General features: G+C 42.1%; 1 protein-coding gene across 1 annotated transcript; it reads right to left on the reverse strand.

Moving 5' to 3' along the window:
* Positions 1 to 55,781: 55,781 nt before the first annotated feature.
* On the reverse strand, positions 55,782 to 216,796 carry SI (sucrase-isomaltase). Its single transcript, XM_060242435.1, has 71 exons — positions 216,642 to 216,796; positions 214,518 to 214,641; positions 211,902 to 211,975; positions 203,005 to 203,125; positions 201,985 to 202,094; positions 199,101 to 199,252; positions 195,287 to 195,458; positions 190,533 to 190,632; positions 189,055 to 189,167; positions 187,842 to 187,967; positions 179,051 to 179,182; positions 178,487 to 178,606; positions 175,852 to 175,965; positions 172,996 to 173,080; positions 172,332 to 172,449; positions 169,317 to 169,488; positions 167,173 to 167,289; positions 166,929 to 167,083; positions 165,577 to 165,661; positions 164,476 to 164,532; positions 160,891 to 161,015; positions 156,675 to 156,763; positions 151,151 to 151,200; positions 146,389 to 146,550; positions 145,037 to 145,186; positions 142,455 to 142,661; positions 141,181 to 141,335; positions 135,405 to 135,573; positions 128,621 to 128,717; positions 127,992 to 128,104; positions 127,756 to 127,881; positions 125,927 to 126,055; positions 125,648 to 125,755; positions 124,300 to 124,365; positions 121,766 to 121,900; positions 119,907 to 119,991; positions 118,747 to 118,885; positions 113,719 to 113,852; positions 112,222 to 112,256; positions 112,015 to 112,131; positions 104,374 to 104,522; positions 102,612 to 102,696; positions 102,462 to 102,518; positions 101,135 to 101,259; positions 100,805 to 100,893; positions 98,517 to 98,566; positions 96,253 to 96,426; positions 94,577 to 94,738; positions 93,147 to 93,350; positions 90,661 to 90,812; positions 87,918 to 88,086; positions 84,737 to 84,833; positions 84,516 to 84,628; positions 84,088 to 84,213; positions 82,570 to 82,698; positions 81,673 to 81,783; positions 79,953 to 80,015; positions 79,447 to 79,563; positions 77,896 to 77,980; positions 75,991 to 76,129; positions 74,465 to 74,598; positions 71,069 to 71,103; positions 70,851 to 70,967; positions 69,002 to 69,150; positions 65,948 to 66,032; positions 65,792 to 65,848; positions 64,484 to 64,608; positions 63,271 to 63,359; positions 60,467 to 60,516; positions 59,005 to 59,175; positions 55,782 to 56,417 (listed from the first exon to the last, which is right to left on the reverse strand). Exons 2-71 carry the CDS (start codon positions 214,639 to 214,641, stop codon positions 56,340 to 56,342), a joined length of 8,124 nt encoding a protein of 2,707 aa, XP_060098418.1. The 5' UTR covers positions 216,642 to 216,796; the 3' UTR covers positions 55,782 to 56,339.
* Positions 216,797 to 288,358: the final 71,562 nt, after the last annotated feature.

The raw sequence follows: 288,358 nt of genomic DNA on the forward strand, positions 1-288,358 counted from the left end.
TTCAGTCTCATCAGATCTTGGAAGCTAAGCATGGTCAGTACTTGAATGAGAGACAGCCAAGGGAGGCTCTGCAGAGGAACACAATGGCAAACCACCTCTGCTTTTCATTTGCTTTGAAAGCCGCTTGCTGGGGTCACCATAAATCAGTTGCCACCTGACAGCATTTTACATCCACACACCCATAATCAGATATATAAGTATTGCTAAAGAACAACAATGGTCTGAAACATCAAGGAGAAGGAGAACAATCCTCTTGTCCTTCCTGAAAGCAGAACCATTTTTGTGTACAAAATAAGCTATAGTTTAGGCTCTCAAATTATGAGGTGGCTCTAAATACAAAATACCCCCCATCCAGCATGGAATTCCAACCTGAGATACAAAATACAGCCATACTATCAGGATACTATCAAGATTTCCTCTACATGCAACTGCTGGAGTGATCTTGGGTCAATCAAACTCTCTCAGAGCTATTCTCTCAAGACCAGTTCTCTCAGAGCTGTCTCAACCACACCTACCACATAGGATGTCTGTTGTGGAGAGGGAAAGGGAAAGGATATTGTAAGCTCTTCTGAGTAGTGAAGGGTGGGGTATAAATTCAATCTCCTCCTCCTCTTCTTCTTTTTCTTCTTCTTCTTCATGAATATTGAATACTACAATTTTCATAATAAATTTAAATATTCCAGAGTCCCACATACACACTTGTAATATGTGGACTCAGAAGAGAGAGCTGGGAGTTAGCAAGAAGAAGAAATGTGGATAAAAGAGTCATATTACCTATTCTATTCAAATTTTGTCAGGGGAGAGTTAAACAATCAAGGAGGCTTAACCTTCAGACCTACACAAACTGGGATGTTTGTACAAATAGGAACAAGAAAAAATCCAGGTTAAAAAAACCATGAAGCTGCCAATAATCCATCAAGGTCAATATTATCTGTTTTAGTAGGCAGCTGCTCCCCAGAATCTCAGGTGGAGATCTTTCACATCCCCTACTACCTGCCCCTTTTAACTTGGGATTCATATAACAGAAAACAATTTCATTAAGGCCAAAGTCGCTGGAATCTCGTTTGTTTGATAGAAAGGTGCCAAAGATAGGGAGGCATTGTGCCAAGAACACCTTGATTGAGCCAGAATACTTTGAATCTTTGTCTAAAAGCATTTCAGTGCTTGAATGGATCAATATCTCTCTTGAACTACACTGTGCCAGTTAATATCTCTCTGACCTTACCATGTTGCCCATCAATATTTCTTTGGACTTGTCATTGTGCCATAAACCTGTAAGATTAGCAAGCTGAATGGCTTTACACCTGCCTCTTCTCCTGCCATCTTACCTCCTTTATTCTATAAATGATCCAAAATATACCACTGAGTCCCATGTGAGTGGCAGACTTGAGCTAACCCAAAATGGGGTGCAGTAGAGAAAGAGGCCAACAAAATGAAGAGTTGATGGCAACATGTGTATAAGGAAGAGAACATTCTGTACGCTGCTTTTCACTCATAAAGGCTGTTTGTTTAAATTTTAAATCTGGCTTAGGATCAGCACCATCATCCATTTGTGTGGCGACCCACAAAACAATATTAAGCACACTCAAAGTACTGGATCAACTTCATAAGCATAGAAGGAACTGAGAATCCAGACAGAGTGAAAACAGTGATAGTGTTTATTACGAAGAACATTGCAAATATTTTGGTTGAAGAATTAGCAATGTCAAGAATTAAAAATGAAATGACAACAGCAAGTCAATCCAGATGGCCAAACTGTATTCAAGATATCGAGACAAAATCAATGCATTGAATTAGAGGGAAATGAATAAGAACATAAGAGAAGCCATGTTGGATCAGGCCAATGGCCCATCCAGTCCAACACTCGGTGTCACACAGTGGCCAAAAAAATTATATATATATATATATATATATATATATATATATATACACACACACTGTGGCTAATAGCCACTGATGGACCTCTGCTCCATATTTTTATCTAACTCCCTCTTGAAGCTGGCTATGCTTGTAGCCGCCACCACCTCCTGTGGCAGTGAATTCCACATGTTAATCACCTTTTGGGTGAAGAAGTACTTCCTTTTATCCGTTTTAACCCGACTGCTCAGCAATTTCATCGAATGCCGAAGAGTTCTTGTATTGTGAGAAAGGGAGAAAAGTACTTCTTTCTCTACTTTCTCCATTCCATGCATAATCTTGTAAACCTCTATCATGTCACCCCGCAGTCGACGTTTCTCCAAGCTAAAGAGCCCCAAGCGTTTTAACCTTTCTTCATAGGGAAAGTGTTCCAACCCTTTAATCATTCTAGTTGCCCTTTTCTGGACTTTTTCCAATGCTATAATATCCTTTTTGAAGTGCAGTGACCAGAATTGCTCACAGTATTCCAAATGAGACCACACCATCAATTTATACAGGGGCATTATGATACTGGCTGATTTGTTATCAATTCCCTTCCTAATAATTCCCAGCATGGCATTGGCCTTTTTTAATTGCAATCGCACACTGTCTTGACATTTTCAGTGAGTTATCTACCATGACCCCAAGATCTCTCTCTTGGTCAGTCTCTGCCCCATCAGCTTGTATTTGTAGTTCACACCCCATCAACTTGTATTTGTAGCTGGGATTTTTGGCCCCAATGTGCATTACTTTGCACTTGGCCACATTGAACCTCATCTGCCACGTTGACGCCCACTCACCCAGCCTCAATAGATCTCTTTGGAGTGCCTTACAATCTCTCTGGTTCTCACCACCCTGAACAATTTAGTGTCATCTGCAAACTTGACCACTTCACTGCTTACTCCCAACTTCAAATCATTTATGAACAAGTTAAAGAGCATGGGACCCAGTACTGAGCCCTGCGGCACCCCACTGCTTACCATCCTCCACAGTGAAGACTGCCCATTTTTACTCACTCTCTGCTTCTTATTAATTAGCCAGTTTTTGATCCACAAGAGGACCTGTCCTTTTACTCAAGGGGCGTTTTCGCACTCATCTTAATCAGCAGCGACCCCCTCTTCACCGCGCAGGATCTGCGCGGATTTCGCACTAATTGCTGCGGAGCACCCGGAAGAGCCGGAAAGTCCCGGCGCTTTTGCAGCGCAAATGGAAACCGCCAAAAACCAGTTTCCGTTTGCGCCGCAAAAGCGCCGGGACTTTCCGGCTCTTCCGGGTGCTCCGCGGCAATTAGTGCGAAATCTGTGCAGATCCTGTGCGGTGAAGAGGGGCGTCGCTGCTGATTAAGGTGAGTGCAAAAATGCCCCATGACTCTAAAGCTTACTAAGGAGCCTTTGATGAGGAACTTTATCAAAAGCTTTCTGGAAGTCAAGGTAAACAACATTTGTTGGGTCTCCTTGGTCCACATGTTTGTTCACCCCCTCAAAGAAATGTAGCAGCTTAATGAGGCAAGATCTTCCCTTACAGAACCCATGCTGAGTCTTCCTCAATAACTTGTGTTCATCAATGTGCCTACTCATTCTGTCCTTGATAATGGTTTCTACCAACTTTCCCGGTATTGAAGTGAGACTGACTGGCCTGTAATTTCCTGGATCTCTTCTGGAACCCTTTTTAAAGATGAGGGTGACATTTGCTACCTTCCAATCCTCAGGAACGGAGACAGCTTTCAATAAAAGATTACATATTTTTGTCAGAAGATCCACAAGTTCAGCTTTGAGTTCTTTCAGAACTCTTGGATGTATGCCATCTGGACCTGGAGACTTATTAGTTTTAATTTGTCTATCAGTTGTAGGACCTCCTCTCTTGTCACCTCAATCTGACTCATGTCTTTCAACATCCCTTCCAAAATAAGTGGTTCTGGAGCAGGCATCTTCCACAGTGAAGACGGAGGCAAAAAATGCATTTAGCTTCTCAGCCATTTCCCTAACCTCCTTCAGTAATCCTTTGACCCCTTGGTCATCCAAGGGCCCCACTGCCTCCCTGGCTGGTTTCCTGCTTCTAATATATTTGAAGAAATTTTTTATTGTTGGTCTTTATGTTTTTTGCAATATGCTCCTCGTAGTCCCTTTTTGCCTGCCTGATCACAGTCTTGCATTTGATTTGCCACAGCCTGTGTTCCCTTTTATTAATCTCACTTGGACTTGCTTTCCACGCTTAATGGAGTCCTTCTTACCTTTTACAGCTTCCATTACTTTGTTTGTTAACCATGCAGGCCTTTTCTTATACCTGTTTGTGCCTTTCCTAACTTGTGGTATATATTTTATCTGAGCTTCTAGGATTGTAGTTTTAAATAGCCTCCAAGCTTCCCCAAGGGTTTTGCCTGTATTTACCTTTCTTTTCAGTTTCCTCTTCACATGCCTCCTCATCTCTGAGAATTTACTCCTTTTAAAGTTAAACATGGTTGTGCTGGTCTTTTGGGGAACTCCCTATTTATACAAATGGTGAAATCAATAACGTTATGGTCACTGCTCCCAAGCGGTGCAATCACTTTTACTTCTCTCACCAAGTCTTGGGCATTACTTAGGACCAAATCCAGGATCGCCCTACCCCTGGTAGGTTCTGTTACCATCTGCTCCATAGCACAGTCATTGAGAGCATCTAGAAACTCAATCTCTTTCTCTTGATTTGATCACATATTGACCCAATAAGACTGTAATTACCTATCCCTGGAAGAGGGGGTCTGAGCAACATATCAGGGATCCATAAAACAAGAGATGAGATCTACATCTCATCATCCCAGATAGAGTTTCAGCAGCTCACAAGACATGGATAATCTTTGGGAGGTAAAACTGTACACTGGCCAGAGAATGCCAGGTTTGAGACTACTTTAGGATCCGATTCTGGCATCAAATATAACAGGTAATTGGATAAATTTTAAACATTATTTTCAGGCTTGGAAAGAAGGGGCAAGGTGGGATACTCAAGAAGACCTGGTGAGAGAAAGGAGAGGGATATGCAGATTGAAGTTTTGGGGAAAATTCTAGTAAAAAATAAAATAAATAAATAAATAAAAGGGGAAGGTAACCAGGCAAATGTATATACGGGAGGCAGTCTTGGTCTGATGGGACGCAAGTGGCTTTGAAAGGCACATTAGTTTCATTAAAATGTTAGGATGGCGGAAACCATTCAGTGGATAATATTTTTGTGTGGAAAATTCCTTTGAGGAGGGTAATATGCTGGTGCATGCTTGTAGCCCAAACACATGCTGATTAATCACTGAGAGTTCTTGATTAATGAGGTAATGGACAGATACTGCTAAATCAAGGTTTCCCCCTACAATATTCGTTCTATCTGTAGTGTGATTAAATTGGGAGACATCCTATTAAGTCTGCTGACTCTTGTCCTTTCTACAAGGATCAGAAACTGGCACAAGAGATAGAGCAGAGAAAATGGTTCCAACCTCAAGAAGGAAGTGGGGGGAATATGAGCCAAAATTGAGGCATGTTGGCAACAGCACTGTCATTTTATTGATTTATAGTTTCATTGCAGAAGGATTGTTTCCAATCCATGTAGATAATAGCTAATCTAGAAGTTTTACCTTACATGGCCATGCTATGATGGTAAAATTATCACTTTTTGATGCTTATAGTCACAGAGTTAGGGTTGATAGGAATCTGATCCAAATCCTGGCTCAATGTAGGAATTATTCATTCATAATTTATTTATAGAATTTGTATCCCAGCTTTCCAACCTTACAAAGACCACCAAGGCAGCTAACGAATTAAAACACACATGATAAAATTGTATTGTAAAACCATTAAAATTAACCCTGTTCCCCTAAAAAAATCATTAAAATACATATGAAACATTGTTAAAGGAGGACGGATCATTGAGGGAATGCCAAGCAAAACAAACAAACAACAACAAAACCCTTCACCCACTGGCAGAAAATGACCACGGAAGGGGACAGATGAATCTCCCTGTGGAGAGAGTTCCAGAGCTTTGGTGCCTGACCAAGAAGGCCTTTTTTTGGGTTGCCACATTCCTAATCTCAGAAGGTGGGAACACCTGAAGCAAAGCCTCCAAAAATGACCGTAATAGGAGTGAATTCATTAGGCGGTCCTTCAGTGTATTGGTCTCAAACCATATAGGGCTCTGACAGTCAACACCAGCACCATGATTTGTGCCAGGAAACAAACTGGGAGCCATTGTAGATGGCCAAAGACTATAGTAATATGGTCCATACAACCCACTCCCATCAATATCCTGGCTGCGGCATTGTGTACACACTGAAGTTTCCAAACACTCTTCAAGAGCAGCCCCACATACAGTGCAATGCAGTAATCTAATCTATATGTAACAAGGACATGCACTTCAGTGGCTAGATCTTTTCTGCCCAGGAAAGGCTGCAGCTGGGTAATCAGTTGAAGCTGGGAAAAGGCAGTCCTGGCCACAGCTGCCATCTGTTTTTTCAGCAGTAGACCTGTTCCTTCAAGGGGAGTGCAATCTCATCGAGAATGAGTAACACCTTAAACCCCAGACAAGACTTTCTGCCAACCACTAGCATTTCCATCTTATTGGGAATAAACTTGAGTTTGTTAGCCAGCATCCACTCGAAAACTGCCTGCAGGTACTGGTTTAGGGTTTCTACAGCATCTTCTGGGCCAGCTGGAAGCATAAGGCAGAGCAGAGTGTCATCTAGATTTTAGTGACAGCCCAGCCCAAATCTCTGCATGACCTTGTAGCAGTTTAATGTAGATGTCTAAAGAGCATAGAGGACAGGATGGAACCTTGTGAGCCCCAATAGGACAAAGGCCAAGGAACTGAACAGCAGTCCCTAGGACCACTGTCTAACCACTGCAGAATAGTGTCTTCCAATCCCAGTCCAGATAGGTGGACCAGAAAGATGCCATGATCAATGGTATCAAAAGCTGCTGAGGAGGAGCTTAAACAGCATTGCAAACAGATGTCTGTCCAGCCTCTGCTTAAAGTCTTCCAGGGAAGAAACGTACATGTGTTGAAAGTGTTGAAGGCTTCTAGAATCTTTGCTTGCTAGAGAGGAGCACAGCTTATTTATCGACTGAACTGCAGAATTCAGAGCTCCCAGTGAATGACATAGAGAAGCTCTCATGAAGGTAAGAAATTGTGAAGGTAAGAAATTGGTAGGAAAAAGTCCAGCAGGAACTCATTTGCATATTAGGCCACACCCCTGATGTCAGCATTGTTTTGCACAGGCCTTTTTGTAGAAAAAGTCAAGTGGAACCTATTTGCATATTAGGCTACACCCCCTGACACTAAGCCAGCCGGAACTGCGTTCCTGGACGTTCCCTCACACACACACAAAAAAGCCCTGGATCCAACAATGCCTGTTAGGGTCACCACAAGCTTTCTAAATGAAGAGCGGAATACAAATAAAAGCAACTGGATGCCGGATTTTCTCCTATTTTCTATTATTCACAGAAAGATGATAGATGCTGGCATATACTTTATGGCAGACTTTGCCAACTCAACCATCCAGCAGAGGTATTTTGGAAATGCTGAAATCTTCCAAAGCTCTAATTAACAATACAAAGGGACTTTAAAGAGGCTTTAAAGAGAATGAGACATCTGTGTACTGATTTATGGGATATCTGCCCCATGGCAGTATCTCTGCTTTTTGATAGGGTTTTGCTTTTACATGAAAATAAACTCTAGCACTACCATAACCCACGTAATATCCACCCCCCAAAAAACCCAAAAGGTATTATGGCAAGCAAAAGGAGACTCAGCTGTGAACAAGAATCTACTTTGATAGGGAGGGTAAAGGGCCTTAAAACTGGACAGTGTCATTGAACTTTGAGACTGAAGGACCATACCTTTGCTTTTCTCCCTGTCTTGGCCCTGATGCATCTGTCATTACACCAGCAAAGAAAATATGCATGTTGAATCCTACATATGTATACTTGCTATATAAGATCCAATATCGTGTGGTGTACACCTGTGTTTCAACTGATGGCAAAAGATCTTAGCTCCTGCACATTTCCTTAAAAGATGGACTTCTTCAGGGGTATAACAGCCAGAGGTATATAATTTTCAGAGGTATAACAGCCAGAGCTTTTTTTCATTTTCTTTCTTCTTTTTTTTTGTAGCAGGAACTCCTTTGCATATTAGGCTATACCCCTGCCCCCGATGTAGCCAATCTTCCAAGAGCTTACAAGGCTCTTCTTACAGGGCCTACTGTAAGCTCTTGGAGCATTGGCTACATCAGGGGGGTGTAGCCTAATATGCAAAGGAATCCCTGCTAGAAAAAAAGCTTTGATAACAGTAAAATGCAGGACTGAGCCAAAATCTACCCTATCTACCTCACAAGCTTGTTTGCCAAGTTGCTTCCAGGTAGTTGCTTCCTGCTGCTTCCAGGTAGGCCAACAGTAGAAAAAAACTAAAGCAAAAAATCATTGTTGCATCAATGGTGTGGCATCATTTCCAGGGCAAATCCAGAAGTGCCTCTCTAGGGGTCAGTGGAAATACTAAATCACAGAATTGCCATTGATTACTAGAGCGATATGGTGTCACTTCCCAGATTCATTTCAGAAATGAAGTCATGCTATTCAAATGACAGTGCCTGTCCATGTCCTTGCCACCCCCCCCTTCGTACCCTGCCTATAGAGGAGAATTATGAAAGCTGCCTCGTGTTTCCACTGGGGAAAGAAGTGGAGTATAAATGAATTAAACACACACACACACACACACACAAATAGTTTGGTGAGGCCCAAGTGACCTGTTTGGTACTGAAATAATGCACCCTACAATATTCCCCAGAATTCTCCTTGTAGCTGGGCTTCGTTGACAGAAAATAAGCGGGGGGGGGGGGAATGACATGGCTTTGGTTTCCTCAAAGCAGAAAGACCACCATGGCAAACTTTTTCTCACTTCATAATGTCTTACCATGGATGCTCATAACACACAATGTGGCCAGACAAAAATATATGAAATTGAAAACTGGCTCTGGTCTGAATGGGAGTGAAGCTTGATTGTTGCATAGATCCAACTGGGGGTACAGGACTGAAAACACATTCAGAACAACTTGGGTAGCACAGAAAATATAGCCTTACACTCGCTCAGGGTTTTGATTTCCTTTGGGATGAAATACTTCTAGGCAGTTTGGGATGCATGCCTTGCTATCGACCATAGCTCATTTTGTTTCTGCCTGTAACCAATACTAAATATTACACCAGTTTGTTAAGACCCTGGGGTGAAATTTGTTCTGTTTTTGTCAGAAGAACCCTACAAGTGTCAGTTTTCCATTTATTATATGGTTTCTCTGCCCTCTTTTTGCTCTCCCTCTCTCTTTCTCTTACTTTACTGTGCTCAGTGTTAACTCTTTGTTTGTGGAAGGCGTTCAAATGTAGGTATTCACCTCTCACGTATCTTATAAAAGCCATTGGATTGCAACTTAATTTTGCTTGTTGACATCCGAAAACATCAGCAAAAGCTCTGGAGAGTTCTACCAAATATCTAATTCCACAGCTATAGCCCAACTACAAAGAGAATGTCTGATTCATTTATGGAATTACTCTCACAAGATAAGGCAATAGGCTTTGAAAATACATTAGGCAAACTCATGTCTAACCAACTAATCAATGACTAGTAACTGTGATGGCTAAATGGAACCTCCGTGTTCAAAAGCAGGATAGCTCTGGATACTTGATGCTAGTGACATACCTCATGGGAAGCCTGTTGTATTGACATCCTGTCTTATCAACTTCTAACAGGCATCTGATTGGGCACTGTTTATAGCAGCATTTGTTGTTGCTCAGTTGCACAGTCGAGTCCGACTCTTTGCGACCCCATGGACAAAGTCACACCAGCCCTCCTGTCTTGCACCATCCTCCGAAGTCTGCTCAAATTCGTGTTTGTTACATCAGTAACGCTATCCAGCCATCTCATCTTTTGCCATCCCTTTCTTCTTTTGCCATCTGTCTTTCCCAGCTTCAGGATCTTCTCCAGTGAGTGCTCCCTTCTCATTTGGTGGCCAAAGTATATGAGCTTCAGCATCTGACTTTCCAGGGAACAGTCTGGGTTGATTTCCCTTAGGACTGATTGATTTGATCTTCTTGCAGTCCAAGGGACTCTCAAGATTCTTCTCCAGCACCACAGCTCAAAAGCATCTATTCGTCTGCGTTCAGCCTTTCTTATAGCGGCATGCAGGATTATATAGACCTTCTCTCTACCAAACCTGAAACCATCACACTGTCTACTAGGGTTGCCAGCTTCACTGTTCCCTCTAAGCTGGGCACACAGGAAACCCCACTTTGCAGAAATCTGGAAACACAGGGTCTTCCACTGCCCATTACCATTTTAAGATTACACCAGTTATGTTCTGCTCAAGATGTGAATTGCTTGATTCAGGTTAAAAAAAGGTAGAAGGAATCAATGTTCCCTCTAAGCTGTAGAGTCTTGTGAGCAAAAATTCTACTTTGTCAGCTACTGGCATTAAAGTTGAGAGCTACTGCATAAATTAGATTGCTCTGGGGCCATTTTTCCTGAGCTAAGACAAAAATGTGTGAGCTGGAGGCTATAATCTGTGAGCTAGCTCACACTAACTCACCTTAGAGAGAACCCTGGAGGGAACATTGCATCAGACTAGAAACTCCTGGAGATTTGGGGATGGAGACTGCGGAGGACAGGGACCTCAGTGAAGAACAATGCCTTAGAGTCCATCTTCCAAAACATCAATTTTTTCCAGGTGAACTGATCTTTGTAGTCTGCAGATGAAGTGTAATTGCAGGAGATTTCTAGGACCTACCTGGAGGCTGGCATCCCTACATCCAGATTACCCCCCCTTTTTTAAAAAAAAAAGTATATGTACCTTTTCTGAGTGCATCCTAGGATTGTCTAAACAGCTGGGCAGTCTCCTTTTTTCACATCAGGAGGATTTCTTCTTAACCAGCAATAGTGAGCAAGCAGTTTCACAGCAAATAGGTCACCCAATCTTAAAAGGAGAAAAGCACATCCCGTAAAAGTGCTGTTCTCTGTGCTTAGCTATGTGTTATCAACAACCGCTTTAGTGACCCAGACAGAGCAGAGGGTAAGAGTTTGAAAAGGATTATAAATCAAACTGACCATAAAGTCTCAAAGTCTTTAACTGTGTGAGGCAAAAGGGCTTTCTGCTTTTTAAAAAAAAAATTTAAAGGTATATGTTTTCAGTAGGAATTCTACTATGGATAAACTGGAAATGAGTGGTATACTGAGAGCTTGCAAATGTCATGCATTTCTGTCTTCATAAAGTGCTTATTTTGCATCAAATTGTTTGGCTCAGTTATTTTTTCCCTTTGTACGTCAGGTGTGTGTGTGTGTGTAATAACCTGGCCATGTGAACTGACCACTGTCAGAACAAATCCTGGGCATATTGGGCTGTGTAATTTTTTCACAGAGTATGTCATACACATGAGATACTTAAGAAGAGCCCTGCTAAATCAGACCACCAGTCCATCTAGTCCACCATTGTGTCTCACATAGTGGCCAACCAGCTCCTCTGAATGGCCAACAACAGGGCACAGAAGCTGAGGCTTTTCCCTGATGTTGCTTCCAGACTCTAGGATTCAGAGAAGAAGAAAAGAAGAGATTGAATTTATACACTGCCTTTCACTCGGAGTCTCAGAGTTGCTTACAATCTGCTTTCCTTTCCCCTGCCCATAACAGACACCCTGTGAGGTAGTTGGGGCTGAGAGAACTCTGACAGAAACTGCTCTTGAGAGAACAGCTGTTAAGAACTGTGACTTACCCAAGATCACTCTGTAGGTGCATGTGGAGAAGTGGGAAATCAAACCCATTTCTCCCAGATTAAAGTCCATGCACTTAAACACTACACTAAATTGGGTCTGTGCCTCTGAGTGATGAGGTTCCCCTCAGTCATCATGGCTAGTAGTCATTGATAGACTTATCCTCTATCCTGCCAGGCCGGGTGAGGACTGCGCGAGGGGGACCCCCCGATGCCTGCCAGCTGCTCCCGCCCCCTGTCGCCACCCCAAGAACCTCCCACACCTTCCCAAGCCCCCGCGGCGGCCCCACCGCTCACCTGGGCTGACGGAGCACTGACAGCCACTCGAGCAACGCCCCACAGCCAACGTGCTCGTCTCCGGGTCCGAGGAGCCTGGCCGGAGCGAGACGTTGGGGAGCAGAAGGGAGAAGCCAAGCCCAGCACCAGGCAAAGAGGAGGAGAGCCGCCTGACCCATGGCGGTGAGAAACGCCACACCCCAGCACGCTGCAGAGGTCTAGGACGCCCGAGGCACACCCAGGCAACCCAGCCCCGGCACACCTCTTCCGGGTGTCTGGGGCTTTGAAGGGGGGAGGAGCCAGGGAGGGGCGAAACACAGGAAAGGGGAAGACTGGGACAGGAGGATAAAAGGGAGGGGGCAGGAGGTCAGGGAGGAAGCTGGCCGGTGCTTATTAAGGCTGCCTCACGCGAGAGAGTAACAGGAGTCGCTGCACAGCCAGGAGGGGAACGGGGGCCTGTGGTGAAGTAACCTGGCTCCCACCCCTATTTCTGAGACCTCCAGGGAATGCCCACAGAGTGCCCAAAGGGGGTCGCCCAGGATAGAGGGGTGACGGCAGCACCGGGAGACTGAGAGGGACGCCATGGGTGCGACATCCTCCATTATCCTATCTAATCCCTTTTTAAAGATGTTGGTTCCTATGGCCATCTCTACACCCTCTTGCAGCAAATTCCACATTTTAATCACTTAATATAACATAGCATTTCCTTTTGTCCATCCTGAATTTACTGCTCATAAGTTTCATTGGATGCCTTTGAGTGCTAATATTTTGGAAGAGGAAGAAAAAAAAATCCTTTTGTCAACTCTCTCCACTCCATGCATAATTTTATAAACCTCTATTATGCCCCCTGCCAACTTACTCCTCTTTTTTTCTAAACTGAAAAGTCCCAGACTCTTCCATCTTTCCTCATAGGGAAGGTGTTCCAAACCCCTAATAATTTGGTTACTGTGATGAACACCTTCTACTTCCCTCCCTCAGAGGCTAGATTGTTCTCAGTTTCTCTGTCCCTTCACTGACTGAGCAGCCCTGGTAACATAATTTCTTCTCCCCTGAAGAAAACTTTAGCTGTCCCACTCTGTGTCAGTGATATGTATTGCACTGTTTGTTCAGCCTAGGAATCTGAGGGAAGGGATAGGATCACCCTTAAACCCTTGAAAATGACACTTGAGACACTTTTTAAAATTTAAACATAACAAAAGGTTTTATTTAATATTGAGGAGAAGGATTGGACAAAATTGGGGGTTGAAAATATTGTTGTAAAATTAGTACAATCACAGACTTTTGTTCTTATGTACCACACTAATGAGAGGCTCTTTAATTATTCAGTTACTAGATCTTTATATTGAAAGGCTTTTGTCCCAGTGTTTTCCTTAATACATTTTCCTTATATACCGGTAATTACTGACTCTTTTGGTTCCCAGAAGGCTGGTACCCTCTTCCCAGTAGCTAAACCTCTGTTGGAACACCAGTATTCCTCTTGAGTTGTCAATAGACTTTTAGGTCTCTAAAGGCAGTTTCTAATCACACCAGACCAGGAATCTCACTCTTTGACTGGGTAGGGATTCTTCTTTTCTCTCTAGACGATCTATCCCCTTTCCTTTGGCCTAAATGGGAGTCTTCTTATAATACCCAAACCTCTTTGCCAAACTTTTCCTACAGGTCTCTGTTTACAAATGGAAGCTAATGCTGAATTTAGACTGTATTCAGTCCTAAGAATCCTAATAATAAGAGAGTTTGTCTTTGTCATTGCTACAGCAGTGAACACTGGGTAAACACTTTCCTTGAGCTATCCAGATCTTTTCCCATCTCAGTCTCAGCAAATTCAGATGCCATTAGCTTATACTTGAAGTTGGGATTTTTTTGTCCTAATGTGCAGCACCTTACACTTTCCAGCACTGAACCTCCTTTGGCACATTGTCACTCACTCATCCAATTTGTCTTCTTGGAACTCTTCAGTCAGCCCTGGTTTTCATCATTCAGAATAATTTGGTGTCATCTGCAAACTTGTCCACAACAGCTCTAGTTCCAGATCATTGATAAATAAATATTACCAGCTCCAGTACTGATCCTTATGGAAACCCACTCCTTCCTTTCTTCAGTTGTGAGAACTGTCCATTGATTCCGACTATTTGCTTCCTGTCATTTTAATCCATAACAGAACCTGTCCTCTTATCCCATGATTGCTAAGGTTATTCAGGAGTCTTTGGTAAGGTACCTTGTTGAAAGCTTTTTGAAAGCCCAGGTCTATAATATCTATCAGGTCACTGTTGTCTACAGTCTTGTTCATTTTTTCTAAGAACTCCAAAAGGTTGGTGAAGAAGGACTTCCCTTTTTAGGACCATGCTGATTTGTCCTCAGCAGGCTTTGTCCGTCTAAGTGCCTGACAATCCTATATTAGATTTCAGTTTCTAGTAATTTGCATGGGACAGACATTTGTCTGACTGCCCGTTAAATTCTTGGTTTCCCTGTGGATCTCTTTTTAAAAATTGTGGCCACATTTGTTACACTCCAGTCTTTGGGTACAGTGGCTAAATATAGTGATAGGTTAAGTATACAGGTTAGTAAATGAACTATCTCACATTTGAGTTCCTTCAGAATTCTTGGGTATATGCCATCAGAACCTGGAGACTTACCATTTTTTAAATTTCCCCAGTAGGTCTAGCACTTCATCTCTGGTTACCTTACTTTGGCTCAGAGAGCCAGTATGTTGTAGTGGTTAAGTGTGCAGACTCTTATCTGGGAGAACCGGGTTTGATTCCCCAATCCTCCATTGCACCTGCTGGGATGGCCTTCAGTCAGCCATAGCTATTGCAGGAGTTGTCCTTGAAAGGGCAGCTGCTGTGAGAGCCCTCTCAGCCCCACCCACCTCACAGGGTGTCTGTTGTGAGGTGAGAAGATATAGGAGATTGTAAGCCTCTCTGAGTCTCTTGATTCTTCTTTTTCTTCTTCTTTGACTCCCTTCCTGATAATTGGAACTATGGCATGGGTATGTGACCAACACTTTCCACAGTGAACACAGAAGCAAAAGAATATTTCTCTTCTTCTCAAAAAATCTGTTAGCTCTTGGTATTCTCTCCTCTTTTGTCTCACAGGCCAGGGAACCTCTCTCAGAATTTTCACCATATTTCCAGCTATCTCTTACTTGTTCTAAAATGTCATTTTTGGTCCTCTTCCTTGTGAATCTCAAATGAACTTCACTAGGTAGTTTGTTTCATCTTGTATAGCTCGATGTTACCCCTCTAACTTGGTCAAATTTTTCTTCCATCCTCTCAGGAGTCACCTTTAAAATTTCAGCCAAGGCTTTACTTAGAATTTTCTGTAGATCTTCATTTTTCTCTTCTGGTATGTTTTGAATCCTCAGCATATATGCAGCTCTATCTACTTCCAATTACAAGAGTCTAGAATCTTGTATACTCTGTTCTTTTTCCAGATGTTCCACCTTTTGAATATTCTCTGTCACCTGACCATCTAGTACTTTTAGAGCCTTGTTAGTCTCAGCTGTCTGTCTGCTGTTCTCCCAAAGCTCTTTTTTTAATCTCTGCCATCTGTTTACCAATATTATCTACTTTGCTTGTTAACTGTACTATAGCAGACATTAAAGCAGTTTGCATTTCTTTCATATCTCCTTGCATAGTTGTAAATTTGCCTGGTCCAGATGGAGCACTAGGTGAAAGAAATGTTTGTTTTCCTTCTTTGTTGTCTTTTTTTTTAACAGTTTCCTTGGGACTACTCATTCTTGTTAAAATAAGCACACTCACAACCACAAATCCAATGACACCTCTTCCATGTTTGTTTTGGAACTCTATGTTTCTGTTTATACCAGATAAGTTAATCTCCTCCAAAGAATGTCATTATTATAAAACAGTTCAAAAATGGAAACAACTTTCTGGCTTCTATCAACAATTTGTGTTAGCCAAAACAATACTAAAAATAATAATAAACACCACTTTTCAGTTCACCACACTAGATAGCCAATAGGGAAAACAGTTCAGTTCAGTTCACTACAACAGCAGCCATTCCCTGTTATGTATCTTGCAGCAATGCTGATTCCGTTGTAATCCAAATCACCACCACATCTTCCAACTACTTTTCAAGTACAGAAGCTACAAAGTGTAACTCTGTAATCCAGGGCTGGCTACCCTATTTGTAATCCAAGAGTGAAACCCAAAATCAAACAATAAATCAGTAATCCAGACAAAAAGGGGAAAAAACCCCCAGCAAACCCAAAAAATAAGAGCAAAAAATAAAGGTGCATAAAAAAAGAAATCCCAGACCAAAAATCTTTAAAACCATATCAAAAAATAATCCAACCACAGATGTACAAAAGGCAAAAAAGAAAAAAGTAAAATACAAATTTAAACGGTTATATTCATATCATCCACAAAAATAGATAGAAATCCACTTTAAAAATTTGCAGAATGTTCTTCCTACAGCCAGAAATCCTGCTGAGTCTTATAAATCAATACCAGGTGCCCACCTTCCTTTAATAGTTACTTAAAGTACTTATAAATCCAGTCAGAACACTTCAGTTTAAGCTTCAAAGTATTTTTTAAACCAACCAACTTTCACATCCATGTGCACTTGTCAGCAGACATCTTCCCCAAAAACCAAAGCATTTTCGTTCCCCAAAGGGGATTTAAGACAAGTCAACTAAATTCAGCCATCCAATCTTTTATTACACTACAAGTTGATGAGTTATCTTACTGCAGCTATTTTCAGTGTATCAGGTTAGGCAGACTTTTACAAGCCTTGAAAAAGAAAGAGGGAGAGTTCCCCCCCCCCCCCTTCTCAGTCTTTTGCCTTACTTGAAATCTGCTCCTGATTCTCCTTTTTCCTGCTTCTCATAAATGCTACCAATCCAGAAAAAGAGTATGCAGAAAAAAACACTTACAGTAATGAGAAGATCAATGTCATTTGTCTTGAAGGTATAAAACTTGAGAGTCCAGAATGTAGAGTGATGGGAAAGGGAAGAAGAAGCCGGTGGCTGACCCTCTTGCCATTTAAAATGGCGATCAGAACGATGAGGCTTGAGAAAAGCGGGATCGGGGAGCAGCCACCTCCGTTGGTATCCCCAATCTACCGCTGAGTCCTTCTGCCTTCTGGGACCCTTCCTGGGTCCCAGAGGCGAGTCGTCCTTCAGGGGCGACCCTTCAAAAGTGCCAATTTGAAAGTGGCTCAGGACACATCGGTCCGAGCTGCTTTCAACTGCGCACCGCTGAATACCTTATATGTGGCTAATGCCAGAGGGCCTTCTTTTTACATACCAGGAGAACAGATACAACATTAACTCCATTTTAAAAGCTCAGAATTTTTTGGAAAGAATGAAGAAAAAAAGAAGGCAAAGAAAAGAAGGAGGAGGAGGAATGCTCTGGTGAAGAAAATCCAAATGAACCACGGAGATACCATACAAGACAACACCACAAAAAAGATAGGAAAGATAATGATAACCAAAATCCATAATGGCTTCAATAGTCTCAATTAATGTGAATGGACTTAATTCTCCTGCTAAAAAGAGGAAGACATTTAGATATCTGGCAAAATTGGAAATGGACATAATTTGCTTACAAGAAACTCACATTCTAATGAAAGACCAACACCTTTTGAAAAATAAAAAAAAAATGGGTAATTTATTCATAGCAACAGACATATATAAGAAGAAATGAGGAATGGCAACATATATTAAAGATAAATTTAATCCACAACTGCAGTTTGCCTCTGAAGATGGAAGAATTTTTTTGGTTGAAATTACAGTGGACAATAAAAATTTTTTACTTGCAAATATTTATGCTCCAAATGATCACCAAGAGAATTTTTTTTTCAAGATTTGTTCCTTAAATTATCAAATTTGGAGTATGCAGAATACTGTTTAATAGGAGACTTTAATGCAGTCTCTGATAGACAACTGGATAAAAAAATTCATAAACAGATGAGACGTCTTCAGTTACCAGCAAGCTTTTGGAAATTAGCAGAAGAAATGGATCTGGTAGATGTATAGAGAACAAGATATCTCAATTCCAAAGACTTTACTTACTATTCCTCCAGTCACCAAACCTGGTCAAGAGCTGATATGTGTTGGCTTTCGGCAAGTTTGATTAAAGATCTAGTTGACATAGAAATTCAAACAAGAGTTATCTCAGATCATAGCCCTGTAATGATAAAGCTAAAAGGTCTACGAAAGAGAAAATCATGGAAGTTAAATACTTCAATTTTGAAAGATAAAGACTTTCTTAAAGAATCTAAGGCTGAAATGGAATCTTTTTTTCAAACAGAATATAACACAAGAAGTAAAGATGCAAGTAGTTTGGGACACTGCTAAAGCTTACTATAGGGGCCTTGCAATTAGATATAGTATCAAGAAAAAAAAAAGGAAGAACTGAAAATTTCAACAAAATTAATGTCACAAGCTGGAGAAGCTGAAAAGAATCTTAAAAAACAACAAATAAAATATGAATTTCCAAAAAAGGTGAAAGAAATGCAACATAAATTGAATTTAATTCTTATGGAAGAAATGGAGATTAAATTGAGGTATGCTAGACAAAAAATTTTTGAACATGCCAACAAACCTGGAAGGTGGTTGGTTTATAGGATGAGAAAAGAGAAGACCAAAAGAATAATTACGGCATTGAAAGATGAGAGCAATAAAGAGAAAAATCAAAAGCAATAAACATGTCAAATTGTGGAGCAGTTTTATAAAAAAAATTATATGAAGATAACCAAGTTCAGAAAACAGATTTAGAAGAATATATCAATCAAAATAACCTCAACAAATTTACAGAGGAACAGCAAAAAATTCTAAATGAGCCAATAACAATAAGGGAACTTGGAGAGGCAATGGCATCTTAAAAGAATGGCAAAACTCCTGGGCCAGATGGATTACCTGCAGAATTCTATAAAGTTTATGAAGAATCTTTGCTCTTACCATTTAAGCGTCTTATTGAAAAGATTCAAGATGAAGGTCAAATACCAGTTTCATGGCAAGAAGCTACAATATCTTTGATTCCAAAAGAAAATAATGATTTGAAAGATATTAAAAACTGTCCAATTTCCCTTTTAAATGTGGATTATAATTTTTTTGCTGCAATATTGGCACAACGTTTGAAGAAAGTTTTACAATCTATAATACACCATGAACAAGCAGGATTTCTTCCTAAAGAAATTAAGAAATTAAAAAAGATTTGGAAAAATGGCATGATTTGAACTTATCTTTAATGGGAAGAATAGCCCTAATAAAGATGAATATTCTACCAAGATTACTATTCCTGTTTCAAACTATTCCAATATTTCTAAATCGTGGATTTTTTCAAGAACTGAACAAGATGGTTGCTAAATATGTTTGGCAAGACAAAAAACCTAGAATTAAACTGAAGACATTGCAGGATTCTAAATTAAGAGCAGGCATGGGCCTGCCAGACTGGCAATTATACTATAAAGCATCTGTATGTTTATGGGTAAGAGACTGGATACTTTTGAATGACAAGAGACAACTGCTACTAGAAGGACATTATTTGACTAAGGGGTAGCATGCATATTTGTGGTATCAAAGACTTGAAGGCCACTCCTATTTTAAGAATAATTGGTTTGGAATTCCTTGTATCATATGTGGCCATGGTTAAAAACTAGAATCTACCAAAAACTTGCAAGATGGGTTTTTCCAGTAGAAGCATTTACCCATCCAAATCTCCTAAAATTAAATCAGAATTATAGGTATGATGACTTGTTGGGAAAAGACAATAAATTGAAAATCAAAGAAGAACTGGAAAATATGGATATCAAAATGAATTGGTGGTTGAGAATGCAAGTTGAATCTAGATATGCCAAAGACAAGGTGACAGGTTTTAATACAGAACAATGTTTATTTGACAAAAAAAAAATTGGGCCCACAAGAAAAGTTAATCTCCAAATTATATGCATATCTACTTCAAATGAAGACACAAGATGAAGTTGTAAAGGTTTGTATGGTCCAATGGGCAAAAATTTTTGGTTACAATATTGCATTAGAAGAATAGGAGAGATTGTGGAAGCTTAACATTAAATTAACTAGGTCAGTAACCATCAAAGAAAATTTATATAAGATGTTTTATAGATGGTACCTGACCCCACATATATTGTGTAAGATTTATACCAATATGTCCAACAAGTGTTGGAAATGTACTAAACAGATTGGTTCCTTTTACCATATGTGGTGGACATGTGAGATGGTGAAAGTCTATTGGGAAATGGTTCATGAAATGCTACAGAAAATCATGAAGACACAGATCCATTTCAAACCAGAACTATTTTTATTGAACATATTTCCTGAGAACTATTCCAAAGAAATGAGACACTTGTTGGTGCACTTTAACACAGCAGCTAGGATTCTTTTGGTGCAGAGATGGAAATCCCCATGAAAATGGACTTGGTGGGAAAAATTCTGGAAACAGCAGAGCTGGACTTTTTATTGCAGCTGTTGGCTTGGAAATCTAAAGAAGAAGCAAGAAAATATTGGATGAGATTTTATGCCTGGCTAGACAACGAAGCCTCTTAAGATTCTCTGATGTGAACTCATTTTTTCCTTCTTTTTTTTCCTGTATTTTATATTTTAAAATTTACCTTTACTGGAATTGTCAAAATTACTAGATAATTTTAACAAAAGGTGTACACTATAAAATTTGAAAATGGATTATGTACAGCTGAGACAAAATAATAGGGGACAATTTATGTACAGAAAATATTGTAGAATTAAGCTTGTATTTTTGAAAGTATTTTTATGAAAAATAATACCAGAATGTATTGTGCTTTTTATTTCCCTATTCCCTAGCCCTATCTTTCTCTGAAACTAATAAAACTTTTTGAAAATCTAGAAGCAAAAGGATAATTGAGCTTCTCTGCCGTCTCCCCATTTTCCTTTAGCAATCCCTTGATTCCTTTGTTTATTGTTTGCCTTGATGCTTTTAACAGCCCATTCCTCAGAATCTCTTTTTTGCATGCCTAATTATTAACTTACATTGCTTTTCATATTTAGGGCTCACAGCACTAAGACAAAATAAGTAGAACACAAATTCCATGATTTATACCATATTCAAATCTGTGTGTCACAGTGATTATGTGTACATATCATAAATCTGTAATATTCATATTTCTACAGAATATACAATCATAATATTATCATGTACATTTAATAAGTATAATTTTCAATATCACCATATAGCTTGTGACCAACTGTTATAATAGACCGTAAGTGAGCCCCATGTATAGTTATTTCACACAACAAAAACAGTCCCAAAGTTTAGTGTCCAAGTTCCGTGCTCAGTACTCCAAAGAGATTTCTGAATCTGTTTGTTGGACCTACGACTGTAAAACTCTTCTCCTATGAGATTCCAGAAATACAATTCACTTGTTTCGTGTATCACTTCCTAAATGTAGAATCACTCATAGTTCATTAAACAGGACAGTCATCCATCACAGACATCTCTTACAGCATGGAGGACCCATAATTCAAAATGCTCCTGCAGGACTCAGAAACCGCTAGCCTGCAATAATATTTATTATTAGTAAAGTGTTGTGGTTGCCAACTAGAGGTTTCTGAGGTGCACCATGGCTGCTGACTTCTCTTCAGCACTATCTATCAACCTATCTAGACAGCACGTGATGGCCACAACCTTTGCACCAAGCAGGCAAGTCACCATGCAGTCAAAATGCCTGTCACAGACCCTAGTCTCTATATTCCTAATGATCAAATCACTCGCTACCAGAAGTCCATATCCTCCCAGCCCCCAGGGGTATCCTTGATATGAGAGGATATTGGTCAATTGCCCGAGGAAGGTGTTCCTTCTAAGGGATCACATCCCTCTTCCTCAGACTGATGCCCTCTGATCTTGAGACTCACACTCTCCACAACAGCAGAAGAGCTTTCAGCACAGAAGTGTATCTGTTCTGGTAAGTTCCTGAGGGCCTCTTCCTCAAACCCCTCTCTCTGCCTCAGCCTTTCTCTACGCCTCACCCTACCCTCAAGGAAAGGAACTTTTTTCCAGAGAGCCACAAGCTGCATGCAACGAGCACACACCCATGATTTCTACCCAGTGGATAGATTATCATACACATGGCATTCTCTGCAAAACACTAGATACCCTCTGCTCCCCTGCTAGCTTTCTACCTTCATAATTGGTTAGTGGTTTTAAGGTATCTAGAGTGATGCAGGACCTTCAGACCTGATCCCTATGCTAAGGGCCACTCACACCAAAGGCTCATACCTCTGCCTAGGAGGTGCCTTATAACTCAGAGACCCACAGCCCCCTCCCAGCAGCAACAACAGAGGGTGGGACTTGCAGCCAGACTCAGAGAAACAGACCTTGCTCAAGGAACAACAGACCAGACAAAAGGCCCAACAGACCCAGACAAAAACACCACTCTCCAGCAGGCTATAAGCACCCAAACTGTCCTTTCATAGAGCAGAAGCTGCTTCAAATGTTCAGTTGCTCCTCCTAAACAAGGAGGACTAGAAACTTTCCTTTGTGTTTTAAAATGTATTTAAAAATTCTTCAAGGTATACATTTATTTATTTATTTGGTCAATTTATATTCTGCTCTTTCCCATGCAGGCTCAGGGTGGATCACAGTCATAGGGCGTTTTTGCACAGAGCTTACCCCGGAGCGATGTCCCTTTTCACCGCGCAGCGTCTGCGTGGATTTCGCACCAACTGCTCCGCAGAACCAGGAAGAGGAGCGAAGAGCTGCGGCTTTTGCGTCGCTAACGTAAACTGGTTTTTTGTGGTTTACATTTGCGACGCAAAAGGCTCAGCACTTCGCGGCTCTTCCTGGTTCTCCAGAGCAGTTGGTGCGAAATCCTCACAGTGAAGAGGGACGTCGCTCCGGGGGTAAGCTCTGTGCGAAAACGCCCATAGTAAAACAGTTAAAGTACAACAATAACTTAATAATATACGAATAAAACATAATTAAAAATATACAGGCAGACAGGCACATATTTCAGGTGAAAACATAATATTTTGGCTTGTAGTTGTTTAGCCCATTGTGGGGGAGGGCAATAGATGGTATAGACAGTAGAATGAGAGGACATCCGCTTGCCTCAACTGAGGGCCTGATGAAATGGTCCAGGTCCTACGAAATGGAAGCAAATCCAGTAGGGCCCGGATCTCCACAGGAAGCTGATTCCACTGAAAAAGCCCTGGCCCTGGTCAAGGCAAGCTGGACGTCCCTTGGTCTGGGGATGGCCAGAAGGTGTTGGTTGGCCAATCACAGCAGTCTTTAGAGCTCGTATGAGGAGAAGCGGTCCCACAGGTAAAACAGGAATGTTGCAGAATAAATTGTCTCAATCTGTGCTAGTAAAGAATGGAAGGTGACCAAGTCATGGAAGTTGATCATCTTCAGTTGTCAAAGGACATACACACACTTTTTAAAGTGAATCTGTTTATGGCAAGCCAGACTTGACTCACTTTCACCTCAGGTACACAGCAGCTGTGAGGAACAGCATTTTGAAAATTGTCCAGAGCCTGACTTAATTTATTAATTGGACAGAAAGGAAGGCAGGATCCCCTCCTTTTCCCATACCCCAGTTCCAAGCCAAATCGTGCTCTTGCTGATTTTTACAATAGCATTGTACAATAGCATTCCCTGCAACTGCAACTGTTTTGTGGCTGTATGGAAAGCAATCCAACTTAGTAAAAACATGTTGCTCAGTCACTGGGAATGTGAGTTCAGCTTCCTTACAAAACCTACCTACATACATATAACTGTGTTGGTTTATGAAAAAGAAGGAGAAGAAGGGTTTTATACCACTTTTTTCTCAACTTAAGGAGTCTAAAAGTGGTTTACAATTGCCTTCACTTCCTCTTCCCACAACAGGCAGCAGGTGGGGCTGAGAGAATTCTGAGAGAACTGTGACTGGCCCAAGGTCACCCAGCAGGCTTCATGTGGAAGAGGGGGGAATCAAACCTGGTTCTCCTGATTAGAGTTGTAACCACTGCACTACACTGGAGTGATCTGTGCTGAAGAGCTAAGAGATGCTTATCTTTCTCTTTGTGCTCAGTATCAGTTCCCAGATGTCTTTAATGTTTCTGTAACCATTGTACAGAAACAATCTCATTTTCACAGTATCTTAAAAAAAAATTCTAATCACCTTCAGTGTGAATTCAGTTAACAACAAAAAGTTGCTAAAATGGTAATTATGTGTTTGTTCCTCCCCCCCAGGAAACCCTGTCGAGATATAATTATATTTTGTAATTATCTGATTTCCCTGTGTAGCAGCTTTCTGTACCCACAGGATCACTTCTGCTGTTGCCATTCCATCTCAGATCACATAATTGTGAGTATATTGTTTCAGTGATGCAAATCCCATTCAAAATTATTCACACTTCTCAGTTGTAATAGTATTGTTCCCTCCTATCCTTGGAAATATCTTGTTCACTGTGATTTCATTTGGTTTTTACAATAGCAACAACGGGGTAATGTAATTATGTCAGCACAGAGGGAAGATGGCAGGGTATAGCCTATTCTCATCAGATCTCAGAAGCTAAGGTAGGTCAGTATTCGGATGGGAGACCACCAAGGAAGACTCTGCAGAAGAAGGCCATACCAAAGCACCCTTGCTGGGGTTGCCATAACTCAATTGCAACTGGATTCCACTTATGTACGTGAGTATATCAGCTGGATATCCTCATAGTTAAAGATATCTGAGTGTTTCATTGGAGTCCATTCTGTTACAGAAAACTGTTGTTCTCCTTTAGGCTTAAGAACATAAGAAGAGCCCTGGTGGATCAGACTAGTGATCCATCTAGTCCAGCATTATGTCTCATGCAGTGGGCAATCAGTTCCTCTTGACATTCAAGAATAGAGCATAGTTTTCAAAGATTTCAGGTTTTCACGGCTGGTAACATCATTAGGGTTTGTAGAATCTTTCGGGCTCAAGTGCCGTGTTCTACTGGAGAACATAGAGCATAGTGTCTGAGGTCTTTCCCTGATGTTTCCTCCTGGCATTGAGGTTCAGATGTTTACTGCCTCTGAATGTGGAGGTTCCCTTTGGTTATGATGGCTAGTAGCTACTGATAGACCTCTCCTCCTTGCATGTGTCTAATCCCCTTTTAAAACTGCCTGTGCCTGTAGCCATCACTATATCCTCTGGCAGCAAATTCCAAATTTTGAACACTTGCTTGTAAAGAAGTATTTCCTTTTGTCTGTCCCAGGGATCATTTCATAGCAAGAGCCCCTTTGCATATTAGGCCACATATCCCTGATGTAGCCAATCCTCCAAGAGCTTACAGGGCTCTTTTTTTGTAAGCTCTTGGAAGACTAGCTACATCAGGGGTGTGTGGCCTAATATGCAAAGGAGCTCCTGCTACAAAACATCTGTCCTGAATCTACTGCCCAACAGCTTCATTGATTTCTGCAAGAGCTTGCAAATACCAGGGTCAAAGCTGGGACTGTATGTGTGCTGTGTATATGCTTAGCTACTGAGACCTGCTCCCTTCCTCATGCATCAGTGAAATATCTGTCAGCACCACCACCGACGGGTTGATGGTGTCAAATTAAATTGCTGGTAAATCTGGGCAAAAACTCCACATAAATAAATTTTAAAGATTCTGTAAGAATCCTGAGGGAAGCAAACATAACATATTACTGAATTTCACCTAAAAGTACACAAGACCTACAGTTACCCTTAGGAAGGAAAAGTTTTTGAACTAGAAGTGCTTTCCCTACATCTGCAGAAGTACTACAGATAAGATAATACTGTTTAGGGATAATACAGCTAGTGATGGGCACAAACCAGGAAAATGTGTTTCAGTTTGTGGTTCATGACATGTCTTGTTTGCGAACCACAGACCGTCGTGAATTTTTAGCCATCTTACAAACTGGTTTGGTTTGTGAGCTTCATGGGGATGGTCCCTTGCTGTGCTAGAGACACCAGACTCACAGGGGATCTTCAGTGGATTCTCTTCTTCCTGCCCTTTAGATTTGACAAGGATTGAATTTACAGGGTCTGAATTATATCCTCCCCCCCCCATAAGGTACCATAGGAAAGTGCTTTCTGTGGGAAAGACCACCTGGTTTCCTCAGAAAACACTTTCCTGGGGGCACCTTCTTTAAGGAGCCATAACTTGGACCCCATAAGTCCAATACTCCTCAAACTTAGAGAGCAAGTAGAGGAGAGTCACCCTGAGGTTCCATGTGAGTTTGGTGTTTCTAACTTGTACAAAATCTGTTCTGTACATCCTTGATCCTCCTGAATCTGCACCTGTCTCTTAACTTGCACAGAATCCATTCTATACAGTTCTCAACCTTCTGAACCTGCACCTGACAAAATGACCAAGGTAGAGACCTCCCCCGGATGCTCCTCTACATGCCCTCCAACTTGTTGATTTGAAGTTCTGTAAACATTTTGATTGAGCAGAGACAGTTTGTCTGGAAATGTCTCCACTTACGAACCAGCACAAACCTCCATAAATGGCTTGGAAATGCATAGAAAGTTTCTGCTGGCTGACCTGCCACAAACTTCACTTTGAAAAGCATGAACCGGCCAAAATTCATCACAGACTTTTATTTGTGAGCCTGTACATGCCCATCCCTAATATTGTTGAGTTGATTCCCTGACTGTGTGAATTACTTTACACTACTACATATGACTGCTCATACAAAATGACTATTTTTACTTCAGAACTATGTTTTAGTCAGAGGAGATTTTTAAATATGCAGTGTTGAAAGAAAGTGAGAGCAAGGCATGGATCATAGTGGAAAGGAATGGGTCAGGCCCCGTGGACCATGTGGGTGGCTATGGTATCTGTTCAGCTCTTCGTATACTAACACAACTATGAATACTTAGCTTGAAAACTTCAGTGACCTTGACCCCCTAGCCTGCTGTTTGCTGGGCTGTACAACAATCCTGCTTGGGTAGAATGTGAGGAATCTAAGTCTCTGTTCTAGAACTGGTTGGAAAGGGTGCGGTTGTAGTATAAGAATCCCTCATGATCAGAGCTTGTAAATTCACATCAAAATTGTTTTGCATGCAAAACATCTCATATTCTGTTCCTAGAATTTACAATTAAAAAGGACCAGGCAGTAGGTGATGTGAAAGACCTTGAAGAATTTTTGTTAGCCTCAGCAAAAAATACTGACCAATGATCATTTTCAGTGTAAGGCAGTGTCATGTATTCATGTGGTTAGTATTAATACAGATGTAAAACTAATAATGAGTATTGGTTAAAGCAACCCAGGAGGAAAGGGCTGTAGCTATGTGGCAGATAATCCGCTTTGCTCGCAGAAGGTCCCACATTCAAACCCGTTTAAAAAGATCAAGTAGTGGGTGATGTGAAAGATCTCATTCTGGCCTTGGACAGGCAGCCAGAATAGACAATATGTGTTTCAATAAGCCAATGGTCTCTAAATTAATATAGGGCAGCTTCACAAGTTCACGAAAAGTGGTGCAAAGGGTGAGTGACAGAGAAGGAGGGATGGTGCTGATCTCTTAACCATGATGACAGATTGCATCTGTAATGGGCTTCCAGTAGTGGAGATTGTACCTGTTAAATAATTTTAAATGTCTTAAAGGTTATGTTCCTATGTGGGTTTGTCGTGTTTTAGAAATGTTGTCTTGCTGCCTGATTCCACCCTCACTGTGGATTTGTTCTTTTGACCTCTGTCCCTTTAGCAACATTATCTCAGTCAAGGACCGATTTCCCACTCACCTTATGCTGCTCTCATGTTCCTCTTCTCTGCATGGCTTCCTTCCAATTTCACATTATCTGCCCCAGAGCTGCAAGTAACGTTGGCGTTTTTGCACAGCAAACAGAAACCTCTAAAAACCAGATTCTGTTTGCCACAGGAAAATACCAACGTTACTTGCAGCCCCAGGGCAGATAGTATGAAATCAGAAGGAAGCCCCGCTGAGAAGAGGAACGTGAGAGCGACGTAAGGTAAGTGGAAAATCGGTCAAGGGTTGATATCATGTTATCACTCTGGGAAGAGCTTCATGGCTTATTTGTCTCTTTGGAATGTAGAACATACTCTAAACAGAGGTCATAGAAAGAATTGCTTGGGAACAGAAGTGATAAGCTCTCTTTTAAATTCTAGACCCTGAGCTTTTGCCTACCTTATCCTGTAAAGGAAGGATTCTGTATCTTTTTAGGATGCTTACATGATCTGTTCTTGTAGGTATCAGGATGATCATCCTTAATAAAGACTGTATGTTTTGTTAGCCAAAAGCCTTGGGTAATTTCTCTCTCCCCTAGACAGATCTCAGAAAAGGGAAGAGGGGTGCCTATCCTAGGCTCTCTCATAACAGTACCTTCAAATATCAGGTGGATTCTCTTGCAGAACATAGGTTCAAAAATCCATTCTTTCTCCCTGGGCAAAACTGTCAAATCCATTTAATCTTCTGTAATCATTTATAGAGAATGCAGCTATGGTGAGATGTCATCTTTTCTGATAACAGCCTATATTTCCTGAGATTTATAATATCCATGAAATACATACTGCAGCACAGCATTTAGTCTTAAATCTTTTTACAGTATCATAGTCCCCCCCCCTCTCCCCCCATTGATTAAGAGAAGAATAGATGTCAAGTAATAATCCAGTTCAATGAAATGGCATGGCGAGTCCATATCATTGAAGATTCCCTCCCTATACCGCCCAAAGCACATAGCATTTTTATTTTTAAAACTTTGAAATCCTTAATCTTTGCACCATTCTTCTTTGCCATAGAGGTAGAAACATTTCCCAATTAATAAATAGAATAGAAAGCCATTTAAGAGTGAACCTTTGAAAGCTGCTTCTCATCGTGGTAAATTAATTAGTTGTTTCCACCGGCGGTGTGATAAATTCATGCACCAGAATGGGCAGGACCATTACTGCAGAGACTGTGGCTCAGTAGTAGCACAGAATGTTCTGCATGCAAATGTTCTGCATGTGGGCAGGGACGGTGGCTCAGTGGTAGAGCATCTGTTTGGTAAGCAGAAGGTCCCAGGTTCAATCCCTGGCATCTCCAACTAAAAAGGGTCCAGGCAAATAGGCATGAAAAACCTCAGCTTGACACCCTGGAGAGTCGCTGCCAGTCTGAGTAGAAAATTCTGACTTTTATGGACTGAGGGTCTGATTCAGTATCAGGCAATTTCATATGATTCATATAAAAGAGCTCTTGGTTCAGCACCTGTTATCTCCAGTAAAAACAACCTTGTGTAACAGATGTTAGTAAAACCTTTAACTTTATTGAGGCCATGGAAATTGCTGTTGGGCAAACACGGATAATACTAGTTGGGCAAATGGTCTGACTTAACAGAAGGTTATAATTTGATGCATCAGGTCTGAGTCTCATTCATTATCTGAGTTATGTGATTGCCTAGTTTCATAACAATATGGAAGTATATTGTGGGTTTTTCTCATTTTAGAGTAAGTCCTTTTGACTTGAAACCAGTTGTCAGGAAACCATCTGAAGATTCCATGAAATAGTTCCTGTTGACTGAACTAGTATAGCAGGCATTATGAAATTACTATAGAATTTTGTGAGTGCACCATTTCAGTTGGAAAATAACCATTTATGATGTATTCCCCTTGCCTGGAAAGGATCTGCATTCCCTCTGCCCCCAATTATACAAACCAACTTAAATAGAAGTATCATTTAAAGTGATCTCTAGTGTTAAGTTACTTATGTGTAAATGGCATAAAAAAGACAAAATGGCATATATATCCATCCACAGTAACTAAATACTGAATCAGAAATTTTAAAAAACCTCATTGAAATAATTTATTTATTTTATTGGATTTATATCCTGCCCTCCCCGCCGAAGCAATCATAACGAATCATAACAAATTTAGCTCTAAACATTCTTTTCTGATGGGAGACTCTGCAAGGCTGCCTGATATAGCAGGCAGTATTAATAACTCTCTGGACTTCCAGATTTGCCAAGATAACCAGGAAACCCTTAGAGCCCCCCAATCCCTGCTTTGGGGAGAACAGAGTTTGATTTCCTTAACTCCAGTGAGAGGGTCCAAAGCTCCCATTCCGCACATAGAAGAACTTTGTGTTCATGGAAGAACTTTCCATTGTTGAAATAATTCCTGTCTTGAACTGAAGATTCCTCTCTGCAATTCATTCTTATCCATTCCAGTATGGATCAGGGGATGGGGCTGCAACTGTGAAAACCACTGAGGAGGTGGATCAAATTACCAAAAACCTCCTCTTCTCCACTGATACAAACAGCAAAATACTGTGAGTTCTATTCACACCTAGAGCATCCTGAGCTACCCACTGAACTGGACTGTCTTCTAGTAAGTATGGGAAGGATCGAAACAAATTCAACTATCTCACTTCAGTGTTGGAAACCCTTAGTGTCCTTAGTATTGTCTATGTCCTACGTTAGTCCTGTGAACGAGTTCTAATTTGCTCCTCTGTTTGAACTTGTTTCTGCAACACTCCTCTTCATAGTGGATGTGCTGTTCTCACTTTTAAGTCCCAGTTCTGTCACAGAAAACATCTTGACTCAAGTAGGTGTACAGGTTTTTTATTGATATCATTAGTGCTAACTTTGTGAAAATACAGTTGTTGTGAATGTGAGTACTCTATAATAGCTAGATCTTAAAATGAGAAATTAAGTGTTGGGTTTTTTGATAGTAGAAATTTCAGGTTCAGGACACTCATTATGCTGATTTCCTCCCCTCCCCCTCCCCCTTTCAATCCTGTTATAATGGATTTCGTTGCAAGTGAGTCTGTGAATAGAGACCAAACTTTCCAGTTTCACATTCCCCAAAAAGTTGTAGTTAAGGTCGATGTGAGGAAAAATAGGAACTGCAAACCTGATGTAAACTGTAAAGGACATTATTAACTCATAAGAGTTACTGTTATCATATATGATTATATGAAAACAGCCTTGTGGTACATATTTTCCAGCATCCTGTTTTTCACAGCAGCCAGCCAGTTGCCCTGAAGGGCAAAACTCAGTGTACAAAGACCAATGCCTTCCTCTGATGTTGCCTCCTAGCAGGGTTATTCAGAGGCATGCTGCTTGTGAGCATGGAGCTTCTCTTTGGCCACTATTGCTGGTAACCATCAATGGACCTGCCCACCATGAATTGGTCTAATGTCTTTTTAGAGCTATCTATGCTCATGGCCATCAGAACATCAACTGTCAGTGAATTCCAGAAAATAATTACAGTAATTTACGGTAGTGTTTCCTTTTGTCTGCCATAATCTACTGCCCATCAGCTTCACTGGCTGTTCCAAGTATCATAAGAGAGGGAGAAAAAGTTATCTCCGTTACTTTCTCCATCCCATGTATGATTTTGTAAATCTCTATTTTGCTCTATCCAATCATCTTCCTTTCTAAACTGCAAAGCCCCAAATTCATTAGCCTTTCCTCATAGGAAAGATGCCCCAACCCCTTAATCACTTTGATATTTCTTCTCTGCACTTTTCTCATCTCTGCAAGAACTTTTAAAAATATGGAAACTCTCTATAAATAATCCACTGTTGCAAGCTGAGTGATGGATTAGTTGAACCTAAAGTTCAATGTCTCCAGGTAGGACCTAGAGATATCCCAGAATTACAACTGATCTCCAAGCATAAAAACAAAAGAAGAATCCTGTGAGAACACACCAGTGGCCCATCTAGTCTCAAACAGTGGCCAATTAGGCAATAGAGATCAGTTGCCCTGAAGAAAATGACTACATGATTGCTTTGGAGGATGGATTCTATGGCATTGAACCCTGCTGAGATCCCTCCTCCCCAAATCCCTCTCTCCCCAGGTTCTACCCCAAAAATCTCCAGGTATTTCCAAACCCAGAGTTTAGGGCTGCCAAGCTCCCACTGGGGATGGGTTGTCTCCTGGTTTGGGGGGCCCCAACCCACCAGCACAGACTGGGCTGCCAGAGGGTCCCTGCCCCCAAAGAGCTCCATCATCACACAACAATGAGAACACTGGGAAGTGACACCATCACGCTGGTCATGTCATACAAGGGATGCTCTAGCATTTGGGTAAAAACCCTATGGTACCTACCAGAGCTAGCAACCTTTATTAGACCTTCCACTTGATCCACCAGTGCTTCAAGTTCTTAGCATTTACCCTAGAGAGGACACTAACATTCTAGAGATCCAGTGAGAATTCTTAATAGAAGGAGATGCATGTCAACCAACATTGATTCTGTTTCAGATGAGTCTCTTCAGTACAGTATTTGCTCATGGTTGCTTATCTGCCCCTCCCCTCCATGCAAGCTCTCTACAAAACACATTTTCTATATTCCACATCTGAACCACCCACTGGCACAGCCATTATTTTCAAATGCTTCCAATGTGAGCCTGACTTGGCCTCCCATGGTGTGAGTTCAGAGGGAGGCCTGCCACGCTTTTGAAAAGAAATGGCCTCGAGTTAGACTTGGTAACCTTGTTCTGTAGGGGAACAGCCAACGCATTGTCCTGCCTTGATGGGGTTTCACGCTGTTCAGTAACTGCTGGCTAATTTTCACGAGCTTTATTTCCCATCTTTTAACTTGAATTATCTTTTAAAACTTGAACGGCAAGGCAGTAATTGCACAATCAATAGCCTGGTGAGGGAACACTGTCTCTTTTTTTTTAACCTCTCTCAGATGGAATATATGTTACTAAAGGGGCAGCCAGTGCTGAAGTGTTGGCTTTGCATATTTTCTTTAGGAATGAGATACACTATGTCACCAACAAGATGCTTGAGTGTATATCATTGTGATTGCATGGGGTACCTTCAGAAATTAATGGGCTGAATTTTCACCAGTCACAGGTGTGTGTTTTTTTTTCCTGCCAGAGCAGTGCTTTCTCCCCCTGTGGCTGTACTGGATATTTTCATGTATTTTATGCTCTCAGCCATTAAGGTTGCCAGCTCTAGTTTGGGAAATTCTTGGAAATTTTGAGGGTGGAGCCTGCAGGGGGAAGGCTTTGAGGAGGGGAGGGACCTCCTTAAGGTACAACAACATAGAGTCCTAGGATTGTCAATCTTCAATTGGAAGCAGCGGGTCCACCAGATTTGGGCCCTCTCAGAAAGCTGGGGGGGGGGAGATATCTGCTGGGCACTTCATTATACCCTGTGGAGACTGGTTAATTATACCCTGTGGAGAACTCTGCATATCTGGGGCTCTGTGGGGCTGTTTTTTGAGGTAGATGCACCATATTTTCAGCATCACATCTAGTGCCTCTCCTCAAAAGGCTCCTCAAGTTTAAAAAAGATTGGACCAGGAGGTCCAATTCTATGAACCCCAATTCTATGAGGAAGGTGTCACCATCCTCCATTGTTTCCAACTGAGGGAAGACATTTAAAAGGAGCATGGTCCCTTTAAATGTGATGGCCAGAACTCCTTCAGGAGTTCAGTTGTGTTTGTTACAACCTTGCTTCTGGCTCTACCCAAAAGTCTCCTGGATCCACCCCCAAAGTCCCCAGATATTTCTGGCAACACTATAAGAGTCCACTCTCCAAAGTAGTCATTTTTCTCCAGAGGAAGTGATCTCTATTGCCTGAATGGCAACTATGTAATATCCTGGCTTAGATGGACCACTGGTCTGATCCCCAGTGCTCTTTGTATGTTCTTCAGGGGAAGTGATCTCTGTAGTCTGATGAGCTGTAATTCCAAGGGATCACCAGATCCTACCTGGAGGCTGGCAACCCTGTGAAAGCACCATCAAACTTTTGCATTGTTTTATGTTGTTTGGTGCCCTTTAGTTCGTATTTATTTACACAGAGACAGTGTGGAGTAGGGCCTTCAGGTGGGGTCTGGAGATCTCCCACATTTACAAGTGATCTCCAGCTGGCAGAAATCAGCTCCCCTGGAGAAAATGGCTACTTTGACAGGTGGGCTTCATGGCATTGTACCCTGCTGAAGTCACTCCCCTCCCCAAACCCCGTCCTTTCCCAGATCCACCCCCAAAGTCTTCTGATATTTTCCAACACAGACCTGGCAACCCTAGTGTGGAGCAGTGATTAACAGCATTGGACTACCATCTGGAAGACCGAGGTTTGAATCTCCACTTTTGCTATGGAAGCTCACTGAGTGACCTTGGGCCAGTCACCCTCTCTCATCCTAACATACCTCAAAGGGTTGTTGTGAGGATCAAAATGGAGGAGAGGAAAATGACATAAGAAATCCATTAAATAAATAAATACAAATATATAAACCTTGCTTTCCTCCCCACAGTTTTGCAAATAAAATGGAGTCATAGATTCCATGATTCTGTGACTCCAGTATATTTGCCACACTGGAACATCTGTCACTTTTCTCCTCCCAGTGCCTGCCCTGCTGTGTCAAAACATTCCCTTGCAGCATGCTCCCCTGCTTTCCTGCTACTCTCCAACCTTGTCTCCTGCCGAGCAAACCTACCTCAAGGTCCTCCTGCTGCTGCCTGCCTGCCCAGATGTCTTCTCTTCCTAATGTCACCAAATGCCCCTGCCTTGTCAGGTGATCTCTTACTTGTGCTACTGTTCTTCAGTCTCAGTGGCTGCTGTACTGTCTGTGCAACTGTTAAAGCCTGCTGCCCCTGACTTGTAATGTTAATTATGGGTGCCTTTTGGTGACTCTGAAGGGAGAAGCTTTATTTTGTCAGTCTGAATTTTGGCAGTGTGGGTGTTTTAGGGGAGTACTACAATCCTTCTGAATTTCATCCAGTTTGGATATAAAAACATGAAGGTCCAGACCTGAGAAAGCGAGATCTTCCACTGAAACCAGTGGAAAATAATTTAAAAATAGAATTATGAAAATGAAACAACAATAATGAAAGAAATAAAAGCCATATGAAACAGCCCAATAATGAAACAGTCCCTTTTGGAATTAATAGCATAAATGAAAGAAACAAAGCAAACTCTCATGCACAAGTCTATTATAGACTTTATCTTAGTGGAAGTGACTTCTTCCCATGCAAGGGCAACTCCAGAATGCAGCCATTATTCCTTTTGGTGGTATTAAAAAGCGCAAATAGCAACGATCCCCATTTCAAAACAGCCATGTACGGGGCAACGTTTTGCTTGGTAAGTACATCACTATTAATTTGTGTAAGCATGCATGACAGATGGAAGAAAGACTGTTTTTTTTTCCTTCTTTTTAAGGTATGTCATATGGTTCAGTGGCATTCTAAATGCAAATAGAGATCCAAATGAAGGTGCTCACCAGTCCATAAATGAAACAGATGTTTCTGGGTTTCACTCCTCTATTATTTATTTTTTTCAGAACAGCTTAAAGAATATAAACCACCGCTTAGGAGGTTCATGGAGATTTACAGAGAGAAAGAGAGAGGGATGGAGAGAGAGAGAATAGTTAACAGTTCACTGCTTATTTCCATCTTCTCACAAACGAAAACAAACAACGTGACATGTGCAAGCCTAGTTTTCTTGCAAGCTTTGGGTATTATGGAGTAGTTCTGCAGATGGAAATGAAGCTGGTGTGAATTTGATGTACATGTAAATTATTCACACTGACAAGTCAGCAGAAAGCCATAGCTGCTGCTTTGTGTTTGCGTGTAAGAACTGAAGACATTACAAACCATTTTTGAAACATTTCTGTCTCTTCTTCTTGGGAGGAAGAATTATGATGAACAGCTCCAGAAAACTCCAGTGTAGCACACTATTTTTGTTTGTTTTGTTAGCCTTTAATAAAAGGCATTCCTTGGTTCCCTCCCCCCTCCATGACAGACCTCTGTCTCTCAATCTGCCTCCATGATTCCTTTGAAGGTGAAAAGGGGAAATGCTTACTGATAATGCTGCCCTCATTTTTTCCTTGGTCAAACAACAAGCAGGATGCAGAATTTGGAACATCCTTCCTATGAACATTAGGAGCCTGTTAGTGTAGAAAGAACTCAGGGAAGGCATTTATAAAAGAATCCACGCTCTAGACAGAATAGACTTCTGTACTTCTATACACGAAACAGATGACCCAATAAAATCAAATTGCAGTAGATTCCGGACAAGCAAAAGACAGTGCTTCACATAGCACAGAATTAATTGATGGAATTCACTGCCACATGATGTTTCAAAAGCTTTTAGAAAGGACAGGAAAAAGTCATGATGATAGGTCCAACAGTGGTTATAGCCATGTGTCAAGCAATGTGAATCTTTCTTTCTATAATCTGATGCTAATGAAATATTGCAATTGAATGTATCTGTAAAGCTTCATGAATGTTACTAACCAAAGCCAAGATGGGCACATCAAAGCAGGGAATATTTAGGGGGTAGTTTGCACCTCTCGCTTTTACTAACAAATGCAGGGATTTGCTCTTTGAATATAAAGCGCCTCCAGGGATGGTTCCCAGGCCTGACCCCAAAAAAGGAAACCACAAGAGAGATAAGAGATTGCCGTGTGAATCTTCACACGTGAATGTAGCATTGTTTAGAGATGTAGCTTTGTTTAGAAAATGCTTTGATATGACACCTTTAAGTATGCCTTTCACTGTTACTATGTATCAGTTCCAATCCTCAGCTCAACCCTGGACTATCTAATAAATCATAGTTTGTTTCAAATCAAAGACTGATTACTTTGAGATCCACTCGCTTGACACCATGAAGGTGAAATGAAACCTCCATGTTGAAAGGTGGAATATGAATACCAGCCCCCCACCAGCAATTGTGGAAGAGGGCTGTTAAGTATTGACTCTATGCAAATATAACATAAAATCTCAACAGCTGTATTGGAAACCAAAAGATTATGCTACAAGAGCTAGAGACCAGTAACCAATTAGCCAGTAGGCTGCTAAATGCAGCCACCAAACTAGAAACAGCAAGTATATACTAGAGATCCATGACATTAATCTCTTCATAGCCCTTTCTTTTTGCCACTCCTCATTTTCATCTGTTTTCTCTGCATTTTCTCAACGCACCTGGAAGACCTTTTCTGCCTCTGGCTGCTTGCCGCTACTTAGAGCATTAACAGGACAAAGTGTGTGTGGGGGGGGGGGGGGAGCACCATTTTGGCAATGCTGCAGCACCACCTGATCACATAACTGGAAGCAATGTCATGCATTGTGGAGAAATCCCTCCCAGTTTCTGTTGTTTTACAGTAGAGTTTGGGAGTATTGCTAGAGCACCACCATGACACATGATATCACTTCCAGTAATGTGGCTGGAAGTGATGCCACATGGTGTGTAACTGCACCCCCACTGCAAGCTTTTGGGGGTTGCCAGACCTTGGCATGCAACCCTATATCTCACTCATTGAAACCCACTCTTTCAGTCCTTTCTCTCCCCATTGCCCATTTTCTATTCCCCCAATCACCATTCTCTCTCCCTCTCCTTGTCACTGCCCCCTCAGTCATATTGGAATTGTCTTGGCCTAAACGACTGGTTTAGTTGCTGGGTAACCCCTAGTGCCAGCTGTGATCTCATGAGATTTCATGAAGTTTTCAATGAAGAGGCAAGGTGGTAGTGAACTTAGCTCTTTTATTTGCACAGGATAATATAGGGCTGCACTCAAAAGACTGAAGACTGGGCCAACAGGGCCAACTATATATACATTCCAGATTCCAGATTCCCATGCTAGCATCCTATTGGACCATTCAAACCAGCAGGAGACCCATGGTTGGAGCAGGGCAGCAGGGATTTGGATCCTACTGCCCATTGTTCCTGAGTCCCCAAGCTCAGTCCTACAGGCTCCAATGAGCCAGGCAAGAACTCCATATAATAGACACATTACCGATCACATATATAACAGATCCATTCCATGGTATTTGAGTGTAATGTTTTGTATATGCACTTAATATGATTTTGGAAAGTATGGGGGGAGGGGGGGACGAGGTAGCAATATGATGATAGATTGTTGAAAGGGTAGAATGGACTCTACTATTTCAGATGGCAAGTAAGGGATTACACTTTTTCAGAGATCCCCAAATTTTATTAACCCCTAAGTGGGAAGCTAGCGGAGCATGGGCAAAAGCTAGCATAGAGCCTAAAAGGAATATTTTGTTTGCAGAGAGCTCTTAGATCAGGGAGCATTAAGAATGCGACCACCCCACCCGTGAAGTCTCTAGTGATACATACCATTCTGCTGTGTCAGAATGTTACCACCTGCTGTGTGAATCCACCAAATCTTGGCAGACTGAGCTGGAGAAATGGGTTTGATTACCCACTCTTCTACGTGAAGCCTGCTGGGTGACCTTGGGTCAGTTCTCTCAGAACTCTCTCTCTCTCATACACACACACACACCTCACAAGGTGCCTGTTGTGGTGGGAGGAGGGAAAGGTGATTGTAAGCTGCTTTGAGACTCCTTAAGGTAGAGAAAATCTGGGTATAAAAAACTTCTCTTCTTTTTCTTTTCATATCAAGTGGGTTTGGCAATTAAATTCTCACAGATTTCTCCTTTCTGTTTTTATTTCAAAGTGGTTTCTTAAAGAACAAACAAAAGCAAGTAATATAGGAAAATCATAAACTTTTTGGTGAGAAAGACAGTAATCTACACATGCATAGATATGTTTCTTTGTGTATTGAAGATCACCGAGTTCTTAAGAACTTGTTCCCACTCAAATAGGTGATACTCTGAAGCCCAAGATAAATAAAAAAGCAAGTGTATTCATTAGTACAGAGGCTACATTTTTGACAAGATGCTATCTACAGTGTAACATAATAACCTCTTTGTGTTGTTTTCCCAAGTTGTCATTAGCCAAGAAGAGTGTCACATTTCTTCCTCAGCATCTTTATTTCCATGACCAGATCTTTTGTCTTGCATCTCTTGTCAAAATGTCAGCCGCGGAGGGCGCAAATCTTTTCCCACATGTCGGGGAAATATTCTGAAAATATGTTGTTAACTTCAGTGTCTTTTGTTGCTTTAAAGTAGGAGCTTTGAAGTGATGCTGTTGCGCTCTAGAGTTGACTGTGGGGTAGATGATATCCTTTCCTGTTATCGCTGAACTCTCTCTTAAAAAGGCAGGAGAAGAAACAATACGGCTTCAGCATAATAAACATCTATGTCATTCTGTTCCTGTTCAGTTTTCTGATGTGTTTCTTAGACTTTTTGATAATTTAACTCAGACCAAACCAGGCCTCAGAGAATATTCTCTGTTGGGCTTGGTCATAACTTATATGGCAATGAAAAGTTGATTTTTTTTTCCTGTCGGAGATGAACCCCTAGGTCTCACGCAAGGCAGCGCTTTTTGCACTCGCAGCTAGAAAAGTTAGATCCAAGGCGGCTCCTAGTAATGCTCCACATTGAGTTCTATAGTTCAGCATAGTTATTATGATTTTATATATATCGATATACTCATGAAATTTTAGAAGTGCACAGTTCTAACCTGAAAAACAGGTTGCCTACCTGTAACTGATGATCTTCGAGTGGTCATCTGTGCAGTCACACTGATGGGATTAAGGCGCCTGCGCCGATCACGATCGGTAACTTCAAAAGCTGCGGATTTCCGCGCCCCAGGCCCGGTGCGCATGCGCACAGCCCCCACTGCGCATGCTCACCGAGCCCGGAGCGGACATCCCGCCAGTTCCTTCTGACCGCTGCATGATCCACTGATGGACCGGCAGCAGAGGGGAAGGAGGGCGGGTAGTGTGACTGCACAGATGACCACTCGAAGATCATCAGTTACAGGTAGGCAACCTGTTTATCTTCTTCGTGGTCTCTGTGCATCACACTGATGGGAGACTAGCAAGCCAATGTCCTACCTGGAGGAGGGTGCTCCGGTTCATCAGTAAGACAGCGACTGCAGCACTGCCTGGCCCACCGAAGTGCCCTGATGCCATCTCAGGTCCAACGCATAGTGTCTAACGAAGGTATGCGGCGAGGACCACGTGGCTGCTGCACAAATGTCACTCAGGGGCACTCCCTTCATGAAGGCTGCTGAAGTGGCCATCGCCCTCGTGGAGTGTGCTCTAATGGGGCCAGGCAAGGGCCTCTTATTTATCAAGTAACAGAGTTTTATGGTCTCTGAGATCCATTTCGAGATCCTCTGAGCTGAGACCTTGCTCCCTTGAGACACTGGGGCGTAGGACAGAAAAAGTCTGGAGTCCCTCCGGAAGGGCCCCGTTCTGTGTAGGTAAAAGGATAATGCCCTTTTGACATCTAGTGCATGGAGTTTGCGCTCCCCATCTGTCGTAGGGTTCGAGAAATACACCGGCAGGTATATTTCCTTATTTAAGTGGAAAGAGGATACCACCTTGGGGAGGAATCTGATATCTGGTCTTAACCAGACACCGTCTGCACTAAAGCGTAAGTATGGGTTGTCACATCGGAGAGCGGCCAGTTCACCTACTCTCCTGGCCGACGTAATGGCTAAGAGGAAAGCCGTCTTCCACGTTAGCAACTGCAGAGGACATGTCGCCATGGGTTCAAATGGTTTCCCCGATAAGGCGTGTAGGACTCCAGGGAGGTCCCATGCGGGGGCTGGAACCCTTACTACAGGGTACAGTCTGGCAAGGCCACGAAGGAATTTCTTAGAGTCTGGGTGTGAGAACACCGAGTGGCCTTCAATGTTCACATGATTAGCTGATATGGCAGCCAAGTACACTCTAGCTGATGATACTGCTAGTCCCTTGTCGATTAGGGCGAGGATGAAGTCCAACACCGTGGAAAGGCCCGCTGTGGCGGGGTCTGCTCCCTCTGATGAAGCAAACTCCACAAACTTAGACCACTTGTAGTCATAGGACTTCCGAGTGGATAGTTTTCTGCAGTTCAGAATAACTTCTTGTGCCCTGGCTGATAATGGGGCAGTTATAGCCGCCACGCCGTCAATTTCAGGTGCGGTGCATCGTGATGAGTCACCCTTCCCTGATGCGATACTAGTAGGTCTGCGGCTGGTGGGAACTGATGGTAGACCCCTTCGGATATGCTTAGGATTGGGGCAAACCAATGTTGTCTCGGCCACCAAGGGGTGACTAGGATTCCCCGTGGCCTTTCGCTGTGAATCTTGTGGATCACCTTGGTTATGAGCGGGATGGGAGGGAACAGGTAAACGTGCTGTCCCTTCCATGGAAATATCAGGCCGTCTCCCAGCGATCTCGGGTCGGCTCCCCCCCTGCAGCAGAATTTCCTGCACTTTGAATTTCTGCGAGTCGCAAACACGTCTATTTCCGGTGTTCCCCACTTCTGAAAAACTGGTTGAAGGAATTGCCAGTTCATTTCCCATTCGTGGAGTACGGCACCTCCTCTGCTTAGAGAGTCCGCACAAGAGTTGAGAGTGCCCGGGAGATGTGCTGCAGTTAGGGTTGTCCGCGTTTCTCTGCATATCTCCCAAATGCGTAAAGCTAGCAGGCAAAGCTTCCGGGACACTGTGCCCCCTTGCCTGTTTATGTATGCTAGGGCTGTCGTATTGTCTGTAAGAATTGCCACCGATCTGTTGGTGAGCAGTTTCCGGAATGAGATGATGGCGTGATGGATTGCCAACAGCTCTAAAAAGTTTATGTGAAATTCTAGGTGGCATGGAGGCCACCTGTCCCCAACGCACATGCCGTCCAGATGTGCTCCCCAGCCCCATAGGGATGCATCTGTGGTTATCGTCAGGGAAGGGGCCCTCTTGTGAAATGGGGCACCCTCCGTTAGATGTTGTCTCTGGTGCCACCACGTTAGAGAGAAAAGAACTGGTTCTGGAATACGCATCCTGCGTGACGGGGGGTCCCTCAGGCAGTTGAATGCATTGATGAACCATAATTGGAGCATCCGCATGTGGAACCTGGCAAACGTGATGACTGCTGTGGTTGCGGCCATCAGCCCTAAAAGGCGCTGTATCTGTCTCGCTCTCACCGTTGGGTTGTGGAAGAATTCTGACACAAGCGAGACTATGTCGTTTGCTCTGCTTGGTGGGAGAAACGCCTTGCATTTCCTTGTATCCAGGATCGCTCCTATGAATTGTATCCTTTGGCATGGTTGGAGATGTGACTTTTTGTTGTTGACCTGTAACCCCAGTTCTTGTAGAAGGGTTAAGGTTATCTGGATGTGGTGTAGTAGACGGTCCTTGGAGTTTGCCACCAGGAGCCAATCGTCTATATAGGGAAATATCACTATCCCTTGCAGTCTCAGATGTGCTGCCACTACTGCCATGGTCTTCGTAAAGACCCTTGGGGCCGTTGAAAGTCCGAATGGCAACGCCCGGTATTGGAAATGGGATTTCCCGATGGTAAACCTGAGGAACTTCCGATGGTCTGGGTGGATACTTATATGGAAGTATGCGTCCTGCAGGTCTAACGTGGCCATCCAGTCTCCCTGGTTGAGCAGAGGTAGAATGTTTTGCAGTGAGGTCATCCTGAACCTGTGATGAGTGATGAAAATATTGAGAGCTCTCAGGTCCATGATAGGCCGGAGGCCACCATCCCGCTTGGGGATTATAAAATATCGGGAGTAGAATCCCTGTCTTTCCTGACACTGTGGGACTGCCTCTATTGCATTCTTGTGTAGAAGAGCTTGTACTTCTTCTTTTAGTATTGGAGAGTGTGTGGTGTAGACGACCGTAGGGACAGTGGGTTGTTGTTGAAACTCTATTTGGTAGCCCAGTAGAATAACAGATAGGACCCATTTGTCGGTAGTAATCTTGGTCCAAGCTGGGAAGAAAGGGTAGAGTCTTGTCTGGTTCCCAGGGGATGGGGATAGGGAAAAACACAGGGGGAGGCAGTCAAAGGCTCTGTTTGGGCTGCCTATTTCCCTTTTGGCGAGGGGTCTGCGTAGAAGTTGGTGAGTATTTCGTCTTTGCACCATACTGAGGCTTGGAGAAAGAGCCCGAACTTTTTGGTCTCCACTGCTGGTCCCCTTGCTGCTTTGAGAACGGTTTCTTGTTCCAAGTCTTTGACCAAGGTCGTTTGGTCTGTGTTTTCGATGAGGTGGATACCCCTAGGTTTCTTGATGTTTTAATGCTTTTATCTAATTCTTGTAAAGCGGTGTCGGTGTTTGCACTGAACAGACCGCTACCATCGAATGGCAAATCCTCTATATATGATTGAGTATCCGGTTGGAGGGCCGTTGACCTTAGCCACGAATGCCTTCTGAGTGTCACGGCTGAGGAGATGGTCTTTGCCCCTATATCGCCGACGTGTTTTGCGGAACTGATTTGTTGTTTCGCCAGTAGGATTCCCTCTTTTTGCAGTTTCCTGACTGCTGTCTTTGCTTGTTCTGGGAGAGTAGGTAAAATGGAGGAGAGTTGGTCCCATAACGCATATTGGTAGCGCCCCATGCATGCTGTGTAGTTCGCCATTTTCACGCCTAGTGAACCCGCTGTATAAAACCGCCTACCCAGGTTGTCCAGCTTCTTGCCCTCCCTGTCAGGGGGGGTCGAATGGGTCTTCCTAGCTTTGGAAGAGGAGGCGACCACCACCGAGTTCGGCTTAGGGTGGTTAAATAGAAATTCAGCAGTCGATTCCTGAATTCTATACATGTGGTCAAGCCTGCGTGACGATATTGGTGTCGACGCAGGTTTGTCCCATGCGGATTTGGCCGTGTGTAGCATGACAGACGTTAGAGGGAGTGCCACTGCCGTGGAGGTGTCGAGTTGCACTACATCGAACACATTGTCAGTGACTACCGGTTGAGGCTGAACAGTAGTCAGGGCCAGTGTCTGGGCCATGCGTTTGATAAGATCCCCATAAGATTTAAGATCTTCAGATGGGGATATAGGTTGTTCTTCCCCGACCTTCTCCGGAGGTGATGGTTCCTCCGGGGAGGAAGGGGTGCCTTGTTCTTCTGAGGCAGACTCCTCCCCTGACTTCGAATCGTCTGGCGATTCTGAGTGCTCTGACCTAGGATGGGGTTCTGGGGTCTTATCCGGTTCTGGTGTCACCTTTTCCTGTCCTCGGGGTCGAGGAGAGCTTTGCTTTGGGGGCTTTTCGATGCTCGGGGGTTTTGCCAGTGACGCCGATGATGCATGCCTCGGTGTATGATAGGAGGTTCTGGATCTCACTGACGCCTCAGATTGCTGGTCCCAGTCTATTTGTCTGGGGGGCAACCAAGGAAAAACTGAAGGCATCTGGTAAGAGCCGTATAAGTATTGCCACTGTCTCTGGTCCCATGGTATCGGGGGTGGTGGCTTCCGGAGTGGTGAAATGTCTCTGGGCTTCGATCTCGGTGAACGATCGACCGGCGATCTGGCCTTGGTCGACTCACGTGATCGGTGCCGACGTCTAGGGCTCCTGGAGCGGCTATGTGATCGGTCCCGACGTCTGCTTCGGGAGCGATGGCGGGGGGGAACTGGAGAGGAGAATCCAAATTTCGTTCCCTCCTCTTAAAACGAAAATAATAAACTAAAATAAGAAAGAAATAAGAAAAAACCTCTGGAAATCCACAGTCTACGTATAGATATAGGAGAAAATACCGACCGTAGCGAAAAGATCGACTGATCCGAGCGGCGGTCAGAAGAGAACTGGCGGGATGTCCGCTCCGGGCTCGGTGAGCATGCGCAGTGGGGGCTGTGCGCATGCGCACCGGGCCTGGGGCGCGGAAATCCGCAGCTTTTGAAGTTACCGATCGTGATCGGCGCAGGCGCCTTAATCCCATCAGTGTGATGCACAGAGACCACGAAGAAGATGATTTGGTTTTAAGTGCGATATTTCTGAATGCAAATTTTTATACTGTGATTTTATATTGTAATGGCCAATGGCCACATACAATGAAACTATTATCTATCTGTCTATCTGTTGGGCTTGGAGAACTTAAATTGTACCAGAGAGTCCGATACATTTGCTCTTCTGCATTCATGGTGAAATATCGGATGTTATTTCTGTTGATATGGTAAAAGCTTGAATACGGTATTGAAATGGACAAATACAAATCAGAGTAAAATGAAATCAGTTCAGCCATAAAGGGGGGTGGGGTGAGACTGCCAGCCTGGGGACTAAACAGTATGCATTCAAAATAGCTTCCTGTCCCTATTATTGTGTAGCACATTTTCTTTTATTTCTGCAGAGGGAATCTTGCAAATTGTATCAGAAACATCTAGCCTACTGTAAGTCAGAACAGAGAGATGGTGGCTCAGTGGTAGAGCATCTGCTTGGTAAGCAGAAGGTCCTAGGTTCTAATCCCTGGCATCTCCAAAAAAGGGTCCAGGCAAATAGGTGTGAAAAACCTCAGCTTGAGACCCTGGAGAGCTGCTGCCAGTCTGAGTAGACAATACTGTCTTTGATGGACCAAGGGTCTGATTCAGTATAAGGCAGCTTCATATGTTCATATGTAATTTTGTAAGCCATTCTCAAGACTGAACAGCAGCAATTAGTAACATATAGTAGATAAATTTGTTTTCAAAGCATGATACACCTTTTGGGTAAATGATTCTTTAGAAACAGCTCTGTTTGTTCTACTTTTACATCTTCCTATGCAGTTTTTGTAAAAAAACAAAAAACAAACCTTACACATCTCCATATTCTTGCTCCTGATGTTCTAGAAAGCAGAATGTGCATATGAGCATGGAGAAAAAACGCTGTTTCCACTTTTTCATTTCTCTGTACATTCTACTACAAGTTGGGTAGAGTACCCGTATTCTGACATGTGCCAAATTTACCATGTGTTTTTGCCCTTTCAGGTGTAGGATATGTAATGCTACAGTGAGAAGGAAGCATCTGAAAAAATCCACATGCATTTGGAGAAGGCCACATGCAAACTTTTCAGTGCTGTTGAACATCATTAAGTATGTGGCTGCTGATACAAGGGCAACAGTTCTTTGGGGCCAACAATTAATGGGTCCTCATAGCTGAATTTGAAAGAATCCTGACTGCAGTTTTGTGGGAATCAGATGAGATGGATTTTGCTTACAAAATTACAAGAAATGCAATTGTCTTGGTTCTGATGCAGAGTGATAGCCACCTGAAAGAGTGTTCAGTGTACCACTGTCCAGATGTTCAGCTTTGTCAGCTTTGAGTGTGATATTTTTTTCCTGTTTCACATGCATTATTTTTTATTTGTGAACCAACATGGTATGGTGGTCAGCATGATTAAAATGTGGAATGATGGTCACAGGAATGAACAACTTTAAACAAGGATTAGATAGATTCATGGAAGACAAGTCTATTAATAGCTACATGCCATGGTGATTGAAGGGAACCTTTACATTCAGAGGAATTAAGCCTCTAAATCCCAGAGCCAGAAGGCAACATCAGGGGAAGGCCTCGGCCTCTATGCCCTATTGTTGGCTGTCCAGAGGAACTGGTTGGCCACCGTGTTAGACAGGATGCTGCACTAGATGGACCATTGAATGATGTCTGGTGAAACCAGGGTTCAAATTCCTTTTCTATTATAAAGCTGACTAGGCAGCCTTGGTGGTCACTCTCTCTCCGACCAAGCTACCTCATAATAGCCCTTTATACATAGGATTACCATTCCCCAAGTGAAAGCGGCAGATCCCCTGGTTTTGCAGGCTCTGGTTCACCAGTGGCCAGCTAGTCGGCAGGAGGAAATCCACCCCCCCCAAAAAAAAAACAGTGACATCATGCACAATGCACTGACATATCCCAGAGGTGATGGCACATCAGTGACATCGGGGTGTGCGTGACACTCTGGTTTTTGGGCAGAACTCTATGGTTTGAGGGCAATTTTACCATAGAGTTTTGTCCCAAAACCGGAGCATCACCTCCAACATCACTTGTGGGTGGCATATGTACATCATGCAACTTCCCTGCCCTCTCCCAGAATGCCCCCTTATCCCCATCTCCCTCCATATGCACCTGCTGGTGTGATGCTGAATCAGCAACAAGATCTCAGAGCTGTTCCTCTCAAGAGCAATTTCTGTCAAAGCTCTCTCAGCTTCGCCTACTTCACAGGGTGTCTATTGTGGGAGGGGAAGGGAAAGGAAATTGTAAGCTGCTCAATGCTAAATGAAGGGTGGGGTAGAAATCCGATCTCTTCTTCTGCCAGTGTAACTATTGGACCTGGCAACCCTATTTAAACGATTCTTCCCATGTTGACTGAAAACACGGGGGAGGGGGGGAGAGACAGCTGCAATGAGCATGTTGACCCTACCCTTTGCCTCTGCATAATTTTTGGGCTATCTGCATGGTGTCTATCTGTAGAGGAAATGTCTGAGCATATACTCCCTTCCTGAGATTGGGAACAATGCTTTCTGAATGTTGCCTATCCGAAGGAGGAGGCATACAAATGGAAACTTCCTCTGTGTGTAGGGTGCTCTTGAGCCAGTGATTACATGGGCAGGTGAGTGTGCGTTCGCTAGCTCTCCCTTTCCATGAATTCAGTCAGTGCACCCAGGAGTTGTGTATGTTTTGTGAAGATAAAATGGGAACAGGGGACCTTGTACATTACCCTAAGTTCCCTGAAGGAATGGGAGGATGATATTAATCAGTTATCAAGTTTTAAATAGCCTTGTATCTTCTCTTGAGAGCCACCCTGTAAGCACTGCACCTAAATATATTAGTAGATTATATTTTTTTCTCCCTAATCAAATACAGTACTGGAGTACAATGATAGTGATATATTGGTTTACCCACTTCAAAACTTCCTGTGATTCGTGAGTGACATATTTCTTCCAAAGAAAATAAATGGAAGAAAAAAAACAGGTCTAATGTGCTGTGGTCAAAGGATACATGGGAGAACATACAACAGCCTGTTATTTTACCTTACTTCTTGTCGGGTAAAGAATTACTGCCTCTCAAAAGTATTTCTACAAAGCAAGAATGAAAGAGGGTTGAAAAGAAAATGCATCATACTGAAAAGGGGAAGTATATCCAGTCCCTCCAGAGATTACTCCAGATAATTTTGATGAATGGTCCTCTCATCAAATTGCTTTCAAACTGTTTAGAAGTGATTTCTTTCTGAAATGTGATTGTGCCGCTAGAGGTAAAATGAGCACATTGTTGATTGGCTTCATAGTCGTTCAGTTTGGGAATGCTACCAAGGCACAGAAATGGGAACAGCAAAAGTTACGGTTTGCTAGCATGCACACACACAAGCACCAGTTACTTTCATTTGCAGATATGGCCAATTTGCTCCAGTGAGACTGAGTCTGTATTTTAAGTGGCCAGCCAGCTGCAATGGAAAACAGGTTCGTTCATATACCCTTGATTACTGTGTAGGTGTTGTTTGGTGTAGTGGTTAAGTTTGTGGACTCTTATGTGGACTCTTATCTGGGAGAAACAGGTTTGATTCCCCATGCCTCCACTTGCAGCTGCTGGAATGGCCTTGAGTCAGCCATAGCTCTTGCAAAGCCATCCTTGAAAAGGCAGTTTCTGTGAGAGCTCTTTCAGCCCCACCTACCTCACAGGGTGTTTGTTGTAGGGAAGGAAGGTAAAGTAGATTGTAAGCTGTTCTGAGACTCTGAGATTCAGAGTGAAGGGCGGACTATAATCCAATATCTTTTTCTTCTTCTTCTTCTAGAAGGAGTTGGAAACTGTGTAGAAAATGGCAGTCAATAATAATAATAATAATAATAAATTTTATTTATATCCCGCCCTCCCCACCTCGGCAGGCTCAGGGCGGCTAACAACAGTCAAAATGGCCACTATCTTCTCTACAAAGAAAGACTAAGGCAATGGCAATGGGTGGGGAAAAGGCAAGACGGAGGCAGAGAGAAATTTATAAAGTTATGGATGGCATAGAGCAGGGCTTCCCAACTTGGTGCCCTTGGATGCCATGGTGCCTGCTGCTTCTTCCTCTGGCAACTACTGAACTTTTTAGAAAGAGGGAGAGGCTGTTGTAAAGCAGTTGTTGTTATTGGCTGCTCTTGTCAAATGAAATGGTTTTCCACAGCTGACATAGCAGCCCAGCCACAGCCACTTGAGGATCAGGATTACACACAGGCCTGGTTTACTGATCCATGAGCTTCTTTTGCAAAGTACAGAGTGAGCTTTATTCTAGTCTTAAGAGTCCAGGTGTGTGGACTGTTCCATGATAGAAAATTAAGTGTTCAGGAGTAAAAAATAAATTAAAAAATTGCATATTCGTTCTCCAGACTTGTGGCCTTCACATGGATTATGCTTCTAACCAAAATACAGACAATACTAACCTTTACTATGGTCAGACCCTGAATATGTGTCCAGCAGTGTTCCCTTTAAGCTGAGTTAGTGTGAGCTAGCTCACCATTTTATAGCCTTCAGCTCACACATTTTTGTCTTAGCTCAGGAAAAATGCCCCCAGAGCAAACTAATTTATGCAGTAGCTCACAAAGTAGAATTTTTGCTTACAAGACTCCACATCTTAGAGGGGGTATTGGTGTTCAACATGATTGCCCTAAATTATGTTGCAAAGGGAGGTATTGCTTTTGGTTCCACTTCTTGCAGCAGCCATTTCGACCAGGGTCCAGTTTCTATGGCAGCCATTGTACGGTGGTGTTCAAAATTCCAAAGATGCCTGCATGCTCAAAAAGATCAGGGACTCTGGGTGTAGTAGAGCTCAGAGATGCCCAGTGAAGTTGATGGATAGTAGCAGGGATGAAATTCTAGCAGGAGCTCCTTTGCATATTAGGCCAAACCCCCCCGATGTAACCAATCCTCCAAGAGCTTACAAGGCTTTTTTTTGTAAGATTATGGAGGATTGGCTACATCCGGGGGGTTTGGCCTAATATGCAAAGGAGCTCCTGCTAGAATTCCACCCGTGGATAGTAGATTCAAAACACACAAAATGAAGTCCTCACTCAAAAGAGTTGGACAGGGACACAGTCTGTTGTGAGGAGATCTAACCAAAATCACTTTAAACAGAGAACAGCTTGGTAGACTTCTGAAAAACCTAGCCAGAAAAGGAACTTCATGAACCTCTTCCAGCAGTCCCCTTTCAAAGAATGGTGTTTCCAGTCAGATGACCTTGAAGCAGAAGTTTGGATCTGCTGTGAGAAAGTAGGCAGAAGGAAGGGTTGAGCAGACCTGTGCTGGGGAATTGGGTGTGCATAAGAAAAGCAGACAGGAAAGACAGATGGCCCACCATATCCTAAGAACCCCCTGCCAAAGAGCAAACCATCAAAGGCTCTGAGATTTGCTTCAGAACAGTTTGAAAGACAGATCTCCCCTGCCTGAGAATTTCTGCAGTCCTCTTGTGAAAGTCAGTGTGTTCCGTGAGAACCATCTGCAAGGCTGTAATAAGAGTTCATCCATGCAGGCAACGTCCACTGTGTTACAATTACCGGCTGAGTTGTCTGTGGCAAGCTACAGCTGCAGACCAGCACTTGCCAGGTTTTGTTGTCATGTGATTCAAACAAAAAACCACCATACGGGAGGATGCTGTCATTTTGCTTATCAACATGCTCATCCTGCCGTGTTTGAAAGCAAAAGGGAGGAGGGAGGGAGGGAGGGAAAAAACCCCATCAAAATCCTCTCTGATTTTGGAGTGGGGGCTGAATGTCTGCCACATAAGGTAGTGCTTTTGGGGAGGGGGTGGCATACAGTGATTTAGGAGCGAGGCTTCCAAACCAATTGTGCTGAAGTCAATGCTAAAATTAATTGTTAGGACTCAGGCAAAGCAAAGGATCAAGCCTGAGATATATATTTTTTCCATTGCCCAGTTCTCAACACTAGAATATGAGAGTAGTAAGTAGGGAAGTGGCTGTCTTTACATGGGAAAAATACTCAGCCCATGTACTGGGTTTTATGCATCCAGCATCAGGGTGTTCATCTAGTGCTCTGCAGCCCACAATGATGTTTCTCAGGCACTTATTGGTTTATTGTTCATATATACTATTGTATCATTTATAGGATGCCAGCCTCCTGATGGGACCTGGGGATCCCCCAGAATTACAGATTATCTCCAGACTAAAGAGATAATTCCCCCCAGAGAAAATGGATGCTTTGGAGTGTGGAATCTGGCATAGTACCCTACTGAGGTACATAGTATCCTGCCTTCCCCAGGCTCCATCCCCAAACCTCTAGGAGTTTCCCAACCTGGATATGGCAACCTTACCCTCCCACCCCTGTTGGTGGCCAAGGGGGACCTGGCAACCCTAAACTGGGTCTTCCACAAGAATTGAATGCCTCCAAAGACCTTAGGAAAGTGAGCTGGAAAGCATGGTATGGGGGAACTTGTGTTGTTTTGTTTTTTTCCTCTGGGTTCTTTAACTCATATTGGCTTCTGAAGGCAAACAGATTTTTAAAAGATTTCACACACTCAAGCATGAAACATGAAAACAACAACAAAAATATTGAAGCAAAATAGGTTTTGGAAAATCCAGATTAAAACTGCAGTTTTACTGTTAAGGTGTGTGAACCCTTTAAAAAAATCTATTTGTCTCCAAAAGTCAAAGTAGACTAAAGAGCCCAACAACATTATGATGTTTTAGTTTAGCATCAGTCAGCTGAAGACATTCTGCTGTGCCAAAAACAGGCTTACAGAACTTTTGTGAGTATGACAGTTAGACTGATAGAGTGGTAAATTTGCACCAACGTGAAGTGATCGATAGGATTTTGTCTTAATGTAGCCAACCAGTATTGGGACTCTATAGACATAGATGGTGAAGCTCATCAGAATAATGTTGTATTAATCTTGTCAGTTTTCCATAAACACTCGGTACACTAGTGTCCATCATCCACCTGAGATCATGTGTCACTGTGCACGATCTGCATCCACTTCCCCATCAAAATTAGGAAGCTGGGAACAATGGGGGAATGGAATCTTTGGAAGCAAATTTGCAGGGAAGGCCCACAGACAGATGGTAGGGGATGTGACTAGGGAAGGGGGTCAGTGACAATGGGCCCCACCTTGGGATGCCAGCCTCCAGGTTAGCCCTGGAATCTACCAGAATTACAGCTCATTTCCAGACCACTTAATACAATTCCCTTGGAGAAAATGGATACTTTGAAAGCTGGACTTTATGGCACTGCATCCCACTGAGATCCCTGCCCTCCCCAGGCTGCATCCTCAATTTTCCAGGACTTTCCCGGCCTGAATCTGGCAACCCTACCCTCCATCCTCTGGTGGTGGCCGGGGGGCGGGGCAGGGTTTGGCAACACTAGCTTCACAAGAAGAATTGGAACCTAGCAGCTACCACACTTCAGGGTATGCTGACGCTGGCCCTGGTCCCTGAAGTAGGTTTATTGGTTCTCATTTTATCATAGAGCTGGTAAATTCAAGAGCAACGACAAGGCCCACTTATTTTGGATTTTTAAAATGTTAGCTGGTTTATTCAAGTTCGATCAAAACATCGTGAAATCGACAAAGGCACAAATTAGGATTGTGGCCTGTCTCTTTAACTTGTGCTTTCTCTTATGCCCAGCAATCCATCTTTGCCCATGCTTTAATCTCTTAGTGCAGCAGTCATCTTTATCTCAGCTATTACGAACAGTCCTGGAGAGATCTCTTGATTAATCTCTTTCAATACAGTCATCTGGCTCACCTTCTCACTTGCCGTATTTTGTAAGCAACATTGTCTTTTGGAAGGAAAAAAAAAACCACCTCAAATTCTGAAGTCTGCCAGTGCAATTGTTTGGGTATTAATAATAAGGTCTTTGAGAAATGCCTTTAATGATAACATAATATCTCTGTAATAGCCCATTGCTCTTTGATATTTACATCTCTAGTGAAATCTTGCGGAGGTATCTCCCTTACAGCCTTTCCTGTCTGAATTAATCACTCTCTGTTGAGAATCCTGGTGGAATATGAATTTTTTCTACTGCTCATGACCTGCATAATATCGGAGAAATATACTATATGTAGTGATGTACTTGCTGGAATGCTGGGGTGGGGGAAGCATAGGCAAAGCAGTAGTTTACCTTTTGGCTTCAGACCAGTTCTGTATTAGCCTTTGTCCTAGTCTCATTCTTGACTCTTGAGTTTGGGGCAGGGAGCACGTAAGGAACATGCAGCCCCTCTCCAGAGATGCCAGTGCAGGATTTGGGTAAAAGATCTGACCTGAGGAGCCCCACACAAAAGGGAGGCAAATGCTAAGTGTGGGATCGGTCTCAGCAGCAATAATCTCTCTCTTCCTGAACAGAAACACCCTTAGCATCTGGGCCACCCAGATTGTTTTTGGAGCCTGTTACAGGTATGATGTTGGAAGGCCTGCTGCTACCCCCTCAAAGTGGAGGGCAGAGTCTGGGGAGGGAAGAAAAAGAAGAGATTGGATTTATACCTCACTCTTCACTCAGAGAGAGTGGTTTACAATCTTCTTCCATATGAACCCCAGAGAGCACTGAGGTCAGCCGGGAAAAACCTGCTGACTGTCCCCGGACCGAGAGAGGTGAAGCTGCAAAGCACCCGTAACCGGGCCTTCTCCTCTGTAGCCCCGAGCCTTTGGAACCAACTTCCAGAGGAAATGTGGGCCCTGCGGGACCTAGAACAGTTCCGCAGGGCCTGCAAGACCTTCCTCTTCAGACTGGCTTTCCCTGATCGAAATGGAAATTGCGAAGGAAACCGCCATCAGAAAAAGTAAACATAGCACTAGCACTTTTAAAAATTAACTTAATTTTAATGTTTAATCAGATTTTAAGTAAATGCTGATAATGTTTAATGTAGTTTTATTCACTTGTATAAGTTAACTCCGAACCATGTTGTTAGCCGCCCTGAGCCTGCTCCGGCGGGGAGGGCGGGATACAAATAAAATCTGTTGTTGTTGTTGTTCTTCTCCCCACAGCAGACACTCTGTGAGGTAGGTGGGGCTGAGAGCTCTTCCAAGAACTGCTCTTGAGAGAACTGTGGCTGACCCAAGGTCATCCAGCTGGCTTCATGTGGAGGAGTAGGGAATCAAACCCAGTTCTCCAGATTAGAGTCCAGTGCTCTTAACCAGTACACCAAATTGGGAGGGGACTCAGCATTCATGTGATGCCACGTCCACCCTCTGAAATGGCCATTTACTGCAGGGGATCTGATCTCTGTCATCTGATAGGCCCCCCTAGAGGTTGATAACCACAGTCTATACTAAAATAAGGGATTATATGCATGAATTCTCACATAATTTTTTTCTGGGGGGGGGGGGGTCCCTTGCTCATTCCCATGTCAAAGGTGCTAGGCAAAGAAAGTTTACCTATAAGACAGGTTACTAAAACAAAATGACATTAGCTGTTTTCTAGAAAGAAATCAGGAGCCTGAGACTGGGAAGTGCAGCTATGACAACCTTGGACTGTTCTGTCACTTAGAAAGAGGATTTTCCCTGTTTTTTTCATTCCTTTCTTGCTGAGTAGCACCTTTATCTACTTTCTTTTTATCTGAAAATATATGGCTGCCCCACCCTGCCACTTTATTGTATTTTGATGGTGGCTCAGCCCAGCAACTTGAGGGAAGAGACAAGATCACCTTCTTAAATGTCTGAAAATGGCACACAAGAGGCTTTTTAAAGTTCAAAAATAAACAAAATATTCTATTCAACATAAAGAGGGAAAGGTTAGGTAAAATGTCTGAGGTGAATCAAATATAACTATAACTATAACTATAATCACAAACTAAAGTTCAAAACTTTCCAGCAAGTGAGAGTTCTTAAGCTTTTCACAAAGTCTTAGAATCTTAGAAGTGGGAGGCTTTTGTTTCAGTGTTTCCTAAACACTTAACTTTCTTGAGCTTAACTGACTTCAGGTTTCAGAAGGCAGGGATATGCTACCAAAGAACCAATTCCTTCTCTAATAACACCAGAGGTCATTCCACTCTAAGCTATCTCCCTTTCCAACTGGGCAGGGAATCACTACTCTATTTATTTATTTATTTATTGACTTTACATTTATATCCTGCCCTCTCTGCAAGCAGACTCAGGGCGGTTAACAATCAAGTAAGATCTAAAAACAGTATAGTGCTAAAATTACTAAAATTATTAAAATACAATCACAGTCATAATGGTGCTACTCAAGAATAAACAAGCAGATTTCAAAACATTCTTCAGCAGGCAATTCAATTTCAAATCAGTTCTTTCAGGATTTCATTATAACTGTCAGTGGTCCTTGAAGATGTTACACAATATTTAATAGATGGTATTTCTCAGTCACTAGAAGATCTATTCTTTTTTCTGGCCTGAATTGAGATCTTCACTGATCCTCTCCCTCTTCTTTTCCAACCTTCCCAGTCCTCAGTCAGTGTTAAACTGTTCTCAGTCACTGCCAATACTCTCAACGCTGTGGAGTCTTGAGAGCACAAATTCTACTTAGTGAGCTGCTGGCATTAAAATTGTGAGCAAGTGCTTTGGTTGTTGCATAAATTAGTTTGCTCCAGGGCCATCCTTCCTGAGCTAAGACAAAAATGTGTGAACCGGAGGCAAAAAAACTGTGAGCTAGGTCACACTAACTCAGTTTAGAGGGAACACTGGTCAGCGCTAAACTCTCCTCAGACAGAACTAAAGTAAGTTCTGTTCAGCAGCCAATTCCCAAGTCTTTCTGCTCAACTGATACTCACAGATGAAATCCCTTTGAGCAGACAGTCACTCAAGGCTTTCTGGCTCTGTGAGGCATTAATCCTTCATAGTTCTTCACATGTTTACACAGCATTTATGAACTTTTACAGCACAATCTGTAATCTTAGCACCATTTTATATATTTTAACTATTTTAAATAATTTATTTGTGACTGATATATTTAAAACTGTTTATCTTGTTTTATGTGAATCATGGGATCCCCATGTCTGTTAGCCGCCCTGAGCCCGCCTGGCGGGGAGGGCGGGATATAAAAATAAAATATTATTATTATTATTATTATTATTAATCTTTCACAGCTGCCTTGAAGGAGCTAGCAAAGACCCTTAAGTGTAAGGATGTGTCACTGGGCAACCGATATTAAGATAATTATTACTATAATATTCCACAATTACCATGGATAGGTGCTAAGGTTGGACAATGAAGAAAACTGGCAAGAATAAAGTTGAATCATTTGAAATGTGGTGTTGGAGGAGAGTTTTACAGATACAATGGACTACTGAAAGCACAAATCAAGCCAATACTTCCCTCTAGAAGTTAAATGAGTAATCTGAGGCTAAAGTGATGCCCATGCACATTTTCACTGTGGATCAGGATACGTATTTCTACCTGTTATATAATCCGGATTAGTATGTCATACACCACCATGTGCTGTCTCCAGTATGAAACATACACACCTGAGCATACACTAATACACAGAAGTAAATGTTTATTGTGGATAGATTTTTATTGTTACTTCAGCATATATTTTAAAAAATTAAAGCTCTGTTGTATTTTCTGACACATTTTGTACATACAGATTTATAAACATCATGATAAAGAACAATTATATAGCCCATCGCACCAGGCACTTCATTCTTTTACAAACATTTTAGTTGCTCAGGGGAAAAAAACCCATCAGTCTGATTCTTGTCATGATGATAGCCTTTTTAGAAATAATCTTTAAAAATAAAAATAAAAAAATTATCTGCTATTTTACAAAAAAAAAAAAAATCTCTTTCCCTGCTTTTGGTAAACTAAACAACCCAGCTTGTGTCTTGATATAATGGCTAAACAAATATTCCAGAATTGTCAGATATAGCAACATAAGTAGGGCTTGTGTTTTTTAAGAAGTTAAAATGGACTGTATGACAATATTGGCAGCTGTTGTAACTTCAGTATCTTCATTAGTCTATTGCTAGCCTGTCTGAACAAAATACAATTGATAAATGAATATACTCATTGAAGATGGAGAGGCTGTCAACAAAGCTTGTTTTCCATGGGCAGTTAAGTGCTTATCGTCCATTTGAGTTGCTGTATTTTATGAAGGAGGTAGGTTCGGGCAGTGAAATCAGCTTTCAGAATCTGAAATAAAAGGCATTGGAAAAGATATATAAAGAAGGGGGGAGGTTATTAATTTCTATTTGATGAACATCTGAGAACTGTGAAGGCCTCTCTTATGAATTGATTATACTGGGACAGTATTACCAAACAGGATTTTTGCATTTACAGGAGTTAATCCTAGAGAAGAATGGATGAGTGAAGAACGTATTGGAAGGGGTCACCATTTCTACAGCTACTTATGTGAAACAGAGAAATACTAGGTCCCACATAATTCCAGAAAGCACACGCTCTGTCTGGAAGTTTTGGCTGCTCTTCTTCAGATATCTCACCAAAGCAAGGAATCTCCAAATTCATCTAAAAATTTCACCTCAGGCAAAATGTTGGTGGCCATTCTAGCTCAGCGAGATCCGTATGAGATCCTTTTTGTAGAAAAAAAACTTAGCAGGAATTCATTTGCATATGAGGCCACACCCTCTGACATCATTGTTTCTTATGGGGCTTTTTGCAGAAAAAGCCCAGCAGGAACTCATTTGCATATTAGGCCACACCTCCTGACACCAAGCCAGCCAGAACTGCGTTCCTGCTCAAAAAAAGCCCTAACTCAGCTAAAACGGGCTCGCTTTTAATTGTAAGTTATAGCTAAATTGAGGATGTGGAATGGCATAGTATAGCCTGATCTCATCAGATCTTGGAAGCTAAGTAGGGTCAGCACCTGGATTGGAGACCACCAGGGAAGACTTTTTGGAGGAAGTCCACTTCTTAATCACTTGCCTTGAAAACCCTAGGGGGTCACTAAAAGTGGGCTGCGACTTGATAGTACTTCACACACACATAGCTGAATTGATAGGGAAATCCATAGTTGGTCTTGAAAGCTGTGTGTCTTTTGTCTTTCTGAAGATGATTCGCATGCATACGTTAGCATATGATTACATTATAAAGACTTGACAGCAGAGCATAGCACTGCAGAAGGGAAGAGGGTACAAAGCAAGTGAACCCACCCTGTTTGATTTGGGGAAAATTCTATTGTGTTTTAGGAAGGTAAAGTTATGTAAGGGAGTCGGCAGAATTGGGACAAGGATATCAAGGAAACTGGTAGTCATCGTAAAGTTTAAAGGTAGGAAGATGATCAAAGGTTAAAACACAAGAAAAGAAATGGTTCTATTCAAGTTGAAAATAGGACATTGTAACCCAAATAAATGTTTAGATTTAATTAAAACTCTTGGAAAGAAACTTTTGTGTGCCAGGAAACGTTTCCAAAGTCAGATTCCCCCTCCCTTTTCTTCTTGCAAATGTGAGATGTGGAAAGAGAAAGATACACTATCTCTATAATAAAAGATCTCTCCATTTCATTGGGGCAAAAAAGTTTAATGTTATAAAAGGAACAGGGCAAGGGGAGATAAGATACCTTTCTAATGACTGAATGGAGATGTGGCATGAAAATATTTTCACTTTCTGAACCTCCATTCTATGGAGGAAGACAGTAGAAGTCCGAAAAGCATTTACTCTACACTGACAACAACCAAAGGTCAGAAGAAGAAGGCAAAAAAGCTGGCCATGAACATGAAAAAATGGAGGAGCTGGGAGAGATTAACTCAATGCCATTTATTAGAGAAAGGAAACAAAAGCTGCAGCCTAGTAGGAAGAGATCCCCAACAACTGTGTTTCCAGTAAAAGTCTACTGCACCAATGAGCAATTAGTTCATACAAGGAGCTGCACTACATAGAAACAAAGAAATATACAGAATTAAAACAGCAAGAGTACCCATGCAGTATTTCCATTAATTTCTCTGCAGGGGGTCTGATAATAAGGATTATCCTAAACTGAAGTTAATATTTGGCATGATAAATTGGATTTATGAAGCCATTCCTAGTGGCACAGCCAGATGTACTAGGCCATTTTAAGTAGCTCCTTGGGGAGTGGTTGAAAGTGGCAGTTTTCCAGCACCATCCTAAGAACACTTTCCTGGGAATAAACTCCACTGAGCAGTCTTCAGTAGCATTCTGAGTACATCTGCTTAGCAGTAGCAGAAATGTTGAGGGATACAACATGATACAGAGTTTGAAGGTGGGAGGGATGACAGGCACACACACAGTCACAGATATGCACACATGAACGCAAGACACTGCCTTATACTGAATCAAGCCATTGCTCCATCAAAGTCAGTATTATCTTCTCACCCTAGTGGCAGGTCTCCAGGATCTCAGGCTTTCACATCACCTGGTCCTTTTTAAACTGGAGATGCTGGGGATTGAACCTGAGATCTTCTGTATGCCAAGCAGCTGCTTTACCACCGAGCCACCGCCTCTCCTCAGGCATAATCATACTTTGCATACATTATGAACATTACATAGCCCTCCACTGTGCAAAGAATCACACATTCTCTAACCGTGAGCCAGATGCTTTGCAGTGAAAGCACAATGATGCAGTTTGAGTTTACTATTAGTACCACTGCTCACAGGGCAAGATTTGAAATTCTGCACTCAATGACTTGCACATTATGTATGGTGCACATTATGTATAGTGACTGGGTATGGCACCAGATAAAAGGAAAGAATACTATATTACTTTGAAACTAGACATGTAAACGACATGGAAAAAGTTACATACCTGGGTTTCTGGACTGTACTCAGGGGTGATATTTTCTGTCCTCCCTTCATAAGTAATAGAAACACTTGTGACTGATGTGGCTGCGAGCCCCCAGATATGAAGGTGGCCAAACTGCAGAAGGACTGAGTCATTTAAGTAATTGTTGTGATCCACATATATATTCAGTGCATTCTGGAGGGAAGGACCAAAAGAATAATGGGGTTCAATAGGAACTGAGATTGGCTAACTTGCTGCCCAAAATAATTGAACATCCTTTGCCAGTTTATTAACAGTTGGAAGTGGTATGTACAGCAGGGATGATTTCAGATGTTCCAATCCCGCCTTTTTGGCCCCAGAGCTGGCATTTTGATTTTACGTTTTTCCCCTTGTGCAAATCAGCCCTGTGAGTCTTTATTGTTGTACCATTTTCTTTCTGTTACTTGCACTGGATCTTTTTTACATTGTATGGATCCATTTTTCCCCAACCTATTTGTGCATAAAGAAATCAGCACCATACATTGTAACATTCGTTATACTTATAAATGGCACAGATGGTGCATGCATCTACAGTACAAGCGAATCTGCAAAATCAACAGCAAAGTGTAGAACCAAACCTGGTTGCAAAAAAACCAAATAAATATATGCGCCAATATAATGTAATATAATATAATCATGCCCAACATGGAATGGTCAAGGGGTCCATCACAAGAGAAAGAGGGGCTGGTATCTCCATGATCCATTCATTTCAAGAACTGAGATTACCCCAAGCTATGGGCATTCATAAAAATGCCTGAATAGGACATATACATAGAAGGATATATAAAAACAGGCTCTGAATTGCATGGGGAGGGCCATACGGGCATGCATATGTGTTTGTGTGGTTTTATGTATATATTCAATGAAAGCCCTGTGGCACAGAGTGGTGAAGCAGCAGTACTGCAGTACTGAGGTCTGAACTCTCTGCTCATGACCTGAGTTCGATTCTGGCGGAAGCTGGATTCAGGTAGCCGGCCCAAGGCTGGATTCAGGTAGCCGGCCTTCCATCCTTCTGAGGCCGGTAAAATGAGTACCCAGCTTGCTGGGAGGGGGGGGGGAGTGTAAAAGTCTGGAGAAGTCAATGGCAAACCACCCCTTAAAAAGTCTGCCGTGAAAATGTGAAATCAATGTCACCCCAGAGTTGGAAATGACTGGTGCTTGCACAGGGGACCTTTCCTTTTCCTTCCAATGAAAGCACATAAGCTCAAGGTTGGGGAGGAGGCAGAGCTTGCTGCTGTGATCCTGCTCCACTTCCCAATGTTCATCCAGTGCACATGCCTCAGATATCTGAAAAGGGCTTGCATTTTGAGACGATTATGCAAAGAAGAGCATGCATATCAGCTTCCAAAGCATTCACCAAAGAGATATCCATAGCTATAAAGTAATGGTAATCTTATTTTACATTTATTTAAAGGGAAAAGAGAAAATGGCAATGGTAAATACATACTAGAGTTACTTGAAATGTTGCATAGTAGTACTTGCCCTCTTCATAGGTATCTGGAAAAATAAAGAAGAAATAGATAATGCATTTTTTTTAATAGAACATGATTTAAGTCAAAAATACAAGAAGAGTGATCCTGTAGCAACATGGCATGGAAATGGAGAAGGGAAGGCCAAGGAGGAGAAACCGTACCTCCCTTTTCCATCCTGTATCCCTAAATGCCTAGATTCTTGGATCCAGCTCTTGGGACAGCCACAGCTTTGGCTGTCCTTCTCTAGTACAGAGGCTGTAGCAGCTATTTCTAGGTTCTACATTGGCTGGGAGGTGGGGATTGGGTTGAAGAGTGTGGAAGAGAGAATTTGCTCCTATCTTTTGGCCCTGAAGCCATCATAGGGGTTTCTCATTGGCTTATAGAATGAGCATAGGGTTGCCAACTCTGGGTTGGAAAATTCCTGGAGATTTGGAGGTGGAGTCTAAGAAGGGCAGGGTTTGGGGAAGGAATGGAGTCTAAGAAGGGCAGGGTTTTGGGGCTCAGCAGGAATATATAATGCGGCTCAGGATCAGAGTTTACCCTCTGAAGCTGCCATTTTCTCCAGAAGAACTGATTTCTGTAGTCTGGAGATCAACTGTATTTTTAGAAGTTGGCAATCCTTGATGAACATGGGAAGATGACATCCATGATGCTTAAATCCTGTGATGTCAATGGGGCGGAAAGAAGCAGGAGATAGCATATTCCTACCCACTTCCAGTCATCCTTGTCCCTTAAGGGGGAGGGGACAGGGTTTTATCATATATGAAAGGATCCTATAGGGACTTCTTCCTTCCTTTGCTCATCCTTCTTTCCTTGTTTATATCTCCCTCAAGGGTCATTCCACTCCATTTTTTCAATTTCTCTTTCTCATCCTTTTGCTCAATGACCTCCTTCTTTCACTGGTTCTTCTCACTTCCCAAATCACACCTGCTGTTTACTGCTTTCCCATCACCTCCTTTCACAATTTTGGAAATTCAGGGTCCACATGTTACACGGGAAACAACATGTTCCTTATAGCCTGGTGCTGGCACTGCTTGATGGCACTCCACATTATGGGTGGAAGAGCCACATGTGGCTCCTGAGCCACAGTTTGGCCACCCCTGATATAAAGGTACATAATTCTTTTCTATTGTCCCAGAAGGTCAGACCAGAACCAACAGACTGAAATTAAATTGAAAGAGATTTTATCTAAACATTAGGAAGAACTTTCTGACAGAGCGATTCCTCAGTGGAACAGTCAGTGGAACAGTCGGGAGGTAGTTGGCTCTCCTTAATTGAAGGTTTTTAAACAGAGGCTAGATGACCTTCTAGCAGCAATGCTGATTCTGTGAATTAGGCAGATCTTGAGAAGGAGGAGAGGAAGGGTTGCATCAGTGCTTAGTTCTTGTGGTTCTTTCTTACCCAGGAAGATGCTGATAGCCACTTTGGGGTCAGTCAGCAGTTTTTTCCAGGCCAGTTTTTTCAGGAATCCTGGAGGTTTCTGCCATTTTCTGGGCATGAAGCAGAGGTCATTGGGGATGTGTGTGCAGGGGTGGGGGGGAAGGCATTTGTAAAGTTCCTGCACTGTGCATGGGATTAGACTAGATGACCTGGAGGTCCCTTCCAACTCTGTGATTCTATGTGAGTACCATTAAAAATCCACAGCAGGCATAATGATCCAGCACCATGCTCTTGATCCCTTAGCTACAGAAAGGTGATAAGGAACATTACATCTGCACTGAGCCATAGAAGAATGAGGTTCATTCAGCTTTGCTTCTTGGTCCTTTTATCCTTTCCTAGTGGACATTGCAGCAGTGTGAACTTCCCTTACAAAGTTGGCTTGACTGAGTATCACTACAGGGGCTAGCAAAGTAGGTTGACAAATGGGCAAAGATTGGATGAGGTGAATAGAGTACTGGGTTTGGACTGGGGATGCCTGGGTCCAAAAACCCTGTTCTGCCGTGATGACTTTGGGACAGTGTCTCTTTTGACTCCATCGTAAGTAGTATTGTGTCCTTTGATACGCATTCACTTCAACTGACTTAGAAGGGTGTAACTCTGCTAGGATGGAAACCAATACTCCCTCTAAGCTGCAGAGTCCTGTGAACATAAGAACATAAGAGAAGCCATGTTGGATCAGGCCAACGGCCCATCCAGTCCAACACTCTGTGTCACACAGTGGCAAAAAAATTTATATATACACACACACTGTGGCTAATAGCCACTGATGGACCTGTGCTCCATATTTTTATCTAAACCCCTCTTGAAGGTGGCTATACTTGTGGCCGCCACCACCTCCTGTGGCAGTGAATTCCACATGTTAATCACCCTTTGGGTGAAGAAGTACTTCCTTTTATCTGTTTTAACCTGTCTGCTCAGCAATTTCATCGAATGCCCACGAGTTCTTGTATTGTGAGAAAGGGAGAAAAGTACTTCTTTCTCTACTTTCTCCATCCCATGCATTATCTTGTAAACCTTGTGAGTAAAAATTTGATTCTGTGAGCTATTGGTATTAAAGTTGTGAGCTACTGGCATGAAAGTTGTGAGCTACTGCATAAATTAGTGTGCTCTGGAGGGGTCATCCTTCCTTAGCTAAGACAAAAATCTGTGAGCTGGAGACTAAAAATCTGTGAGCTAGCTCACGCTAACTCAGCTTAGAGAGAACACTGATGGAAACTCTTATCTTGTGAGGATACAATGGAATAATATCATTACAAGACCTTGTAAGGGAGGATTGCCTGTACATATGTTAAGTAACAGGGAAAGATTTGGGTCTCATTTTGTCTAGCAAGACACTTACCAATACCAACTCCATCATCCCAGAAGAGTTGACCTTGAGCACTCCCCCTGTCATCCAAAGCAACAATAAGCCCTAGGGGATTCAGTCGGCTGGAAGAAAAGTAAAACTTTTGTAAGAAGTACTGACTTCCTTGTTGTTTTCCATTACCAAACAGGGGGAAAGAACATCAACATGTCAAAGATTTTCTTTGCAAGGCACCTGAAATATGATTTTAATCTTGGGGCTGAACCCTACAGGCATAAATATCTGTTCAACATAGAAGGCTGCAAGAATGATTCACACATGGACTGTAAGGAGCATGGCCAGGTCTACAATCCTACTACTTGGATTTATGGAAGAGAAACAGATATGATGATTCAAGACACAAAGTGCTTAGGAAACTGAAATGAAAGGGCCTTGCTCAAAGCATCATTTTAAACAGTATCTCCTTATGTGGAGCTTGTCACAGTGTATCGACCCAAAATTATGGTTGGATCCCATTCCAATAGACATTCAGCTAATGATGAAGCTTTCCAGCAACAAAATTGGGAACCAAGTTCTATGGACATTTTTGTGCACTATGACTACCTCCCATTGGAATTATTTTTTGGGGGAAAGACCCAGTGTTAGTGCAATAAGACTAACACTCCTCTTCTTGTACAACACTGGCAGGCTATGAACACCCAGTATGGCATCTGTGCCACTAAACTGAATAATGCCTCTATTCCATTATGAAGTTCTTTGTGCCCACAGGCACAATGTGTTCATTGTGAAGTTCATTGTGCCCCCAAGTTTGTTTGTCGGTGGATAAGGTTAGTGTTCATTCTATCCTATCTCACTGATCAATACTTAAGAACCAGTGATGAGTAATGAGTGATGATTGGTAATGAGTGCTGATTGGATGAAGGGATCTTGGCCAGAAAAGTATAAATCCAGGCACAGCCTAGTTAAAGAGAGACAGCTGAAGAAACTGAGATTAAAAACATTCATATTTCATAGGGTGGTCTTCAAAAAATTTAGAAAACCCCTATTTTTTTTTTCAGTGAAAATGTTCACTTATGCAATATGGTACAGAAAATGTTCGCCTCTGCATGTGTGTAATGGGTCTTCATTTCATTTCTCAAATATATGTCTGGCCATGATAGAATGTGATGACTCTTCTTGGTGTATACCATTCATGTGCATTACAAAGCACACCAAGCTTTAGATGAGGCAATTAGGTTATTTTACATACCTATCTGCAGTGGTAGTATTTGGCTCTTGCCAAGGGATGATATAACCACCCCGAATATGGAGATTGATATAATCCAAAGGTGCTGGAAAAATCTTGAACTGTTTTCGGACTCCAATGTACTCTCCCTGGAAAAAAAATATATTAGCAAAACTTTAAAAGGGTAGCCTTGCTTTGTGTGTGAACACTCTAGCTCTTCTCATACTGATGCAGTAGTAGAAGAAAGCCCAGAATTCAGCCTCTTACACTAATTTTACAGGCTGAGAATGCCTGCTCTTGACTTAATTTGGGACCCCTAAAATATGTGTATGATAGTCATGTGTCAACAAATTCTACAAGCAAAGTCTTGAATTCGCAAGATTCCAGAATGTGGATAGATGGCTGTTTGTAGCATTATTGGTGAGAACAATTATACGTACTGCTCATTCATGCAAACAGACCAAGCCCAATAAATTGAAGCAATTTAAAACCCTATTGATTTCAATAGAAGAGTTAAGTACATACTTTACTGCCTTCCTTTGAAAGCAACAAGACTTGCACAGCAACCCTATACAGAAATACTCTGGTCTGAGCCAACCGAAATAACTGGATTCAGGCTGGAATAACTCAGCACAGGAGTGCATTGTTGGGTATACTCTACCGCCTAAGTCTGTTGTCAAACCTTGGCTGCTAATTCCCAAAGATCATTTCCAAACAAAAAAAATGAAGGGTCTCTCCTCCATCACTCCTCATCAATTTCATTGCCCCAGTAGGGGTCTGTAATAGATCTATGGGTCTGGAATTATGTTTATTTACCTAATCCATTTATGCTCCGCCTTTCACCTCAGTTGGAACCCAAAGCGATTTATGTCATTCTTCTCTCCTCCCTTTTATTCCCTCTGAGATAGGTTAGGCTGAGAGTGTGTGACTGGCCCAAGCCACACAGTAAGCTTCCATGGCACAAGTGGGGATTCTAATTTGGGTCTTCCAGGTACTAGTTCAACACTTTTACCCACAACACCACACTTTGATGTTGGAAATTTATGCTCTCTATGCCCCATTTGACCTCCAAAAGTATAATAGCTGCATTTTTCCTCCCATGGGTATATGAAACCTATGAACTTATCCACAGAAGTCAGCCTATGTCTGAAAACATTAGAATGACACATATCTGAGCAAGATATATACTGTGCAATCCTAAACAGAGTCGCTCCAGTCTAAACCCACTGGAGTATCTCTGTGAATTATAGTCTAAATCTTGGATCTAACTTGCAAGCAGCAATTTTGATTTGAATTTCTCTTCTGGTTGACAGGTATTTTTAAATGGCTTACCGTATAGTAATCATACCATCGTGCGCCGGGAATGTAAGCATTCACTGACCTAGCTCCCTAGAATGTACAGAAATTAAGAGCATAATGAAAATATTCTGGATATGTTAATTCATTAATATGTTTCCCCTTAAATGCTATAATGATAAGAATTCTTACTTCATCCAATACAGGGCTTATCAATATTGCTGGGCCCCACATAAATTGTTTGTAGATATCCCAGGTTTCTCTTTCATACACAAACCTTGAAAAACATTGTGAGACAAGGATTATTTCATCATTCAAACTCAGTTTCAATATATGATAAACCCAAGTCCTGCTCTAAAATTTCATTGCCTTTAGTTGCTATTTACAGGATCAGAAATATGAACAATGATTCCATGTATGGGACCGAGCTTTAGGTGGGAAGCCCACAAGCATGCTTAAGTAACATCCTTAAGGGTTAACACATAGCTAGGTCTGACTGGGAAGAAGAAAAGACAGAAGAGTTGATGTCACAGTGCATGTGCTGAGACCAAGACAGCTAACATTCCAGCCTTATCTATCTATAACAGATACATGACTTATGGGTATGCCTTATTGCATTTCTACTGCATTTTTAAGTATCAATAGAAGTAGGGGATTCTTAAGAGTCCAAAATCAGATTTGATTGGTATACTTTGGGGGGTTTGCTGGGCTGTTAAGGACTATTGCTACAACAATAAAATACTTTGACAGATTTGATTGGTCAAGACAGATGCACGTGTACTGAATTTTTATGCTACACAACAACTTGTAGCCAGTGAACTGATGCCAACCTGGGAAAATATATCAGTAGTGTGTAGCTGTCTCTCACAATGAAATTATACTGGATGTTGCAGCCAATTAGTATGTGTATATGCCAACATGTGCCAACCTGTCATCAAGGCTATAGAAATTACTGCCCACCTTGAAAGCGGGGGAGCAGCTTGGTAGGGAGGCTTTGGCTTAGTTTTGCTTTCCGTTTATTACAATAAACATTTTCTTCCTCCTCCATCAGACTTTGCTGAGTGTTTCCACTCAACAGGGCACTTGGACCACAGATTTATGGAACACATGAGACACCTGGTGGAATATTTATGGGCCCCAGCACCCTAGTGCGTGAAATTCTGCAAGCCACATATTATTTAACACATTCATTTTTACAAATCCCAAGAGATGTAAAGAAAAATGTTATCTGATTTGCTAAAATACATCTCAGACAGATTAATATTCCATGTAGATAGATCCAAGAGGGCAGCTGTGTTGGTCTGAAGCAGTTGAACAAAGCAGGAGTCAAGTTCACCTTTAAGACCAACAAAGTTTTATTCAGAACGTAAGCTTTCGTGTGCTCTCTAAGCACACTTCATCTGATGAAGTGTGCTTAGAGAGCACACGAAAGCTTACGTTCTAAATAAAACTTTGTTGGTCTTAAAAGTGAAACTTGACTCCTGCTTTGTTCAACAGATTAATATTCCAGTCCTCAACCAGGCCTTCTGGTGCCATTTCAGTATAAGTACTGAGTTCAGATCCTCTTTTCCCTGAATATCTGAACCTGAACCAGTTACCATTTATCTATGCAATTTACCTCACAGGATATACACACATGAAGCTATCTTACGCCAAGGCATACCATTGTTTTTTTTCAAGGTTGTTGTCTACTCTGACACATGATAGTTCTCCTGGAACTCAGTTAGTGGGCTCTTACACCAGATCTTTTTCTTTCTTTAAAAACAACAACATTGAATCTGGTAATCTCCCAAATTCAAAGGAAAAGTTTTTCTACTGAGTCAAGATCATAGTGACCCAGATGAGAAACAAACTAACACATTTTGAATGCGGCGGTCAGGAGAGAAAAAAAAAAATGGCCAGCCTTCACTTCCGATTTGAATTTTGATTAAGTTCTTTATTTTACTTTCCCTCCCTGTCAGAGTTCCAAAGAAAGATAATGAACACTTATTCATGAAACAGTTTGTCTCATAACCAAACCCATGTCTAACCCCATAACATTATTCCCATTGGCATCTCCTTCTCTTCTATAGTTTTTCTAGGTGTAAAAGCTCAAGTATTTGGATGTTTGAAGCTGCTGTACACTGCAGTGTAAATGGCTTAGTTGTAGGAAAATACAGGAGATTTTTGCTCAGGATTAAAGGGAGAAAAAAAATGAGCCATTTTTTTTCTTTGTAAAGATAATCATTTGCATCCATCTGCAAGGTGAATGCTAAATCACTGCTCACTTTTCTCACAGACAGGAAGCACCCCTGCTGTGGTGCCAGCTGTTCACATCCAGCAGTTTATTGCCTTTTATTAATTATCCAAGTGAAGTTCTTTTTGTGTTTGCCATAGTCATCTTGGTGCAAATTGGACTGAGATTTCTATAATATATTGGTTGGGGGGGGGAGCTTAGAGAAGGGGGTTTCCAACCAGTAGATCAGACCTCTGTAGCCTAGAGGTGGATTTTTCTAGAAGAAATTAGGCCCCCACAGACAACATGAGGTCACCACTATCAATCTGCCCTAAGCCAAAATAGTAATATGTGCCACAAACACAAACTCAGATTTATAATTATGTGCAGGGCTGGTTTCTCTGTAGTCTAATTGCTCAGGTGTGTGGATTTTATTTATTTGCTTCATTTGTATCCTGCCTTTTTTTCCCTAGTGCAGTCTCAACTTGGCTTACATTATTCTCCTGCTTCTTTTAGCCTCAAAGGGCAGAAAAGGCAGGATATATTTTTTTGTAAATAAAATAATAATAAATATGCCTTCATTGCACCCCTTTCCCACATTCTGAATAAATCTAGATAACACTTCAGATATTCTGAAAGGAAAGTAGGATCTGATGATCACCTGATGAGTGGGACATGTCATTTGTTCTTAAAGTGCTAGCACCTGCCATGTTCTTTTGTGTTGTCTCAGCTCCTGCTTAGTGGCATCCCTTTTGAATTCTAGCCTGAGAGCTGCTGGATCGAAGATCACCTGGGGACTCCATAGGGTTTTGTTGGGTCAGTACCTGCAGCATGCTTTTGAGCTTACTCTGCATATTTAGAGGGAAGAGGCTGGTGATTATGGGCAGGAAAAGATCTATTATACAGATTCCTTTTGCTTTGCCAGATTTCGGATGGCCTGAGATATCACACTATTTTGTGTCTGATCAACAGGAAAGCATCTCATGGTATTGCAACATGCATCCCAGAAAATATCCCCCCGCAACACTTACTCATGCAGCAAAGGACGTGAAACGGTGCTACCCATCACATGGGCAAGATGCATTAACGTGTAGAGATAGGGTAGCAGTCTGTATCGTATGCTGAGCACATCCCTAGAGATGTTTACAAATTCTTCATCAAAAGATACAGGATCTTGTCTCTGCAAATGAAAGGAGACTTGATTTCTATTAGAGAACAAATCCCTCCTCCTTCCTAAGAAAATGTACATCGGCATCCAACAGAGGAAAACATTGCATCATGTAATCTAAGAGAATTCAGAATAAACTAATAGATGTTGATTCAGTAGAAAGTGGCAAACACAATGATTATGTTTTGTAGATTTCGTATAAAGCTGACTGCAGTCTAAAAAGAAAGCCTAAATAAATCTTGGAAACTGCTCTAGCTGAAGTCTCTAGAAACCTTCAAGTCAATATGATCAGTCTTTGGAGAAGAAGTCAAGGTAAATGACTAAATTGGACATCCTTTGGCAATAAATTAATACTGACATTATTTCTAATGCAGGCAAGGAAGAATCAGCTACATTTGTGTACACTCTGTGTGATGTGCACAAAGAAGATCTGCATTAATGGATGGCCATTGTGTTGTGATCTGAAAGTTCAGGACAGAAACCAGGGCAGGGGTATGGACTAATAACTTTTGCAGGAGGCAGACTAAAAGGCAATAATGTTATGTTACTTTCCAAAGAAAGCTAAAATCTAAAAGACACAGGAGCTGCACCAAAGAAGGCCCTCACCATAGTTAAGAAGAGCTGGAATTGGGCAGGTGTCTCACCATTGGGCATTCACCAACCATTTATGGACTTAGGTCTTTTTTGTCACTCAGCCACAGCTGACTTACAGTGACCTGCAGGGTTTTCAAAGCAACTGTCAGGGACAATGCTCTGTCCCTTGATCACTGTCCCTGACAATGCTCTATCCCTTGATTGGTGTCTTTAAACTGACATTAATACTACTGATGTTATTATCCTGGTATTATTATCCTTGCTTATTAATAAGTATACATGTGACTTGCAGTAATGGTTTAAGACTTCACAGTAGATGTGATTTGCTTAATGGTTTAAGACTCCATGTAGTACTAATGCACAACACCCATAACAAATACATGTAACACTAACCTTATGGTATAGATTTGTTTTCAGTTAATAATTGCTTTCGAGTGCTAAAGATTATTATGCTTTTTTCTGAATGCTCTGAGGGATGTGGGAGGCTTCAGATTTGCAGGTGGAAGAGGCCGCAGGGATTCAGTCCTAATCTAGTATCCCGGGGTAATGCTGGTAGGCACTAATGGAAGAGAAGACTTGACCTTGGCTGCACCAGCTTGAGAAGGAACTGTAAATTATTTCAAGAAACTTTCAAAAGACTTTTGGTGGGCACGGGAAAGTAATAGCCATTGTCCCCTCCCTTCTCTATAATAGTAGGTAACTTTCAATTGCGCCCCAGTCTGGCAAGACCTGGACTGGTGACAACTTGCCATGTATGGTTTGCTTAAGTATCATCATTAAACTTCTTTTGGCCCTACTCAAGAAGTCTCATGATTGAATCTGGGCAAAACTTACAGCAACAGATGTTCAGAGGTGGCTTGTCATTGCCTGTTTCTGCATAGCAACCAAGGTATTCCTTGGTGATCTCCCATTCAAATACTGAACAGGCCAACCCTGCTTAGATTCTGAGATCTAATGAGACTGGGTTATTCAGGTCAGGGTGCAAATTGGATTAGGAGACCAGAAAAGAAATGAGCATCTACTAAAAGTTTCCCAAGGCTTTTTATGAAGGCTGCTATAAAATATGGAGAGATCTAGTACAATATTATGCAATGTATTGCCCCAAATTGCTGACACACCTTAGTTCCCATCACATTGTGGTTTCTAGAGAAGGTGTAAAATGCTCCGAGCTGCATCCATCGAGCACACAGTTCATAAGTTGTGTCATTGAAGAAGCCACAGATGTCTGCACCACACTAAAAACACACACCATGAAAGGAGTTAGACTATCACAAGTCATATTAGATTGCTAGGAAATGTTTTAAAGAAATTGAGTGAATCCAATAACACAACTTACATAGGAGATTCCAAAAATACTGTACTCCATGATACCTATCAAAACAAAAAAACCCAGCATTTTTAGAATCATTCAATTTTACAATTGTTTACACTTAGATAAGCATACAACAATTCATACAGGTAACAAAAATCCGTGTTTTGCATACTTTGGTGTCAAACTAGATTTGACCATGAGAGATCTATAGGGCAGGGGGAAGAACTTGGGGCTATGCTACCAGAAAAAGAGGACTTAAACATGAACCCACTCAACCTTCCTGATATAAATCTCACACACACAAACACACACACAGACACACATGCAGTTACCATACAGGGAAGCTTGACATTCCATATAATACTAATTCTAAATGCAAACTGATTAATTTCCATTGCATCATTTAAAAAGTACATCTCCAGTGAAAATCATTCATTAAAAATCAGCAGCTTTATTTATTTATCTTATCCAGGAAGGGGGCCAGCTGCCTTGCCCATCTCAGATGAAAAAACGCGGATTTGGCAATAGCCACTATCTGGACCTCCATTAACAATGAAGGCTCCAGTAGAACCCCCAAGCTCTTGACTCTGCGTGCTGCATTCAGTGACACACTGTCAAAAACTGGGAGGGGGATTTCTCTTCCTGGAGTGCCACGACCCAAGCTAAGGACCTCCGTCTTCGTTGGATTCAGCTTCAACCTACTCAGCTTGAGCCAACCTGCCACGGCTTGCAATGCTAGGTCCAGATTTTGTGGGATGCAGTCAGGCTGACCATCCAGTCAGTCAGTCAGTCAGTCAGGCTGACCATCCATTAGCAGATAGAGCTGGGTGTCATCTGCATATTGATGACACCCAAGCCCATACCTCTGGGCAATCTGGGCAAGGGGGCGCATGTAGATGTTAAATAACATCGGAGAGAGAACTGCCCCTTGCAGCACCCCACAATCTAGTGAGTCTACCTTAGGGACTGTCTCTCCCCATATGAGCCCCAGAGAGTACTGAGGTCAGTGGGGGAAAAACTGATTGACAATCCCTGGGCCGAAAGAGGCCAAATTGAAGACCACACAAGAATGGGCCTTTTCGCTGGTAGCTCCACACTGGTGGAATCAACTTCCGGATGAAGTGCGGGCCCTGCGGCGTCTTGATCAATTCTGCAGGGCCTGCAAGACCACTCTTTTTAAGATGGCCTTTGTCTAAATATGGAGTTAAGTTAGATCCGCTGTTGCTGTTTCCGCCACTATATTCACTGAAGGCTTGAGATGTAGCACCATAAATGTTAATTTTAATAGTAATGTTGGTTTTAAATGATGGTGTTCTTTAATGTATTATTTATTGAATTGTATGATTATTTATTGTATATAAAATTTACATGTTGTGAGCCACCCTGAGCCTGCTTCGACGGGGAGGGCGGGATATAAATAAAATGTGTTGGTGTTGCTGGTGCTGCTGGTGGTGTTGGTGTTGGACTTTTATTGCACCCTCCCTGTGAGCAGGCTTTAAGAATTGCCTTCTAGATTGAGGAATAAAAGACTGGAGATGGTACATATTTCAATCAGAAATGGGGAGGTAATACCAATGATCACTGTACCATACACATGTTCACCTGATAGGCAGTCAAACTCTCTTTAATCCTACGTGGGACAATTAGAGATTCCAACCTCAATTAGAGATTCCAACCAGTTCAGCACTAGACCTTTAATCCTGGTTCAGCCCTGCCCCCAAACTAACATTCTACAGTTGAATCATGAAATTATATAAACAAACTATGTGTTTATTATTATATGATTCTAGTGTAGAAAATCACTTTGATGACAGGGCTCAACCAACGTTAAAAGTATAGTGCAGAATTGGCCTAAAGTGAGACCTGGGAAAGGGGCTCTGGTTCACTGGTAGAACATCTGCTTGGCATGCAGAAGGTCCCAGGTTCAATCCCTGGAATCTCCAGTTAAAAGGATCACGCAGGATGTGATGAGAAAGACTTCTGTCTGAGACCCTGAAAGCCACTGCCAGTCTGATTAGACAATACTGACTTTAATGGATCAAGGGTCTGAGTCAGTACAAGGCAGTTTCATGTGTTCGTGTGATCCCCTAGAATTACAGCTCTAATCCAGACTACAGAGATCAGTTCCCCTGGGAAAAAATTGATGCTTTGAGTGGTTGGCTCTATGCATTTCACCCCACTGAGGTCCCCATCCTCCTCAGGCTCCATCTTCAAATCTCCAGGAGTTCTGCCACCTACAACTGACAGCCCTACCCTCCCCCCCTTCCTCTGCTGGTGGCCAGGGGACCTGGCAACCCAAAGGACAATACAGATGGCCACATTTAGACCCCAGAGTTTAGTCTTCAATGTGCTTGAAATGTCATTAACATTTTAAATAAAGCCACATGTGACAGGCACACATTGCATTACATTTAAAGTATACTTTCTATGTATTCAAAAGATCAGTGAATGTTCTAAAGCGGATGGATGGATGGATGGATGGATGGATGGATGACAGACAGACAGATGCTAGCAATTATTGCTTATTGTCCCCTTTTGTAGACACTCAACTCATGCTTTCTATAGTGATCCCCTGTCCCAGTTTGGAAGGCTTTTTAAGTGGGAGAGGGAGGCAAATATGGTCCACTCTGCTAAAGAAATTACCCTTCTGCTTTGGGAGAAATTCTGCAGGATCCATGCCTACATTTTTGAGTGATACAATGAAATAATATTTGGACATTGGGAGCACAAATAAATATGTACCAAGTAATTTGAATCTGGAGTTTTTATCAATGTCCTCCAGATATTTAGTAAAATAATCCAGCATCAAAATTTGTTCTGGGACAGATTGTGCACCTACTTCAGTGCCTGATGAAAGCCTCCACTGCTTATCTCTTTCTCTTAAATTTTTGGAGGCTTTTACATATGTTCATGTCACCACGTATGGCCTAATAATAGCTTGTTCATCACCCTACCAATATACCAGTATATTAAGGGGGGAAAGAGGATGCTAGGAATGCCTTGCACTGGACACTAGTGTGTGCTGGAGGGAGGAAGGGGCTCAAGCATCCTATTAAGATAGAATACATTTGGTCTTAGGCAATGTTCCTTCTAAGCTGCAGAGTCTTGTGAGCAAAAATTCTACTTTGAGAGCATTAAAGTTGTGAGCTACTGGCATGAAAGTTGTGAGCTACTGCATAAATTATTGTCCTCTGGGGTCATCCTTTCTGAGCTAAGACAAAAATGTGTGAGCTGGAGGCTACAAATCTGTGAGCTAGCTCACACTAACTCAGCTTAGAGGCAACATTGGTCTTAGGATGGGTAGGAGGGCTGCCAGGAATCTCCTTTAGCTGGGATTTTGCCCTATCACTAAAGGAAAAGTGTTATCAATCTGACATTCTATGAGAAAATAATATTAACAATAGTAGAGAGTCTTCCTACCAATAATGGATTTCTCAAGCTGGTCCCATCGTGCAAAGTTATCACCAAGCCAATGTCCTGCCCATTTTCCACTGGATGGATATGTTGAACGGGTAATAATGATTCCACGCTCTTTTGTGGCATTGCGCAAAGCACTGATAACAGATACAGAAACAAGCATATATAATCATTGTAATTACATTGTAATTATATATATATATAATTACAATGTCATGTCAATTCATTTTGATTTTTTGTTGCTGCTTATTGAAAAAAGGAGGGCCCTCTAACAATCATACATGGCCATACTGGTCTGAGTGGCATGCAAAATGTTGAAAATAGCACATATTATGATGGCATAAACCTCTTCATTACCTTGAAAACAACAGACACTACAAGCCAATTGAGGCAGCAAAAGTTAAGCAGGATCAGCTGTGTTTACTACTTGGATAGGAGATTACCAAGGAAGTCCAGAGTTGCTGTGCTTTGGTAGGATGTGGTAAAACACCTCTTTCCTTGAAAACCCTATGGTTGTGACTTGATGGCAAAAAAAGTAGGACTGTGTCTTCAGAAGGTGCAAAGATCTATACAAGTGTGATGAACTAGGCTTGAATTGACTATTTGATGTCATTAGCCTCCATTTTTAAAGGGGATGCTGACAACCAATCTCTCTCTCTCGGCTTGGCTTCGCGAACGAAGATTTAAGAAGGGTGCAATAATCCACGTCTGCTGCAGGCTCGCTGGTGGCTGACAAGACCAATGCGGGACAGGCAGGTCCGGCCACAGTGGCTGCAGGGAAAAGTCTGATTTAGGGTTGGTGCTGTAGCAGTGCGATTCTTCCTCAATCTCCTTTTGTCCTCAAGACCAGCTATGCGTGCGTTCTCAAAGGAAGAGACAGCCTGGTGGATGGTGTGCCTCCATGCTTTGCGATCTGAGGCTAGGTCAGACCACTGGTGATGGTTGATGCGACAGGTGCCAAGGGTGTATTGACAACCAATACAAGGTGAGGAATTTGCTACAAAACCAGAACAACATCACTCTGCAGGGCCCAGAAGTGCCTTCTTTTAGCAAAAAATTTAGTCTGCTTCAACCCTTCATCTGTAAAGGGTGGGTTGTAACTATATATCCAGTTAGGTAGCTATTTTGTGCAACTCCACCAAGGTTCCAAGTTTGGCCAGCATCTTCTTTGGCTTTGTTTATCCAGGTCTGTTTGCTAACTGACCTGAGATGTGCTAAGCCTCATCCCCTTTCTCTGATGTGGTTGATGCTGCTCAGAGAAGGGTATACCCCTCCACAAACCTACCCCTCTGCTCCAGCAATAATTATTTTCAGATGCCCCAGGGTGCTTGCCAATTATCTGCCTATATTGTAGCAACCCCATTCCTGCCATCCCTGGTTATGACTTAACCAGTCAAAGGCCAGGCTTAGCAACTCATGTCAGGTATCAGCACAAAGAAGGTTTTTTTTTTAAAAAAGTACCAATTCAAGGATACCCCAAAATTCCAATTTAAAGAATACAAGATGATCAAGACATGTAAACAACTTACTAGTAAGTGGGTTCTGCTTGTGACCATCCGTACAGATTATGCACATTATAGTGGCTCACAGGTGTGCCATCTGGAAGCTGCTGTTCAACACCCATACATGTTGTCACCATATCTAGCCCTCTCCCTCGTAATGCCAGATCTAAGATGATGATAATGTAAAAACATGTTATTAGTTAGACCAGGCTTTTTTTGAACAGGAATGCACAGGAACGGAGTTCTGGCTGGCTTGATGTTAGGGGGTGTGGCCTAATATGCATATGCGTTCCTGCTGGGCTTTTTTGTAGAAATTATGGTGACATCAAGGTGTGTGACCTAATATGCAAATAAGTTCCTGCTAGGCTTTTTCTACAACCCCCCCCCCCACTGAGTTAGACATTCATTGCAAATAATAAATCGGGGGGGGGGGGTAGCTTAAATTGTTTTTAAGGCTGCTCAGTTACCAGATTGTATTTATTTTATTTATTTATTTACTTTAAATTTATATGCCGCCCACTCCATGCAGTCTCTGGGTGGCTCACAGTCATAATACAACAATAATACCACCTTATAATTATAAAATCAGAATATCATTTTCAAAAGGTACAAAGCAGACCAGCTTCCTTCAACTAGGGTCCAATGTGTGTTTGAAAAACAATTTAGGGTATACTTTAAAACAGGGATAATGTGGTGTCTTTGGGTACCCTGCCATCTGCTGACAACTTCCCTGGCACTTGTGTTTGTTTGTTTTTCTTTTTTTTTAGAAAAAATGGGGCCAGTGGGACTTTTGCTCAGAATCAGGTCTTCTGATTGGCTGTGCATATTTGTAAAAAAAGAATATGTACCATAGCTCAAGGTAATAAGCATTCCCCCTATTCCTTCATCCAAATCATTTATAAAGATATTAAACAAAACAGGTCCCAGGACAGATCCTTGAGGCACTCCATTTGTCACTCCTTTCCAAGATGAGGAACCATTCACAAACACTCTTTGGGTGTGATCTGTCAATCAGTTACAGATGTACCTTACAGTAAAAGAATCCTAACTACATTTTACCAACTTGTCAACAAGAATAGTGTGTGGAACCTTATTTCAGCTTTACTGAAATCAAGATAAACTATGTCTACAGCATTCCACTGATCTAGCAGTAAAACAACCTCAAATTTGGCTATTTTGAGTCAGCTTAGGGATACCTGGAGTGACCCCATCCACTTCCAAAATTCTAGGATTTCCTGAAATTTCAGGGGTGTTTGGAGGAAGCACACAAGAGCAGAAGTAAAGAGAGGAAGACAGCTGTGGGAAATGGCTGTAACTGGCATCTCTGTCCCAAAGGTCCAGTAAATCTGGCTTCCACTGATGGCCCTTTAGCTTTTAAAACTGAAATGACAGGACCAGCCCTGGACTTTCTACACCAGTATTGTCAGATTTACTTGTTCATATGCCTGCACAGGTCTGGGGTGTTATAGTGCAATCCTATGCAGAGTTACTCCAGTCTACATCCAGAAAAGGCTCCTGACCTTCTTTACCATGCCATTTTCCTGAGCCAAAACAGCTCTGGTGTGCGTGCGTTTTCCCATTTGGTTGTCATGCATACATTAAATGCTTGCACATGCAGTTCACTGCCATGGCAAAAGATAAAAGCCCCTCCCTGAGGCCATCCACTCCTCCCCCCTACATTGTAGTCTCTGTTCCAAGCAGACCTCTGTGGCACTTCTAAATGGAGTTGCCACTGGGAACTTGCAACTACAGTATAGTTGCAAGTCCCTGTACCAAACTTGTATAAAATATAATATGTAGTTTGGCCCTTCATGGGTTTAGACTAGGGTGACTTCACATAAGATTGTACTGTTAGAAAAAAGTAACTTTAGATAGATTGTGCTATTTGTGGGGGATTTGTTCTTGCTTTTGTTGTTGCTTAAATTTTCTTACCTGGCATATAAGGAGGATGGTTTAAAGTGTAATTTTTGCAGCCACCAATAGCTCCATCGATGAAATTGGCGGGTTCATTCATGTCCTAGGGTAATTTTTTGAAGATCACAAACGAGAAGAAAAACTCATTGTAACTGCTATGGATTGTGAATTTCAGGTGATGCTTATGTGATGCAATTAGATTCATGTGATGCAATTAGATTTAATAAAAGATATTGCAGTTTACCTCCCACCCCCAAAATATGAATTCACTTCTTATTTATATTTAAATGCATATACCACTTTTATGGCATAAGAGGCCCCATAATGGCTTACATTTAGCAACTGAAACATGGTAACATAGGGTGACCATAATGTCTGAAGGCCAGCCAGGGACACCTTGGGGGGGGGAGGTAGGGGTGTGTGCGCGCGCTGCCGGAAACAGGAAGTGACGTCACTTCCGGTAACGCCACTTCCGGTGACGTCACTTCCGGTGACGCCATGCCACCACTGGAAACAGGAAGTGACACCACTTCCTGTGACATCATTTCCCCGCGTCACCTGCCGGAAATGGGAAGTGACATCACTTCCTGTGACATCACTTCCCCCAAATGACATCATTTCCCCCAAATGCCACTGCCGGAAACAGGAAGTGACTTCACAGCACTTCCTGTGACGTCCCCAAAAATCCCCCAAATATCACCGCCAGAAACAATTTTGTTCTCAAATCCTGTATATACTTCATCATATGGGATAAGGCACTTTCTCAACTGTGCTGCATAATGCAGCCTATTTATTTTGTCCTGTTTGCTCTGTTGGCTCTATCTGCGCCACCTTCATCACTTTCGGGGTGTGGATCCCCCAGTGGGGTGGTCTCCCGACTCCCTCCGCCGGCTGTTTCTGATAGCCCTGCGCCCCCTCTTTCATTTGATATGTGTCCCGTGCGGGTGCCACCCTCCTGCCGGGAGATGCCGCAAAATGAGCCCCCTTGAGGCTTATGGCGGCAGGGCTCGGGGGAAGCGAGCTAGACTGCTGTTCTTTTGAGGGGTTATAGAGTGTTTCGAGCCCGTCCCTGTGGCATCGGTCCCATCGTTGTGGGACCCAGGGGGCCGGCGCAGTGGCACGCCGAAGCAGCCTGTCACTAATAACACAGGTCGAGATGCAGGACAGGAACCCAGAAGTGACCGACAGGCTGCTTCAGCGTGCCGCTGCGCCGGCCCCTGTGTATACACACAGTATACATATACAACGACAAATAAAGGAGCTTAAGAATCAAATCAGTTATAAACATCATGTTCCAGTACCAGTTATACATTTTTGAGATCAGTTTCTGTTCAGTACCTAGGATTATGGTGTCAAATTCATTCAACTTTTTAACAAAACCCATTTCCTTATCACTTTTGTATCTTGATTTAATTTGTAATGTTGTCCACCAATCTAGCTGTACATTTTCATCCAGCTTTAAATTACCTCTTTCTCCAGTAGAACACGGCACTTGAGCCCGAAAGATTCTACAAACCCTAAACAGTTCATTAATCAGAGAAGGAAAAAGATACAGTGGCTGGTACTTACAGTCCACAGGCCATCAAACTGCAGGGTGTTGTTATAATATTTCTCTATTTCTCTTTGCCACCATTCTCTTGTGGAATTGCGGAAGAAATCTGGGAAAGCCACATAAGCCCGGTAATGCTGATAAATGACACACAAAGCAAAAAAAACAAGTTAAAGGGACATAAATGAGATTGCCATACATCAGGGGTGGCCAACGGTAGCTCTCCAGATGTTTTTGCCTACAACTCCCATCAGCCCCTGCCATTGGCCATGTAGGCAAAAAACATCTGGAGAGCTACTGTTGGCCACCCCTGCCATACATAGTACTTATCTGGATGGACAAACTATAGAAACAAGATGCTTGCCTGAAAAGGCTACATGAAAGCAATCTCACCATAATTGATAGAATGATGAAACTTAAAATGTAGCTTTTATTTTAAAAAGCCAAAAACAGTTAACCCAGAATCAATCTTTCCCCCTCACCCAAGAAATGAAAAATAATCAGAGAAAGAAGGATGCAAACATACCTCAATTTGGTATTCAAAATTTGCATTTTTATCAATCTCTATATTTGGTAAATCTGGCCACACCTAGTAGAGAAGTTAGACATAGACAATAAGTTACTGTAGGATTCTTGAAGCTAGATAGCATCTTAAGGTGTCTGGATTGTTTCTGTATTCTCTATTATTTCTGTATTCAGTTGGACCTATCTCTGCCATTCTGACAGAATGGGCCTCAACAGGAGAAACACACAGAACAAAAGCATCAAATGAACACAAATTTAAATCTCCTGGTCATAATCTAGGTGATATACAGGCATTCCAAAGTGCTTGTATATGGCTTAGTAAGGCTTTCAGAGGGTAGAAGCAGGAGTTTGCAAGTCCCTAACCTGAGGCAGCTGCAGCCAGACTAGAAGCCTGAACACAGTCCAAAACAAAACTTGGGGAGGGAGAGAGGGAGAAAGAGGGAGAGACAGAGCCCCTGCCTGCCGTTGTGAACTCTGAGAGCCACAAGCCAAAATGGAGGGCAGAGGAAGTAGCAAATGTGGCTCTTACCTGCTTGTGGCATGTCTGGCTCACCTTCCTCCCTCGCCCGCTGGCTGCCCCGTTGTCATCTCCCTGCTGCTGCCCCAACTCCTCCAGAGCAAGTTGTTCACTCGAGGTTTGTTTGGTGTGTATGTGCGTGTGCCTCTCTTTTTTTTTTTTAAACAGGGACATGGCTGCAGCAACCTGACATTGGCCAGAGCTATGGCAAGTGCAAGAGCAGCCCCAGCTGGTATCAGTCAGTTGGGAGCCTCTGAGCTTAGTGCACTGGCCTGGAATGTGGCCAGGAATCCCTTCTGACTGATGGCCTGGCTGAGAGGCAAACTCGCCCAGCGCCATGCTCCCACCTCCAGCCCCCCTGCTGTTGCTGCCGCCACCACATAAGCCAAGACAGGGAGAGAGAAGCAGTGGTGACAGGCATCGTGGGGGCCCTGCTCACTTGATCCCAGGCCACTTGACCCTCCTTACTTAACCCAAGGATGCATGGCTGCTGTTTGACCCTGCCAGCTACCCGAAGAAGATTTCCTGCATACTACAACTCCCCTCAGCCAATCCCTAAAACAGTGCTGGCTGTGGCAGGCCCCTGGAAGGCACTGGGCCATACTGCCAAAGGGGGGGGGGCAGAGGGAGCCAGGGGGTGGTGAGGGGAGAATTCTTCACCTTTGGACAGTCATCACCCGAGGCAATTGCCTAATTTGCCTAGTGGGTGATCCAGCCCTGTCTGTTTGCACATTGCCAATCTGGTGGTGTGGTAGTTAGACTGTTGAAGTAGGATCTGGGAGTCACACTTTCAAATCCCCAATCTTTCATGAAGCTGTCTGGGTAACATTAGCTCAGCCAATGTCTCTTAGCTTCATCTATTTAATAGGGTTGTTATGAGAATCATACTGGGAAAGAAAAACTACATATGCCACCCTAAGTGCCATATAACGAAATAAATAAATAAATGTTGAATCTGTCGCCATTAAAAAAGCAAAAGTTGCTATGCTGGCTGAAGATCCATGCGTCTGATTTGGCCAACACTTGTCTAAACAGCTGGTTAAACAAGCACATCTTCAGGGTTGTTTTGTGTTTCTGTACATGCATGAATACAGCACAATGGATCACCTGGTGAATCTCCTATTCAGATCTACCTGCTCAAGAGTCCCATGAAGCTGGGTGTAGTAAATAAGATGAATACAGTTTAACATCTGCTTGGTTATACCTTTGCCCACGGTATTTCCTTGGAATCAGGCCATGTGATGAAGACATCCTCAGCCAGCCCATCTGTGAATGCTGGATATGGCTCAGTTTCATTTCCTGATATGGCTGGATCCTGGAAACAAAATGGCATGTTTCATCCATCCATCCATCCATTTCCCCCCTTGCCTATGGCTTGTAAAAGTAAACTCCACAGGAAACTTTTAAAAGATCTACAAAAAATTAACTATACAATACTTCAAAACAATTCAATATAAATAAATTATACTATCAGTGAAATAATATTTTTCATAAAACAAGTCATATTATATAGAATCACCAAATTGCCACCATCTCTATGGGCATAATACAGAGGCTATGATTCTGTGTCTTAATAGTACCAGGAATCTACCCTGGTAGATGTCTTGTGAGAGTTTTAGAAGGAATGTAGTGAGGGGGAGACCTTGGAGATAAGTGTTCTACTCTTTAACGGAGCGAAGACCAGAGCAGAGCACATAATCCTCAATCACAAACATGTAGGATTAAACAGCAGTAGGTATTTCTTCATACAGTACATAATGACAAACTTGTTCTCCGTAAAATATAGTATTGGTCTTTGTCTAGATTGCTTTACAATGCTGTTGAATAATTTCAGCTATTAGCTGTGATAGCTAAATGGAACTATCAGGTTCAAAGGCAATGTGTCTTCAAGCAGCAGTTGCTGGAGGGGGTGTGTGTGTCAAACAGAGGATGTCCCATATCTGGACTTTCTGTCTGGCCAATGTTCAAAAAGGGATGTTGGGCTAGAGGTCACTATGTCAAATCCAACAGGGCTGTTATGTTATTAATTTGTCCTGGAAAGATAATATATACTATCCACCAATGCATAAAAAAGCAACACAAGAATAACAAAACTACAAACCAGGATGATGATAAATCTTCTTTTATCATTATGTATTGTATCAACTAATTCAGGAAGACCTTGAAAGTGTTGGCTGAGTGTGAAGTCAAGTTGCCGTTCCATGTAGTCAATGTCTGTATACTGTACATCCTGTGTTAAAATCAAAGCAATAAAGATACACAACATTAACTTTTTTGCTCAGCAGTGAAAATTATCACTAGATTACACCTTCAATAAATGCTAATGCAATTTTGCAGAATTGGGCAGCCATCTTTACGTTTGCTGTAAATTTGATCAAGTTTGGAACTCCCCATGGCACAGGATGGAACAATGAAAATTTGAATTACAGTTCTAGCATGCAACAATGAAATTTATAAGGTTAAACATTAGGCAATTAAGTTTATGGTGCATGACACATTGAAAAATACTACACTCTACTGTCCTTCAATTTATTGCTTCGTTACTAGTGTGTGCTGTTATCAAAATTACACTTATGAACAAAGGACTAAAGGAGATTAAAAGATTTGATTTTCTGTTTAGAGTATTCAAAGACAATACTATAATTACACCATATATACACCCAATATCCTGGTTATCCATGCTTTCCCTAATATCTACCCCTATATGAAGTTCTGTATTAGAATAATCCTGCATAAAGGATGTTATGCAGAAACTTTAAAGATGAGATAAAAGATACATTCCATATGAGGCTCCTTCCAAAAAGAGATGGGTTACTCAATGCCAAGGATAGTTTTTCCTTGACTGCAGCAATGTGTTTCTCATATGTTGGACCCAAAATATCTCAAGAAGTCCCAAGGCAGCCATGTACAACAACTCCAGTCTGTCTCTCTGCATATCTCTCAGTATTTATATTTCTCCCACTGCTGCATCTCCAGTGCCCTAACTGCACTACATTGCTATTGTTTCGTCCATAGTCCAAGCAATAATGAAATGTCCCTCAGAAGCAGCTCAAAACAACAAGGTGCCAGCAAAGTCTCCTAAGTCCAGTGAAAAACAAGCTTCAGAAAACAAAAACAAAAACTGTTATACAATGTCTCTAAAAGTGGGGGGGGGGGGCAGGGGGGGAAGCCTTCTTTCTAAACTGTTGGTTAAAAAAATTCTTCAGGATTGGCTATACTGTCTTTAGGCAAGTTCTGTCTCTCAACTGCCATTGACTGGCCAAGCATATCGTCATCATCAATCATCATCAACAACTACAATAATAATAATATCACCCAGTACCTGCTACTGCAGGGCTCTGGACAATGTTCAGCATAGATAAAACAATAGCAAGATAAAAAAAAATAGTTAAAAACAATTAATAGAACATTTTAACAATCCGATAGTGACTAATACAAATCCCAATTCCAACTGCCAACCACATTCACAGGGAGGGGGGAAGAGGGAAAGATAGGTGTAAATAGTAGAGGAGGGTGCCAACCAGATGGAAACCATTGCTGTCCTCATTCAAAAGCATGGGCTTAATGCAGCTTTGTTTGGATTTCAAATAGCAACACATCATAACTGCAAAATACCTACATAGGGTATCTCCGAGTCCTTCATATCCAAATAGATTTCAGTGACTTCAGAAACATTTTGGTATCCATAGCGGCACAGCTGGAATCCCAAAGCCCAATAGGGTGGCATTACTGGCCGTCCAATCAGCTACAGATAATACAAGAAAATGTGTTTTCAAAATTCAATCAAAAGACAATGTATGGAAGTAATATAAACAGTAATTTCACCTTGTTCAAGCTGAAGTTGCATGGGCCTGTCACATCTAACAATTAATGACTCCAGAGGGGTGATGTGAACTTTCATTTGTATCAAAAGATGCATTTAGCCAGTTCCCTTGTGTCAGCACAAAGATCAAAGATGTCTACACTGTATTAATATGTAGAGGGCTCTTTTACAGATGCTGTTTGCTGGAAAGGGGCACATAACTTTTGATACTACATCTGTCTTACTTTGGTATACTGCTGAACCACTTGTTCTGGAGTTGGCCCCAAAACCATGTAAAAGTCCAGAATTCCCCCAATTGTACGGTATGTTAAAGCAGGCGTTGGCTGGAAAGTGATATCTGGAAAATGCAAAAAAAGGGAAGAAATAATAATTGATTAAAAGCTCTGAATGAATCAGCACACAATAAATGAAGTGTAGTATTTTTAATTATTAAAAAAAAAATTACCCATAGCATTACTGTTTAGCAAAAGTACACCATGAGCATTTCCTTCATTTTCAAGGCCCATGTAGAAGGGGTGGAAACCATATGAATTCAGTTTGTACTGCAAAAATACAAAGGAAACAAAAACATCACTCTCCTGCATCTATATATTATTTTTCAGAAACTCTTTATCTACTTTTAGTAATAGTCAGTTAACCAAGCAATTCCTTTGCTACTGATCATTACATTTATTATTAAATATACTAATTTATTATAAAGCAGTTGTACCCCCTCCTGTCCCCAAAAGGTTACAAAGACATCAAATATACAAACACAAGTATGTATATACATATGGGTTGAATCCCACAGAAGATTTTTCCAAGTGAAACAGAGAGTGATTTTTGCTGAGTCCTTCCTCTGGAAATAGATCTCCAATTTCCCTCTGATGCTCTGAGTGGCAATGGGAAACAGAAGATGGGGTCAGGGGATCCCCTAGCACACTAGGGGGCTGGCAACCCTAGCTCCAATGCTTCTATCGATAAGAGGACTATAAAGGTAATAGACTGAGCTATACCATAATAGAATGGCACAGGAAGGAACTTTATAAAGAGGAAGGGACTCCTCTTTGTGTTTTAGGGCATATTATCTAATTGCTACATGCATTAGTTGAACAAAGTTTGAGTCTAGTGGCATCTTTAAGACCAACAAAGTTTTATACAAGGTATATGCTTTCATTTGCATGCACACTTCAGAAACTTCCTCAACCGTTACATATAGGTGGGGGGTTAGTTGCCTGGAAGGGCTAGTTAGAGAAAAAAGGAATAAGTAACTGAGTGATTATAGTTGATACTGGAGTAAAGCAGTTGGTAAGATCTGTGAATAGCAGTAAATTGGCATACAAATACAAGAGTTAAACAGCTGTGAGAACTAAGTTTGAGTCCAACACTGGACTCACGCTTAGTTCTCACAGCTGTTTGTTCACAGATTTTACCAACCACTTGTATCTTGACTCTAACTAACCCTTCCTGATAACTAGCCTCACCTCTCTGTCTATATGTAATGGTTAAAGAAGTCTTTTCACTGTATCTAAAGAAGTCTGCATGCACACAAAAGCTTATGCCTTGGATAAAACTCTATTGGTCTTAAAAGTGCCACTGGACTAGAAATTTGTTCTGCTGCTTCAGACCATCACAGCTACCCGCTCGAATCTACATTAAACAGTTATCAATACATTGTTTTCTAATAATGCGGAAAAAAATAATGGACAATGGTGGGAATTACAATGCAAGTACAAGAATCACACCACATAAAATTAACTTAGCTAGGTTATTACAGCTAAGAAAATTACAAAAATTATAATATGCCTGCAACCAGCCTTACAGAATTTTTAACTATATAAGCAAACCACAACGCAAGTTTGCCCTGCAGACATAATAATATACTGACAGGAATGGTTCTAGAAGTTTCTGCTCCAGCTTCAGTTTACAACTTGAAGACTGTCAGTTCACTCCCCCAGTTTCAGCATGTCAGTCCTACAGCCTGGCTGGAATTTATGAACCTTGCTTCAGTTTTCAACTAGCTAACTATCTGGGTTACAATTTCAAGTTCAGCGTTCCAGCATTAAAGTCATTTGGAGTTGTTTCTATTTTAGAAGAAGATGAAGAAGAAGAAGATGATGATGAAGATGATGATGATATTGGATTTATATTCTGCCCTTCACTCTGAATCTCAGAGTCCTAGAGTGGTCACAATCTCCTTTACCTTCCTCCCCCACAACAAACACCCTGTGAGGAAGTGGGGCTGAGAGAGCTCTCACAGAAGCTCTCACAAGGACAACTCTTGCAAGAGCTATGGCTAACCCAAGGCCATTCCAGCAACTGCAAGTGAAGGAGTGGGAAATCAAGCCCAATTTTCCCAGATAAGACTCAGTGCACTTAACCACTACACCAAACTGGCACTACACCAAACTGACTGTTGTCTGTGGATTAGTGTGATAAGAATTTTTTGATGATTAGTAATGGAATGTAAAAAAGGTAAAAGTAGTATCCTATGCAAGCACCAGTTGTTTCCGACTCTGGGGTGATGCTGCTTTCACAATGTTTTCACGGCAGACTTTTTACGGGGTGGTTTGCCATTGCCTTCCCCAGTCATCTACACTTCCCCCCCAGCAAGCTGGATTCTCATTTTACCGACCTTGGAAGAATGGAAGGCTGAATCAACCTGGAGCTGGCTACCTGAACCAGCTTCTGCTGGGATCAAACTCAGGTTGTGAGCAGAGGACTGACTGCAGTACTGCAGCTTTACCACTCTGCGCCACTCTGCGCCACTCTTAATGGAATGCAGAACACTGTAATTTGGATTTGTAGTGACTAAGACTGTAGTAAATGCTTGTATTGTTACAAACTCTGAGACTGGTTGCAGGCATATTTTAATTTTCATAATTTCCTTAACTGTAATAATAATTTAACTAAGTTAATTTTTACAGTGTGATTCTTGTACTTGCACTGTTTTCTACTAATATCATACTTTTAAAATATTATACCTGGTTTACACTGTGTAATCCTCATTGAGTCTATAGACTATAAATAATAATAATAACAACAACAACAACAACAACAACAATAATAATAACAATAACAATAATAATATCAAATAACAGCAGAGCATAGGAGGCAGATGGTTGCTAACCATTCAGCCCCACACTTTTTCAAGTCAGCATTATTGAGTTGCTTTAAACACTGGGAGGGAAAAGACAGGCTGCAACATCTTGTCTAGTTAAGCCCTGAGTTCTGAATAGCTAAGCCCCCCCCCCCCCCCGCATCAGATGACAGATGACTTATGGTGACCTTAGAGTACTTTCAAAACAGAAGGCTTTCAGAGGTGGTCTGCCATGGTCTGCCTCCATGTTACAACCCTAGTATTCCTTGGTGATCTCCCATCCAAATATTAACCAGGGCCAACCCTACTTAGCCTCTGAGATTTGATGAGATTGGGCTAGGTTGGGTTACCGAGGTCATGGCAGCTACATAATACCAGACATAATTTTTATTTAGCAAACTGAGACATTTTACATCTCAGCACTCAGTGATTTATTTCTTTAAAAAAAACAGATTTTGGAAAGGAACTTAATCTGAACTCAGCCCCTCTTCCATAAGTGAGATAAATTATTAAAAACAGCAATATAAAGATCAATAACTTTGCTTACACCAGGAGGCTGATCATGAGTGAACATTCCCCAGGTTTGCCAGTTCATATCCCTCCGGTATTGAGTGTGTTCAGTCTCTCCAAATCCATACACATACTGTGATGGAAGGCGAGTAGAAATCTGAATGAACATGTCGCTGAAGGTGAAGCCGGGCACATGAGAATCCCAGCTGCAAAAAAAGCATGGTTACTCCATATTGTATGGTGTAGGTCATGAGAAAACTGAAAACAGTCTGCCTATGATGAGCAGTACAGAATCAAAAATTATCCTGGAATAACCAATGTTGTCAAAATCAGAAAGTACCATATTTTGCCATGTTTTCCATAATAAGGTCCACTAGCTGGTACTCTATTAGAATGATAAAATGTAATGTCACACATGTAGCAATTTTAAAATGCAAGAAAGGGGGCAGGGGGAGAGTAGCAGTTAAAGGAGTCATCAGAGAAACTGTATTCCATAGCTGAAGACAAGACATTTCTGCACATACTCTGAAGTTCAAGTTTGGTGAGCAAATGATAAATTTGAGAAGGTATACTGTTGTATTTGAGGCCTACTGCCTGCTTATGATCCTTGCATAACCCTTGTATGTCACTTAAATCTTCCAGGGGGAGAGGGAGGCTGGCTAACTAGGCTTTAAGAAGAACTTAACACTTTTTTAAGAGAGGGGGTAGTCATCCTAGTCTTGAAACAGGCTGTAGTTCGTCCACTTCTAAAAATGCATACCCTTAGTTTAGTTTAGTTTGTTTATGATTTATATCCCGCCCTTCCCACCAAGTGGCTCAGGGCGGCTTACAGCATATAAAATCTAACATAAAAATATAAAAGTTTAAACATAAAAGTTTAAACATCTTACACAATTTACACAGTTAAGAACATTAAAAAACATACAGCGGTCTAATAAAACTACACTCAGTTTCGGATGCCGGTTAGTTATAAGCCAGCCGGAAGAGGGCTGTCTTGCAGGCCCTGCGGAACTGGGCAAGGTCCCTTGACCCAGGAAATCTCAATAATTATTGACCAGTCTCAAATGTTCCATTCTTGAGCAAGGGAATTAATTGGTGATAACTCCAAGCCTTCCTGGATGAGGCAAATTGTTTGGATCCCTTCCTATTTGGTTTCAGGCCTGCCTATTTGGAATGGTGCCGAGTCCAGTCCTATCTGGAAGATAGATTTCAGAAGACACTGCTGGGGGACTGCATTTGACTTGTAGGGTCCCACAAGGTTCCATCTTGTTCACGATGCTCTTTAACAATCTACATGAAACCACCAGGTGAGGTCATCCAAGGATTTGGGCTGGCCTTTCACTAATATGTGGATGATACTCAGCTCTGTCTTGTGCTTCTAGCTAATCCCAAGGAGGCTATGGACACCCTGAACCAGTGCCTGTTTCTTAGGTTAGGCAGGGTTCTGATAGTGATCGTTCCTACTCTGTTAAACTTGACCTATAATGCTGGTTGTCATATTTCACTTTAAAACACACACATAAAAACCCCAAAGTAGGACGAAAGAGCTTCCCCGCCTTCCAAGTGCTTGTACATTTTCTAAGGCTCAGCACAGGATGATGGTCTAAGGCCAGATCTACCAATATAGTGGAAAGGAGTGGGTAAAATTTAACTTGATTCTGTTTTCTCTTATATAATGTTTAAATTATTCTGAAAATATAGTTAAAATATAATTTAAAATAATTTAGTCTGAGATTTTTACAAGATTTTGGAAGTAATCTAAAAAACTAGTTTACATGATAGTAAAATGTAGACTCACAACTTTTTCACTCATGTAGCAGAATTTCTGCTCACAACACTATGGAGCTTAAAGGGAACATTGACTCTGACTCAGGATTTCCAGATGGCGTTCCACTCCCTTTTAAGGAATAACTCCATACTCTGGGGGTGCTCTTCAACCCAGGCCTACAGCTGGATAAGGAGATGGCAGCTGTGGTCAAGAATGCATTTACCAGCTTAAACTGGTAAGCTAGCTAAGCCTTTCCTGGATAGAAAACATCTGGCCAGTGTGGTGCATGCCCTGGTTATATATAGATTAGATTGTAGGGACCATATCGCTCCTAGTTTGTTTTTGGGCACAGTTCAAGGTGTTGGTCTTGACCTTCAAAGCCCTATATGATTTGGGACTAACACAGCTGAAGGACCACCTAATCACTTGTGAATCTACTAAACCATTAAAGGGAAGAAAAGAAGATATAAAGTATTTCTGGTATCATGATAGAAAATAATATCTAAGATGGGACTCGCACATATAGAACTGTCGATGTCGGTCATGGCATTTCCCAGGAATGAATCATTCACTAGAGATCACAGAACTGCCTTAACACAAATAAGGCAGATACCAAGGTGGCTAATCTAAGCCAGTTCATTAGTCTCCATGATTTATGGCATGATAGCAGTTAACAAGTGCTATACAGGTACTGCTATTGAGAAACCAATACAATCCAAACCAAATAAATATAATGCAATAAATATACAAAATATCCCCATATATAGAAGAAACATTTATTGTCAGCCATAGTATTGGTTTACAAGTTGCAAGTCAGTTTTTCTTCTATATAATTCTTCCTCTCTTTTTTTTCTTTTTCAGTTGGTTGCAACTTTATTCCTCTCCCCTCCCCCCATGCCTAATAGGATTACGGGCAGGAATACTAGAATGTATATCATAGTTCCATATCCTCCCCCTACCTGATAATGCATGCTAAAGTAAATCTGCTAATAAAAACAATGAAATCACTTACATAATTGTTCCTGTGCTTCTCCGGATGATCTGTATGCCAAATGGTTCATTCACAATTTTTACATCATAGAGCCGCCCACTTGTAACAGTTGGGGTGCTTGGGGTGGACAGTGGTACTGGAACTTCATATCTTTGGTTGATGGGATCTTTGATCTATGAACAAAATGGAATTTTAAAATGTCAGAAACGGTAAATAATACCAACATTATCCTTTGGGTCATTACAACAGGCTTTGTGCATATATGCATCAACACAGAAGACCAGTTCAACTATTGTGAGCCCAAAGTAGAAACCCTTCCACATAACTGTGTTTCATTTGGTGGGTATAGCTTTTTAAAGTTTTTACCACATATGCCATACAATCTTCATGGGTTGTCCACATATCAGTGTTGTGTTTCCCCGGTACAGTAAATGTTACACAACAATGTTGGAATTTAGTCAGGGTGTTGTCTTAAAAGGTACATCAAGGGATCTCATAGAAAAAAAAATATGGTTATGCTCATTCAGATGTACATGTACGTGATGGTTCCATTTTTACCTTTTTAACTAATTTGTTCAGATATTCTTATGCCAATAAAGGCTGACTTGACTTGGCTTGACTAGTAATGATGTCTTTAATTTTAGCTCACTGTGCATAAAAGTTAAATGGTATTAAGGTTTTTAGTGACCTCCATTTGTTTTTCAGATGGAGAATTAGGCTGTGATTGATCATGTACACTAAATAATGCACTTTCAATCCACTTTCAATACACTTCCAACTGAATTTTACTGTGCGAATTGGAAAAATCTAGTTGGAAAGTGCATCAAAAGTGGATTGAAAGTGCATTATTTAGTGTGTGATCACAGCCTGAAGGAAACAATCCTTCTATAAAACAGCTAACTCTGGAGAAAGGGGATAAATTATGTTTCTTAGAACAGGACCAGATTTATGAAATATGCTCAGTACAGTTTTCACTAAGGACTATAACTCCATTAACCAGTTATTACAAATATTGCCTCTATCAAGCATTGACCGTATAGCATCCAAATAGACTTCTGCCGCTTGTTTCTTTTTCTTTCTCAGAACAATCTGTGTTTGATGGGAAATTTCTGTTTCTTTCCCAGAAGGGCTGTGCAGTACCATGGAGTCATGTAGCAGTCGCAAAGGGCTAGTGGAACAGTTGGTCAACTTCATCTGCACTCAAGGGAATATTGCTTGTGACAGAGATAACTCTGTGTATATTTGTTTTGGTCTACTGTGGGACCTCAGCAATGCGTGGCTATGTGAATTTGGCCATCTACAAGTTGATAATTTATTCCCTTGTAATATTTATCAATTTTGCTTTGGAATTTTATCTCCAGATGTCTTTTATCCACTGGGAATGGACTGTGGGCTGGAATTGTCTTTAGCTATGACCAGGGCTTTTTGTGTAGAAAAAGCTCAGCAGGGACTCATCTACATATTAGGCCATACACCCTGACATCACCATTGTTTTGCAGAGGGCTTTTTGTAGAAAAAGCCCAGTAGGGACTCATTTGCATATCAGGCCACACCCCCTGACAACAAGCCAGCCGGAACTGTGTTCCTGCTCAAAAAAGCCCTGGCTATGATGCCTACACCATCATATCACAGCTAAAAAAGTGATTTCCTTCACAACTTTAAAAGCATAATGTTTCTTTCTTCAAATATACAATATATTCTTATAACTGGATCTGTAGTGGATTTAGATCTTTCAGTCTCTAGAGAAACCTTTCCCATGATGACCTGTGTGCCAAAGAAGTCTTGCATATTTACATCAGAATTTTAACACATTGCACAGGATTTAAGATTATGTTCTGGAGTACACACTCAGTTGCTGGTTAGGCGTTGTGACCCTCAGCCCACATGAAACGACAACACCTCCTACACAGCCTATATTTACTGGCAGCTGCACATTGCAGGGGAAGAGGAATAATGGTGTTAGCTGTTTATTTCTTCCAGAAAAACTAGTCTGCCATTACACATCACTGAGACACACAGATTACAAATTGCTGAGCAAAACTGCAGTGGTTTCTGACATGTGTTTTGGGCAGCATTAGGTTACCTTTGAATGCACACAGTGTATACACACACACATCTTCTCTTACCCAAAATATTGCTTGTCAAGTATCTGAAGAAGTGTCCATGCACATGGAAGTTTATACCTTGAATAAAACTTTCTTAGTATTAAATTATTTATCATATAATAGAGTTACACATAGGAAACATATAATATAAAATACGTAACCAAGTAGATATAACAGTTATGCAGACAGATTGAACAATTTCCCTAAACACTAATATCTAAATTTTCAATCACTGAACTAAAGCTGGGGAGTGTACAAAGAGCTCCATCACATCTCTCTGGAAAGCATGATACGCATATTCCCATGACAGATGTTAAATAGTTTGGCGGGCTGCACCACAATTGTGTTCAGATCTTAAAGGTGCCACTGGACTCAAACTTTGTTCTATAAAAATTCAGTTACCTTGAACTGCAACATGTTGTCAGTATGGAATATCACATCTAATCTCAGAAGGTCAATAGATGGTGAATTATCGTATGGGTTAGGGATGCTGGTGTTTCTATGGAGGTTAACTGAGATATTGTTAGGATGTTCCTCAAGGATCCCAACAGAATAACCATAGTTCATGGGATAATAGCAGAATGGAACACCAGGAACAGAGGAAATCTGAAATAAAATGCAAACTTTAAGTAGTCAGTATTCTATGAGACACTCCTATGGTGGTTTGTTCCAATTTTTGGGAGGAGGGGTTATCTTTGTCCATAATCCATCTCAGCATGGATTGCAACAGGGCTGAACAGATTCCCCTTCAGCCCCTGGGCAATAAGTATGAATGCATAAATGAGGTACAAAGGTTGCTGCAGCATTAGGAAAACTGTGCACATCTACTATATCTCCATCCAGGCTTTCTTCTTGGTCCAGTAATAAGGAGATGTGGATGTAATTATGAAAAGTGTGCATAATCTTCTAATGCCTGGACATACAATGCCCATAACTTTCCCAGTTCTCCTATCAGCCTGGTGCACTACTTGCATATTTATACATAACAACTGAGTTGTGGAGGGAGAAATAGGACTCCAGTGACTAATCAGCAATGCATCCATAGACAGATGCTGGACCTATACTAGGATGGATCATGAGTTTACATTTTAATTGCTATTCTGATATCAGAATATACCATGATGTAAGAGGTTGCTTCAGTCTTGCTTGAAAATAATTTAGGATGGTGCCTTGCTTTTCCAAAATATTTTCCCCATAAAATAATCACACAGATCTCTGCACAGATGGTAATAATAATAATAATTTTTGCCATTAAATTACGGTTATATCCTGGGGTCCACTGATGAAGGGGGACTGTAACAAGATTCATACCTGGGATTCTCATGTGGACTTTTGGATTTTGAAATGTTTGATGAACCATACTAGTATCATAACAATTGTATGTTGAGGATTCTATATGTGCTGCACTTGTGTGTATGTGTGAATAATTTGCATTTTCATGTGGAATATACGTAATTTTTACATTGAATAACATATGGTATAATAATTTCCACAATTTGTACTGTACAGTTATTACTATTATTTGTGGCGCTATTACCGCAAAATTTTCTTATATTGCTCTGTTTTCCCCAGCTATAATCCTCGTTGGATATTTCATAATACTCTTGCTGTCTGTGAATACACAGTAGCAGCGGGTACTATACAAAAGAAACAAATACCACTTTATGGGGATTTGTGTCCTAGCATATGAGGCTTTGCAAACTCCCTGAGGGTTCCAACCCATGAATTAAAGTCAACAGCTCTATAGGAGAGGAATGACAGTCATGGTCAATTAACGTACTTAGTGCAGTAAGAAATGGTTCTCTTCATCCTGTTCCAAGCATCCTACATACCTCCCAGATACAACCACGCTCTTCACAACTGCCTTGAGATGGTTCTGGATATGGATGGCAGTTGAATCTTTCATTTTCTGGAAGTCTCTCTTCAGGAGGCTGCCCCCATGATAATGCATATGCTTGCCCTAGGGCAAGCTGAAGGTCCTTAATGTGCAAGATCTTCAGAAATAATAATTAAAAAGCAACAACAGAATAAATGCCATTTCAAATTATTTGTGTAATCTGAATTAGAACTACATCTTTATTTACCTATAAAACTGTAGTATATAGTGGGGGGGGGGGGGGATGGACCTTTCTGCATTCTTCCACTAGGAGCAAGTATGAAGCAATGCCCTCACAATACAGAAGCTAATCGGGACTGGAGAGTTCCTTGTCCATTCCATGTTAGACAAATTATGTAGTTAAAATGACCAGTATTTGGGAGGAAAGGAGATCATCAGACTGAGAGGCAGAGAAGGGAAAGCTTGCCTCTGTGCTGGAGAAGGCAAGTTATCTGATATGTGGTAATAAAGCCCTGGTGCATTGGCAAAATTAAGGAGAACTAGGGTTGCCAAGTCCAATTCAAGAAATATCTGGGGACTTTGGAGGTGGAGTCAGGAGACTTTGGGGTGGAGCCTGGAACAAGGGTGTGACAAGCATAATTGAACTCCAAGGGAGTTCTGGCCATCACATTTAAAGGGATAGCACATCTTTTTAAATGTCTTCCTTCCATAGGAAATAATGAAGATAGGGGCACCTTCTTTTGGGGCTCATAGACTTGGACCCCCTGGTCCAATCGTTTTGAAACGAGGGGGGTACTTTAGGGAGAGGCACTAGATACTATACTGAAAATTTAGTGCCTCTATCTCAAAAAAACAGCTCCGCCAGAGCCCCCGAAACCTAGAGATCAATTCCCCATTATACCCTATGAGAATCGATCTCCACATAGGAAATAATGAAGTGCTGAGCAGACGTTTCCCTCCCTCCCTCCTTTCCCTGTTTCTGGCGACACTGAAGCGAGGGATTGGCCCCTCTACTCACGAGTTGCTGACAACTTCTTCCAAGTAACACAGACACACCATCCCAAGAGGAAGCCTTTCAATCAGAGACTGAAGCTTCTGGAGGGGGAAAGGCACATGGTCCTCTAGGGGCAGGGCTTCCCCCTGCCGGCCAGCTGACTGGGGGTGGGAAGGAGCCTGGGAAAGGGGAAGAACCCCTGCTGGGACCTGGGGATTGGCAAGCCTAGGGAGAACTCTCATCAAACTAGAAGACCAGCCCTATGGTTGACTCTGATTTTTTACATACCACCATAACCAATTAAGAATATTCAAGGAAGCTTAATGTATGCTGTACTTTTCAATTTGGGCTGGCTGAAACAATTGCCTCCCTTCCTGAATGCTCCTGCTTTTATGGGATGGCACTTAATGGTCTCTTTTTCTAACATGTGGTCACAAAGAGGAGATGATTTTCTTTACATCTGATTCCCACCCCCCACGAACAAATAAAAATAAATTAGAGCATACTGAACCGTTTCGGGGAGTGAGGGTAGATTTATGAACACATGGAGAGACAATTTATCAAGGTATTTCTGATTTTATTTTAAAAATAAGATGCTAATAAAACTGAAATTGTACCCAATCCACAGACTAAAGGGAAAACACCTATCTAATTCGATTTCAAAATTATACTCTTACCTTAGTTGTAAAGTTATATGTTGATATATGATCAGATTGGATCTCTTGATCATACTGAAACACTATAACCCTGGGAGAGAAGGAAGATTCTACACCGAGGATTTTAATTTCAGTAAATTTTAAGTTGTTGGGGTCATTATATCCAAAGTGTGCCACGCTGATGTCTAATGCATGCTGAAAAACAGAATTTTTTTTTTATGTTTCATTTATGACTTCAAAATTGCCCTCTTATACACACACACAATTGCTCACCTTACATACACACACACAGTTGTAATTCTGGGAGAATTACAGTAACTGGCAACCCTGTGGCCTAATATAGTGGTTTTTGAAATCTCCTATTAGATCCTAACTGAACATTAACATTTTCTTGTGAATTTAAGAAAAAAAACCTATTTTTTTTAAAAAAATCACCTGAACCTGTTGACTGTCACCTTCTCTCTCTCTCCTCTCAACCTAAATGCCATTTTTTATTAACTTATTCCAGCTACAGAACTAGAATCTTGATTCGTGCAGTTATATAAAAGTTATTTTAACACTTTTGTCACAAGAGAATTCCACAGTCTTGGAGCTATCAAGATTGTGTAGATGTACAATTGTAATTGTTGAGAGGGGGATCATCAGCATTTGTTGCATCTGTAACAATCATATACTGCATGTATAACCAGACCCCTTCTCCTTATAAAATACTATATACTTAGTGAACGATAATACAGCTGACATCGGTATCAAAGGCTTCTATTCCTAGCTGATCCATATTTGAATGCATTACAGATGTGTGGAATTTCAACATTCCATTTTATCAAATTAAGAGATTGGGATTTTAGTTTTCTCCTTACTGGGGATCAATCAATAAGATCAGCAAGAAACAAGCATTTACAAAGAGCTTTATATGGCAATACCCTTGCAGGAATAGTAGTAAATGATAGCAAAATATTTTTTTTCTTCTTCTTCACAATTAATGTCTAATGACTTGACAGGGACACCAAATTAAATATAAAGCAGTAGTGTCAGGAAAGCTATTACGAAGGGTCGCTATTTTAGCATTCTCAAAAAACAAAAAAAGGATAGAACCATCAAGTTTATTATTTTACCCTGTGAATAGAACTGCTTTTCACTCTAATACCATGCATAATAGCAGTGTAATCATATTCCACAGCTAGAACAAATATGAAAATGAATGACACTTTGACAATGTCGATAACTATTATATGCATTTTGATTCACTGGCTTCCTTATTCCCTATATACATCTCTTTTACTATAGAGGGCATTTAACACAGGTAAAAGAAAGCTCTAATTTGAACTGGGTTAATTTGACTCTATTCTTTTTCTCTATTATTCCTACTTCCAATACTTTAAAAGACTGACATTCCTTAGAGAATTAAAATTGTTTTGTCCAGTTAATTAGAACCTAGTCCAACACCAACCTTTTTTACCCTGTGGGCACCTTTGGAATTCTGACACAGAGTGGCAGGCACAACCACAAAATGTTGAGGTTCGAGCTCATACATAATTCTAATAATGCATAACTTTTCAACATTTTGGGCCAAAGTTAGGTTTAACACTGACTTTTAAAATGAACATATTGTTTTTTCTTGCTTACACACAGTTAAAATATGCTAGATAATGCTTATCTAGCAATATTCTGTGTTCTGACTATTCTTTAAGATTCCATACACACATTTCCAGATCAGATACTTGGGACAACATTAATTGGTGATGTCAAATACTGAACAAGGACATTCTGTAGGAAAATGTGTACAGGCTTGACCGCTGTAATGAACTTCATTTGGGTTTGTCCTTGATGACTACTTGGAAATTCATATAGAATGCAGTATACTATTTGCTATCAGAGACTAGCCATGGGCAGCATATTGAGATGGAGAATATCTGAGAGAAAGGCAGGCTTAGAAATAAATAAATAAAATGTTCTAAAAATGAGCCATGGGTCCTATAGAATCTTAGTCATGAACTTTTTGCTCTTTGCCTGAGACTACAGAGAGAGAAAGAGATATAATTTATACCATACAGTGGCTATAGGTGCAAAATGAGAGAAACTCAAGCATTCAAAGCCAAGTCCCTTGGACAGTAGTTGAACATAATACAATGCATCCAATATAATTGTTGAAGCCAATTCAGATTGATTCTCTCTCTCTCTCTCTCAATGGCTACAGTAGTCAAGCAATGCCAAAATAAATGATGTTTATAGTTGGACATTATCTGGTTCCTAAAACTAGCATACAGCTTTAGAAGTATACATACCTGACTTGCATTAAATGTATGTAAGAGGTAAATGCCATTCTCATATGCATCTATAATAAAAAGTAAAACAAAATACGTTTCTGGTTGTTTATTATAAGCATAATAATTTAATATGTTTTCTTAACATGTGATAGGCTACAGAAGAGGGTGACCAAGATGCTTAGGGAGCTGGAGCACTTGCCCTATGAGGAAAGGCTGAAGAGCCTGAAGGAGAACTGACGAATTTAGAAAAGAGACAACTAGAATCATAGAGTTGGATCATCTTGTCCAACCCCATGCACAATGCAGGAAATTCACAAAGACCTTCCCCACCACATCCCCAGTAACTCTTGCTCCATGCCCAGAAGATAATAAAAAAAAAAAAACACCTCCAGGATCCCTGGCCAAAATGGCATGGAAAAAAGTGCTTCATCACCCCAAAGTGGCAATCAGCATTTCCCTGGGTGTATATGAAAGTGCCATGAGAACTAACCACTAATCAACCCTTCCTGCCCTCCCTCTCATGATCTGTCTAAGTTCACAGAATCAGTATCACTGTCAGATGGCCATCTAGCCTCTGTTTAAAAACTTCCAAAGGAGAGCCCACTACCTCTTGAGAAAGCCTGTTCCACTGAGGAACTGCTCTAATTGTCAGGAAGTTCTTCCTAAAGTTTAACTGAAAACTCTTTTGATTTCATTTCAATCCATTGGTTCTTGTTTGATCTTCTGGAGCAACAGAAAACAACTCTGCACCACCCTCTATATGACAGCCCTTCAAATACTTGAAGCTGGTTGTCATATGTCTCAGTCATCTCCTCTCCAGGCTAAACATATCTAGCTCCTTCAACAAAGGGAAAATATGACAGAGGTTTATAAAATTATGCAGGGGATAGAAAGAGTTGACAAAGGCATTTTTTTCTCTCTCTCCCAAAGCATTTGCTATCAGAACTTAAGGATATTAGTTGAGTAAGAAGCTTCCAAGGCAAGCAAGCCGTGGTTTGCCATTGCCTTTCTCTACAGGGTCTTTTTTGGAGGTTTCCCTTCCAAGTTTCTGACCCTAATTAACTTCCAAGTTCTGACAGGATAAGGATATACCATACCATTCCACAACCTGAGTACCATTCACATATTGCCTTTCCAAGGCCTAGAAGGATGGATGGATGGATGGATGGATGGATGGATGGATGGATGGATGGATGGATGGATGAATGGAAGATGGAAGATGAAAAGATGGATAGGGAGGGAGGGAGGGGGGCCCGAGTACTTGGCAGAGGGATTGTGAAGCTGCCCTGTTTCTTTCCACTCCATGTAGCACAATTAGGAATCTTCCTCCACTTTCAGTGACTGTTTTCCTGGGCTGCAGTCAGATGAGCAGTTTAGGCTGATATAGTTGCTGGTCCCTAGCAGATTAAATGGCCGCATTCACACAGCCACATCGGGCAGCCATTCCCCAGTTGTACTCACCCCATTGTAAGACAAATTGGATATGGAATAAATAGCCACCAGAGGAAGTCTGGAGTTTACCAACCCCCACACATTCATTCTGGGTTTCCGGATGTCCGAACTCCCCTCTTGTGAAGTCAAGTTGTTTGGGAAGTCTGAACTTTCTCTTCTTTTCCTGCCTCCATTTCCCCCTTTGTTGGATCAGGTAGTGATGTGTGCATAACCCTATAATTGCCCCTGTTGCTATCAATCACTGTGGCCAAGTAGTCATTCTGGATTGGTAGTCCTTGGGGAAGTTGTTGTTGAGCAACAAATTCCCCTTCCAAAAAAACCAAACCCTCTCCTGTTCTGCATCAGTCTTTCTGTCTGAGAGCACTGACACAAGGGTAAATGTACTGAAGTCACTGGGACTACTCTTGTTCATCTGCACTCCCTCTTCATGTATTCCAAGGAAGAGAGGTGAAGGGAAGGAGACAGAGAGGGGCCCGAGTACTTGGCAGAGGCATTGTGGAGCTGTCAAAAAAGAGCCAGAGCTTATGCTCATGGGGTGAAAGACAAAAAAGAAAAAGAAGAAAAAAGGATGCTGCAACAATCTGAACAAGTGTGGGACAAGTGTGTGGTGGGCAAGTGTGTGGTGAAGCCAGTTTAGGGTGGGATGTCTGATCAAAACTTCCCACAGTTATTTAAACCACTGCAAACAGAGGCATGGTCAGATTGTACCAAGCCTTCAGTATGACCACAGCCCAGGAGGAAGAACCTTTTAAATTGGAAGAAGGATCCATGGGTTGGAGTGGTAAGATACATGCCATTCACTTAGTAACCCGTATACAGCCACTGCAAAATAGGTCAGTACACTTCATACATACCAATTTTTGTTCCATCATCCCAGTAAAGAAGCCCTTGAGCGGCTCCATTATCATCCAAAGCGACTGTAAGACCCATTGGATTTTTCCGGCTAAAAACAGCATTTAAAAAACAGTAGTAATGTAGCTGTCACAGTTCTTACAAGTTAAACTAAAAAATACTTTGGATATTAGTTCTGCCTTTCTCTAATATCTGGAAGATCTGATACATTTTGCCTTATTTTTATTCCATTTTTTGTTGTGTTTCTCAGCACTGTGCCTATTGCTTGGTTTAATCTATTTCCATGGGGGGGGGGGGACTAGGTAAAAAACCCACATCACATCTGATTATACCTGGCTTTGGTATTTAGAGCTGGCAGTTGCCATGGGATAATGTATCCTCCCCTGAGGTGAAGGTTGATATGATCCATAGGTGCTTGTAAGCGTTTGAACAGCTTCCTTTGTCCTATATCTGTATCCTGCAAAAATAAAGTATGATCCATGTGTTATCTCTAAAATCATAAAAACATGCATTCTACATATTAAGTACAAGTACATATGGTTATTAAATAATCACCCCTGCTAAAGGCCTATGAATACCACTGAGTTATAGAAAGCTTCATTTTTTCTTTCAGTTGTTTAAAAAAAGGTAAAGGTAGTCCCCTGTGCAAGCACCAGTCATTTCCGATTCTGGGGTGATGTTGCTTTCACAACGTTTTCACAGCAGACTTTTTACGGGGTGGTTTGCTATTGCCTTCCCCAGTCATCTATACTTTCCCTCCAGCAAGCTGGGTACTCATTTTACCGACCTCGGAAGGATGGAAGGCTGAGTCAACCTGAGCAGGCTACCTGAAACCAGCTTCTGCTGGGATCGAACTCAGGTCATGAGCAGAGGGATCTGACTGCAGTACTGCAGCTTTACCACTCTGCGCCACGGGGCTTGCTTAACCTCAGCCTTTTACTGACTGCAGTTAAATTACTCGTGAGCCCCAACCCACAGAAAGTCAGTCATCATTAAACGATCTGCAATGAATGGGTCTTAAATTATTTGAGCTCTATTTAAGTGCTACTAACTTTCCCTGGATCCTTTCAAATGTGTTTTCTAAAGCTATGGCAATTACAGGGGTGAGCAGATTTGTATGTATGTAGACATTAGCTAAGAGATGTATGTATCTGTCTGTTTTGTGATGAAGTCCCTCGTACCACAGGGAAAACCACATACTGGGTTACAACTGTTTGCTTCTGTCTGATGGGTAATTAGGAAGCTTCTAAATAAGATCACTAAAGCTCATGCTTTTCTAGTTTCCTTACAATACTACATGGGCTGTAACAGGGCTGCTTTTTTTTTTTTTTTAAGCAGGAACTCCTTTGGATATTACACCCCTGATGTAGCTAATACTCCTGGAGCTTACAGTAGGCCATGTACTAAGAGCCCTGTAAACTCTTGATTGTCTACATCGGGAGCGTGTGGCCTAATATGTAAAGGAGTTCTTGCTACAAAAAAGCCCTAGGCTCTAGGAATTGTAGACAACCACATCACGAAACAACTTGTGCTGTGTCCATTAAGACCTTGCTTCATATATATATATATATGCCATTATATTCTTTCCCCCCTTCATATTTGGCAGATAATTTTACCAGATAACATCACAGAATGCATGCATACAGAGATTGCACTTACTGTGTAATAATCATACCAGCGAGCATCAGGAAAATATGCATCCAGCTCCGTCTGATTCTGCAATTTGAATACATGCAATATACATTACAGAAAAATGTAATCCTAAGCTTTCTGAAAAGTCCAAATAGATTAATATATTGATATTTTTACCTCTTGTAGCACAGGACTAATGAGCAAAGCAGGCCCCCAGAGAAACTGTTTATCTATAGTCCATGTTGTGGAATCATTTGTAAACCTGGCAGCAAAACAATGCATTACTATTTTGTAATAATATCATCCCATGGACATTCTCTGAGAATATGACACCTCATTTAACAATACATAAAATGAGAATATGCGAAAATTAAGCTTTTTAAAAAAATCAATAAAATACAATGAAATGAATTTTATCATTAACATGCACACATATGTAAAACAGTAGATATGCCTGCTTGTGGAAAGGTTGCCAGCTCTGTATTGGAAAATACCTGGAGATTTGGGGGATGGAGTCTGGAGAGGGTGGTGTTTGAAAAGGAGAGTGACCTTAACATAGTACAATGCCATGTTCACCCTCCAAAGCAGCCATTTTCTCCAGAGGAACTGATCTCCATAATCTGGAGATCAGATGTAAAAGCAAGAGAACTCCAGGCCCCAACAGGAGGTTGTCACCCCTAACTTGAGGTTTGTTTTGCAACATAATGCCTCATGACCAATACATTTAGAACCTATTCTTTTCCCAGTACCGTCAAAAGAAATTATGTGAGTCAATTGCTTGTGTGAGTGCACACATTGTGTACAGATTATTTCAGTTATCACTGGTTAATACAGATAGATCAAAGCACTCAGCCGTGTTGTCTGAAGTAGTAGAACAAAATAGGAGTCAAGTTGCACCTTTAAGACCAACTTAGTTTTATTCAGAACGTAAACTTTCATATACTCTCTAAGCACACTTCATCAGACAAGGAATTCGGTACAGTGAGCAAAGCCACATGCAGCTGGTTGTCAGTGGCTGAGTGCAAGCTTGTACAAATTTAAGAACCAATCACAGTATAGTAAAATTATCTAGTAGGGAGTGGTTTAGAATGCAAAATGGTAAAAAATAGTGATTCAATGACTGAATAGTAAAATTAACAACTTGAGCAAACCTTTGATCTGAGTAGTATGAGCATGCAAAAGCAATAAAACAGTAATATGTCAAAATGTGAGAGTGTCTGTTAATATCGTATTAAGCCTGGGTCAAAAGGAACAGTTACAAAAGAGTTGTCATCCATAAACGTGGTGTGTCATCACTGCAGCACAGCTGTTATCACTAGTACTGAGTAAATGGAGGTGAGGAGGGGCATAAAGAGTGGCGAAGCATAGTATGCAAGGTTGCAGTAATGGTGCGGAGCACCTGCTTTGGATTGTATTAGGGAGAAATGGTTTTGCATCTTCCAGCTAACAAGCTCAAATGATTCATTCAACTCCCCCCACATCAAGTTGCAGCTGACTTATAGATACACTATTGGATTTTCAAGGCAAGAGACTAACTAAGTGGTTTACCATTGCCTGCCTCAACATAGCAACCCCGGCCTTCCTTAGTGGTCTCCCATCCAAATATTGTGATTATTATTATGATATTGGATTTATATCCCACCCTTCACTCTGAATCTCAGAGCATCTCACAATCTCCTTTATCTTCCTCTTCCACAACAAACACCCTGTGAGGTGGGTGGGGCTGAGAGAGCTCTCACAGAAGCTACCCTTTCAAGGACAGCTCTGCAAGAGCAATGGACTGACCCAAGGCCATTCCAGCAACTGCAAGTGGGCCAGGCCTCATTAGCTTCTGAGATCTGACAAGATCGAGCTAGATAGATGATAGAAAGACAGATAGATTCAAAGTTTACCTCCTCAATTTCTATTTCAAATGAATGGCAGTACGTTTAAGACTTACTCATTCAGTAAAGGGCGGGAAACGGTACTACCATGAGCATGGGCTTCATACATCAAGGTGTAGAGATAGGGCAGCAAAGTATATCTGATGTTGAGCACATTCCTGGACATGTCTTCAAATGCTCTATCAAAAGCTACAGGATCTTGTTTCTATAAAGAAAGAAAGAAAAAGAAGAGACAAATTGAAATAATCTACAAAAATTCTCCAGGCTACTAACACATATTATTGTTAGAATTCCTTACCGATTCATATAGATATGCTGGGGCATTTTTTCTGTGTGGAAATGAAGATAGTTTTTCTCTAGTAAGGTGACTTCTTTTAGTTCAAATTTTTATTAGTTTGATATGAGGATACTGAAATTACATGGGCAGTGGTTTGTGTCACTAAAGAGATTCTCAACACGTATCGACATGGGACTGGCTCACTCAGTGCTTGGATGAGGGATAGAACTTGATTACAGTGACTTGATCTGAGGTTGAATATATGAACTGATTTGTATTGGGAAGCAATGCCCATGTGGGGATAATCTGTGGTGTTAGATATTTTGTGGCTCATTCACACATGTAAATCAATGACTGCTGCTGCAGCCATGAATCATTGACCATGCATGTGTGAACCAGCTCACAGACTTTACTGCAATAGCAGCAAATTGTCTTTCAAATGATTTAAATACCTTTATCTACTCATTTGTCTTGAATTTATATCTCCACAGGCAATATTTGGAATGTGAGAGCTTTCTAAGTGCATGTGAAAGACTTTGGTTTTAAAAAAAAAAAACATCTTTAGGAAGTAAGGCAAAATAGAAAATAAGGAGTGTGTTATACTTTCTCAATGGGAGCTTTCTTCTTTCAGATGGTTTGACAAATCTCAAACCCAAGACCAGTAACAGATTTTGAGGTTCCCAATACAGCGGCTTGGGGTTCCCTCTGCTCACCATCAACCCTCCCTACTTATGTGATCCTTCCCAGTTACTGATCCATGTGTCTGTAGATCCTTCCCTTATCCTCTTGTGAGTCTTCTCAGCATTTGCATCCAGAAATGCCTGCAGTTTTTACTGATGATGCTGGGCAATGAACATGGCTTGGAACATAAAATATTGTTTCCAAGCAAGAGGCCTGGGGAAGGGCAGTTGGGGAGCAGCAGGTGAGGTACATGAGCAGGTGGGTCAATGACAGTGGGACTAGTTGTGGTTTTAGGCCCTGGTGGCTGCTTCACCTCAGGGTATGCTTACATCAGCCCCATACAAAACAGAGATGCAGCCCCCTTCTGTTTATCTCATAGGAAAAATAGCAGATCCATGGAGCCATTTTAGGCTAGGAAACACATGGGTTTTTCCAGGACTTTTTTTGTAGAAAAAGCCCAGCAGGAACGGAGGAGGAGGAGGAGGAAGAAGATGACGACAACGATGATATTGAATTTATATCCCACCCTCCACTCTGAATCTCAGAGTGTCAGAGCAGCTTACAATCTCCTTTACCTTCCTCCCGTACAACAGATACCCTGTGAGGTAGGTGGGGCTGAGAGAGCTCTCCCAGAAGCTGCCTTTTTAAGGACATCTCTGCAAGAGCCATGGCTGACCGAAGGTCATTCCAGCAGCTGCAGGTGAAGGAGTGGGCAACCAAACCCAGTTCTCCTGGATAAGAATCTGTGCACTTAACCAGAACACCCAGCTGGTGCATATTAGGTCACACACCCATGAAGTCACTACTGTTTCATACAGGGCTGTTTTTCATACAAAAATACCAGCAGGGACTCATTTGCATATTAGGCCACACCCCCTGACACCAAGCCATCTGGAACTGTGTTCCTGCTCAAAAAAAAGCCCTGGGTTTTTAAAAGACAAAAATGCCTTCATCTTCTCTGGTTTGACCCATAGAATGAAGAGAGGGAAGGCAGTGGGAGAGATGTGGAGGGTGGACTGTGCCACATATTGTTGCATTAGCTTTCTTTCCCTGCAGGGCAGCACTCAAGACTTTAAAAGGAGAAAAGGCACACTAATATGTGATGTCAGGCAGCCCTTTCAATCTTTATTAAACCGTCTGAACAATACTGTGGCAAATTGGGTAAGACTGGAAGCAACGTGATAACCCTGAATCTGCATTTTTAAAGGCTTTAAAAGGCCTATTGAAAGGTGTGCTGCTGCAAGATAAAGCACTGAGTGTGTATGTGTGTTTTAAAAGGAAACTGTAATCCTTTAGAACTATGCCATATAAATACATCTCATTTTACTGCTCCTTAAGCATCAGTAAGAATATAAGTGCTATTTTCTATTTATTTCCCCATTTGCTGGATTAACCCATTTTCTACAATACATTTCGAGTCTTGGGCTCTTTTGTTCCTTAGGGAATTGCTTTTTCTTTAACTGTTCAAGGAACACTGTAGCTATAAATGCTGATCCCAAAATTTTGCATGCTTTGAGGAACTGTATTTTGTAATTGTGAGAACGTACAAGTTAATGTGCCAAATGTAATTCTCTATATCTACACATAAAGGTTCGTGCTCAAGACTAGATAGTTTATCTTGCTCTGTACCAGAAATACTGCAAAGACTTTGACAATGTTAAAGGATTACAAAGCAGTGGAAAGCTTCCTCGACTCCTCCAAATTTCAACAATGACATCAATAAGCTTGGAATTTCTACCACAAACAAGATTGTGTGTGTGTGTGTGTAAGAGAGAGAGGTGTGTGTGTGCAGGGCGGGATCTTGGCTCAGTGGTAGAGTATCTGCTTGGTTTGTAAAAAGTTCCATGTTCAAGTCACAGCATCTCCAGGTAAAGGATCTGGCAGTAGGTGACGTGAAAGACCTCAACTTGAGAACCTGATTATCCACTGCCAGGCTGATTCAGTAGAAAGTAGCTTCATGTGATCAATAGATTTTTTTTCTGAAAAAAAGTTTCCAACTTGATATTTCGATATAGGAGGTAACAGGAGTAATGGAAAGGCAGGAGCGATGTGACTAACTATATGTGAGCAAATGCCATTACATAAACCTGGATGTCACTGGAGAGAGACAAGACAGAGTTTTAAAAGACTGGTGGTTAAACAAAGGCTGAATAGAAGAGATACATCCTAAGGAGGCATTTGAAAGAAAAAGAGGAGTTTGGACCTCAGGATGACCAAATGTTGAAATTTTGAATTGCCAGTGTTCTCTCTCTTTTTTGTAGATTTCTTTGTACTATATATGCATGTACATCTTTTGCAAACAAATTACACAGCCTCATATGTATCATTTACATACAATATACATGTATACAATGTACATTTATAGCAGGGGTTCCCCAACCCCTGGTCTGTGGACCGGTACTAGCCCGCAGACTGTTGGCAACTGGGCCGCATGAGAGCTGATCTTCCTCCCCGCCCCCTCTGTTTGCAAAGGAAAGTTGGAGCAGAGGAGCGCTACAACACTTGTGTAGCGTGTGGTGCTTGCATAGCGTGCTCCTTGCAAGTGCCGCCACTGGCCCCGCTCAGTTTTCTCAGGTTGCAGGAAGCCTGAGTGGGGTCAGGGGAGTGCTATGGCGTTTGCACAGCATGCTCCTTGCAAGAAGCACACTACGCAAGCACTGGCCCCAGCTCCTGGCCCCAGCTCAGGTTTCCTGCGTTGCAGAAAGCTTGAGAGTTACGATCTGTTTCCCTTCCTCCCCCCCCCCCCCCATCTCCATTTGCAAAGGTAAGTTGGAACCCGGTAGCTCTTAAGATCTGTTTCCCTTCCTCTCTCATCCCCCCCGCCCGGTCTCTATTTGCAAAGGAAAGTTGGACCCCCCACACACACACTCTTTCTGTTTGTGTGAGAGTTCACCCAGCACATTTTGTTTTATAGCCTGAGAATATTGAATTTAAGCCTCCCAAATTGTAGGCTCATACTGACCAATATACCTGGCTGTCTCTCTATTATTGTACTGCCTCTTAGGAGCCGTAGCTTTTTTTCTGGGGAAGGCTATAGTTTTGTAGACAAACACTCCAGTTTAATTTTGTAGACTCCCCCACTCCAGGCAGCACTGGAGCATCAGCAACAGGATATTGCAAGACTGTTAATGCTTTAAGTATGTTTGTATTTAAAGTAAAAAAAGTTTTAAAAATGGTGTGTGTGGGGGGGGGAGTATTTGTGATTTTCCTAAAAATAAAGTGCATAATTGTATCATCCTGAAACCATCGCTGCCCCCCCCACCCCAGTCCGTGGAAAAATCATCTTCCACCAAACTGGTCCTTGGTGCCAAAAAGATTGGGGACCACTGTAGTTGTAGAATTAGGTTCTGGGGGAACCAGGTCTGAATCCATCTTCTGCTTAGGAACTAATTGGTTTAGCCCTGGAGTTGCCAACTGCAGGTCAGGAAATTTATCTTGCAAGTTCTGTTCCAAAATTAGCCCCATACAATATACAAAGAAAGTGGTTATCTAAGCTTTCTGGGTGACCTTGGGCCACTTCCTCAGTTTAACTATGGGCGTTTTCGCACAGGGCTTACCCTGGAGTGACGTCCCTCTTCACTGCGCAGCTTCTGCGCAGATTTCGCACCAACTGCTCCGCAGAACCTGGAAGAGCCGCAAAGTCCTGCGGCTTTTGCGTCGCAAATGTAAACTGGTTTTGGGTGGTTTACATTTGCGACTCAAAAGGTCGGGAACTTCCTGGTTCCTCGGAGCAGCCTCAGAGCAGTTGGTGGGAAATCCGCGCAGAAGCTGCGCGGTGAAGAGGGACGTCGCTCCGAGGTAAGCTCAGTGGGAAAACGCCCTATCTCAAAGGTTACAGTCACTAAAATGGGGAGAACACAGTTATAACTTGTTATAAATTGTTTGGGTTCCCATTGGGGAGAAAACCAATGAACAATTCCAAATAACCTGTGGTTGCACCAAGCAAGCATTCTGTGAGTGAGTTCCAGGTATAGGAGTCAGTAACAGAAAATGCCAGAATCTGTTCAAGGTTATAATTGCAATCCTAAGAATACTTCCCAGGGAGGAAACCTGATTGAATAACATTGGATTTATTTCCAAATAGACCTTCTGAATATTGTTCCCTAAGACACCTTAAAGTGTGGTAGAACTGGAACAGCAACATTTCATACTTCTGAAGAGATATATCAGAAAACTAAGGCAAGAGCAATAAGAAATTTTAAGATACAGAAAAATAATTGTACCCTCTACACCTCCCTTCTGATTGTATAGTGTGACCTCCATGTTGAAAGCCATCCTCTGTTGTGGATCACATGTCTTTGATGCTAGGTGCTTTCCACTCATGCAAGTCCAGTGTCTTGTAGGGTTGTCAGGTTCCTTCACTGGTCCAGGACTTATGGGGGTGGGCATGGACATCACATGACATCCCCAACATGATGACATCATAAAATTATGGGTTTTGCATGGGGATGCTCTGTTGTTGTTTTTTCAAACTCTATGGTTAACCAGGCTTAAACCATAGAGTTTGCCCCAAAACCAGAGTGTCCCTGATGTGATGTCCCCAGTGCAATGACTTCACTTCTGAGTGTTGTCATCATGTTGGGGATGTCACACAGTGATGTCCCTGTTTAGGGGAGGGGTTCCCCCTACTAGCCAGCTGGTCCATGGTGGGGAGAAGCCCTCTCTGGGACAGGGGGCAGGCAACCCTAGTGTCTTGCAAGGAAAGAAAATGCTTAGTGCCAGAAAAATGTGCTCCATGACAGAACTACCTCTGCAAGGAGAACAATGCTGTGCGCCCGAGAGTAAAGTATAAGATCTGAGCCAAGGAGTTTGGGATGGATACAAAAGGAACATGAAACTAATGTACTAATTCAAGAAGATAAAAAGGTTGAAATGGAAAGTCAATGGAAAGTCCAACAGAATATTCCAACAGTCAAGGAAGGTGATGACAAGGCATATGTAAGAAGTAAACTTTAAGTAAAAATAGACCCGAACCCAAACTAAAATCTGGCCCGGACTTTACATTGTTCGAGGTTCTGAAAGTTCGGTTAGAAAGTCACAAGTTCAGACCAGGAAGTCTCCAGACCTTCTGCCCAGTTCGGAACCTCTTGTGCACTCTTGGCAAAGAAACACCACCCATGGAGTTTTGTGCTGAAAAGTGGGTATGGGTGGGATATTCCCAGCCATCGAGGGACCAATAGTGACAGTGGGAAGCTGACAGGCAAGTCTGATTTCCAATGACAGGCATCGATCTGACTTCCTCAGGAGGTGGGCGGGGATGTACAGTGTATAATCACTGGAGGCGCATTCCTGTCCTCTGTTTGCGTCTGGTTTTTGTGAGTCTTGTTTTCTTTGTGCATGAAAGAATATCTTTTGGTGGACTGGGGGGGAATTACTGGAGGGGGGGTGGAGAAACCTGTTGAATCTCCTGGCCTCTATACAAACTGCCAGAATAAAAGCATCACCTCTCTCTTTTTTCTCCTTTCCTTGCATTCAAAGTTACATTTCTAACCCCTCTCCCCAAAGCATTTTCTTTGCTTTGAGGAGTGGGAAACATGGATAGATTTTTTTTCTTTTAAAACATGTCTTTGATTCGATTTGGGGGTGGACTGTTCACTTTTGTGGGTTCAGAAAACTGCCCTTTCTCTGCATGCTGGCTGTGGGGTCCCCTTTCTGCTCCTCCAAAAAGCACTTCGTTTCTTCCCGCATTGCTTGAGTCTCTGCCTGGGAGGGTATCCTCTCTCCTCTCCCACTTCAGAACCCAAACTACCTACAGATTTCTGGGGGGCTTGGCTAACTGCCCTCTTTCCTGTGGGGTCTCCTTTCAGCTCCTCCAAAAAGCAGCCAATTTCTTCCTACATTGCCTGAGTCTCTGCCTGGGGGTTTCCTCTCTCCTCTCCCACTCAGGCACCCAAACCATCTACAGATTTCTGGGGGGCTTGGCTAACTGCCCTCTTCCCTGGCTGTGGGGTACCCTTTCTGCTCCTCCAAAAAAGTACCTTTTCTCCTCTGCCACATATTCCCACACATTCCCTTAGCTAGTCTACCAGTGCCCCCTCCCACAGCTGTGCGGCGAGTCCCAGTTGCCAGGCTTGGTTGTTCCTGTGACCTTCCCAGATAGGATGGAAGGCTTGGCCCCAATCAGTCATCATGTTATCAGGGCTGAGTGGCTGGTCCCAGGAAGAAACACCCGCTTGCAGTCATATGGGTGGTCCCTGGGGAGGAACTCTGGGAGTCTGATGCCTGTAGCTTAACCAGGTCCACACTGTAGTGTCTCAAAATGGTGCTGGACAACTCCCCCAAAAGCTGTTTCCTGGAGGTACCTTGCTTGGTAGTCTGCTACTTGGATCCCTCAAATCTGACATGCATGTAACATGCAGCCATGTGGAGGGTCATCCCAGGGAGGAATTGTGTGTGTTGAAGGGCAGCAGAGGTGAAATCCCGTTAAAAAGCATTGTACTGAATTATCTTTTTTAGGGGTCTGTAACTCAGCCCCCCGAAGTCCAATGTGGATCAAACTTGGTGGGTACATTGAGGAGAGTGATCTGGAGACAACCTGCCATTTTGGAGCCTCGAAGCCCTGTGAGTTTTTTTTTTTTTTTAAAGGACCAGTTTGCGAACTGGTTCACAAACCAGGCTGTGGTTCAGTTCATGAACTGGTCTGGGAACAGGTCCAGTTCTGTTCATAAACAGAACCAGCATTTTCTGGTCTGTGCCCATCCCTAGTAAAAAGCAATTCAATAATCTACGGAGAGCCTACCTGACTTCCTAAACCATTGTGATTCCTGGCATACGGATAAAAGGCTCCCAGTTGCGTCCAGCGGCTACACATTTGATAGGTTGTATGTTCATTGAAGCCACAAATATCTGCTCCGACCTGAACATATTACAAATAACAATGTTTTATTGTTATGTTTTCCAAGTATCAAATAACAGTTTAAATGTTGGAGAGATAACTGATACTCACATAGGATATTCCAAAAAGGCTGAACTCCAGTAGACCTATAAGAAAAGGTGCAAATTTTTAATGAAATGTGCTTCCTGTATAACCCCTTGTAGACTAGTTGTGGTTTTGGTTTTTTTTGCCTTCCTCCATTTCTTTCCGATAAGGAGAGAAACAGCAAGGGGTCAAGCACATGTGTTGTAGACATACTATCTTAGTCAGTCTTCTAATTATCTCCATTCCAAGGGTTCTAGGTAGTAAATGCTGTTTAAAACAAAAACAAAAAAAAACCCTTCTTCCCTGCTTATTACTCTAGTGGGGTCAGAGTAGACAAGACAGCATTGATTTATATTGACTAACCATCTAAAAGGCAGCTATTTGTGTATTTAATTTAATTAAAACATTTCTATCCCACTTATTTCTGGATTCAAAGTAGTTCCAAGTAACCAACATGAAAAGAATTCCCTGAGATTTTTACAGAAAATCTCTGCAATATGAGAATAGTATTTTTTGTCATTACGTTGTTTCATTCCCAAAAATATTTGGAGAAGACCAATTCTAAGCAAAAGGACAAAATTCTTTACATGCTGAAGGACCTAGATTAAATTCCAAGTATCTGCTTCTTAAAGATCTTTGGCAAGCTGTCCCTAAAAGTTTGGGAAGTTTTGGAATACATGGTAGAATATGGTGAAATCAAGCCAGGCATCCCAGATACCCAAACAAAATATTTTTGGGTGCCCTAACAAGTACATATGCAACTATTAAAGGGAAAATAAAATGTGAAAAATGACCTTATGGCATTTCACACACTATTTGCATACTCTGATCAATGCAAATCAATAAAAGTTGATGAATTGGTGGAGGGGGGGAGACTGTGGGATGCAACATAAGAATGCCCACAAGAAATGAATTAAATGTTTTTTTTAATTACCTGGATAAATTAGTGCTTATATTAATAGGTTTATTAGATTACTTGAAGAAAATGCAAACTTTCAGGAATGCAGATGGATGACAGCAAAAGTGTAACTAATATATCATGGGAAGTAGCCAGATAGGGTCTACTATCAGAAAGAATCAGGGATATTTGTGATCAGTGTGAGTGTTCTGTATTCTATTGGAGCAAGTTCTTTAAAAATAAAATGTACATTAGGAAAACAGATAGCTAAGAGCTTGGATGCTACGCATGTTGTTTATTTTAATTTTAAAAACAGCAATGAAAGTCCCTTCATACTTTACTAAACCTAGCCCAGTTTTAAGTAGCCTTAATTAGTACTTTACTACACTTTAAAAAAATCTCATATCTAATTGTTTGCATTGTTCACTATGTAGATAGGTAACTTTTCAGTGACTATCAGCTTTTATTACAAGGGAAACTGCAAAATGAGTTCACTAATCTCTTGAGTAATGACTTTGGAATCTCAGAATTAAAGAAAGCTTGTTCCTTAAACAAATACTATCAACAAGAAGTCAGTTTATTTACTTAAAATACTCCAAATAAGTATAATTTCAGCTTGGACTTACCAATTATAGAAGTGGCAAGATTGGACCATCTTGAGTAATTATCCCCTAACCAATGCCCTGCCCATTTGCCACTAGATGGATATGTTGAACGAGAGATGACAATTCCCCTTTCTCCTGTAACGCTGTGAAGAGCACTAAAATTGGAAATAAACTAGGTGTAAACAAAACTGTGGAGAAAAAAAAATTAAATATATCGGAACATGAAAGACTTCTTAAGGCATAAAGATTCTCAGATGTAACAAAAGGTTTGAAACTCAGGGTTGAAATTTGAGATTAGCTAGACAGAATATGAATTTGCACTGCTAATGATGCTCAAATGTATTTTGTGCCATTCACTGAAAATACTTGTCTTGCTCAGAATGTAGAACAAGCATTTGGAACAACCAGACAGTTTTGTATTTATTTAGCCCAGGCCTTGACAAATTTTCTTTGGTTTTAGAAATCAGACTCATTTTTCAGCCTTCATGGTTTTATATTTTAATGACCAAATTTTCAAATTATTGCTATGGCAACATCTAATTAATAACTCTTCACAGGTTCTTATACTGTTATTATTAAAGCACTGACAAAAGTATTGTATGAATATATACAGGGTAACCCCTTTGTACTATAAAGTATAAACATACAGTGAATAAAACTTTGTTGGTTTTAAAGGTGCCACTGGATTCATACTTTGGTCTGCTTCTTCAGACTATCTCAGGTACACATTTGAATATATACTATAGAAAACTAACTTCTAATCCTAAATTTTTCTTAATTTCATTATTGCTCTGAAAAGAGTAATATAATTAAAAACGGGAGCCAGGATACAAAGCAGCTGGTTAAGTAAGTAAGTAAAGTAAGTAAAATTTTATTTGTATCCCGCCCTCCCCCGCCGAAGCAGGCTCAGGGAGGCTAACAATATAATGACCAATGGCACATTAATAAATGAAACAGTAATAAACAATACAGTGACCAATGGTGCATTAAAACAATTACAGCAAAAAACATTAAAATTAGACATTAATTTAACCTTAAAAACCAGTAGAACATTAATTAAAACAAACCGTAACATTATCATTGACGCTATTCTAGTTAGTGCTGATGGCGGATATTTCTTCATTATAGAATTGTAATTCAGCTGTTCATAAAAGCTAATTTAAAAAGGGTGGTCTTGCAGGCCCTGCGGAACTGATCAAGGCTCCGCAGGGCCCGCACCTCCTCTGGGAGTTGGTTCCAAAGATATGGGGCCGCAGCTGAAAAGGCCCGTGTTAAGAAATAAACTGATCTACTACCACTAAATGGTGTAAAGTTAACATATAAAGTAATTGAAATAACATCATGCACAAGTAGGATTTCTACCCTCTATGTGGGCCCTGGAGATCTCCCTCAATTACAGCTATCTCTAGACAACAGAGATCAGTTCTGGAGAAAAGGGCTGTTTTGGATGGTATCTATAGAATTTAGTCCCCAAACTGTGACTTATCTAGGCTCCACCTCCAAAATCTCGAGGAACTTCCAAATCTGGAGCTGTTAACCCTAATTCTGTATGATATTATTTCCACTTGGTTAAAAAATCATGGCTTTTCCACTCTCTTTATTTATGGTAATACCTAATGACCAGAGGCTTTAAGATAACTTCAGTCCATAGAAAAAATGGGCTGTTGTTTAGATAAGACATTATCTAAAATATAATTCAATGAGGAATCCACATAATAAAGTTACCTTAAGACTGGAGAAGAAAATTGTTTAAAAAGAAGTTGTGTCCACCTCCTTACATAATATTCATTCTGTTGCCCTTTTTCAATATTTACATTTCTGTAAATTGCTAAGATTATTAATTTAAGAATGAGTATACGAGACATTTAAAAGACTGATTCTGCATATTCTACATGGAATCTTTGCCAAACTATGCAAACTTTTAAATTAAAGTAGTCCATCACAGACCAAGCTAGGAGCAAAGGGTTATTTTCCTCTTTAATTTCTTAGACTAGTGTCTTACCCATAGCCTACCCAAATATTGAAAACTGTTTTGCATCATCTATGAATGGATGAGATCTTAGTACTACAATTTTCAAAGATTTTTATTTATTTATTGTGAGTACACAGACTCAAAAGTCTTTTTAGAAGTATCACATCAGAGGAATCCTTTTTGTTCACTCAAGATGCTGTGCCTGAACTGCTATTGAAAAAAGGAAGTATTGGATCACAAGTAATAAAACAACATTAAATGTGGTATTAAAAACTACAACTTGCCGCTGTGTTTCAGAAAACAGGTCAGCAAGTCAGCTTACACAACATTTTTAAATGAATATGGTTGTTAATTTATGTGTACAAATAATTGCCCCAAGTAGATGAGGAAGTGTTTTACAGTGCAGTCCTAAACATTCTTCTAAACCCATTAACTTCTATGGATTTACAAGTGTGTAACTCCGTTCCAGACTGCATTATACATGTGGGAGTTCAGCGTACTTTGAATCAAGGTACTGATGCTTAAAAAGTTATATAAGGGTTTAATATCCCCATGGTACTCAACTTCTCCAGATGCACTGTAAAAGCACAACAGTCCCTGCTTTACCACCACCATTAATGGCCAGTGGGATTTACTCCCTGGTAAAATTGTTTAGGATTGCAGCCTTGGATAGACAGTAGCAGTAAATGGTTCACAATACAAAGGAGATTTATTCATCTGGAAATAGGGCTCCCATTTTCATGCCAAGAGTAGGGGATCCCTCATGCCCAGCTCCTGTTTCCTGCTCCTGTTGATGCAGCTGGTGAAAGAAAGAAAAATTTCACCAGTGGGGATCCCATGACATCATTTCTTGGGGAAATCCTGAAAGTGATGTCAGAGCACTCTAGGCATCACTAGAAACTCTATGGTTTTACCATCCAATGATTCCTGGACAGGCAAGACATTACTTCCCGAGAAAATCCAGATGTCACCCTATCAGTGACCAATCTCACACTAGACCTACGCCCATCTCATGTGCCCCCTTCACTGGGCTCCCACTGGATGCAGACATAGAAATCCTCTCTGAACTCTATTTAAAAGTCTTTCCAGAGCTGCCAAAATGTTTAGTTTTTTTTAACCATTCCATAAACAGAAGCCAATATCACAATACTAATCTGAGTCAGTGGAAAGGAGCCAGAGTTGAATGGAAAAGCAGGTGAAATCCTAAGCATGTTAATTTAAAAATGAAAAAGACCTCAGGAGTTACATTCTAAGGGTGCTTTCACACAAGATATTTGGCCTGACCTAGCCAAGCCTCCCATTCAGATTAAATGTGCACAAGCACATGAGCACATCTGCCTTCTGAGCCATACCTGTTTTCACCCCATCTCCAAACGCCTCCTATCCGGATTAAAAAGCCAACTGGACCTTCCCAGTAGTTTCCCCCTGAATTGCATTTAGGTCACATACTCACTGTCTGTCTGAATGCCCGGGTGCAACTCAGTTCCCTTGTTCAGTTCCGCAGGGCCTGCAAGACAACCCTCTTCCGGCTAGCTTACACCTAGCTAAGATGAGAACTCAATGTAGCTTGCCAGACTTCTGTTTTATATATATTTGGATTGTTTATTAGTTTTTAAGGTTTTATCTGTTTTAAATGTTTAACTATTTACATATTTAAATATTGTTTAATTTTTATGTTCAACTAATTGTTGGAAGCCGCCCTGAGCCACTTGTGGGAAGGGCGGGATATAAATCCTAAACAAACTAACAAACAAACAAATAAATAAATAAGTGGAAGAGCAGTGTGATCATGCCAAGCCATTTCTGATTGAGCCAACACATTGGGGGACTTTAAAAAAACAAAAAAACACCCCTCTTTCTGCAGCGGCCCCATGGTTAAGGTGCACTAGCAGTGTGAATGGCCAACCATGGACCACTGTTGTGATCCAGCTGCTTGGTCCATGTCTGATAGCCCAGAAATGGACCAAACTCAAGCAGCTTTTTTAGAGCCAAGATAAAATTGCATCAATTCCCAATGTGATAGCACAGCACCCTGAGATCCTCAGTTGCTTAGAAATATAGGTACTCACATTGTATTCATGTTTTCTTCTACTTTCTCACTGCATGGGGATTTGTTTGTTTGTTTCAGTTTTTAGAGTGGGACACAACTTCGAATCAATCATGGAGACTATGCACAGTGAGGTGATCTGAAGGTTTTTTAATATCAAAGATACTAATAGCTCATCAAATGGCTATTTTAACTATTTAGTTATACAGATATCGCTTATGTTCTATCACCAATATAACAGAACACAGAGTGAAAATCCAAGTTCAACTCCCTGCTCAGCTGTGAAGCTAATTAGATGACCCTGGCTGTCATTATATCTCATACTACACAATCTCACAGAGTGGCTGTAAGATTAAAACACTGGGTTTGATCCAGCCAGCTTTCTAAGTCAGAATCACCCAATTTCCACTCTTAGTATTGCTCCCATTTCATATGGCCTTAGTCTGTATGGTACCATGATTCCCAGCTTAATCTTTTTTTTTGTGATCATAGGGAAACTCTCCTTTCTTTTCCACCAGCAGAAAAGCTAGTTGGATCCAGCCCATTGTGTTGGGCTCAGTGGAGGAAAGTGGAATACAAAAAAACCACCAATAAATATCAATATGTTGCCCTTCATTGGTGTATATGCCACCAACTTCATTGGTGTATATATCAGCAATACAAGGCTGGCATGTCATAATTTATGTTTTAAAGTCAGGGCAAGAGTCATGCTGTCCTATGCACTTATTTGCTGCTTCAGCAAGACTTAAGCTAGGGTCGAAAGTTGTCCAAGTTTGCCCTGAAGTTATTTATGAACTTATCAATGACTGTCTTTTGTGTGTGTGTTTCCAAATCAGCACAGTAACAAACTAATTTAAATGGGTTGAGCATTTAAGTGTAACTGAAGACAGAAGACCAGAATAAAATATAAATTGATGCTTGTGTTTGTTTTATGAGTTAATTTTAGAAAATAAACATCTGAATTATTAAGCAGATGAATAAACCATCAAGGAAACTGAATCCATAACAACAAATAACCAACATGACTTACTCGTATGTGGGCTTTGTTTCTGACCAACCATAGAGATTGTGGACATCATAGTGTCGAACAGGTTTTCCATTGGGCAGGATCTGTTCACTTCCCATGCACACGGTTTTGAAGTTCAGTCCTTGATCTTTATTTGCCAGTTCTAATAAAGACAAATTTTGGGTTCCTGTTTTTGAGTGGAACCCAACAAAATATCCAAGGCAAGATTCCTAACCTGAATAACTTGTATCATTATGTCAAGTGATTCTCTCTCTCTCTCTCTCTCTCTGTCCTCCGAAGGTACATTAGGAGATGGCACTGTGCTTCAAGATGCAATGGACATAGCGATACGTAACACTTAATTGCATTTCGCTTTGCACTTCAGGATATTTGCATGCAATATCGATTTACAAAAATAATCTTTTTAGGGGTGAGATTAGTGTTAGTGAGATTTAAGACAGTAACACTAGGGGTAGTTTTATTGTCTCTGATGCTTCATCATGAGAAGGACATTCATAATTTTTGTTTGAAAATCAGAACTGAGGATACAAAGTAGGTGAGTTCTGGTTCCTTCTTTCAGGTAGGTCAGCCTGATTTCCATGTACGTGGTACTGCATTCTATAGTGTAAACAAGCTAACTGAAAAAAGATCTTGGAGCATGAATATGGCTTAGCATTTTCTTGAATTTGAAAAAAATAGCTATTTCCAGAAAGTATTGTCTTTTTTTTCTTCAGCCAACAGCAGTAACAACAAATATGGATTACAGGCTTAGAAGCTATGGTATCTCTGATGGAAACTGAGAAATATTAAGATAGGCTCATGGTGGACAGGTCCATCAGTGGCTCCTAGCCATGGTGATAAACCTCTGAATACCAGCAATAGGAGGCGATATCAAGAAAAGGCCTTGACCTATGTGCCTTTTTTGTTGACCCACCAGGCAGTTGGTTGGGCATTGTGTGAAAGGGGATAGTGGAACAGATGGGCGGGCCACTGGTTTGATCCAATAGGGTGGTTCTTATTAAAAGGTAGTGCAAACAGACAACTGATATCATTGATTGGGGAAAAGACTGCACATCTCAACAAGGTTAAAAAAATAACTGTATGCACTTGAAAATCCTCCCCTAACTTATGATATATTGAATAATATTTCAGGTGTCCTAAAATAATGTATAATAAACACTCACCTGGCATATACGGGGGGTCATTTAGATCAGATGTACCACAGCCATTAATTGCTCCATTAACAAAGTTGGCCGGCTCATTCATGTCCTTAAATTATAAAGAAAATGCATAAACAATTTAATATTTACTTAATTTTCTGCAGACCTATTTCATTAATACAGTGTAAGGCTGGCTCTCTTGTTGGTCATTTTGTCTGAAAAGTTCATGCAGACCTTACAGGCTATTCCCTGTCCCAATTCCAGGTCATCTAAAACAAAGTAAGAGTGCTAGGAGGAAATGAGAGCACAGGCCAAAATATAAGTTATGGGACCACAACTCAATCAATGGCAACTTATGATTCCCTCTCTCGACATTTGTAGTTTTAGAAATGCATGACATTTTAATTTAATTTTAATTTGATTTTTTTTTATTTATATCCTCCCCTTTCCCGCAAGTGGGTGCAGAGTGGCTTACAACAGAAATTTAGACATCAGATTTTAAAACATCATTTTAAAAATGTCTGTATAAAAACAAAGGCAATATAGCATCACAACACAGACAGCGAGCCAACAGCATATAGGCTGATACTCAGGGCTTTTTTTGTAGAAAAAGTCCAGCAGGAACTCATTTACATGTTAGGCCACACATCCTGATTTCACCATTATTTTGTATAGATCTTTTTTGTAGAAAAAGCCCAACAGGAACTTATTTGAATATTAGACCACATCCTCTGACACCATGCCAGCTGGAGCTGCATTCCTGTGAGTTCCTGCTCAAATAAAGACCTGCTGATATCTATCAGTCACCATGATGGTAAGTGGATGGGGTGGCCAGTTAATACCAAAGGGCCACCCACTGGATCAATCAAAAGCCTGGTGGAAGAGCTCCATTTTACAGGCCCTGCGAAACCTCGATAAGTCCTACAGGGCCTGGATCTCCAGCGGGAGCTCATTCCACCAGGTAGGGGCCCACACTGAAAAGGCCCTAACCCTCATTTAAGCCAGCTGGATGTCCTTAGGACCAGGGACCAAAAGATGCTGTGCAGCAGATCTCACAACCCGTTCTAATTTGAGATTACCTCATTATGCTGTTGTCCACTAATTTGACCATGCTGGTGCTATTTATTGTTATTTTTATTTTAGCTTTAGCTTTTATGCTGAATTAAGTATGATTTCTGCATTTAAAAGAGTTGGGTTTTGCTGATTGTTTTCTGTTTTTTAATTTTATTTTGAAGATTCTATTAATTGTTTAATGTGATACTTTGTGGGCTTAATGGTTTAAGCTGCCTTGAGCCACAATGTGAAGGCAGAGTATAAATATTTTAATTAATAAATAGTGAACTCCTGCATGAACATGCATTCAATGAAAGTTCAAATAATTTAGATTGTTATGTTTACACCCTCTAATAAGAGGAATATACCAGATTGTAAATCTAAAAGAAGGTGTTTGGAATGCAATTTATAGTTGCTGTTTCTTATATCAATGGTTAATAAAATGGCTTAGATTGGAGGTGGACAAGCTGTGGCTCAGGAGCCACATCCAACTTTCATGCATGTGTGGTTCTCAAAGTCCCTCCCCCCGCCCCCCCCCCCCATCAGCTGGCTTGGAGAAGGCACTGGTATCTTTAAATCACTTCTCCAAGCCAAGCCAGCCAGTGGCTTGAAAAATGCATTTAAAATTAAAGTTGACTTCTTTCCACCTCTCCCTTTCCCATCTTTTTGCTTTCTTTCCACCTTTCCTCCCTCCCTGTCTTCTGGCTCTCAAACATCTGATGTCCATGTCTTGTGGCTCTCAAAAATCTATCATTTATTTTATGTGGCTCTTACAATGATCAAGTTTGGCCACCCCAGGTTAGATATTATTAAAATGTGGGGAGACTTACAATCCACAGGCCATCAAATTTAATGCTTGTATTTGGTTGTTGAGGGTTGGTATGGAACTCCTGAATTTCTGTTTTCCACCACTGAACTGTAGAATTGCGGAAGAAATCTGGGAAAGCAACATGAGCGGCGTATAACTGTAGGAACAGAAAATATGACAATTCATATAAATATACTGAAACTAGCGCATGTACAACAAATCTAGTTTCAGAAAGTATGATGGTAAAACATAATCAGCCCTTGGAAATCCACAGAATCAAGTGGATCAGAGATGGTGGAGATAAGCTATCTCTGTAGTAGAGATAAGCTATCCAGCCTTGAATAATCAGTTTCCTTTAGAACAAGAATCTACTTGTTCCACATATATGCTTTAAATCTGTAGAGTAAGACTGCATACTCAGGCTACCTTAAAAACAGTTACAGCTTTACAGGGTAACTAATCTATGTTATGCGATCCTGAACACACATAAATCATGGTGATCTTCCCTTTATTTAATTTGTGCATTAAGACAAACAAGTTATTCATTCCCCCCAAAGCCATTTTTTTTCCAGAACTAAACCTTTATGATGACATTACAAAATAGGGTTGCCAGCCCGGGCAGGAGTTCCCCCACTTTTTTTGGCTCCTCCTACAAACTCCACCTACAAATGCCTTCAAACACAGCATTTTTCAAGGCTGAAGTGACATCATCACTATAGAATTTTGCCCCAAAACTAGAGCACCGCCATGCAACATTGGTGGCATGATAACATAACTTCTGGGTAATGTCATTGTGCAGTGCAGAAGCTTCCAGGAACATGTGAAGATCCCCCCACCAGGAAGTAGCTATAACCTGGAACAAAAAGTACAGTGGAGGACAAACATCTGACCTCTGTCAAGTACCTGAATCCCTGAGCTTAGTCCTACAGTTTCCTTCTTTTTCCAACTAAAACAATTCACCTGTCTGAAAACAAGCCTCATTATTGAAGGCCTAGGACCAAGGACTCTAGGGACATATTGTCTCATACTGCTCAGCTAAGACTGGGGTCATCCTCCAGCGCAAGTAGATCACTTCTTCTGAAAGAAGAGCCTCTCCTCCTGAGGAAAATTCTGAATTTAGCTGTGTGAATTCTGAATTTACTGAGTAAATTTTGAATTTAGCTGAGTGAATCAGTAGGATACAATTCATCTTTTTCCCAAAGTACCTGACGTCCATATTAAGAGTGACCTTGCTGGGTTGCAATCCTAAAATTCTGGAAGTAAGCCCTAGTAACTAAAATGGGACTTACTTCTGAGTAGACCTTCTTAGATTTGCTGCCCCTGGTAAACTACTTTGTTAAGAATGTTAGACAAGATGTGCCTTGCAGGAACAGTTCAATATCCTTTGCATGGCAAGTGCTGGGTGGTCCACTAATGGGCCAGAAGCTACATTTTGCCTAGTACTGGTTTAGGAAATTTACTCAATACTATTTGGATAAAGGACTAAAGAACTACTTAGGCTTGTGTAAATTGAAATTTTGGGATTTTTTTCCACCTTTGAATACTTACATCTACCTGTCCCTGGTTAAATCAAAAATTCGGGCACATAGAATTAATTTAATAATGCCAAAATTTTGGAGTCCATTACTCATGGGGACTGGGGGTGGTTGAGTAATCAAATGTGCCAGGGATTAAAGTTCATTGCTCTGCCCTGGCTCATACCCAAAGGAATCCATAGTGAGCAAACCTCACCCCATTAGGGAAGGCATGGTAATGGTCCCCATGTATGATAGGACTTTCCCTTCCAAGCCATGGAGCCATCCTACATAGCAGACAGACAACCAAGCCAGCTGCTCTAGTGACTCTAGCACAGCTGGCTCTTGACAGTTTGCGGTAGGCTGAAGGGGAAGAAAGCACTTGTCAGCTCCAGCTATCTGAAGTTCAGCAATGGCAAGAGGCATCAGGCTGGCCATCTGGAGAAGTAGTACAGAGGCTCATACACACCCAAAGGTGGAGGAGTATGGTGGCTGAAGGAGAGGAGTCTGATTTCTGGGCAATGATGGCTGACTGAGCATTCTAGATAATCAGTTTGCCATATAACAAAGCTTTGATTTTGTGGTCCTTTTCATTTCAGCTTCTGAATTTCAACTAGCCTGCCTTGACTTGGATTAATAGCAGGTTTGTCATTGCATCCAATAGGCATTGAAAACAGCACCACCTCCTTTGGGGGTGGGAGGAAAGCTTGTGCTTTCTTCAAAAGATCCACCATCTCCTGTATAATACTTTTGCCTTATGAGAGTCCTGTATAAGATCTATACCAATCACCCAAAAGGATCAGGCTGCACTCTGACACCATCAGTTGTCTCCTGGCATGATCCATGTGTCTTAAAGACTGTTTGCATCTTACTTTTCCAGTTAATTTGCTACTTCCCTCTGCCTGAAAGTACAGCAAAGCAAAGCAACATGCATGCCTATCCAAAGTGTCAACATGCCTCCTGTGCATATGATTGTGTGTATAATATTCACTTTTCTCCCATCATCTTGTTTTCACATTGTCAGAACTTCTATAGATCTTACCTCCACTTGGTGCTCAAAGGATAATGATGTATTCACTGAAGTAACATTAGGAAAATATGGCCACACCTAAAAGAGGAAAAGTTATTGCAAATAATAATTTGCTTGCTTGATCAGTTAATGAAATTTCTACTGCACATGAACATTGCCTTTCAAAGATGGCAGAAGAAGAGGAGTTGGTTTTTATATTCCAATTTTCTCTGTCCTAAGGAGTCTCACAGTGGCTAACAATTGCCTTCCCCTTCCTCTCCCCACAATTACCCCTTTGTGAGGTAATTGGAGCTAAGAGAGTCCTGAGAGGCCCAAGATCCCCCAGCAGGCTTTATGTGGAGGTGGAGTGGGAAATCAAACCTGGTTCTCCAGATTAGAGCCTGACGCTCTTAACCAGTACACCATACTGGCTCTATAGCATGGCCAAGCCACCTTTCTAAAATACTAGGTGTACAATGTACCAAAAGCAAAAAAAAAAAGGTTGGAATCCAGTGTTTTTTTACGTATAGCACATACAATCATAGCTAATGATCCAAAAAAGAGAGTTTCACACATGGACTGGAACTTATTTCCTTCATCCCACACGTGCGGACTCTTATCTGGGAGAACCAGGTTTTTCCCCACTCCTTCACTTGTACCTGCTATCATGGCCTTGGGTCAGCCATTGCTCTGGTAGAGGCTGTTCTTGAAAGGGCAGCTGCTGTGAGAGCCCTCTCCAGCCCCACCCACCTCACAGGGTGTCTGTTGTGGGGGAGGAAGGTAAAGGAGATTGTGAGTTGCTCTGAGACTCTTTGGAGTGGTGGGCGGGATATAAATCCAATATCTTCTACTAGTCCACTACACCCACAAAATGATGCCCCTGAGATTGAGGGTACTCACCTCAAAATTAATAATAATAATAATAATAATAATAATAAAAATAAAAAAGATATTGGATTTATATCCTATCCTACACTCTGAATCTCAAGAGTCTCAGAGCAGCTTACAATCTCCTTTACCTTCCCCCCACACAACAGACACCCTGTGAGGTAGGTGGGGCTGCGAGAGCTCTCCCAGTAACTGCCCTTTCAAGGACAGCTCTGAGATAGCTATGGCTGACCTAAGGCCATTCCAGCAGGTGCAAGTGGAGCAGTGGATAATCAAACCCGGTTCTCCCAGATAAAAGTCTGCACACTTAACCACTACAATAACTGGCTCTCTAGGTCCCCTGTGGGAGTCTGAAGTGGGAGGGAAAAAACAGCAAAAATAAAAAAAAAACTGCTCCCTACCCCTATTCAGTAGAAGCAGTAGGATCCACCCCCGCCCCCAGCATATTAAGTGATTTACAAATAATAGGTGATGCTGTACTTAAAGGTATTACCTTTCCCCATACAATGTCACCATTGTTAGGCCACCTAATGAAGACATTGTCTGTGAGTCCTCTTTCGTATGCCAGGTAATTTTTTTCATTTCCTGAGATAGCTGGATCCTGAAATGGAGAACACTTTTTACACTTGTATTTGAAAATAATGTGTCTTCTATGTTACCATGCTAGATATCTAAACAGTCGCCCACATACACATACAGATACACACTGAGACAGAGAGACAGGAAAGCATTAAAAGCAAAGATGCAGGGAGAAGGGGGGAAATGTACTCACCAAAATGATGACAAATCTCATTCCATCTTTTTTCATTCGGTCAATCAATGTTGGAAGGCCTGCAAATTTGGGACTGAGCGTGAAGTCTAACCGCCGCTCCATGTAATCAATGTCTGCATATTGTATATCCTATGGAAAAGAGTCATCTTGGATGGGTCTATATCTTACACAAATGTCAATGTATCCATCTTTTAAATATTTTTCATTACATAGCTTAACAGTCAAAGCATTGGATAGAAAAAAAATCACTTAGATTTTCTTTTATCCCACAGATTTATTTGTTTTTGTTGTTGGGTCCCCCCTCCCCAAGATCATACAACTTAAAAAAAAAAACCCAAACCTTATCAGTTTCAAATGCATTGTGTCTATTAGTATGATGACCCAATTTTGGAGGGGGGTGGGTGGGACATAAGACTGTATTCTTGGTCTCTTGGAACTTTTTTTACACCTCACTGGATTCTGCCATATCTAAATAAAGATATCAAATACACTTTTAAAATTCTACACTGTTGCATGTAGTAACTATTTTTCATTAGCCCTTTATTTATATGGCGAATAGAACAGTCCTATACTGAGCTACACTTTTCTCAGTTTATTGAAGTGAATGGTTTGGAAGGGTTAACTCTCATTAAGAAGGCAATGTAAGTTTTCAAAGATGTCTACATAACCATGTAAAAATATCCCAGCAAGATGCCTCTAGAGCAGAACTCTTTTTGAGCCTGTAGGCACCTTTAAAATTTTGAGAGGGGTGGTGAGTACCAACTCAAAATGGCTGGTGTAGGAGGAAGCAAAAACTGTGCCTACCTCTTTGCTTTGAAAAAAAAAATCACAGAAGGGGAATAAAAAGGAGTAAATGAAAGCCAGGTGGGGGAAAGAGAATAAAAAGAAGGAAAGCTTATAGAAGGAATGGAACCAGAAGCCCACATGCTTATCTGTCCTCTTGTTCCTCCATTGGCTTCAGCTGCCAATGCTGACATGGAAAACTCATTTGAATGAAGGCAGCCAATAATAAGCCTTGCCTTGCAGTGGTCCCAGTTTCTACAGAGCTTAGCAGGCACCAGAGGAAGTAGTGGCAGGGGTACCCTGCTGGGGAACCATGCTCAGACTTGAGAGTTTACAAGCAGGCCATAAAAGCCAAGAACCCTCTCATGTTATTTGTATCCAGCACATATACAAAGTTTTCTGTCTTTGAGTGTGGACCATCTGTTTAGCTGATACGGTTAATAAACAGATCCCTTGAAAGTGTTGATTTCTGATTTCTCTGGCATGGTGCTTTTATGTGAGGGACATGGGACAGAAAAGCACCATACCAGAGAAAATGGAAATCAGCACTTTCAAGGGATCTGTTTCCCTTGAATATATGTCCTATTGTTCAGCTAAATCTTCATTTTAGTCCTTCTTACATCAAAACTGTATACCAAGGTAAACCACTTTAATCCAGGTTTAACTGGAGACAATAAGGCAACTGCTATTTTTGTTGTTCAGTCGCACAGACGAGTTCGACTCTTTGCGACCCCATGGACAAAGTCACGCCAGGCCCTCCTGTCTTCCACCATCCTCCGAAGTGCTATAACACAGCACAAAAGCTCTACATTGTTAACAGAAATAATACCATCAGAACTCAACTTTTGAGGTACTATGCCATTGTCTTTAATTAATCTACAGGTAGTATATGTCTTTTCCTCACTTGAGTAATATTTTTCTTAACATTTTTTACCAGCTCCACAGTACTATGATACGATCTTCATTTTGATGCTTTTGTATTGTGTATTCTATTGACTAGATTTTTTAAAAATATCAAGACTCAGACATGGCTGCATGTAACTTACATATGGGATGTTAGCTTCCTTCATTTTGTTATACAGATCAGAGATTTCTGCATCATTCTCATATCCGTAACGGCACAGCTGGAATCCCAGTCCCCAATATGGAGGCATGACAGGACGTCCAATGAGCTAGCAATTATAAAAATTTAAATTTTAAAAAGGTATTATTCTTACATTATTCATACAGAAAAAGAGGCAAAATGACGGTGGTTTGGGAAAAGGTTTTATTTCTGTCTTACTGCAGTGTATTCCTGAACGACTTGTTCTGGAGTTGGGCCCAAAACCATATAGAAGTCCAAAATTCCTCCAAGCGTACGGTAAGTCAAAGCAGGAGTTGGCTGGAATTTGACCTCTACAAAAGGGGAAATCAGGAATGCATTATCACACAAGTTAATAATGGCCAACATCCGCACCCCATCCCATCCATTCAGCAGTTTCTCTGCCTCCCAGAGAAAATCCATCGTAAATTTCAAAGGATTTGGCAAAAAGCTCTTCCCACTGGAAAATGAGAAGTTCCCCTGGAGACTGCAGAAAATGAGTAATTTCTCATTTCCTAATGATGGGAATATCTACCAGTTTGCGCAAGTGCTGCAAATTGCATTTGATTTTGTGCTTCCTGAACAAAGGCTCATGGGACAGCAGTGTCTTATCCAAAACCTGAGAGAATGTGATTATGCGGCAGTTTTTGGGATGACCTCAAATCTGCCAATAGAAAAGCATCCACCACCTGGTGTCACTTTCTTCTCATAGTCTGTCAGTTGATTGGGCTGGGGAAATTAAGTTATAGTTCATGGGTATAATTCTATAGTGATACAGACCACTGTTGTAGGGAAATGAAAATCATTCAGAAAAATAAGATGTGGCATACCCATTCCATTGCTATTCAACAGGAGAACTCCATGTGCATTTCCATCTTTTTCAAGGCCCATGTAAAAGGGGTGCACACCATAAATATTCTTTTGGTACTGAAAGCATGAAGGAAAAACACAATATGGGACACTCCTTACTTTAAACATGTATATTAGAGAACATTGTGTGACTGCTTAATTACAGGTGCCATTCTCTTCTCCACTGGGCTCCTCTAACTTTCCTTTTGCTCATGTCCAGAGGAATGGAAAACACAACCCCTGCATGAGCTAATTCTCCCTCCCCTCCCACTTCTTTCCACATCACATTTTTTCTATCCATTAGTGATGAGCATGAACAAACAAACAAAAACATCTGTTTGATTCAGGATTAGCTGTGGGCCCCAGACCAACCCAAGTCCAAAATGCCTTGAACTAAACTGGTCAGTTTGGATCTCTTATGACTTGCCACTATCAGGAGAAAGGGACTGCCAGCCACTCAACCCATCCGTTTCACTTCTCCCACTTCGAAGCAGAAGGGAGCTAAACCAACAGGATTAATGGCTTGCAGCCATTTAAACCTAATGGCTGACAAATGGATCAGCCCCATTGTTAGATTTAAATGACTGGCAGACATTTCACCAATCATTTTTGCATCCCCCCTGATTCCAAGCAGAGGGAAGCAAAACCATCCTAACAGCAGGGTGGGTGCTCCCATCAGCTGTTAGGCTGAAATGGCTCACAGCCATTTAAACCTAACAGGTCAGCTGTGGACTGGTGCTGCTCAGCTGTTAGCCAAGTCAAACAGGACAAAAGTTTGGTAAACGTTTGGGGAAGGCACCTTCCCCAAACATCAGTTCAAGAGCTCTGAACCAGGCCAAGTTTGAATCAGTTCATGTCCATCCCTACCCTCCATCCACTCTCCCAACCTCTCACTTTGCCTTTTCTCCTGCCCCATCATCTGATTTCTCTTTTTTTCCTCCTCACACTATTTCTGAGCCCTTTTGTTATCAGGTATCACTTGGAGTTGATCTAACAACCCAAAGGTTTGTTTTTTCCCCCTCCCCTGCAATGCCATCTGAGCTTGTGCACATGGCTGTATTACTGTTTGGGACTTTTTTTTTAGTGATACATTTTTTTTTCAGTTTCTGTCTGAAAATTTGAAGATTTCTGGATTATTACAGAAAATGAGGATCAAATCCATGAGAGTGCATGGAAAAGATAAAACAGTCTTGACAAGAAGAATAGCGAGCTTACTGAAAGCAGTCAAAGTGTAAGCCAGGGGTGGCCAAACTTGCTTAACATAACAGCCACATAGAATTGATGTCATATCTTTGAGAGCTGCAAGACATGAACATCAGATGTTTGAGAGCCGCAAGGCAGGCAGGCAAGAAGGCAGGCAGGAAGGAAAATAGGTGGGGAGGGAGGAGGGAAGGAGATAGAAAGAAAGCAACTTGAAATGCATTCTCCAAGCTGCCAACTGGCTTCTATTGGAGAAGTGATTTAAAGAGACAAATGCCTTCTCCAAGCCAGCCAACAGGGTGATGGGAGCTTCAAAAGCCACGCAATATGTTTGAAAGAGCCACATGTGGCTCCTGAACTGTAGTTTGGCCACCCCTGATGTAAGCCTTCAAGATACAAAGAAACAACTGAAAGCCACTCATTAGACAAAGTATTTCAAAGTAATTATTGCTCGGAAGTGCAGATATAAAACCCAAACACATGCAGCACAATCTCACAAAATACCAATTTAACCACACTTGACTCCACAAAGCACATATAGATCCAGAAGGCACATATAGTATAGCCAAAAGAAAACTTGGGAGTGTTTGGCAAGTGTATATTAATATAACAATAATCCTAGGAATGTCTGTGTTTGATTAGATAACTGAAAAATGTATGGAAGGAAAACATCTTACAGGGCAATCCAAAAGAGTGATGCCCTTCTAAGTCCATTAACAGAACTCTGCTTAATGTAACTCTGATTAGATTGGTAATCTTTAATTGTGCGGGAACGCCCTGCATTTTTCTGAAGTATGATTTTTTTTTTACAAGCATTTAAACTTTAGGATAAATATACCCCGCCCTGAGACACTTAGGTGAGAAGGGCGGGGTATAAATCTTAATATAAATAAATAAATAAATAAATAAATATCTAACTAAGGGTATTTTAAACTGGTTAAATGGGAACCAATGAAATAAAATTTGTATAATGCTTCCAATTAACAATGTAATATGTAGATAGATAACAATATATAAAAATTACCTAAAGCTTTCACAGATATTGAGACTACAACTGTACACCCTTTATAAAGATGCCCAACTCAAATATACAAGAAGCAAAAAAAGCCTCACTGTGTACATTGTTAGGGCTTAAACCAGGCATCTTATTATCTGAGACTGGGATCTCAATGAGTAAGCTACCATAAACTGTGTGTGCTTTGACTTCTGAGTGCCCTTCAAATGTGAAAGGGAATAGCAGTGCACAGTATCATCCCTAATGACTGAAGGAGACCTCTGGACTGGAACCTTGAGCATTTTGCCTGAAGCGTTTTGCCTGGTCAGAGGAAAAATATTTTTATCTCTTGCTCTTCAGGTTTCAATTTTCCATTACAAGCCACTGAAACCAGAGGCTATGACCTGGAGGATATACCCTCCAGGTCAAGATTCATCTATGGCTACCCAGAGTCTTGATCTGGCCATGACATAACAGATTGCTATTACTAATGCTAGTTGAAATTCACTAAAGTTATACCAGAACTATATATGGAAAATTATTCAGATTTATTTTAAAAAAGAAAAAATTGGTAATATGGAAAAATGTCTTTGTCCAAGAATCCATGGATAGAATCGTGAGCCAGCAGCCTGCAGCATAGCTGCTAGGCTGCGTCGGCTCTAGGGTTGTCAGGAGTGTGGTTTGGGACCCACTCCTTTAGGATCGGGGCGGCTTCTACGGTGGCCGCCATGGGGTATCCTTCCACCTCTATTCAGAGGTTGGGCGGTGGCATTCATCAGCCTATAAGACTTATGTGCGACCTTTTTTCAGGCCGTGAGTGGCTTGTGGGTGGTTGTTTATTGTTCTGGTTGTGTTTAACTGTTTCTTTCTCTTTAGATGCTGCTGTTCCCGGCCAGAGGAGCCGGAGGCGAGTTCTCATCTGCGGCCATAGCCATGTGTTTTGGGCTGCTCTTCAAGCATGGAGAACTGCGGCTGGCTCTCAGCTGGGACTCAGTCAGCATGCTGTTATCGAATGGCAGGGGCATCGGGGCCTTAAGTGGCCGGGCCTGCTGCCTTTATTGTTTAATGATAGAACGGGTCCTCCTCCTCAGATCTTGCTTGTTCATCTGGGTGGTAATGATCTGGGGTTACTGAAGGGCAAGGCCTTAGTTTGGCAAGCCCAAGATGATTTCCAGCACATTCGGGAGCGATGGCTGGGGACCATCATTGTGTGGTCAGCCATGCTGCACCGCCTGGTGTGGCGTTATGCTTTGGACCCTGCAGCTATAGAGAGGGCCAGGTATAAGGCAAACAAGGAGATTAAAAAGGCGCTGGAAAGGGGGTTGGGCCACTTTTTGCCCCATCTGGACATTTCGGTGAAATGTCCTGACCTCTACAGGGGGGATGGGGTCCATCTCTCGGAAAAGGGTAATATGCTTTTCCTGAGAGATTTGCAGCAAGGGTTGCGGGTGGCTTTGGGCCTCCCGGTGGGCGCTAAGCCCTAAGTAGAGACTTGGCCTTAGTGGTAGCAGGTTTTTGGGGTTTAGGACACTATGCGGCTAGGGGAGGACTGCGAAGCATCCCCCTTTTGGGGAATTTGGGGTCTGGCATGAACAACCTTGGGGTTTGGAGACCCGGGTTTGGAGATTGCAGACTGTCCAGGAGGCTTGGCTAGAGGGTGCCTTTCCGTCGAGACGTGCGTCTGGGTTTGGGCCCTCTGGTGCGGGCCTCCCTGCTGGGCCTGCCTGGAGGGAGCTGAGTTGCTCAGCTCCAGCTAGGGGGCTGGGTCTCTCGCCCATTAATGGCAGGGGAGTGGTCGCGGTGACCCCTAGCCCTGGCCAGGCCACTGGTGGGGTTCCCTTGCTGTTTATGCTGTTAATTAATAAAGTGGCCCAAATTTTATTCCAATGCATTGTGTCTGACTCTTCATTCCGACCTTGGGGGGCAATCGTGAGCCAGCAGCCTGCAGCGTAGCTGCTAGGCTGCGTCGGCTCTGTTTGCCTCTCTGGGAGGGAGGAGTCAGAGCTTGCCCGTTTGGGCGCGCAATGTGGGGGGTGGGGCTAGCCGCTTTAATGGCTAGCTCCTGCTTCTGCCCAGCAGTCCTTCGTCGATCGGCCCTCCCGCCCGCCCTGTCTGTTATGTAGGCTTCGCTGGTTGCCTCATTTGAGGAGCCAGGTAGGAATTTTTTACGCCTCGGCTGATTGGCTGTTGCTGGGGTGTGTTTTTCGCCTACTCTGCATAGTAGTGCAGTGGATTGTGGAATTGGCTTAGGGAAGGTGCCTTTAAATAGGTGGTCACTTTAGTTGGCAGGTTTTTGGGGTTTAGGACACTATGCGGCTAGGGGAGGACTGCGAAGCATCCCCCTTTTGGGGAATTTGGGGTCTGGCATGAACAACCTTGGGGTTTGGAGACCCGGGTTTGGAGATTACAGACTGTTCAGGAGGCTTGGCTAGAGGGTGCCTTTCTGCCAAGACGTGCGTCTGGGTTTGGGCCCTCTGGTGTGGGCCTCCCTGCTGGGCCTGCCTGGAGGGAGCTGAGTTGCTCAGCTCCGGCTGGGGGGCTGGGTCTCTAGCCCGTTAATGGCAGGGGAGCGGTCGCGGTGACCCCTAGCCCTGGCCAGGCCGCTGGTGGGGTTCCCTTGCTGTTTATGCTGTTAATTAATAAAGTGGCCCAAATTTTATTCCAATGCATTGTGTCTGACTCTTCATTCCGACCTTGGGGGGCAAACATCTGTCCCATGTCTGTCATTTTTTTTAATTAGCTGCCTTAGTTCTATAAGGAGCTCAAGGTGGCGTACATGGGGAGGGACAATGGCTCAGTGGTACAGCATCTGCTTGGTAAGCAGAAGGTCCCAGGTTCAATCCCCAGCATCTCCAAAAAAGGGTCCAGGCAAAATGGTGTGAAAAACCTCAGCTTAAGACCCTGGAGAGCCACTGCCAGTCTGAGAAGACAATACTGACTTTGATGGACCAAGGGTCTGAGTCAGTATAAAGCAGCTTCATATGTTCTTATGTACAATATTAATAAATTTTGGGGAAATTGGGGGTGCAGGAATATTTTCAGGCACTCCCACTTCCATTGTGTTCATTTGGGGCAGGAGAGAAGCTGGTTTCCCAATTGCATCAAGAAGTCTTCTTCTAAAAAAACCCTCTTATTTAATTAACTGCAACCCCAAATGTGAATTTTTTTAAACACACACAAATCTGACATGCTACATACAACGCTAGTCCAAAATTCAATACTTAAACATTGTGCATAGTAATTGTATAAAGGATATCTTTGGTGGCTCTGATTCAAGACCCATAATGAGGATGGTTGGCTCAGAACAACTTGGAACAAGAATAAATTCACATAGAAGCTAATGTAACTGTCAATCAACTCCGTGACAAGCATCTGATTTCTGACATACACAACAGAACTCAGCCCTTTCTGTTTATCTTTCAGGCTCAAGAGAGTCAAGGAAACTCAAGGAGAGAGTCAGTGTGACTAAGAGAGTCCAGGAAGCTAAATTCTGATACTCTATTTATAATTTGATAGCATATAAACATTCCAAAAGCCAAAAATCATGTAAGGCAAAATACATGTTCAATGTTATCTGTACCAGGAAGGTCACATCACCTGCAGCATCCAAAAGCCTCCTGAGAAACAGAGGCCGTTTTCCCACTTACCTTACCCCGGAGCGACGTCCCTCTTCACCGCGCTGCGTCTGCGCGGATTTCGCACAAACTGCTGCGCAGTACCAGGAAGAGCCGCGTAGTCCCGGGGCTTTTGCATCGCAAATGTAAACTGCAGTTTACATTTGCGATGCAAAAGCCCCGGGACTACGCGGCTCTTCCTAGTGCTGCGCAGCAGTTTGTGCGAAATCCGCGCAGACGCAGCGCGGTGAAGAGGGACGTCGCTCCGGGGTAAGGTAAGTGGGAAAACGGCCAGAAAGTTTCAGTTATAGAGGCTAATTTACTAAAGAAATTGAAAGAGCATAACCTTAGCAGAGGATTGAGACTCAATCGAGCCCTAATTCTGCAACAGTAAAATACATAAAATAGATCGCGTTGGTTTTTTTTAAATGTAAAAACAAATCTTTAAAATCACAATTTAGGATTGCTTTAATCAAATCAGGAGTATTTGAATTCATGTTTGTATATTATTCATTCCAACAGGATGCCTCTTGGAAACTGCTGACATGCATCCTGTGCGTTTATGTTTCGCTTTGTTTTTTACATTGTAAAATAGAGTTTTTGGCCCTGACGATCCAGGCCCAGGCTATCCCAATCTCATATAATTTCAGGAGCTAAGCAAGGTGGGACCTGGCTAGTATTTGGATGGGAGACCTCCAAGGAATACCAGGGGTATGACACAGAGCTACGTAGGCAATGGCCAGACACCTCTGGATGTCTCTTGACTTGAAAACCCTTCAGGGTCACCATAAGGCAGCTATGACTTGACAGCAACAGCAACAAACTACAAAAGATAGAGTTCTTATTGTTTATAGACAACTAACCATCTAAGGCCAAATCCCTTCTCTAATGACCTCATACAGTTGGGAATTATTACTAAATTATTATTTAAAAAAAAAAAAATCCATCAATACTTACTTCAGGAGGCTGATCCCTCGCAAACATTCCCCAGGTTTTCCAGTTCATATCTTGATGAAAGTAGGCATGCTCTGTTTCACCAAACCCATACACATATTCTGAAGGCAGGCGTGTTGCAATCTGGATGAACATATCACTGAAGATGAAGGCAGGTAATTGGGAATCCCAACTGCAATAGGAGGATTGTTGTAAGAAACAAACAAAAAAAGTGTAAGGAGGACAGAAGGACAGAAGATGTTGATGCTGAGAAGTTAAGTTTTCAGGCTGTTTGGCGGAGCAGGGGAATGAAGAGCAACGTATTATTATTGGTGGTGACAGTAATGTAATGGTGCTCAATGCACAATATAGACCACAACATTTGAACATGGATCACTTCAGTCTTCAAAAAAGGCACACGGTGGCTTAATCCAATAAAGTTTCATCAATACAAGTAGGGTTGCGAAGTCCAGTTCAAGAAATATCTGGGGACTTTGGGGGCAGAGCCAGGAAACTTTGGGGGTTTTGGCCATCACATTTAAAGGGATAGCACACCTTTTTAAATGCCTTTCTTCCATAGGAAATAATGAAGGATAGGGGCACCATATTTTGGGGCTCATAGAATTGGACCCCCTGGTCCAATTGTTTTGAAACTTGGGGGGTATATTGGGTAGAGGCACTAGATGCTATACTAAAAATGTGGTGCCTCTACCTCAAAACATAACCCCCCCCCCCGAGCCCCTAATACCCACAGATCAATTCCCCATTATTCCCTATGGGAATCATTCTCCATAGGGAATAATAGAGTGCCCAGAATACATTTCCCCCCCCCAAGCTTTCTAAAGCGGGGGGAGGGCCTCCAAACCAGGGAATCCCCTGCCCCCTCCCTCTCTCTCACACACAAATACTTACTGGGTCTTGTTCCTGCAGAACTTTACTTCCTCTCAAAATGAAAGCAAAGCAAAGGGAGGGGCCCTTCTCCAACTAAACTGTTACTGACCCTTTCCCATGAAGCCCTTCCTGTTTAGCCTTAAAGGCACAGATTTTAAAAAGGGATCTGTTTGCAGGTTTTTAAACCTGCAGGAGCTCTAAAGCTATATGATAACTGTTGGGGCGGGGCTTCTCCCGCCGGCTAGCTGGCTGGGGGAGGGGGGAAGTCTGTAAAAACGGGACCTGGGGATTGGGAAGTCTAAATACATGTGATAAATTCTTTCAAGCCAGATATAAATTACAACCAGTTCACAAATGCCTTCTTTTAAGTCCCATGTAGTGACCCCAAAAACATTGCTCCATTGGGCATAACTGTGATTAAGCTAGCAGAAGGGCATTTCCATTGGCAGAGGAGAAGAGTAAATTTGACCAATTCCTCCTCTCATTGCAGATCCCCACTTCACCCCATGCTATTTATGTATTTAATTTTTATTTTAAAAATACTTATAAGCCACCATTCTCTGAGGCATTCCATGATCCGAGCTGGGTGTGTTTATGAGATTCCCTTGACCTTGAGTAGAATTTGGACGGCTAGTTCCTGTTTTGTATAGCTAAGTTATTACATAACTGGTAATGGGAGCTGATGAGATTTGCTATGTCTACATGACAACTTGTGCTAGGTCACAGTTCCTCAGAAAAGCTACAGATCATGATTTCATTATGTAGCTGGAGGCCCCGGTTCCAAAATATTTGTTTTCTGGTTTTATTGAGGAGGAGATCCACTATTTGTTGGGTAATGTGGGATGGTGCGGTGATTTATTATACCAATCCGTGACAGACAGTCCTTAGAAAAACCTTTTCTTGGACCTTCCCTAGAGAACTGCATCCCTAACTAAAGGATAATTAAGGCCATGAGATCTAGGAACTTAGTAGACATACTCTCCCTAGAATAAAAATAATGAAAACTTTAAAATGTATTATCTACTCACACTGCTGAGTATCCCTCCTATCTTACATACCTTTATAAGAAGCACTGAAAGCTGATCAAAGTTTTGAGAAAGCTTATAACAAAGACTAAAACCAATGTGTTAACTGGATAAGAATCCCATCAAGTGTTCTAGCAATTTTCAAAACAGTGAGGAAAAAGGTGAGGAAAAATTATGCAAATATCCTCTTTTCCCTCACTGGTGAATTCTCAAGAGGGAAAAAAAAATCAGTAATCATTCAGGATCTGTGAGGCTATTTAAAGCAATGACATTGTTGAAAGGGTTCCGATTATCTATACCAGGGCTCTTTTTGTAGCAAGAGCTCATTTGCATATTAGGTCACACACCCCTGATGTAGCCAATCCTCCAAGAGCTTACAGAGTTCTTAGTACAGGGCGTACTGTAAGCTCCAGGACAATTGGCTACATCAGGGGTATGTGGCCTAATATGCAAAGGAGTTCCTTCTACAAAATAACCCCCTGATCTATACTATATCTGTGGTGCTTTTCTCTGCTCAGTGGCATGTTTATCTCCATGCTCTCTGATCAGTTGAGATGGCAGGAACATAAAGAAAAAGCTACACTTGTTGCCTGTTGATCCTAAGAGAAGCAGAGCCCATTCACAAAAAAACATGTAGCAGAACAGGATCATTTCTAGAGGTTTTAAACTGTAAGAATGATATTTCCCTAAATCCATATATAAACTATTGTGTGATTATTACAAGCTTTTCTAGCTGTACCTAGTCCCCTGCTTCCATACTCCACTAAGAGAGCAATCCTAAACAGATTTACTCTGAAATCTACTACGGTCTATTCGACAGGGCTCACTCCCAGGAAAGGATTGCACTGTATACCTGCACTCCTTAGAATTGCGCTGTATACCTGTAGATTTCCTCTTCCATCTCCATCCTCAGTCTTAAATTCTGAAAGCTAACATATTGTGTCAAAGGGCTAAACTTTTCTGCCACAGATATTTCAACACGACCTGAAAAGATATATGGAAGAGTCTTTCTCCGACCTACTGTCCCCTGAGCCATGTAAAACAATGTGACAAATGTGGTCTATGACTAAATTGCTGCCTTCGAATCTAAATGGAGCAGCCAACTTCATTGCTATGCTTTATCATCCCCACATCAGTGTTTTCAGATTAAGTACCTACTCACTAAGGTGTGCGCTGGGGAGTGGCTGTCAACAATGAGATGTGGACTTTCTGCCCACAACCTCAGGCCTACTTCTGAGTGATTAAGAGGGTCAGTACTGAGATATTACCAGAGCTGGTAAAAGGAGATCGAACCTTGTCACCCCATCATTTTTTATTTAGTCACCTCTGAAGCATCACTGTGTTTTTGAGCCTTGGGTATCTCACAAGACCAAATCAATGTCACCTTCTAGTCCCTTGATTATTCATCCAAGGCCTCAATTTGAACAAGTGTAATCACAACTTCATGATTATGCCTATGACAAATATAAAATGGGAATTGGGAAAGTGCCACTTCACATCTCCTTATAGTTATAAAGGGGGTGAGATCTCATTCCTAATGTGGGTGTGTTCCCTTGCAGGCCATGTCTAATGTGTCTTTTGAGAGAAATTCCTTAGGTCCAAAGAACCACATTGATGCTCACAAAAAGGAGCTTTGGGAGTTATGTTTCTTAAGCATCTGTTGCCAACATTGCATCAAGAATTGATGGGACTTTCCAAAACAGTTTGTGATTTGGCAAGGGAGTCATTTATTCAAAAGAGGAGAAAAATCCAATTTCACTAGGCGTACAATTAAACAAAAAATCCCATCAATGCACAGATTTTTGCCAGACTATGCCATAAACTTCAGTTCTGTGTGTAGTTAGGTGGCTGAGTAAGTAACCTAACTTTGTGCAAAACTGTTATTTGGTGTAGTTTCAAAATCTCACAGCATCTTAGGAGGAATCATGGAGTTCTCAAGCTTTTTTATAAGGAAAAAATGCAGATAGGAGAGCATTTGCGGATGTCTTGCAATTTTTTTTTGTTCAAATGCCTCCTCTCCCTAACCATTTCTAATCCCCCCCCCCCCCCGACTCCATACCTATATATCTTCATTTGGTTGACTTTCACCCCTACACTCTTCCTGAAGTTTCCCATATCAGTGGGCTGTAAAATGCAGTAGTGGGAAAGTTCTATTCTGCAAGCAGAACTGTCTCTTGAAAAAGAAGATGATCTGTAGATGCTAACATCTGAAGCATATCCATTTAGCTGCATATAGCATGAAGACATATATTGCAGTTACATTTGTGACTCATGGAAAAAAGCTGAGAAGCTATCACTTCTATGTAGCCAACCAAGAAGTCCTTCATCTAACATCACAAAAAGCTGACCCTGTGAGCATTATATGAAATTTCTTTTTAACACGGCTCTGAGGCAATTGTCAGTCAAGTGAAAGAAACAGCCACCACGTGAAGAAACAGGTTAGTATGCATTTTATAATAAATTCACATTTCAGTGAGACTGAACACAATGGAACTTGAGTGCCAGTTCACAGGCGATCACTAATGCATTGCACACCGCAGCCAATGGGAGAGCTGAATTGGGCCAATTCCATAGGGCTTTTATATATATATAAACAATGACAGAAGCTGTTCGTCATGCACCAAGACACATAAGAGCTATCCTACAATTATTTTGTTTAGAAGATATTGGATTTATATCCTGCCCTCCACTCCGAAGAGTCTCAGAAGAGTTTAGAAGGCAGAATACCGAGGAGGGGGGAGGGATTCTCTGGCTTTGGAATTGCTTTTGATTAATTTTTTTTCTAATTTGTGTGTGTCTGTACCTGAAAGTCATGAAGACTTTTGGCAACTGATCCATATTGGGGGCCTGGAGGATATTCAGAGATGTGGCTGAATAAAGCCTGCTCCTGTCCTCCTGACTACTGGTATTTTAAGGTGATCTCTCATCCAAGTACTTGCCAGAGTTGACCCTGCTTAACTTCCAAGATCTGATGAGATTGAGTTTGCCTTTGGAAATGCTGAGTACAATTGGATAAATACAATTTGAAACACTATTAATACACTGAACTGTAACAGCTGCGAAGTTGCAACTTTCTTTTATAGTTTTATTGGCTCTAGCATTCAAAACTCCCAGTTAGTCATAGCTGTTATTCAGTCCTTGCAGCATAAATGATGGAAACAACTGAAACAATTTATAAGTAAAGTAAACTCAAGGCTTTTTTTTTTTTGCAGCAGGAACTCATTTACATATTAGGCTATACCCACATGATGTAGCAAATCCTCTTGGAGCTTACAGAGCTCTTAGTACAGGGCCGACTGTAAGCTCCAGGAAGATTGACTACATCAGGGGTATGGCCTAATATGCAAAGGAGTTATGGCTACAAAAAAAAGCCCTGTGTGTAGGATGCATGTTACAGCTTTTTTTTTTTGAAGACTCACTCTGTGAAAAAGAAAGAACCTATATTAAAACAGTAGGAATTTCTTGACAGCTAGTCTTACATGCTTGTGAGAATGTATGCAAAGTGTCAAAAAAAGATCATGACCGATATCCCTCTAACCTTACGCCACTCTCCCGCTCCTCTTCCATGCGGGGGTTCCATTGGATTTCACACTATCTGCCCTGGGGCTGCAACTAGCTTCACCTTTTTCGAGTGGCAAACAGAAACTGGTTTTTAGAGGTTTCTGTTTGCCGTGTGAAAAAGGCAAAGCTAGTTTCAGTCCCGGAACAGATAGTGTGAAATCCAACAAAACCTCCACAGAGAAGAGGAGCGTGATAGTGGCATAAGGCTAGTGGGAAATCAGTCAGAGTCTGAGAAACTATCCCGCTAACTTTAGAGTAACACTGTAAGCAATAAGGTTTATTTTTTCTTTACATATTATCTATAATATGAAATGTTCACCTACAGGACTGTCCCTGTGCTTCGGCGACGAACCTGGATTCCAAATGGGTTGTTCTGAATTGATACATCATAGAGATGATTCATAGGATCACTTGCAGGAATAGTGGGGAGATTCAGAGGCACTGGAACCTCATACCTTTCATTACTGTAGTCATAAATCTGCAACAGGAAATAGGTATTTATTTATTTTATTGGATTTTTAGCCATCCCTCCTCTGCACAGCAGGGCTCACGGTGGGTAACGATAGCATTAAAAACAGTAAAAAAAAAAACCCAATAATTATAAATAATAATTACAAATTAACTATTAAAACAATTTTCATCATACTATTAATATCAAACAGATGGCACCTGAAGCACATGTTGATATCTCTGATCCAAGGGACGACTATCCCCCAGGTGTGACTGCAGATGATAGGCTGCTGTTAAAGATGGAATTGGGGGCCTATTGGGGAGGCCAGTCTAACTGTTAGTGTTGTTGCTTCAGTCCTAGGCCTCGCAGAACATTTCAGTTTTGCAGGCTCCTGCAGGACTTGCATCAGATCCCTCAGGGCCTGGATCTCACTTGGAAGGGCATTCCATCAGACTCTGGCTCGAGCTGTGCCTAGATATTTGGAGGGGGGGGCAGGGACCACCAGGAGATTAGTTTCTATTGAGCACAAAGCTCTTTATGAGACATACCAGGAAAGACAATTCTGTGTGATTCCATAATGTGTACCACCAGCTTACATTATGTAGTAATTGACTTCATATGTCTTACGGAAAATCGATCTTAAAATATCAGAATCTTATTATACCTTTAGAAGGCAGTTGAGAAAGCGCAAGGCTGTTTCAGCATTAGCTATAAGCACTGGATCACCATCCTAAATAATATGCTGGATCTGCTTTCTGCTCTGGTAGAGCTGCTGTAATTTATGGGTGATACAACATGCCCCACCAAGCTGAACAAAGGGCAAGAACTGATATGCCATCTGATTGTAGGGATCAACTGGAAGTCAGGGTCATCTGATCTGAAAATTTTCCCATGTCCCAGGCTAGCTGAGATGTAATAATTTGGGGTGTGGTGTATCAAAAGCCTAGCTGATGCCCCTTCTCTTCCTCCCACCCCAAATTGTCAAATCCCTATTCCTCAAAGCTTTTGTCTGTGTTGGTCTCAAAATCCCCCTTATAACCCTTCCCCCCCCCACCATGGTCATTGGGACCTCTTGGTTCCTTTTCATAAGCTGAAAAGCTGGTTGTATGCAACCCAATTAGTTTATAGTAATTTTGGCGAATTTACCTTAAATTGAAGCATGTTGTTTTCATGATATTTCACCTCCAAGCGAAGTGTGTTAATGGGTGTTATCGTTGCTTTAGAGAGTCTGGTGGATTTGACATGTCTCCCAAGGGTTGCCACTAAACCAGCACCTGAGTATAGAACTTGGTCGACTGTATAACCATACTCAGGAGGGTAGTAACAGTGTGGAATTCCTAGATTAGGACTTGGCTGGAAATGAAAACATGTTTTGTGACAATGTAGCATAGTGAAAACAATTTTCAAAGCAGATAAGATTCACAAATCACTTTAAGAAATTTAACATCCAATATTTATCAGTGATGGGTTACCCCACCCACATATACACCACAAATGACAATTATTTCATTTACACTGAGCTTCAGCCTTCCATCCTTCCGAGGTAAAATGAGAACCCAGCTTGCTGGGGGGAAAGTGTAGATGACTGGGGAAGGCAATGGCAAACCACCCTATAAAAAGTCTGCCATGAAAACGTCATGATGTGAGTTCAACCCAGAGTCAGAAACAACTGGTGCTTGCACAGGGGACTACCTTTACCTTTTTTTTCTCAGAAATCTCTCAGAGGTTTTGATGGGAGTCCCTAAAAAAGTTTTTTTTTGAGGGGGGGGGGAACCAAAAACAAGGGAATTCACCCAGAATTCTTTCTCCTCAAGGAAACATATATTTGTATGAGAAAACAGCAGCCAGGAAGGCAGGCTAGCAGACAAGAGGCTGCATTTACTCATTCTTTAAGGCAGGGGTGGGGAACCTCTGTCCCAAGGGCCGAGGTCACTTGGTGTGGCCTTCGGAGATTGCTGGACAGAACCGAGCCATGTGGCAGCCCCCAGATTGCTGGCCAGCAAGGATCATGGGGTCCAGCTGCGCTACGCAGCAGCCTCCCCAGGGCCCGGCAGGGATCACAGGGCCCAGATGTACTGTGCAGCAGCCTCCCTGGGGCCTGGCTGTCCAGACAGAATTGCTGCAGGGCCTGAAAAAGTTACTGTCACAGTTCAGTTTACGCTTGATTATCCCAGATGGTGTGGCCTAATATGCTAATGAGTGTGTGACCTAATATGCTAATATTAGGGGATGTGGTCTAATATGTTACTGAGTTCCTGGATCTATGCATTTGCCTAGGGTGGTGGGCCGTGTGTGTGTGTGCCAGATTAGGCTCACCCCACATGACTTCAAATAGAAAAACAATTATTTGCATTAATTTTGCTGACCTGAATCATTCTCCCTTGGCGGAGCATTGTTTTTTAAGTTGATAATTTTGTTATGGCCCGTGAATGATGTTATAAATATCTATATAGCCCTTGGCAGAAAAAAGGTTCCCCACCCCTGCTCTAAGGTATGGGGATTGCTGTACACAGGGCTTTTTTTCTGGAAAAAGAGGTTACAGAACTCTAAAGAGGGAAATGAAAGAGAAACACATGGGTGCCCCTCATGAACTTTTAAACATTTCATGAGAATTTTGTTTCCATGAAGAGGTTCTAAAACTCTGTTCTTCTGTGTTCTCCCAGAAACATGCTCAGGGGCATCCTTCAGTACTAGGGAGTCCAAATTATTTTGCTAACAAATTCAGTACAAACTTTAGGTACCATGCATTCAAGTGACAGAGGGGTTTTATCTTTTTAATGTTTTATGTTGCCAATTTGGGGAGGTGTGTCCAAGGAAAGCTCCTGCTTTTAATTAAGGATTTTTAAAGTTTTATAAAGTTTTATCTCTCTTAAATGCCAGTTAGACACAATAACTTGCTGCATAACCTCGGATGGCTAGTCATTAAGAAACTAATCTTCAAGCTGCCAAGATAAACTCAAGTGACAAAGACCTGGCACTTGGGCAAAGGCTTGGCACTCACTCTTCATGTAACAGATCAAGGTGAGTTCACTATGCGAGTTCACTATGGCTTAGAGCCAGTTTGGTGTAGTGGTTAAGTGTGCAGATTATTATCTGGGAAAACTGGTTTGATTCCCCACTCCTCCACTTGCACCTGTTGGAATGGCCTTGGGTCCTTGAAAGGGCAGAAGCTGTAAGAGCTCTCTCAGCCCCACATACCTCACAGGGTGTCTGTTGTGTGTGTGTGGGGGGGGGGAAGGTAAAGGAGATTGTGACCACTCTGAAATTCAGAGTAAAGGGTGGGATATAAATCCAATATTATCATCATCATCATCATCTACATCTTGTGATACAGGCTATGATATTTACCTAGCCAATGATTGCCAGATCCTAGTCCAGCACTCCAGTCACCACACCCAGGGCTTTTTTTGTAGTAGGAACTCCTTTGCCTGTTAAGCTGCACCCCCCTTACAGTTGGCCTTGAAATAAGAGCCCTGTAAACTCTTGGAGGATTGGCTACATCAGGGCGATGTAGCCTAATATGTGAATGAGTTCCTGCTACAAAAAAGCCCTGACCGTGCCACACAAGTTCCAATAGTTTCAAGGCTGTCTCAAACATTTAAAAAATTGCATGGTCATTCTAGTATAATTTAAAGTGAGGCCTATAGCTATAAGTCAATCAATTAGAACAGCTAAGAATAGAAAGGAAAATCTACAAAAATGATCTATGTGATGCATTTTTTGCTTACCTGCCAGATGCAGCCAAGAGCTTCACAACTGCTTAGTGTAGGATTTGGGTAAGGATGACAATCAAATCTGTCAATTTCTCTAGCACTCTGGTTCCATTTGATGGTATGTTGATCCCCTACTCTAAGTTGAAGACCCGTTATGTGGGCAACCTTTGAAAATCAAAATAAAAGCTCCTTTTATCCAATAATTCTGGAACACTTATTCATCCCGCCTGTCAGAAGTTAATTTGAGATTCAAAATATCGTAAGATTCATTCATCATAAATCACACCCTCTTGTAAAAACAGCCATGTTAGATTAGAGGTCTTGATCCTTCAATCATTTTTTTTTTTAATTCCATGTATCTTAAAGTTGTTCAAATATGCCTATATCCTTCGTAGTTGGAGGGTGGGTGGGTGTTTTTGTATTTAGACATTCACATTTCAGTATAAAATGAGAAGATGTGTTATGATCAATTATTTGGGCACTTATGCACACGTATTAGACACCTGATCTTTAGCATCTTAGCCTATGATCTCAGTTCATAGATAACTTCTTTTTTTGTTTGCTGTTTCAGCATTTATTGGAATATAGAATAAATGGTTTGTAGATTTTCAACGGGCTCATAATCACCTATATCATTGGGCTGCCAGGGCATTTTCAAACTTCTCTGGAATTTAGAATCAGAACATTATAATATTGCCGCTCTGAATGGTCTGTGCTTACCTTTGCACTAAACCAGCTATTTTCTAGTTTCTAATTTAACTGTTTCTTGGTTATCTGTAGACCAATGCATATGAAGTCCCAGTTATTGAAGGTAATTACCAAGTGCAAGATGGCCTGGCTCATCTAAGTGTTTGGGATAGTGTAATTAATGATTATTTGACTGGTAGCCAGCATTAACTTACACAATAGTTAAATTGTTGCTTGACAGTTTTGCTTCATGCAGGGCTGAATTAGATGTTAGGTATGCTAAATGAAGGACATTCCCATCATATCCTGCCCTTGTAGAACTCACCCAAGACCTGATAGCATAATATTCTGTATCTCTACCTCCCTGGACCACTTCCAGCAGCAGCAGCCAATGTTATGAAGTATGGTGAGGAAACACATAATGTAATGACACTGGTAAATTCTTCTGGAAGTTATGGAAGAACAAGGAAATGCTAGCATTTTCAGCTGCATCATCAATTGCTTTTGTTTTAACATCTAGTTTTGGCATCAAGATCCATGTACTGGTGTAATTATATCATGCAATTATGTGTATACAATTGCATTTAGATTTCTTTAAAAAACTCTTTAATTCTATGTTACTTGGGAAGCATACTAGAAAACCTTCAGCTCCTGGCATTTATTAAAACAGTCATATTTACCTTATCTCCTGCATTGTAACTGACATTGTCAGGATTCACAAGACTTGAGTTCATCATCACTCCTGTAGGCTCAAGAGGTAAACCAAGAATTCTGATTTCTTCAAACATTAGATTATTTGGATCTTGGTAGGTATTGTGTATTGGATTCATCAATAATGTTCCCTAAAAGACAAGGCATATAGATGATATAGAAATGTTAGGATTAAGCAATGAAAACGTTCTCCATTTGGGCACTTTTACACTTGTTGAATAACTGGATTTTACTGTATGAAATGGCAAAACCTTCTTACAAATGATCACTGAAGTGCATTGAAAGGGGACTGAAAGTGTATTATTCAGCCTCTGTGAAAGCACTATGTTTTTTTTTTTCTAAATTAGATGATACACTAATATTGTTATTTGCTAAATTGTAACTATAATATGGTTAATGAAGGGCCTCATTACAAACTCCTCCTATCTTAGGGGCAAATATACAATACAGTGACTTTGGATCAGATGGCCAGTGGGAGTTTTGTACCACCCAGTTACATGCAAACCTCGTTGCAAGGAAAAAAGGGCAGAAAAGTTCCATTGAACATCTGGCTGAAGTCCTTATGTTAGCACCCAATGTGTCATCATCCAACAGCACAAATACTTCATAATGAACCTCCAATCTGTAGGTGGGTCTTTTGTAAACAGCAGTTTCAGTTAGGTCAGGATTTCAGCACAGGAGAACTACAATTAACCCTCTGTCTGTGTGTCCTTTTCTCAACTTGAAATGCCCTAACAGAGTGGATATATACTTCCTTGTGGGAAATGTGCCAACTGTCTTTAGTGAAAGTTTCTGCAGTAGGGCAAATTATTAGCTGATGGGCAGGAGAATCTAAGGCTGGGAAAGTAACATAGGAGAAACAGTTCATCTTCCATGTTCCCCACATAGTTAATATTTACATAACAAAACAAGCAAAAATATATGATCACAGATCTTCCAGTATCTTGTCTAGTTTGACCACTATCCTTTGGGAGAAAGCCAAACAGCAACTGTCATCATGTGATAGCCAAATGTTCTGAATGAATAGTGACCTAACATAACCAATGTTAAGCAGATTTATTCATAGGCAATGAGAACTACTACTACTACTACTATTAGGATGTCCTCCTCAAAGTATGCTTATATTTGAGGATTTATTTAAGTATCTAAATCTTATCTCCTAGATTTCTGTTTATTAAATTAACCCAACTGCAATAAAATCGGAGGTGCCTTCATTCTTACACCCATAAAAATTTCTGTGAGTCTTTTCATTCTGCCCATTTTCTTTGCTGACATTTCTGATTTTATTTCTATTACAGCACTTTTAATAATATTTTAATAACATTTTAAAATGTCATACATTTACTTGGGAAAAGATCTGGCATGGGTTTTATTCACACAAGGAGAAATGTGAAATCAAAACAGGAACTGTTATGTTGCAATGGTCTGGATATGAAATTTGCTTCCATCCCTAAATCCCAGATCCTAAATTCAATGTTTAACAAACCTATGATGTCCTCTATATGACCAACAGTCTCAAGGGATAAATAAATGTAAAATTCAACCTGCAGCTAATGAGCTTAAGTTAATGTACCACACTACTGATAACCCTAGGTCAGTTCTAGTGCTAGGGTTGCCAAGTCCAATTCAAGAAATATCTGGGGACTTTGGGGGTGGAGCCAGGAGACTTTGGGGCGGAGCCAGGAACAAGAGTGTGACAAGCATAATTGAACTCCAAGAGAGTTCTGGCCATCACATTTAAAGGGACAGCACACCTTTTTAAATGTCTTCCTTCCATAGGAAATAATGAAGGATAAGGGCACCTTCTTTTGGGGCTCATAGAATTGGACCCCCTGGTCCAATCGTTTTGAAATTTGGGGGATACTTTGGGGAGAGGCACTAGATACTATATTGAAAATTTGGTGCCTCTACCTCAAAAAACAGCTCCCCCAGAGCCCCCGAAACCTCCAGATCAATTCCCCATTATACCCTATGAGAAGACGTTTCCCTCTCCACCCCCTCCACCCCCCCGTTTCTGGCAAATCTGATGCAGGGGACTCTGTACTCACGAGTTGCTGCCAGCTTCTCACAGCAACACAGGCACATCAGCTGGGCACTTTATGGCATGGAATAGGAAGCCGGCAGAACTCACCTCCGGAGGTGCAAAGGCACATGGTCCTTTGGGGGCGTGGCTGGGCTCCCCTCCCTTCACCGGCCAGCTGACTGGGGACGGGAAGCAGCCTGAGAAATCGGAAGAGCTCTGGCTGCTGCGATCGGGGCTGGGTGGGAAGGGCTGCCGTTTTCCCCCTCCCCTCCCCCCCGCTTTCCCTTTTATGGCCAGCGGGGGGAGGAGGCTCCAAATCGGGAGTCTCCAGGCCTAGCGGGGGATTTGGGAACCCTATCTAGTGCAAATGGCCACTAAGGAGACTTCCACATGGATCCTGTGCCCCAAGTGGGGTTGTCAGCCCTCAAGTTCCAGTGGCAGTTCTCCTAGTTTGGGTGGTTTTGATCTGGGGGAAAACCCACACCCAAACAGAGATGTCACTTCCAGGTGCCATCATTGCACTAGGGATATTGCATGACAATGCTCTGGTTTTGGGACAAGCTCTATGGTTTTGAAGGCAAAAAAAGCCATAGAGTTTTGTCTAAAAATCAGAGCATCACATGCAACACTGCCAACATAATGACATCACTTCCAGGGAACCTGGCAACCCTAGCCCCAAGGACAATGTTTTTGAAAAGTGTTTTTATTTGCTTATTTTTGTCTGCTTGACCATAGCATTATTTGTAACCCTTCTAGGCATCCCCCAGGTTTTCTCTGATCTTTTCCAATCCTGCTTTGCTCCAAAGTTTTAAGAAAAAGTGAAGTAAACTCTGGATGGCTGCTGTAGTGGCAGGTGCATTTGGATTTTCTGGCCCACATGGCAGACATTTTCCCTAACCCTGTCCCTGTGGCAGCCATTTCCTCCTCCTGCCACCAGAGGACTTATTATTATTATTATTTTTTAAATCAGCATTTCAATATTGCTATATCAATATACAGCTGTAAAAACAGACAATAAACTCTCAGCTTTCTTTATTTTTAATTAAGTCGCTAGTTCCTTCCCTTGCAGAGATAGAAGGGAAAAGGCATATATTTGAAAGGGCTAAAGACTTTACTTATTTAATTAATTTATTTATTACATTAAATTTCCATCCCGCCCTCTCCGCAAGTGGACTCAGGGCGACTTAAAAACAAATGGAAGCTTGGGAATTCAGAGAATATACCACATCTATTTTTACGCTGATATATTGGTATAACAATATCCTTATGCTGAGTTGGTTTTGTTTTTAATTGCAGAAGTCCTGGTGGCCCAGGGAAGGGGTGGCTAGATCTGGAAGACTGGGGCAAGAAAACTGTCTTATAGTTGCTGCGCTTCATCTGCAGCTGCACCAGCAAAGTGGAAACCACAAATCCTGTCCTTATGTGAAAAACACCTAAATCTTCTCTCAAGATTTACCCTTGATGCTTTGAATGCATTCCTTATCATGTAAGTATAATGCAAAGTATTCACCGTCTAGCAATTATCATGAATTCATTAGAAAAAAATACAATGTAAATAGTGGAACATTTTTTAAAAGAAGGTGCTAAATGCGTGATAAGATGCTAAATAAAGATGACATGAGTATTCACAAACATTCAGTAACTGCTAACATTGCTAATTTCTTCCCTTTGATTTTGAATGTGAGATTTTAAATTCATATTTTGAGTGATTTAACAATGTGTCAACTTTTCACTGTTTTGGCTGGTATCTAAAATGATATTTCTTCAGCTGTCAAATAGGATGCTATACTAACCACCAGTGTTTGACACTTATCTGTCACATAGTAAATCGTCCTACACAATGAAGAATTATTGTCAAATATGAAATACAATTGATTGGATTCAGAACTTCCACAAATAAAGCAAATTCAAACAAGTGCTTTCTTCAGATCTCATAAAAGTGAATACTAAGATTTGAAGGTATGATGGACAGGAAGCTGTTTTGTCCCTACCAGGTTTTTGTCTACCTGGAAACCAGTACTGCTGATCTCTTCCTTGAAACCACCCTATAAATTAATAAATCTTCTGTGTTATGTACAATTCCTGCCACAGTGATCTCTGTATTCTGTTTGCTCAAACCCAAAGCCTATATGCTTGCCACCTTAACAACAACAGGTAACTGAGGGGAAGGTTTAAAATTTTAAACAAGCCTAGTGTGGGTCCCTCCAGTTGACAGAAAGGCCTGTCACAGTGGGATTCACCAGAACAACATGCCTTGTGGGACTGGACATTACAGCAAGAAATTGCACCCTTCACCTTTGTTCGAGTAACACACAAGCTAGATGCTCAGTTTGTGGGGGGAAATGATTTTGGTCAGTTCCCTCTTCATGTTGCAGCCTCCCATGTGCATGGCAGGCAGTACTCTAGGGTCTCAAGGGGTAGGAAAACAAATAAGTCTGCAGACTCGAATCCAACCCTATAGCACATCAACCATCAAACAATTATATGCCAATTGCCCAGTTTCTAACTAGCACAGAACTAGCACAATTCCTTTATCATAAGACATGAAATGCAGTTATAAAACTTTTGGAAAATATTTCTGTATTCAGTAAATATCTAGGGAATATTTAACATCAAAATCCACCTCCCCCCCCCCCCAAAAAAAATCTTAACCAGAACTTTGGGAATGGCATTCATTTAAGTGGTAGCATTATTTAAAATGTACTTACATCGCTGACAGTAAATTGATAAAGGAGATAGTTTCCTGATGACATTGCATCTAAATATTGGGAATGAATTGTACAGTTGATTTAAGAATGTCACATGGCAAAAAAATATTAAATCATATTAATAGTAATACCAGCTAAATTACTCTGTGGAAACAAATACTGGTGAAATATTGTTTAAATACAATCTCATCCCAATGCTGCTGCTTTCATTGTTCCAGAGTGCAAAATAAATAATATTGTTTTGTTAAAAAAAAAAAAAACATATAGGGGAATCTCTCTGCAAATGAGGAGGGAATCTAAAAGGCTAGATTAAAAAAAAAAAACACCCAGAAAACAAAGACAGAAGTGATCTATGTCCTTGCATGTGCTCTTAAGATCAAGGCTGGCTGTCATTACAAAAGATGGCAGGGTGAAAAGGAGTATCAGAAGGGTTGCAGAAAGAAGAAGATATTGCATTTATATCCCACCCTCCACTCCAAGTCTCAGAGCAGCTCAGAGAAAAGAAAATCTTTTAAAAAGTAAGAAACATTTACTAGCAAGTCTGAAGTTGTAAAACTATTTTGATTGCAGGAAGAACCCACTTCATGTTGTTCGTGATAAGACGCTAATAGAAAGTCTTGTTTGAGAAAATGATAACATTTTCTATTGTTTGGTTTGTTGAAAATTAGTACAATAAAACTGGGTTACTTTAAGCCTTGGAAAGAATCAAAGCCGGTTCCCATTGTGGCATGATCAGCAATAGCTCAAGGCACTTGATATTTATTGCAACAATTATCAGCCAAATCATAGTTCTTTTTTCTTTTTCTTTTTTAAAAAAGGCAACCCGAGCTTTTATGAGATTTAAATAACTGGAGATGACCTGAAAGGTTATGCATGACACCACACTGTTTTTTTGTTTTGTTTTGTTTTTGCAAGAGAAAAGAAATGAATTGTATTTCAGAGGTAAGATGTGTACTAATACTACACAAAACTTTTTTTACGCTACACAACAGCTTGCAAAAATACAGTCGCCAAAGCATCATTTGTCTTACTAAGAACAAGCTTATCTACCACAAAGGATTTTCATAGTCATGCGAAATAACTTGGCCTCTTTGCAGGAAGTAGAATGATAGTGCTTGGTAATGCCAATCTATCTTCCCTTATGCCTCTGACAATGTGGGCACAGAGAGGCAGAGCTTAATTGAGTTTGGCATCACCACCATCAATGACCAAGGGACAAATCAATGATTATCACCAGGGCTCATTTTGCAGCAGAAGTTCCTTTGCATATTAGACCACACACCCCTGATGTAGCCAATCCTCCAAGAGCTTACAGAGCTCTTAGTGCTGGGCCTACTGTAAGCTCCAAAAGGATTGGCTACATCAGGGTGGAATGCCCTAATATGCAAAGGAGCTCCTGCTACAAAATGAGCCCTGATCATCATCATCATTGATCAGAGGAAGACAGTGGATTGGAATCACAGAGGGGACAGAGTCAGTCTTGTGATCAGTGAAACTTTCCATTAAGAGGGGAAATACAGTCCCCTCTGTAATGGACTGCACTTTTTAAAAAGCTTAAAAATGCTGTACAACCAGCTGAAGGACTGTTAAGGGTTAATTCATCACAAAAACAGAGTGACAGAGTACTTCAGGCAATCTGGTTGGTTAGCATCAGCTGAGCAGAGAAAGGCTTTAGAGCTGAATACCAAGGAGGAAAATTCATTCAGAATTCAGCCCTAACTGAAATCAGTTTAATGCAGACAGGAGAACTCAGGAAAGTTGGCAAGGATGAATGGGTAGTTAGATGGAGACTTCCATTCAGGCCAAGGAAAGGAAATAAATATTCTAGAGTGAAAAGGAATTTTCCTATCCAATCAAACAAGGCGATAGCTCTGAAGAGTGGAGAGATCCCTAGTCTGGTGTGGTTAGAAACTGCCTTTAGAGACTGTAAGAATCAATTTAAAAGTCAAGAGTGGTGTTTCATGAGAAGGGGTTTGGGTACTGGAAAGTGTGTACCAGCCTTCTGAAAACAAAAAAAGAGTTAGTTAATACTCAAAGAAAGTGTTCTGAAGTGTTTGGGGAAAACACCAGAACAAAATGCTGCTAACGATGAAAGTGCACTTCCATCAGTCAACTGCACTTCGCAGTAGAGGGCAGTAGAGAAGAGAATAAATGATGGAATAAGAACCTCCTATATCATGACCCATCATCTTTATTCACCCTTTGACAATATAAAACTAGTATGAAAATGTGTGGGGCCTTGAATTTGGGTCAAAATATTCTAATGAATCTCTAATAAATCTTGTCCTAATGTTCTCCATTTTGGAACTGAACCAGATGAAGTGGGTTCCGGAGGACAAATGTTTATGTCACCATAAATGCCCTGGTCTTTAAAGAGGCTTGTCAGTTCTCAGGTCCCAGTAGGGGATCCCCTGGTTTTGCAAACTCCTTCCCACCCCCAGTCAGCTGGCCGGTGGGGGAAGCCCCACCCCAACAGCCACCATGTGCCTTTACACTTTGGAAGGCTTAAGAAGACACTTGGAAAGGCTTACTTTTTAGATGGTGTGTCTGTACCTTTAAATCTAACAGCCAGGCTGAATGGGAGTGGGGTGAACAGACAGAACAACATGGCTGCTCCCAGTAGCTGTGAAAGCAGCCTAGACCCTCCATTTGTTTTACAGTCTTTTCAGAGGTTATTTGCATAGTAAAGGGTAAACTAGAACCTTTGGTTTCCCTGTGGTAGTCTGAAGAACTTGGAACTTCAGCAGCTTGTAAGTAAATTGCCCCAGTGAAACCACACAAGTGTGGAACTGCAAACTGTTTATTTTGGCCTCTCTCTCCCTCCCTCCCCCCTCCCTCCCCCCCTGTGTGTACAGGGGACCTGCAGCTGCTAGGGGATTAGGAAATGAAGGCTGTATTCAAGGGAACTGCACTGCTTACTTTTACTTATTCGTTTTAGGGAATGTGAAAGTCTCCTGGCTCCACCCCCAATGTCCCCAGATATTTTCTGATTTAGACTTGGCAACCCTATCTTTAAAGTACCACAAGAGCATTTGTTATTTTGGCTGCAGGAGATTGACATGGCTACCTAAATAGAATTTGTTAGAAGGGGCTGGGATATATAAATTAAGTTTTAAAAGATGAGTCATCTGCATAGCCACTATTCCTTAAAAGAGTCCTATCCCCTCTCCCCACTTCCCTTTGCACTTTTCCAGTAATGATAGTCAGATTAATTCCCAGCTCTTCAGTGATCTCATATGAACATGAGGTCAGACCATCCTGAAGACAAGTTCATTTTAGAATGAATTAGCTTTAAGGTAAAATTTCCTTTTTACAATAATCTAACACTTTTATATAAACATCCCCTAAAAGAGCTCACAAAAGAACTACTAATGGTGGGAATTTCTCCTTCCCCATTTTTTAAAAAATTTATAGTTTATCACAGAGGGAAACAATTTGAAGCAAATACTAAAGTGAACAGAAATGAAGGGAAAAAAGATTAATTTTTTCCCCCCACTATTGTATTTTTATATAGACCTACCATATATGTAAAATAATCTAGCACCAAACATTTAGAAAAAGTCTGTAGGGGTATATGATTTAGGTTTCAGAAGATAAAAGCCTTTAAATAACTGACTAAGCTAAAAAAGTTGTGCTCTTTCTTTATACTTTATTTGTTTTATTTTTGGAGAGAAAACTATACATTTATCTTGGATACTAATTTTAAGGTGTAGATACCAATATAGTCTACTTAAACCATTGACATATCCCAACAATTCAGTGCTAAGAGGAGCTACAACTGGGGATATAGATTTTTCATTTGTTTCTATTTTAAAACTTCATTTGTTTCAATTACATTCATAATTTCCACTGTTATACATATTTTTGCTCTTATTTTCAAGTTTTGTTCCTCTCTTATTCCTATCCCATTTACTCCGTTACGGTTGAGGAGAGGGACTGGTGTTTTTGTTGTTTCCGTGATGCCTTGCCACACTGAAAGATGAGCAGGCAGGCAGCGAGCCAGATGGTGGGTGGATTTTTCTTCTTATTGCCTCCCTTTTCGCTTGGGCCTTGTTTTGACAGCATCTGTCTTGGTGGACTCTGGGAAACATAGTTTTCCTGATGTTAGAGGCCCTCAGGATTACATTTCCAGGGGTGCACAAGCACAAGATAAATGGGGGAGACCCTAAGGACTACATTTTCACATTTCCAAGGGTGCACCAGCACAACGAGATGAAATTAAGGAGAGAGAGAAATTCTTTCCACCCATCTGTCCATGTGTTGGCTAGCAATCTGGCTCCTTGGTCACCCAACCTCCTAGCCGCTGCTGCGATAATCTTGACTAGATCACTTAAAATGAAGGAAGTACATTTTGGAAGAGGAGGCAAAGGAGGAGGACAGAGGGAAAAAAAGAAGAAATTCTCATCCTCTTCTGACCTCCAGCTAGGGAAGCAAATTGTATTCATTTGCTTGTTGTTGTTTTTTCCCATTCATTTTCATTATCCAGATAAATGATACCAGTGTGGTTTTCTCGGTAAAGTTTCATCAATTTACAAAACAATTCAAATCTTTTGTTATGATCAGATGGGTAGCTGTGTTTTCTGAAGCAGCTGAACAAAGTTTGAGTCCAGGGGAACTTTTAGGACCAACAAAGAATAAAATGTTGTTGGTCTTAAAGGCGCCGCCAGACTCAAACTTTTGTTTTGTTGTGATCAGATTGGGAAACTGAGATAACTGCAGTCCACAAGAAAAATAATGTGAGAATGCATATGAAGCAGTTAATATGCCGGTCAGTTGTTGGAAAAGGCAATGTCTGATGTACAAAGAAGAACAGAAGAAGACCCTGCAGGGGACAGCAAGAAGACAATTAGATAGGAAGAAGATGAAGAAGAAGATATTGGATTTATATTCCACCCTATGCTCTGAACCTCAGAGTGGTCACAATCTCCTCTACCTCACCCCCCTACAACAGGCACCCTGTGAGGTAGGTGGTGCTGAGAGAGCTCTTACAGCAGCTGCCCTTTCAAGGACAACTCCTGTGATAGCTATGGCTGAGTCAAGGCCATTCCAGCAGCTGCAACTGGAGGAGTGGGGAATCAAGCCTAGTTCTCCCAGATAAGAGTCCGCACGCTTAACCACTACACCAAACTAGCTCGTGAGGTCAGCACCTTCTCTCCTGTTACGTGTCATTCCTTATATGTCTCCCTATTGCACTACCCTCAGTCTTACCCTCTCTCTCAGCTAGAGATGTAGTTAGGAACCTATCTCTGTCTTTTCTCTTTCCTATCAAGTATGTTAATTCCTAAGTAAACCTTTATTACTCTTCAAATGGATTATGCATCGTTGCTGTGTTAATTACTCTACCAACACCAATAATGGCCACTGAATAATACATGTAAAAGAAAATTTCAAAATCTAGCCTGGCCTTAGATTGGGACATTAATTCTTACTTATTATTTGCATAATCTTCTAGATTTGAACTATGTGAAACAATTGGTTAAAGTTAACACCCGAACGGCTTCTAGCATTATGTCCTACTCCTTACCTCTGCTTTCACCGTCATCCCAGTATAGTTCTCCTTTTGCTTGCTGGTTGTCATCTAAAGCAATTATAAGACTCATTGGCTTTTGACGGCTGTTTAAAAAAATGACAGCTTTTAATTAGTATATGTGGACTGATGTTTCACATTTACAAGCACAGCCAGTGAGGTCAACCAATGACTGTAGTTTCAATCCAAGTTTCAGTCACTGGTTTTCATTCATATAATATCAACAATGCATATTTACCATCGTGAGACCATAGGAAAAAGAGCATCCAGTTTTGCAGACACTAATAAGAATCCATGGCAAACATTGACCCTAAGAATAAAACTGCTTTCCATGCAAAAATACAAATATATCATACCTCAGTGTTTCCCCCTGCATCTTACTAAAGTGTCTGGCACTCATTGTCAAGTATTTACAATAAGAGAACTTACTCCTACCATTACTATGGCAAGGCAAGGTTGTGTTTATTGCATAGGGCCAAAGGCCATTATTAGACAGGTGTCCATATTCATTGTTGCAGTAAAACAAAATATAAAAAAGTCTTGTGGCAAGTTAAAAGCTATCACATTTTAATTTGACTATCCAAGCTTGTGATACAGGAAAAAAAAACCCTGAAAATGTAATGGTCTGTTAATTTAGAACATCTTCATACATCACTTATATGATGTATGATAGAAGTTGATACTATCATCTTCTTTCTTCTAGATGGGGCTGTGTAGATATGATACTTGCTTAATTGCTTTACAGAAGTATTACATTAAGTTATTTATTTATTTTTGTTTGTTTATTATTATTTTAGATTTCTATCCCACCCTTTCAAAAACAAGCTCTTGGCAGGTAGTATTCACAAAGATACTCTAGGTAGGTTTTAGTATTGTACATCAACAAAACGGATGACACCCAGCTCTATCTGTTGATGGACTCCGCCTCAGGTCATCTGACCTTGGCCTAAGAAGCTGTGGCGGGATGGTTGAGGCAAAATCGATTGAAGCTTAATTCAGTTAAGATGAAGGTCCTGTACTTGAGCCATGGGGGTTAGAGTTGGGCTCCCAACCCTGGATGGTGCACCTCTTGTGCCAGCCCAGAAGATGAAGAGCCTGGGAGTGATACTAGATGCCTCACTTTCCATGGAGGCCCAGATCACTGCAGTTGCTTTATCTGCCTTTTATTATCTTCAGCAGATTAGACAACTAGCACCCTAACTGTCCTCCCAGAATCTAGCTACAGTGATCCATGTGACAGTCACTTCCAGGCTGGACTGACATACTTCCCCCCATATGCACCCCAGAGATCTCTGCATTCCACTTCTGATCGTCCCTGGCCCGAAGGATGTTCAACCTGCCTTGATCTAGGCCAGGGCCTTTTTGGCCTTGGCCCCAGCCTGGTGGAATCAGTCCCCTGTGGAGATCCAGGCCCTACCTGATTTGATGCCATTTCATAAGGCCTGCAAGATGGAGCTATTCCACCGGGCCTTCAGTTGAGGAAGCGGACATCCTTATTTCCATCTGCTTGGTCTCCTTTGCCTGTCATGATGCTATATTATTTTATCTTAATCTATTATTCCATCTCTGGGCCCATTGCTGTACTGATATATGGAATGCTCCCAATGGAAACCACTGCCTGTGACATATAGGCTATTTGTTTCATTTTATTTTATGGTTTTAGCTTGTAGTTTTTAATTGTTTTAACTTTTGTTGATATCTGAGCCCGCTTGCAGGAAAGGGCAGAATACAAATTAACAAAAAAATTAACAAAAAAATAAGTATTTGTATTAGTGCTTTGGATTTTGCTTAACATAGTAGAGAATACTGTGATCACTTGACTTTGCATTTTTTTTTTTTTTTGTATGGAATCACAGAATCATAGAGTTGGAAGGGATCTCCAGGGTCATCTAGTCCAACCCTCATACAATGCAGGAAACTCTCAAATACCTTCCCCACACACACCCAGTGACACCTGCTCCATGCACAGAAGCAGCATTGTTTATATCAGCATTATTGCTACTATATTGACACTACATTTCTCAGTTTCTAGATTTTTCTATATCATAATTTATAAATAAAAAAATAATAAACTATCAGATTTAGTGAAGTGTGCTTTCTTGAGCAGGAAACCAACTGTCAGGTACAACCTGCCGCAGCCCTTCTGAATTTGACATGGCCTCTAGCCCCAAACACTTATGGTATAATAAATCTGTTAGTCTTTAAGGTACTACAAAGATTTGTTTCTTTTATTGTTATGGTATGATGTTATATGGTTTGCTATTTTCTGAATTTTGTATTTTATACCCCCTCAGCACAGAAAAAGTCCCTAACATATAAAAGTATGATCACACTCTTTAAAAAAGAGGTTGCAAAGACTTGCTGTATGCTGCCTCCAGAGGGCAAGACTAGATCTAACAGGCTTAAGAGTGAGTTTCAGCTGACATTTCTTTATTTAAAATATTTGTAAGCCACCTCTTCAGATAATTCAGAGTCCCTAAGGCAGAAAACCATAAAAACAGTGTTTTAAATACAGATTAAATACATAGCATATTTAAAATAAATAAAATATATAAGCAGTCTGACCAATGAGAGTTAGGTAGGAAATATGAATGATAGAGTGAGGCAGGTGGATCTCCCGGGGAGGGAATTCCAGAGTTTTGCCATCACAACCAACAAGGCTGTTTCTTTGGTTATACCTGGGTAACCTCAGGTGGTCGGAGCACTTGAAGAGGTTCTCCAAAGATTACTGGAGAGGTCAGGTAGGAGTAGACAGTTCTTAAACTATGCTAGCCCCAAGCCATATAAGCCTTTAATGATCAATAACACAACAGAAGCAAATTGGTAGTTAATGTAGGTGAAAAAAAAGATTGGAGTGATACATTCCCTATGCCCTACTCCAGTCAAAATTTTAGCCATAGCATTTAGGATTGCCAAGTCCAATCCCAGAAATATCTGGGGACTTTGGGGGTGGAGCCAGGAGACACTGGGGTCGAACTAGGGGGGGGGGAACGGCCATCTCAGAGCGAGCGACGCCGCTGCATGGCTGCAGCCTCTTCTCTGCTCGCCGTGGCTGCTCCTCCGAGATGGGCTCAGGCTGAGCCCATCTCTGAGGAGCAGCTGTGGTGGGGCGGGGGGGGGGGGGCAGCAGCGGCACGGCGGCCTCGCCCGCTCCGCCTCTGGGGTGGAATCAGAGGGGGGGTGGAGGCGGGCCAGGGGCATGGCGAGCTGTGAGTCCAGGTCCTAGAAGGACCCGGATTCACGGCTCGCCATGCTCCTGGCCTGCCTCGCGCTCCCCTGCGCTGCTGCCGCCTCTTGGCTGCTCCTCCGAGATCCTGGAGTGGGCTCAGTCTGGGCCCATCTCGGAGGAGCAGCTGCGGTGGGCGGGGAGGGGGTGGCGCGGTGCAGTGGCCTCGCCCACTCCAGGATCGGGCGGCTCGCCATGCTCCCTGGCACCATTTCCCCCCTCCCTCCGCTTCTGTTTTTTTTGGGGAGCGGGGGAAGAGGGTGGAAATCCTGGGGTCCCCCGCCAGGGCAGGAGGGCTGGGAAGCCTAATAGCATTCCTTTTTCTTTTCTTTTTTTGGTGAGTATTTGTGTGAGTGTGTGAGTATGTGCATGCCTAGAAGTCATGGCTGATTTCTGGCAACCCATAATGGGGCCTGGACATCTCAGAGACGTAGATTGCTTGGATGCCTCTGTCCTGGTACTAGTCTAGTCTAATCTAATCTATATGTTACCAGGGCAGGCACCATAGTGACAAGATCTTATCTGCCCAGGAAGAGCTGCAGCTGGATCACCAGCCAAAGCTGGAGAAAAGCAACCCTGAACATATTAGAAGAGAGGTAAGAACAGGCGAGAATAGTTTGACTATGGAACCAACTACTAGGGGTGGGGAGCTTCAATGAAGATCTTCAAACAGAACCTGGGCAGCCCTCGTTTGAGAATATTCTAGTTTTTGATTTCCAGTGCTGGACAGGAGTTTGGGCAAGACTACCTGAAGGCCCCTTCCATCTTTTTGACTCCATATAGAAATTAACAGACATTCAGAATGCTTAAAATCACCTTATATCCAGAAAGGAGAAAATTGGACCATTTTTCTTATTTCTTCAACAGTTTTTAGGGTAAAAAAAAAATAGCTCTTAGACATACTTTGTAATCCTTACCCTACCCACAAAGAAATAAAAGACTAAAAAGACATTGCTAAATACTTGAACCGAGGCTCCAAGCCAGTACCTGTAAACTGTTGTGTTGGCTGGTTGCTGAGTAGGGAAGATGTAGCCTCCTCTGAGATGAAGACCAATTTTGTCCCCTGGAAGATACATCTCACAATGTTGTTTTCTCCATGGTGATTTTATGCCCTAATAAAAGAGTGAGGAGGCTAGGAGTAAGTATGTACCATGCATACAGAGCCTGCAGATTCCAGGTCCATTTGACTTCTTTATGGTGTCAGGTGCATGTTCCTGACCTATTTAGACATTGGTACTATGGCCCAAAAAAATATGTCATCATAATTTTGACGTGCTTGACATACACATTTGACTAAATCTCCGTTATAAGGATTGACACACACACATGCTTGAAAAGGTGCTATCCTAAGAAAGATCAAATCTATAATATTTTATATTATGAGAGGGAACCCATAAGGATTTGCAGGAGTCATCTGATTTCCCCTCACACACTTTCCTCTTCCCTTTCTTGAAAGCCCCCATAGTTCTCCCCTTCTCCTCCTTCCTTCTCTCCTTAGGGCTGCCAGTTCAAGGTTGGGAAATTCCTGATGGTCTGGGAGTAGAGCTTTGGGAGGCATGGTTTGGGTAGGGAAGTGACCTCATCAGGGAATAATGCCTGTCAGGCATCGCCTCAACAAGTCCTCCTTCAAAAGGCAAAATAGACCTGGAAAGGGTCCTGCCTCCTCTCTTTGCATTTTTACTCACAGAAACCCATGCTGGAATATTGTGGTTACCTAGCAACAGTCATTGAAGGAATCTGTTTTTTTAAAGTTACAGACACAGCATTTATCATTTCTGGGTGTTTTGAACTCCGTTGTGTGTGTGTTGTTGTTGTTGTTATAGATTTTACATTTTTCTTCAAATCTGAGACTTTTTTCAGGTTTGTAGAAAGAACTGTCTTGCCTGTTCACAGCTCCAGTTTCATATTTAAATATCCAAGGACTTGGCTGTCTTGCCTATATAGAATATAAGACTATTTACTTATTTCATTTAGACCCTGCCTTTCTCCTCAATGAGGACCCAAAGCATATTATATCATTCTCCTCTCCTCCATTTTACCCTCACAACAATCATGTGAGGTGGGATAAGTGTAGAATGTGTGACTTGCCTAGGCTTGCCAATCCCCAGGTCCCAGCGGGAGTTCTTCCACTTTCCCAGGCTCCTTCCCGTCCCCAGTCAGCTGGCCGGTGGGGGGAAGCCCTGCTCCCAGAGGACCATATGCTTTTGCACCTCCGGAGGCTTCAGTCTCTGACTGAAAAGCTTCCTCTTGGGATGGTGTGTCTGTGTTGCTATGAAGAAGTTGGCAGAAACTCGTGAGTAGAGAGGCCAATCCCTCGTTTCAGACTCGCCAGAAATGGGGTGGGGGGAAGGAAACATCTGCTGAGCACTTCATTATTCCCTATGTGGAGATCGATTCTCATAGGTATAATGGGGAATTGATCTGGAGGTTTTGGGGGCTCTGGGGGAGCTGTATTTTTAGGTAGAGGCACCAAATTTTCAGTATAGTTATCTAGTGCCTCTCCCCAAGTTTCAAAACGACTGGACCAGGGGGTCCAATTCTATGAGCCCCAAAAGAAGGTGCCTCTATCCTTCATTATTTCCTATAGAAGGAAGACATTTAAAAAGATGTGCTATCCCTTTAAATGGGATGGGCAGAACTCTCTTGGAGTTCAATTATGCTTGTCACACCCTTGTTCCTGGCTCCGCCCCATGTCTCCTGGCTCCACCCCCAAAGTCTCCTGGCTCCACCCCCAAAGTCCCCAGATATTTCTTGAATTGGATTTGGCAACCCTAGACTGGCCTAGGTCCCCCATTCACATAACATAAAGATGCAGTGGGAAGACCATTTTATTCCAATATGCTAAAACCCCCATGTGTTCCTTATCAAGTTTCTTCATTGGGATCTGTGAAATATAAAAGCAGCAATGCTGCCATTAAATCATGTTGCTTTTCTATTTCACAGATCCGCCCCCCCCCAAGGAAGCTCAATACAATACATATAAAGAAAATGGTTCCTTGAAAACTTTGGTCCTTGTAAAAATCATTGGTTCAGTCTGCAGGAGGTCTAGAAAAGATGTTTCCAGAACATTAGAGGCCTAGGGAGCAAACTGACCTTGCTAAAGAAAGATAAGATGCAACTAGGTGAAGGAGGTGCCTTGTGCCAGTTAACACATATCAAGCAATTGAGACTATGATTTGCACCTGTGGGAACAAGGCAAGGCCCATCTGCAGTAAAGTTTCCTTTCTTCCCTTTAGTCAAATCATATCATAGATCATGTGCTTAGCAACAGAGAGTTACATTACCTCTCAGGATGTTGACTGGCTCAACAGGCCTGGAGCCAATTTGAAACTCTTACCATAAAGCCAGTTAGCTTTTGCCAGTAGTGCTTTTGGATTTGATGGCGACTGCTCCGCCATGCAGTTACTATGCTCCTGGCAGCCATCTTGATTGCTTGCTTGCATAGGCCAAAGAGCTTTCTGGCCCTGAACATCTCTGGAGAAAAAGAGCTGCTTTGCTGCTGAACCTTCAGCCTGAGATGGATTAACATCTGATAACTTGGGACTTTGTCTTACTGTATCAACAAGTGCTTAAATGCTTAGAGTTTTTGTTTTCACTCACAGTCTTCTTTTTTGACTATTTTTGCACCTTAATAAAAATAATTATATTTTTGCTTTGTTGTGGTTTTTGCCTTCGCTGACCTCAAAGCTAATTCCAGAAGCCTTTATCCAGTAACCACCTTTTAGGTAGCTGTTCTGCATTTGGAAACAGTCTGCAGGCCCACCCTGCAGGGCTGACTTTGTTAATTCCCTGAAAGGCTGGGAGATTTATCCGTTTGCTCTTGAGCTGTTGGGATAGACTAAAAAGGACTAGTGGCGGCTACTGAGACTAGGGCGAGAGCAGTCTCACTCTGGTGTTTCTGTAACTTTGTTTGCAGTTGCCCTCCCCTAACAAAAACCTTTACCCTGAGGTTAGAGTCAGAACTTTTGTCAAGAGGTTATTAATGTATTGGAATAAAACTATTTTCTATTGCATCATTTTTGTTGTTGTTGTTCATCTCTTAGCTCCATTTAATGTGGCTCTTTGTTCTCCTCTTGTTGATTTCTTATTCTCCTCTTGTTGATTTCACTTCCATGTCAGTGTGGGAATTCAAACCTGGTTCTCCCAGATTCCAGTCTTTTGCTCTACCAACTATACCACACTACTGGCTCTCTCTCTCAAAAAAAATTCTTCCTACAGAATTATATAAGAAGATAAGTTCCTTATTTTCTGTAAAGATGTATTAAATAATTGTTCCTTCCTACATAAGTATATAAAAGCCATTGTTGTTGTTGTTACGCCACCCTTTCCTGTAAGCAGGGCTCAGTGCTGCTTACAATAAAAAGGAGCACAATAAATAACTAGAATTTAAAATCCTACAGTAAAATACATTATATGTACATCAAAATTCAATCCATTCCAAGATGGCAGGAAAATTTCAGAGGTATGAGAGTGCCAGACTACATGCTGTACCATTGGTGTCCTAAGTGCCTGGTGTAACATCTCTTGTAAAGAAGAATTGAATAACTAATAGAATAATAGTTTTATACTTACAGTCTCATATTCATACCAAACAGCATCAGGCATGTATGCAGTCACTGTTACCTTGCCCTGGAATTTAAGAAACAAACATTTATTGATTCAATGAAAAGAAAGACATATGTGAAATAGGGCTGTACATTCAGTTCAGAATTTACTGAATGTTTACTGAATACCTGCCTTTTGCCGGTATTTGGCTATTCATCTACCTGAATAGGCTAGGAAAGCCTATCAGGATAGCAAAATATCTTTTTGCTGAATACCATCGAATAATATTCAGCAAGCATTTGATAAACTCCAAATAGTGCTTTTCCTAATGGGAAAAGGGAAAGGCAGTTAGGTAATTGCTACAATTTGCTACTAACTTGCCTTTCTCACCTCCCCTGGGCTTTTCTCACCTCTGGCTGGGGTGAGAGGGGAGGGGGAGGGGAGAGGAGGCCCCCTGCTCTTGCAAATTGCAAATTGCATGACTTTGCAAGAATGGTGTTCTGCTTCAATGGCCAGCTCACCCACCTTGCATGGAAGGGGAATCTGAGAATCTGCAATTTACCAATAGAATTGCATGTTTCCCCCCTCAGTCCAATCACAGAACAGTTATTTTTCTTCCTCAAACCCTCTGCTCCCCAGAGTCACTTTTCCCTCTGTAATTGTGACTGCTTTTTTCCCACCATTGGGGGAAATCCCCTTTATGGCATGCCCCTAGACTGGGAACTCCTGGCCCAGTCTTTTGGGGACTTGGAGAGTGGAGACTCAGTGGGGGAGAGGCCTTTTCAGCTGCCATGCAGGTTTGGGGGCTCTCCCTCAAACCCTCTGCTCCCAAACTGCCATTCATTATGCCTTATTTTTCCATTTACTTAAATGGCCTAAAGGATATAATTGGGCCATATATTCAGCAAAAGTTGAATAACTAAATAAGATTATTGCAATGTGCTATATGAGCAACTTGCAGTGTTCAGAAACTTCAGCTGATGAGAATGCATAGGGACTATATCTTCCCAGTTGCTGTTTCAGGGAATGCACCACAGTGGCCAGATAATTTCCGTCCAGGTTAGGCTGCATCTGGCTACCCAGACAAAGTTTTGATTCATTGAGGTAATTAAGCTCAAGTATACATACCTCATCCAGCACTGGAGTAATTAGAAGTCCAGAGCCCCACAAAAATTGTCTGTCAATGCTCCAGGTGGCGCTGTCTGAGTAGAACCTAAATCAAAAAGAGAAGGGGTTTTTTCCCCCCTTTGGTTATGTATGTTTGTGGAATTTGGGTTTAAAATTGCAGCATTAAAACTTGGAAATTAATAGTGAAGCAGGATATTACTTAATCCTTACTCATATTTCCATTCTTGCTTTTTAAAAAAAATTGTAACTTCTATTTTAATTGTACAGAAACAAAAGTAGTTAGACTCACCCAAATAAAGAGAACTCATACATTTGTATTGGCCAATATATAGATATAAAATATGTGTTATTTATTACTTCAGCAGTATCCTACTGTTTCCCTTCACAAAGCTCAGATGGATATGGATAGATATTAACCTATTGCTGCTGAATTGGGCTCAGATTTTACCCCCCCCCTCCCCAATCCTCTGGGCTGACATATAAATGCAACCTTTTTTATCCCAGCCCTTAGATAATTCCATTACTTCCAGTGTGTGCACATAGTCTGAAAAGTCTTTACCGCTGATTTCCATGGAGTTAGCCTATATGTGTAGCTGCCTGTACACATAATTGATAACTTAAGCTAAAACTGAATTCAATCCGGAGCCTTTATACACACGCCAGAGTATATATGGAACTTTAACCTTTGGGACTATGTACAACTGAAAATGTTTAAATGTGTTTGAAATCAACCCTGAAATGTCGAAGCTGATTTTGAAACTTATAGGAAAAATCCTTGCTAACTTTTTTTTTTAATGGGATCATAAATCTTAAAGAATTTTCTGTCCTTCAAATACAGGCTACTAAGGAATGTAACACTATAGTCTGATACAAATGATCCCTCTGTACACTGACTTGTCAGGCAAAGATGGAGAATGGCTACAAGCATGCTTGCCCACTCCCTGCCTCTGCACAATTGCCTGGTCATCTGGAAAGTGTGACCATGCAGAGGAATTCACCAGTCATTTCCTCAGCATAATTGCACTGAGCAGATGATCTGGGAATCAAGTGGAGGCAGGGTGCGGTGCTAATGTATTTGTGCATATCAGTGAATTGGTATGCAGGGAGGTCATCCACCACACACCTATGATAAATCTATTTCTGATTTCTCAGAAGACTGAGTTTCAAATGTAGGAACAGTCTCTCACACACACAAACACATACACACACAGAGAGAGGAAATGCATTATAGATTATTATGAATCTTAAAGATAAAATTCAGATAAGCATCAAGGGTTGTTGTTGTTGTTTTTTGTGGGGGTTTTTTTGTCCTGTCACAATAATTTTTCTTTAAAAGAAACCAGAGAACTTACTCATGCAGGACTGCTCTTGCAACAGTGGTTCCCTTTGTATGTGCATTGTAAAAGAGCGTATAGAGATATGGTAACAAAGTGTAGCGTATACTGAGATAGTGCTTGGTCGAGTTCACAAGAAGGGAATTTTTTCCAAAATATGCCGGATCTTTATGCTGGAAGTGAAGGCAGCAATTGTTATTAATTGGAAGAGGAAAATTTCTAGACATTCTAAACCTTATTTGATTTGAAAGAGAAGACCTACATCATTAGCATCGGCATTGTGATTCCTAGAAAATGGGTAAAAGGCTCCAAGTTGCAACCACCGCCTGCAGAGTTCTTCTGAGACATTATCAATGAAACCACAAATGTCTGCTCCCATCTGAGGAGGGAAAAATATATATAAGAAAGAATGTCAAATGTGATAATATGGTAAATAGTCTTTGTCTGTCTGTTCTTTCTGTCTATCTTGCAAACTTTTTTTTTCCAATTTAAATTTTTAATTTAATTTTTTTTGTTAAACAACAAACAAACATCTATCTTTTCACACATTAGAATAGTGAAAAAAATTATAGCCATTTCCTCTTTACAAACATAAAAGAAATATAAACAACATGCAAACAACTAACTTAAGAAAGATCAGTGTCTTGCAGGATACATATCGCAGTTATCCTACAGCAAGTGGAAAAAAGCTTTTACTAAACAAAGAATTATCCCTTCCTTAGCTCCAAGGCTAAGTCTTACATGAAATTTCATTGTAGAGTTAATAGATCATAATATTCAAATATTTAGAAGGTATTTTCCCAACAATAGTCTCATTATTATTTATATACTCAAGAAAGAGGAACCACTTTTCAAGGAACCAATCCCCAGCTTTAGCATTTTCTTGCAACAATATATTAGTAGCTAACTTATCCTGAATTATTATATCCCAGACTTTGTTGAACCAACAATTTAACTTAGGCACATTCAGTTTTTTCCAGCAACTGGCAATAACTATTTTTCCTGCTAACAACAGGGATAGTAGCTCTTTCTTCAAAACAGACCAATCAGCATTTGTCCACAAGTTTAATAAAACCGAGTCAGGTGTAGATGGAATTGTAATCCCAGTTATTTCTGTTATTTTTTCCAGCACTTCTTTCCAGAAAACATTGATCTCTGGGCAGCAATGAATGAACGTGCCCAATTGGCCACAACCCAGTTCTGGAAAGAAACTAAAAAAAAAAACCTCAATTCCTTACATTTGCTTTAATTTAATAAGCTAAAGTAGGTTCAGGAAAATATAGTGAAGAGGACTAAATAGTCCCTGCCACAAACAGAACAGGAAAAGCTCACTTTCTGAGTTGTCTGATCACAGGATCTGTTCTTACATTAAATGGTGCTGGTGGTGTAGTAAAAACACTCTGAATTGCCTTTTGCTCATCATTTTGCAATTTCGTCTACTTAAGATCAAACTACATAAAATGCTGGAATTCCTTATGTGTTTCTGGACTTAAGAAACAACTTTGAGGAGCTCAATATTGATCAGTGGAGAAGTGGGGGTGGGGGGAAGTAATCTTGCACCTGTGTCATTGTATTTGTCATAAATTATCAACTGAGCTGCTTTTAAACCTAGTAGGAGAAAAGATAGGTACAATTCCCCACTCTTCCACTTGCACCTGCTAGCATGGCCTTGGGTCCGCCATAGCTCTGGCAGAGGTTGTCCTTGAAAGGGCAGCTGCTGTGAGAGCCCTCTCCAGCCCCACCCACCTCACAGGGTGTCTGTTGTGGGGGAGGAAGGTAAAGGAGATTGTGAGCCGCTCTGAGACTCTTTGGAGTGGAGGGCGGGATATAAATCCAATATCTTCTTCTTCTTCTTCTTCAATACAAGTTTGTGTGCGTGCGTGCATGTGTATAAAAAACACCATGGAAGTAATTTTTGAGAAAATGTGATAAATACAGACCTTGAGATAGCCATTCATTGATTGTTCTAAAGCAGATGTACACTGTATTTGAGTGTCTCAGTAAAATATAGTCTGCCAGTTATGTCTGGCTGCCCATCGCTAGGGCTTAAAACAAAAACCCCACTCCTTTGCTTTCTGCCTAGACAGCAAACATGGATAAGTTATTAGGCACCAGACAAACCACGATATACTGCTTCTGAGCTGAATCTGGATTGGTGTGTCCCAGATTGCTCAACCATGGTCTATAAAATGTGGTATATTCCCAATCTTGACATAAGGAAATACATTCAGAAGAAAGGATCATCAGGTAATAATAACAAAAAAATCATTATATGTGACCATTACTACAATAGACAATGAAGTGAGAATTGGTTTGGAATCTACCATAAAACCATAAGGATGTAACTATATTTCCTTTATGACCACAATCTAATAATTTGTATTATTACAATTTAAGGGAACTTACAAAAGGAAATCCAAAGAGACTAAATTCCAAAATTCCTTGTATGGACCATTTCATATTGTCCCAGGTGGCAAAATTATCTCCTGTCCAATGTCCTGTGAATCTTCCAGATCCTGCAAAAGTGGATCGGGAGAGTAGGAAGCTTCTTTTGTTGCCAAAAGTAACTCTGAGAGCCCTGAAAAACAAAACAAATTTGTGGAATTAGAGCAAAAATTGTCAGGGCTGACTCAGCATTGCTGAGTTAAGTATTTTTAAGGAGTGCATCTGGTACAAAGATGTCAGCTTTTAAATATTTTTATCAGTGATCTAGATGAAGGTGCGAAGGGGCTACCCGTTAAATTTGCAGATTATGTTATATTGAGTGGAGTAACAAAAACCCTACAAGATATAATTAAAATATAGGGGAGGGACGGTGGCTCAGTGGTAGAGCATCTGCTTGGGAAGCAGAATATCCCAGGTTCAATCCCTGGCATCTCCAAAAAAGGGTCCAGGCAAATAGGTGTGAAAAACCTCAGCTTGAGACCCTGGAGAGCCGCTGCCAGTCTGAGAAGACAATACTGACTTTGATGGACCAAGGGTCTGATTCAGTATAAGGCAGCTTCATATGTTCAAAATACAACCAGAATTAATATACATCTAAAAAAATGGATAGACATGGACAAGATGTGATTGAATAGAGATACTGTAAGGTTTTGCATCTGGACAGTAAAACCGTTATGCACATATTCTAGACAGGGGTTACTGTTCTGGGTAGTAGCATGTGTGAATGGGATCTTGGGGTTTTGGTGGACTGCAAATGCATATGAGTTTCTAGTGTGATGTGACGCCAAAAAAGGAAAATGTGATCTTAGGGTGTATCAACAGATGCATACTGTCTAAGGCATGAGACATGATAGTACCACTGTATCCTGTGCACTGGTCAGACTCCATTTGGAGTACTGAGTCCAGTTCTGGCGGCTGTTCTGATTGAGTGCAGCTAACATCAGTAGTTTTAAACAGGGGTGGAATTCTAGCAGGAGCTCCTTTGCATATTAGGCCACACACCCCTGATGTAGCCAATCCTCCAAGAGCTTACAAAAAAGAACCTTGTATGCTCTTGGAGGATTGGCTACATCAGGGGGTGTGGCCTAATATGCAAAGGAGCTCCTGCTAGAATTTCACTACTAGTTGTAAATATATTCACTTTGCTGGAACCCTTTGAAGCATAAAGCAGCCTGTGGGACAAAGACTGAATTCTCAAAGAAAACCAGTAGCAAAATAACATGTTCCTAAGTCTGTCTTACTAAAAGTCTTCCATACAGTTGGTGCTTAGATCGCTTGTGCTGAACTGCAGGTATGTCAATCAGAGAGGCTTTTACTCATGCATAGCCCACAGCTATTTTATGTCATTTAACTTTTGCTGGTTTTTTATGGTTTTATTATATTCTATAGTGTTACTGTTGGTTTTAAAGTATAGTGTATTCTTATATTAATGCCAATAAAGGTCTATGGATGGATGAGCTGTGCCAGAAGCTAACTTCAATAGAATGAAAAATAGTGTTTTTAAGGTGTTCCTCCCTGATGGCCTGACCTGGACAGCTAGTTTTATCTCACTAGATCCTGGAAGCTAAGCAGAGTTGACCCTGGTTAGTACTTGGATAGGAGATCTCCAAGAAATACCAGAGGCAGAGGGAGGCAATGGCAAACCACCTCTGAATGACTCTGGCCTTGAAAAACCCACTGGGTTGCTGAAAGTCAGCTGTGACTTGATAGAACTATTCACCACCATCCCCCAGATGAGGAGGAGACAAGAAATTCCATTAGACTTTGCTGAGTTAATTTCAAGCCAATGCAAGGGGTTTTTGTTGTTTCTTTGTTTTGTTTTTAAGGGGGGATTAAAATCTCTGTGAGGAGCTGTGATTTCTGTTCGTCCCAAATAACAGGATGGAAGAGTGGTTCTGTACATGTCAGAAAACAGCTCTGATAACAATTTTCAAGGCTGAAATCAGGCTATTGAAAGAGGGAAGAATGAGTTAAATCACTTCCCAGTACCTAAAAAACTGGCCCGGTACGTAAAAAACTAAAGCATTATGCAATCCTACCAGTCAGCTGCCACAGGTACCATCATTTATTCCATGCCAGATAGTATGATCAAAAGCCAAATTTTAAAATCACGAGTTAGGCTGGGAGGGGTGGTAGGAAGCACTTGTCATGGTATCCTTGTGTTCTAGCAATATTTTCTTAAGTAAACACTGAAGTGTAAAGCATTCAGGGACAAACCAAATGTCCTGTCATGTAAAAATACTTCCACAGGATTACTTGGCTCCAGTGACAGCATAATGTCAACACAACATTTGTGTATATTGTATAATTTTTCAGTGACACATTACTCCACCCAAGGCAATAAATGTTCTTTTTAATTATTTCATAGCTAGTGTAATATGCCACAGTTAGGACATCTAGGTTCAAATTCCAACTTGGAGATGAAGCTTATTGTTAGACTTTGGATCAATCACTCTCTTGACCTAATTTATCTCCTAAGTTGTTGGGAGGAGGGAAAAAATGAAGGAGAGACCTATGAATCTCTGAACATTTAAGACTGGCATTTTTGTTTGACATGGATCACTCAGGGTAGCCTGATCTCAGATTTCACAAGTTAAAGAGGGTTGGCCCTGGTATCTTGATACTTTGAACTACCAAGCAAGTCCAAGATTGCTACACAGAGGCAGGCAATGGCAAACTCCGTCTGTTCGTCTCTTGTCATACCTCACCTGCAACTTGATAGCACATTCCACCACTGTTTCTGTTTGACTTGAGCTGACAGCCTGTATATTTAAACATGGATTTGCAATGTTTTATTTTAAAATGATAGTCACTTAAAGTGACGCTCCACTAGAATTCTACACCTAAACAGCCAAAAAAGTATTCATTTTCAGCATTTCAAACTGAACTTTAACTAGGAATTCCACAAAACCCAATGTAGTCCATGTGCATGCTGATGAACTTTAAAGAAGGAAATGATAATGAAGGATTTCTTACACATCAGTAGCATTTGCCATGGAATATCCATAGAGACTGTGGACATCATAGTGCTTCCCCCAGTGTTGCACAGCATCCATGCAAATTGTCTTTGAATACATGACTCCATCAAGAATCTCTGTGGGAGAAGAAAGAGGAAATTGCTTTGAAATAGATTGAATACTTCAAGATATTAAGGTGATATTTAATACTTCTAAAACTCCCATCAGTTAGTAGTTGTTGGTTTCATACTCAGGGAATTCTCAGGAGAAATAAAGAGAGTGCATTTGGGATCTGCCATACTGGATTTATTTATTGTTCACTTTGACTTTCACTGGAATTCAAAGAATCCAATTAGCTTTGCCCCCTCCTTCAATCCCACAACAATCAATCAACAACTGCATAACTGTCTATCCATTTACTTGTTATTTTATGTTGTTATTTTAGGACAGTGAATGTTAGCATGCCGAGATACAATCAGATTCTTTCCATTCTGCATGCACCATTCATTAAACCAATACGTTTCAAAGCACTGAAAGTTTTCTCCTAAACCACTTATTTTTCATGTGCATATAAATCTGTTTTGAATTGCCTTCTTAGAATATCTGCTTCACAAATATGGGAAAGCCAACCCTGCAAATAGTTAATCCATGGAGAAATTGGAATTTTCACTTTAACAACTTACTTGGTGTAAAAGGTGGGTAATTTAAGCTGTTTGGTGCACAGCCAGTCTTCGAACCTTTAACAAAATTGGATACTTCATTCATATCCTAGGAGAAAAGATGGACAGAAATGCATGACTATGCAGCCTTCATTAAACTGGTGCTTTTATTAATCTGAATTTTCTTTTAAACCCAAATGAAATGTTATCAAATTCACTCAAATAATTCTTCCCATTTAGCATATGGACATCATTGCAAACAATAAAGGGCACATCACTACAAATGTAAGAGCCAAACTCATTTGAATTGGGGCCATGAGAAAAAAGAAGCAAAGATTTAGATGGTCAAACCCCCCCCCCCCCTTTTGCTAACTGAAACTGGGCTGCGTATTATTTGAATTAGGAAGGAGGGGAAGCCCAAGTTTTTAAAGGATATGTCTTTTTCCTCCTTTCAAAGATTAATAGGAAAGGAAAGGTCCCCTATGCAAGCACCAGTCGTTTCCGACTCTGGGGTGACGTTGCTTTCACAACGTTTTCACGGCAGACTTTTTTACGGGGTGGTTTGCCATTGCCTTCCCCAGGCATCTACACTTTCCCCCCAGCAAGCTGGATACTCATTTTACCGACCTCAGAAGGATGGAAGGCTGAGTCAACCTCAAGCCAGCTACCTGAAAACCCAGCTTCCACTAGGGATTGAACTCAGGTCGTGAGCAGAGCTTAGGACTGCAGTACTGCAGCTTTAACACTCTGCGCCACGGGGCTCTTCATAAAGATAACATCACATCAAAACTAGTCTTCTGTCATATCCCTGTGCAGCCCTGGCCTGAATAAGAGCTGTATATAACTCCAATCAGCCTTTTAAAGACAGATCCAAGTGGGCAGCCGTGTTGGTCTGAAGCAGTTGAACAAAGCAGGAGTCAAGTTTCACCTTTAAGACCAACCAAGTTTTATTGAGAATGTAGGCTTTCGTATGCTCTCTAAGCACACTTCATCAGACGAGGGGTTACAAGATCCCCTCGTCTGATAAAGTGTGCTTAGAGAGCATACGAAAGCCTACATTCTCAATAAAACTTGGTTGGTCTTAAAGGTGCAACTTGACTCCTTTTACAGACAGACAGAGATACATGATCTTATTTCTTTTTCTGTTTGTTTGTTTTGGCATCTTAAGTAGGTTAATCTTGGAATCTGTACTGGTTCCTAAATGAATGAAAAAAGTAAAAAAAAGGTGCAATTGTCATTTCATTATGACAACAAATGGGAATAATAATGAACAAACAGATTGCATAAATTCATCCACTTCAGCTCCCTCCTCTTGTATGTTCTGCTGTTATTGCATTTGATCTTCTGAGGTGGTTCCAGGCTGACAATAGTGAAAGCCAGATGGTGGATGTGTGGAGGATCTCTCTCAACCCAATATACCTCTCTTATGTCTGAGGCATAGTATGCAAGATACCACATCTTTGGCCAAGCTCAATGTTACACTTTACATGAGTTACCAAAAGGCAGCTATATTGCAAGTGTGACTCCCATGGCAATTCCTGTGTCAAAGAACAACAGGGTACTAGAGAGAAGAAGAGGCTCCCTGAGTTTAAGAAAGACTATAATTGAAAAAAAAACATCAGGGTGAAAAAATCCTTTTGGCCTCTACTTCTGAGTAGACTCTGCTCCTAAATAATCTAAGATGAACAATATAAATGTGCACAAAAGGCACTTTAATAATCCAGAGCTTAAACAGACTGCAATATGAAACATATTGTCTGTGTGCACTCTTGTGTTTCATATTGCAGTCTGTTTAAGGTAGAAGCTTTGGATTATTAAAGTGCCTTTTGTGCACATTTATATTGTTCATCTTAGATTATCTGAAAGAACAGCAGGGGTATGGTTCATATTGGGACTTCAGTACAGGGAGAGAAGGGCTGCTGCCTCCCCCTAACAAAGTCATTTTCAGGAGCCAAAACAGCCCAGAGGCATCAGTGGGGCATTATTTACACCACTGGAAGGCCCAGAAACAGTGCAGAAAGATAGAAGCACTTTTAGACAGCAGCCACCAACAGGGACACACAGCTCCAATATGGCTATAAGTCCACATGGAAAACTCATGCAAAGTGTAATGTGTCGTTTGGATCCTCCTATAGTATATTGCGGGGAGCACAGCCCCAGCATGTGCTTGTCATTAGAAGTCAGGAAATCCAAACTGCTTGCTCAGTCACAGGATGCTTAAGCCCTTTCACCTATAAATTGCGAGTTTCATCATTCCTTAGCAAGACAAAGCGCATTGAAGTGGCCAGAATGGGGAGAGATAAATAGCCAGCAGAGAGGCTTGTAGATGCAGAACTGCCCTCCTTTGTTGACAATGGAAATCCCATTTTCCTGCCATCATTTCCTGATTTAGCTCAGGAGGCAGAGAAACCTCAAATTACATAGTCATCAACAGGAAATTATGATGTGTACAAGAGTTATGTTCTAAGTTAAAGAGTGTTTAATGAGACATCACTATTACAATCTTCTCACTGCAACAACAAACTTTTTGTTGCTTGGAAAAGGAAGGAATTGGAAAGCAGGACTGTCCAGCAATAGAAGGAGAACACATGCAAGCATCATTTTGTGTTGGGTCCAGTATTAAAGGGATTTAGACCTGACTCAAAAACGGGGTAATTTCTTTAACTGGGTCATTGGGTTAGAACCCCTCCCCTTCAAAATTCACTAATATTAACACACAGTCAATCATACTAAATCAGTGCAGCTCAGCTTTTACTATTTCCATTTACAAAGGCAAAGACACAAACTAAAGACATGCACTGAATGCCACATGCAACATGCACAGAAATGACATTAAAATATATTTTGCTGTGTGGACTTCAAAAGATCTATACTACATACCACCCACAGGCCATCAAACTGAATGGTCTCGTGAAACAGACGACATTCCTCAGCCCACCATTCAACAGCATTAGGATTTGTGAAATCTGGGAAGACAGACTCTCCTGGCCACACCTGCAGTAAAAGAAAGAAATTAGTGAAGCTTCAACTGTGTAGGAAAAGGAAAGGGAAGTTTCCTGAAGAACAATGAGCTTCCATGGGCAGAATAGTCACTTATGTCAGCAGATGCTCCTTGCACCAGAGAAAAGTGCTAATATTACTTAAACAGATCCATGGGATCCAGCCCATGATCAAAGATCTGTTTTAATCTATTTCTCCATTGTGGCATGAACTGTCCCCTGACCTGTACGCTCCAGGCTATTCCCTTCTTGTCAGATCTTGGAAGCTGAGCATGGTCAGACGTGATTAGTACTTGGATGACAAACAATTAAGGAAGTCCAGAGTTGCTACAAAGGGGCAGGCAATAGCTGCCTGCTACAAGTCAGTTGGGACTTGACAGTATTTTTCCACTAGTGTGATTTGGAGTCATCATCTCAGTGAACAGTCTTAACAGTAACATAAATGAAGTTCTTTGTGTTCCTAACAGAGGAGCAAATGACAATAGAGTATAACCCCTCATTCATATCCTACATCCCTAAATTCAGCATTTACTTACTTAGCGTGTTTTTGTTTCACGCTATAGACCCAGGTTAGAAACTCATAATCAAGTCCTTTTTTTACAAAACAAAAAGTTTAAGTCCATGTTTATATAGAGGCTTTAAAAGACCTTAAGAGCTGGATGAGAAAAACAGAAAACATGTGGAATTTAAAAAGAGTGACATATGTTGCAACTGTCTAACAATTTTTTTTAAAAAAAGAAATTATGAAAATCAGAGTACATATAAGTTATCATTTAATTAAAAAGTTCAGAAATAGTCCCACTAAGCAGTATTCAGGGTCTACAAAGAAACTGATTATAAACTTGGATGTTTCACTTGAGCAATAATTTCCAAATTCACCTCCAGATATTAATTTAGGTTACATTTGTGGCAGCAATAATCATGATGTGTGAGAGTGAAAGCACCTTTTTTTTTTTTGCTGCAGCAATTCTTAAAGAATCACCAGAATTAATTTTGAAGAGTTAATTATTTCATCGAAACAGATATGGTTGGATCCAACCAATTTTTTTTCAGAGGAAGAAAGAAGGAAGAGGGCATCTCCTTTGACCACCAAAAAGACTTTGCAATCATTTGACTTGTCCAGACAAATGCCTTGTGGCATGGAGACTCTGATAAGGAAGAGAACTAGGTAAGATCAAATGAAAGGCTGGCCAGGTCCAATGTAGAAAGAGTTTATGGGCATTTTCGCACTCACCTCAATCAGCAGCGACCCCCTCTTCACCGCGCAGGATCTGCGCGGATTTCGCACTAATTGCTGCGGAGCACCCGGAAGAGCCGGAAAGTCCCGGCGCTTTTGCGGCGCAAACGGAAACCACAAAAAACCAGTGAGTGCGAAAACGCCCTCTATTTCACACAGCCTTGCCACCCAGCCTCATAACCCAAAGAGGCTAACATAAACTACAGTGGATTTTAGCAAACTAGTGATTACTTCCCTTCTCATTTTTTCTAACATGCAATGCTGGCTGCTTTTGTGATTTTTTAGGGAAGAGAAGGACCCCATTTGGGCATTTTGCCCAGCGGGCAATAGATTAAAACTGGAGAAAAGGCAGCAGATGTTTGCTGTGCAGTTCAGAGGTAGTCTGCCCTCTGCTCATAAGGATGAGAGCCGCTGCTACACAAACAATACTGATAAATGTACAGTGTTCATGAGTTATCGTGGTGGGTGATGTGCATGAGCAAATTAAATGTCAGTACTTAGAGATTTAGAAAGCAGCATCTCAGCTGGCTTGTATCACTTCTGCTAAAATGAAACATGGTTAATACTTGTGACAATGACAGAATTTGAGTTGGTTAACCTAACAGGAGATAAGTGACACATCAGGATTTCAAACAGAAAAACATAAACATTTAAACCTTTTTTTGCTCTGTGTAGGTCTAAATGTGTGTGTTGCACCATTAAACATGTATTAGATGAAACCACATTCTGGAGATGGGGGAGACAATTTGGCTGAAAAGAAATTTGGAATCATGCCTCGGAGAGAACTTATGGTGGAGTATTTACACAACTGGACTAAGACTGAGGATGTATAGATTCAAATCTCTATCAACTATGATTAGTGAGCTTGAACAAAGTTTGAGTCTAGTGGCCAGGGACCAGCCTGACCTAACTTGCAGGGCTGTTCTGCATAAAAATTAGAAGGGAAAAAACAAGCAGACCACTCTTATTTCCTCAAACAAAGGGTGAAATAAAATATAATAATAAAAAAAATAGTCAGCTCCATAGACCCTCCCAAACCTTAAATGACCATGGGACCAGATGGGGGACTTTCTTCTTGGATACCAGTTTATAGTGATTAGCTCTGACACAGAAGCCAATTATACAGGCTCCTTTTGCTCTCCTCCTACAAGCTGCAGGTTGGCTGATAATAATATGTACCTGGCCTAGCCAATCATAGTCTTGTATAATTTGTTTCTAGTCATTTCAATGGGGCTTTCAAGGTGATTGTGCCCAAAGTTTGTAAAAAAACACCACTTACCTCTCCAATAAGAGGCTTCACTCCCTGTGGATCCTTTATCCACACATCCTTTGCCTGTCCACGTTGGTAGGTCTCATATGTGACATTATTACGGAGAGGCCCAGTAGCTATGCCAGGATCCTAATCAAAAAGAAAAAGAAAACCTAATTTCCCCAAAAAACTTTCTTGAATTGTGCAAGAGACTGGCAAATAGGCACTGAGCCTGTTCTACGGGAAAGGCGGGCTAAAAATCAAATACAAATATAAAACAAACAAACAACACACAGTCAAACAACAGTGCATGGGGTTAAAAATCACATACAAGCAGAGCTTTTTCTACAAAGGAAACTACTACAGAAGGAACTTATTTGTATATTAGGCCACACCCCCTGATATAACCATTGTTTCACACAGGACTTTTAAATAGAAAAAGCCCAGCAGGAACTCATTTGCATATTAGGCCATGCCCTTTGATGCCAAGCCAGTCAGAACTGCGTTCCTGTACGTTCCTGCTCGAAAAAAGCCCTGCATGCAATCAATCATTTCAACAATATTTCTATAAAATGTTACAATAATTGAAATTACCAATATTATGACATATTTCTGTCCATGGCTGTGAAGATCATCAACAAATTCTGGGAGGCCTGCAAAATCTATTTTGTCATAAGTGAAATCTTTGGCATCTTCCATGTAGTCAATATCAGTGTACTGAACATCCTAAAAGAAAACAAAAAGTGAGCCTAATAAAGTGAATAAATGTTAAAAAACTGAAATGTTTAAAGTATTTTGACTTCCTAACTCCAGTTACAAAAGTTATCGACTTGTGTTATGGCAATGATAACTTTCCAAAAATTCTGGAACTGGTGGAGTGTGAGAAATTTTTCATTTTGCTTAGCAGGAAAAGTACACACAGCCAATCAAGAGTTGTTCTCCAGAAATGGGGGAGAGACAGGGCCCTCGGGATTCATAATCCCACTGCTAGTGTGATAAACCATGAAGGTCACATTACATGGATAGAAAATAGGGGAGCATGTTGACATCACAGAGGTGAGTCACTCTGTATAGGGGTTGGTTCCTTCCACATAGAACAGATTCAACAGGGAGGGGTGTAGTGCCAGGGGTAAGTTTTAACATAACAAGTTTCACAGGATCCCTTCCCTTCTGCTGTAAACCACAGGGTGGAGCTACCAGCTGCATGGTATCAGTCCCTGAAGGCCAATTAGAGGCTGGTGGGTTAGAAAAGGAGAGTTTTTCTCTTAGTCTGTGCCTTCTGATGACTTGCTGAGGCAAGGAGTGGCAGTGACCTGAGGGTCAGTCAGAATACTTTGGAACCCTGGTGGATGTGGCCAGACTATCCCAGGAGGGAGTGCCTGGGGGACTCTGGAACATTTTAGCTTCCTACAATCAACCTAAAGGTTGAGCTCCTAGTTAGCTTTAAGTTTTGTTATTTTTATTACATTGTGTTGGGGGATTTCCTGCACTGTTAAAATAAACTTTTGTTTAACCTTTTGTTAGTGTCAGTGGCTTGCCATGTATCAGTTCCTATCTACCCTACTCAAAAGAAGGTAACAGCCATAACCAGCTTTTGGTTAGCTGGAGACAATTGAGCCCTTAGGGGGAGAATTAGTGAGGATTGGGCCCTGTAAAACAAATTATTTATTTATTTATTTATTTATTTATTCTATAACTTATATCCCGCCCTTCCCACAAAGTGGCTCAGGGCGGCTCACAACAAACAATAAAACAGAATTCAAAATTATTACATTTAAAAGTTAAAACATTTAAAACCTAAAAACCTTAAAATTTTAACATTAAATCTATACCATATGAGTCACAGAAGTCTAATAAGCTACATTTATTTCCCAGTCAGGCATAGACTAACTGGAAGAGGGTTGTCTTACAGGCCCTGTGGAACTGAGCAAGGTCCCGCAGGGCCCTCACCTCTTCCGGCAGCTGGTTCCACCATGTAGGGGCCATTGTGGAAAAGGCCCTGTCTCTGGTTGTCTTGAGACGGACTTCCTTAGGCCCGGGGATGGTGAGAAGATTTTGAGTCCCAGACCTCAGTACTCTCTGGGGAACGTGTGGGGAGAGACGGTCCTTCAGGTAGGCAGGTCCCAGGCCATATAGGGCTTTAAAGGTAATGACCAGCACCTTGTACCAGACTCGGTATGTTATTGGGAGCCAGTGCAGAGCCCGGAGACCCGGCCGAATGTGCCCCCACCTTGGGAGGCCCAATAACAGCTGGGCCGCGGCATTCTGCACCAGCTGCAATTTCCGGGTCTGGCACAGGGGCAGCCCCATGTAGAGGGCATTGCAGTAATCCAACCTCGAGGTGACCGTAGCGTGGATCACTGTTGCTAGGTCGTCACGGTCCAGGAAGGGGGCCAACTGCCTTGCCCGTCTAAGATGAAAGAACGCGGACTTGGCAGTGGTTGCTATCTGGGCCTCCATCTTTAGGGACAGCTCCAGTAGCACCCCCAGGCTCTTGACCCTGTCCGCCGCCATCAGTGGCGCACCGTCAAAAGCTGGCAGAGGGATTCCCCCCCCCCGGTCCTCGACGACCCAGACAAAGGACCTCTGTCTTCGCAGGATTCAGTCTCAGTCCAATCAGTGTGAGCCACTCAGCCACGGCCTGTAATGCCCGATCCAGATTTTCTGGGGCGCAGACCGGTCGGCCGTCCATAAGTAGATAGAGCTGGGTGTCATCAGCATACTGGTGACACCCCAGCCCATACCCTCGGGCAATCTGGGCAAGAGGTCGCATATAGATGTTAAATAACATCGGGGAGAGAACTGCTCCCTGGGGCACTCCACAGTTAAGTGTGCGCCTCTGGGATAGCTCCCCCCCAATCGCGACCCTTTGTCCCCGACCTTCAAGGAAAGAGGAAAGCCACTGCAAGGCCAGCCCCTGAATCCCCGCGTCGGCGAGGCGGCAAGTCAGTAACCGATAGTCGACCATATCGAACGCCGCCGATAGGTCCAACAACATCAGCACTGCCGAGCCACCCCGATCCAGATGCCGTTGAAGGTCATCTACCAGGGCAACCAACACCGTCTCCATCCCATGGCCGGGGCGAAAGCCGGACTGAAGTGGGTCAAGGATGGAAGCGTCCTCCAGGAAAGTCTGTAGCTGCCTCGCCACTGCCCTCTCAATAAGTTTGCCGAGAAAGGGCAAATTTGAGACCGGCCTATAGTGTGCCAATTGGGCCGGGTCTAAAGATGTTTTTTTTAGGAGGGGATGGACCACAGCCTCTTTAAGCGGCGCTGGGAAAAGCCCTTCCGTCAGGGATCTGTTTATGATATCCCGTACAGGATATCTGAGATCCCTCTGGCAAGATTTAATAAGCCAGGAAGGGCATGGGTCCAATTTACAAGTTGTTGGGCGGGCAGATAAGAGGATCCTGTCAACTTCATCCAGGCTGAGAGGGCTGAAACCGTCCAGAATATGATCCGAAGACATGCTCGGGGCCTCGGTTGCATTAACTGTCTCAAAATTGATGGGGAGGTCGAGGCGGAGTGATGCGATTTTATCCACAAAATAGTTCGCAAAAGCCTCACAGCCTATCTCCAATTCAACAGAATTTGGTCTGCCCTGGGGCAGCGTAGTAAGATCTCGAATTATATCAAACAATTGTGCCGGGTGCGAAGTTGCGGACGCAATCTTAGCCGCAAAGTATGTCTTCTTTGCGGATTTGATTGACATCTCATAGGTCTTCAAACTCTCTCTATAAGATGTTCGAGTCACTTCGTCTCGAGTACGCCGCCATTGCCTCTCTAGTCGTCTGAGATCCTGCTTCAAATGCCGCAGTTCCTGGTTAAACCAGGGAGACGGCTTAAGACGGGGGCGCAGAGGACGCCTAGGTGCGATCTCCTCGATGGCCCTGGAGAGTCCTTCATTCCAGGACTCCACCAGATCATCCAGGGAGTCGCCAGTGGGCCAGGTATCCCGCAGGGCCATCAGGAACCGTTCCGGGTCCATCAAGCTCCGTGGGCGAGCCAAAATACGCTCTCCGCCTAAGCAGGTTTGGGGTGACATATCCATACGAGCCTTAAGGGCAAAGTGATCCGACCATGGCACTGCTTCCATTGCAATATCGTTCACTTGTACTCCCGCCGCGAAGACCAGGTCTAACATGTGTCCTGCCTGATGAGTGGGCATTGTAACAACCTGGGAGAATCCTAGTGTTGCCATGGATGACACTAGATCCATCGCCTGGCTGGAGGCCGCGTCGTCAGCATGAACATTGAAGTCACCCAAGACCAATAGCCTTGGGCACTCCAACGCCCAGCCCGCCACGGCCTCCACCAGGGATGGTAAGGCGACGGCTGGTGCGTTAGGCGGTCGGTACACCAGCCAAATCGCCAACCCCTCCCCAACGTCCCACATCAGGCCGGCACATTCAATGCCCGGGATCTCCAGGGCCGGGAGAGCCCTAAAGGAGTAAGCCTCTCGTATGAGTAGCGCCACTCCTCCCCCCCGCCCGCTAGTTTAGTGGCAGGAACCTGGGGGGGGGGAAGTTTGGCCTCCCTCCTATTTTTAGTCATATGTAGCCTGGTAGTAAGTCCCTGGGCTGGTCTCCTTACGGGAGCTGGGACGTGACTAGAAGGACCCTGGAGCACCACAAGGAGACTTTTTCACACCTCTCTATGACTGCTATATGGTGGCAGTGTCACCATGATCTCTGGAGTTGTTACTCTGTTAACACTAGAGATAGAAGGCACATACTCCATCCATTTTAAAGAGCCTACATAGGTCTTAGTAATCCTAGCATAAGCCACTTTGAGCTTGATGAAGGAAACTAGATGGGATACATTTTCAATAAACGAACTAATCAGGGTTTGCAACTCCAAGCCGTCTTTAAAAATTAGTGTAGTTAGTATGAACCTAACATGTCTGGGGACACAAAACCACACCAAGAGGGGGAGGGTAGTGAAATCTGCACTACAGAGAAGAAAAAGAAGCACATGAGCACAATTTCTTAACCTATTTACACATTAGAGTGGATACATGCACATCCTGCATGTACATGCATACATCTGTTTGTAAGAAAGAGTCAATGTGCAGTCACTCTACAAATGAAACCAGGGAACTTGGAAAAATGTGCAGTTGGTTTTAATTTACATGTTCAGCTCTACATGTGGTGAAAGTAACATTTCTCAAATCAAAATCAATTGCACACAGTACATGGATTGTATGTGCATTCACTGTAACTTTTAGATCAAGATGGATAGCCCTGTTACTCTGTCTGCAGCAGTAAAAAAGAGTATAGGACTTACTCTTTTCTACTGTAACGTTTAGCAATGCAATTCTTAACAGACTTATCCCCTTCTAAGCCCATTGACTTTAATGGACCTTAATGAAGAATATAACTGTTTAGGAATTGCACTGTAAACCTGGCAAAGTTGTCAAGAGTACTAAAGCTACTTCCACATAAAGAGGTTTGCTCATATTTCATAGTTTATAGTTTCATGCCATTTTCCCTATTTATGCTGGAAAATTCAGAAATGGAAAAGCTTTCCAACATGCCTGAATACAAAACATTTACTATATGTTATATAATTCATTTCCCCCTTTCTATTACCATGGTAACATGCTGTGTTACTGTATTTTCTGTAATTTCTACCTTAATATATAAAGAAGGAAAGTAGGGAAATAGATTGATGGAAAATGAACTTCAAGAAGCAACAATCATCACAGGCATCCCCCTACTTTAACATTACATATAAAATTGGTTTCCCTCAAATTCAACACCTTTAATCAAAGCAAGAAAATACCTTTTCACTTTCTGATGAAACTCACTTTTTTTTTTTTTTGCATTGACAGGCCATTTTTTGCAACAACTAAATTCTCCCAGGTGTGAGGAAATTTAGCACCTGTTCTCATTTTGAGTTCTTCAGCCTCTAGAGAAGACTTCCTTCCCACTTGGCTCCCACAGTGCGTAATTCATTCTAAAATGATATCCTAAAATTTGACAATCTTTTTTCTTTCCTTGGGGGTTGTTTGTTTGACCTGGAAGACCCTATCAAAATACTAATCGAACACTGTTAATTTGCTGGAAGAAAAATCCCCTGGTAATGAAATCCCCTAGCTGAAGACATTTTTTTTCTTATTATGAATCCAGACGTTGTTCTCTCAGAAGTCTCATCTCTGGCAGACATTAACATGGAATTCTGAGAGTTGTATCCAAACTAGATTCTTCAATAGTAAAATGGAAACTTCCTACTCCCCCCTTCCCACTGCAGCCCACTGATATCCATGAAAGGTCACTCCTGGGAAATGAAGGACCCTGAGGAATTGCCTGTGGGGAAAGAAGGAATTGGTGGAAATTGCCAGTTTACCCTGGATCCAGCCCCCTGGTATTCTATCCATATGCACTTGCTAACTGTACAATTATCTATGATCACTGTGATTTCCACCCATCAGAAATGCTGTGGAACTGAAAGAAGCTACTTCCTTCCCAAGCAAAATCCTATGAGAGGGCCAATTCTTTCTACCTGATCATTATACTTCTTCCTGCCGCATGATGGTGAGGAGGAAGGCAGATTATTATTATTATTATTTGTCATTCATAAGTGTACCAAGGTAAGGAAACATGGAATCTAATCACAAGGAAGCAGTGCTTGAGGCACAAGAGAACCAGTATGGTGACTAGAGCATCAGAGTAAGATCTGGGAGACCAGGATTCAAATACCCACTTTGCCACAGAAGCTCAATGGGGATCCTTGGGCCAGTCACATTCTCTCAGACTAACCTGCTGTGACAGGACATTTCTATCAACTGAGGGGATCCACACAGCCTCCTATGACCTTTGGGGATCAAGGTTTGTTTTAAACCATAAACTTTTCCCTCAATTACCAGGTGTTCTAAAGGCAACAAGTGTATAGGCTTTGGGTTTGCTGCTGTGAGATTAAGGCCCTGTTCACACAGTGTGTTGAGTCCATGTTAAACTGACCCGGTTCTGTTCTGAATATCTTTGTTCCGGATATTATTGATCAGACTGCCACACTGCAATTCCAATCACTCTGTGGTGAAACCGTCTTCTGCTGTCCACATGACAGCACCATGCAGTTCTTTTTTTCTCCACTTTTATGCACATTATGTGCACATGCACATAGATTAAAACATTATGTGGTTATGTGGTTATGCGTATATTGCTAAGTAAAAAAAAATGGCGACCGTAAACTGGATGTCTGAGGCTTCTTTCGCTCCGGGACAGCCTTCAGACATCCGGAAGTTGGTTGAGAACTATCCAGACAGGGAAACTACGAGGTGAAACCGGAGAATTCAAAAAACACCGCAAAGGAGCAGGTAACAAAATACTCCAGTTCTGAGAAGGATTTTTTTTGGGGGGGGGGGGGATATTACAAGTTAATACCAGGAGGCAGATGTTGCTGTCTGATCAGCCACTTTTAATCCAGTATGAAACAGCAGCGACAACTGATTATACTGTGCGTCTGAACAGTCCCTAAGTTTTGTGGTGTACAAGTAGAATACTGGGATCACTGAGGCAAGGCTTGTATATTTATTTGCTGTTTGGTTTCAAGGAACAGATTGGCAGCATAGGTCTCCAGGTAGACAAACTTGCCTGAGGCACATAAATTTAAACTAGGTATGGCTTCAGATAGTAGACTGAATCTTTTCTAACGCTTTCAAGCACGAACAAGCTTTTACTGACTAGCCACTAGGTTCGACCCTCACACAAAGGATTCCACCCACACCAGCCTTACCTTTCCTAAGAGTTAGACTACATGGTACAAGGTTTGTTAATGTCTAGGAATGGGCCGAGCAATTGGGTACCCTACTCTCTCCCAGAGGTAAACCACTCTGCCATGCTACCAGACAGAGCTATCCTTCACTCTGTCTGCCCTTTTCCTAAGACAGACCTCAGCTCTCATAGCTCTCTCCCTGAGGCAGAACTAAATTCTCCCTTGCTCTGTTTCCCTATAAAATTCCATCTCCCCTCCTGAAATCTGACTGGATGCTAGAACAGCATTCCCGCATGCTCAGTAGAGTGGCTATTTCTTCCACTTGAGAGGAAGACAGCCTCCTATCCACCACACCACATGGTTATTATTCTAAGGATAAAGTAGAAGAGAAGAGAAAGATGTTTTAAGCCACTTTAAGCCTTCATTGTGTGGAGAAATGCAAAGTATAAATATATATTTTAAAAGGTATGTATGGATGAGGCTTTAATCTGGGATAAAAGTGGGGAGACTTAAAAGTCCCTGACCTCCAATAACCATTGCCACTCTTTTTCATTATATTCAATCTCTGGTTATTTTGCTGGACATGAGAAGAAGACTGTAGATTTATACCCCACCCTTCTCTCTGAATCAGAGTCTCAGAGCAATTTACAATCTCCTTTATCTTCTTCCCCCACAATAAGCACCCTGTGAGGTAGGTGGGGCTGAGAGAGCTCTCACAGAAGCTACCCTTTCAAGGACAACTCTTGCAAGAGCTATGGCTGACCCAAGGCCATTCCAGCAGCTGCAAGTGGAGGAGTGGGGAATCAAATCCAGTTCTTCTGGGATTATTGTTTCTGACTGCCAGTCAGAAACACTTAATTAAACCTTTTCTCTATTACCAGGCATTTTCACAAATGCTAAAAATCACACCCAAATGTGGGTGCTTCTCCATGCTTCATGCCTTTATTGTTCTATGATTTCTTTCTCCCCTGCATTCTACTCTTCCAGATTTCTACTGTAACTACAATAATTTGTAAAATAAGTTCTGAATCTGCAGTACACAGTTCAGCTTCTAATTCTGTAAATTCATTTTCATTTCCCCCCTCCACAAATATTAGTGATGCACATGTATGCACTGATAAAACAGTACGAAAAAGGGGGAGGAGGGAGATGCAATCACAACTGGACCAAGATCCCGTCTTTATTCTGTTTTACTGATATTGCATGTACTACTGTTCATCTGTCAAACACCACATAAAAAGAATCTTGATACAAACGCAGACAATTGCATTTCTCTCTCTCTCTGGGCAATGTTTTATCAGCATTCGCATGTACCCCAGGAGCACAAAAACTAAAGAAGCTGAACATTTCAGAAAGCTGCCCATTAAAAAAAAAGATTTGGCTTCTGTTTCCAAAGCATTTTAGAGGCCACTAGCCCCTTCCTGTATTACAAGTCCCTTATACTGGGTTCAGGTAACTGGCTCAAAGTTGACTCAGCCTTCCATCCTTCCAAGGTGGGTAAAATGAGTACCCAGCTTGCTGAGGTAAAGTGTAGGTGACTGGAGAAGGCAATGGCAAACCACCCCGTAAAAAAGTCTGCTGTGAAAATGTCGTGATGCAACGTCATCCCAGAGTTGGAAACAACTGGTGCTTGCACAGGGGACTACCTTTACCTTTTTAAAATACTTACGTAAGGTATTCCAGCTTCCCGATTCCTTTGTACTGCTGCTTTCAAATCATTAATATCGGAATAGTTCCAGCGACAAAGCTGGAATCCTAGATTCCAATAGGAAGGCATTAGTGGAAATCCTATCAGCTGCAAGTGTAGAACATGAAAATTAGAGTTTGTTATTTAAATAAAAACATACTGTTACATTAATCAGTTTTTATAAAGAAAAAAGGAGGGTAGAGATGATATAACTATTCTTATTTTTACTAGATTTTTGCCTTCCAAATTTTTTTGCTGTCTATAGATCATTCTTATATTCATTTCCCATCCTGTGACTCACATTCCAACCCTGACTCACTCTCTTAGCAAATTTAAAAACACAGAGAAAATCAGAAGTTCTGGGGAGAAAACCAAGCTTATGAAAATGGAAAGTTTATAAATGGGGTTACCACTGAAGGATCACAGCTACTGGCTGGTTCTATAAAGATGTGGGGGCTTGAGGGTTAAATTTGCCTTTAAACTTCACTGGGCAATTTGTATTTTCAGAATCTCAGTTTTCCTTCTTTATCAAATAAGAACAATAGTGACCTATCTACGTAACACAAGAGTGTTAATAGCAAGCAACTCTTGACACTACAGAAGTTGAATGCAAACTGATGACACCCAAAACTGCAATTTATAAGATGGGCCAGACACTCCAGCTAGGGTCTAAGGAAAGGTATGCTAGAATGTAGAAATGACTTTAAAAAAAAAGAAAGAATCAAGGATGGGATTATGCATATGGCAACTCGAGGTGTTCTCCTTTGGTTTCATATATAGCTATATGCTTGAAGACAGGTATTTTGTCTTGAATTGAAAAGAAAGTCAAAGAAAAAACAAAGGAGAAAACAAGGAGTGTGTACAACTGGAGGAGTACAAGTAAAGTTAATGAGTAAAGCATTTACAATATCTCAGAGTCATTGCTTCATTGCTTCCTTTTATCTTCAGGAAAGAGTCAAAGGCTCTTCATTGCACATGGGAGCATTCTTTGGAAAATAACCTTGGCTCACAGAATGAGATGTGCAAAACCATAATGATTAACATGTCCCATGACCCAGGGTAACATAGAAATTACAAGTGATATTCACAATAGCATGAGCCACTCTTAATGGACGTTGCAAAGTCAATATCTTCCCCAAAATATATCCAAAGTTACATCACTGACTTAGAAATGTTGCACATGATGGAAACCTACTGATATATATTCTTGGACAACTTGCTCAGGGGTGTCTCCCAAAAAAACATAGAAATCTAGAATCCCACCAATTGTTCTGTATGTTATGGCTGGGGCAGGTTGAAATACAACATCTATCAAGACAGAAAAAAATATCTTGGTTAGCCGTAAGTATAAGATACCCAAAAGAGAATATTTTGTATAGACAGAGAAGATCAATTCACATTATGATTGAGGAAGATGGTCTACCATAGTAGTTGTATGGAGCTTGGCTTTGCAAAAGGGAATGAAAGAATGGCAAGTCAAAAATCAGTGGCTATTTGCACAGCAGCCTGGGAAATGAACACTTATTGAATCATTTCAGAAGACAAGATCTCCTGTACACTTATGACAGGGTGACCATAAGCTGGCATGCAGCGAATAGAATAGACATTTATATCCAAATGGGTGAACTTGAGAAAAGATCACAATTTTTTAATGTAAAACTTTGGTAAATCGTCTTCCAACTCTTTCTCATCAACGGATACATTAACAGTGTGATCCTAAGGACACTTTTCTGGAAATAAGCCCCACTGAATAGACTAGTAGAATTCAGAGTAGACCTGCTTAGGATTGCTCTCTAATAGTGTAAACTTCAGCAGAGTTACACACTTCTGAACCCACTGATTTCCTCTGAAGGGTCCAACTCTGTTTAGAATTATCTATTACCTATTTAAAAAAATTATTTACTGCTTTTCTGCCAAGTAAACAAATTGGTTTAGAGAACACACTCCCAAACTTGAAGTGAGTGATTCTACTCCCCCTAGGGTTAGGATAGCCCACTTTGGGTTAGGAAATTCCAGGACTAGGGTGTTCTAATTTGGGGAATTTCTGAGGATTTGGGGTGGAGGCATGGTTTGGGGAGGGGAGGGACCTCAATGGGGTATAACGCCATACAATCCACTTTCCAAAGCAATCATTTTCTCTGGGGAACTCTCTCTCTATATCCAGGGCTTTTTTTTTTTTTTTGTAGCAGGAACTCCTTTGCATATTAGGCCACACAACCCTGATGTAGCCAATCTTCCAAGAGCTTACAGGACTCTTGGTACAGGGCCTACTGTAAGCTCCAAGAGGATTGGCTGCATCAGGGGGGCATGGCCTAATATGCAAAGGAGTTCCTGCTACAAAAAAAAAGCCATCTCTGTAACCCAGAGACACTTGGTAATTCTGGGACACCTGGAGACTGGCAATCCTAGGTGCAAACTGAAGAGGATGGGATTTGAGGAATCCAATATTTGCAACCACAACAGTCATGGAAGTTAGGAGGAAAAAATCCTGTCTTACAGCAAGGAAGAGCTACAATTTGCTAGCTAGGAAAATATCTCACAACACCTAGAAGTTGGGGGAGCAACAACTGATCATCATCTGGATGTCTGGGCAACTGTTTCTTAAATGATTTTAGAAGGGGCACAAGAAAATCACCTTGATGCCTGACTATACCTCATAAGACATTTTCTTACCCATGGCATTGGTATTCATTAAGAAAACACCAAAAGACTTTCCACTCTCATCTTCCAGGCACAAAAAGAAAGGGTGAGCTCCATATAGGTTAATCATGTCCTTTGAAGGAAAGAAGATAAAATTAAAATGTGCAAATGCATGCCTGAAACCTGCAAAACCTCTTCATTGGTAACAAAGTACTAATCTACAATCAATGAATGTTAAGGAAATGCTCCCATTTTCTTCTGTTTTCTCTTTCTTCTCTACTCAGAAAACGAAGAAAAACAAAGGACTTTGATGAAGAAAACATCTGTCTAAGCTACAATAGTATTAATATTAATTTAATGGTTAGACCAAGTAAATTTCGGGTAGGGAGGGGCTACTTTGTTATCAGCTTGGGACATTTCCTTACTATTTATTCAGTGTAATAATTGTTTTGCCTAAGCAGCAAAGCAGACATATAATTTTTACCTTTGAAAACAAATGATGCATAAGGATTTTTTTTTTAAATCACAGTTTAATATTAATTTAACTGTAAGGTATAACAGATGATTCCATGGTCCCTTTGGTTGCCATTCAGTGAAGTTGCAAGCTTTCTCGCTTCCCCTATACCCTTCATAACAATGAAGTAGCACTGTTGTTCAGCGGTAGATCATCTACTGTGCATACCAAGAATCTCAATTTCAATCCCCAGCCTCTCCAGAAAAAAAAAAAAAAAAGAAATAATCTATGTGTAGGTGATTTGAAACTCTGCTTGAGAACCTGAAGAGTTCCTACCAGTGAGAGTGGTCAGTACTGAACTCACTAGACCAAAATTCTGATTCACTGTATGACAGTTTATAATCTGACACAGGGAAATTTTGACAAATTAAAGTTGAGACAAAAGACTCACCAGTCTTAACTTCTCCAAGAAGCTCAGAATAGTTTGTCCTCCCTGGACTGGACAGGGCTCTTATAATAGGAGGCCTCCCTGTTAGCACTTCACAGGCCAGTGAGAGAGAAAAGGGGTGAAATAGCAAGGTGTGCCGGTGTCACGCTGGCGCACAATGTGACTTCTAGTACAAAACCAGAAGTGATGTCATTGCATTGAGGTGATTCATTATGGTCTCACTTCTGCTTTTGTGCCAGAAGCTGACATAGAACACCAGCATGATGCTGGATCCTCTCTATAAGTAAGTTGGGTGAGAGAAAGAGATGCTATAGCAATGACATCCAGCAAATTTCCTGAATGAGAAGAGATACAAATCCAATTCTCCATGAAACAGCCCTACACTACTCTGGTTTCTATGAATGATAGGAAGGCTTGGGAGCAGGGTCAGAACAAAGTTGGCAGTTGTATATTCAGTCCTGATTCTCACGTTCTTCTCTGAAGTAGTAAAATCACACAGCTCCTGTATTGTTTCTTTTTATTTTCCTATGCTAAAAAAATTATTTTTAATATCTCCCACCCCACACCCTAGCCTGGGGTGCCCATGACCTTAATAGTTAAAGCTTCAGGCTTTAACTATGAGCTGAACCTCAAATTTTGGCCACACAAAAAGAAGAAAAAAGCCAGTGTTTTAAAAAGCCCATTTTACAACAACAAAAAATGTTCACAGTTCCTTATCTGTTCAACTGTGTCTCTAGTTTATGAAAGTGTTTACATGCCTTAGCGAACAATTGCTTTTGTTCAAGGAAAAAAACCCCGCATAAATACAGCAAGAAGATTTGATTATCAACATCCCCAACAGAACAGAAAAGGGTCATGCATGAAAACAGAAGGTCAGCACCAATGACAAACACAAAATGAATTTTTGTGTTATTTTTAAATCAGCAGCTCATGTTCAGCATATCTGATTTAACTTCACTGACTCTCTATAGGCTCTCTCAGTCTAATGCTTCCTGATGTGGTAAATCTTTGTCTTGGCTGTACCACTTCAGATGGCACACAGTCCTCACAAACTGGAAATAAATTTATTTCAAAGGGAAAACTTAATGTTAGGGGAAAGTTTCTACAGTTTTGTCTTTCTTTGAGCATGGAGGATTATTTTTTTGTGGGTAGAGAAAACAAAAGAGGATTTAAATAAAATAGGCAGCTCTGGCTTGAAAAATTCCTGGAAATTTGGGGGTGGATCCTGAGAAAGGTATTTTGGGAGGGAGCTCAGTAGAGTTGTGATGCTATAGAATCTGCCCTTCAAAGCTGCTGTTTCTTCCAGGCAGAGCTGACAACCTTCTGGCGGGGAGTAACTGCGTGCCTTTGCCATGGAGTGCATTGTGAGGCTGCCCTAGCTTCGCCCCTACTCTGATGCAGCCGGCAGTGATGGGCAGCCCCGTGGCACGCTCTGCAGCACAGGCACGTGGCTCCCTCACAGCCACTTTCACTGGTATTTCCCTCACAATGGAGGCAAGGGCAGAAGGGAGAGCCATTCCAGCGCCCTCCCAGGGCTCGCACCGGTGCCCTTGCCAGTGCCGCGCCACAGGCAGCCACCTGATGATATCACTTCTGGTGTGTGCTGAAAGTGTTGTTGCTGTGCTGTTGGCAAAACTAGCTAAGCTTCCTTTTGCTGCCAAGTAAGCCCCCAACCCCAGGCCAACAGATCAGTGGCAGGGGCCTTCAGGTGGAGGTTCCTCCATCCTCAGTGGGGAGTCTAGCTTCCCTAGTTCAGTAGCAAGCAGTAACTTGAGATAGATCTAGCCTGAGCAGGGAGGACTACAAATTATCAAAAGTACACTGGCCCTTGCCTAATCCTTGAGATTGGATGGAGCTATTTTTCAAAGAACATACTCTATAGTGTCGCATTCTCACTGAGCTCCCTTCCTAGGCACAAGCCCTACATCTCCTGGAATAGGGCAGGGGCAATTTTATAAAACCCATTGTTTACATATTCTGCAGATATTTTAACATTTTTAAACAGCTTCTCCCTCAATCTGAAGGGTTCATGCCTTATTTTTGATATAACATGTTTCTTCTTGAAGCAATCAGACACATTGTCTGTGTGATACCGTCACAATGTCACGCAGTCCATCAGTTTGGGCTCTGTGATGGCATCCAGATGGATGAGGGCAGGAAGGAAGCATCATTCTCAGTTGGCTTCTGATTACGCCGTGTCACCAAAACAATGTGATTTCAGAAAGCTAAACTGTAATGGTGACAATGCTTCCTGCTTCACTCTGAAGGGAAGAATAGTTCTGCCTTGTTTGTAGACCCCCAGAAGAACTGAAAGACCAGGTAATTTTATGAACAGCTAAGTTTTTCAGAACACATGCCTTCCATTCTGGCACATTACTGGTTAACAGGGACATGGGCCAGTTTGGTGTAGCGGTTAAGTGTGCAGACTGTTATCTGGAAGAAGCCAGTTTGATTCCCCACTCCTCCACTTGCAGCTGCTGGGATAGCTTTGGTTCAGCCATAGCTCTCACAGGAGTTGTCCTTGAAAGGGCAGCTGCTGTAAGAGTTCTCTCTGCCCCATCTGCTTCACAGGGTGACTGTTATGTGGGGTGGGGGAGAGGTAAAAGAGATTGTAAGCCACTTTGAGATTCAGAGTGAAGGGCGGGATAGAAATCCAATATCATCTTCTTCTTTAAGAATAAATTGAACTGAAAGGCAAGAATCTTGCTATTCAGCTTTTCAAACAGCTACAGCAGGCATGCAGAAAATGAAGAACAACTGAGTTATAAATTATGTGGCAAGTCCAGCTTTGAAAGAGGCAGTTTCACCATAGAATTTCTGGTGAGTCCTACAGAGGCATAAAGTCACTTCTATGTTTTCCCCAAAGGGATGCCATGCTGTCGCTGATGGCTGCACCACCATGTCCCTTCCCCATCTGGTCTCCCGCTGGTTGCCAGGGTGGGGCTGAAAACCCTACTCCAAGTGCAGTTGAAGGAGCAAGGTCTGACTCACAACAAAGTATGCTGGAATAAATCTGCTTAGTCTTAAATGTGCCACTTCCTTGCTTTTTATTTAAATGAAATTAGACATGTACATAGAGCTTAGGTCCATCAGTATTCAAATGCAGTATGAGTGCTTGGAGATGCCACCACTATGTGGGGCATAGATATCTCCCTGAATTACAACAGATCTCCTGGCTACAAAGATCAATTCCCATGGATAAAATGGCTGATTCAGAGGGTAGACTCTATGGCTCTATACTCTGCTGAGGTCCCTCCCTTTCCCAACACCTGTCGTCCCCAGGAATCTCCAGGGATTTCCCAACCTGGAGTTGGTAACCCTATTGGTGTGAGAAAACAGTGAAGGAGCACCTCAACCTCTTTGACCTATTTGGACTCACAGGGCATGTGGGCACCATATAAAACAGATCCTAAATTAGATAGACCCTTAATCTCATCAAAAAGAGCCCCATGGTGCAGAGTGTTAAAGCTGCAGTACTGCAGTCCTAAGGCCTGCTCACAACCTGAGTTCGATCCCCAGTGGAAGCTGGGTTTTCAGGTAGCCGGCTCGAGATTGACTCAGCCTTCCATTCATCCAAGGTCAGTAAAATGAGTACCCAGCTTGCTGGGGGGGGGGGAAGTGTAAATGACTGGGGAAGGCAATGGCAAACCACCCCGTAAAAAGTCTGTTGTGAAAACGTTGTAAAAGCAACGTCACCCCAGAGTCGGAAACAACTGGTGCTTGCACAGGGGACCTTTTCTTTCCTTAGTCTGATCTAGCAGAGCTGATGTTATAATTGTCAGTGCTTAATTCCTTGATCTAATGTGTATAATTATGTGTATATTTTTTCTATCACTGCATAGAAATATATTCTTAATAAAATACAACAAAGTATTCATCACTTACCCCAGTAGGCAAAGCATCCCGGGTAAAGATAGACCACGTTTTCCAGTTGAAGTCATGCCGGTACTGTCTATGGACGTGTTCTCCTATCCCATAAACATTCTCACTGGGCACTCGAGTTGAGATCTGCAAGTATTGGTCAGCATAAACCAGTGGCCCCACAGTACTGTCAAACCTGTTGAAAGAGTAGCAAGATAGCATACTGAAGCCGCTTAAAGAAGTCTTTTCAATAGGACAGATATGTACAGTATTTTTAAAAAATATATATTTTTTATTTATAACTTTGTTTTGGTGGGTTCATCATACATTCAGGGTCATCTTTCTTATTTATAAAAGAATGGTATATTCTATGTTCCTAGACATCATTGATGTATGTACTACAAATATGAACTCATAATAAACACAGAATTAATATCATCAACAAATAACAGAGTCCAGCTGTGGGAGCCCCCTCCTACACCTTTCCTGGAACCCCTATTCTGTGTGCCCTCCTAAAAGTTGATTACATCATTTCCTGGAGTGCCTATCAAAGGCATATCACAGATTTCTTCCACCCTTTCTCTGAAGAACACAGTATGATGATTCTCCTGTCCTCCATTTTATGCTTAAAACAATCTTGGGATAATGGTTTGGTTGAGACAAAAAGTGACTGGCCTGAGGCTGTCTAGAGAGTTTCCTGCAAAAGAGGAAATTTGAACCTGGGCCTCCCCATTCTAACCACGCAAATACTACACCACACTGATTCTCCAAGTAGATTATAAGCCTGAGTGAATTGTATGTTGGTTTCCTGTAGCTTTTATTCTGTGTTTTACGTTGTAAACCACCTTGAAATGCCATGGCAAGGAAAGCCCTCATATTTCATTGTAATATATTGAAATACACTAAAAAAAAATAAAAAGAGGATACTGTGGAAGCTGAAAATTCTAAACAAAGTTTCTCACTGGAAGGAGTCTCTGAAGCACTGTACCACTGCTATTTATTCCACATCCTGATAATAAGATTGTTGTATATTTGCAACCGTAGCAGTTCTTCTCATGAATTCTTAATTAGACCATGTAGTCTGTTTTCTGCTTTTGTTAGCTGCACAAAGCAGGTGTCTGCACGCAGAAGTACCTCTGAAATACCAAGGCTGTTTCAGCATCATTACTTAAAAACCTGCAGCTCTCTGGGCTAGAGCTGTTTTCTCTGTAAATGGCCAAACCTAAGTCAGCTCTGAAGAGGTGAGTAATTAATCATCTTTTGTTTGTCACTTTAATTGTGACCTGAGAAGGAAACAGAGTGTATTTCTGCACCTTTTCCTCCACTTCTACGTGAGAGGTTTATCAAGAACAGAATCGTTATCCAATTTTCTCCTAGGGCCATTCTGGACTAGTGTCTTATTGGACAAGGAATGCACAATTATTACCCAGCTGTTATAGCAGTTCCAAACACCTCTCCTCCAGCTGTAACATCAGTTGTGAGGAAACAGTTTTCCCCAGTTTTCATTTAGCAATATCATAACAACTAGGAAAATACAGTTCCCTTACCCCCAGACAGCAGAGTTTGCCATATTGTGTAGTTCTCTGAATTAAAAAGGTTCCTATTGGTCTGTGCCAATCCCATCAATGGCCACACAACATCATTTTTTGCCTATATAAAGGGACGTGTTCCATGGTTATCTCCTAGGAAGAAACCTTAACTTGGTACAAATCACCAACCCGTGTGTTACATAATCAATATCCTTCATTGTGCAAACCAGTAAACTGGGATTCACCATATTTACCTGAATAATATATCCCCCTATTCACCTGATTTTCTTTCCACCAGAGGGGGAAAAACAGGAGTTTTAGAATGGGACATTTTATTGTCTACAAAGATAATTTCCCCTCTCCTTTATTCCCCCTCCCCTGAAAGAGACATGATGCTGGAATAAGGGCTCCATCTGGATGGCCAGCTGTTACAAATACACTATCCTTCATGTCTTAGTGCTGATTTCAGATCTAATAATGTTATACATCATAGGTTACCAAAATAATACAAGGTACTCTCCCTTTTTAACATCACTTCAGACAGGTTACTAGAGTAAAAAGAAATGGTGAGCTATCACAGCAGGGAAAGGGCTCCTATATGGGCATGGATTCTCCTGACAATACTTTTAGAATCCAGGTTGCTCTTCAGAGTGGACAGCAACTCAAAAAGGATGTGGGAACTAGGGGTGTGCATTCGGTTCAGCCGAACCAAATAGACTGCCGAATACCCCCTGATTTGGAAGTATATGGCGTTGTATACTTCCGAATCCAATTAGAAGACATTATACGGGAGCCATATACACTGCCCCCCAGTAGCCTCTGATTATGCCCTATTTTGCCATTGATTCCAATGGCCATTAGGGTATAATGGTGGGATAGGGGCACCCTCTTTGGGTGCCCCTGGAATGGGAACCCCTGGCTCAATCTTTTTGGGACTTGGGGGGGTTCGTAGGGGAGAGTCCCCTGCAGGTCCCCTACAAATTTGGGGGCTCTCCCTCAAACCCCCTCCCCTCCAGGTGGCTTCCAATATACCCTATTTTGCCGTTGATTTCAATGGCCCATAAGGTATAATGGGGCCTTGTATTCGGAAATAGCCGTATATCTCCCGTATATATGGCTATTCCAAGTACCGGTATTCGGAAATATACGGTATTCCAAATATTTTGGCCCCATATATTTCCGAATCCTATTAATTCCAATTTATTTTTTTTGCACACCCTAGTGGGAACCATTAATTTGCTGAGTGAAAGTGAACAGGAAGTATAAGAACTACATTTCGGTGCTGCAAGGAATTATGTATTCAGAGATGCAACAAGAGCTTTTTGAATCACATGGGAATTTGGAAGGTGATTTTATCATGTAACAGAATAAAAGGTGCACCTGCTGAGATTCCATCTTTTCTATAACTAGCAAGGTTAGGGCCCAGTCCTCTTTTGCAGCAGATATAAATCTGCAATCTGAAACATACATTTTTGGACATTAATCCCATTGAAATTCATTTGGTTAGTTACTTCATCTTTACTCCATACTTTCTCCTGGGAATTCAGGATAACATACAGAGGTCTCTCTGCTCCTCTAATTTATTATTACAACAGCTCTGTGAAGTAGGATAGCCTAAAAAAGAGTGACTGTTTTCCTGGACACTCTAGCCATTTGGGAGGGGGAAACTCTATGGTAGCTATTTACCATAGAGTTTTTCCTCCCAAATGGCTAGACCATAGAGTTTTCCCAGAAACCCCTAGAGTGGCCTCTATGCGATGTCGCCAGGTGACCCCATCATGGCAGCGACATCGGGGGAGGTTCCCTCCGCCTGGACCAGGGGCTTGGTAGCCCTACAAAACACACAGCCGAGACTACAGTTATATCTTTTTTCTCTATTAATTGTGGTATCTTAACTTCTGTTTTCAGCAGTTCTGTTTTATAGCCATGTCTCCTTCAACTCACTGCAGCTTTGCAGCACTTGGAACTGATAAAATTGCACAGACATTTCCCTCAGTAGCCAGTTGTTGTAGAATGCAATGGATACAACAAGTACTACAAACTGGGCTGCCAACCTTCAGGCAGGGCCTGGGGATCTCCTGGAATTATCCCCGGACTACGCAATTCAGTTCCCTTGGAGAAAACAGCTGCTTTGGAGGGTGGGATTTATAGTATTAAAGTTTACTGAGACAAGTATGTGAACATTCTGTAAATTTCTGAAAACCAAGAAATTCTGAAAAAAACCCAGATATCCATTTTAAAGAGAAAACTTGGACAATTGAGATATAATTGACAGCAGTGTTAAAATAAAAAACAAACATCTCACTTACAGAACTTTGCCATTGCTGTTCCTGATCACTTTGATGCCAAAAGGATTTTCAGTTAGTTCAGCCCTGTAGTTGAAAGTGCTGTCCACAGTTCCTGTAAAGGGGTCCAGAATCTCAGGACGGACTTCATATCTTGCATTGTTGGGATCAGTAATCTGTTAAAAAAAACATCAATTAAAACAAGTTTAACAGGGACTCCCAGATTAACATCTACTTATCTAGTAGCAAACTTTCCCTCCACCATGATGTGTTTCTGAATTGATATCATACATGCTAGATGTTTAATGGATATAATTAATGGTGTTAGACTTCAGAATTAAATATTAGATTCATTAGTCAACCACAGCAGCTGTAGTTAATGAATCCATGCAATTTTTTTTGATTGGCTTGAGTGTTCTTCAGATTACTATATTAAAAGCCTATTTTTATCAATTCGATCTTATTATCATAAAAGAGAAAGGAAATTATTTTTTTCTGACCAATGCATTTTCACTAAAAGGTAGTCTAATATGTCTGTAGTAAAACTGAACAATTTCTGAGACTTAACATTCTCACCAACACTCTCTCCACTCATTCAAGGGCCTCAAACTGTACAAACATGCTGAATTTTCATTGCGTGTCATAATTTGCTCTAATGATTTTCTCTGCACCATAACCTTACAGCATGGTATGACCTACTTTTAAACAGGACCTCAACTGAGTGCTGGGCATTATGGTTGACACTCAAAGCCTGTAGCCAAAGATTATTTCCAACCAAATAAAATTAGAGTCCAGTGGCATCTTAAATCTCAGAGTCCAGGGCACTCTAGCTTTATTCTTTTGCTTCAGACCAACACAGTTACCCACCTGGATCTATTTCCAATCAATACATGAAGTCCAGCTTTCCTCAGATAAAAATGCCACTGTATTGACAGTATGGTATCATTTCTAGGGAAAACCCCTGAAACCATAAAATTTCTGCTGAATCCTAGAGCAGTGTGATGTCACTTCTGGGTTCACCTCTGAATTGACATTATGCTGGTTGATATGATGGTATCCTCCCTGCCCAAGCCTATGCCCCCTCAGTCTCCCACTGGGCACCAATTGCTAGCTGGTAACCCTAAATCCCTTTCAGTTTCTTATGACTTCAAGCCCTTCCCTCTAAAATTTGGTTTTCTCCAAAAATAATCTTACATGAAGCACTCTGAATGCTATAGGTGCTATACATAGACTCATAGAGTTGGAAGGGGCCATACAGACCATCGAGTCCAACCCCCTGCTCCATGCAGGATCAGCCTAAAGCATCTCTGACACATAATCATCCAGTCATGTTTGGAAGACTGTCAATGAAGGGGAAACCACCACCTTCCTAGGCAGCTGGTTCCATCTCTGAACTACTCTGACTGTAAACATTTCTTTTCCTAATATCCAGCCGGTACCTTTCTGCATGTAATTTGTGCCCATTGCTTCAGGTCCTATTCTTGGCTGCCAAGTGGAATAGCTCCTTGCACTTCTCTAAATGACAGCCTTTCAAATATTTAAAAGAGAGCAATCATGTCCCCCTTCAATCTCCTCTTCTCCAGACTGAACATTCCCAAGGCCCTCAGCCTTTCCTCATAGGGTTCATACATATGCTAAGTATGTTAATATTCATTATAGTACAGAATCTTATAACGATAAATATACCACAATTTCAAATCCTTCTGTTGACATTGTTATCCTATTTTAGCTGTGACATTTCAGATTTGGTAACAGTATTAAGATCTGATTCTTGGTTGACAGGATTTGATGTGAAAACCTGAAACCTATTGGGAAATTTGATACTGGCAGGGAATCAATATGCCAACTGTATTCTGATATAAATCTGGCAGATCCTATTGAAGAATGTCTTCATATAAGATGCTCTTTATAATGACTGTAATCAGATTATTTCCTTTTTTAAAACTTGAGGAAGCACTGAGAATTCAAATCAGCCACAAGTTACTGTGCTAACAAGGATTTATAGAGAAGACTCTACCTTGGGATTACCTTTGTTTCTATTTAAACTGATATTTGTGCTCTCCTTTGCTTAAAATTAGATTCCTGGCTGTATCTAATTTTAGAAGATTCCCCAAAATAATGCTCTTTTAAAAGTCTGTACTCAGAATACTGTTTTTCATACTTCTCTTCCAACTCTGTTTAGGATTATACTGAAGGAGGCAGTCATGGTTTCATATCTTTTTAAATGTTTCCCCTTGTACACCCAATATATAAAAAAAATCCACCTCCATTCCTAAGTGAGGTGAGGTGAGGGCCCTGCGGGACCTTGATCAGTTCCACAGGGCCTGTAAGACAACCCTCTTCCGGCTAGCCTACGCCTGACTGGGAAATAAATGTAGCTTATTAGATGTGTATAGATGTGATGTTAAGATTTTAAGGCTTAGGTTTTTAAATGCCCTGATTTTTAAAATGTTTATATATGTAATAATATTTTAAACTCTGTTTTATTGTTTGCTGTGAGCCGCCCTGAGCCATTTTATGGGAAGGGCGGGATATAAGTCATAGAATAAATAAATAAATAAATAAATAAGTGTTGAGGCTAGCAAGATAAAGCCAGTCTATTACTCCAAGAATCTCAGGTTTACTAATAAGTATCTGAGATCCTCATGGGTTCAGTGAGACTAGCCTTCTGATGTCAGTTAATCTCTCTCTCTTTTTAAAAAGTGTCCTTTTTCAAGTACTTATAAATCAATGTGTTTGATAAGTGGATTTATTTTTACCTGTTTTAGATTATGCAATAATGGGACAAGGGCAAAGTATGAATCACTCCACTGGGTGAGATAACATTTTCCACATGGACCATCATAGCTTCCTTTAGAATTAAGAAACATAAGCACATAACACTAATTAAAATAATGAGTAATCTAACCTTGAACCGGAACCGATTTTGTGTCTGATACTGTGCAGTCACAAGAAGGGTATCAATGTCACCTCCAAAGAGGGATGGTGCAGGCAGCTTTCTTAATCTGGCTTCAAATCCTTTAAAAGAACAGTTTGAAACATCACTTATAACACCCAAAATAAAGCACCTGAAATAAGCAACCACCAGCCTTTGGACTTCTCCAGGCAAATGCATCTGCCTGCTCCCACCCAACTAGTGAAAGACAGAATGAGAAGGAGAAGCAGTTCTCTTAATGGTTAGTCATTGTGGCCACCTCCAGTAACCTTCAAAAATGGACCTTTTGCAAAATTAGCTAGCGATGACAATTATGGCACATCAGAAGTGCCATCCTACATATACTTAATCAAAAAACAACTCTCACTTTATCTAATGGCACTTGCTCCAAATATTGCAGCGTTTAGGTGATTAACAAACTTTACAATTCTGATTTTATTTTCAGTCCAGCAATCCTGTGAGTTAAGACAAGAGAGTGTGTTCTTTTTTCGGGGGCGGGCAGGGAGAGACAGCACTTGAATTTTAAGATAATTAGGGCTTGGAATTAGGGTTGCCAGGCTGATACCTATGAATTCTGGGAGCTTTTGAGACATGGAACCTGTGAGGGGGAAGCATTTCAGACTCTGTGATGTCACTTACAGGTGATCACAGCCTCTCCAAACACTCTAGGAATTCCCCCTCTCTCTGTAGTAAAGACCATAGAAATTTGAGGAATTCCTAGAGTGTTGAGGGGCTGTGATGTCATAGCATTCAGAACAGTGCAACCTCCTGTTTTTCTCTTGCTGTTCACTTGGTTAAATGCAGACAATCGAGGGCAATTCAGCCACTGCGGGGTAGCACCTTAAAAACCTACCTGGGATCGGTGTTTGCATTCTAACATTTGATCTACCTAGCCATATGGAATCATTGTCCTGTTTATCTGAAGAGGTATTATTCAAATCACAAATGTAAACCATAACCCTAGGTGCTATATGTGTTCAATGTTCTTCTTACCTTCTTGGTTGTTTTTCTGTGACCCATCCATTTGGTACCCATGGCTGTTGGACAAGTAGCACCAGGGTATATATGTTTCATTGTAAGGATTCCAACAGCAGCCCCGGAGTACACATAGGTCCTGTATTGTTTGCAAGAAAAGGAAGATTAAGTCAGCAAAACCCTTTAAAATAATTTAACAGTTGTAATTCTTTTACTCAGTATTGATTGGTTACAGTAATGTTATGTTTATTGAATGATTTAAAAAAACAGTTTTAAAAAAAAAATCATTTCTGGACAATAAGCTGCATTTTACAATCTTCTTGGAGTTGATCTGTGAGATTGATTGTTAATAGCATCACAGAGAAAGAAAGCATTGTGTAGACTAATCCAACTTCTTGCTCAGTGCAGGGAATCCAAAGCTAGAGCACTCCTGAGAGATGTTTCATCAAGCTTTGCCTGAAGACCTCAAGAGAGCAACCCCAAGCGCCATTCAATTTTGAAACAAAGGCCTCTTAAGCATTAAGCAAACCTGATAACCACTAAACTAAAGAACTCATTAAAACTAACTCATAATTTCTGCCTGGATTCAAACTAGGGATGTTTTGTACATTAGCAAATGTGATAACTACTACCAGGGCTTTTTTTTTTTTTTTTTTTTTTTAGCAGGAACTCACAGGAACGCAGTTCTGGCTGGCTTGGAATCAGGGGGTGTGGCCTAATGTGCAAATGAGTCCCCGCTGGGCTTTTTATTTATTTATTTTTACAAAAAACCCTGTGTGAAACAATGGTGATGTCAGGGTGTGTGGCTTAATATGCAAATGAGCCAATGCTGGGATTTTTCTACTAAAAAATCCCTGACTACTACACTGTAGAAGTTCATGTGCTCAAGTCATCCTCTGCTGCTTTCTTTTTTGCATATGCTAGTTCAGCCTTATACAAGACTTTTTTTGTAGCAGGAACTCTTTTGCATATTAGACCACACACCTCGAATGTAGCCAATCCTCCTGGAGTTTACAGTAGGCCCTGTAAGAAAAGCCCTGTAAGCTCTTGGAGGATTGGCTGCATCAGGGGTTTGTGGCCTAATATGCAAAGGAGTTCCTGCTCCAAAAAAAACCCCACAAAAAACCCTGGTCTTATAAATTCCCAGAATGTAGTTTAACATTTCTTAGTTCAACCAGAAACAACTTCCACAATGACAGAAGTAGTACAAAAGTAGAAGAGGGACAAGCAGAAGAGGTACAAAAGCAGAAGAGGGACAAGTGCAGTCACTCAGAGAAGCATGCCACTTGGAGGTGAAAGCCACACTTACACAGTTGTTGAACTAGATCCTCCTTCTCTTTTGCCACTCTACTGAGCTTTCTCTCTAGTTTAAGGAGACATTCTCCAACTTAAGCGGTTCTTTCTTGAGTGAGGACTCTTCTAATGGAAGAGACACTTTGTTGGAGGAAGGCTTCTCAGACTAGAGGATGGTTGGATCCATTCCATTATATAGAAGCACATTCCTTAGTAAAATGGCATAACACCATGTGGAAACAGCACCCATCCTTCTAGATAAAGAAGACACAAGACTATCTCAAATAAGAGAGATCAGCTAACATAAGAAGGCTACTCTCACTGAACCCATGAGGATCTCAGATAAAGATAAGACATTCTAGAAACAAAGATATTGGACAAAGACAAGACATTCTAGAAACTTTAACATGTCATCCCACGAATGATAGCTGTCATTTCCTACTTTTGTTCATTTGTCCTGCAAGTTTGAAGTAACACCAATTAATGTGGGTATTGAATTGGTACAGAATACCATGATCCATTCATTTGGTAACTATAATTTCTGGAGAAGTAGTATCAGAGTATAAATGTTTCACCTAATCAAACACCTAAAACAAATAGCTGTGTTGTGAAAAATCCTAAGGTCATGTAGAGTTATTCCCCACTGAACTACATGGGTAGCCAGTAAATACTGCTTTGGAGATTCTGAAGTCAATTAAGCAAGCAAGCAAAGTAAATGGGAGAAATTCATGTTTTCTTGGAAGGAGAAAGAAAATGTATATCCCTGTAGGGGATATATCCATACAAATATATCCATACAAACCCTGGAAGTCTGGGGAGAAGGAATATAAGCCTCTCATGGCTTCCTTTGCTGCCACTACTGTTGAAAATACGAAGCAGCCTTTAGATGCAACAACAAACCTTATGGCATATTAAAGATGAGAAAATTCAGTATGGCATAAGGAGTCCATCGGGTATAGCCAATGCAGCGGGTGCACACGCAAGCAGAAACTCTCTGTGGGCTTTTCCATATTCTCATGTTACTTGCTGTCTGATGAAGTCTGCTTAAGAGCATACGAAAGCTTACATTCTGAATAAAACTTACTTGGTCTTAAAGGTGAACTTGTCTACTGCTTTGTTCTATTGGTAAATTCCTGTTTCTCTGGGGGGTTTTGTTTTCTGTTTGATACATGTTTTGCTCCTTCTAGTGGTTGATTTGATATTACAGATTTATGTCCAGCATAGACACTTCCAGTTTAAATTCCAGTTAAAATACTGGAAATAAACCACTGTGATATCGAATTGACCAACAGAGAGAGTAAAACATATGCAGAACAGACAATAACAATGAGGAAACAGGAACTTACCAGCAAGTAAAATGAGAATGAAGAAAAGCCCTCTGACTTGAATCTATGGAGAACGTGACTTCCTTGTTTCCTTCTTTCTCTTGGAGCAAAAAATGTGTCCCATGCTTCTCCAGGAGACACTCGGGGACAGCTTGAACAGGGAATCAAAGCAGCAAATGATTAAAGTACTAAAGTCCTAAACTGTTATTAAAAAAAAAAAAAAAGTTTACGTATTTTATGTACTTTATGTATTTTATTTATATTGTAAGCCCCTTTGAGCTATATAAAGAAAAAAGGCAATTAATAATGTTTAAAATAAATAAATGGGAGGGAGGAATCAGCAGAAATCACGGTCCTTCAGTCTGCAAATGTCCTCCATGGGACCCTATCCTATGTGAAAATCCACATAGAAAGTCAGTTTCATCTAAATCCCATTTTAAAAGTGAAATAGAATAGATGGAAGGCAGTGAAAAAGCACCTCACACAATAACACAAAGTGCCTTTTTCAGAACACTAAACATCAGGGCCGGATCCAGGGGGGCAGAGGGGGCAGCCGTCCCAGGCACCAAAGCAAAGGGGATGCCACAAGCATCACTTTCCCCTCCAAAGTAAGTAGATCTTCATAATGGAAGGGTAATGGCAGCATCATTTTTTAACTTTGCCTCCCCTCCAAAAATAGGTACATCTGGCCTTGCTAAACATACTTCCAGATAAAAAATGGCTACACTAGGAAAGGTCTGTAAAATGGCGACTTCTAAAAGCTTTCTTTTGGTCCTCAAAATATTTGCACCCGTTCATGATGTTTAGTTTGAACAGAATACAGTTCTTTTATCACCAGTCCATTAACCACAAGCTTTGGGCCATATAATAACAACTTTAAAAAATCATGAAAGCCAGTAAATACCACAGGCCGCATTAGTTGATAACCTTCTAATATGTGTGCATATTTTTTTTTATGATTCTCTAAGTTGGTTCTCTGTCACCCTGTAGCAGGAAATCAATAGTTATGTGAATTTTATTTTATGTGAACTTCTTAGTTATTATTGACATGAGGTTTGGTCATTTGAAGCTTTTATCACAAAACGATATCATTTTAAATGAACTTTTTTATGATTTCGGAAGCAGCTTTCAGTGGAAAGAAAGCCACCACAGGATGAGATTATCAATGAGCTTCAGAGTGAAGCAGCACCAAACTTAACCTCAAAGAATAACCAAGATCTGTGGAATGTATTGCATCTCACCTGGCCACTATTTATCTACATGAATAGTGGCACATTTTTGCAATAACGTGTTGGTGTCACTCCAACATTTTCAGAGGAGACACTCTGGCATCTTTCCCCTACATCTATTTCATATCAGACTCCAGATCTTCCAAGGTCTAGCCTGCTCCAAAATGGATTTGTGATTGCCCCTTGATTACTTCAATCTATCCCATCTAGGCTTGCCAGTTCCCACCAGGCCACCAGTGTGGGATGGTGAAGGGGGGGGGAGGGGGGTAAAGGTTACAAGATTCAGGTTGGTAAATTCTTGGAGATTTGGGAATGGAGCCCAGGCAGGACAGTTACCTCAGTGGGGTACAATGCCATAGATTCCACCCTCCCAAGCATCTATTTTCACCAGGTAACTGATCTCCATAGTCTAGAGATGAGCTGTAATTCTGGAGGATCCCCAGGTCACACCTGGAAGCTGACATCCATAATCCTACCCATGCACCCCAGATGCACAATTTCCTAGGTGAAGAGAAAAGGGAAAACTCCAGGAATGCCACAGTCTGAGGGTCCAGAACAGGGGTGTTGAACTCATTTGTTATGAGGGCCAGATCTGACATAAATGAGACCTTGTTGGGCCGGGCCATGTGTGTATATATTAAAAACGTAAAACATACTTAAAATGTTAGCACTCATTGGTCTTAAAGATGCTTCATTTGTATTTCTCCCATGAGATCCAGGGAACTGGGCAAAGGAAGCTCTGGCTCTTTCCTTCCTTCCCCAGGGGACTGGGGCAGGGGGGGGGAGCCTCAGCCAATAGAATGAAGAGAGGCTTGTCTCAGTAGCTCTGCTGTGTGATTAAGAGAGCCTGGCAAAGCAAGCTCTCCCTCCCCAAGGGAGGAGCCTCAGCCAATGGAGAAAATAAGAGGTTTTGCTCTGTAGCACCTGTGCAATTGAGCAAGCCTTGCAAAGCAAACTGTGATGCAGAAGGAAGCAAGAGAGAGGGAGAAGGAAGCAGATGACAGCCAGTTGCTTGAGGGCCTGATAGGAGCCCTCTGGGGACCTGATTCGGCCCCCGAACTGCATATTTGACACCCCTGCTCTAGAAGCTGTGATGTCTCACAGATGGAGGAATATTATTATCTCATATTATCAGAGCAAAACCTAAGAAGACAAAATCTTCTGCCACTCTAGCACCCTTCAGGCATTCATAAACCTCTGGATTTATTCTCTGGGGTACTTGGGCAGACGTTCTTCTCATTAACTGCAAATGAAATCATGAAATAGTTCAAGGGTTTAATCCCTCTCATGCTGCAGACTCCATAGTTATATAAAGATTTTTGTTAATCATCCAGCTACACAAACTAAACCTTTCATTTCCAGAGTTTATTGTTTCCATCACTCTTTAAAATATACCCTTTCACAAAAGAGCTCATAAGTGTATTTCATCCTGTGGCCATATTTGTGCAGAAGCACAATGGCAGTTTTTTCAAAGATGAAATGTCGACGTACTTCTAGCCTCTTTTCCTGATCATCTGAGGGGGAAAAATATGTTCTATTGTTTAATTGAAACTTCCAACAACTGGTTTTAGTAGAGGACTGTGATGATTTCAGTCAACTGTCATATCAAAGAAGAAGTAAGTGCAAACCAACCTTTGAGGGATTATCTGTGATTCAGTTAATAGTTTGTTGGGAGCTAATGAATTTGTATTGAGACTCATAATCACTTACAGCTATTCCTTCAGTGCAAGACTGTTTTTAACTAATAAAAAACACAAGAAAATTGTGTGGTAGCAAATCTGGCCCCCAAGCAACTGGCTGTCATCTGCTTCCTTCTCCCTCTCTCTTGCTTCTTCTGCATAACAGCTTGCTTTCAAGGCTTGCTCAATTGCACAGGAACTACAGAGCAAAACCTCTATTTTTTCTATTGGCTGAGACTCCTCCCTTGGGGAGGAAGGGGAGGAGGGATAGCTTGCTTTGCCAAGCTCTCTCAATTACACAGCAGAGCTACCGAGCCAAGCCTCTCTTCCTTCTATTGACTGAAGCTCCTCCCCCCAGTCGCCTGGTGAAGGAAGGAAAGAGCCAGAGCTTCCTTCTCCCAGTTCCCTGGATCCCATGGGAGAAATACAAAGAAAGCAACTTTATGCCCAACAAGTGCTAATGTTTTAAGCACGTTCTAAGGTTTGTTTGTTTTTTAAAGAAATATGTATTTGTGTTTGTGTCCTTTATAAAGTTTATACCTCTGCTACCTAATCTTAAATAGGTACACACATGGCCGAGTCCAACATGGCCCAGCCCAACAAGGTCTCGTTTATGTCAGATTCGGGCCTCATAACAAATGAGTTCCACACTCCTGCTCTAGCAGTTTAGGTTTAGTGATGATTATATTCAGTGAGGATACACAGAAAAGACACCTGATGATTACCACCAACCATACATGATAACAAGCTAAAGGACTGAGAAACTCTCCTTCCCAATTAAACTGTGATTTGTGATGTATAATTCACAATAGATATTAACTCTCTTGGAAAAACTCCACCAATTACAGATCTTAGCTACCTTATTGAGTTGTGTACATATTGTTGTTGTTTTTTAATTGGATGTGAATTTTACATAATTACATTTCATTCTATATTTCCGGCACTTTGGCTGCTATCTGTCATCTAGCAATCATCTATCCATCCCAGACTAGCTTGATAAGTGTGTACAGTGACTCCTACAATGGCCTCTTAAGGTAGGGTTAAGGCATCACAAAAATATAGGGCTGCCAAGGAGGTTCCCAACCCGCCGGCCCACATTGGGCCAGTGGGGGGAACCTTCCCCTGCATCGCCGGTGCGATAACGTCACCCAGAAGTGACATCATCAAAATGGCCGTGCACACACGGGGCTGCTCTAGGCGTTTCCACGAAACCTCTGGTTTTCCCTGATGCTCTAGCTATTTGGGAGGTAAAGCTCTATGGTACAATAGGTACCATAGAGTTTTTAACCTCTCAAATGGCTAGAGCATCTGGGAAAACCATAGAGTTTTCCCAGAAACACCTAGAGCAGCCCATTTGTGTGCCGCCATTCTGATGACCTAGTAGTGCATAATGCTAAAAGAGTTAGAATTTAAAGTTGCCAGGCAATCTTAGGATCTCTTGGCTATACTACACACAATGCCATATGATAACTATAATTATTAATCATAATATGACATGTATGAGAAGCACATACAAATAAGACAAATGGTGCTCATCTTTAGTAGAGCAAACCAGGTTTAAAACCTTGGAGCATAGGACCTTAAGAGACCAAAAGTTTCCATAACCTGACAATGGCCACATGATCACTTCAACATTAATAATCAGGTCAGAGCAGGAAATGATGGCTTGGATCCAGACAGGTTTTCTTGGCTAACTCTCCTAATTACTACAGCCTCTGTCTCACATGACTTTTCTTTGTGCAGAATACATGATCCCTAGCATAGTCTTTCTTTTAGTGGTCAAACGGACTTTGTTGTGGTCAAATGCTCTTTTTCGTAGAATAATAAAGACAGTGAACTTTCTCTGAACTTCTCCTTGGCAGCAAAATAATCTTATCAAAAAGTGAAGGCGGAGAAGCAAAAGTTACCAATAGTCCATGTTCAGTACTAATAATAATTGGACATAACATATTATGATAATAATAATCTTTGCTTTTTTTAGAAAAAAGGTAAAGGGTCAAAGCTCAACAACAGTTAATTCTCTCATAGCCACATCAATAGTTCATTGAAAGTCCATGGTACTGAAGAGACTTTTGCCACTCAAAACTATTATCTGAGCTTAAATAATAACCTCTCAGGAATTCAGCTGCATAAATAAATGATAGCAAGACCTAATTGTTCTGTGACCTCTCCTTCTTAACAGAGGTCAATGGGTAATCTCAAGTCTAAGGGTCGGTGAAAAGCAACTTGAGCCACTAAGGCTGATCATACTAATATTGTGAAGTTCATCTGCCTCTATTTCCATAAAGGTATGCATAAAAGTAAGAGCCCCGTGGCGCAGAGTGGTAAAGCTGCAGTACTGCAGTCGGAGCCCTCTGCTCACGACCTGAGTTTGATCCCCGGTGGAAGCTGGGTTTTCAGGTAGCCGGCTCAAGGTTGACTCAGCCTTCCATCCTTCTGAGGTCGGTAAAATGAGTACCCAGCTTGCTGGGGGGAAAGTGTAAAAGACTGGGCAATGGCAAACCACCTGTAAAAAGTCTGCCGTGAAAACATTGTGAAAGTAACGTCAATCCAGAGTCAAAAATGACTGGTGCTTGCATGGGAAACTACCTTTATCTTTTATGCGCAACTACAATGCACAAAGTGATATGCACTGATGCTGCTACCTGTAGCACCCTATGCTAAACAAACAGAGGCACTGAGGTCTGGTATACTCTATGTAATGGTGTTATAACACTCTATGGTTACATATTAAGAACACAGAGTTTAGGTTAGTACAAATATGCCCTTTCCATGTTGTTTCACGTTTTTCATTTTCTGTTGCTGGTGTTCCTCCTTTTCTTTCCTTCTTTTATGGCATTTTTACACCATGTTCCTATGTGTGTGCACAATCTATATAAAATTCATACAAAAGGAAAAAGGAAAAAAGGAAAAAGGAGGGAACAATTCTATTAAACTTTATTAGTACAGTCAGGGATGACTTCAGTTTCATTCAAGCTAGAAGAACCCATCTCAGATACTGGAATTTTCGAACTGGAACATCCCTAATAGATGCAACTCCAATGAATAGTGATGTATTTATTGAAGACATTTTTAGCCTGCTATTCTTCAGCAAAGGATACAAATATAGCTCTGAGGTGATGAAAATGCCTTTAGGAGAATAACGCCAGTTGGCTAGATGGTTCATGTGGCTTGGATATTACGTGTGCACACACTTAATGCATAGGTACCTTTAAGACACTGCTCTTCATATGAGGGAATCATTATCTATATCTATTTATACAGCAAGGGCACTTCTTTGATATATGTTTCTGTTTGTCCCCACTTAACCTGGTGGCTGCCTTTCTCTACAGGACAGTTATGCAGCACAAATTATATTAATTTCCTATCCCTATGTTATTCTTTCATACCTTTGTTGCCACTTGATCTGGAATGCAGTCTATTCTCTCAGGTACAGGTACTTCTGGACAGGTTGGTGAGAAGTCTGCAAAGGATCAATCAGTTTGTAGTGTTAGCCAAAGTCCACACATAAGAAATCCCCAAATAGGTTTCCTGCAGTTCTTAGGTCTACTCCACATCACCTCTTGTTTTTAACCCAGAAGCACATACAATGCCAGCAATCGTCATCATCATTCCATTGCTGTTCTGATTGGCGCCATGCAGGTTGCTGGCAGAAGGCCTCCCACCATAGTGGGAAGAGGCCTGGCAATCTTACATCTTCCACTTCATGTAAAAGTGACCACTGTTTCCCCCCTTGGTCACTACCTGCTCCTCAGTGTCATTCGCTCTGCCATTCACATATGAAGAAATACAGTATGGCAATGTTATAAAGGAATAAGCAATACATGAGATAATGCCAGTGAAATCCAGGAATTTCTTAATTTTTCTTTTGCTGGGTTTTGCTCAAAGAAATACAATATGGCAGTTCTTCTGTCTTTTCCTTTTCTTGAGCCCAAGCCAGTAGTCGAAAACACCCACAGTGTACAAAGATTTGTAGAAGCCATTTGGAAATAGCCTGTTTCACCCATTCTTGTATCTGAGGAACATGTTCTCAGAAATGACTTATTTCAAAATAATTACCGTATTTTTGGACCATAAGACGCACTTCCACCCCCCCCCCAAAAAAAAGTGGGGGGGAAAGTGTGTACATCTTATGGAGCGAAGGTACGTACCTTCCTCCGGGGGGGGGGGATTCACTGCCTCCGCCTCCGATCCCAGCGCTTGCTTTAAGCATCAGAGCTGGAGCCAGGCAGACAGGCAAGGAGGAAGCACGCTGCCCTCTCCACAGCCGGCACTCGCGAAGCGCTGGGTTTGCAGTGGGGGCAGCGTGGAGCGATCCCAGCACTTGCTGGAAGAAGCTGGAGCCAGGCAGGCAGGCGCGGGGGAAGCGCCGGGATTGGAGGCGGAGGCAGCGGATCGCCCCCCAGGAGGAAGGTGTGTCCTATCATCCAGAGCGCCATATGGTGCAAAAAATATGGTAATTCTTTCTGCTGTCAGATTTGCAACCCAATTCAAAGCTTCATTCAGGCAAAACATTTATTTAGCGTAAATATAGGTTTGTTTGTTTTTAAAAATTTATTCTGGATCCCATCCCCCCCATAGATAATTAAAATAATTATTATAAATGGAAATACATCAAAATCTGCCTCATACCTTTGGGATCACCTCTCCTGTTATACCCCCAAGAGAGCCTTATGTTCTGGCGACCAACAACTGCTGAGGTTCCCTGGCCTAAGAGACATCTGGCTGTCCTCAGTCAGGGCCAGGGCTTTTTCTGCCCTGGCCCCAACCTGATTAAACTCTCTGCCAAATTCCATCCGAGGCCTGTAGGACATATTACCAGGCCTCGGATTCAGTGGGAGCTCATGAGCACAGCTCCTGAACCTAGTTCCACCTCCTTGTCCATTGAATAGTATGTGCATAACAATCCCTGGATGAGCTCCACCACCTATTTTTCTACAAAATGACCTCTGCATATTACCATTCCTCAGGGCCAGTAAGGCAGAGATGTTTCCCCAAGCATTTGGCTGAGGGAACCTACAGTTTCATCTTGGCACTCCCACTTTCACTCCTTAGTGCAGTTGGGGAAAGGGTGTGCAGGTGGTGCACGCAACTGAACATGAGCAATGGAGGGGCAGACAGGTAGTGGGGTGGAAAGTTAGGGGGCTGGTGATTGGCATTCAAGTGCCTTTATGCGCTATCTACCCAGAGACCTTCAAAATGTTGAGCAGGCCCTGCTTTTATCATTCCATTTATCGGAAACAAAGGGAAAATATCTGGCTCACTTAGCGGTTGGATAACCCAACAAAATTACTCCAGTCAAGACATGTTCCAATCCATATGCTAATGTTAAGGGAAAGACTTTTGAACACCCAGAGAAACTACAATGCCAGTCTTACCTAGAAACCCATGTAGAGGCATGGCATACAACATTATTGCATTTTTCTATAACCATGACAACCTAAGTAGCTACACGCTTCTAAATTCATTGAAATCCATACATAACCCTGCTTAGAATGGCACTGTCACTTTCCAAAGGCTTATTTCCTTGCTGACCAGGTTCAGATTTATTGTGATAAATACACACACATACAAATAAAGATCTGGCATTACTTGTTTGAACATTGTTATGTCAGAGAAAGCACTTGGGGAAATGACAGTGGTTGTCTCTCCAAGAAGAAATATCTGTTTTCCAGTGTTCCATGTTCATGAATATAATTGCTGTGATCTTGTGTGAATACCTCCTCCATAATTTCACAAATTTACACCAATATTTGCACCATACTAGTATCTGGACAGACTCTAACTGGTCAGTCATAAGCATAATCCTTAAAAGCCCACTAACTTCAATAGATTTACAAGGATGTAACTCTTTTTAGGATTGTACTGCAAGAGTATTACCCAAGATCACATGGGAAATGTGTTGATGAACCCAGCTTTCAAACATTCTGAGTGAAGGCTTTTCTGTTATATTAAACATTCTTTCAGTTTGGATTTACAAAATTCAAAGAATTAGGGTTTTTTACCTTTTAAACCAGAATTCCCAGTTGCTAAAAGCCCAATCAGCACACAGGTTACAATCACCAGCAAAAGAAAGAGGGTGATGAGGGAAATTTCTAATCCAGAGAATTTCTTCCTTTCCTTCCCCATCTAGAGAAAGAGCCAGAGGGGGAAAAAATGTTACGGGCAAGTATAAATTAGATATGTAGTAAATAGTTCTATTTTAAAAATTGTATCATTTGGCCAAAGTAGTTAAAAAACTACACACTATTTTCAGTTCCATTGAAGTATAATGCTTATCAACTTTTGTATCAAGAAAGACAGATTGACAGAGCAATCCATAGACATTTTGACACCACAGCTGAATATTGTGAATCCTTTAAAAGATTAAAAATGCTCTCTCATGGGCCCAGATAGATGTCTCATGGATGGAAACCTAGTGCCCTTGTGAGAATGAAAACACTTCCACCAAATGGTTTTTCAGGGGGTTTTTTTTAAGTCCCAAATTAGCATCTCCATTAAAATATATATAGTTTTATTTGACAAAGTGTTGGGAACCTGGATTAAAATACAATGTAAACTCAATTGCTTGGGTTATGATTTACAAGAAACAAATATAATGGCTGCTCCTATTGCCCGATGGCCCCGAAGAGATCTTTAGTAATGTTAGGATCCATGCCCATCTCTGACAAACACTCACTGCTGAAGCAATATGGCTCCATAACTAATTGCTCAATCAAGTGTGAAGAACATGGCACCACTAGCAATAAAACACATTACAATTAAATCTCTAGCATTCTGATCAACAAGCTGGTGGTGAGACTGCATTTGTCTTCTCCACAAAAGCATTTCACTTATAAGCTGAAGTGCAATGAAGTACCCCGCCCCCGCATTTGTTTTATTGATACACCAAAGACCAATAGTTTTTAAAGCCTCAGTTGGGGGGGGGGGGTAGGAAATGGATGCCACATGGACAGCATCAGAGAAAATATCTGCCACATGGGCTGGAAAATCTGAATTTTCCCACCCATACAGCAGTCATCCAGACTTTACTTCACTTTTTCCTAACACTTTGAAGCAAAGCAGGTTGGAGAAAGATTGGAGAAAGTCTAGGGAAACCCCTTGGAGGTGTGCAAATGGACCACAATGCTGTAAGGAATCGGGGAGGGAAAACACTTCTCCTAACTACCACATTAAGGGCAGATAACAAATGTGGAAGACACCTTAATCTTCTATGCCTCTACATGTAGAAGAGGAAAATATTAGGATACAGTAGAAAGTTGCCATTGCACTTGCTTTTAAATATCTCAATCCCACTAGTATGCTTTAGTTGTTAAATGTTTATAATTAAGGTACAGTAATGAATACTATGTGGGTGGTAATGGCCACTGAAACCTGGACAAAACAACAGAAGCCTATATGCATGTGTGCATATGTGTGTGTACACACAGACATATATATTCCACAATATACACAAAAATGTCTTACTCCTGAACAGACATGAACAGGGTTTTGCCACATCTTTCCTCCTCATTTCTTTTCTATGCTTTTTCTATGACATCCCATCTTTCAGTCTCCTCTCCAATCAGCAACACTCCCATGTGCAGATAGCTATTCTTTGAGGTGAATTTTGCATAGGTGAATTGTGTACTCTTATTTTACAGCAACCCGTTTCTCTCCAACAAACAACTGAAGGCAAATGTTCAGGTTCATTCTTTATCCTTTATTCCAGTTCCAATGTTTAAAAAAAAAATCTAAACTTTATAAATGCATATAGCAGTTTATTACAAACCACTGTTTTCTAGGGGAATATTTTGTTTCAAGCTTGAATCATTTTAATGCCACTTTTTTAAAAAAAAGATAGAGAACATAGTACAGTAAATAAATTATAATCGTCTTGCCATCTCTGGAGAGCTTATATGTACCTTTAAAGACTAATGATTAATGACAACTGGAAAGTCATGCTTGGCATTCAGCAATCAGCAGAAAAAAATGAGCTTACTTTTTGTGATCATTCAAGAAAATCAACACAAATTTCCCTTCACAATAACTCTCAGTAATTGTGAACTAAAGGTTCATACTAAGGCAGTATCATTGATACATACTTACCAGTTTCAAAACTACTGAAAAACAATACGTAAAAAGCGTACCTTTACACAGTCTTGGTTTCCCCCATGTGCAACTGGTGAATGGTCTTGCAGCAATGGTGATTAGTTACCTAGTAAACTCTACCTATATACTGATCTCCTATCAGTTTATTACATTATATTTTAACTAAGCTATCAGGAGATGATACATACATTCAACAGGCTGATCAGGAGTTCCCTTTCTATTGCTGGAACAGAACTTCCAGCAGGCAGTCAGCTAGTTAATTAATAATAATTTTCTTCAGCCTATCAGTCATATAGCAGTTAACGAGCAGAATAGCAATAATCCCACATTTGGTCAAGAACATTTTTCTGCTCTCCTCACCCTCTCTTTGGGCTACTGAACCATTATAGTTAATTGTCTTTGTTGGCCTTTGACTCTTTCTTATCAGTCTTTCTCTCCTCCCCCTCTGTAACCTCAGGATAAACCAATTAGTGTGTGTGTGTGAGAGAGAGAGAGAGAGAGAGAAAGTTCACAACATAACTAATAAAGTGTTGATCACTAAAATATTTACAGAATGTAAATGTATGCCATTGATACAACCATAGATATTTAATAAAAAATAGTAAGAAAGTAGCCAAGAATCTCTATTGTTTTGTAAAAGAAAAGAAAAAAATTCCTTCCCTTTATCCACCTATATCTATCCACTATTGTACAGGGCTATGATGTGGCAGGATATGTATTTATTTACTTTGTATAGGTTCAAACATTTTTATCCATGTTTGACTTCACAAAGAAGCCCAATAGTGTTGCTATAAAACCAGTAACAGATAACAGGACAACAGTTAAGCAATTAAATAGTGCTGAGTCATTTAAGACTCTGGCTGCTTAGGCTGTGCTCCCTCAGGCTGTAACTCCACTTCTCTTCCCTCAAGTGTTTTCCCTGTGACCTCAGATAGGGCAGGAAGGAGTCAAGTGACCCTCATTATCCTCTGCCTTTCAGTTCGATCCAAAATGGCCTGCACTGGTGGGCATTTGGTTGAATCCTTGGCTTTCTTCCTGGCTCATTTTAAGGAACTGCATCAATCTGCATCAAGAAATTGGGAGTCAAATTTTGCTGCTGTGGAGGTCATACTGCTTGGTGGGCATATCTCACCATGCCATCCACACACTTGCAATGCACTTTGCAACTAGATTTTGCTGTGTGAAATGTAGGGTTGCCAAGTACAGTTCAAGAAATATCTGGGAACTTTGGGGGTGGTGCCAGGAGACATTGGGTGTGGAGCCATAAGTTGTGACAAGCACAACAGAACTCCAAAGGGAGTTCTGGCCATCACATTTAAAGGAACCACACACCTTTTAAATGCCTTCCCTACATTAGAAATAATGAAGGATATGGGCACCTTCTTTCAGGGCTTATAGAATTGGACCCACTGGTCCAATCTTTTTGAAACTTGGAGAGCATTTTGAGGAGAGTCAACAGATGTTATGTGGAAAATGTGGTGTCTCTAACTCAAAAAACAGCCCCTGCAGAGCCCCAGATACCCCCAGATCAATTATCCATTATACCCTATGAGAATCGATCTCCATAGGGAATAATGAAGTGCCTAGCAGATATTTCCCTCCCCCTCCGCCCCCGTTTCTGGTGACTCTGAAGTGGGGGATTGGCATTGCTACTTGCGAGTTGCTGAACTTCCAACTTCTTCTGGGAGAACCCGGTTTGATTCCCCACTCCTCCACTTGCACCTGCTGGCATGGTCTTGGGTCAGCCATAGCTCTGGCAGAGGTTGTCCTTGAAAGGGCAGCTGCTGTGAGAGTCCTCTCAGCTCCACCCACCTCACAGGGTGTCTGTTGTGGGGGAGGGAGATAAAGAAGGTTGTGAGCCGCTCTGAGACTCTTGAGTGGAGGGCGGAATATAAAACCAATGTTGTCTTCTTCTTCAAAGTAACACAGAGCAACCAAAGATTCAAGTTTACCTTTCCTATGCAAATGACCTCTGAAAAGATTGTGCAATCAATGGAGGGTCTGGGCTGTTTTCACAGCCACTGGAGGCAGCCATGTTGTTTCCCTGCTCCCCCCACCCTCAAAATGACAAATCCACTTGCAAACAGTCGCTGAAGTGGACTGAAACTGCATTATTTAGCATGTGTGAATAGGCTTGTCAATCTTCAGGCCCCAATGGGGAATCCCCCAGTTTTGTGGGTAGGGTTGCCAATTCTCAGGTGGGGGCAAGGGATCCCCTGGTTTGCAGACCCTCCCCCCACTTCAGAGTCATCAGAAAGCGGGTGGGGGGAAGGAGAGAAATGTCTGCTGGGCACTTATTATCCCCTATGGAGACTGATTCCCATGGGGAATAATGGAGAATTGATCTGCAGGTATCTGGGGCTTGGGGGGCTGTTTTTTTGAGGTAGAGGCACCAAAATTTCAGTATAGCATCCAGTGCCGCTCCTCAAAACAACCGCTAAGTTTCAAAAGGATTGGACCAGGGGGTCCAATTCTATGAGCCCCCAAAGAAGGTGACCCTATCCTTCATTATTTCCAAAGGAGGGAAGGCATTTAAAAGGTATGTGGTCCTTTTAAATGTGATGGCAGAACTCCCTTTGGGGTTCAGTTGTGCTTTTATACCCTTTCTCTTGGCTGCACCCCCAATGTCTCCTAGCTCCACCCCGAAGTTTCCCGGCTCCACCCCCAAAGTCTCCAGGTATTTTCTGAGTTGGACTTGACAACCCTATGTGTGAAAGCACCCATCATGGCTCCTTAGTGGCTCTCTTTGGAGTCAGTCAATCAGAGATGGGTAAACATCCATCCCCCAGATACTGCTAAAAACAAACAAACAAAAAGATGAACCTTCAACCAGCTTCAGAATACTCCAGCCTGAGAAGGAATTTTCTCTTCTGAATTCCTCTTCTGATTTTTCCCCACATTGAAAATACCTCCCTCCCAGTCATTTCACCATTTGGATAAAAGTACAAATAATTGCATATTTTCCCCCATAGTGGGCAGGGGGCAGTGTTCATCAATGCTTACTGGAAAATCTGTTGCAGGGGGTGAAGGAGAGCTGAAACATCCTCCCCTCATTTAGGTCACAGATTACTTCCTTGGCCTATGACTTAACTATGGAATAAAATAAGTCTTACGTAGTGTAGCCCTGAAGCTCATCTGAAAACAATACATTCAGGAAAACGATAGGCCAAATTAGCAGCAACAAAGTTTCACTGTAAAATGAGACAAACCACCTCTTCAATAAAAAAAAAGTTAAACAAAAGCATTACAAGCCACTTTAGAAAAGAGTAAACAAAGATAAGTGAGAGTCTCAAAGCAGATATGACTCAAAGGTAAATTAAGGTGCCAAAAAATACAGTGCTGTACAGAGCTCTAGTGACCTCACGAGTTGACAGTTAATTTGGCAGATCAAACTATAATGGACAAAAAAGAGCGAAGCTAAAAAAAGCCTCCATAGTTTTGCAACAAATACTGCTTTTAGACACTGCTTAGGCTTTGTGCTATTAAAGGATTCAGGAGGAAGGAGGAAGAGAATGTTTTTATACCTTCTTTTCTCAACCCTAAGGAGTCTCAAAGTGGCTTACAATTGCCTTCCCTTCCTCTCTACACAACAGGCACCTTGTGAGGTAGGTGGGACTGAGAGAGTTCTGACAGAACTGTGACTGGTGCAAGGTTACCCAGTAGATTCATGTGGAGGAGTGGGAAAGCAAACCCAGGCTGAGAATAGACAGGCATTCTGGGGCGGCTGGGAGGTGGATTCCCTTTTTTTTTCCCCTTGTGGGGCAAGCACTTGTGCACACAAGCACACCAGCACTCTGATTGGTTTCCTTAAAAAAAAAACCTGGAACAGCTTGGGGTGGCTTGGCAGTTCCAGACCACCAAGTCGCATCGCTTGCACCCTTCCCCATCCAGATGGCAGGGAGGCGACTGATGGCCGGCTCAAATATTCGCTACCACTTTGAAAGTGGTAGTTTTTTGAGCCGGTCAAAGGAGCCTGGAGGATGGGGTGAGGACGGGAGGAGGATGGCTGGCAGATGTTGCTTTCTGAACAGATTTTTGGGACTTCAGAGGTGTCTGAGTCAGCCCAAACTGCTGGTCTGTAATCAGCCCAAATTCTCCAGATTAGAGTCCACTGCTCTTAACCACTACAATATGCTGGCTCTAGGAGGAGCTAAGTTCAAATGACAAGCTGAAATATAAGAAGCTTTTGTCATTTAATTGCATCAGTCTAAATTTTGCCTTTTTTTTCCAAATTATTTTTGGCCTTTTCCACAGAGCAATGTTTTCCTATAAAAGCCCTGGACTGCTATAGCTGCCAATACAACACAGTAACAATGAGGTAAGGTTGCCAACTGTGAGTTGAGAATTTCCTGGAGATCTGAGAGGTGGACCTTTAGGAAGGAAGGACCTCAGTAAGGTAAAAGGCCTCCAAAGCAGACAAAAGCAGACTATCATGGATGTCTGCATGGGCCTCACATTGTACTAGATTTAATCTAATAATATTACTGTTGTCTGTCCTGCTATATTAGTAGTATTATGTTAGCTTGCCACTTATAAGCGTCCTCCGCTCCCTCTCAAAAAAAAAAAAATCAACAGACCACATTTCAAACAGTGACTATGACAAAGTAAACAATTTGTGTTCATATTTTTAGCATTCACCGCAATCAAGTAAGGATAATAAAAGGAAAGGTCCCCTGTGCAAGCACCAGTCATTTCCGACTCTGGGGTGATGTTGCTTTCACAATGTTTTCACGGCAGACTTTTTATAGGGTGGTTTGCCATTGCCTTCCCCAGCCATCTACCCTTTCCCGCCATCAAGCTGGGTACTCATTTTACCAACCTTGGAAGGATGGAATGCTGAGTCAACCTCAAGTCGGCTACCTGAAAACCCAGCTTCCACTGGGGATCGAACTCAGGTCGTGAGCAGAGCTTAGGACTGCAGTACTGCAGCTTTAACATTCTGCGCCATAAAAGCAATAAAAGTCATAAGTCATAAAACAGGTGAAGCCCATGAAAATACCAGTAGAGACAACAGAAGCCTCTCAGAAGTGCTGCAGGAAGGGCAGGCTATAAATTGAATAAAATAAAAAGAAGTTCCCTAGTGGAAAGTCACTCCTACAAGATGGCAGGACATCTCCAGGGATGCCTGCCCCATCTAGTTTGGTCCAAAATGCTGCAGGTATGCCTTGGTTTGATACAATAAACAGGTGAAGAGTGGATAACCAACCCACAACTTTAAACATTCGTTTATATGCTCATCAGAACAAGTATATGGTCATAGGCTTTAACATACACAGGTATGTTTTTTTTGTTAGTAAATTGGACCTACTGGGCTGTGAATGGAAATAGTTCATGGAATGGAGCTCACCTCTTTCTCCTTTCCCCTTCAGATTTTAGTGGTACCTCCTGAAAAGGTTCTCCTATGGGTTAGGGTAGTCTTGGGGTTAAAGTCAGATGCAGCTCAGTAGTAAGCTGCATTTCAATAGTAAATGTGCAGAAATCATACCTTTCTCCCTCCTATGAGAGTTCTTTCACTAATGAAGCAACAGCTCATATGGGTGGCAGGCTCCAACAATTCTTCATAAACATGAGGGCTTAAAGAACTTGCATTCAAGCAAGACCAAATGATATTTTTGTTTCCATTTTTAAGCTTATTACCTATTCAAAGCACACACACATAAACACTAATGAAGCTGCCTTATACTGGATCAGACCCTTTGTCCATCAAAGTCAGCATTGTCTAATCAGACTGTAGCATATCAGGTGGGGAAACATCAGTTTGTTTCTCGAGGTGTCTGCCGGAATAGTAAACTTTCTCAGTATAATATGGCCAGATATCTCTCCTGCAAAAAGCATCAGTGGGTCCATCCACTAAATTCAGTGAATAAAGGGAATCTCTGTACTCAAGGGAGTAAACCTCTGGATACTAGTGCTATGCGGCAACAACAGGGGAGGCCTTAGACTCCATACCCCATTTGTTGTTCTGAAGGCAACTGGTTGGCCACTGTGTGAAACAGGATGCTGGATAAGATGAACCACTGGTCTGATCCAGAAGGAGTCTTCTTAGAGTGACACTGGTCTCCAGGCAATACACGGCTATGTGACATATGTGGGAGGCACCACATTTTAAGAAGGATATAGACAAGCTGGAATGAGTCCAGAGGAGGGTGACGAAAATGGTAGTGAGGGGTTTGGAGACCAAGTCCTATGAAAAAAGGTTGAGGGAGCTGGGCATGTTTAGCCTGGAGAGGAGGTGGCTGAGAGGTGATATGATCACCATCTTCAAGTACTTGGGCTGTCATATAGAGGATGGTGCAGAATTGTTTTCTGTGGCCCCAGAAGGTAGGACCAGAACCATTGGGTTGAAATTAAATCAAAAGAGTTTCTGGATCAACATTAGGAAGAACTTCTTGACTGTTAGAGCGGTTCCTCAGTGGAACAGGCTTCCTCGGGAGTTGGTGGGCTCTCCTTCTTTGGAAGTTTTTAAATAGAGTTTGGATGGCCATCTGACAGCAACGTAGATTCTGTGAATTTGGGAGGGGGGTATTTGTGCGTTTCCTGCATTGTTCAGGGGGTTGGACTAGATGACCCTGAAGGTCTCTTCCAACTCTATGATTCTATGATTCTAAATGAAGTGCTGGTGTAGCAAGTATGTGCATGAAGCAATTAGAGGTGTGTTACCTGTTGTGAGGTGCCCTACTTTAACTTTTTGAGGGAAAATTGACCATGTTGTACCTAATAATAGCTGCTCATATATCCTGCAGCTGCTTGTAGCTTTCTTCATTTATGAATATTATCTCACTCCTTACCAGGTACTTTCACGGTTTCTTGTCATGAAAGATATTTGCATGGAAACAGGGCCTTTGTTGCTTAGCAGTTCATCTGTTCCTGTTGCTTAATTCTCACTTTAATCACTTTCCTTGGCTGGAAACATCATAACCATCTCCCAGGAACCAACTGTGATGACAGAAACATGGAATTATGACTCCAAATGAGGACAGACAAAGCACTTCCTTAAAAATGAATGTAATTCTATGGAGCTGTTTCTCTCACTCTCTCTTCTCCTTAAAATGTTGAATACAGCTTGTTTCATTACGCAGCAGGGGAGTAACAGTACAAGTGTCTATACCTTTTTTTTTTTTTGCAGACACGGAGATTATTATGAATACTTCTTGCCAAAAGTTGATAATTCTCAAAGGGTAAATTCACACATGCAGTTTAATTTAGTTTATGGCTGTGTTCATCCTGACCTGAATGGCCCAGGCTAGCCCAATCTCATCAGATTGCAGAAGTTAAGTAGAGTTGGCCCTGGTTAGTACTTGGACGGGAAATCACCAAGGAAGACTAGGGTTGCTGCACAGAGGCAGGCAACTGGAAACCACCTCTGTTCATCTCTTGCCTCAGAAATTCTACATGGTTTCATTAAATTGACTACAACTTGGTGGCACTTTCTGCCACCATCACAGCCATCAGTAGTAGGCTTTTGCGAAAATTCTTTGCGGATAAGGTCCAATCGCTCCGCCAGGACTGCCCCGCCAATTTGGAGGCAGTAAGTGGACTCGAAGCCCAATGCGTGTCTTCTGATTCAACTCTGGATTGCTTCGACCCGCTCAGCTTGGAGGAAGTCGACAGAATTCTTGCCACTGCACGTTCCACGACTTGCGATCTGGACCCTTGCCCCTCCTGGCTAATTAAGGCCTGCCAGGAGGAACTAAGATATCCTATACGGGATATTATAAATCGATCCCTTTCAGAAGGTGTTTTCCCAACACCTCTGAAAGAGGCATTGGTCCGCCCTCTCCTGAAAAAACCGTCATCAGACCCGGCCGAATTGGCACACTACCGGCCGGTCTCAAATTTGCCCTTTTTAGGCAAAATTATTGAGAGGACCGTGGCAGTGCAGTTACAGGAATTTCTGGAGGACGCTTCCGTCCTAGACCCATGCCAGTCCGGCTTCCGCCCGGGCCATGGGACAGAAACAGTCCTGGTCACCCTCATGGATGACCTCCGACGGCAACTGGATCGAGGCGGCTTGGCAGTATTGCTGTTGTTAGACCTATCGGCGGCGTTCGATATGGTCGACCACCGGCTGCTGACCCGCCGCCTCGCCGACGCAGGAATGCGGGGGCTAGCCTTACAGTGGCTCTCCTCCTTTCTTGAGGGTCGGGGACAAAGGGTGGCAATTGGGGGGGAACTGTCTCAGAGGTACCCACTTCATTGCTGAGTGCCTCAGGGAGCAGTCCTCTCCCCGATGCTGTTTAACATCTTTATGCGCCCCCTTGCCCAGATTGCACGGAGGTATGGGCTGGGTTGCCATCAATATGCAGATGACACTCAGCTCTATCTATTGATGGGCGACCGGGCTGGTGATGTCCCAGCAAATTTGGACTGGGCACTACAAGCCGTGGCTGACTGGCTCAGGCTGAGCGGGCTGAAGTTGAATCCGGCGAAGACTGAGGTCCTTTGCGTGGGCTGCGGCGGACCGGGAGGGGAGACTACTTTACCGGCCTTTGACGGTGCACCACTGGTACCGGTGCGCAGAGTCAAGAGCCTGGGAGTGCTACTGGAGTCCTCCCTATCAATGGAGGCCCAGGTAGCTGCCACTGCTAGATCCGCCTTCTTCCATCTTAAGAGGGCGAGGCAGTTGGCTCCCTTCCTGGAGCGCGTCGACCTAGCAACTGTGATTCACGCAACGGTCACTTCGAGGTTAGACTACTGCAATGCCCTCTACATGGGGCTGCCCTTGTACCGAACACGGAGACTCCAGGTAGTCCAGAACGCGGCGGCCAGGCTGTTGGAGGGACTACCACGGTGGGAGCCTGCACGGCCTGGGCTGCGCAATCTGCACTGGCTGCCGGTTGTCTACCGTGTTCGCTATAAGGTGCTGGTTATTACCTTTAAAGCCCTATATGGCCGAGGACCTGCCTACCTAAAGGACCGCCTCTCCCCATATGTACCCCGGAGAGCACTGAGATCTGGTTCCCAGAATTTATTAACAATCCCTGGGCCAAAAGAAGTTAGGTTGAAGGCCACTAGGGAGCAGGCCTTCTCGGTGATAGCCCCTCGTTGGTGGAATGACCTTCCAGAGATGGTGCGAGCCCTGCGGGACCTGAACCAATTCCGCAGGGCTTGCAAAACATTTCTTTTTCAGTTGGCATTTGAGACATCTTGTGGTATTTGAGACAGAACCTGATTAACGAACGAACAGATACTTAGCCATCTTATATACATCAGGACTATATCATTTTAGCACCTATTTTATATGTTTTATGTATTTTAAATAACTTATTTGTAATTAATGCTTAAATTGCTATGTTTTATGTGAATCATGGGACTCCCATGTCTGTTATACTGTTTAATGTGAATCATGGGATTCCCATGTCTGTTAGCCGCCCTGAGCCCGCCTAGCGGGGAGGGCGGGATATAAAAATAAAATATTATTATTATTATTATTATTATTATTATTATTATTATTATTATTATTAGTATTAGTATGCAGGGGGCCTAGCTTATCACACACCCCTTTTAGGGTTGCCAAGTCTGACTCAAGAAATATCTGGGGAATCCGGGGGTGGAGCCAGGAGGCTTTGGGGATGGAGCCAAGAGCAAAGTTGTAACAAGCACAATTGAACTCCAAAAGAAGTTCTGGTAATCACATTTATAGGGACAGTGCTCCTTTTAAACACCTTCCTTCCATAGGTAATAATGGAGGATAGGGGCACCTTCTTTGGGGGCTCACAGAATTGGATCCCCAGGTCCAATCTTTGTGAAACTTGGGAAATGTTTTGAGGAGAGGCACTGGATACTATCCTGAAATTTTGGTACCCTTGCCTTAAAACACAGCCCCTCTGGAGCCCCAGATACCTACAAATCAATTCTCCATTATACCCCATGGGATTCAGTCTTCATAGCGTATAATGGAGTGCCCAGAAGACATTTCTCTCCCCCACCATTTTCTGATAACCTTGAAGTGGGGGAGGGCCTCCAGACCAGGAGATTCCCTGCCCCCAACTGGTGACCATGTAACAGGAAAAAGGGAATCACAGTAAATGGGATAGGCAATAGAAGTTAAACAACTACTGTGATGATAAACAAGGAATATAATAACCATTAAAAAAAACCTCTCATATATTTTAATGCTCAACATTTTAAAATTTACAAACTTCATGTCATAATAAATTTCCATTCATATATTTCATATTGTAAATTAGGTATACTTCATGTTTTAATAGAGGTCCAATATTGACATTTCCATATTGCAAAAAAAGTCTATTAGCATCGGGATATAGGCCCATTTCATCAGTAGACTTCCTCAGGAGTAATGCCTTACTATGTTTTTTTCAGGAGTAACAGCCATTAGTACTGACCAATGTTCATGATTTTTCTTATTACATCTTTACTCTCAATCTGGAATAAACCAAAATAATAACAGCACAAGATAACACACAACTGAATGGAACCAAAAACTCAAGGTTAATAGTTCAGTGAAAAACTTACCATTCCAAAACACTTAAGTGTGTACATTTTTTATCTAGGAGCCACAGCCAGTTCAAACTGATACATTCAACCAGATGCTGAAAGCCTTCTGGAGTTTGCTGGCCTACAACCCTCTATGAATATCATAGGCAAGCTGTTCTTTAGATGGTCATATGCTCTTATTTTCTTAATGATTAATATATCTTTAATTTTAATGTTGAGCAGACCCTTCTTTTCGCAGCAATTATAGCTCAACACACTTAAGTGGGAATTCAATACCTCTTAGAATTCACTGGCAATTGCCCTATGCACAAGACAGAAATTTAAAAGCCATGAAGTATGCCTAATTTACAATATGAAATATATGAATGGAAATTTATTATGACATGCAGTTTGTAAATTTTAAAATGTTGAGCATTAAAATATATGAGAATTTTTTTAATGGTTTTTATATTCCTTGTTTATCATCACAGTAGTTGTTTAACTTCTATTGCCTATCCCAACTGGGGACTGGCAACCCTAACCCCCTTGCATGCACCAAGCCTTCCTTCCCGTCTTCTAGAATGATTTAGAAAGTGGCAGAGGGTCCTGGGAAGACCTTATCTGTGTTAGGATGGCCAATGCAGGCTCAGAATCCCTTGGGTCCTGCTCATTTCAGATAAATGCCAGTGACTCTACCTTTATGATCCCATTTCTGTCATTTGGTGCTTTCAAGTGAAAGCCCCAAATGGAAATGGCTGCCAAAATCAACCCCTCCCCACCCAAAGACCCATTTTCACTGACTTTCATTAGAAATTCTACTCTCGGTGAAATGGGATTAGGGGTAGAATCTTGATTTGGGCATTCATATTTATTTGGTGCATTCACTTAAAAGCAACAAGTGACAGAAATGGGTTTATAAAGCTACAAAATGGTTGTAACTGACTGCCTGAATGGACATGGCAACCCAAACCAAAACCCCCCCCCCCAAAAAAAACACTTTGCATTAAGATTTGCTGGAAAGTCTATCCTCTTTTCCCAACTGCTGACACACAGTTAACACATGGAGTTAGTTGCTCAATACCAGGGTTGGTAAAGATACAGCTCCAAGGTTCAGGCACCAGTGAAGCAACACTCACAGTTTCAAGTGCAAAGGAGAATCCAAGAACAGGGTTTCTACAACACAGTCAGAGACAAGACAATCTATTCAGAATACAGACAGCAAGATCAGTAGCTAACAGGCAAACTGCTTCCACATATCTACTGCCTTCTCTTTTAAAGCCCCACACTGCTAACCAGCTATATTGCATCATACACCTGCTGGATGTCTCAGTCCTGCTCCTGAAAGCACTAAGCCTTGTTACTGAAACTGGACCAGTGCTGTGCTGCTAGATGGGCACTGCACATTCTGGCTTGAAGGACCTAATCTTCTTCTGATGGCATTCTCAAGGCTCTGGTGATTGGGGAGGGGTGTATGTGAATTGACTGGCAACTGGTTCTCTGTTGCCAACCAAGGGTTAGGAAGCTGAGGGTCGAGTGATTTGGTTCCTGGCTGAATATCTATATCTGGTCCCTCAGAGCCTGCCTCCTCCTGCAGTACTTCTGCCACTGGCTGTAGGCTTGGGTCAGGCATACTGACCCCCTCTTTTTCAGAGAAGTCCTCTGCTTCCTCTAAAGTCCTTTGGTCTGCTGAGGTGGCTGACTCATGACACCAAGACACCATTCTGAACTGAGATACATTTTTCAGATATGCATTTTAGAGTCAATATTTTTATTTTCTTGTTCCCTGGAATATACTCCTTAAGCATTCCCATATGAGCTGAAGCAACAAAAGCTACATCCTGTACAGCTTAACCAAATTCAGGAGCTCAGTAAATGGAACAGAGAGATTCTGGTATGTCATAGTCCAACGAATAGGGAACAACAATGCAAGGCTATGGCGACCACTAGGTGGCTCACAGAAAACCATTTCTATAACTCGTCTTTCCTCTTTGCACACCAAAACCCTTTCTGTGAGATAGCTATCTTACCACGGGCACAAGCTGATTTGGTTAGCATGTCTTGTAATGTTATGCCAGTGGTTTGTTTATTGAATTTATTTCTATCCCACCCCTTCAAATAGCTCAGAGTAGCTGACAATGAATGCATTGAGCTGCTTTAAAGTAATTTAGAGCATTGGTCTATCAACATCCACACTGCCTACCCTGGCAGTTGAGTGCTCCAGAGTCTCAGGCAGAGGTCTTTCTCATCACCTACTAATTGACCCTTTTAAATGGAGATGCTGGACAATGAACATTGGACTAGGATTACCAGCTGGGAGGGATGGAGATACACCATACAAAAGTGGCAACACAGTCTGTAGCAGAAAACAACAACTACTGTGTACAAAACCCACCAGAAAATACATACAAAATAATTCTAAAGTCTGTATTAATTTCAAATAATGCCAAATACACAGATATCAAAAAAGTTTCACAAAAGTAAAGGATCCACAGTATATCAATGTCCAGAGAATGTCCAGTCCTTCTGCTTTCTTGTTTAATCCCAGGTGGTATCCACATTCCTTATAAATCCTGGCTCCAAAGGTGGTGTTCCCTTAAGTGCCCGTCAACTTGGATCACATTTTGCATGAATGTTTCCTTGAAAAGCCAATCTGCTTATTTTTTTTTTCAACTAAGACCACTTGATCAAATTTTCAATAAGCATAGGGTTGCCAAGTCCAATCCCAGAAATATCTGGGGACTTTGGGGGTGTAGCCAGGAGACTTTGGGGGTGGAGCCAGGAGACACTGGGGTGGAGCTAGGGGGGAGGGGGAAAACGGCGCCGGGGAGTGTGGCGAGCTGCCCCGCCTCGGAGCGGGCGACGCCGCTGCGCAGCTGCCGCCTCTTTTCCGCTCGCCGTGGCTGCTCTTCTGAGATGGGCTCAGGCTGAGCCCATCTCGGAGGAGCAGCTGCGGTGGGGCGGGGGGCGGCAGCGGCAACCTCGCTGGCTCCGCTTCGCCTCTGGGGTGGAATCGGAGAGGGGGGGTGGAGGCGGGCCGGGGGCGTGGCGAGCCGCGAGTCCGGGTCCTAGAAGGGCCCGGATTCGCAGCTCGCCATGCTCCTGGCCTGCCTCCACCCTCCCCTGGTTTTGCCTGCACTGCTGCCACCTCTTGGCTGCTCCTCCGAGATGGGCTCAGCCTGGGCCCATCTCAGAGGAGCAGCTGCGGTGGGCGGGGAGGGGGCGGCAGCGGCGGCACAGTGCAGCGGCCTCGCCCGCTCCGGGATCGGGCAGCTCGCCATGCTCCCCGGCGCCATTTCCCCCCTCCCCCCGCTTCCGTTTTTTTGGGGAGAGGGGGAAGAGAGTGGAAATCCTGGGGTCCCCTGCCAGGGCGAGAGGGTTGGGAAGCCTAAATAAGCACTAGCTCACTTTTGTATGGTGGGATGGTTGGAGAGGCAGAAGAATTTGGGGAATGGAGACTGCAAACAGCATCACACAACATTCTAGGACAGGAGTGTCAAACACGTGGCCTGAGAGTCAGATTAGGCCCCAGAGGGCTCCTATCAGGCCCATAAGCAACTCACTGTTATCTGCTTCCTTCTCTCTCTCTTGTTTCCTTCTGCATCACAGCTTGCTTTGCCAGGCTTGCTCAATTAAGCTATAGAGCAAAGCCTCTATTTTCTCCATTGGCAGACCAGCGCATAAAGCAACTTATGTACTAAAGCTCACAGTGCCCAGCCATTTCATGTTTTCCTCTGGGTCTTAAGCTCAAAGCATTGACCATGAGATGTCTGTAATGAATGTCAATAAATCAAAAGTTTGTTTGCAACTTACAGACACACAACACCTGAACAACACCTGAACAGCATATTCAAGATTACTCCAGCACAGACATTGTCTCCAAATTTTGATGCAATCATTCAGAGAAAGAGATGTCAGTTATCAGAAAATGCTAAATAAACAAAAGCTTGCAAGAGTGCTAATCTTTTAAGGATATTTTAAGTTTTTAAAAACCGAGAGCAAATTTGGTATACTGGTTAAATGCGCAGACTCTTATCTGAGAGAACCAGATTTGATTCCGCACTCCTCCACTTGCAGCTGATAGAATGGCCTTGGGTCAGCCATAGCTCTCGCAGAGTTGCCTTTGAAAGGACTGCTTCTGGGAGTGCTCTCTCAGCCCCACCTACCTCACAGGGTGCTTGTTGTGGGGGAGGAAGGTAAAGGAGATTGTGAGCAACTTGGAGACTCTGAGTTTCAGAGTAAAGGGCGGGATATAAATTCAATATCATATTCTTCTTCTTAATTGTGTTTGTCTGTGTCCTTTATAACATTTATATCATTGCTACTTGGTATTATATTTTATGACAAACATGGCCCAGCCTGACACGGTCTCATTTATGTCAGATCTGGCCCTCATAACAAATGTGTTTGACACCATTGTTTTATTCTGCAGCTTTATAGATACATGATTTTATATTTGCTCCCACCTCCGAATAGAAAATTAAAGGGGGTGGGGGATAAACTTGGGAGTTATCAGATTGTTTACAGTCATGCTATAACTAATTAATTCCCATCGAGGGTTGCTAACCTCTAGGAATGGCCCGGAGATTTCCTGGAATTTAAACTACCGTATCTTCAGACTATAGAGGGCAGCTGGAGAAAATAGCTGTTTTGGAGGGCAGACTCAAAGGTAACACTATAGAAGGTAAGGAGTAAAAAAGAACAAAACCTGTGAAACACAGCCATTTGAGATGTTCAGCAGACCTGCAAATCTTAGGACTGGACCTTTTTGAATTCAAGTATTGTTGGATTTGGGATGTCTAGAGAAGGCACTGAAATACAAACTGTTTGCTGGCATCAGAACTGGGCGCTCTGTACCCAGACCAATTAATTCAAGTGTCAGTGTGGTGTCCCCGGCCATAAGAATTCTTCTGCACACCAAGTCTCCAGCTGCAGGGTCTGACCCATGGTTGTTTTAATTTTCTAAGTATTCTAGAAAATGTGTGGCAAGAAGTGGAAGCTCTGCTTGCAAACTGCTGTCCAAAAATCAATAAAGATTTTCATAGCCATTCATCACTCATGTCACCCTGTTCCCATATGTTTGCAGAATATATAATGAATGCAAACTGGCTTAAGGCTGGAATATGATATTGGGATGGCTTGGGAATGATTTTGAACATGCAAAAGCCCAGTGAGGGGGGAAATATATATGGAAAGGTACAGCCAAAGTGATACTTACTAAATCTCAGCTTTTTTTGGGGGGGTGTGTGTGCGGGAAATAGTAATATGTTAAAACTTAATGTCCTGCATGGATTTTGCATGTGGTATTTGGTTCATTCCTAAGCCAATTTATACCTCTTGAAGAAGCTCAGTGGTAGAGTATCTGTTTGGCATGCAAAAGGTCCCAAGTACAATCCCCAATATTTCCAGTTAAAAGGATCACGTAATAGGTAAAATAAAAGACCTTCCAGCTGAGACTCCTGGAGAGCTATTGCCAGTTCCAGTAGACAATATGGTCTGATGTGTACACCTTCTACATCTGTTGAAGTCACTACGCTTAAAAGGGGGCATTTAGGTTTGCAGTTAACCAGTGCTTTTCTTTTTCTTTTAGCAGGAACACACAGGAACACAGTTCAGGCTGGCTTAGCATCAAGAGGTTTGACCTGATATGCAAATGAGTTTCTGCTGGCAAAGCCATGTATGAAACAATGGTGACATTGGGGTGTGTGTGTAGCCTAATATGCAAATGAGTTCCTGCTAGGCTTTTTCTACAAAAAACAACAACCCTGCAGCTAACATTTAAGATTTTTTCATAGCTTTTTCCTCTCCACATATTCCTTTAGGATGACGTCAAGAGGCCCTGGTCAACAAAGTGCATCTGTCACTTCATCAGGAAGTTTCTGTGGCTCAGTGGTAGAACATCCACTTTTCATGCTTTCAGGTTCAGTCCTCATCATTTCCGGTATAATATAGTGGGTTCAATGCATGGAAGACATGCAGTTGCTGTGACCATAGCTCTGTTCATTCAGTTACAGCATGGTAATGACTGGACTAGAAGACTACTCAACTGGGCCAATGGGGCCAACTAGGTTTCCGCGCTAGAATGCCATTGGGTCATTTGAACCAGCAAGGGGCCTGTGATTGGACCAGGGCAGCAGGGATTTGGATCCCACTGCCCATTGTTCCTTAGTCTCCAAGCTCAGTCCTAAAGGTTCCAATGAGTCAGGCAGGAACTACTCAGTCCATATAACATGAAGTCCACATACATAGCACCAGCTAATAGGATTAAGGAGCAGGTGATGTGAAAGAGCTCTACCCAAGACTCTGAAAAGTTGTTGCTGGTGTGAGTAGAGGATACTTAACATGATGGACAAAGGGTCTGATTAAACATAAGGCAGCTTCATGTGTTCACTTACAAGTGGAGATGTAGGGAGGGACTGTTGTTTTGCTTTACCTCTGCACAGACCTCTATAAATGTTCAGACTAAACAGAATCTGGTGTGCTGTTCCTCTTCTTAAGAGTTGCAGGATCAAATCATTTGGAAAAAGAAATCACTGGGGAGTATAGCCATCAAACAATTATTCAAATATTCAAAATGGGCATATAAGCATTCATATATGTATTTATATATTATTCACAAAGGATTGCAGTAAGAGCCAGGCACAACATTATACCAAAGCGCAATGACTTATTTAAAGGTGCAGTACATGTAAAATAACAAGAATCCTAAACTGCACAATTTACAAAAGGAAAAGGAAAGGTCCCCTGTGCAAGCACCAGTCGTTTCCGACTCTGGGGTGACGTTGCTTTCACATTTTCACAGCAGACTTTTTATGGGGTGGTTTGCCATTGCCTTCCCCAGTCATCTATACTTTCCCCCCAGCAAGGTGGGTACTCATTTTACCAACTTCGGAAGGACGGAAGGCTGAGTCAACCTTGGGACGACTACCTGAAAATCCAGCTTCCGCCGGGGATCGAACTCAGGTCGTGAGCAGAGCTTAGAACTGCAGTACTGCAGCTTTAACACTCTGCACAATGGGGCTCTTCTAATTTACAAAAAGCAGCTCACAAAATAATTTTCCAGGTAAAACAAAGGTGCCAAAACTATCCAAAAATCTTTCTAGTCAAATTATAGATGTTCTAGTTGCCAGCTGCCCTTGGAAGAAATTCACAAACTACACAAATCTAAAAAACAGTTCACAAAACAATTTTCCAAATAACCAAAGACACCAAAGTATACAAAAGTCCTTCGAATCAAACCATAGGTCTTCTGGTTGCCAAGTGCCCCCAGAAAAAGACAAAGTCACATGTCTGAATTCTAAACATGTTTTGTTTCTTTTGTTGATCACTTCTTATGATTGGAACCCCAAATTTTTGAAAGTATGATCACAACACCAGCTTCAGTCCTCAAGGTATTATATATTTGAATAACTGTTTGATGGTTCCACTCTGCAGTGGTTTCTTTTTCCTACTGGTATTCACACTGGCGTATCATTTGACTAGCAAGATCTCCCATAATAACTGCTTTGAGATATGTCTGGTCAAAAGTATTTTGCCAATGCTATTTCTGTCTAATCATCCATCTGGAAGTTGTTCTGACAAGCAATGCCGTTTTAAAATAGTTGCTGGAACTTGCTAATGAATGTAATTGCAATAAGCAACATCTCTGATTGTGGAATTCAGCCTTGAGGCTGGTTTTGCGTCCATGCAGTATGCAACATCAACTCATCCCCAGGGCCAAGGATTGTCAGGTCAGTTAATTAAATTATCCAAGGGTGTCACTACAGCTGCCATAAGACTATACAAAAGCACAAATGCATGAAATATAGGGCTGCCAAGTCCACAGAAGGGGTCAGGGATTCTTCTCTCTCAGGTCCTGTTGCTTGGAGCAGCGGAGGGATTTTTTTTTTTAATGCAGCTTCCTGTACTTACAAAGTTCTTGTTGGAGGTGACAAAGTATCTTTTGGAACTTTAAAACTATGGTAAAACTCAGATTCCTATAGCCAACCTCTGTCACTTGGGGTAGCTCTAGGAATTGACATAAATTATGTTTTTACCACAGAGTTTCCAGCCATTACTAGAGCTGCCCTTTGTCACTTCCAGTAAGAACTTCTGGTAAATACATGAGGCTACATTTTTTTTAAAATCCCAGTACTCTGCCCCCTATTGGTGCCAGACACTGTCTGACAACCCTAAATAACATTGATAACATGAATTTGGATGAACACCAAATGCTAAAAAAAATAAAAAATAAAAAACCACAATATTCAGTTATAGTGGCTGGCTGACTGGTTTTGCTCAGTCTTTAGTAAAATAATTGGCTGCTGAGTGATCATAGCAACAACAGGTCTGTGTGTGGGAACCAGAACGCCCAATTGGCTGTGAGCAAATGCACATGTATAAAATGTGACCAGCAGCACTGTACTGTACTATCTGCATGTACAGGAAGTAACCCATGAAACACAGCTAGATTGCTCACAAATAGCTGTACTGCTTGACAAAAAAATAAAAATGGTTCCCTGAATATGACAAGCAGGGTTTGTTTGTTTGTTTTGTAGCAGGAACTCCTTTGCATATTAAGCTATACCCACCTGGTGTAGCCAATCCTCCAAGAGCTTACAGTAGGTCCTGTAAGAAGAGCTCTGTAAGCTCTTGAAGGATTGGCTACATCGTTTTTTTTTGGGGGGGGGGGGCGTAACCTAATATGCAATTCCTGCTACAAAAAAAGCCCTGAACAAGCAAGCAGAGTATGAGGTGAGCCAGCAGTGGTTCAGGCTTCTTTTTATGCATATTTCTCTGCAGCTTCTTAGAATCCATTCCTTCATGCATGCAGCTTCTAAGAATGTATAACTGTCAATCTTCTAGTCCTATGCAAGTTTAGCCACTACATTCAATATGACTTATGAACTAGTAAACTTATGTGGGATGGTGCCATTAATCTCAAAAATGCTACCTTTGGTCCACCTTGAAGACATTATGAGTTGATCAGTGGCTATTGATGGTCTTTCTAAACATAGACCATTGCAGGAAGCACAGCTTTCTGCGACTCTCATTAGCTCTGATGTTATGGAGTTGCCCTCACATGGACCATATTTGGCATCAAGCAGACAAAAGGACAATTTAATGTTGGGCACACGCCTAGAAGCCTGTGGCTTAAGCTTTATTTTGGCCATATCTCTGCAGCCTGAAAATGTAATAATAAGGTTCTAATAAGCTTCCTTCCTTCCACTGAGCAACTGTGGTTGCTAAGAGATTAATCCTGTTTTGATGGAAAGGTCAACACTGAAACTTGGCACGGTAATATGGCAGACTTTGTGGCCAATGGGTAGTTGAGATAAATGATGCAAAGGACTCAGGGAAATTTGGTCTGACTTTTTCACATTTGGGCTGAGTATTAATGTGGCTGGATGTGTCACTTTCCCCTTTGCATCTATTCTTCATCCTACAATTATAGCCCCTTGTAACGACCTCAGTACATTAAAAAGCAGTAGGTTTATTCATGTAAAAGCAGCACGCACAGGGGGCCTGGGCACTGGGCAATCTCCCGTCTATTCACTGATAAGATCCAATGTACTCAGATGCACCAAGGCTGCTATATCAGGTGTCTTTGGAATACACGATGTTATTGTACACCAACTCAGATCACTGACCTATCAAGGTCAATATTGTCTTGCAGTGCTGCCATGCAGGGTCTTATGTGAAGTTCTTTCATACCACTTTTCACCTGATTTTAGCTGGAGATGCCAGAGACTGAACTTGTGACCTTCTGCATATGGCCAAACAAAAAAAGAAGCTCTACCCTTGAGCCATGGCTCCTAAGCAACATAAGATGATCCAGTCAAAGGTTCACCTAGCCCCATATCCTGTGTTGCCCTATGACCAACCAGGTGCTCCCATAAAACCTACAAGCAGGAAACACAGGCCAAATTCTCCTTTTAAAAAAACAAAAACAAAACCCATCTTAGCGACTGGTATTCAGAGGTACACTGCTTATAACTTTAAAGTTCCAAATGATTCAAGTTCAAAATAAGACTGTATTTCAAGTGAAAATTTCACCGGAATAAGCCAGCCAATATGAAATTTACAGCCCAAGAGTGGCACCTTCTAAGTCCATTTTTATTTATTTATTTATTTATTTGGTAGATTTACTGTGGTGCTGGAGAAGAATCTTGAGAGTCCTTTGGGCTGCAAGAAGATCAAATCAGTCAGTCCTAAAGGAAATCAATCCTGACTGTTCCCTGGAAGGTCAGATGCTGAAATACTTTGGCCACCAAATGAGAAGGGAGCACTCACTGAAGAAGATCATGATGCTGGGAAAGACAGAAGGTGAAAGAACAAGGGGACAGCGAAAAATGAGATGGCTGGACAGCATTATGGATGTAAGTAACTAACACAAATTTGAGCAGACTTCGGAAGATGGTGGAAGACAGGAGGGCCTGGCGTGACTTTGTCCATGGGGTCGCAAAGAGTCGGACTCGACTGTGCGACTGAAAAACAAAAAGATTTATATTCCACCCTTTCCCATAACGGGATCAGAGCAGATTAGATACATAATAAAAGCAGTTAAAATCCAACAATAAAATAATAATATACTGTATGCAATTCTGGTCACCGCACCTCAAAAAGGATATTATAGCAGGATATCCTCAAAAAGGATATTATAGTCCAGAAAAGGGCAACTAGAATGATTATAGGGTTGGGATACTTTCCCTATGAAAAAAGGTTAAAATGCTTGGGGCTCTTTAGCTTGGAGAAACGTCGACTGTGGGGTGACATGATAGAGGTTTACAAGATAATGCATAGGATGGAGAAAGTAGAGAAAGAAGTACTTTTCTCCCTTTCTCACAATACAAGAACTCGTGGGCATTTGATGAAATTGCTGAGCAGTCAGGTTAAAACAGATAAAAGGAAGTACTTTTTCACCCAAAGGGTGATTAACATGTGGAATTCAGTGCCACAGGAGATGGTGGATGCTATAAGCATAGACAGCTTCAAGAGGGGGTTAGATAAAAATATGGAGCAGAGGTCCATCAGTGGCTATTAGCCACAGTGTGTGTATATATATATGTGTGTGTGTATATATATAAATAATTGGGTTTTTTGGCCACTGTGTGACATAGAGTGTTGGACTGGATGGGCCATTGGCCTGATCCAACATGGCTTCTCTTATGTTCTTATACAGTGAAACAGCACAACTCAATAAATATAACAGGTGGAGCGGTCACATTTTGCAGACTAAAACATAAATATTGCCCCAAATATAATAATCCAGATGGTAAATCATTGTAGGGGAAGACAATAGATGGTATAGGCAATAAAGGAAGGACAGTCGCTTACCTCAATCAATGGCCTGGCAGAATAGCTACATCTTGCAGGCCCTACAGAAGTAAATCCGGTAGGGCCCAGATCTCCATGGGGTGCTGATTCCACCAGGTTGGGTCCAGGGCCAAAACAGCCCTGACCCTGGTCAAGGCAAGTCAGATGTCCTTTGGGCCAAGGATGGCCAAAAGGTGTTGCTTAGCAGATTGCAACAGTCTTTGGGGCTCATATGGGGAAAGGCGGTCCTGCAGGTATGTTGGTGCCAGGCCACGGAAGGCTTTGAATGGCAGTACTAGAACCCTAAAGTGGATAAGGCACTCAGTTGGTAACCAGAGCAAGTTGCATAGTATCAGCCAACTGTTTGCCCATAAAGGGCAATGGGCTTAAAAGAGAGTAACTTTTGTTGAAGATTTCATGGAATATGATCTGAGTATCTTACCTTCACATGGAACATAGCCTGCTTCAGACACTTCATTGTGCTTACATAGTACATGCAGAAAATAACAGAATCAGACCTGGTAAGCATACAAAGAACTTCCATCCATTCAGCAGAATGCAGAGAGCAAGCAGAATGTGCATAGAAACATATGCACACTGTATGCATGATCAGAAGCCCAACTGGCTCTCTTCAAATAATATATCATTCATAGACTGAATGCATGTAGATTGGACCAAGCCCACATACCTGTGGCTGCTCGGAGTCCTGACCTCTATGAATGCAGAACATCTGAGGAGAACTCTGCATACTTTGAAAATACATGGGCAACTTCGATTTGCAGTTTCCCTTACCATATGAAAGAACATCTATGCCTACACTTGTATGGCAACACAGCTCTCTGAAGAATTTTTACTGAATATATGAAGGTTGGGGTGGGGCCAGTATGCTCATTCCTACTCCCCTCTGTGTGTCTTCAGTATATGTGTGACAAGCTGCCTGAAGTTCATTTTTAAAAAATATAGTTGTTACTTTATGAGATGAGTGTGGGGGAAAAAATGGGTTCCCTGCATCTCCCATTGAATCTTAACTTGAGGAAATTCCCCTATTCATGAGACTCCAGTTTCTTGGATTAGTGAAATTGCTGCCTTCATTAGATAGCAGCATGTCCCAGAATATGGCCCAAAGAAACATGAAACCACAACCTGGCTATAGACAGGCAAATCTAGGACTGCCCAGGCCCTGGATGAGATGCAAATCCTACATATGTTTCCTTTTCTATTATGTTACAGTGAATATCCAGCACAGCATGAGTGTTGAAGCACCTGTGAATATAAAACCATGGGGATGACAAAAGACTCCAAAGTTCAGAAAAAACATTGTCGGGAATTATAAATGCTCAAACACCTGCTGGTTCACATCCCATTTGTCAATTATAAACACGGACTCAATTTTTTGACGGGCTTCATCTGTAGGTCAGCTTGATCATGGCTCTTTGGCAAGTTAACAAAAGAAGAGCCCTGCTGGATCAGACCAGTGGGCCATCTAGTCTAACATCCTGTCTCACACAGTGGCCCAACCAGTTCCTTTGGAGGTCCAACAACAGATCGATCCAAGCGGGCAGCTGCGTTGGTCTGAAGCGGTTGAACAAAACAGGAGTCAAATGGCACCCTTGAAGACCAACCCATTTTTATTTAGCAGGGAAGCTCTCGTGTGCTCTCTTAAGCACACACTTCATCAGACGTTTAAGACCAAAAATTGGTTGGTCTTCAAGGTGCCGCTTGACTCCTGCTTTGTTCAACTTCTTTCTGGAGGGGTGTGTGTGGGGGGGTACCTCCTAAATTGCCCTTGATGGGTTTATTCTGAATTCTCGACTTTTCTCGCTGGGATGTGTGTGTGGGGAACCTATATCTCCTCCCGCCCACCCCACCCCTCCGGTCTTATGCAATAGCGTGTGTGGACTGCAAAAGCCAAAACAGCTGGGTTACGCAGAAAGATTTGTGTGCCTGTGTGTAAAGGTGCCCTGTGCGCAGTTGTTGGTGTCAGGGTGCTGCTGGGCTTTCTGGGGGGGCGGGGAAAAGGTGATGATGTCATCAATAGGGTGTCACCCAGAGAGTGAGGTGGTGGCAGCTGGCATTGGAGCGCTGGGCATGGCTGGAAATTATGTCATCTCCTTTCCTGGATGCTGCCCGCCGCCTCCCTCTCTCTCCTCCGAGGACCAGCGAGGTGTCAAGCCCTGTGTGGCAGAGAAACGTGCTCAGCACCATAGCTCGGGGCTGCAGGGGGAAGGAGCCATGGGGGGGAGACAGGACCATGGGGTTGACAGCAAGAGGCTGGGTGCCCACTCCTCTCCCTCCCCCCTCTCTTGCATGATTTAGAGCCAGTTGATAAGGTGATGGGCCTGCCCTTTAAATGGCACTGTGGATGGGCAGGGTTTGCTCCTGGGTACACCTCCTGCACAATTTAAATCACACTGTGCAAGCCCCAGTCGTTTCTGACTCTGGGGTGACGTTGCTTTCACAACGTTTTCACGGCAGACTTTTGACGGGGTGATTTGCCATCTCCTTCCCCAGTCATCTACGCTTTCCCCCCAACAAGCTGAGGACTCCTTTGACCAACCTCAGAAGGATGGAAGGCTGAGTCAACCTCGAGCCGGTAACCTGAAAACTCAGCTTCCGCCGAGGATCGAACTCAGGTCGTGAGCAGAGTTTAGGACTGCAGTACTGCAGCTTTACCACTCTGCGCCACGGGGCTCTTTGATGGCCATCTAGCCTCTGTTTAAAAACCTCCAAGGAAGGAGGAAAGGAAAAGGAAAGGTCCCCTGTGCAAGCACCAGTCATTTCCGACTCTGGGGTGACGTTGCTTTCACATTTTCACAGCAGACTTTTTATGTGGTGATTTGCCATTGCCTTCCCCAATCTTCTACGCTTTCCCCCCAGCAAGCTGGGTACTCATTTTACTGACCTTGGAAGGATGGAAGGCTGAGTCAACCTCGAGCCGGCTACCTGAAAACCCAGCTTCCACCGGGGATCTAACTCAGGTCGTGAGTAGAGCGTAGGACTGCAGTACTGCAGCTTTAACACTCTGCACCACGGGGCTCTTTTTAAGAGGGAAGAGGGGTCCCCAAAACCACTGTCGGGGGGCCAGGACCCATGGGCCCCTGGTTAGCTATGGGTCTGCTCCAGAACATGCTATGGGAAACCCCCACACTGTGGCCACCTTCTCCTCTCGCTTGGGGCAGAAAAACCTTGGCAGGTGTGATGTCTCCAGCAGTTGACATGGGAGATGTCATGAGGGGATTGGATAAAAATTGCATTGGATTGTCTTGGATAAAAATATGGAGCAGAGGTTCATCCGTGGCTATTAGCCACAGTATATTACTGGAACTGTCTGGGCAGTGATGCTTTGTATTCTTGGTGCTGGAGTGGGGTGCGAAGTGGAAGGGCTTCTATACCCACTTGTGAACCTTCTGACGGTACTTGGGGTTTTTTTATTTTTGGGCCACTGTGTGACACAGAGTGTCGGACTGGATGGGCCATTGGCCTGATCCAACATGGCTTCACTTATATTCTTGCATTCTTAATAGGGGATAGAGGCTGAGGCCTTCCCCTGATGTTGCCTCCTGGCACTGGGATTTAGAGGTTTGCCTCTGAACATGGACCACAATTCTTCCTAGCAGTACAATGCACCACAATCAGCTTCTTGCACATATACCTTCTCACACAGCCCTATAGAGTTCTGCTCCTTGTTTACTTGGTCCGGCCCTTTCCCAGCCGAGCCTGCTTGCAGGCTATAGGCTGGGGGCCGCCTTTGCATCCCCAGAAGGAGGGAGTGGCAGCAATATCACCCGACATACGGGTGTTTAGCTGGGCGCGGAGGCGGGGCTATATAAGCCCCGGCTCCCGCCTCACCACGCAGTTCGGTTTCGGCTCTCTGTGAGAGAGCCACGTCCGTTGGTGCTGCTGCAGGTTTTAGGCCTGGGCAGCTTTGGTTTGAGGCGCGCTTGCGGCGGCTGTTCCTTGTGGCGCGGCGTTCTTCTGGGATCAGCTGTTTGGCGCGGGTGTTCAGCGCGGCGAGGCGCGCTTGCGGCGGCTGTTGCGAGCGGCAGAGATTTCCTGGGATCAGCTGTTTGGCGCGGCGGGGAGGCGTTGCTCGGGGAGACGCGCTTGAGGCAGCTGAGTAGCGCGGCGAAAAGGCTGAGTAGTATCCAAGGGCCTCGGGGGGGAGGCTGGGAAGGGCATTCCTGGGCCATTTCCATTTTCTTTGCACGGCAGCGCGGAGCGGCCCCTAGGCAAAGGAGCGGGGGCTGCTGGCTACTCCTTAGGCGGACCATCCTCCTGAAGTTTTCCCCCTCAGAGGGCGAGCCGGGTTCCTTTTGCTGGTTGGGTGGTGAACCACTCCCCCCCCCCCTGGTTCCCCTTTTCCTGAGGGCCTGGTGCTTGTGCTTGTGCCTTAGCAACCTTCCTCCTCTCATCATTCCTTCCTTACCAGTTGGGTTGGAATTTTCTAGGGTGGTGCCTGTCCGGTGTTGGGGATAGTTGGTTGGGCTACCTCATTACCAAGGGTGTATTCATCTCCTCCTACTAGGGGAGTGGGGTGGGGCTGAAAGGGGCCTTTGAGTGGCTGGTAAGCCTCAGCCTTGTTTCATTGCTGGTCACCAGTTTAGGATGGCACCAAAAAAGGGGCAGGGTAAGTCCAAGGGCAAGCAGCCCGCTCGCCCACCTCGGGGGCGGGGTCAGCAAGGAGCCCCAGTGGAAGATCAGGGTCAAAGCGAGCAGGTTCGTCTCGCCATTATCAGTCAATTGGAGGCCCTTGAACAGGAACGTGTGGCCAGGGGTGCACCCATTTGGGAGGGCCGTCGTCGTGCCACCGGCCGGTCAGCGCGGCTGACTTTTGAAACTGAATTGCTGGCAAGACTGTCTGCTTTACAGGGTGGGCAGACCGAGCCCGAAGCGCCGCTGGAACCTGACCAGGAGGAGGATCCAGGCGAAGGCCCATCGGGCATGCCATCGGGTGATGGAGCATCTGGAAGCGGTGGGCTGCAGCCCCCTGGAGTTTCGGGAGTCTTTCCGGGTGATGGTGGTAAGCCCATTACTCTGCCAGCTCAGGGTTGGCCTTGGGGCCCCGCCCAGCCAACCCCCCATCTGCTGGGGGCGGGCGGTGTCGGATGGGGGCCAGGGTGATTAGGTGCCAGTGAACAGTTGGGCCCCGCTCAGCCGTGGGCCTGGGGTTTGCATACACCCAGTGTTCTGTCCAATACAGTTCCTCCCCCTATTGGTCAGCAAGTGGGCGCTGGGGTGCCGCCAGCAGCCCCTCCCCTGCTGCCCACACCTGGCATTTTGCCTTGGGGCGGTCAGCAGGGGGCACAATTACAGGGGGCATGGCCTGCAACTCAAGTGGGCGGGTGGTTCTACCCCCCGAACCCCTACGCAAGTGTCCCATTTCATGCTCTTCCTTATGGCGACACTTCCTTGCCTTTGGGGGACCATCTGACGGCAGCCACGCATGAGAAAATCCTCCGCGGGGAGTACGTGGATGTTTTTGGCCTCCTGTTTAGAGAGCTCGAGTGGAAAAGTAAGGACGAGCTCGACGACCGGGACAAGGAAAAGCTAAAGCGTAGGAAGATTGACAGGGCCTGGGCAAATTGGTTGCCTGGCTTCCTGATTTATGCCGGGGTCATCGCAAGAGCACAACCGGCTAGGGCGGCTGCCCTCTTTCAGTACATAGACATAGTCTATAGGGCATATACGGACTTCGCCGGTGCAGCCTGGCTGCAGTACGACGAAGCTTTCCGGATGCGGGCCGCCGTCAATCCTGGAATGCCGTGGGACCAAATAAACCAGCAGCTGTGGTTGCAGCTGATGGCCCCTGCAAAACCAAATGCGGGGGATAGGTCCGATAGCGGCCATTTGGTGCAGAGATCACAACAACAGCAGACTACCCCAGCTGCCCGCGTTTCCGCGGGCCAGCCGGTTCAAACCCGGTTGTTGTGCTGGGAGTTCGCTTCCAAGGGAGTTTGCCCCAGGAAGCCCTGTAAATTCCGTCATGAATGTCCACTGTGCAGTGGGCCCCACGCACTGTCGGCCTGCAGTAGATCAAAGCCGGGAGCGGGCGGTAAGCGCCCCGGAGGTGGTGGCGGCGGTTCACAGCCCCCAGGAAAAGGGGCCCAGCCCCATCCGCCTGTCGGCTCTCAGTAGGTTATTGGCCGCATATCCGTGCAGGGCTGATGCTAGCTATTTACTGGATGGTTTTACTCTGGGCTTTCGGATTCCATACAGAGGGTTTAGGGCCCCCTTTTTAGCCCCCAACCTAAGATCGGTTGTTGGACTTGAGCACGTGGTCCGGGATAAAATAGCTAAAGAATGCCAGGAAGGCAGGGTCCTTGGACCCTTTGATGCACCGCCAGTGCCCACATTGAGGGTATCCCCGTTGGGGGTGGTGCCCAAGAAGGCAGCCGGCGAGTATCGAATTATACACCACTTGTCTTATCCCAGGGGAGCTTCGGTGAACGATGCTATCCCTGAGGAACTTTGCTCGGTGCGATATACTTCCTTTGACCAAGCGGTCAAAGTAGTTCGCGGCTGTGGGGTTGGGGCGGAGTTGGCGAAATGCGACATTAAGTCTGCATTTCGCCTCTTGCCTGTCCACCCCGATGATTTTGAGTTACTGGGTTTTTCCTTTGAAGGGGAATTCTATATGGACCGGGCTCTGCCGATGGGATGTTCCATTTCATGTGTAGCGTTCGAGCGATTCAGTTCCTTTTTGGAATGGGCGCTCAGGGTTAGGACGGGGGTTAACGACACGGCGCATTACCTTGACGACTACCTTTTCGTCGGTCCAGCAGGATCTGGTCAATGCGCCAGGTTGTTACGCTCCTTTCAGGATTTAGCCCTCGAACTTGGGGTGCCTCTGGCACACGAGAAAACCGAGGGCCCCAGCACGGTCCTTACTTTTTTAGGCATTGAGCTGGATACTCTCCAGCAGACATCACGTTTACCGGAAAATAAGGTCTCTGACCTTAAGAGACGGTTGTCAGCCTTGAGGGGGCAGCGTAAGGTTTCCCTGTTAGAATTACAGCAGGTGGTGGGCCACCTTAACTTTGCTTGCAAGGTGGTGGCCCCGGGTAGAGCCTTTTTGCGACGCTTTTGCGACGCCATGGGCCGGCTGCGCCTCCCCCACCATAGGGCCCGTGTCAATGCTGGAATGAGAGCGGACCTGGAGGTTTGGGAGGAGTTCCTGGAGTCCTTCAACGGTGTTTCCTTCTGGAGAGAGGATCTGAAGATTGAAGCAGAGCTTCAGATTTCTTCAGACGCTTCCGGTGCCAACGGTTTCGGGGTATATTTTAGGGGCCATTGGTGTGCCGAACAATGGCCTGCTGATTGGTTGGATAGCGGGCTCTGTAGAGATCTTACTTTTTTGGAATTTTTCCCCATCTTGGTGGCCGTTTGCCTGTGGGGGGAGCAGCTTGCCAACCATTCAGTCCTGTTTTGGTGCGATAACATGGCTGTAGTACATGTTATCAATTCCTTAACTTCTAAATCGGTGGCGGTCATGAATCTGGTTAGGTTTTTTACCCTGCGTTGCCTCCGGTTGAATGTTTTATTCCTGGCTAGGCACGTACCGGGTGTTTGTAATGGTGTGGCGGATGCTCTGTCTCGCCAACAGATGGAGCGTTTCCGGCAGTTGGCCCCAGAGGCAGATTCATGTCCGGCGGAAATGCCCGCGGAGCTCTGGAGGCTTGGGAACAGGAAGCCGGTAGGGCCATTCAGTTGGCGCTAGCCCCTAGTACAAGGAGGGCATATGCCAGAGCGACCGCTCAGTTTGGTGAGTTCAGGAGGGCTGCCGCTCTCCCGGATTGCTGGCCGATCCCTGTGGCGCACATCATGCAATTTTGCGTGCATCAAAAGGAAAGAGGCTTGGGGTGTTAGGGAAACTGCTCTCAAAATGAGATTGGGGAATTAGATTGAGAGACAGCTGGCCCTAAAAGGGAATCTTTGTTATCTGTATATACCAGGCTCAACCATTCAGATAGTCAATGCTTAATAAAGGACTCTAATTTAATAAAAACCAATTGTAATTTATTTAGAATAGTAGTTCTTTCACACAAGGTAAAATACAAAACATTCACACATTCATACAGGTCTAGGAAAAATAGATAGATTGATAGGGACACATATCAGGGTAGACATACAGGGCGATATTTACCATCGTAGTTCTTCCAGGAAGGTTCCAATGGCGACATGAGAGGACAGGGGAAATGGACCCAAAACTGTGGCCAGAATTGGGGATGGATCTAGACAGCGGAAGGTGGGTTGCTGAATAGAAGCACACATGAGTGGAGTTGGGTCAGAGGTTAAATAGGCTTCCTCAGACCCTTAGGGACTGGGAGGTCTTGGGGAGGAGCAGGGGGAGGCTCTATGATGACCAAGGAGGCTGGACATCCCTTGCTGACACCTAATTGGATGCCAGTTTTGACCAATGAACTTCACCTTGGTCTGGTGAAGCTGGAAATTTCCAAGCTGCAATGCTGCCTGGGGCGGCTCCAAGGTATTAGACTAGGGTGAGAATGGAAATGGCTGGATACTTAAGATTAAATGGGATTAGCTGGGAAGGTGACAATAGGGAATCAAATGCTGGCCTAGGTACCACCCGAGTTAGACAAAAGACTTGATGAAGACAGGAGATGTCCTTCCTCTTATCTCATCTTCTGCTGGACAAGAGTTATTGTTCTGGTATTGCTGAGCAATTAGGATCAACAGTTGAGCTATTAATCCATTCATAAAACAGATGGGTTGCTTGCAGGCTCAGGGTGTGTACGTGTGACTTTCCCACTAAGAAGGAATGAGTTCAGCCTGGTGGGGTATGCTTGGGTCAGGAAAGCAAGATGGATTTCTGCTGTTGTTAGCTTTAGGTCCATGGAGCCAGGCTGGAAACATGGTGGCCTACTTCTTCCACTGCAGTGGCCAAGACTGGGCACACAAGGAGCAGCTGGAGCATGTCTGTAGTTCTGGCTAACACTCTTCAGAGACGTAGAATGCAAAGCTGAGGCTTATGGTATCCACATAAGCCTTAGAAACTGCAAGCAAAGTCCACTTCTTAGAGCAGAGGTGTGAGAGTCAAATCTCCAGGCACCCTGGCAACCATGCTGGTGATCATGATGTTCACATGTATGAAAAGTAGGGGGCTTTTCCTCACAGTGGCTAAAAACCATAAGGGGACACTTGGCAGCACTGGCCTTTGAGAGCAAGGCCCGCGGCCTCGCAGAGCCCACGGGGGACTTTAGAATTAAGAAGATGCTAGAGAGCTGGGCTCGGGAGCGGGTCCGGCAGGTAGATGACAGACAGCCCATATCCCCGTCAGTCCTCCGTGGATTGTTTGGAGGTTGGCCTAGTGTGTGCTCTTCCCCGTTTGAGGCGGCGTTGTTCCACGCTGCTTCACTGTTGGCCTTCTTCGGGGCACTGCGCGTAAGCGAGCTGGTAGTGCAGTCAAAGGCTGACACTTCTGGGAGGGCGCTCCAATCCGGAGATGTAAAAATTACCAATAGTCAGCTGGTTCTGACGATTCGCCGTTCTAAGACTGATCAGAGGCAGAGGGGAGCCGTCATCATGATCGGCATGTGTGCTACACAGGAATTATGTCCGGTCAGGGCCGTTCGCCGCTACGCCCAGCTCAGGGGCAAGGTCCAAGGTCCTTTTCTTAGACACGATGACGGCTCCCCTCTTACCAAATATCAGTTTTGGTCGGTCACAAGCAAGGCCCTAGTTCGATTGGGTCTCTCCGGCGTCAAATTTGGGACGCATTCCTTCCGGATCGGGGCGGCCTCCACAGCTGCTGTTATGGGCTATACGCCCTCTGCCATCCAGCATATCGGCCGATGGCGGTCGACGGCTTATAAGTCTTATGTTCGCCCCCTGGTCGCCTAGATGGTAGGTGGTGGGTTGGTTAATTGTTGGTGCATGTCGCTGACTGTTGTTTGTTTTTTCAGGTGCTGTGGCTCGGGGTGAGAGAAGGCGGGTTCTCATCTGCGGGCACAGCATGGTTTTTTGGGCTGCCCATTTCGCCAGACGGTCTCCTGTGGGCACCCAGCTGGGTCTCAGTACGTGGGCTACGGTGGAATGGCTGGGTCGTCGGGGGCTGTGCTGGCCCGGGATCATGCCACTGTTGTTTATGGAGCGGAAGGCGTTACCTCCACACATTCTGGTCATTCATTTGGGAGGGAACGACTTGGGGTTGCTGCGTGGGAAGGCTCTTTCCCAGCAGGCGTTGGCTGACCTCCGCGAAATTCGTCGCAGGTGGCCTGGGGTCATATTGGTGTGGTCGGCAATTTTGCCGTGCAGGGTGTGGAGGCACGCCATTTCGCCGGGTGGAATCGAACGGGCCAGACGTAAGGCCAATAGGGCCATTCAGAAGGCCATGGAGGAGGGACTAGGAATATTCCTCCCTCATCCGGCCATACGGGTTGATCAAGTCGACCTGTATCGGCCGGATGGTGTTCATTTATCGAATTTGGGTAACCGGGCCTTTTTAGATGAAATTCGGCAGGGGGTGCGGCTGGCTCTGGGCCACCCGTTGGGGCGCTAATGCCTAAGCAGAGGCTTGGCATTGGCGGTGGCTGGATGAGGTTTGGCCACAGGGTTTTCCAGGGGAGCACCTATGGCCTAGCACCGTTGGTGCGGTGGTCTGCAGGAACCGTAGATGGGCTAAACGGCTCAGTACGGTGATGCAGATCACAGGGAGCCTCACCTAGGTGGATCTTTCCATGGGGATTGATCCTGCCCGGTTGGTGATGGCTGGAGGCCTGGCCGCTCAGTTACAACCCGATTACGGCGGGTTTGTGCTGGGGGCAGAGTGGCTCGCCCTTTGGACAAGGCGGGGTCCAGGTGTTGACCCCAGGGCTTGTCTGGTCTGTTTTCCCCCCTGCCAGTTATACTTGTTAATTTTAATAAAGCGGCCCGATTTAAAACCCAACAATTGTGTCTGCCTCTTCATTCCGACTGGGGGGGCAAATGGCTATCCTGAGAAGACAATTGTTAAATACTCTTAAATCAACATTTAACAATTGTATAAATTATGCATAATTTTTTTTTTTTAAATCCACCATTTGTTGTTTTGCTACCTAGACCTTAGTGACGTTAATGGCTGCTGATCTGTTTGGATCAACACCATTTTATCATATGTGCAGTTATGAAAAAAAAAATCTGTTTGACAGTGTTCAGATCTTTTGGCTCTTGCCTGATAATAATTGTTGAACATGGTAAACTCAACCACTGGACACATTTGCAGCCTAAGGTTTTTATATCCCTATTGGAAATGTCATGATATGATTTACTTCAGATATGTTTTGAGATAAATGCCGCATCAAACACTCTTTAATATTCCTTTATAAACACTGTTCTCTTTCTTTCTTTCTTTCTTTCTTTCTTTCTTTCTTTCTTTCTTTCTTTCTTTCTTTCTTTCTTTCTTTCTTTCTTTCTTTCTTTCTTTTCACTGAACTGTTTCTCCTGAAAAAAAGCTTTTGTTGTCAACAGTACTCCTCAGTTCTTTCAGACTGGAGGTCTTTGTTTTTTAAACTTTCTGCTTTTTCATTAGTTAGCAGGTTTTTATCCAGATGTCAGGAGCAATTTCAAGTGGGTTTGTTTCCTCAGAACCTTGCCTTTTTGCTTTGCTCGCCCCCGGCAGCCATTCTGTGAGGAGCTTCCTGTTTGCCGTAGAGTTCACCTGCCTTCCTCCCCTCTTTTCTCCTCTTCTCAACTGCTCCTCTTTTATCTTTTCCCTTCACCCACACAGACTTCTATTTTGGTTAAAAAGAGAGAGGAAAAAAACACTCTGAGCCTAGCGAAGAACTGAAATGATAAGGAACAGTAGAATGCTTCTGATCTCATGTTTTTAAGTTCTCTGGTGACTCTTTTCCCCTTCTATCACCCTGAAGCAAGAAGGCACCTAATTACATTGTGATGTCTGCCAATATTATTGCTGAGGGTTCCAATGTGTGTAGGCGGGGGGCGGGGGGAGGGCGTGTTGAAAAACTCCAGTCCTGGCAATGAAACCATGAGAAAAGGTTGAAGGTGAGAAGAAAAGGCAATAGCCCTGCATTTTTATTGTTTGCCTTAAACAAACATAAGTTTATTTGCTTGTTTTATTTATATCTTACAGAACATGGCCATTTTCTAAAGTCAAGTGATCATATGCCCAAAATCCTGGGTTATATCCAGGGTTTCATAATCTAACTGAATGCCTGTATTTCAACATCAGGAATAAGCTCTGGGTGGTTTATGACAAGTATGAAACTGGTTGATCCTTGAGTTTGGGTGCTGGAAGTTTAGGGAGTCCTATACCTAATCACAGTTTGTAACACTCTGAGCCTAGCGAAGAACTGAAATGATAAGGAACAGTAGAATGTTTCTGATCTCATGTTTTTAAGTTCTCTGGTGACTCTTTTCCCCTTCTGTCACCCTGAAGCAAGAAGGCACCTAGTATACTATGATCTTGATGTAAGCCGCCCTGAGCCCAGCCCAGCACGGCGGGGAAGGTGGGGTATAAATCGAATTAAACATAAACATTAAACATAAACATCCAAATATGATGAACAGATTGAAGGCAGAACATATGAACATGTGAATCTGTCTTATATTGAGTCAGACCACTGATCTATCAAGGTCAGTGCTGTCTACTCTGACAGAAATTTCTCAAAGTCTCAGGTAAAATTCTTCCACATTACCTACTACCTGATCCTCTTATCTGGAAATGCTGGAGAGTAAACCTGGGACCTTCTGCATGCCAAGCAGCTGTGAACCACTGGCAGAGCATGCTTGGCATGCAGAAGATGCCAAGTTCAATCCCCAGCATCTCCAGTTCAAAGGATCAGGTAGGAGGTTGATGTGAAAGACCTCAGCTGAAACTCTGGACAGCTGCTACCAGTCTTAAACAATACTGATTTTGATGAACCAAAGGTCTGATTCAGTGTAAGGCAGCTTCATGTGTCCATGCTAGTTCATGTGTACCTTGCCACAAACCATGTATTTGTTTGTTTTAAAGAAACCTGTCCCATCTGCCTATACAGCAGATCTCAAACTGGTCTATAAATATAAAAGCACAAATGGCAATCTAAAATCTCAGTACAACAACAGAACAAAAATTTAAAACATGGTTTAATCTAGTTTGTGGACGAGAAACAAACTCTGGTTTGCTGAAACACCCAAATTCAGATGGCCATCTGAACTGTGCTCTAAATCTTCCCAAACCAGAAAGTTACCAATCTTAGCTTGGTATGCAATGAGGAAAGTGATAGAGATAGGGCTGTCAATCTCCAGGTGACACCTGGAGATCTCCCACTTTTACAACGGGTCTTCAGATGACCAAGATCAGTTCCCCTGGAGGACAGTCCTATGGCATTATAACCTGCTGAGGTCCCTCCCCTCCCCAGGCTCCACCCACAAAATCTCCAAGTATTTCCAAAACCAAAGCTGGGAAGAAGCATATGAACTAGAATATAAAGCAAGTTGAACAAAAAAGAACATAATGAACAAAAAAAGAGAAAATAATTGTGAAATCAGAATGCAGACAATAACACAACTGAAAGTAGTCACCGGATGGCAACAATCCTGTACAATCCCAAGTAAACATGGCCAGGGCTTTTTTTGAGCAGGAACACACAGGAACACAGTTCTGGCTGGTTTCAGAGATGTGGCCTAATATGCAAATGAGTTCCTGCTGGGCTTTTTCTGCAAAAAAGCCCTGAGCATGCCCATTAATTCTGTTTTGATTATTTGGTTGACTGATTGATTGCCCTTCTCACTGGGACTCAAGGCGGACACAGAGTAAGGCAATAAAATCAATGAGATGGGGCATTCAATTAACAATGAAATAGTATTAGGGTTGTAGTTCCAACCAGAAGTCTAAAAAAAACAGAACTGAAGCAAAACATAAGTATTAAGATGACATATTAAATGATGCAAAATTGCACAACAGGAGCCAACCCACAGCAAACTACATAGTAGTACAAACAACAGCCCCTAATCATTTATCCAAGTAACCTTGAGAAGTCATTTGTAACACAGCTGCATTATTGCCTGCATAGAAAAGTCGTCTTGACTAATTCGGTTTTGCATAGTTTGAGGAAGCCAGGAGATTTTCCTGACTTCCTCAAGCATGCCATTCCAAAAGGTGGGGCCACAATGGAGAAGGTGCATGTATGGGCAACTGTTGATTTGCCGATTCAAACATTTTTCCTCAATGGTTAAGGAAGGTGTTTTAAATATACACATGGAGTGCTGAAAGTTCAAGATGGAATGAAAGCTCTTTATAAGATACCACAGAGACCTTTTAAAATATACAAGAAGGGATAGAATATGCAAAATAAACTAGAAAAAATGTAGCAAGAAAGACAGGTGATGTTCAGTGCAAAGCAGAGGGGAAAATTCCAGGTTGACCATATGCCTAGCTTTGGTTTCACAGAGACTTACCCAGAGTCACCATACATTCCGTGGACAATCTAGGCAGTATATCAGTCACCTGACATGAGAGTTCTGTCAAGCCCTATCCTTGCCCAGGCCTTGTACCCATATCCCCTTTGTTCTGTATATTACTTAGTAACAGATTCCTTTACCTGAAATAGTTACAGAGCTGTGAGAGCATCAACTGAAATATGAAACATTTCTGTGCTTACCTAGGAGCTATTTACAAAATCAATATGGAAGAACCAATGGAAAACCTAACTGAGCGAACCATTGCAAATGTACTTTTTTATAGCTCTGCCTTCTCCTGTGCCCTTTGAGAGGTCAAAGGCTACAAACTCTGATCAGAAAAAACACTATTTGTTGATAAATCACAGTGCTGCAAGACTGCCATAAAGCATACTGCTGAATAATGCAGTTGAGATGGGATGCGGTTTATCAAGGGTGAGGTTAGAATGAGATACCAAACATTACAAAAAAAAAAAAAAGCAACAACAACCAAAAGGTAATTACTTTAAAATGCTTAACAATCAAATAGTAAAATGAGATGTCTCTTTTCTATTGGACAAATGCTTATTACTCTTGCAAAATGGTTGCTTAGATGTCAAACAATATGTGATAGTGTTTTGTTCAATGTAGTAGCTTCTTATTTGTGCATATGCAATTACGGTTGACAGTGAACCAGAAAGATACATTCACCTGACCTGCCGTTTCACCATACAACAACTGCAGGTGTTCACAATACAGAAATAAGCATTATCAGCAGCTGAAGCCTGCATATGGAGCCACTATTAAAGCCACAGCTGACAATTATTCATGTAGTCTTGGTGAACAATACCAAAACAACTCCCCTCCCCTTTTTTTGTTTGCAGAAGTGTGACCACAATTACCAGAACTGTGTAGACAACCACATAAAATGCTGCTGTTGAGCTGGTGATATGAGCACAGAGAAGATTCAGTAGAAATCTTCCTTGTAAAACTGTTGAGGACAAAGTTCATAGGATGCTGGGGATCTCCAGATGTGTGGTAAAAACATCTTGGAAGAACAACTGATACAGACTGGGAATGTGCCACTAAGGAAAGAGGATAAATTCTTTAGTCTTGTGCTCTTTCCTCAAGCAAAAATGTCTCCCTAACTGCTTTAAACCCTAGCAGGTGAAAAACACACACACAGAAACAATATTATTTTTTTATTTATTATATTTAGGAATTTATTTAAGACATTTTCTACCAGGACCTAAAAGAGCCAGGGTGTGTGTTCACAAATCTGACATGATATTATGAAAGGTAGTTACCTCAGGTGACAGATCTAAAGGAACCTCCCCATGACTTCTGCCTGACTACCTGCAGCTTCTGTCTGAAAGTCAGATAATATAATCCTTCTCAGTCTCCTAGGCTTCCTAAAAACAATTCCACATGAGCTGCCAGCCTCCAGTTTAAGCCTGGAGAATATAAGTAGGGCTGCCTTCCCGTGGAGCTTGAGTAGGGGTTGGGGTTGGGGAGGGATTAACCTGGGCCAAGCTCAAAATGTATACCACGCGAGTGTATTTTTAAAAGATATATGCATAATTTAAAAATCCACACTCTTGCTAATGAAAAGAGAAATGGTTAGTGTTTTTATCCATGTGGCAAACATCTTTAATGGCACCTGAGAGAGAAAATGCCCCTCAAAACCTAGGTGATATCTACTCACCCATGCATGCTGAAAGGTGGGGGGATTACATTCAAACTCAGAAGCAATGAGCAACACTCTAGGACCCCCCCCCCCAAAAAAAAACCCACCACTCCTGGGTTTAAAGTTGTTTAAAGTTGTATGGATATTTTTATATTATGTAAAACTTTATACCATAAAAAGATACAAAAAAACATTTCCCTTTAAAAAATCCTCTCCTATACCAAACCACTATGGAAGTAGAAAAAAAAAACTTTGGAGATCTCACATGTTAGGCTTATCAACACCTAGATATGCATCTCCTTATATTTGCTTTGTATTATGGTAATTAAGAGCCCTGTGGCGCAGAGTGGTAAAGCTGCAGTACTGCAGTCGGAGCCCTCTGCTCATGACCTGAGTTCAATACCAGCAAAAGCTGGTTCAGGTAGCCGGCTCCAGGTTGACTCAGCCTTCCATCCTTCCGAGGTCGGTAAAATGAGTACCCAGCTTGCTGGGGGGAAATTGTAGATGACTGGGGAAGGCAATAGCAAACCACCCCAGTAAAAAGTCTGCTGTGAAAACATGAAAGCAACATCAACCCAGAGTCAAAAACGACTGGTGATTGCACAGGGGACTAACTTTACCTTTATTATGGTAATTGTGGACTAAGAGAGGAGTTATAAGTCAATGCAGAGACCTTTTTGTGGGGGAATTACTTGAATATGCAGGCACTAGATACAAAAAGTAAAAGCTGGAGCACATATTAGCTAACAATATCTGCCGAAGGAAAATAAAATAAGACAGATGTAATTCTCCTTCCAGTTATCTCAGTTTATTCATTAAAAGGCAGAGAAACAATAAAGTTCACCTTTCTAATTTTGTCATTTAGACTGCATTTATCTGTTGACCTTCCTTTACCACCTGCCTGGTCTCCTTCCTTAAAGTCTCATGCACCTCCCTTCTCTCTGACCCTGTTCTCTCATTTCATCCTATCTTTCTGTCTTCCAAAGGTCTCTGTAGATGTCTGAGCTACTCCCCCAAAATGAAGCCATTCTGAATCTACTGGGAAATTACCAGCTAAAGCAAAAGTAACCTAAGAAGATTTTGGTGCACACACACACGCATGCACACATACCTCATGTCCTTGCAGCTTTATTCCAGGCCCCAAAAGGAAAGCTTCAACATTAAGCTACCTTTGCAGAGTAGGATTTGGAAGGACTTTAGAAGGGTGGGGTGTCTCTTCAGCCTTTTGAGTACCTGGCGAGGTTATTTTTGCATTTCCTCTGAGTTCTCCCAGAGTGTAAATCCAGCATTAACCTTACAAAGTGGTAAATGATTACCCAGGTACCTGTTGTGAAGTATCTTTTCACCCCATGCAAAGCAAACATGTGTTGTTGCTGTATATATAGACGTGTGGAAATTCCTAATCACTGATCTCCTGTATTGTGTCCAATGTAGGAAAACATGTTTAGAAAGATGTCATTTCCAATATTCTTCAGACACCCATAAAACTGTACTTATTCATTAGATTCGTTTGCCATCATATCCCTTATCATTTAATGTAAAATATATCTATTTTTCCCTCTGACAAACATGATATTAATATTCCACCTCATCTCAACTGCATCTCAGGTAATATTAACACTTCTCATGAACCTTGCTATTATCAGAATAAATGGTGCAATAAATAAAGGAATAAAGGTCAGGCAGGAACTGCGCACCCTGATTAAAATGAAGACTTTCTGCAAATACAGAAATATCTGAATGATGTACTGGAGAATGCTAGTGCACCCTTAAAGAGTAAGTCATACCACAAGCAACATCAGAAAAGAGTTGCCAGTGAGCTTAATGGTCATTAATTATACAGACTGCAGAGTTATATAGATCCTGGCGCAGAAATTCTGGATTCCTGACCCTTGACTCTTTTCATTTTTAAATGATGGAAAGCATGCATCCCTGTTCTGATGGGGAAAAGCTTAATATCCATATCAAATTGTTTCTGCTGCAGAAGAAAAAAAATAGAATTATATCACTTAATGGATGTCCTTGTTTTAATGTTGCAGAACAGGTGCTACTTAAATAAAACAAAGAATTTGCATTAAATGTCTTGTAAAGTTGTAGTTTTCTGTTCACCTGTGACACAGAGTGGAAAGCAGCAGTACTGTAGTCTAAGCTCTGTTCACAACCTGAGTTTGATCCCAGCGGAAGCTGGGTTCAGGTAGCCAGCTCAAAGTTCACTCTGCCTTCCATCCTTCCAAGATCGGTAAAATGAGTACCCAGCTTGTTGGGGGTAAAGTTACTCTCAAAAGCCTTTATTGGAATATATTAGATTATAAATAAACAGATAGATACAGAAATAACAAAAATTTATCAGCTTGTACCCAGCTTGCTGGGGGTAAAGTGTAGATGACTGGGGAAGCAATGGCAAACCACTCCGTAAAAAAAGTCTGCCATGAAAACATCGTGATGTGACATCACCTCAGAGTCGAAAACAAATGGTGTTTGCAAAGGGGACTATCTTTACCTTTCAAAGCTATAGTTCTCTGTTCCCTGGTTCTAGATTTTGGTTGATCTGGAACACAGTGGAAGCATATAAAATGTCACCAATTTTCAGTTAGATCCTAGAGTTTGCTGAAGAAACGCTTCTAAATGAAAGTCTGTGTTGCACCCTGTCATGCCCGCTCCTGACCCAGCCCCTGCTAGCTCAGAGCAGGCGCCTTTAACAGCTCTGGACGTAAGTCCTGAGGAGGCAAGTCGGCAGCAGGAGCCACCTGGAATTGATCAGGCCACGCCGGGCCCCAGCTCATCCCCTCCTGAATCTCCACCACCTGTTAGCCGGCTCCGTGAAAGGAGACGGCAGGAGATAAGAAACAGGAGAAGCGAAGCACGCATGAGGGGGAGGAGAGATCTAAGCCCGGCATACTAATGGGTTAACAAGCCAGCACAGTATATCTGCAACCCTGGCCTTTTGGCAAACTGTGCTGGCAACGAACGATCCTCCTGGAACGTGACCGCGCTCTGCACCCTCGTGACTTCTGTGAGAACCCGCGTATTTCTGACCCGGCTTGGACCTTGGACTTCGGAACTCTGGACTGTGACTCTGCTCTGTGGACTTGTTTTGGTATTTCGGCTTCGTTCGTATCTATTCTCTCCGGTTACCAGACCCTCAGCATTCCTGTGTTTACGCTTCCTGCTTTATCCCTCGGCTCGGACTGATTTATGGTTTTGACTAATTGGACTGTTTGAGATAACTTCTGTGCTGCTACTTGAAAACCTCAGCCGGCTGCAAAAGTTCTGGCTGACTGCCGGGACGCTAGCAGCCGCCGTTTCCCACCCCAGGCTCGAGTCACGACACACCCTATCCTGAATTTGTATCTCTTTCTTTTGCATTTCTACCTAACAAATACCAATATTTTTATTCCTTTTTTATTTTCTAGCTCATACTGTTGTTGATGCTTTTGTTTCTTTTGTACCACTTCTATCACAAGTATACATAATTTCAGTCTCTTTTATACATGATACGCCATATTCAGAAGAGAGCCACTGTGGTGTATTGGACTGAGTGTCCAGCTAGGGTCTGAGAGATTCTTGGTTCAAATCCCAGCTCTGTCATGGAAGCTTGCTGGGTGAACTTGGGCCAGTTCCATACTCTCAGCCTAACTGATCTCACAGGGTTGTTGTGAGGAAAAGGAGAGGAGATTAGCCAGTTTGGATCCCTATTGGAGAGAAAGGTAGGGTACAAATAAGTAAATAGATAAATGTAACAGATGCAAAAATTATGTTAAAAAAACAGGAAAAATTGGTTTGAGGAAAGAGAAATGAGCAAAAATGAGGTTTTGTGAAATGAAATCAAAACAAAAGTATTTGAACAGCAGTTGAAATTTAGTCTCTTATTTCCTCTATCTATATTATTTTGATGCTTTCCATTAGCTCTCTACAGATGACACTAGTGGTGGCGAAAAGTGTTGTCAAGTTGCACCCTGCTCCTGTGATGTAGTCTACATTGGCACTACCCAACGCAGTATCAACACCCGCCTCACTGAACACAAGAGACACTGTCGCTTGTTTCAGCCAGAAAAATCAGCTGTAGCTGAACATGCACTTCAAGAAGGAGACCACGTCATCCACTTTGAAAGAACTGAAGTCCTTTCTACGGCCTCACATTATCATACCTGCCTGAGCAGAGAAGCTATTGAGATTTACAAACACCAGCACAACTTTAACAGAAAGGAAGAAGGCATTTCCATCCACCAATCTTGGTATCCAGCTCTGCAAAACACCCTACAGACTATAAATTGCAGAAATTCACAGAACAACCAGCAGAACAATCAGCACAGTCAACAACCATCTTCCTTTTCTTCACACCCCTTCCAACCCTCCCAGCAATTAACACAGAACAATGGTCACATTCAACAGCCAGTTTCCTTATCACTACCCTTCCAGGAAGCCCCACCAAACAATGGGCACATCCACAAACCTATTGCCCTTTCACCACACCCCCTCCAGCCTAGAAATAGCAGCTCTCCAGCAGCCCTGGCCTCACTCAATGCACAGCAGCCAAGAAGGTCAGAGCGCCTGCTCCGGCTGCAACGCCACTGAGGATGTTCTCCGCAGCCGAGAACGAAACGTCTGGAAGAAAAACTTTCTCCAGTAGAACACGGCACTTGAGCCTGAAAGATTCTACAAACCCTAATGATGTTACCAGCCGTGAAAACCTGAAATCTTTGATAATAGTGTACAATTTAAGATGGCATACTGGAATGGAATGGCAGTATAAAACATCTGGAGAAGGGAAGAAAGGGAGATAAGTGGGGGGAGAAGGGAAGGAGAGGGAGGTCAAAACTTGCTGTACCTATCAGCTAGGCACTCAATGTTGCCCTCAACCACAGGCCTGGTGGAACAACTCTGTTTTGCTGGCCCTGCAGATTTGTATCAAATCCTGCCCTGATTTTTCCAGGAAAAGTGTTCCACCAGGCTGAAGCCAGGGTCAAAAAGGCTCTATGGGTGGCATACCAGGAAAGGTAGTCCTGAAGGTATGCTGGTCCCTGTCCATTAAGGGCTTTAAAGGTCAAGACCAGAACCTTGAACTTGATCCGGCCCTCAGTCTGGAGCCAGTGCTGCTGGTTGGATATGTGCTCTAAAAAGTGTCCCTTTAAGGACCTTCACAGCTGCATTCTGGACCAATTGCATTTTCTGGATCAACCTCAAAGGAAACCCTACACACAGTGAGTACAGTAATCTAACCTGGAGGTAACCGTTACATGGATTAATTGAAATCAATTATTATAAGCAGGGAGCAGGCATATATACACTAGCCTCACATGCATAGCTATACATGATTGTTGGTTTATGAGCATGGAGTCTTAAGGCATTGGAAGTGTTATCTGTATCCAAGTTGTTGGGAATGTTCAAAAAAGCTGAGGGACAGCATCTATAAGCATAATCTTTCTATGCATGTGGACTCCATGCTCACAAGCTTCTGATTGCCAGTAGGGAGGAGGTGGAACCACCATACTTGAGCAAACTTCCTCCCTATTTACAATTATTTCAATATATATGATGTATTCTCTATTAAAGACCACTGTGTTTTCATGTTGTTTCTGTTATCCCTGAGACTCAAGTCCACTGCAAAGAGGAAGCCATCAAAAAACAAAGTCCCCTGCTCACACATGATCCAGCCTTCAAATCACTTCTGCTTTGTACACTGGTTTATACACTGAGCCTGCCTCAGCGGGGAGGACGGGATACAAACTGAATAAAATAAATAAATAAATAAATTTATAATGGTATTGCCCTTTGTTGAAACAGAACACAAAATCAAATCACCTGCACTTTTGGGCTTTACCTAATATACTGATTCAGAAACCTTGAGAAACACAATCAATTATTGTTTGGTTGTATTGAAGGTGCGAAGAGTAATGAGTCTCCAGAGGGGAAACTGGGAATAGTAGCCTTGAAGAAATGAAAAAGAGGAACAGTTCCCTAATGTCCATAGATATGAATGTGATTCATAAACGACAAAGTGGATGTTTGTATCTGAAATAATTCAATACAGAAGTTGATAAATAATACATGTCTGCTTTCTTCAATAGTTTATGGATCAAAAGGTCATTTCACAGGAGAGTGCACCAGTTGCTAACTCATAGAACCTCCAGATAACATATTCCATCCGTTTTACAAGACCCACTCTAGATTCACGAAAACAACTCCATGCTAGCGATTATAGGAGGGCTGAAAACAGAGCAGTCAATAGTGTATTGCTGCTATATAGATTTATGGTGCAGCCCCCTTTGGAATCCTGTGCACAGTTCTGGTTGCTCTACCTCAAACAAGATATTGCCAAGCTGGAAAAAGACGAGAGCAACCAAGATGACTGAGGGTTTAAAGCAACTTTTCTATTAGAAAAGGCTGAACAATCAGGGGGCATGCCTGTTTAGAGAAAAGATGATGAAAGAGATTATGATAGAGGCAGATGAATATGAATAAAGGCACTTCATTAAATGAAAAAGGAATTTATGAAATTATGCATGGGATGGAGAAAGTGGACAAAATGAAGGTTTTTGTCCTTTTCCATAACTTGGGGGCACCCAATGAAGCTGGTGGGCAATAGGTTCAGGACTGACAAAAGGAAATGTACTGAAGTCAATGGGACTACTCTCACACAATATCTTCACTTTACCCCCTGCCCCTGTATTCCAAGGAAGTTGGCAAAAGGAAGGCGGCTGAACAGGGGCAGAGTACTTGGCAGAGGGATTGTGAAGCTGACAAAAAGGAGCCAGAGCTTCAGATACATACTTAGGTGCGGGGCTTTTTTTGTAGCAGGAACTCCTTTGCATATTAGGCTACACCCCCCGATGTAGCCAATTCTCCAAGAGCTTACAGGGCTCTTATTACAGTGGCCTAATATGCAAAGGAGTTCCCGCTACAGAAAAGCCCCGCTTATGTGCATGTGTGAAAGACGTGTGTGTGGGGGGTGGGGGGGAAGATGCCACAACAATCTGAACAATTGAATATGGGGCAAGTGCATGGTGAAGCAGGTTCAGGATGAGATGTCTGATCAAAACTTCCTGTTACAAAATAACGGTGTAATTAGAGGTGCAGCCAGATCACATCAGGCCTGTAGTGTGACCACAGCCTACAGCTTATACATATTGCTGTGAGTTTTGAAAGGTATTTTATGTTACTTTGTTGGAACTTTAGATCTGACTAATTGGATAGAAATATAACAATGATCTCAGCAACAAGACAAATTGGACCTAGCTGTATTGGAGAAGTCCTTCCCACAATTTTTCCTTGCTGTTGCATCAACACAAAAGAGGAACATGGGTTGTACAAGGACACCACGCTGTGAGATTTGCAGGAAGTACAGAAAATGATGAACCAGAACTGAGCTCAGGGAAACAAAGGAGCTGACTTAAGTGTCTGATGAAGATATTATTCACATTCCAGAGCATGAGATGATTATTGTGCAGCATATTCCTTGAGATGTAAATCTATAGAATGCTTACATAGGGGAGCGGGGAGAGAAGACTAAACAAAGAAAGAAAAGGAGTCAAAGTTAAGGAGGGGACCATCAAATGAAAGTCATTACAGCAATGCAAAGGCCTGGAGGGAGCAACAAAAGTTACTACTGCTTGGAGGTGTAGTAACTCATGTTCCATTCCACCACCAAGGCACTGCTGTAATCTTTCGACAGACAGAATATCTAGCATGGTTTCTCTGGCCTGCCCGTTTATGTACAAACAGTGGAGAAAACAAACCATGATACTAAAATTACACAAGTACTCAACTGATTGTGGTGAAAACTAATTTCTTTACCCAAATTTTTCCCTGAAATTCAGCAATCAATTTCTCCCTCCCCCCCCTTTTTTTTTTTAGGAATTTAGAGTCAGCTTAATGGAGTTCAATGGAGCCCATTCCTTTTTTAAATAAAAGAGAAATTTGAAAGGGGGAGGGGCAGGAAGGAAGGTTTTGCAGAATTTCAGTATTTCACTCTATATATGCTCAGATGCAGGTAATGTCTCCTCAGTATCCTCCCACCCTCCTGCTACAGCATCAACAATAAATAAAAAAGAAGTGGGGGGATCTCTCTTTTAAAGAGAGAAAAGAATAAGAATAATCAACTACATCTAAAAAAAATTGGGGGAGAACCTCCCCTCTTTTGTAACAATGCTGCTTAAGGGCTGAAATGGCTTTTGTTGCTGTAGTGAAAGCAATGAATTGCACTCTAGATGCTAAAATGGCATAATAAATTGGCAAGAAATATCTCATCCCATCCTGATTAGGGATGTTCAAGCACCCACCAGTTAGATTCATGTTCTACTTGCCCATCATAAGCAGGGAGCTGACTTTCAGTGGGCAAAGCAGGTTGCTTGTGAACAGTTCAATCCTATTTTCTAAGCTGCTTTCCACACATATAGGCAACTGTACACCAAGCACATTTGCACTGCCCCCATCTGTCACTGCCACCTCATCATGCATCTGCCTCCCTCCAATATCTTATGTCTGTCAGATCAATATTAACGGCTGCAAATCTACCTGTGCATTCTCATGGGAGTTTTTCAAACCTGCCCCCAGAGTGACATTTAGTTAGCTGACCCAACCATCCATGATACAAGAGGAAGATCACTTTCATTTCCCAGACAGGCATAATGGTGATCACCAGGCCAAAGGAAATGAAACTCACATCACACCTACTTTACAGTTGCAAAACTCCTTGACCTGGTACTGGAGCTGGTTGCCCAAAAGAGAAAGTGAGAAGAGCAAATCCAAGACTTTGCTCACAAGCAATTATGACTCACAAGAACGTATGCTAAGCAGCTGAACACCACAAAGTTCACAGCATTCCTGCTTGCTGTAAAAACAAAAACAAAGGAACACAAAATTGACCACATTTTCTTGAGTCCGGGGCCAAAAAAAAAATGTCTCAAAGAATATACAAGCACATGAAGCTGCCTTATACTGAATCAGGCCAGTGGTCCACTGAAGATAGAATGTTCTACTTTGACTGGCAGCAGCTGTCTGTGATCTCATGCTGAGATCTTTCACATCATGTGCTGCCTGATCCTTTTAACTAGAGATGCTGGGGATTGAACCTGGGACCTTCTGTATGCCAAGCAGATGCTCTACCTCTGAGTCATGAACCCTGAAACAACCCCCCCCCACAAAACTTTGTTGCCCTATTGCCGGATCAAGGTAGCCCCAAATAAATTCTCTGCCCCATACTGAGAAAGAAGAGATTTTGTTGTCCTCATAAAACTAGGTCAAAATTGGGTGGGGAGGAGGTTGCCTCCTCATGTCAAGCCTTTAGTACATAAGCCATTTCTATTGGTTTATGTGCCATGCCTTCCTGTAGAGATCCCAGGAATTATAGTTTAGGGAGGCTACTGACAGTTCCCATCCTTCCTTGAGGAGATGGAAGGATTGTTAAACAAGTTGGTCTGAAGTAGAATGTCGACAAGGACACAAGCTTTTGACAAATATAATTTGTGGCAGAATGAAGGGATCGTCTGGAGACTTCCAATGAATTTGGGCCAACAAAATTGCAAAGCAAATGATGTTGGTTTCTATATTTTTTTAAAAAAAATCTGATTGTTGTAATGCGTCGAGGGGTTGATAGTGTCAGCCAGATCTACTGTCTCATCTGCCACACTGAGCTCCTTGAAAACAAGTCTTGTGCCAAGGTGGACTCACAGCTACTTTCTCCTCTCTGTAGTCCCTGTTATGTAATCAATAGCTGGCAGAGTGAGTGGGGAGATCTGAAGATATTCTTGGCTCACTGCAATAACGAAAAACAAACAGCTCAAAGAGAATATGAGACATGCCAAGTTACTGCTGATTTTTGTATATATATCCGGGGGGCGGGGGGAGAGAGGGAGAGAGAAATATTATCGAGCAATCCACACATTCCCCAAGATTGGGTGTGTAAAGCAAAGAAATGAAAGGTTAGCCATTAATACTAAACATGTAGCTATGTCTTTTCTAAAACACAGTATTTACTCACACTTTTATATTGTCTTTCCAAGTAATTTCCCTAGGGCAATGCACAAACTGACCATATAAAGTTAGAATCAATACAAATCCAAATTTAATAGCAGCATCAAATCTTATAAACCATATAAAAATAGCAGCATGGAAAAGACACACATCAGGCTACAATACTTATAATAGAATCCTAAAAAGAGTCACATCCTTAACTCCACTTAAGTCAATGGGATTCTGTTTGGGGTTGTTCTGTATGAGCAACGTTGGGTGAATAAAGGTTCTCATTATAAACCAGTGAAGCTCCTGTCTTTTATGGAGAGCCCCTAACAATTGTTTCCCTGACTATGCTGTATCTTGGCAAGTGAGTCCTGAGGAGGAGGAGACTGAATTGATTTCAGAGGTGTCTCTGAGTTGGTCCAAAGTGCTGGTCTGTAATCACCCCATGTGAGGTAGCTGGGGCTGAGAGAGCTCTTTCAAGTACTCCTGTTCAGAGAACTTGTGACTGACCCAAGGTTACACCAGCAAGTGCATGTGGAGGAGTAGGGAATTAAACCAGGTTCTCCCATATTACAGTCTACACTCTTAACCACTGTACCAAACTGGCTCCCTACAAGTACTGAAGTTACAGAAAACTTCTTATAAGAACATAAGAACATAAGAGAAGCCATGTTGGATCAGGCCAACGGCCCATCAAGTCGAACACTCTGTGTCACACAGTGGCAAAAATTTTTATATACACACATACACTGTGGCTAATAGCCACTGATGGACCTGTGCTCCATATTTTTATCTAAACCCCTCTTGAAGGTGGCTATGCTTGTGGCCGCCACCACCTCCTGTGGCAGTGAATTCCACATGTTAATCACCCTTTGGGTGAAGAAGTACTTCCTTTTATCCGTTTATGATATCCGTTATCCGTTATGATATCTTCTGAGTCTGAAAACTTGTAGAATATTTGGCAATCACTCTAACATATGTAATATGTAATTGGAATGTTTACTGGTTTTTAAGGTTTTAACTGTTTTAAATGTTTAATTGCTTATATATTTATATTGTTTAATTGTATGTTTGACTAATTTCTGGAAGCTGCCCTGAGCCACTTGTGGGAAGGGCGGGATACAAATAAATAAATAAATAAAATAAATAAAACAAGACAGCTGGTGGTTGGCATTTTAAGAATGACATCAGAACAATGTGGAGGATGATGTTATCAATCTCACATGTGCTAAGAGGCCTCTAAATATGAATGTGAATCCTGACATGGCTAAACTTGAAGTCTTTTACATGGCCTTAAAAATCCACTAGCATTACTGGAGTCAGTTTGGTGTAGTCAAGGCTTTTTTTTTAAGAAAAAGCCCAGTAAGAACTCATTTGCATATTAGGCCACATACCCCTGATGCCAAGCCAGTCAGAATTGTGTTCCTGCTCAAAAAAAGCCCTGGGTGTAGTAGTTAAGTGTATGGAATCTTATCTGGGAGAACTAGGTTTGATTCCTCACTCATCCACATGCAACTGCTGGAGTGACCTTGGGTCAATTCTCTTGCTGAGCAAAAATCCCACCCCGTGCAGTTCACCAACTGGAAATCTTGGTTTGTGTGTGTGCGTGTATTCCATCTTCCTTTTCTGTCCAGCACTTGTACCAGGAGCTAACAATTTGGATGAGACTCATACATCCTAATACTGATGATTTCAGAACAAAAGATACATTTTGGTTATTGGTTTTTAGTACCTCCATTCTGTCTTGAAAGAACGTTTTATTTTCAGGAGTACAAATAGAACATTTATGCAATTGCTTTTCCTTGACATTTCTGCTTCTTCCTCACACTAATGACAAATATTAATAGTTTCTTTCGGCTAAGTGAGACCTGCAGAGGGTCCATTCTTCTTAGTTTTCTTTCTCCCTAGTCATTCCAATTGCTCTTTAGTGGATCTACCTGAACAAGTAAGACAAACCAGATTTGTCTCAGTGAATATATATTCAGGCCTGTCTAATGCTGCTGTTTTATCTCAAAGAAGTCAAAGAGTTGATCAAAACCAACTTTTTTTTTGCAACATCAAAAAATGAGGAATGAATCCATGCTTGAAATCATGCTATTAGCTGAAGAGTGAGTTCACATTTTATAGCTCATTGAATGAACTTTCTGCTGGAGTAATTCATCTGATTTTTCTCTAAGTGCCACTGTAGTCTTAAACATATCATTCAATACAGACAACTCATTTACTCTATTTTTACTCATACACTTTAACAATGTCAAGAAATGCTGCTACACTTTCTTTTCCCTTTGGTATTATCTCTCTCCACAAAACAAACCGAAGTTAAATCAGACTTGATTTTTTTAAAAAAACAAAACCCTTGAAAACCTGATTATCTTTGAAAGAGTCTGTAAGAAATAATGGAAATCTCATTGGAAAGCAAAGGAGTTTTTCTTCACTGTGATGAGAAATGCCTTCCAGTGAACCCATCTGTATTATCTTGAAGCACAATGTCCCTTGTGAATGAAAAAAGACCAGGAGAAAAAAAGATATTTGCATGCTTAGTAGTAGACCTTGACACACTCATTAAAGTTAAGAATTAGAGAATTTTACTAGGTGTGTGTCCATACTTATGTCTGATTGTTTCCATGTTTCACACACACACATATGCATGCACAGTTTCCACCCTTCTTCTGGATACTTAGTCATGCCCACAGTCATTTCACAGATGAAGATAGGGACATTCTGAGGTCAAGAAAAAGACAATATTTATGAAGTACTCACAATGCTAAAAAACACTATGAACTACCAGCTCTTCCCTCTCATATTCTGCTGTAAAAATATACAGACAACTTGTGCTGAATTGCTTACTCTTATTTAAGTTAATCACTTGAAACCAGTAGACACTGCAAAATTCACAAGTTTTCGATACCTGTCTACCTACTGAAATGATGTTTATAATGTTAGGGGGACAGAAACACCTGTAAGGGAAAGATGTTGTTAGTTTAACCAATGCTTGAGAGGAGACTGATGGAACAGATAAGACTCTATTATTCTTTACAATTAAGTAACCTTATAATATAGATTTCCACTATCGATCTCCAATTCTTTTTTTTTTTAAACCCATTTTATTAAATCCCCCCACACAATTGAGCCCATGCAGGTAATAACCATAGACCAAAATTGTAATTCTTTTAACCTGTTAAAAATATTTTCACTATTTTGTACGCTAACTCACTGCCTACTACCTATATATAGCATTGTTCACTGTATTCCATTTCATTGTCTGATGAAGTGTGCCTGCACATGAAAGCTTACCCTGAATAAAACATTGTTGGTCTTAATGGTGCCATTAGACTCTAATTTTATCTATCTATCTATCTATCTATCTATCTATCTATCTATCTATCTATCTATCTATCTATCTATCTATCTATCTATCTATCTATCTATCTATCTATCTATCTGTCTGTCTATCTATCTATCTGTCTGTCTGTCTGTCTGTCTGTCTGTCTGTCTGTCTGTCTGTCTGTCTGTCTTCCTACCTACCTAACTACCTGCCTGCTATCTATCTTCCCATCCATCCACACTGCTATAGTTTTGAAATCTAAGACCGATTTCCCACTAGCCTTACCTCACTCTCACTCTCCTCTTCTCAGCGGGGCTTCTGTCAAATTTCGCACAAGCTGCCCCAAGGCTGCAACTCACTCTGCCTCTTTTGCACAGCAGACAAGATCCTCTAAAAACCAGTTTCGGTTTGCCTCATGAAAAGGGTGAAGCTAGTTGCAGCCCCGGGGCAGATAGTGTGAAATCCGATGGAAGCCCCATCGAGGAGTGTGAGAGCAGCATAAGGCTAGAGGGAAATTGGTATGAAAGTCTTCCAGTGCCATCCTAAGCATACTTACACCCTTCTAAGTCCATTGAAGTCAATGAGCTTAGGAGGGTGTAACTCTGCTTAGGACAGCACCATAAAATAGCAAAAGAAAACATTTCCTTATTACCATAAGGGATAACACACAAGCACAGAGCTATTGTACTTCAAAGTAAATATTGTGTGGTGCTATTATTCAGCCATGCTTCTAATTTTTTATGAATTTAGCCCAACTGTATTCCCGTTTCAAAGAAGATGCCAATTTAATACTGCCAGTACAAATCAACTCAGTTTTAAAATAAGTAGAGTGTTCAGGCTGTATAATGTCTGAAGGCTTTGAATTGGTGCAAGACTTAGAAAAAGGTGCCCTGTGAACTCCCTATAAAAGCTGGCTGACAAAGAAGCAGAGAATAGTGCACTGAAGTTAAGAGAGTGCCATCGCACTGTACCTTCTTCACTGCTTCTATTCCATGAGACAACTCTGACTGGCATTTTGAAATAACACGATAATTCATGCTATGTATCCAGGAGCAGCCCAACCCACTGTACCCATCTCTATAAACTAATCTCTACTGGAGAAGGGAGACTAGATCTCACAGTCCAATGAACCTTAGCAATACACATTTCACATTTGGTCAGCTCTACAAATCCTGTGCCTTCCTTTCATTTGGCAGAAAGGGACATCCCTGGGCTGCTTGTTCAACTTGCAAATGGTCTCTGTTTGCTAAAGAAGTCTCAATCTCATTGGAATACCATACATCATTATTATGGTGCCAATGAGAGACACCTAGCTAGAAATGTCCACTGTGTGAAGACTGTTGAGCGATTTGGGGTCTCTCGCTCTCTCTTTCTCTCAGAGCTGATTGTAAAGATAAAATGGAGAAGGAAAGAAGAATGTATGCCACACTGTGAATGAAAGAGTCATTCATGGACAGGTAGTCTCTTCTGGATCCATTCTTAAATACTAGGTATGTTTTCTTTCCACAACACCCTTCTGAGCTGCTAGAGCTGATCCACTTCTGGAAATTCTTTTTTTTCCCCTTAAAAGAAAATGCAATGAATATGCTAGTAAACAAATGGAATTTGTAAACCACTGGATTCCCATCACATAATTCTTGACCTTTATTTATTATGCACCTGGTTTGCAAAGCACACAGTCAAACATGTGCTTTAATAAAACAGCAATAAAGCACAGCTGTTAAACAGATTTCTCACCAACTCTGACCGGCCAGAACAATCACTGGTGTTCCAAGACACAGAAGTGTCTGGCGGGAGCTAATTCCAACTAGAGTGCAAGCCAGTCTTCTGGGAGAAGAGCAGCCTTGCATTTAAAAGTTAAAATGAAGTCATATAAAACAGAAATGCTTCTCGCTGGGATATTGCAAAACTGATCTGCCTGCTTCTCATCAACGTTTCTCATGAGACTACTGGCTGAGTTGTTATTCACGACATTTGTGGAAAATTGCTAGGAAATGAGTGCCCACCAGTATGATTGTACTGGATAACACATAGTGGGTTGATCTAACCATGTTCCAAGGATCCTACTTCTAGCTTAAGAAACCTTCCTCCAACTTTAGTGGCTTTCCCTCCAATGGATGAACCACTTGGGTAAAATTTCTTTAGGTTGGGAAGACAGCGTCAGTCTTTACTGAGTAGGGTAGATTAGACCATGATGAAGAAGATTCAGAGCAAATGTGACTGAATACAAGAAACAGTGCATTATCACTCCCATATTGTGGTGATGATGGTGTTGAAGAAGAAGATGAAGAAGAAGATATTGGATTTATATCCCGCCTCCACTCCGAAGAGTCTCAGAGCGGCTCACAATCCCCTTTACCTTCCTCCCCCACAACAGACACCCTGTGAGGTGGGTGGGGCTGGAGAGGGCTATCACAGCAGCTGCCCTTTCAAGGACAACCTCTGCCAGAGCTATGGCTGACCCAAGGCCATTCCAGCAGGTGCAAGTGGAGGAGTGGGGAATCAAACCCGGTTCTCCCAGATAAGAGACCGCACACTTAACCACTACACCAAACTGGCTCTCCTTGCAGGTGCAATGGCTAGCAGCTTCACTTTGCTAGCCATTGCACCTGCAGGAATCCATTTGATAGAATTTTTCTAGGTTGTTAGGTTGCTTGTTGTGCATGCCTCTGGAGATGTAGATCCAGAAAATTCACAAACTTGCTATTTACAGACTTAACTTCTTTTTTTTTACAAGCAAAATAGGTAGTGTCTGCCTGGAGCTGGACTTTGTGGTTAATCCAGTTCAGTCTCAGGGTGCTATTGAGGGTAGTCTGGTCCAAATTGTTTAGATAACTTTTCTTTGGTGAGGAAAAAAAGAAGTGGGGAAAAAACCTGACTCAAGGAGTGCGGCTTGCCACATCTAGCTTCAGCCTTTGCCCCTTTGGGCTGAGAGCTGAAAGTCAAGCTGATCTGGTTGAGGAAGTCTGGGAGATCTTAAATGCCTCCTTGAGGTAAGGAGTGATGGCAGGTGGTTTAAAGAAAATCTCCTGAAGAAGGTTCCCTGAACCCTGACGACTTTAGCAAATGCCACCAAGAGGCCAATATTCTATTTCAAATGCATGGTGGCTAGAAAACTTTAGGGGGCATTTGGAGTAACAGACCAATTGTGAACCAGATTTAGACCTGAGTTTGAGATAGAAATGGCCTTGGTGTGACAGGGCCAAAGTCCAAGAGGGATCATATGCACAAGAAGGCATGGAAGGGACAGCAGGCAAAGTCCCACTGGAGGAAAGGTATGTTGCTGCCCTGTTGGCAGGATCTGGCCAACAACACTGACAGATGGGAAAGGATGGTTAATCCACACAGCAGCCATCAAGAGAGAGGGGATACTGCTGGGGTTAAGGGGAACCAGGGCAACAGTCCAAGCAGTTGGGGCTGAGGGCCAGGAACTTAAACTGGTGGTGGAAAGGTGTTGGGAGACAGCACAGGACTGAAGAGCTTGGCAGGTGACCAACAGCATGAAGGAACATCTAGGAGTTAGTGTCTCAAGGAGGAGGGTAAGAGTGAAGGAACTCTGGTTGGAGGACTGGCAACTATGTAACTTGTGAGCAGGCTGAGGAATAAAGAGTTGTTTTTATGCTGAATATGGACCCTTACTTTGTGAGGAGGAGGGATGGGACCCTACCCCACTTCCAGCTTGTTGAGAGCCTCCTCCTTTGCTAGCCCACCCTACCAGTTCCAGCATAGGATCACACCATACTTGGCCTCCCCAATTGACAATCTTTGCTGGGAGTGTTGCAGGAGGCATCTGTCCCTTTTGTTCTCCTGCACCTCTCAATGACTTTCAGTACCACCAACCACCATATCCTTCTGGAGAGGATGGCTGTGTTGGGGAAGGGGAAAACACACTGTGCTTTACTAGTTTCACGCCTGCCTGGTTTGCTGTTTTTGTAAGGCCACCCTGGACTGGATGACTCAGGCTAGCTTGGTCCCACCAGATCTCAGGTGCTAAGCAGAGTTGGCCCTAGTTAATATGTGGATAGAAGACCACCAAGAAAGTCCAGGGTTGTTACACAGAGGCGGGCATTTTGCACACCACCCACTGAGGGATTCTTACTCAGTTCTGTGGCATTTTTGCATTCTGTGTGACTGCTGCTTCCTGCTCTTTGTCAGTACCAGTTTGTGTGAAGCTGCTCTCTAGAATGCTTTTCAATCATATTGGGGGGAAACCAAGCTAGACAACAAGCAACAATGCTTTTCAGTGAATCACTAAAATCACTAAGCAACCTGCAGTCCAAGAGACTCCAAAAGCATCCTCCACGACAAGGCCAAGTATCCTAGAGTGCACCTGCCAGTATCCTTGCTTGGAACAGCAAAATCTGCTCTTTCACCAGCTTAGTTTACTAAAACATCAATGTGATCTTTCTTAAGCTGCACCTTCAAATTAGCTTTCTTTTTCTATTTCTTGCAAGAAGACACAGATCCAGTCTTTAAAGGTATTGTTCACTCAATATCTGTCGCTTGATCAATAAATAACAAATACCTTCCGACACTAATCTCTTGGAACATCATTTGCTACTGCAGCTCCTTCATTTTGTACATCCTACAACGATCTTCCTTTGCAGTCACCATAACTTGAACTTTCCTTCTGAGATTAAAGACTGAGTATTAGTATGCCCTCGCTTACTGATGACATCTTTCTCTCTCACATGCCACGGGACCACCATGCTCTGAAGTGATTATGAGGATGGCAAAGGAAGGCATATTTCACATGATAAATGTCTCTCTCCTGTTCTTGATTACATCAAGCCAGGAATTTGAGTGCATGGAATGTACTGCTACTCGAAGAAGAAGAATCTCAAAGGCTGATAATTGATTACACTCTTCCAGGGCTAAGTTTTATCATCTATCCATCTTTCTATCCTGAATTAATAAAAAGCTAAAAGTGATCTTTGCCTGCCTCCATTTCTCAAATAGGACAGCTCATGTTACATGGTCCCTAGAGTATGTATGTGCAACTGGATGGTTGCGTTTGAGTGGCTATCAGTCTGTCTGGTGTTGGACCAAATGTGCAGGTTGTTTCTTCAGTTGCCTGTACTGGAAGCATTCCTAGAGAAACATCCTTTCTCATTTGAAGCCCTACATAAGCTAGAATCCGGTACCTATAAGCATCCTCTGACTCTTTTGTCTAATGATTATCTTATGAATAATAAAAAAAGACTTATTCCAAAAATATACAAACCAAAACCTTAAATTTAACAAGTATGTCAAAAAGAATTCTGAGCCAACAATGGGTTCAACAATAAGTGATTTAACAAGCAGGAAGAACCTTTTCATCCCCTACAGGTCCTCCTGCAAGTCTGTACTATGTAATAAAGTGTCCTTGGGTCAAGCCCAGGTCCATCACAAGGATTGTCATGTGAGGAAAAGCCCCCTACTTTTCATACACATGGACATCATGATCGCCAGTGTGGTTGCCAGGGTGCCTGGAGATTTGACTCTCACACATCTGCTCTAAGAAGTGGACTTTGCTTACAGTTTCTAAGGCTTATGTGGCAGCTTTGCATTCTACATCTCTGAAGGGTGTGAGCCAGAACCACAGACATGCTCCAGCTGCTCCTTGTGTGCCCAGTCTTGGCCACTGCAGTGGAAGAAGCCAGGCCACCATGTTTCCAGCCTAGCTCCATGGACCTAAGGCTAACCACAGCAGAATCCATCTTGCTTTCCTGACCCAAGCTTACCCTGCCAGGCTGAACTCATTCCTTCTTAGTGGGAAAGTCACACGTACACACCCTAGCCTGCAAGCAACCTCATGAATGGATTAATAGCTCCACTGTTGATCCTAATTGCTCAGCAATACCAGAACAATAAACCTTGCCCAGCAGAAGATGAAATAAGAGGAAGGACATCTCCTGTCTTCATCAAGTCTTTTGTCTTACCCGGGTGGTACCTAGGCCAGCATTTGACTCCCTATTGTCACCTTCCCAGCTAATCCCATTTAACCTTAAGTATCCAGCCATTCCCATTCTCACCCCAGTCTAATACCTTGGAGCCGCCCCAGGCAGCATTGCAGCTTGGAAATTTCCAGGTTCACCAGACTAAGGTGAAGTTCATTGGTCAAAACTGGCATCCAATTAGGTGTCAGCAAAGGATGTCCAGCCTTCTTGGTCATCGCAGAGCCTCCCCCTGCTCCTCCCCAAGACCTCCCAGCACCTAAGGGTCTAAGGGAGTCTATTTAACCTCTGACCCGACTCCACTCATATGTGTGCTTTCTATTCAGCAACCCCTATTACCCGCTGTCTAGATCCATCCCCAATTCTGGCCACAGTGTTGGGTCCATTTCCCCTGTCCTCTTAAGTCGCCATTGGAAACCTTCCCCGAAGTCTACGATGGTAAATATGACCCTGTTTGTCTACCCATATATGTTCCCCTATCAATCTATCTGTGTTTCCTAGACCTGTGTGAATGTGTGAGTGTTTTGTATTTGTACCTTGTGTGAGAGAACTATTGTTTCAAATAAATTACAATTGATTTTACTAAATTAGAGTCCAGTTTATTGAGCATTGACTATCTGAACGGTTGAGCCTGGTATACACAGATAACAAAGATTCCTATTGGGCCAGCTGTCTCTCAATCTAATTCCCCAATCTCATTTTGAGAGCAGTTTCCCTAACAGTCAGGGGTGGCCAAACTGTGGCTTGGGACCCACATGTGGTTCTTTCACACACATTGTGTGGCTCTCAAAGCCCCCACCAGCTGTTGGCCAGCTTGCAGAAGGCATTTCTTTCTTTAAATAACTTCTCCAAGGCAAGCCAGCCAGCAGCTTGGAGAATGCATTTAAAGTTAAAGTTGCTTTCTTTCTACCTCTCTCTCCCATCTATCTTCCTTCCTTCCTTCCTTCCTTCCTTCCTTCCTTCCTTCCTTCCTTCCTTATTCCTTCCTTCCTTCCTTCCTTCCTTCCTTCCTTCCTTCCTTCCTTATTCCTTCCTTCCTTCCTTCCTTCCTTGTGGCTCTCAAACATCTGATGTTTATTCTATGTGGCTCTTATGTTAAGCAAGTTTGGCTACCCCTGCTTCAAACCCTAATCTCTACTCTCTCAGGCTCCTTCCTCAAATTTCCAGGTAAGTCGTTCCTTCCCAACTTCATTGTATTGAAACGGGGACTTCCAGTTGAAATGTATGATAATTCTTCAATGACTAGATTGGTTCTCTACACTTTTTTTTTTAAGGAACATTTTTCAGTCAAATACAACTGAAATGAAAGTTAGTGCAACTAAGCGATATTCCTTGAGTGTCATTATGTGGAGGCCATTTCTCCCCACTCCTCAATTCTTTGGGTGCAGAAAGCTGGCACTATTCTCTGAACCAAGTCGATGAATGCAGGATTTTGTACATGAAATGGGTACTTACTGCCCCCCTCTGCTACATTTTTTCTTGCTCAAAACAGCCCCGGGAATGCTATTTGCTTCTTTGGGGAAACCACTGCATACCCCATCAGTACAGCTGGAGCTCCCAAAGGGGCAAATAAAGCCAATGGTGTTATTTATGATAAGGAAAACAACATTGGGGAGAAAGTTAAATCTCCTTCTTGCATCATGGGCCCCCATCTAAATCAGGCCCTTCACACCTGGGAATTGAGTTCCCAGGAGAGAACTCAGAAGCACACATATGTAGCCTTGTACTGGTGTGTGTGTATATGTCTCTTAACAAGGCAAGGAGACATCCCAGGGAGAGAGAAAATATGAATGGTTTTGGGGCTGATAGTTATTCTGCTGCCTGCATTTTCCCTGATCCCATTACAATCCACCTCTTGCACAAAGGAAAATCTTATCTAACTAAAACTGTGGCCTAGTTAGAAATTTCTAGGGACTTGCCTTTTGACCGATGAGTGGAGTGTGACTGATTTTTCAATCAGAAATGTCTGGCTACTTCTGACTGTGACCTTGAACTGCTCCTCAGAGTGTTCAGAATCCAAGGAAACAAGAGATACTTGTTAAAGAAGGGCTCTCATACGTGTATTTGTCCCCAGTTTCTTTTATCAATAGGCTCATCTGAGTAAAAATGAAAATAAGTGCATAAGAATTGCCTGGTTGGATAAAATCAGATTTGGTCTTGTTTACTTTCCTAATCCTAGCTATCAGCTGAAAGTAAAATACCTTTGTGTTGTGCAAGATCAAATAATTGCATGTTGGGATAGAGCTGCCAACCTCCAGGCGAGGGCTGGAGATTTCCTGGAATTACAGATGATCTCCAGACTACATAAACCACTTGTTCATTTATTGAAAGCCTTTATTCCACTTCTCCCAGAGAAAATGGATGCTTTGGAACGTGGGCTGCATGACATTATATCCTAACAAGGTCCCTCCAAACCAGGGGTAGCCAAACTGTGGCCTGGGACCCACATGTGGCTCTTTCACACACATTGTGGCTCTCAAAGCCCTCACCAGCTGTTGCCAGCTTGTAGAAGGCATTTCTCTCTTTAAATCACTTCTCCAAGGCAAGCCAGCCAGCAGCTTGGAGAATGCATTTAAAGTTAAAGTTGCTTTCTTTCTACCTCTCTCTCCCATCTATATTCCTTCCTTCCTTCCTTCCTTCCTTCCTTCCTTCCTTCCTTCCTTCCTTCCTTCCTTCCTTCCTTCCTTCCTTCCTTCCTTCCTTCCTTCCTTCCTTCCTTCCTTGTGGCTCTCAAACATCTGATGTTTATTCTATGTGGCTCTTATGTTAAGCGAGTTTGGCCACCCCTGCTTCAAACCCTAAACTCCACTCTCCCAGGCTCCTCCCTCAAATCTCCAGGTAAGTTGCTCCTTCCTAATGGGGAAATGGGGACTTCCAGATGAAATGTATGATAATTCTTCCATGACTAGATTGGTTCTCTACACTTTTTTTAAAAAGGAACATTTTTCAGTCAAATACAACTGAAATGAAAGTTAGTGCAACTAATTAATATTAAACTGAACACTCCAGAAAACACTCCACTATTTAGAGTTGTCAATTCCCTCCCCTGTTTTGGAGGCCCTACCCCTACTTCAAGGTTATCTGAAAGAGGGAGGCGGGGTGTCTTCTGAGCACTCCATTATACCCTATGAAGACTGGTCAATCCATGGGTATCCAGGCTGTGGAGTCCAGCATCCTGTCTCACACAGTGGCCAACCAGTTGCACTGGAGAGCCAACAACAGGGCATAGAGGCCAGGGTATATCAAGTTACAATAGGAAGTATTCATAAATGAAAACCAAATATGAATTTTGTGACTGCCAGAAAACATAATGCTTTTGGAAAACTGTTATGGAGAGCAGTTGAAATCTTTAAAAAAATTAATGGGAAGAGCCATTAAACTTGTCTTCTGCATTCTTTAGGGAGAAATGGGATGCAGTTTTATAACATTATGATTCAAAGCCAGCCTTCTCATTTCGAAGGCTCATGAGAAACTTTCCCCCTCCCCACATATTACATTGAAAGCTGATGTTGTATAACAGATTTTATTTACAGAACTCATACTGCATTATTTCATCATTTTAATAAATGAAATGTGGATGTGCAGGGGGGAAAAAAAACACCTGATGTCAAACTGTGGTAAGAAACTAAGAAACCTTTCCATTAGGTCTCCAGGGTTTTCTGTGGAAAAGAAAAACCTTGTTCACAATTAATGACAGCACAAAATGTTTGCACATAATGAGAAATGAGTATATTAAAGCCCCTCAGAGGGGAGGCATTTGATATACACCTCCCCACACAATCACCTAAACCCCCTTAAAAAAAAAGCCTCTTATTGTTATTACTTATTTGTTACAATATCAAATGCTATAATATACTAGCAAACATCAAAAACAGACTCCATTGCCTCAAAAATCTGATTTTTAAACAGCTATTCATTACTTACAGTGCAATCTTAAACAGAGTTACAACTTTCTGAATTTAACAAAGGGCGTTTTCGCACTGACCTTAATTGGCAGCGACGTCCCTCTTCACCGCGCAGGATCTGCGCGGATTTTGCACCAATTGCTGTGGAGCACCCGGAAGAGCCGCAAAGTCCCGCGGCTTTTGCGGTGCAAATGGAAACCGCCAAAAACCAGTTTCCATTTGCGCCACAAAAGCTGCGGGACTTTGCGGCTCTTCTGGGTGCTCCGCAGCAATTGGTGCGAAATCCACGCAGATCCTGCGCGGTGAAGAGGGACGTCGCTGCCGATTAAGGTCAGTGTGAAAACGCCCAAAGTCAATGCATTTAGAAGGGTATAACTCCATTCAGGATTACACTGTAGACTCTTAGTCATTAATACTTTGCACACAATGCACTCATGCAGAGGTCTGGCTAGAAATTTGACTTGGGATGTCTTGCTTTTAATAGATATTGACTATTTTAGGAAAACTTGGGACTCCCAACTCATTACAGGTGTTAACTAGCTTGGCATAACTACTGAATGATCTCGGTATTTTTCATGATTTGCTTGGAATTTTACAGAATTACATTTTTCTCTGTACTTGTTGCAATTCATGGCCCCTTGATGCTGCTCCTCCCCCGCCCCCCTACTTAAAAAAGATTTGCCTTGTGAGTATCCTCTTACTGCAGCTGACGAACTGGATTCTAGACTACAAAAGCTTATGCTGGAATAAAATGTAGTTTGGTTTTAAGCTGCTGCAAGAGTCCTGTTAATTAATATTACCTCCCACATAGCATGTCCACAAAATCAGCTGCTGTCTTAGACTAAGTGTGAGAGGCAGTGGAAAGAAGTGATATCCCTTATGATCAGTCTACTCTTATGTGAACAGTCTCCCCTCCCCTCCAGCTCAGTCAAAACCAGATTATTGTTTAGGAACATAAAAATAGCAAAATATCTGAGATTCTGATGCTTCTTAGCCAGCTTAGTATCTTATTGATCAAAGAGCAGACTTATGAAAGCTTGTATCTTTCTCTTTCAGAAATGCAATTAACATATGTTAGAAATACTTTTTGTATATGCATATAAACTTTTTTTTTGTAATATACTGGGTTTTTTTCTTAATTGTTTCTAAGGCACTTGTGTGTTCCAAACATAACTGTCAATTAGCTGCGAATATTTCTGTTCGACAGAAAAGAAACTAAAGCTGAGAGCTGGTGAAACAAAACTCTGTGGTCATCCCTTAACCAAGGCTGATTAGAGGTTTGGTACCATGTTTCTGATGTCCTCGTAAACCTCAACACATACATTGAGAGCCAGTTTGGTGTAGTGGTTAAGTGTGCAGACTCTTATCTGGGAGAACCGGGTTTGATTCCCCACTCCCCCACTTGCACCTGCTGGAATGGCCTTGGGTCAGCCATAGCTCGGGCAGAGGTTGTCCTTGAAAGGGCAGCTGCTGTGAGAGCCCTCTCCAGCCCCACCCACCTCACAGGGTGTTTGTTGTGGGGGAGGAAGGTAAAGGAGATCGTGAGCCGCTCTGAGACTCTTCGGAGTGGAGGGCGGGATATAAATCCAATACCTTCTTCATCTTCTTCATCTACATTTTCATGCCAGCTCTCCTTTTGTTTCCATTAGGCTGGCGATTACTTCATTTTGAGTCTCCGAGTCCTTACCTATTCAAGTTCTCCATTTGGAGAGATTTACACGTGTGCAGATGGATGGATGTCCATTCTTACCCATTAAATCAGGTACTCAGCATAAGGAAACAGAACTGCAAGGATTTCACACACATGCCTATGCAAAAGCATGACCTTCTGAGGGAGGCAATGATGGAAGATTCCTTATTTGTGCAGAAAGTTCTGACTATACAGAACACACAGCAGCACTGAGCAAAAACAGAGAATGATTGCAATGTCTGTCAGTTTTGGCTAATGCATAGGTCTAAGAATCAAGGAGCAAGTCTGTTAATGTTACCAGTTCCACTTTCACCTCAATTACGAAGGCTACTCAGTAAATATTTCTACTGCTGATTTTCACCGTTACATTTGCTAATAACATTTAAAAGCTTCTTACAAGCCATTACTAAGGCTCCGCTGTCAGCCGCAATTCTTTCATTTTATTCGCCTATATGCATTATTCAACTTGGGGTTGGATGACATCTCATATAGATAATAAGCATAGCTTGGTGTTGATGTGGAGAATAATACACTATAGTTAGGGACAAAGGCAATGGAGTTGTTGACATTATTCCAGCTGGATTATTCACTCAGAAGTCATCTTTTGATTATACTTAAATCCTATTGGTGCCAAGAGAGAAGGCATATTTCTTCTCTTCCTTAGTTTTCTTCTGCATGCACATTGCCAGCAATGCAAGAGAAGAAGGGTGCCATCACACAACCTGGAACAATTCAGATTAATAGGACCTTTGTCACTTCCTGACATGAGATAGCTGGTATTGCACATTCTCATGATCTGAGTCTTCTGTCAAAGCCAATCCAGGCTGTGGCACTAGCTTGGTAATAACTCACATGTGGGAATGTGAGAGGAGTGCATCCAGTGTGGATCAGCATCACCTCAGAATTCTTTAAAACCTGGTTGCATATATAAACCTCTTAGGTGCAGTTTTGAACTGATGTAGCACAGGTACCATTACACAAGGCAGTCCTCTCCCATCAGAATTTAGAAGATGTTTTTTATGCTGCACCAGTGATAATGCAACTTTACACAACAAGGTTGACAATGAAGAAATTGAAATTGTTCAAGATTTTCTATTCCTCGGCTCCATCATCCACCAAAAGAGGGACTTCAACCAAGCAATCAGGAAGAGATTGAGATTGGGAAGGGCAGCCATGACGGAGCTAGGAAAGATCCTGAAGTGTAAGAATGTGTCTGAAAAGTACTGAGTTTGATGCATCAGGAGACTCGTTGCATGGTGATCAAAGCTCTTTATTAGTGATACAGCATAGCAATAGTTAAACTCGGACTGGAGAGCCAGGCCAACAGGGCCAACTATATACAGCTCAGGTTCCCACACTAGAACATCATTGGACCATTCAAACCAGCAGGAGGCTTGCTATTGGTTTGGGAAGGTGAAGAGTAGAATCCTGCTTCCCATTGTTACCGTGTCCCCAAGCTCAGTCATAGAGGCTCCAATGAGCCAGGCAGGAATTAGCAACCTAACATTACTGTACTGAATCGCATACACAACAGTGTCACTGGCAACCACGATTAAAATCATTCATATTATAGTATTCTTCATTACTATCAGGGCTTTTTTGTAGCAGGAACTTATTTGCATATTAGTCTACATGCTCCTGATATAGCCAATCTTCCAAGAGCTTACAGTAGACCCTGTACTAAGAGCCCTGTAAACTCTTGAAGGATTGGCTACATCAGGGGAATGTAACCCAATATGCAAATGTGTTCCTGCTACAAAAAACCCCACCTTATTACTATGCATAGGTGTGAAAGTTGGACAATGAAGAAAGATGACAGAGACAAAAAAATGATTCCTTTGAAATGTTATGTTGAAGGAAAGTTTAATGAATACTGTGGACTGCCAAGAAGACAAATCAGTGGGGTCTAGATCAAATCAAGAGTGAATTTTCCCTAGAAGCTAAAATGACTAAATTGAGGCTATTGTACTTTGGTCACATTATGAGAAGACAAATAATCACTGTAAAAGACAAGAATGCTAAGAAAGTTGAAGGCAGCAAGTAAAGAAGACACAACATGAGATGGATTGACTCAAGGAAGTCACAGACCTCAGTTTGCAGGACCTGAGCAAGGCTGTTTTGGAGGACATTAATTCATAAGGTCACCATCAGTCACCAACCTGAAAGCATTTAACACACACACAGAGTAATGCTACACAGTTGGCTGCTCCGAGAAAAGGAAAGCAAGCAAACTCACTCCTCTGTGCTTCACCTGCCAGTCAAACTGTGGAAACATGATGACACAATAGTCAGGAGGGGCATCTGTCCACATTGCATAGCTTTTCATCCATGCTGGTCATCATCACCCAGTCTTTTTCATCCCCTTCTCAGCCGGTGGGGAAGGAGCAGGTGTGAAAACTTCTTCTCTGTCAATCACTTCTGTTAATGCTGCACAAAATTTAGCCCCATGCTGTTGTTCCTCATGAATAAAGGTAAAGATAATCTCCTGTGCAAGCACCAGTCATTTCTGACTCTGGGGTGACGTCGCATCACAATGTTTTCACGGCAGACTTTTTACGGGGTGGTTTGCCATTGCTTTCCCCAGTCATCTACACTCCCCCCCCCGCCAGCAAGCTGGGTACTCATTTTACTGACCTTGGAAGAATGAAAGGCCGAGTCAATGTTGAGCTTCCGCTGGGATCAAACTCGGGTTGTGTGAGCAGAGAGCTTCAACCGCAGTACTGCGGCTTACCACTCTGCGCCACGGGGCTCCTTCCTCATGAAAATATCTACCTAATGTTATCTAAGGGGTTTTTGTGTGTGTGTGTGTTGTTGTTCAAAAGCAACCAGAACATACATCCTTAAAATATGTTGGGGTTTTATTTTTACAGTGAAAATGTCTGAATATAGACTATCCATTTTTGTCCATCACTGCCTCCTCCTGAACTCACTCACTCTCTTACCTCTACTTGACATTGGGATTGTACCAGAAAGAAAGAGAGAGAGAGAGAGAGAGATTAGTGTATTTTGTTTTTTTAAAAAACTTAAAATTATTTCATATTGGAAGTAAATCTAAATATAGTAGGAAATCAATTGGATAGTTGAGTCCATTGGTTACAATGGATCACACATTACCCAAGCAAGTCCCTCCCTTAGGGTGCTTTAGGTGAACCTCAGTAGTACTTGTATATTCAACTGATTTCCATGTACCTTGCCTACATGGGTTACAGCTATAAAAAGAGGCTGGAGAGCACACAAACAAACATATACACATCTGCCAGTTTTCTCAGTCGATTTGGCACATAAAGGAAGCCACTAGTACCTCTGTGCTGACTGTATGACAGCATGCTCCTCAAATGCTCAGAACTCCTCAATGTTAATCTTTGCTTAGATCCATGAAGGCAAAATGCACACTGCACTCTAAGTCACTTTGAGTCAATAATGTGAAATGTTTCTCTCTGAATGGGAGAACTCTCACTATGTCTACCATCAGCTATTATCAGTAGAACAACATATAAGTATCTTTTATAGTGTCTTCAAGTTTTGGAACAAGAGAGAGCCTGAGTGGAAAGAAGCAGCCAAAGGAGAAAGTAACATTTTAAAACAATAATTTTACTTCAGCATTAGATTGTAGTAAGAGTCATACCTGGAAGGAATAGCATTTGCAACGAACTGTTGTCTAATCTGATCCTGCTATTTCTTCAGTTGCTACAAAATAAAAGACTTGAATTTCCACTTCTGGGATCACATATTTTCTCTCTTACTTAACACTGCAGTTTCCCAAGCTCTACTTCCTCCTCTAACTTTTCTCTCTTTCTTGTTTTTTCAAAGGCAGCTAAGCTAAAACATTGTGCTGGAGTTACCTAAATCATGATATGGTCTTTTCAACTAGATGGTCTTTTTTCTTTCCCTTGACAATTTTTAAAGTTTTGCACTCACCTTGCTCTTGTATGAATCATGTGAGAGCTAAGTATATAAAAAGCAGATCTTGCTGCAGTGAATCCAACATCTTTGTCTTTAGTGTACACTTCAGGGTGTGGGTTAAGTAGGACAGCAAAAGTTTTTTAAAAAGAAATAATAGAAGACTACAATTTTAATGGTATCCCTAATAAGTTGTGGCTAGTTCCAGTGGCTTATTTCTTTCTCTTTTTTTCATAACATACATAATCTTTAATTAATTTATGAAATCCACAATTACAATGAAGTGAAAACACAATCATGCTTTTTAAAAGGATGAGACAAAAAGAAATGGATATAGAGCTAACAATGATGGTTAGTTATTCTAACTAAAGAGAAATTCCATGGACAGAGGCAGTATAGCAAATTCTGGGGACAAACAGGAAGGAGATGAATGACAGCTGGGCCCCACAGACAACCTTCCCTAACAGAAGCTGTTTCCATCAGTGAAATGTTATTTTCTGTTCCTCCCCATTCTTGCTGCAGTCCAAAGCACTGTTCTTGGACTGCAGCAGGAATTGAACAGGAGACCACTGGGAAATCAGGAAGAGGGAATAAGGGATCGGTGGGATCAGCAAAAAATTGCCCCCCCCCCCTTCTCTTAATGGAAACTTGATTTACAGTGGGATTCAAGCCAGCTTCTAGAGGTTATTTGTATAAATTTTGCTTTAACAAGTTTGCTTACTAATTATCAACTCTGAGAGCCAGTTTGGTGTAGTGGTTAAGTGCATGGACTCATATCTGGGAGAACTGGGTTTGATTCCCCACTCCTCCACTTGCACCTGCTGGATTGGCCTTGGGTTAGCCATAGCTTTCACAGAGGTTGTCCTTGAAAGGGCCGCTGCTATGAGAGCCCTCTCAGCCCCACCCACCCCACAGGGTGTCTGTTGTGGGGGGAGAAGATATAGGAGATTGTAAGCCGCTCTGAGTCTCTGATTCAGAGAGAAAGGCAGGGTATAAATCTGCAGTCTTCTTCTGAAAAGTACAGTTGATTTTTATGTGATTGTATTGTGCTTTGTGCTTTGTTATAGTTTATTGCACACCTCCTTAATTAATATTCAAAGAGGTCTTGATCTCAAAGAAAACATTCTTTCTCTGGGAACATAGCCATGAGTGTGCTAGCATTGAGGAGATGAGTTTCCTTATGGAGACAAACAGGCGGGGGGGGGGAATGCCCACCTGGGGAAAGACAGGTGGTTATTTGGATAGCTTGAGTTAGGTGATAAAAGATTTGGGACATTCCCCTTCATTTGATTGGAGAAAGGGTACAGAGCGGAGGATGTGGATCCACTCCAAATTTCATTATAGGTTAAAGTGAAATTCATCCGACTGGGACAACAAGGGTTAAAAGGTCTGGACACCTGTCAAAAGTGTGCAAACCAAGGTCAGGAAACAAGAGAAGTACATGGGGTGAAGTCTGTGTTAACCAGTTTCTGTTCTTCAAAGTTCCTGCAAGTTTATGTTCATTCCAGGGAACAGAATGCCAAGATAACACCAGTGATAGTATAACTTAGTTTCAATACCTTTATTGGCAAAATGCAGGGATCATTTTGTAGAAAAAGAGATCCTGGAGCTCATTGGCACAACTCATTTGCATAAGGTATTTGCATACACCCCACACCCCTGACATCACCAGGAGGTGTACTAAATTATATCAGCTCAGCATCTACTTTAAAATGCTTCTTGAATTATAATTGTCATAATAGAACCTTACTCCCATCATACTTTTAAAATTACTTTCTCCTATGTGGCCACAGTGTCACCATGAAGATTTCCATCTGTCTGTTTTATATGTTTTGGTTATTTTCCCATTTTCTGCAAGGAAAAATATTAGAAAGTTTGTCAAATCTTAGAGTTCAGCAAAATTCTCACAGGGGGTTTGAACAATGGAGCCCAGAAGCAAGACTGTTGTGTGTTTTTTGGGGGGGGAGGGGTTGTAAGAAAAAAAGAGCACAATAAAATGTAGAGGTTCTGGAGCTCCGCTCCTGTGAGCTGCTGCCCAAAATGAGGCCTGGCAAAATGCATCACTAAGAACAGAAGTTTGAAAGAAGGGTTTGGCAGACATCACTTGTGGTCCCAAAAGCATCAAGTGGAAGGAGCCTCTCTAATCTAGTCTCACATTAGTTAGTAAAATCTAATAATTTGTTATTATTCCTTTTGTAACTTCATATTAGTTATAAAGGAACACTGAATGAAATCTCTGCTACCCTACCATTCTTGGGGCGGGGACGGGTGGGGGGGGGAGAGCCACAATGAGAAAACATGGAGAGTCAATCATTAACTCAAATGACTTCCGATAGTTTGCTTGTAAAATGCATTCATGGTGTCATTTTGCTTTGCATAATCTTTTTTTTCTGAATTGGCATTTCGTTCTTAAACAAATAGCATGCTCACAGAGCCACTGAGTGACTGTCCACGTGATTATCATGGACTGGATTCTACTGTGCATGTTACCAACATGCAAGCAGAGGTTTGTTGGAGATGGAGCTTATCTTTGGCACCTGTTTTCAGTATGGGCGAGCAAGTGAAGACATGATCTGTTCACCTGATCCAAGACCAGCTAGACAGGAAGCACTTAAACACAATGATTTGTTGGCTCACATGAAAGTGAGAGAGGCTTCATTCAAACACTACCTCAGAATGTTTATAACTGAGTTGTTTGTGAAGGCCTTTTTATAAAGGGAATTGGATCCTAGTCAATGTCTATGAAATGTTGGATAGTTTTCATTGCTCTTTTCATTATATACATATAAAAATGAGTCTGCCCTTGAAAATCATTCAGAAATTTCATTTGGTGTAGAATGCTGCCACCAGGATGTGGACTGGAGTGGGCTGAAGGAGCCCAGTCTTGGCCCATCTCAGCTGCCTCCCAATCTTTTTCTGAGCACGACTCAAGGTGCTGGTGCTGACCTTTAAAGCCCAATATGTAGGGTTGCCAGTCCCCTGGTCCAAATGGGGGCTCCCCTGACTTCAGAAGCTCCAATCTACTGACTACTAGCTGGCTGAGGGAAGCCCCACCCCAAAAAGACCCCCTCGATTATGTTGATGTGATGACATCACCCAGAAGTGGTATTATCATGCCAGGCATATTACATGTGGATGCTCTAGCATTTTGGTCAAAACTCTATCGTTACCGTAATTTTTAGCCAAAATGCTAACGTGCCCATGCGCGACATGCTGCCCAGCATGATGATATCACATCTGTGCAATGTCCTTGTGGTGCCTGGCATGATGACATCACTGTTGGTGTAATGAATCTATGTAAACCCAGTCTGACAGCTATGCTTTGACAGCTGGTGATCTAGCAGGCATGCTAGGTCGCAATGACCTTATCAGCAGGCCGGTTTGAGCCGGCAGAAGCCAAGAGAAGAAACCTGCTGAGTCAGCATGACAGTGCACAGCCAGGATTGGCTGGGAGAACTATAAGAAGACTGTGTGTGGAACACACAGGTCTCTCTCTGAGAGTTGGTGTGTAGGCGGAGCATTTTGTCTGTTGGAGTAAGACATTGGACTGCACTAGTGAGCACTTATTGTATATATCTGTAAATACACTATTTTGGCACTAGTTGCAGGTGTCTGGCTGATTTCTTTCCTGGAGCCCTGTGTCGGGCAGGTCACCAAGCTCACTCTGCTAACTCCCGCACCGACAATCACTTCTGGGTGATGTCATTGCAGGAACATCACAGAACAGACCTGGAAGCCTCCTACTGGAAACAAGGCAAGACCTGGCAACCCTACCTAATATGTTTAGGGACCAACATACCTGAAAAACCACCTATTCCCTTTATGAATCTGCCTGACCACTTCAGTAATCTTTGGTGGTCCTGCTTTAAGTGCCTCTGCCTTCTGAGATTAGGCCTTCTTAGGCATGGCAACAAGAGAAGGCCTTCTTAGTCATGGCAGCAAAACTTTCAAACTCTCTCTTTAGGGAAGAGTTCTCTGTTCCCTTCTGTTATCATCTTTCACCAGCAATAGACTTTTTAGTTTCATTTGGCAGTTCCCCAGTGATCCCTCCTTTCTGCCTAATGTTAAAATTATGAGGGGTTTTTTATGGTTTTGTATGTGCTTTAGCTCTGGTTTTGTTTGTTCTAATCAGGGGTCATTTTGTTGAAAAATAGGTGGTGGAGCTCATCCAGGGATTGTTATGCAGCTGCACATACTATTCAATGGACAAGGAGGTAGAACTCTCAGAAGGAGGAGGTCGAACTCTCAGAAAGGTTCAGGAGCTGTGCTCCTGTGAGCTCCCACTGAATCTGAGGCCTGGTTCTAATGATGTGTTTTGTTCATAAAATGTGGTTTTATCATAACATTTTGATTCATTAGCCACCTTCCTGGTGGGGTTTACATTTTGTAAAATGAAAAATAACTTGTAATTGACTTGTAATTGCCCTTTTTTTTCTTGGAGCAGCAGCGTGGCTTCTCCAACACAGAGAAAATCAGGATTTCAGTCTTGTTGGTTGGCTCCTTAGAAAGGCCCAAACATTTTTGTTGGAAAAAGCAACTATCAATCAACCAGTCAATCAACATTTTATTTATATCCCGCCCTCCCCGCTGAGGCAGGCTCAGGGGGGCTAACAACATCAAACTAGCAACTAACTCCAGGATTCCTCCAAGTCCCATTTATGAATTAAGGGGATTGAAATCTTACAGATTGGACTGGAGTGTCTCTTTAGCCAATTTATTTGCTGCATTTACGCCAATGAGGACCCAAAATAGCTTACATCATTCATCCCTCCTTCATTTTACTCTAACAGCCAGGTCTTGTTTTAGAGGGGAAAACCCAGCAGGAACTTATTTGCATATTAGACCACACCCCCTGAAATCACCATTGTTTACACAGGGCTTAAAAAGCCCAGCGGTAGTTTATTTGCTTATTAGGCCACACACCCCGATGTCAAGGCAGCTGAAACTTCATTCCTGTGCATTCCTGCTCAAAACCCCCCTGCAAACAGCAACTCTGTGAGGTAGGTTAGGTGAAAGTATGTTAATGGCCCAGGATCATCCAGAAAGCTTCCATGGAAGAGTGGGGATTCGATCCCAGATCCAAGTCCAAGTCTCTCAGATCCAAGTCCAACATTCTGCCCAATACATCACACTGGGTCTAAGACACTCAACAGTGGAGTAAGGTATGCAATAGTGTTTAACATCCAAACCTGTGTAAATCAAATCACCATCATGATGAAGGAGAGTGGGGTGGCTAACCTCCAGGTG

This window comes from Heteronotia binoei, chromosome 6, assembly GCF_032191835.1.
Source record: "Heteronotia binoei isolate CCM8104 ecotype False Entrance Well chromosome 6, APGP_CSIRO_Hbin_v1, whole genome shotgun sequence".
Classification (NCBI taxonomy): domain Eukaryota; kingdom Metazoa; phylum Chordata; class Lepidosauria; order Squamata; family Gekkonidae; genus Heteronotia; species Heteronotia binoei.

Coding starts and splice junctions, on each gene's coding strand:
- SI (XM_060242435.1), bottom strand. CDS start 214,641: ATGGGGAAGGAAAGGAAGAAATTCTCTGGATTAGAAATTTCCCTCATC. Junction 112,132..112,221: donor GCCTTTTTGGAATATCCTAT/GTGAGTATCAGT, acceptor TAATATGTTCAG/GTCGGAGCAGATATTTGTGG. Junction 82,699..84,087: donor AGGACTCGGAGATACCCTAT/GTAGGTATTTTG, acceptor ATTTTAACACAG/GATGTACAGTATACAGACAT.